The following is a 288,358-nucleotide window of genomic DNA, read 5'->3' as shown; positions in this document are numbered from 1 at the left end:
CAGACCACCACCAGCCTTGGCCCCTGATGCTGCCCAGTCCACCTCATTGCCCGTGCCCTTGCATCTCCAGGCACCAGGGGGGAGGAGTTGCCAACTTCAAAGCCTACCTACTCCCGAGTCACTTCTCTCTCTCCTCTTGCACACCCTCCTTCAAGGGTGCCAACTTGAATAAAATAAATGGGGAGGCAGGTAAGCACCATCCTATATAATTGAGACCGTGCACACACACACTATTTGAATGGCAATACCGACAAAAGAACAGTGGCAAGAGAAACTGATGAACTATTCAGAACTGGCGAAATTGACATGCAAATTGTGAGATAAGGACAACTATGACTTTAAAGAAGAATGGGAGCCTTTTACAAACTATTTAAAAAGACAACAAAATGAACTGGACTCCTTGGCAGGTTTTGAATAAACATACACAAATTTATTGAGGGTTAATATAGTAGATAGACAATATAAGGATGCGTACAATTTTACAATATGCAGAGATTAATATGGATTGAAAAATCAGAGAGAGGAGCTGAGGGGAGTCTTAGAGGGGAGAGAATATTGTTTATTGGTGAGGGGGGAGCGGGGAAAGGAGGAGAAATAATGAAGATGATGTGTTTTGATAATTTGTTATGTTGAAATGCCCTCCTCTCTATTAAAGTGGGGTGCTCCCCACTTTATGCGACTTCACCTATTCACGCAGGGGCCTGTGCGTAAGTGGGGAGACGCTTATATACCGTCATCTAGGTCAGCCTTCTGCATCTTGGTGTCCTCTCTCTGTTTTGGCCTCCTTCAATCAGAATTCATTACAAAAAAAGAATTCATTACAAGGCGAAGTGTGTGAGGAATTGAATGGGTGGAGGGGGCAGGGTTGGAGGAGAGGCAGAAAGAAGAGCCAATTTGTTTGTGGCTAGGGGGCGCAATCTGGACGCTTCTGCCAGGGGCGGAAAGTCACCGAGCTATGGCTCTGCATATGTCTTGCTAAAGCTGATAAGCACTCTGCCCGACTTTACAGAACTTTTTTCACAAAAGCAGATGCATTACAAAGGCAAGCTTATTAATATACGAATTATATATTTTGAGTTCTAGAGCAGCAACAAAAAAACTTTATTAAGTGGCCTGCTGACACCTCCAGGTATTTTCAAGTGATCCATGAAGGTGGGGAAGCCTGAAGAACTGCTGGTCTAGAGTGTTCAGAATTATTTCAGAAAACATTATGAAGGAAATGGGTCTATTCTTGGGTCACAGGGCTCCTGCTTTTGATGACAGTACCATGCTAGACAACCAACACTTTTTATCTTGACTGAAATCATTTCTATCAAAGACTGGGGAAGAAGGAACATGAGCAGACTTAAAACAACTTAAGGAACTGCTTAAATGACTGGCATCTAAAGAAATGCTAAGAAAATTCAGTATTCTTTAGTCCTCTTCTGTCATTCCTCACAATAAGAGAGAAAGCAAGTGCAAAGGGGTAGTGCGGGGAGCGTTTAGCTCTGACCATGCCATCACACTGCTTGTGCTGGTTGCTCACAAATTTTAGCCGTGACCTTTGCAGCAGGAAGCTTTTCTTCTCATAGAAGCTACCTGCTTGATTCTGAACCCTAGAAGATTAGGGTTCTAATTGGGTCTCCACAAGAAGAAAAGGCATGTGAGGGGCCGATTTGTCCATTTCCATTTCAGTTTCTCATTTTTCCAGTTTTCAAATTTTCATATCAATTTGAGAATTATTTTCTAAATATCCTCATTAAAAGTTGCCAGCATTTTAATGTACATTTCTAAGATCAGCAGAGGGAGCACACTTGATGGTCCTACCAGCCTTGTAAGATTGGAGGGAAGACATTCTCTGTCACAGCCCATAAACGACGGAATTTGATACCTTTGTTATTTAGTATCCTTTGCATGCTGAAGACTCACCTCTTTACTCTAGAGATACCTTTTTTGGACCAAATTTATATATCTGATGTCAGCTGTTTTAATTGATTTTAATAATGTATTATTAAAAGGTAAAGGGACCCCTGACCATTAGGTCCAGTCATGACCGACTCTGGGGTTGCGGCGCTCATCTTGCTTTATTGGCCGAGGGAGCTTCCGGGTCATGTGGCCAGCATGACTAAGCCGCTTCTGGCGAACCAGAGCAGCGCACGGAAATGCTGTTTATCTATTTATGTTTACCTATTTATCTACTTGCACTTTGATGTGCTTTCGAACTGCTAGGTTGGCAGGAACACGGACCGAGCAATGGGAGCTCACCCCGTTGCAGGGATTCGAACCGCCAACCTACTGATCGGCAAGCCCTAGGCTCAGTGGTTTAACCCACAGTGCTATTGTTGCAAAGTGCCTAGGGACTTTATGGTGAAGATCAGGTAAGAAATCAAATAAATAAATTGGCTAGCAGTGATCATTTTCTCTGTCCAAAATAACTGTGGGAATCTCTGCCATTGTCCCCATTGTTTTATTGGTGCACACAAATCTCTCCCCACTTGGTCGTGATCAAACAAGAGAAAATAAGTAGCACTTGCAGGTGTGAACTAACATTTAATAGCATCATTTCAAACTGAGCATGCAATGAAGTTGAATTGCTCCTTTAGTTAAACATTTGCATTGCATCCTTAAGTGAACCACCATAGGTCAAGATTTTAAAATGGTAATGCCTTGATCTATAAAACAATATTCCTTACTCTCTAACCTCTTCTGGTGTCCTCTCATTTATATTACACTCATCATTCACTGAGTTCCCTCTTCTTATATTACACATGGGCACTGAAAGCACATACTAAACACTTTTCCAAAAATGCTTTATTGAGTTTCTATAGCAGTGCTTTACATTCTCAAATCATCCAATATTCAAGATTTTATCTGCAATATTTATCACCTTTCACATTCAGGAACCTCAAAAACAGATAAGATTCCTGGATGAGCGCTGAAACTTTCCTACACTGCATGCAAAATATCATTATTTTTATTAATCTAATGTACAGTTGTTTTCATCAGAGTTCCCTACATTCTCCACACACCCCCCCACTGCTCTCTCATACCTATAATTCAAGCATCTGGGAGGGGGGAGTTTACTGAGCTGAGGGTGTCAGTTTCAAACTGAAAATGGAGAGTGCCCTATGATCCCATTTCCCAATGACACGCCAAAAAATCTCAATATAAGCCATTTTTTGAACATATAAATTAAAGTCACTGTAGATGCAAAATGGCATGGCACAGCCAAGTTATATGTAGGACAGAAGCATGCCTGGCCACAAAGCATTCTTCATTTCTACACTCTTCTTGTATATCAGGCAATAATTTCCCCTACATCTTAAAGAAAGATTGGAACTCAGGCAGACTTATCTATAGATGCATAATATCCTGCCTTGAGGGCTCTGGAGAGCAGGATTTATCTGTAAGATTTAAATCAAGCTCTAAACAATATAGAACTTTACAAGAGCTAAGGATTCTGATTAAGTACTATCTCACATACAGAAAAGCACACAAGCTCCAGACCAGAAAGCAAGGCTAATAAATAAGGGTTAGAAGAAAAGATTCAGCAGCATTAAATATGCATTCAAAGATAAACAATATGCTAGTCACATATACCTACAAATAAAATTTGCAGAAGGATGCTTTTGCTACTACTGGCAAACTCTAGCCTCAAATGAGCAGAAAACAAATTCAGACATTATCACAATGAAGCTGGCTACTCATAGACCTCTTGGGGCAGGGGGACATGAATCACACTTTGTTCATGACAGATCAATATAAGATCACAATTGGTTAGTTATTAAACCAACTCACAACATAAAATCACTACAAATACTACAATAGGATTATAAACCTAAGTCACCCATCATTGATTCCACCTTTTACCATGGTGCAATTCAGTCATGAACTGGTCCCATGGTGGTCATTGAATTGTAGAGTTGGAAGGGGGGCTGAGGATCATCTAGTCCAACCCCCTGCAATGCAGGAATATGCAGCTGTCTCATACGGGGATCGAACCTGCAACCTTGGCCATATCAGCACCATGCTAACAAGCTGAGCTACCCCTGGTACTTTCATGCAACTTGTTTTCAAGTGAACAAACTGCAGTCTAGCTGAGTCAACCCCACCATGAGGCAAGTGGAGAAGGCTGCCTCAGGCAACAGTCACACCAACAAAAACATCTAAGGCCTAGGGAGAGGAGATTCCCCATCATTTTTTATCCAAAGCAGGAAAGGGGAGGCTTTTGCAGCCTGAGGGCCACAATCCCTTCCAGAAAGCCTTTTGGGGGTCACATAACAGTGGTGAACAGGGACAAAGGCCAAAGGGGACACAGCAATGAATGTGAATTTTATCTTTGTACAGTAGAGTAGCTTCTACACATTCACACAAGCCTCTCTGTCCTCTATTTAGGCAAGCAAGAAGTATTGGCCAAGTTCAAGGACACATTTAGGTCAGATAGTGAAAAGCAGGGTTGGTGAGAGGTCTGGCTTGGGAAGCGCATGGCCTTGGAAGAATCCCAAGAGAGGTCTAGAGGACCACATTTGGCCTCAGGTCTATAGTTCCCCATCCCTACCAAAGAGCATTTCTCAGAGCGCATACACACTTGTCATTTGGAAGAGCTGAAAGCTGCAGATTATCCAGATGTGAAAGGAGATGCCAGGTCCTTCCAGGGCAACAGCCTCTGGTACTACCTGGTCCTAGGTTGCTAGGGAGCACATGTGGCAGGAAGACTATGCTCTGTCATGGTCTCCATGGAACCTCTGAAGAGCAGTAGTTGAAAACAGTCATGCCACCAGCAGCAATCTCTAAGGCCTAGAGAGAGGATAGCTGCCATCATCCCACACATACCCTGCAAGAACCTTCATAAATCAGCACTACCTTTTGAAAAAATCTTATAATTGTGTTGTTATGTATCAGTTTTCACTTATTGTCACCAAGGTCTGTATTGGATTCCTGCTGTCAGGTAGAAATATAGGACATAAATATTGCAAATGAAAAAAGAACTGACATGTGATCAAGGATGGCAAAATGGAAAACCAACAGACCTAATGCATGATCACATGTCCAAGACATTCACCAACACAACCTCCACTAAACTGAATGTCAGCCAGCCGTCAATGGAAATTGAAGAGGAGAATTTTGTAGTGGATTATTATCCATGTAAATCAATTACCAAAACATCTTCAGTCTAAGTCGCACAAAACTAGACAGCCACAAACCTTTATGGATCTTATATCCTAAAGTATTTGGGAGTCAGGGGTAGAAACCAAGAAAAATAAGGTGTATATTTGCTTATTATAGCACTTACATTGGCCACAATCATGTACAGTTTTATGCATTAAAACTATGTGGATTTCAATGGCATTTAACTGTTCACAGTAGAAGGCAAGATTATGGCCATCTTGTTTTACATTAAACAATAAAAATTGTGTGTGTTGTAATAAATACAATTCTGAGGAAAACAAGAGGGCAATAACATAATTTTCGGTAATTTTTAATTTCATTTAAGTAAAATAATGTGGCTGTCCTCAGCTATTTCAGATGGACGTTGCATCACTTATTGTGCCATATGCGAGATAATCATTTTGAGATGCCCTGTGCCTTTTTATCATAAACCAATAGCTGTATTTGCCTGTCAAGTACATTTAGCAGGTACGTAGGTCTGGATTCTGTATGTTTGGTGCCTTTCCACGACATTTGCTACATTCAGCAGAATGTAAGATTTTAGATTTAAAATATGTTTCCAGGCTCATCCCACTGTGTAAATAAATCTATTAAACCAGCCTAGTAGAGAGCTAAGAGCTAGCAGACAGAAAATGTCCTTATACTAAACATTTTTTCTGTTAAAAAGAAAAAAAATCATTTTCTATATAAAATGTAAATGGTGAATAGCATTTGAACGTTGGTTTGTCCACCAGAGCATATAAACCATGTCATGTAACTTAAGGGGAGAGATATATACCAGTGCAGTGATTTTGTGAGTCCTAGCAGATTTGGATCTGTGTTTTGTTTTGTTTTAAAAAAGGATTTATAGATGTCATTTCAATACAATAGCACAGTCGTTATGCACATTCCCAGAGATCAGGGCAGGAGGAGGAAGCTAGCTTGCAGCAAGCAACAAATCAGTACTTCAATATATATTTCTGAATATTAGTGACTGTTACTCCTTTGTATGTATGCTTGGGCAGTCTCCCAAAAGAAAAAAATACCAAGGCCAAATCTTGATCCTGATGGCTGCTACCTGCTTTGAAAATTCATGGTACTCTTTATTTGTTTAAAAATATTTGTCATACTTTTGGAATTTATCTATCCACCCCTGTCCTTCTGCTTCATTCCTCTCTCAAGGCTCCTCAAGGAGAATAATCTAAAACACAAGGAAAAGGCATCAGCATTGTAGTGTAAGTACACATTATATGTTATGGGCATGAGAGAGATGAAATAGTGATTCTCTATCAAATAGCATAATGAACAGCAGAACCAATACATAAATTTAAGGGAAGCCTGTTACCTTATGGACCATAAAGGTGCGTGACTCCTTAAACTTTGGATTTATGACTGTTGATGTGTGATATTCAACCTTGTCAGAGGCAATCTAGTGATTCTCTCAGAGATTTCCGAGAGCTAGATAAGTGGCCTGTACAAAGGGACAAGGGAGCAGGAAATCAGAAGGGATGTCAAAGAATAGAAGATACCTTGACCCTTAAAGCCCTCAGATGTTTGGAGCCAGGTTATCTATGAGGTAGTAGCCTTCTCCAATAAAAGCCTGGCCAGGTTTTAAGATGCTGGGTTTAACTGATCATAAACTTATGAGGTTTGAGGGTGCCTTATAAGCCAATCATCTGCTTATTGCAGGAAATTTCTGACCTAAAACATCATCAATAGATAGTTGCACACCTTCTACTTGGAGATGTCCAGCAAGGGAGAGTTATCTGTGGGGCAGCCTTCACCAATACAGACCTGCCCAGGTTTTAAGGTGCCCAGGAGACAGTCTTCTTTATGTCCAACCAATGCCAACACATTTGGCATGAATGAATGAATTTATTAATACGGTCACAGACCAGCGTCAACACACACAGTATCATAGATCATAAAAACATATCAGAAATACAAGGGACAATATGAATATAACAAAGATTTAAATATAAAAAATTAAAATTAATTATTAGCATGCCCCCTGTAATTAACATTTAGGGGTTTGGTCATTATAGGATGCCACTTGCTTCCTGCGATTGATTGCAGACACACAGAATTTAGCTACATTTAATGTAGTCTTGGGATTCTTGTCCTCTAGTAGTAGTTTTAAACTATGGTATTCCAATTCTTTCCTGGACTTTTGCACAACAGGTGTAATAAAAGTCAAACGTATATCCTCATAAAGACGACAACGTAATAGTACATGTGAAGCAGTTTCAACTTCCAACGAGCCACAAGGGCAGACCCGTGCTGTATATGGTTTACCCTCAAATCTGCCCTGAAGTAAGGCAGAAGGGAGAACGTTAAATCTGGCGAGGGTAAAAGGCCGTCTGTATTTGGGTACCTGAAGACCTGACAGATAATTAGCTGGAGAGAAACCTCTCCCATGGTCCCTTATTGCTGGATGTTTCATCATTTCGCTCATATGGCATTGTAATTCTACGTCCCAGATACGCTGGCGAATTGTAGTCCTAGCTTTCTCGAAGCCTGTCGCTATCAGGGTCTGCTGTGGGATCCCCAAGCCATTTGGCATGTTCACAAGAAAGAGCCTTCTCAGCGACTGCACTTAGACTTTAGAACGTCCTTCTAAGACAACCACCAGGTGGTTGTCACCAATGGAAGCTAAAGAGGTGAAAAAGCTTAATATGGAGTCTAAATGGCCAAAATATTGTGAAATTTTAGAACAAGATGGCGAAAAAGTTAAATTACAGAGTTATGAGAAATTAAAGTCTAAAGTACGAGACTGGTTGCATTACCATCAGATAAATGAGGTATTTTTAACAGGATAGGAAAATAGGCTTCCAGAAGGAGAGGTCCAAACTAGAAACAGAATTGTTAGAACCCAATACTAAGAACTTGTCAAGAATGTATAATTTGCTGTTGAAATGGAATACACAGGATGAAACGGTGAAATCAGCTATGATTAAATGGGCACAAGACATCGGTCATGACATTATGTTTGCTGACTGGGAACAGTTATGGACCACCGGTGTTAAATTTACGGCATGTAATGCCTTAAAAGAAAACATAATGAAAATGATTTATAGGTGGTACATGACCCCAGCCAAGCTTGCAAAAATTTACCACTTGCCCAATAATAAATGCTGGAAGTGTAATGAGATTGAAGGTACTTTTTATCACCTTTGATGGACCTGCCCGAGGATTAAGGCCCTTTGGGAAATGATCTATAATGAAATTAAGGAAGTTCTAAAGCGGACTTTTTCTAAGAAACCTGAGGCTTTTCTCCTGGGTATGGTCAGCCAGTTGGTGTCAAAGAAGGATAGGACGTTTTTTATGTACGCTACTACAGCAGCAAGAATTCTTCTCGCAAAGTATTGGAAGACACAAGAACTACCTACTCTGGAAGAATGGCAGACGAAGGTGATTGAATACATGGGACTGGCAGAGATGACCGGCAGAATTCGTGACCAGGGGAAAGAGACAGTGGAAGAAGACTGGAAGAAATTCAAGATATATCTTAAAAATTATTGTAAAATTGAGGAGTGCTAGATGTCAGGGAATAAGAAATAGAGAATTGCAGCTGTAACTAATAAGTTAAAGAAAAAGGATTGTAATGAAAGTGAGTTAAATAATTAATTATTGGAGAGTTGCTAAAGAAATGTAAAAAATAAGGATGCAGTAAAAGGGAGGTACGGGGAAGTCGGAGAAATAAGGTGTATGAAAATAAGATAATGGAATTATACATGTTTATATGTTTGTATGTTTTTAGTTTGTCTATTGTTTGTTTTAATTATGTGTTTGGAAAACAAATAAAATTTTATTTAAAAAAAAATAGAACATCCTTCTAAGGACAGGTGAGAATTTTTCTCTTGCACCTTCTGCTAACAAGTCAAGGCAATGGGCTGAATCCAACAAAGTCATTGCACTTGTGGAACAGCTTACATTTGTGCAACAGAGCTCCTTTTTTCTTTTCTACCTCTGTACCCCATCATCCATAAATCTGCTCTGGAAACTATGGGGGCAGGACTCCAAGCCAATTTGGGAAGTCATGTGCAGGTTTATGGGGAATTAATCAATTGACTACATCCTTGGGATGCTCACTGGAAAACACCAGTAATAATAATACATTGGCCATCAATAGCATTGCTTGTTCATCAATTAACAATCCTTCTTAACTTGAAAGAGGCCACCAGGATGCAGCCATGACCCCAAATGCTCTCATCAGCACCTGTGACTCCTGGAAATGGGATCAAGCCTTAGCTAGCCATCAAACTGACTCCACCTTTTTTGAAAGAAAATGAAAATGCTTGGGTGTTTTTCTTGCAACGCAGGTTTGGCCTTTGAGGTCAGCACTGATATTGTTTGCAGCTCTCCAACCAAATTTAGTGAGGGCTCTCTCTTTCTTCTGTGCTTTAACAGATTAATCCAAGTAATTCCTATTACTGCTAATGGGAGCAATCCGTTTAAATAGCGTGCAAGTAGATGAGGGAAATGGATACCATTTGTAGGACAATCAGCAAATACTGTAAATTGCAAGAAGCCCTGAAGAAAATTCATGTTCTATAAGAGTCAGTGTTTGATTGAAAGTGGCACTTCCGAGGAGTGCATTTTTGCCATTTGAATTGTTTTCCCCTCCCTCCCTCTCTGCTTTGTGGTGTGCATGATTTGTCTGTCTTGAGTTTCTGCATAATTGTTGTTCGCAGGGGTACATCTGCCGCATCAGCACTTCAAGGTACCCTTTTCAATTAGTGCACTATTGCCATTAAATTAAGGCATCTATTAAGCCTCCAACACAAATTCAACAGAGGGAGAAACTGCAATGTAGGACAGTGGGAATCTTTTGCTTACATTAACATTATGGCCTTTAAAAGAGCCAATCTACATAAACACTGTTATCCACACAAATGAAATACGGATTAAAATTAGTTTCCCATTGGGCTCATTTTGTTTCATTTTAAATGCAGCCATTCCTGCCCCGGTAGACGTTTTTGGAATCATTCTGAAGCATACCCGATCTGCCAAGACTAGCATTGTAAATGAATGACTAAACCAAGGAAAAGCCAGTTGATACATTCTGCAGGATTTTAATTTCCACTTGATGAGTTTGTATTTATGCATGCAACAGGATTGGGTAGGAAAGCTTCTCCTGGACTGTGCCCATATCAGACTGTGTTTTTGCATGCATACCACGTCTCTACAGTGGGAGAGAGAAGTTCCTCAAATCCCTCCTGAAAGAAAGAGGATGTCAGAAAGAAGGGCTTGGTCTCACCTTCTTCCTGATGGGTGATTTTTCTGTGCACAGTTCCCCCCACCTAGCAAGCATGTGATTCCCACCTACTGCCTATAGCAGTCTATACTGTATAGTCTACAACAGTATTCTTTAACCTAGAGTCATGAGATGTTGTTGGAGTGCAACTCTCATCATCCCAGGGGAGTTTAGCCAAAGGCCAGGGATTCTGGGAATTGTAGTCCAACAACACACGGGGACCCATTTTTAAAAAGCACCTGGCTAGAAGAAGCTTTACCACTTAATTATGTTGAATACATAAAAGTAACACATCAAGTGAGGTTTTAAAATATGACAAACTGTCTTTGCAACCTTGAACAAAATAAGATAGCATACTTTAATACCTGGATGTCAAAAGATTTAAAAATGAATTACAGGTTTTGCTTTGCACCCCTTTTAATTTCTTAAAATCACACCATTTGGCACCACTTTCCCTCTCTTATTTTACAGCCTATAAAAAAATCACTTAAGGATAGGAGAAAAAATAAACTTGAAGGACTCTAAACATAATTAATCATTTTTCCATTTACCACTGCTTTTTTAAAACAAAAAACCCCAACCTTTATAACCTACAATAATGAATGCTATGGCATCTTATTTTAGAATTGTTGCTTTTATACCCTCATCTCCTATTTTTGTTCTCCTTAGTTGAATCCTAAACCTTTCAGCATCTCATTAAAAATTACTCTGTAAAATGGTATCCAGGTTTCATACATGAGGTAACTAGCTGGCACATTTAAGCAATTAACTCAGCTGAACTCCACTGAAGTCCAAAACCAGCTTCTAAAATAACAAGTGGCATATGAGACTCTGGGGGTAGCCTTCTCTCTTGCAGAACCACTCCTTTGCTTACTTTGAAAGTAAGGATAAAAGGCGAACGATGTCACATTTGGAAAGAGTTTTCCCTCACCCCAGCTTTTGCATTAGTAACTTCGCTTTCCACTTAGCGTTTTTCATTTAAATTGTTAATATTGATCTTTTTCATAATATAGTACAAAAGTCATTAGCAGTAGGCTCTTTTCATAATTGCAGTGTCTTCTGTGTTGCACTCAAGAAGATTAATATTGATGTGATTGTGTCAAGAATTTGCAGCCTAATAGAAGGCAGATACTGTGTGATATAGAAATCTCATTGTTCACTTATCTGGCTCAGCTGAACTGGGTCTGTTAAGAGTGACTGGATGGTTTTTCTTACCACAGTATGACATCTATTCTTCTTTGGTGATTGTCTTCCATGAATATGGTCTTAACATTGTGTCCGTGAGTAACTGTGAAAGCCAATTCTGGATCTGCACATCCTTCCACGGTGGGGACATAGTTTCTGGGTGGGAGTTGATCACAGTGAGGATTTGCCAAACCTGCCTTCCTTATGGCTCATTTCTCCCTCTCTTCCTGAGTTCGTGCTTCTTCAAAGTCCATGGCGCCTTTGGTAGAGGCTAGTCTCCAATTTGAGCACTCACAGGCAAGTGATTCCCAGTTATCTGTGTTTAGACTACACTTTTTAGATTTGCCTTGAGAGCATCTTTAAAACTCTTTTGTTGTCCATCAGCACTAAGCTTTCCATTCTTAAATGTGAAATAGAGTAGTTGCTTTGGAATATGATAATCAGGTATCTGAACAACATGACCAGTCCAACAAAGCTTCAACACTGGTGAACTTTGCTTCTTCCAGTACACTGACATTAGTTCGCCTGTCTTCCCAGGTGACACAGTTGATGGAATCTTTCAAGGAGTTGGAGATGGTGTTTATAAGTGATCCACGTTTCACAAGGATACAGTAAGGTTGGTAGTGCAATAGCTTTGTAAACAAGAATTTTGGTTTCCCTGGGAATGCCGCCGTCTTCAAACACTCTATGCTTCAGTCTGGAGAACGCTGCACTCAGAGATCTCAGGCAATGTTGGATGTCAGCATCAATGTCGGCCCTTGTGAAAAGATGACTGCCTAGGTAGGAAAAATGATTGACATTTTCTTACCTAGTATGGCATACCATTGTTTCATTAAAAATGAAAATTTGAGCTGTTACTGAGATCGCACAGAACCTTGATTATCTGAGAGGAAAGGTGGTCCTCTTCTCCCCAGTCTGCTGCTGTTGCTGCTGCGAGAGTAGGAGACACAGATTAAATCAATGCAATAAATCACTGGTTAGGGATAATAACTACATCAGAGCCAGGTAGCCCATCTCTCATTCATGCTTTTTGGAGAGACTTCCCAGGACCTGCTATTGTGTTACCTTTCCAAAACCATTAGTCTATCTATTTCTGTAATAAACTGTATACTTCATTACTCTAAACTCTGGCTTATTGTCTTGTTGCTGATTATTCCTGTTAAAAATTTAATGGCCACCAACCTAGAAAGCTTTAAAAACAAATTGGACAACCTTGTGGATAAGACATTATGAAGGCTATACATTACTGTCCTGCCTCCAGTATGCCTCTGGTGCTGGGAATCATAAGGGGGAGGGTGCTTCTTCTCATGGGCATCGGTTGGCCAGTGTGAGACTAGATGGGCTTTTGGTCTGATCCATCAGGATTCTTCTTGGGTGGGTGGGTATTCTATGGTGCACCATTTCACTTGGTTAAAGATCCAAACACATGTCATTTGTGTGCACACGTGTGTTGCTATGCATGTGTGGCTGAGAACCCACAAAAACAACCTACTTCTATTACCAAAATTAGAGCTACACTAAGCAAGCCTGAAATTAAGAACGGACCTCTGGAACGAATTAAGTTCTTAACCAGAGGTACCACTGTAGTGGTTAAGAGCAGTGGACTCGTAATCTGGTGAACCAGGTTCGCATCTGCGCTCCTCCACATGCAGCTGCTGGGTGACCTTGGGCCAGTCACACTTCTCTGAAGTCTCTCAGCCCCACTCAGCTCACAGAGTGTTTGTTGTGGGGGAGGAAGGAAAAGGAGAATGTTAGCTGCTTTGAGACTCCTTAAGGGGAGTGAAAGGCGAGATATCAAGTCCAAACTACTCTTCTTCTTCTTTTTCTTCTTCTTCTTCCAACAATACCCGCAAAAAGTTTTCTTATCAAAAAGGCCTGGCTGTGCTGCACCACACAAAACATCCAAATCCCCAAGCCCTTGGGCATGATACATTGGAGGAATGAGCCTGTTGCCATCTCTTCTGCTGCTGAGCAGCAGTAGAACAGTCTGTGAATACTGTCGGTAGAGGTAGCATGCAAAACTGGTCAGCTCTTCCTTGCATATAGAAGTATCAGCCAGGAACTCTTATCATACGTTCAAAAGCTGCAATCTGGTCATTTTTCAAAGGAAGATTTTCATTACATCACATTAGTATTCTTTTTATCAAATGCCTGTTTGGAAAACTGCAGAAAACCATCAAACATTCAGCAAAATACATGGCCTCAAGCATCTCCTTTAATAAGAGCTAAACATTGGCTGGGATGTTAGGATTATTTGCCAATTACCTTTTCCAGAACTGGCATGCCATTATTAATTTCTGCAGAGAGAAAAAGACCATGGTGTGGGGTGGGGGGGAGTCCTTCTGGTTCCACTAAATTGGAAATCCTGCCAGCATAACATTTAATATACCCCACTTCCTCGTGCCCAGGGTTAACTGCAGGCAAACACATCATTTAAGTGTGTTGTAATCTCTCCTTATCTGGGTGTATTTGTACGTTACTTCAGCCATAGGCCACAGCAACAAAAAGGACAAAATATATCTGCCTGCATGCACATTGTACAAGGACTGCTTTTAAAAAATAGTACAAAGCAGCACAGAAATGATCAGTAAAAATCTGCATACACTGAAATAATATTTTGAAATGAGCTGTACAAACTCAATTGAAGGTGCACTTTACCTAGGTGGATGTGTACATGAAAGACTTGACACGTGTGACACATAAGCCCCCTTCAGGCATTATGCACGTAGACTGAACAAAAACTGAAGCACAGTGTAGACACCAAATCAGGTTAGGTCAGGAGCGGTGAACTGAGTCTGTCCTGTGGGCCTGATCCTCCTCTTCCTTCTCCCTATGGGCCAAGTTTGATAGGTGAGCCCATCTGACAATCACCGGACATCACAGTGACATCAGGCACCCCATTGTGTTTGCCTGTGCAGTTTGAAATCAAACTGTGAGTAAGGGCATAGCATTTTGCAAGCCCTCAATGATCATCTGATTAAGCTCAACCATTAGAGAGGGTAAAGAAAGAGTTGTGAGTGGAGTGGGGCCTTTCCCCCATGCTTTTGGCCTCCTGGGAAACTTAACAAACCTGTTGCACCTGCAACTGGGTGAGGGGAGTGCAGCTGAATTAGACACAGCTGTGGGCAGCCTGAGGCAGTACCATCAACCTTGGGCCTGCCCATGAAAAACAAGCTTAGACAAGATGGGTTAGCAGCCATTTTCATCCCCATCAGCTTGCAGAGCTGGGCAGATAGGTTTAAACTCCATTCTATTTTTACCATCACCAAAACTGATGGGGTCTTGGTTGGGGGTCTATTTGCTCAGGTAAGCATGACAATTAGGTACCCCTGCTCTACTGTGAAAACAGCAAAATCTTAGACATTTCCCCCCTTCCTGATCACCATCAATGTAGAAGCAGTAGTAATTGGTGCCTAAAATAACTGATATGCACTGTGGTGCGTGTAACAACTGTAGGCAGTTCAATGACCTGCTGGTTCATTAAATAGCACACATGTGTGAAACAAGATCCTTCACTTAAAGAAACAAAGCAGTTATTCATGAAAGGTGAAGAGGACAAATTCCGAGCTTGCAATATGAGTTCTGTTTTCTATATTCCATCTTCCCACTGATGTTTCAAATAAATCATTGCACGCAATCTGTAAGTGAATGCATATGGTGAATGTATGTAATTACAGTAGGTGTAACACAGACCTCAGTGAGATCCCAAATCTATATCCTCTGCTCGGATAAATGTCTTACTAAACAATGGAAAAGCCTTTGAACAATCTAAAATCCTTTGATAGGTTGATGTTGTTTGAACAGCTAAGTGGATTAGGATTCCACTGAGAAGGCATGTATTTTGGCATCCCCTACTGTATTGGGGATAAAACTCTAGGGAGCAAGGACTGTCAGAAAAGTTTCCAGCAAATTTTCAGGCTGTGTACACATTACCAGCTTGAAACACAACTAGTTCGGTCTGTTTCTCAATTCAGATCAAACTGGTTTAGGGGAAAACACATCAAAAACACAGTAGAAGAGAAGAAGAGTTTGGATTTGATATCCCGCTTTATCACTACCCGAAGGAGTCTCAAAGCGGCTAATAATCTCCTTTCCCTTCCTCCCCCACAACAAACACTCTGTAAGGTGAGTGGGGCTAAGAGACTTCAGAGAAGTGTGACTAGCCCAAGGTCACCCAGCAGCTGCATGTGGAGGAGCGGAGACGTGATCCTGGTTCACCAGATTACGAGTCTACTGCTCTTAACCACTACACCACACTGGCTCTCTAATATTTAATAGTAATAATATTTAATATATTATTTAATAATATTTAATAAACAACACAATAGATGTGGATTGTGACTAACATCATGTGCACACCGCTTCCCAAACTAGCAGTGGGAGCAGTGTGGATGAAATTACTCCTGATATTTTTCACACTGCAGAAGGACATAAAACTGCACACTGATCTAGGGGCGCCAACATGCAAATGTGTCTACATGTTAACTAGAGATGCCTGATGCCACCTTTAATAAATGATGTAGGCCAACTATTTTGCTACGTGGCCATTTGCAAGCCAGTGGAAACACTTCCACAGGGCACCTGCTGCACATGACAGTTATAATTCAGAAGAACCACCCAACATGGGAATAAACCTGATTTAACCTAAACCATCCAATCCAATACCAGTCTCTAATAAAAACATGGCATATGACAAGCAATCAGAGCAGTCTTTATGGACAGTGGCTCTATAAATTACAGCTCCAACGTGGAGGCTTCCTTGTGGTGACCATACTATGAGAAATAGCCAGGTTTAGACCATTGTTTCAAGGTGACTTCATGGATCCCACTGCAAATTCCTGATACAGTTGTGTATAACTTCAGCAATTTTTGGTCTTCATGGAAGCGTATCATATTAGTTTCCATTTCATATTCCCAGTTTTAAGCAATATAACTAAATAAATAAATACTGGGCCATTAAAAAAGTGAAATAAGGCCATCTTAGCATACCCTTAACTATTAAACTGCTGGATCAACAAATTCTCAACGACAGCCCTCTACTGTTATATCCTCTGTTGGATTGCCTTATACATCCATTCCTATAAACGGAATAATGGGTTTAATGGGCCGTTGGTTTCCCACTGCAAAAATTATGCACTCTCTTCAAGCACCATTTCCCCAGAGATGATGAAAAGATACCTGCTTTTGCCACTGTGGCTCCCTTCTCAATCGTATCAAAGCATGAAATTACCATGGACCTAGAAGTTCTAGAGGAAGGGCAAGTATGCCATGCTTGTTATACACGCATTGACTGACCTATTATTCTGTTAACAGCCCATACGCTTTCATGAAAACATTATGTCAAAATAATAGGTGATGTGCCTGGACTTTGGAGGGGAGGGCTAATACTGTTGTAATTGTTGTCTTCTTGAACAAACGCTGGCTATGTGCTACACATTGTGCATACAAAACGGAATACAAAAAGTGGCCATACCTCTGCATAGTGGGCTTACAGTCAGACTCATCCTAAATGTTGCTTTGCTACTTAAGTATCAATGTGTGCTCTCCTGAGCCAACAGCTACAACTGCGCAAGATTCCCAGTATTCTGGGTAATTACACAAGTGCTGGGCCACCAGGAATTTGTAAACCCATGTTCACACAAGCGATAACTTCTCCTTAATAAGCCCATAAAGCATTGTAATCCTATTTTGTTCTCGGAGGAGTTTAGATGAGGCGGGATTTGCAGGTACTAATCACAATATGAGCTCTTCTCTCCCCCGCCCCCGATGTGTGTGTGAGAGAGAGAGAGAAAGAGAAAGAAAGAGAGACAGAGTCAGAGAGAGAGAGAGAGAGAGAGAGAGAGAGAGACAGACAGACAGACAGACAGAGAGAGAAGAGCTCATATTGTGATTAACACCTGTAAATCCTGTCTCAGCTAAACTCCTCCAAGAACTCTCTCTCTCTAGATATATCTATCCCCACCCTGGTTAAGCTGCTTCATCTATTTATTTTAGAATGCTGTTATTGCATTTACTGGTATGGACAAGCTAAACTTTAAAAACTGACTGCTGTTGAATTGATTTAGTTTAAAAACAACAAGAAGAACAGGCTAGCAGTGCAGGAAAAGGAGGGAGCAGAAAATTCTCATAAGAGTTTGTCAACTGGCATGGGATGCTACTGCCATCTGGTGGGCTTTTCCAATTATATTGCTATATGACAACTCCCCCCCCCCCCCCTTGAAAACAAACAGATCACATTTAAGGCTCTCTTTTCTCTCTGAGCAAGCACCCAGCAACCAATCAAGTCATGGACACACGCAGCTCGACAGAACTGACAAGTCATCTTTAGTAACAGATATCCCATCACATTTTGAAACAGCAATTACTTACGCAATAAGCATCCTTTTAGCATACAAGAGGAGCTTCTTTTCCCCTTCTGCACCCTCTCCAGATACACTCATTCTGTCTGAAAGTGAGTTCTTTTACATGCCTTTGATTCTGACATGCAATTAAGTTAGACAGCTACAACAGCCTTGGTTTACCAAAGGTACATGTTTTCATACAATATACATACATCCCTGCTAAAATGAGGACATGAGTATACAGTAACAGAATTGGGCTGCAATCCCAAGCTCACTTGCAAAAGAGTAAATTCCACTGGACTCATGGTGTTTTACATGTACATGCATCAATCTGGGCATGTGAGTGTGGAATAAATAGTTCATGTCCTATCTATACTTCTATTCTTTTTTTTTCAGAATGCCACCAGCCAAAGGAGCTTGCATTCAGGCATAAAACAAAAACCACACAGCCAGCAGGGATTTTCCCTATGATTTTCACTGCCATATTTCCCATATATGATGATTCAAGCTGAACTGTGTCTTAATGCACAGGCAATCTGGTCTTTTTCTCAAATGTGGGCCTCAAATCCTTTTAAAGACCTACAGAAGGGATGGAGGACCTGAGGACTACAATTACAGCTCTCAGTATCCCTGACCTTCTAACTTCTAAAAGGGTGCCAATAGAGTGAAACAGTGGACACCCAAGCAGAAATACTCAAAACAAAAGCACTCATGCAGAAATAACCTGGGACTGCAATCCTATGCATATCTAAGAATAAGCTCACGTGCTTTTGAATTATGGTGCTGGAGGAGATTCTTGAGAGTCCCATGGACTGCAAGAAGATCAAACCTATCCATTCTTAAGGAAATCAGCCCTGAGTGCTCACTGGAAGGACAGATTGTGAAACTGAGACTCCAATGCTTTGGCCACCTCATGAGAAGAGAAGACTCCCTGGAAAAGACCCTGATGTTGGGAAAGATGGAGGGCACAAGGAGAAGGAGACGACAGAGGACAAGATGGTTGGATAGTGTTCTTGAAGCTACCAGCATGAGTTTGACCAAACTGCGGGAGGCAGTGGAAGACAGGAGTGCCTGGCGTGCTCTGGTCCATGGGGTCACAAAGAGTCAGACACGACTAAACGACTAAACAACAGCAACAAGGATTTAGTTTGCAACCACACGAGAGCCATTTAGAGCTGATAAGGCATGCTTTGCTGCAGTTAGTTGTTGTAAAGGATTAAAATTAAAGTTTCACATCTACTTATTAGTTATATTATCTAACAACGCCCATTTCTATGACCAAGATTTTGCTATAAGGTTTAGTCATGTTCATCCAGTTCAACAAATTTCCCTTCCAATGTTAATTAAAAGCTTCCTGTTTACAGATTCTAGCCATTTTATTCCTTCCTTTTCAGTGCAGTAGTAGGCTTAGTGATTAATTGCCCCTTAATTGTTTAACTCCTGGTTTCCATGCTTTCTTTCTTGCCTTTTATATCCTTTTACAGTGAGCTAGTATGTTTCACTATTAAAAATGAAAAGGAGAAAAAGAAATTAAGGAAACTAGCAACTAAACATACACATTGTGGGGAGCAGGAGTTGCCCATAAGGGAGAAATCATCACTAAACCTCCAGGTGAGCTGGAAAAGAAACAATAAAATTTCCAGAACCTATAACAGGATACCTTTTATTTTAGGCACAGTTATCCCTGAAAAGCATCAATATTGTTCTACCAGTTCACTGAGGATTTGTTGATCTGGATTTGTCATGAAAAATGAGTGAAGAAATTACGACAAGGAGTAGTGTGGAAGCAATCCTACTACGATCAAACATTCATCGGGTTGTGCTGCACTGGAATTTCCAAGCAAACTTGAGTGTTTAAAATGTAAATTAGAATCAGTGGACTAACGTTGGATCTGATTGTTAATACATTACATGTTGGGAGAATGATTATCGCTACAGTCACAAAGGAAGGAAAGGCAGCTTTTCCGTTTGACTTGGGATCAGGTCCAAATTGTGATGAAAAAATAACCGAGAGGAGGGAGGGAAGAAGAACACCAAATATTCATGAGGCGAGCTTTGAAAGATTATGAAATTGACTTTTATTATAATACCAGAGCATTCATTCTAGTAGTTGAGATTAAGGTTACAGTGCACAGAAACTCCTGTTTGACTTGGGAGGGAGAAAGAAGAAAGAGGTATCTTTTTCTCTCATTCACCTCCACTCGACTGCCAAAATCTTGGCAAGATCTGCAGACTTAGTCCCTTTCCTGCAATCCTTACAACTGCTTATTACAGTCTTTGTATGAGTTAGAGTGGATTCACTCTCGGGGCTAAGCTGGAATCCTACCATCTGTAGAACCCTAGTATTAACTATAGGCTTGGCAAATATGTTCACAATGCGCATGGTTTTCATCAATGGGATGGCAACTCCAGCGCTAAATTACTGTTTGCACAGGAGTCTCTTTGCTCTGAGTTAGCAACAGAGCCCTCCTGAATAGCATGTCTGTTATTTACAGGCAAATACCCAGCTGTGTTCATATCCTATTGGCAAAAGTAAGTGAGTATATAAGCAAGTCCCAAGATTCAAAGGCAAGACCCATACCACATGGGAAATGATGGGAAACAATCCCTTAGAAAGAACCCCAAGCTGAGGATACTTCTCCAAGGGTGGTAATGCATAATTCTATTAATAGGAACATAGATAGTTGGGTGCATGGCTGGCATACAGACTGCAGGGAGAATTGCCTGCCCAGGTGGTTGCAGATGTCTCTAGATAGCCTAGTAGACAGTCAGTGTCTACTAGTTGTGGGAGGTCCTGGAAGCAAAATATAGTTTGTTGAGTAGTTGAGCATTTTAGATCTTGGCATTCCTTGTTTCCTCTCCTGCTGGGTTTTAGAGATGCTTTATAACTATCTTATGCTGCTCTCCATAACTCTTATGTTGATTTTTGTGTCAGTACAGCATTGTGTTGATTTTTCTTTTAGATATTTGACTGTATTTCAATTGCATTTTATGTTTAATTGATTTCTACAGTTTTGTGAACCACTCAGAGGACTTGGTTAATTGCGTAGCATAAAAGTGCCACAAAGAAATAAATTGTATCCTCTGTGCTGGTTGTACGCTGCATTAGTTTTATGGTTTTATATTTTATTAAACTGCTTTATTCTGTTGTTGGTTTTAGCAAGCCACCCTGATGACTTATCTTTGCGGGCAGCAGGGAAAAGGTGTTCTAAATGAATAAATAAACTTGCCTGTGAAAGGTTCCGGGTTCAGTCCCTGGCATCTCCAGCTAGTGATGAGAAAGATTTGTGAGAAAAATCTAGAGAGATGAAGACCCATGTAGGCAATACTGAACTAGATGAATCAATGGTTTGGCAGCTTGCTAGGTTCTTAGATATAACAGCCCCATATGAGAACGTAAGAAGAGTCTTCTGGATCAAGTCTGTGGGAAACCAGCAAGCAGGATTCAAACACAAGAGCCCTCTCCCCTCCTGCTATTCAAAAGCATCACTGCCTCCAACTGTGGAGGCAGAGTATAGCCATCATGACTAGTAGCCATCGATAGACCTCTCCTTTGTCTAATCCACTTTAAAGCTATGGAATCGCAGCTACACATATACAAATAAGCCTCACAGACATCTTAGAAATGTTAAGCTATGTTGGTACTAGGAATTCAAAATCATTACTGCTGAGAAATCCGGAACCTGTTCATACATTAGAAATGTGAGGGAAGATAGAAAACCTATTGGATTGGTCAAAGATTTAAGTCATACAGTGGGCAGTGGGTCTACTCTGACTAGTATTGAATATCACCTGTTGTCTTTTTCCCCCCATACGCTTTGGAAAATTTAAATGGTGAGGTACCGTTTTGGTATTCATAGGCAATACAAATTTGTCTTAAGTGTGTAAAAAGAGGAACTTAGATCTATGCCCTAAATAAAAGGGAATTTTGTCCATGAATAATCTCTGAAGTGTCTTCTTTTTCTTTCTTTAGATTAATCATGCACTCTTTTTTATTTTTTGAGACAACTGAGGTTAAATAATGCGCTACTCTTCTGCAGATGTCATGGAAACATGAGTTGTGCCTCTGTTAAACGTCATAGGATCTCTGCTGGACTCCATACAATTTAAAACCATTTTGAAGGCTTTTGATGATACTCTCTTAAGAAGAAAAATGGCTAACAGATTTTACAGTGGCGTAAGCTTTCATGGAATAGAGCCTCTTGTTCCAGATCCACAGTAGGCTTCGTTTATACCATGCTATAAGGCATCTGCTCATTTTTAAGGAGCCAAAAGTCTCTTTCAAGGCTTTGTGGCTAAAGATTAATGCAAGCACTTCTCTAGAATGTGGCCTTTTTGTGGGGGGGAGGAATAAGCTTTCAAGCCACAGAAACTAACTTTTTCTATAAATTAGCGACTACAGAGAAAACTTTTATCAAGGCATCAGTTGCAGGCAGTTTCACAAGTAAGGCAGCACTCTCATTTTCACTGTTTTTTTCTTTTCTTTTTTGCACAATTTACTATCTGCATGACTTACTGTGATATAATTTTGATTACACAAGAATAGATTTTTCATTTTTATTGCAAGCAACTGAAGAATGTGGATTTAATTTTAAAATAAAATTTAGGGTACATAAAGTTTTTAATCTGACCAAATATATCCAAATATACAATACAGGAGGCGGGGTTGGTATTTAGTTCAAAACCTACTAGCTTTCTACCCTCCCTTTACTCTTTTTAGAAGCATATAATTATATGTTTTTTATTTAAAAAGGAGGGATCCAAATTTAAATAGAACATCTGCAAAATTACAATTATAAAGTATCTGTGAAATGAATCAGTCATGAACCATCTTTCAAAAGGAATTAACTAAAGCCAATTTTAAAAATGGAGAGAGGGAGAAAGAGACAAGAATCTGTATCATAAATTTATGACAGGAGATTAAATGATTTAAACATTCTCACTAAACATGAATTCAAAACAACATAAAACCGCAAAATATTTTGATGAAGCCCGAATATATCCTTGCTTTATTCAATAAATAGCTGCCAATTTGTTGCAAATTTATTTTATCTTTGTCTTTTCTCTTTAAATCTGGCCTAATGAGTTAACTTGGTCATTGAGACAAACTCTCACATTTTCTCATTGCTGATCTCCATTTTTTTTTTTCCAAACAAGTTTCTTGCTACCAACACCAGATGCATGACTTACCAGAGATATGTCAATTCCTAATACTTCTGTCAAACTCAACCACATATTTAGGGGAATGCACACACAGTCAAACTGAGCACTGGCTTATGGAAGGTGCAATCCTGTTGGCTGCAGGGGTCTGCTTCAGCAGCATATTATGTAGCATACAAAGCTACATAAATGAGAGCACAGCATATGAGTGTGCTGCTCCAACACACACACTCAACCTGGGAGTATGCACATCCTTGGTCATATCTGTAATTGCTCTCTGCGTTGTGGTCAAGACAATGGTGAGATTAATTGATATATAAAGTGCTACTAAGGTGTTTTGTTCAACTGGAATTCTGTGTGGGCCGCAAGACTGTGTGTGTGCAGGGCCGTCTTAAGCATATGAAGCGCTAGGGTGCAAAGATCCGCCCGGTGCCCCCCCCCTGTACCCCAGTCCCAGGCGTGCAGGAGGGCCAAGCCAGCCAGCCGCCTCAGCATCTCGCTGTCTCGGTCGCCCCCAAACTCATGGCGCAGAGCAGCCCGCAGCAGAAGAGCCCACCATGGTGCTCTGACCAACAGGCAGGCTCTTCCTCGGACTCTTGGGCCCCGGACTCTCAGCCCGGCGCCCCTGAGAGGCTGGCGCCCGGGTGCCCCGCACCCCTAGCACCTATGGGTAAGATGGCCCTGTGTGTTTCAATAGTTTGGCTTTGCTCTGAGTGTCTTTAATTTTGTATCAGTTCCATCGCGGTAAACCAGAGAAAGCAAATACCAATTCTGGCAAGATGATGGGAAGTAATGGCATTGATAAGACATTGCAAGCCACAGATCAGAGTAAAAGTGTCAGATCTTAATTAATCCCCTAGAATCAATGCCATTCTTGGTATAGGTAACATCTCTAATTTGGTCATTAATTATTTCTTGTGAATAATGGATTCCCTCCAGCAAATATGTTCTGCCCTAGTTAAAGTAAGCATCCATGTTTGCAGATCCTGAAAATTTTAACCTAGTTCAGGGGTCTGCAACCTTTAAGACAAAAAGAGCCACTTGGACCCGTTTCCAAAAAAACAACAACAACTGGGAGCCGCAAAAACATTGCAACATTTAAAACAAATATAACACTGTATATATTGTTTCTTGCCTTAATGCTGTATATACAGGATCGTGCAGTCAGCTGTCAATCTCAAGAAAAAAGGACAAATAGCTAATTAAAATATTTAATTTACAACCAGTAAATTAAATACCACTTCAAAACAGTGACCAGTGTATATGGCCCCTTTCAATGCAGCCTGCTTACAAAGGCGGGAAAGACCAGCAATAAGCTGTTGCATAACGTTCCCCAAGGAAAGTGTTAGCTATTCACCAAACTTCCCCCTGCTTAGTTTAAAAAGGGGCTTCAGGCAACTAACTCCCACGTGGAATTTCCTATAGTAAGATGGCGGCCGCCTCAGAAGACCACATGGGCAGATAAGATGGCTGCTGGGACGATCCGGTTACCCAGCAACAGCACAGCTGTTTCCGACGCTTTTGAAAGCAGCCGGCAAAGCAAGCGTTGGAGCGCCGAAGCCACCTAACCCCCACAACTAGAATGCTGCGCATGTGACCAAATGGCGAGGACTTACTTTGCTAGAGACAAGCCCCGACACTACCACAAGCCTCCCTCTCTTCGCACCGCCCAGCCTCCCAAGGAAAAAAACCCACCTCAAACAGTCACAAAGCACAAATTCCACGCGACCGCAACTTGCTATGCCCAATAATCAATGCCCCAAAATGCCATAGAAAATTAATCAGGGCCCCAGTGTACCATAAATCATAATCAGTGGCTGATGTAAATAATAATTAATAATGAGGCATTCGTCATTATAAAAATACCTTTTTATTATTCATTTGTTTGACCCCTCAGAATTACTCCTCCTCATAGAAATAAAATTAACAAGTTACCTTTTTTTGAGTGTGTGTTCTTCACTCCCCTTCAAAACAGTGACCAGTGTATACGGCCCCTTTCAATGCAGCCTGCTTTCCCCAAGGAAAGAACAATTCACCAAACTTCCCCCTGCTTAAGTTTAAAAAGGGGCTTCAGGCAACTAACTCCTCCGCCTCCTCCCCTCGCCTCCTCCCCTCGCCTCGCCTCCTCCCCTCGCCTCCACTCCTCGCCTCCTCCCCTCGCCTCCTCCCCTCGCCTCCTCCCCTCGCCTCCGCCCCTCGCCTCCGCCCCTCGCCTCCGCCCCTCGCCTCCTCCCCTCGCCTCCGCCCCTCGCCTCCTCCCCTCGCCTCCTCCCCTCCACTCCTCCCCTCCACTCCTCGCCTCCTCCCCTCGCCTCCGCCCCTCGCCTCCTCCCCTCGCCTCCTCCCCACGCCTCCTCCCCTCGCCTCCTCCCCTCGCCTCCGCCGCTCGCTTCCTCCCCTCGCCTCCTCCCCTCGCCTCCTCCCCTCGCCTCCGCTCCTCGCCTCCTCCCCTCGCCTCCTCCCCTCGCCTCCGCTCCTCGCCTCCTCCCCTCGCCTCCTCCCCTCGCCTCCGCCGCTCGCTTCCTCCCCTCGCCTCCTCCCCTCGCCTCCTCCCCTCGCCTCCGCTCCTCGCCTCCTCCCATCGCCTCCTCCCCTCGCCTCCTCCCCTCGCCTCCGCTCCTCGCCTCCTCCCATCGCCTCCGCTCCTCGCCTTCTCCCATCGCCTCCTCCCCGGAGCCGCAGCAAAGGCTTTAAAGAGCCACATGCGGCTCTGGAGCCGCAGGTTGCCGACCCCCGACCTAGTTGTTCCTTTAAAAAATGGATACACTGGTTGGCTAAGACTGCCACTGTCACCTTGCCACAGTTCTATGGTACAAAACAATTGCTATGGCTCATGACTGCTTACCATCTCTGCTATTTGAATTGCTTTGGCTCATGACTACGTATGATCTCTGCCCATCCCGGACATTAGCAATATCACCTCACAAATTTAGATTAATGCCTGCTGATAAGCCTCTTCACCATATCTAGATCCTTTATGCTTTGTCAGTTTCTTCAGCTTTAGGAATACATCCAGAATGCTTCGCCGTGCTTCTTTTTCAAGGCACCTCAACCCCATGAATCACTGTGGGAGCCAACTTATCTTTTCCCCTTTCCCTCTCATTCTTCTGCTTCTGAAACATTATCATCATTATCACCATGATCAGTTCTATTTTTTCTATAAAAAAGGTGCCAGAACTCACCATGAACGCTTCCCTTGTTCTCTTGTAATGGCAATGGTGCCCACCTGAGAGGTGCCAGAACTGAGTTCTGGTGAGTTCTGGCTGGGGGGAAAAGCCCTGATCAGGATTATCCCCTCTTGGAACTACTCAGAAAACCCTTGCAGGGATACTAGCCAATGTCTTTTCTATAAGGAAAGTTTTATTATTTTAATTGGAGCAGATACTTGTCTGAAGGATTTGTCTTTAAGATGTCTGGATCAACAAGACGCTACAAAGCACTCTATGGGTCCCAGCTTCAACTCGTACCACCTCATAGAGCCTCCAATCAGTGGTGGAGGAAGGGGGTCCAGAGGGGGCGGTCCACCCTGGGTGTCATCCCTGAGGGGTGACATTTGGCGCACCGCCCACCCGCAACTCCCAAGCCTACCCCAAGCCATCAGGGAAAGGGGGAGCTGTGCCACTTTGCCAGCGGCATTCCCCCCTTTCCCCTTCGTTTTCACAGCTGGGGGAGGCTTGGGAGTCGCCAATGGGCGGCGCGCTGAATGTCTGCCATCAGCGGCTGGCTCTGCCCCATGGGTGGCTTGCTCCACCCCCGGCTGCAGGGTGCACGTGCCACTCCATGCACCTGCATGGCTATCCCACGCCTGGGACGGCACCCTCTGTGTCCCGCCCTCCTCAGGAGCGTGCCCCGCCAATGTCCCCAATTTGCTTCTAAAAGTCCCAAATCCCATTGAGACACCTGACTTTGTATTGGAATTTGTGGTTCATAAAGAGCCAAACCACAGCCCTAAACCTTGTGATGCTAAAAACAACAACAACAACAACAACAACAACAACAACGTTTCTTTCTTGAAACACCTTTAGAGTATTCATCAAACAGGTTATCAATTGCCTGCTATTAATTATCCATCCCAGGAATTGTCTTACACATTTACGGTTCTTGATGCTTTTAATTTGTCAGCAGATGGTTGCTTTCTCCAACCTCCAACAGTCTTTAAAGATAGAACAAGCATCGCCTGGAGTATGTACTCACTTTTCTGTTGTCCCATTCCCATCCCCTTTTTCATTACAAAAACCTGCAATTGCTAACTCAGGGGAAAAGAAAGTGAGACAGAAAAAAATGAGTGTGCACACCGTGAGCAATGGTGACTCTACCATGTTCCTTTCGATTCACTGAGAAAATAATAGTCTGTCTACAGCTTTTTCTCCCATGTGCAGTTTAGGAAGATTATGTGCTATACTTGGGAACTTCCAGACATCTTCTCTCAGAAGGCTGTAGCAGCCAACAGAAAGTGGGAGGAAAAGTACTTTGAAGAGCATATGTAATATAGCATGAGGGCATAGTGATACTTGTTTTAAACTGATTCAAATACTGTATTTTTGAATTTCTGTGACCCGGCTTGGACCTTACAGTGAAGGGCTATTATTATCATTATTATAAGAAGAAGATGATGTTGCCATGCATTTTGCCCTGTCTGCTGTTGTCAGAGACCACCAGTTGGTCCTCACACTATCATTAAAAGACTCCATTATTTCTGAATAGGTTACATAGCTAAGGTCTAAGAAGCTATACTGATTATAAAGCACGGAGGAGGAGCCTGTAGCCCACCACATACATACATACTTATTTATTTATTTATTTATTTATTTATTTCATATCCCACCTTTTTCTCTAAGGAGCTCAAGGTGACATACATGGTTCTCCCCCTTTTCATTTAATCCCATCAGCCTTTTCGGCTAAGATGCTATGACAGGCCCAGGGTCACCCAGTGAACTTCATGTCTAAGTGGTTGATTTGAACCTTGGTCTCTCACATTCTAGTTTGACATTCTAACCACTATATCATACTGGCTCTCTGTTGCTGGATTGCAACTCCTGTCAGCCCTAGTCAACATGGTCAATGGTCAGAGATGGGGGAAGTTTTAGTCCAGCAAAGTCTGGAAATCTGGAGTACCACGGGTTCCTCACGCCTGCTCCAATGTCTAATCTTCCTCTTCTTTCCAATTCAGTCTCTTTAACACTGTACCACTTGACAGTTGTCCGCTGAGAGCCCTGAATATGCAAAAATGAAACATAGCCCTCTTTCAAAATTTGCATTTCTCTGAATTTTGCAATACAGTGGTACCTCAGATTAAGTACTTAATTCATTTCGGAGGTCCGTTCTTAACCTGAAACTGTTCTTAACCTGAAGCACCACTTTAGCTAATGGGGCCTCCCGCTGCCACCACACCGCCACCGCATGATTTCTGTTCTCATCCTGAAGCAAAGTTTTTAACCCGAGGTACTATTTCTGGGTTAGTGGAGTCTGTAGCCTGAAGCGTCTGTAACCTGAAGCGCCTGTAACCCAAGGTACCACTGTACAGTTCTCTGGCTACATAATGTGTACGAAATTGCATATTCTGGATAAAGTTTGCATTAAAATGTAAATATTAGTGAAAGTAACACAGAGAAATGCATATATGACGATAACATGCAAGAAGACATTATATTAAGGGGAAATTGTTATGCAAAAAATTGTATATTAAGCAAAATTGCACACCAAAATGTGTATAGTCACACTGAAATGCTGATGAATTTTCATGAGGATTTCTATTTTTAAAAAATTCACAAAATTCCATTTGGTAACAGGACTGAACAAGCTGATCTTACAATTCTTTTGGACCATCATCAGAAGGACTGGCTGAACCCTTTGCCTAGACGGCAGCACATCTCTCATTCAGCACATATGCAAAGCTGGAGCCAACAGTGCCAGATTATCAAATAGACCTCGGCCTGAAGCAAGATGAGCACTGCAACCCCATAGTTACCTTTGACTGGACTTAACCATCCAGGGGTCCTTTACCTTTACCTTTAACTACCAAACAGAAAGAGTAGGCACCAGCTATAGGCCCCACGCTTTTTAGGAGTCCAGCAACAACAGATCAAAATAATATTCATTTGATCTTGAAATAAAATGACAATCAAGCTTTCTTAGTTCAGTGTTATCCCACTAGAGTACACAAACAAGGGGCCCCCTGAGATTTTGACAGCCCAGGGGCCTCCACAGGCTTTAATCAGGCACTGGAAGCCAGGATGGAGTTAGTGAAAGCCATATTTCACTGGGTGCATGGGTTTACTGTAACATTTTCCAAAAAAACCTATTTAATTTGTGATATCTTTGAGTTGCATTCAAAGAGTGGGAGCTTGCTTGCAGAACAGCAAGATTTCTGGTTTGAAGGGTGGCCCATGCCTCCTAAACACAATATAAGAAGCAGTCCAGTGTACCTGAAGGAGCGTCTCCACCCCCATCATTCAGCCCAGGCACTGAAGTCCAGCACCGAGGGCCTTCTGGCGGTTCCCTCACTGAGAGAAGCCAAGTTACAGGGAACCAGGCAGAGGGCCTTCTCGGTAGTGTGGAATGCCCTCCCACCAGATGTCAAAGAGAAAAACAACTACCAGACTTTTAGAAGACATCTGAAGGCAGCCCTCTTTAGGGAAGCTTTTAATGTTTAATAGATTATTGTATTTTAATATTCTGTTGGAAGCAGCCCAGAGTGGCTGGAGAAACCCAGCCAGATGGGCAGGGTATAAATAATAAATTATTATTATTATTATTATTATTATTATTATTATTATTATTATTATTATTATTGCTCATTTCGTGAAGTCAGAAGGTTCTCCAGCAGCCTCTTCGGTCACCAGTTGCTCACTGACTTTTCCAACTGCATTTCCCTGTAAGCCACTTCTAACCTCCTTTAGGCATCCTGCCAAACTCAGAGTGGCTAAAAGGTGGGGGGAGTGGTGTTTCAAGCTCACATGAAAGTGACAGTAATCACTAATAATGATTTAATACTATTAACATTCATAAGAATGAAGGGACAAAAATATATGCCGGTCATTTACTTCACAGTGTTTGCAATGAATTTCCCATTGCACTAGATTTTTATGTAGCCAGTATAAAACTGATCTGTAAATATAGCCTTCTTGCACAAAGTGTTTGCTCATTCAATGAAGGTATTTCATTAGAAGTAAAAAAAAATCTTCTGAACTTACAGAAAACTTTTGTTCTTATTCAGGTACATTTTTGATATTCACTGTGAATGAAAGATCTCAGCCATCGTACCAGATGACAGCTGCCATACACACAAAATTCACCTGAGCCTCAGGTCTCCAAGCAAGATATCACAGGAAGTCAGATTGCCTGTGAGATCTCATGACAGCATCACTAGCAATCCCAGAGCCATTGCCCTTGCTTCGGGCAATGGGAGGGATGCTTTCTTTCTCTTCCTCACTGGCAACCTCATTAGAAGGCAGACTAGCTAGCCATGGGGCAGCTCCAAGGGTAATGTGATTTTGGCTATACGTGTTACCCTTGGAACTGAACCCCCATGTAAGATGCAGGCCAACTGTACTTCATTATTATTAATTGCATTTATTTCTCACTTTACAAACTTTCTCTCTCACATGCACCCCAAAATATTATTGCTTTATCATTATTAATTAAATTTATTCAACACTTACCACTTACAACTGGAAAAAAGAAATACAAATACAAACTTATTTTTAAAAAAATACATTGCAACCTGAAATGACCACACTCAATCACATAGAAATTTTAAAAAATACTGCAAAGCTTTTAGAATACAGTGGTACCTCAGGTTACATATGCTTCAGGTTACATACGCTTCAGGTTACACACACCGCTAACCCAGAAATAGTGCTTCAGGTTAAGAACTTTGCTTCAGGATAAGAACAGAAATTGGGCTCCGGCGGTGCGGCAGCAGCAGGAGGCCCCATTACCTAAGGTGGTGCTTCAGGTTAAGAACAGTTTCAGGTTAAGAACGGACCTCCGGAACGAATTAAGTACTTAACCTGAGGGACCACTGTACTGTAAACTTTGAGTGCTTCTCTATTTTTTGCATTTTCTTCTGTGTAGATACTGCAGAGGAAACATTAGCTAGAGAGAAAAAGGTTATCCCAACTGTTATCTTCTTGAAAACAGGCTATTTGCTACCATTTTTTATTTTTTAAGTATTAGCTTATAAGTCAACATTTGATCTTTTTTTTTAATGTAAAGAACCCCTTGAAGTCGGCTTGTGAGGACGAGACTCTGATACTTTACATGTTACATTCTGGAAGTCCGTCTGCCAGGTTTCGTGAAACAACCACATTTGGTATCATTTGGTATCATGCAGAGTTTTCCGTTCACTCCAGAGACTCAGATGTGCAAATGTATGCAAGCACATACATTTCTCACTAGTGCCGTAACTGTTTCAATGATCGGCATGCCAAACCAAGAAGTTTCGCTTTCATTTTGCCTGTGCTGCTGTGGCTCTGCTTAAAGTTCAACAGAAGTGAAAAATGTGATTCATGGTAGAAACAACTGCTAGTATTACTTATCTCTCCAGAAAAACTACAGGGGCTTTCCCAGATACACTAATAGGAAATTCAGATTTTACGCTGCAATCCTAGGGCAGATCCTAGTCATAATTAACCAGGGTTAAAGCCCATTGATGCTGGGGTGCTTTTTTCCAATTTGGGGAGTGGGTGAGAATCTAAGCAGGTGTTCTAACATGTTCCAACTATGCTAGGAAGTCATAGTGCTAGGGCCAATAGCTTTATATCAGAAGGTAAGGACAGAGAACCCTTTACCTTCAGATATTATTGGACTACAACTCCCATCAACCCCAATCAATATGGTCAGGGGTGACAGGAATTGTAGTGCAGGGCTCCTTGTCATAAGGGATGCTCCCTTTATCCCTTCCACACCACACATTCACTGAGGGAGTTGCTAAGGATCATCTGGAAATGAACTGAAAATTAGTACTGCCGCTATCATAATGCCATTATGTAGCCTTATTGGAGTTCAGCGATTGGGAGTTCAGCAACAAATCTGTGCTGTGACCACATTTGGAATATTTTCAGAAAAGGGCAACCAAAATTATCAAGGGGATGGAGTGGCTCCCCCAGAGGGAAGGCTGAAGCATTTGGGACTTCTTCTGTGAAAGAAAGGATGACTAAGAGGATATGTGATAGGAGTTTATAAAATTATGCATGGAAGTTTTGTTTTTTTCTCTCTCTCTCATATAGCACTAGAACTTTTGGACATCTGATGAAGAGGCATCTTGGAAAATTCAGGACTGATCAAAGAAAGTACTTCCTCAGGCAGCACATAGGTAAATTTTGGAACTTGCTCCCAGAGGAGGCAGTGATGGCCACCACCACCTTGGATGGCTTTAGATGAGGATTGGCAAAGGCATGATGGCTACAGAGATACAACATTGTTAATGGCATGATGGCTAACACCAGACAAGAGCCAGACTTAAGGAGCTTCAGATCCCACTATATACGTAACTAAAAGGTCACACGTAAAAATGTATCTCTTAGATCCCATATATCGCACCTGTCAGACTGTATCTGCACGTTCATTTAAAATAGTGTTATACCACTTTAAACAGTCATGGCATCTCCTAAATAATTCTGGGAACGGTAGCTTGTTAAAGCTGCTGAGGGTTGTTCCCCTCACAGAGCTACACTTTCCAGAGCAGTTTAGCAATCAATCCCTCTTCCCAGGGAATTCTGAGGTGAATAGGGATCTCCCAACCCCTCTTAATGCCCTTAACAAACTACATTTCCCAGAATTCTTTGGGGGAAGACATGACAGTCTGAAGTGACATGATATTGTTTTCAATGTATGCTACAGATAGGGCCACTGTTTCAGTGAAACTGAAGTTGAATCGAATTCCTGACCACTCTGTTATAAGAATATTTGGTTTATAGAGGATATGGGAAAGCTTTTATGTGAATAGGTACTTGTTTTTCTTTTACAAGGGTCAATATTAATACCTGATGACAAAGAACTCTGAACCCTAGAAGGGAGCTTTAAACAAAGCAATGTATGAACACATCAGAAATGTAGATGTGTATATTACATGGGTACACTCAGGTAAGATTGTACATAATACTCTGGCAACTGCATCCTTGGAGGAGAATGTTGGCTTGTTACCCTAAAATGTGTGAAGCTCTCAGGGAATCTAAAATCAGATGTTATTTCTTTAAATAAAATAGAAGACTTACGTATTATACACCCAAATGGAAGGTGGGTGTGATGCTTTCAGAACCTTGTGAATGTGCCGATATACCCAGCACCAAGAAAACAAAGGATGCAACAAGAATAAATCATGTAAGTTCAGGACCAACTGAATATTCATATGCTTAACCTTCATTATATTAATCATAGCTGACATATGATTTTAACGGCAGCTTCCAGGAAAAAGAGGAAGAATCAAGAATTCTAAGAATTGGTGAGCAATGCTTTCAAAAGTTCCGTGGCCTAACGTTCTTTGCTAAGGAAATGAAGGGAGAAAACATCATCTGCTATGGAGAGAAAAAGTGGCATCAGGCAACATTATTAGTAGTGTTTTGCAATGTTGGGGAGAGGAACGCACAATGTAAGTGAGAGTGGAGAGAAGAGGACTGTCAGTATTGTCCCTGTGGACCAGCATAGCCAAGAGACCCCATCCCCAGGAGAAAACAGTAATTTTGGAGGGAGGGGAGTAAATAACACTTTGTGCAGTATTACATGGCTAGTAGTTGCCACTTTAGATGACATTATTACATGAAGCAAGCATATACACACTTGCAAACCACTACGTACAAAAGCTGAGTTTGAAAAAAGAACCCCATGTGTTTTAGATGCTATATGTGTGCACAGCCTATTTCTTATCATCTGCCCTGCTTACTCCTACCAAGGGGCTACTCAGAATGGGTCTTCCTTTGAAACTTGTATCCAAATCCAGGACTTCTGAGTCAGATTTGAAAATGGATCTCCCTGGTCCTTTTCAGGACCTAAACCCTGCACCATTAACATTACCTCAAATGCTAAATTTAAGTAATGCCCATAATCCCAAATCAGAGTAAAACCCCTTTATCAATTTATCTAGATTCAGTTTAAACATTTGAGAAATATCTCTTGGAATCAAAATACCTAAGTATGTCAAGACCTCTGGATACCAACACAATCACCTATTAGTATACAAAATAGATAATCTGCAATTGCCCACTGGCATTCATTTAGATTTTGAGCAATCAATTGTATACCTTAAAACTCTACCAAAACTATTTTTTTTTAATTCTTGTATGGAAACCATCTGCTTACAATCATGAAAAATGAAACAGAAGAGGAAGGGATTTGGAGCACAGGTTGAACTGGGAGGTGTGGCAATTTCTGTGGCTGGATTGGATTTGGAGACTAAGTGGCGCTATTTCCATTTTTAAAGAAGTAATTTATTTTCCAAGCCAATCCATTGTGAGCCAGGGAAAAAGTCTAATGTGGACAAATTCCTCACACCTGTACATATGTACACACCCTGTTGATCTGGAATTTAATCACAACCTACCAGCATGATTTCATTCATTCTTTTAAATATGCCCCATACTGTTTCTTTTTTAGGAGTTAGTCCTTCAACTATTCAGGTGGCTGATTCTTTCCTTGCTTACACTTAAAACAGACCTTTTAAACAGTCAGTAACAACACAGATCGTGAACGAGTGCTTAACATTTATTACTTATCTTTTTGCTAACATAAAATAAAAAAGAAAGAGGGGGTTTCTGTAGACCAAAAGCCACTTGCACAATGCTACCAAGATGCCAGCTGATGAGGGGCCCACTCCTTTTCCAAAAGAAAAAAATCCCACAGCTTGCACAGTTAGCAAACTATGCCATCATACAGAGATTTCTGGCGAGAAAAATCCCCTGTACTTTACAAATCCAGCTATCAGCAACTAGAGATGGGGCCCTTCAAGTTGTGAGTAGCATCTAAAATCCCCCCACCTACATGGGTACACAGAACCAAGCGTCTCTGTCTCCTTCTTGCTTGATACCTGCTTTGTGTGGTGCCAAATATAGTTGAGCTAAACTTTTTATTGTTTCAGGAAATTTGAGCTCAGCTTCCTTCCCGTAGAAAGATATATGTATGTCAGATAAAACACACAGAGAATTAACCCTTTCCCTAAACTAATATATGCACAGCACTACTGTACAGGGTGAGGGGGGGGTAAAATCTTTCATGTTTATGTAACTTTGCAATTATAATTGACCCACAGTGCAATTCATAACATATATTTTGTGTTTTAGATGAGAGTAATCCCTCTCATGGGGATGCGGGTGGCACTGTGGCCGATCAGAAGGTCGGCGGTTCAAATCCCCACGACGGAGTGAGCTCCCGTTGTTCGGTCCCAGCTCCTGCCCACATAGCAGTTCAAAAGCACGTCAAAGTGCAAGTAGATAAATAAGTACTGCTCTGGCGACAAGGTAAACGGTGTTTCCAAGCACTGCTCTGGTTCGCCAGAAGCAGCTTAGTCATGCTGGCCACATGACCTGGAAAAACTGTCTGTGGACAAACGCAGGCTCCCTCGGCCTATAGAGCGAGATGAGCACGCAACCCCAGAGTCGTCCGCGACTGGACCTAATGGTCAGGGATACCTTTACCTTTAATCCCTCACATTACACACAGGAGCATTAGACAGAATCGAAATAACTATGCAACTAGGGCCAAATCAGCCATTAATTGTGAAAATTTCAATTAGCCTGTGCATAAAAAAAAGTAAATAGCAGCTGGACAGTATCAGAACTACAGGGGGAGAGGGAGCTGAAACATTTCCTCTGCTGCTGCAGTCTTGATGAAAGTCCTCACCACCTGCTATTGAATTGGGAAAGAGGCCTCTATAGGTGCCAGTGGTGGATTCCCTTCTGATTCAGATAACTGCCCCTCTGACATTGCTTTCATCAGGACAACAATGGGGTGGAGAGCTAAACTCTTCCTCCCTAACCCCTGCATTCTTAATCTACTCTGGCTGCTGTCTGTATTTTTTAAAATGTAGAGTTGTTTTCTTCAATCAGCACATTGCAAAGTAGTGACAGTAGCAAGTTGTGGGGGCACGTGTAGGGAAACAGGTTCCCCCAGAGACATCTTTCCCAGGAGAATCCTAATGTGAATTTGCAGTGAATACATGCTATTTGAGTTATTTGAGCTCCCCCCCCCCCATACACACACACTGTTTGTTCAGAGAAAAGCCAATATCCATGCATGTTGAAGACTTCTTTACTGCTGGTGTCTTGGCCCTCACTGCTGGATGAAGAACAGGGACTATGGGCTTGGTTTCTACCAAAGGCATAAATCGGAATGGTGCATAGATAAGGCTTGGTTCGGCAAGAGCAACAGGTGCAAAAGAGATATAGATACATGGCTAAGCACAAGCTCAGGTGCTGATCCAACATGCAACCTACAACTTCCTTTTGAAGGATGAGGTGGGCACAGCATCAGTGAGGCAAGTGACTCGCATCCCAGGAATGGGCAAGCAAATGGGCATTCCTTCAATGGGTTGGGCTCACCAAGTTTGTTGGTGCCACTGCTGACATCTCCATGCCCTTGGAGTCAGAGGCAGGGTTGGCGCTGCCTCAGCACCTGACTTACTCTCAGTTACCTCCAAAGACACAGGATCCTTGCTGGCAGGAGGGGGGGCTGCTCCACATTAGGAGGTGCTTGACAAGGAGTGTCTGAGGTCTTGGGCTCTCCCACCCCATGGGCTGCCAATAGAGAGTCAGATCACTCTTCCAAGAAGTCTAAGCTGAGCACTTGCATAAGGCTTTTCCCATCCCCTTATCCTTCCATTACTTTCCCCCCTTCTGCCCCCTTCCCGCCTTTCATTCTCCACCCACCTGCACAAAATTAGGCCATAATCATACCTGACATAAATCAACAGAAAGGTGGAAATGAAAAAGAGTTTAAAGAAAATATCATTATTCCCTACAGGAAGAGGAAAATATGCAGTACAAGTGCACTGTGTTTTAGCATTAAACAATGGATAGTAAAGTTCCTGTGGTTTTCCCAGCTTTAAGATGACAATGCAGGAGGCGAGGGCAATGTTAGTCATTTAGCGTTAATTGGTGTGGTCAAACTCTGTTAAATAAAGGTTTCTACAGCAGCACATACAAACGACTGCTATGGCAACAAACACAACTCCAAATTAAAAACATATGTTGTACTTTACTAACACCTGCCTGTTGTAGAAGGAACCATTAGATAGATCACAAACAGGAACAATGGTGTTGTCCCTTTTCTCCCTATGAAGACAGAAAATGCTATAACAACAACAAAAACAAAAACAACTTTATTATTTAGCTGTCGTCCATCTGACTGGGTTGCTCCAGCCCACTCTGGGCATCTCCCAACAAAATATTAAAAACACAGTAAAATATCAACCATCAAAAGCTTCCCTGAAAAGGGCTGCCTTCAGATGTCTTTTAAAAGTCAAGGAGTACATCACCTTGAGATGTACACAATCATCTCAAGGTAGGAAAGTCCTGCCCTTTTGCTCAAGGTCTCCCTCCCATTACGTGTATGACATCAGATGCAAGGTGGGCAGCTGTGCCTTGCCCAAAATGATCTCCTGGATCAAATGGGGCAACCTGCCAGGCCAAGCTTGCCCCATGGGGTGGGGGTTCCCCAACCCCAATCTAGAGATACAAAAATTCACCTCAGGAGCTGAATGTATTCAAGGAACAATACAATGAATTCTGCAAAAGGTTGAAGGCAATAATGAACACAAAATGTAAATGGATTTTTAACATACGCAGTTCAAAATAAACACCACAAATACATTGGAAATGTAATTATCCTGAAAGAAGGTCCACAAGCAGGAACAACCAGTTAAGTACTGGCCTCATTTGGCAACTTTGTTACTGTTGAGTATGTGAGTGGGAAACTGAAAATAATAATTTTTTTTTGGCCAAGTGATACTATTCAATAGTAAGAAATTCTCTTCTAAAAAAAAGCGGGGTTTCTGTGACATTTGTCTTCCCTGGAAATGATACTAAATGTTAGGTTGAAAAGAAACAAGTCATTAAGGTTTTGCCACAGCTAAATGTAAATTCCCATGGGCATTCGAACTTCCCACAGACCTGCAACATATGAATGCATAGTAAAGTGTCATAAGCACAGGGAGTCTGTCAACGAATTGTCTCATGTTACATCAGCCATGTTATATTGGTCAGAGACCATTTGCCAGGAAACCTTTTCCCAATAATCACCACCATCAGTTTGATGCTTGCCCGTGTTACATTAGCTCTTTATGTATACTGGTGCCTGGTGGGTGCGTGGGTGGGGATCCATACTTTTACAGAAAACAATCATCCAAGTTGCAAATAAATTTGTGATGTTGCAAAACTGTTACACTGGTCACATCACTTTAAAACACAATAAAAAGAAAGTATTTAAATTACCTCTTGATAGTTTTGAGAATGAAAATCAATCCAGTTCACACAGAAATAGCTTAATGTTAATTGGAGTTCAAATAATATTAGATAAAACACAAACTATGATGGAAACATTACATTGGTCACTATGGAATTATCCTACTGTGATTTCAATATCCGCTTAAAAGACAGAAGTTCAGAAGGTGAAGCTTTCCTCATCACTCTCTTTCAATTTAGCTGTGATCCCTGCATTGCTAGGGATTGGCCTAGATGACTCTTAGGGTATCTTTCAACCCTAGAATTCTGTGATTACCTTTAAGAAGGGAATTGCTGTCCTGTAATGCAATTGTTCCAGAACCTTTCACCACCTCCACCCTCAAACAGGCTGATAATCCCAAGAGCAGCATGCACAGTAAAGTGCTGGTTCAATTTCTTTAAATACTCTTGGGATTTAGAAGGTCTTCATGTGGTGCCTACTTTCAAATGCACATGGGGAAGTTGCAGCTGTCATGCCGTCCACCTGTCCCATCACCTACCCTCTTCTTCTCCTTCCCCCATACAGGATACGCTTTAAGGATAGGGAAGCACCGTAGCCCAGTCTGCTTGGTATGCAGATGGCAGAGGCGGATTTAGGGCAGCACAACCGGTTCCACTGCACTGGGCGTCAAAGGGCGTCACAACTATGATGTAGTTAATTAAGCAGAAGGTGAGATGCAGGAGGCACACTGGATTTGGGCCTTGCACAGGGTACCACTGAAATCTGAAAGACCAAAGTCCATCCCTGCAGAAGATCCCAGGTTCAATGATCCAGAAGATCATTGCAGCATCAAAACCGGACTACTTTCCACACATGTTCTTCATTATCTTAGAAAGTTTGGGATTCCCAAACTAGACAAAAACTACATCTCCCATAAAATGTACATGATTCAAATTAATAGTCTCATCATAAAGTGGTTAGAGTGGCAGATGGATTGCCATGGGATGGTTACAGAGAACAGAGAAATCATGAACCAGAATCATGATGACCATAATGATGTTGATGTCATATTCATACTAGATCAACTAGAAAAACATTCCTCTTAATCCCCATTTTAACAGCTTATAGGAACAAGATTCTTGCACAGGTTAACAAGCATTGTAAGAAAACAAATTAAAAAAATCACTGAGTAGTTTATCAGTTGTGTATCAAGAATGGAAATTTGACTGGAAATAAAAATGGAAATTGAAGCCTTAACATCCAATAAAATGCTGAATGTTGTGGAGTAAGTGCACTACCAAGTATCAATTTGATTCCAAATTCTGCTTGTCGCACCAAAACTACAATCCTATGCATGATGACTTGGATGCAATCCCAATGGGACTTACTCCCAGGCAAAGTGAGCCTTGAATTGTAGCTTCAGTTTGCAACTGCTGAACTGAGGAGCAAAGAGCTCTACAAAAACTCAAGCTTTAACTGATTTTGAGGGGAACCCATCCATGCTAAAGTGGGAGATAGTATCACAAGTGGCAGTAGATATTTGGTGCTGTATTTGTGTCCAAGTAAATTGAAACGTCAAACCAATTAGCATTCTAGCATAATTGGGAAAAGCAGGAAAGGGCCCGCTAGATATATTGGCATTTTAGTATTACCTCCAACATCCTTGCCAAATTAAACAGCACATCATTCTTATGTGTGACTCAACGTCCTTCTTATTGCAACAATAAATGTTTCATGATTATGGAACCAGATTTAATATGTATGTATGTATGTATGTATGTATGTATGTATATATATATAATTATGGAACCAGATTTAGTACGTACGTATGTATGTATGTACAGTGATATCTCGGGTTACAGGTGCTTCAGGTTACAGACGCTTCAGGTTAGATTCCGCTAACCCAGAAATAGTACCTCAGGTTAAGAACTTTGCTTCAGGATAAGAACAGAAATCGCATGGCAGCGGCATGGTGGCAGCAGGAGGCCCCATTAGCTAAAGTGGTGCTTCAGGTTAAGAACAGTTTCAGGTTAAGAACGGACCTCCGGAACGAATTATGTTCTTAACCTGAGGTACCACTGTATGTACCGTATGTATGTATGTATGTATGTATGTATGTATGTATAAATTCTTTCTCTTACATCCCCCACCTTTTCCATCTTGGAGCCCAAGTTGGCATACTTTCTTTCTGTGTTTTTCTCATTTCTTACCTGGCCTTCACCATAAGGTCCCAGGGTAGGTTACAAAATAAAAAAAATGCAGTATTACAATCCCTTAAACTGTTTTATAATCTTAAGGTAGCACTCTCTTCGGTTTGATGGAAGTTTTGATCTACATTGCAAAGGATTTTTGTAACCATGTGTTAATTTATAAGTATAGACACACATTTAGAAATAATCACTATAAATAGAAATGCAATGCACCTCACCATAACAGGGAAGGGTGTGTCCAGGTGACCTGTCTGCTGACCAGGTGCTGCTAACTGTTGATGAGCAACTTAAAGGCTCCTGTTGTCCTTTTTTTGTTTCCTCCTCTTTAACCGTACTTGGACTGGATAGTCCTCAAACAGAGGACACCTTCCAATAGAGAGCTATCCTCTGACAAACCATCCAATGAGAGGGTTACCCTCTGTAAGGTAGGACACATGACCACCTTAGTCATGCATTAGTCCCATTGAAATCAACCCATAACCCCTGAAGATGGCTTTCCAACCTTCCTCTGTATATTTGCAAGGAAGGCAGCTAATGGGTCAGATCATCTCTTTCATTAACTATTTAGCTGCTTAGTTTAAGAGGTCACAGTAAGGCATATATTATTGGCCCAAACTACCCTTGACATGTGACCAAGTATTATGTTCTTCTGATCTTTGCCCTTTTATATTCTTACCTTTGGTTTTTATGTACATTGCTTTGAGAATATTTTTTCCTTTTTCTTGATTTAGTGCTTTAGAAATTTATGTATAAAGTAAATAATAAATAGAAGCAACCCATTTGCATTCATTACTCTTTTTAAAAATAGCCTACAGAAAGTACACAGTACATTTTCTAACATTGCATGGGATTTTTGTCACACGCACGGGCATGCACACACACATTCTGAGAAGAGTGAAAAAAAGAGGTCAGGGGATTTACTGAAAGCAAGGGGATGAGTCACCTTCATGACTTATAAAATGTCCCAAGGTTGTTAGGGGCTGGCTTTCTTTGCTTAACTTGCTCTACAAGGATGCACAGCGCAGGGTCAATGCCAGCCACTTCCAGGGCACTGTTAACATGTGCTTTCTTTGTGTATGTGGGCTTTTGTTCTTTTTCTCTCCCTTCAAGAGAGGGAGAAAGAGAAAAGGACATGCACATTGTGTGATTTTCGGTGCGCACGAAGTGGATCGAGAGGAAGTCTGTGGCCTCTTTGCTGAACTGCTTGCATCTATGAGGAAACAGCCTGCAACAAACAGGTAGGAGTATTTATGGTTTTTTAAAAAGAGAGATTAAAAAAAATTACAACCCACAAGGAAATAATCCAAGTAACTAGGGCATGGAGAAAGAGTCAAGGTGGTTAAAAATCAACCCTAGACATATGTAGAACTTCACCCAGACCGACAGGCTTAAGACAACGTGAAAACATAAATATAAATAAGCCCTTAAAAATAAGAGACTGTTATACAAACCCACAGTGTCCATCATTTGAGGTGCCCTTTAAATTATATTATGCCAAATAAAGCCAAGAAATAGAGGCAATGCTTTAAATAATTGTGTTAAAGTAACAAGCAACTGACAGCCTTGAGGGTCTTGCAGGTGATTTAACATTTGACTGTATCTACAGAAGTGACTGTGCAAATACAACAGATTTTATTCGTTTTAAAAGGTGGTTTTACAAGTTTGCTTTAGCTTGCTACATATTAGGGCCACAAATCAGTACACCATGATCCAATTACAAAGGTTATAATTAAGACCCATGGGAATTATTGGGATTTGAGGTAGTCAGAACTAATTTGTCCTGTTGATTTTAACAAGACTCATGCATGGTCCTCTCGAGATACAACTCCTGTTTGCAACATTCCTTTATCAAAAATGTCCTTAAAAACTCATTTAGAACATGTATCCATACTTACATCTTGAGGGTGATCTTTACAAAAACATGATTTATAATATTAAAATAACCAAATGACTATAGAGATATATTATAGTGATTTAAAATGCAAGTTTGGAGTCTTTTCGTATGCAGGTTCAGTTTTATTTTATCAAAATGCAAGTAACTTGACAGATATTTCTATAATGAAGTAAATCTTTAGATGAGCAAAAGTAATCTAGATTGTAAAGAGGATTTTCTCTCTTATACACCCATCACACATGCAGTGAACTCAGTCAGATAAGTGTCTAGATTTATTGGGGAAAGTACCGGTTGAGCATTTACTATGATAAAGAAGGTTGTAAGTTTGCTGGTTACTCCTGAGTAAGCATGGCTAAGCCCATATTTTGTGCTCAAAATATTAATGAAAGTAACTTCAAAAGGTAAGGAAATGCAGTTTTAAGTACATTGATGTCATGTAATGTTTAAGAATGTATTCAGAGACATATATCACAGAAATATCTTCAGCAAATAACTAATGACCAGTTTATACCTGCAGCAGAATCAAGTAGTAAAACTTTTCCTGCATAATACTAGTTCATGCTTGAATTGGAACTGAGAGGAACATGGCTGTATTGCACGTTTAAATGGGTGGAAATTGACTCCATATAAATAGTAAAATAACACGGCAGGGTGAAGACTAGGATGAATCCATCTCCCAAACATGCTGAGATTCTATAGGTGAAAAGATTCATTCCTCTTTGAAGCAGCATAGACAAATGCAGTCTTTCCATGTTGCAACCTGAAATGATATATCCTAGACACAGCTTTACTACTTGACTCTACGGAATGCTTTCAGCCAGCCCTTAAACTTTGGTTAGCAAGGAAAGAACATCAGAAACCATGGTTTCCTATTTAAAAAATGCACTTTGGACTGTTTTTCATGGTGGATTTGCATTAGTACTGCAGCCTTTATCAACTTGAACTCCAGAGGTTTTTTGACTACAGTTCCCATCAGCTTCAGAAAGCACACCCTATGCTGACTGGGGCTGATAGGAGTTGTAGTCCAAAACATCTGGAGAGCACCAGGTTGGCAAAGGCTACACTTCCGTTCCAAGTACAGCACATGGTTTTCAGTGGCGCCTCCTACCTATTGCAGCTCTTTCTACCTGGGGAGAAAACCCTCCAACCGTAAGAGTCAGAGGAGCCTCCAGAAGAGTATGGGACATTGTATGGAGGACTGAGGTATGGAACAGGAAATCAGTGAAATTTGTGGTATCTGCCTTGTACATGTGCTTTTCGCTAGCACAAAAACATTGCTAGATAGAACCCTTTGGGTACATCCAGGCCAATTATAATCCAGCACCCCAGTCAAGCCCAGCCCCACAGCCAGGACCCCTGGAAGGTGAACTATACCATTTAAACAACAGCCCCAGAGTCCATCTTTTATGGAATGAAAATAAGGCGTTGACCTGTTTGGGTGAATTCCTATGCATCTGAACTGCAGAAGTGGTGGTGGTGGCAATTGTGGAAGGAGAGCTTCATCTTCACATTTTCTTCACTAGGACTAAACAATCCACTGTTTCTATCTACCCCACACTGTAGTTGGCCGGTTTTGTTTTAATGGAACCATGCAAGGCTCGCCTCTTTTGTGGGAATTTGTGTTTGCAGGCTCTGGAAGGTAGCATGAGGCCAGCTCTTTTCCTCCCATCTGCCTGAGTGAGGCGGTAGATCACCACATACTTTGGGATGAGTGTGAGGATCATCTTAGCTACACCCAAGGAAGCCCAGTGACTTTTGTTCTTCACTTAGAGAAGCCTGATGACTTTGAGGGCCTAGTGATTAATGCATTTGAGTGGAGGGTAAGGGGAAATTTGGTTATTCTGCTCATCAGAATAATTAATTTCTCAGGTTTCTCAAAGGAAAAACAATACAATATAAAACAGAGAAAGGGGAGGGAAAGTACCTGCTTGATCTCCTTGTCAGTGAAGGGGTGTCTCTGAATCCTAGCATTGACTTAGTAACTTTATTCGACACTCCCTTCAGATGCTGTGTCACCTGCAGTGCATTTTTGTTTACATGAGTTCCTCATGCTTGGCGACAGCCTCTTCCGGGCCTTTGAATGAGTTGAGTCTTGCAACTGCATTTAGCTGGCTTAATTTAGACTGAAAAGAAGAGGCGATTTCCATTTATCGCTTAACTCACCGCATCTTACATGACATCCACTTCCTCACTCCTCTTCAGTCGCAATTTAAGGGCTGCTATGAAAATTATATGCAGCCTCATTCACTTCCTTTCGAAAAGAAAAACTTCTGAAGATAAGCATTATTTCACAACTAACTTTATTAAAGCTCCAAACAGCAGTTTAGGTGCAGGCCACTCACCAAAGAGGCAGATGGCAAGAAACCCACCTCAAGCAAACTCTGAGGTCAGCCCAGCTCCACACAAGCTGCCTTTGAAACCTGGGTCAAGATTGCAAATGGGTTCCAACATACAAGACCAAAGCTGGGAAGAGAGGGGGAAAATTTAGCCCTCTATAGACTATGGCTAGCTACAAGCGATTATAGATTGTAGCCAACTAAGTTCTGTTCAGCATATACCCACTGAAATTGATGGCCCTAAGTTATTAATGTCCATTACTTTCAGGGTCTACTCTGAGTAGGGAGGTGGGACCCAGTCCTGAGTAATTGCAACAGAAGGAATTAATTGTCCATAAAGTCTGTTCCCTGTACCAAAATTCTTTTCCTGCTAGAATACATTTCCTCCTTAAGTTCACAGCTCTTTTTATGTTACAGGTAAATCAAAGAGAAGACTGCAGCAGCTTCATCAGCCCAGGACTTCATCTTTCAGGCCGCATGCTGTTAATGCTAATCGTGATAGGGGTTTATTTTATTTCTAACTGACTCCTACGTGTTAGCATTAGTGGTGTGTGGTGCTTATTTCAGATGGAAAAACATCTGCCACTGGTGGAAGGAAAGCAAGAAGCAGCCACTGTGGGCCACCTTGGTGCTGGGAAGACAGAAAATAACTACTTCACATACAGGTTTGTTTGCTAAAATGTTTGTGTTTTCCCACAACAGAATGAAACCACTTTCTCAATAAATCTTTTATTATGACCACGGACACGCACAAGTGACTATGACTTTTTCTATTCATTTGATAAAGTGTGGGTTTTATTTTCAAGTCATGTGATTGGGCATCTTTTATTTTGCCTGATGCTTGGAAGTGGATTTCAAGCACTAGTGTAACCACAGAGATATTCCCCATTGCATTTCCACAGCACTCAAGACACACACACGCCAATAATCTTGCAATCATGCAACTGGCTTCTTCCTTTCTTGACCACGGTCCATCCTGGCTGGTGAAAAGTAGTTCAGGTTGGGAGATGGCATTGACCAAGTGGATTAATGATGTGGTGAATGTGTCTTTGTGCAATGGAGTGGCGCCTACTGTACTTAAACAGGAAGTAATATATCCACTCTTGAAGAAACTCACACTGTACCATATGGTTTTTAACAAACTGCAATTACCCCCTCCTTTGGTAAGTTGGTGGAGAAAACGGTGGCTGGGCAGCAAAGAAGTTCCTGAAGGACATGGAGTATCGAGATCTGGTTCAATCCAGGCTCAGACATGACTTTGAGGCTTGAATTGAAAGCGGGACAGGGGGAATACATCTCTGCTTCTCAGCCTCTCAGTGGCTTTTGATACTACTGACCATGGTATGCTCATGGACCGGCTCTGTGGGATGGGTATTGGAGTCACTGTTCTACAGTGGTTTTGTTCCTACCCACATGGTCATGCCCAGACATCAGCAATGGGAGATGGTTTCAACACCTTGGTCCTTGTGCTAGAGCGCATCTGACCACGATCTGGTCTCCAGTGCTGTTCAGTATCTACATGAAGCCACTAGGTGCAGTCATTAGGAGTGTAGAAGTGAAGTGTCATCAATATGTTCACAACTCTAATTGACCATAACATCTCAGTCAGGAGAAGCAGTGCATGATCTGGACTGTTGTCTGGGTGCAGCGGTGGATTGGATGCGGGTCAATAAATTGAGCTTAATCCCTGGGAAGATGGAGGCAGTGTGAGTGGGTGGTTCCAGTGGGTGGAAGATTGATCAATTGTCTGTTCTGGATGAATTTGCATGCCCTCTGAAAGAACAGGTTTGGAGTTTGGAGGTGATCCTGGTTCCATCTTTTGGTACTGGGGTCTCAGTTAGCCTCCATGGTTAGGAGTACCTTTTACCAGCTACAGCCATTCTTGGACTAGGCTATTCTGGCCACTGTGATTAATACATGGGTAACCTCAAGACTTCATTATTGCAATGCAGTCTAGGTGGGGTTACTCTCTTGGGCCTGCCTCAGACACTCCAACTGGATCAAACTATCAATGGCTACTAGCTATGATAGCTATGTCCCACCTTCAGTGCCAGAGGCTATATGCTTCTTAATACCAGTTGCTGGAAAATGTAAGGGGGGAGAGTGTTGTTGCACACAGGTCTTGGTTTCAGGATTCCCATAGGAATCTGGTTGGCCACTGGTATACAGAGCTACTGAATACGAACATGTGAACATTGCAGCTGCCATACTCCTCTACAATAGCACAGTATGCATAAGCACTGTTGACAGCACCAACGTCCTAAGACAATTGGACATCACCCCAAGGTAGAAGTGGATACCCACAACAGGGCACAATACAAGCACAGCTACCTGTAGCCCATGTGTTTACAAAGCAGATATCACGTCTGTGGGGCAAGGAGAGAGAAACAGCATTGCTACCAAGTTTGTCTGGATTAGTAAACAAATATCTCAGGATTTGATGCTGGGGAAGTTCTTCCAAATACTGCAAGATATGTAACTTTAAAAGGTATATGGTACAGGAGAGTAATCTCGGGAGCTTGCCAAATATATTGTTCCTGCAACATGATAGTCAAATACAGCCTCTGCATCTCATTCACTCATATTTTCTCCATGAGATATATGAATATATACTTCCATCCAATTGTGGAAAAAATTAAAGAGACAATCCAAGTGGCTGGGCTTAATGGAGCAGCATAGTGACCACTGCATTCATAGACCCTGTTCAAATCAGCCTGGGTGGGAGTGGAGGAAAAATCCCTTTTTGCTACACCAGCTCCCAGGTTGACATAGTGAAAAGGCTCAAAACACATTTCTTGCCATCATGTGATAGCTGCAGAGCTGGCTCACGGGGGGGGGGGAGTATTGCATATTGCAAGATTTCCATTTCTGTCATCCACCCCCTAAATAAACCCAGTTTTTCCCCTTCAACTGTTTCAAAGTTTCCAGAAACTTTACACCCTAGACCCAGCAGCCCACCACTATGGAAATGAAGGTGGGCTTTGGGTACTGAAATTAGTGCAGCAGATTTCAGAGTAAGCCAAGGCTTGCTACAAATGTGTGCATCTACAGTACATGTGCAACTACAACAAGTTCTCACATACACACCCATGAATGGAAAACCGCTCTGGTATGTTCAAAATGGGACAGTCTGAGCAGCAGGAGATGCAAAGAGCTGTCTACCTTAATGATCCCCTAAAATTCAACCTCACAACCAGTCACCTTCCTCAGTAAGGAGGGCGAAGGGGCTAGGTGGTAAGTCCTTCCCATCAACAAATGGTGCCAGCCATGCATCTGATGTACAGATGCTGCCACAATACAAGGAGGCAGACAAGAGGGATCACCTACTGCTGATTAGTCAATAGTATGTAGGGAAAGATGAGAACATGACTGGGAAAGCAACTTTGTGTGGTACAAGTGAAAGCTGGTCTGCATATATAAAGAGAGCTGATTTTTACCATGTGAGTAAATGGCCATCATCAGCTCTTCAAAACCTCAGGCAGACATCTCCCTCTGTCCTGCTAGCATGGATTCTATTTCGAGGGAAATCAAGTGCTGAAGGTGATAACTCAGCTTGCCAATTCTGTACACAAGAATGAAGAACCTGTGCTCTTCTGGATATTGCTAAATTACAGCTCTCATCATCCTTGACCATTGGCCATGATGGCTGGGGCTGGTGAGTGATGGAGTCAGTCATCATCTGCCATCCCATGGAAATGGAGGTAAAGGTTAGTCTTACTGAAGACTGGGGGCAGGGGCTGCTCAAAATATACTCTACTCCTGTGACAGGTTACATCATTGCCCTTTGCACTTTTGAAAGACTGATCTGTGTTCCAGTCTTATAATTTCTTTGACTAATTTTCTCCGGCTGGATTTGAATGTGTCCTTCAGGTTTATTTAAAACACTGTAACATGTGTATGTTTAATTGACTTGTAGAGAACACATCCACCGTGACAGCACTGTAGCAGCAACATCTACCATGAACTGAATTTGAACTCATGCAACACAATTCCTGATGCAGAATTTTAAGTCACCAGGTTACCACACCAGATAATGTATGGTTTAATGTCACTCTTGTTGCCCTCATTTGGTGGTGATGCTTCAGGGCTTCATATCCCATGGTAACCAACTGTACTGGCTCCCGGTGGAGTACAGGGTTTTGACCTTTAAAGCCCTATGTGGCCTAGGACCCACGTACCTACGGGACCGTCTCTTCTGGTATGCCCCACGAAGGACCTTAAGGTCCACAAATGACAACATTTTGGAGGTCCCATGTCGCAAAGTGGTTAAATTGGTCTCAATTAGGGCCAGGGCCTTTTCAGTACTGGCCCCGACTTGGTGGAACGCTCTGTCACAAGAGACTAGGGCCCTGCGGGAGTTGACATCTTTCTGCAGGGCCTGCAAGACAGAGCTGTTCTGCCTGGCCTTTGGACTCCATCTGACCCTTGTGTTTCCCTCCCCTTATGGTCTTGATTTATCAGCTACTTTTAAATTGAGGCTGCATTTTAAATTACATTTTAACCTGTATTTTAAATTATTTTGTTTTTGTTTTGTTTTCCCCTATTATGTTTTTATTGTGATTTTATTGGTGTTAGCCGCCCTGAGCCCAGCTCTGGCCGGGGAGGGCGGAGTATAAGTTTAAAAAATTATTATTATTATTATTATTAATAATAATAATAATAATAATATAAAATACATACATAACCCAGTACATATCAACTGTAAAATGTGCTAAGACTACAGGCTATGGACAGACATTATAGATGAGAGGCGACATCATTATCTAACTGGATTTGAAACCAACTTTCCCAATTCCTATTGCAGCAATCCTGTTGGCATAATTTAGTGGAAGCTTGCAGGTGTGCCAGCACATAGACTTATAAAACTGTAGCGTTGGAAGGGACTCTGAGGATTATCAAGTCCAACCTCCTACCATGCAGAAATATGCAGCTATCCTATATGGAGATTGAACTTGCAACCATGGCATTATCAGCACCGTGCTCTAACCAACTTAGCTATCCAGTGAACTTTCCCATCTGTAAAACTTTCATTTATGTTTACACCTTACTTCTGATTTGATGAAGTAGGAGCAAGGGCCAACAAATGCTTTTTTGTCCGAGTCCATAAAAACCTACGGTCAGAAGTCCTTTTGGGGGGATTGACTGAATAATGAAATGGTACTTTACAAAGAAAACACAATTTAATGTTGACAAGTTTTACCCATGTGCAAATTAGAAAGACTTAGGCTGATTCAGTATTTGAAATTTCATTTTCATCTTTTGCTTCTTTCATTTTGTCTTCACTGACCTGCAAAACACAGTAAATAATTTACTGGAAGCATATATTCTCATATGCTACTTGCACCAGCTCCAAGTCATTCTTGCTCCTTCATTTAGAGCAAGTGAAGAAACACAGCACTCATATTAAACTACCAGTCTATTAGCAGCCACTCTATTCTCAACATGGAGATTTCTCAACAAAACTGTGGTATCTGATGTATGAATGGCAAAGGCACAGCATAGCTTTTACCTCCCCTGGGAAATGCTAATTTCCTCCATCTTAAGGCATTAACACTTTCTCACTGAAAACTGTTCTATTAATACACACCATATTGGAGGAAATTACAGTTCTGTTTTAGTTACATATGCAAATTGGGATTGCAAAGCAAAGTTCCCATACTTTTTGAAGTTGTACAAATAAGCAGAAAAACTTTCAACAGATGGGCTAATGTGGATCATGTAAAACTGATAATTTAAAATTTGCATTTTTGTATACATTTGATCCTTAGCCCTCTGAGAAATAAAACATTAAATACCCAAAGATAGCATGTCAACAATTCAAATTGCAATAATAATAATAATAATAATAATGCAACTAGACTTACTAGGTTTCGAGACCTTTCCCGCAACCTGTGCCATATTGTGTGATGAAGCTGGAATGTGAAAGGGTGCAGTCAAGTATATAGCCAGACAGATGTCTTACCATGTCTACTTTAATGGCCTATGACAACAACTACTCTGACAAGAACTTCCATCACTACAGTTTCACAATAACTACTCAAGAGGGTTTTATCCAACTTAGTCATACTCTTAGCTGGCTCACTGTAATCAGTGGACTAGTTAGCCATGACTAAATTAAGCCCACTGATTTCAATGGCTTTCTCCAGTATGATTTAGCAAGATAAAATTTAAAGTGTAACAGTATTTCTTTATACTGTTTGTATTTGGTTTATTTTGTTTATTAGTAAAATATAATGTAAAAAAGGAAAGTAAGCAACAAGTTAACTTTAAATGCCAGAATAAGAGTATCAATTTTTTTTTCAAATATCTGTATCAACTGCATCATGCTACCTTTTCTTGTAAGCGACTTTGTAAACTGAGTTTTTAAAAACCCCAAATAAATAGAAACAGCTTGTGTGTGTTTGTGTGTGGACATAAAATGATTCCTAAATGCAAGCACATGCTTGTAACAAATTTATTTAAGTATGTACAGAGAGATTTATTTCAGCTCTTGACAAAAACTGCGAAGGGAGCACTGATTCAACACACACATGCTGTTTAACAACAAGGTTGTTCTCTACGCTATACAAGAAAGATCTAATTACTGTTGCAAATGGACAACCAACAAATAGTATTAAATGGTCTGGTTGGAGAAGTGGAAACAGACCCCTTTAGGGAAGCATCCAACATCACATAAACAGAATTTCAACTGTGTGACAGGACTTCCCCTTCTTCTCTGCTCATACCCTCCCTGCCTGCCCCCCACCCAAAATCTGCTGCAGAGGGCATCTAGGTTAGGAACCTTAAAGAGGCTGTGCTGCTTTTTATTCTTCATTAAAAGGAACAGATGGTCTTCTACGTCAAATTTATATTTATATACTGAAAGTGATTCAAGCTGTTCTTTAATTAATTAAATAACATTTGTGCCCAGCCTTTCCCTTAAAAAAAAGAACAAAAACCTAACAATTAAGTTAAAAAGAAATGTAATTAACATAAGAAGGCTCCCTATGACAAAACTCAAAAAATCAAGCCATTTAATGGGGGCAGGATGCTCCAATGTTGTTGGACTTCCATCAGTCCCAGCCAGCACAGCCAAAAGTCAGGGGTGATGGGATTTGTAATTCCACAACAGTGGGGGGGGGGGGGGACAGCACTTCTATGACTGCTGTATAACAATTTTTGGTTTCCTCCTCTTCGTGCCATTTATAATTTACAGGTTTCTAATGAATGAGTTTCTACTTATTCTACAAAAAAGAATAGTGGAACTACACACTGGAACTAAAAGTACTATATCTCATGTCTAATGGGATAACTGAAGCTACTAACGCACCTTATACTGAAGCCCTGATCATGGGAAAAAAGTAAGACAGACACATCCACATAACAAGCATCTTTTATGTTCCTTACTTCAATCACAAATATCTATAAGCAAATTGATGACTTACCTTTAAGTAAATTGGAACAGAGAGACCCTGGAATCTCCGCATAAGCTCAGACTTAGCGCTTGGAACATTATGAGCAGCTGTCACCTCATACTGGTGACATAGGCTGGTTCTGGGAATCTGCGGACCTTCGCTAATGTCTACAAAGTCACCTAACCTGATTGAAAGCAAAAACAAAGAAAGATTAATAACTTTAATTTTTTAAAAAAGTGTATTTCCACCAAACATTTGTCTCATTTACTGCAAAACAAAAGTCCTGCCAATGCGATGCACCAATAGTCAGTAGATTTCAGAACTGTTCTTTTAGAAAACCTGATGTTGTTTATAGGTGAAGCTGTTTATAGGAGGAACCAAGAAGTAAATGTGCTATTATCTGTGTCACCTGCATTGACAGAGGAGATGCATCTTTTGGGAACCCCAAAAGGGAAGGTACCAGATTATTGTGGTAACACCATAATAAACCTAGCCTATGGAATCTAGTAAATAGGACAACTGACATGTAGCAGTTTGATTTTTAAAAGTCAGTTTAAGGCATTTTGAACATTCTAGGCAGAAGAAGTCAAAGCCCGAGAGCTCCCTATCCTGTAAGCAGAACTCTGCTCTTGGAACTCTAGATCCAACTCACAAGTACTGAATACAGTGGTACCTCGGGTTACATACGCTTCATGTTACAGACGCTTCAGGTTACAGACTCTGCTAACCTCAGGTTAAAAACTTTGCTTCAGGAAGAGAACAGAAATCACGCGGTGGTGGTATGGTGGCAGCGGGGAGGCCCCATTAGCTAAAGTGGTATCTCAGGTTAAGAACAGTTTCAGGTTAAGAACAGACCTCCAGAACGAATTAAGTTCTTAACCCGAGGTACCACTGTATTACATACAAACACATTTAAAATGTGATTCATTTCTATGCTGCTCTTCAATGTAAAATATCCCCCAGTCTCACCCCATGACTAGAATACAACTGAACGCTGTTAAACAAGTTGTACCTTCATTGTATCTGGGGAAGTTCAAATCATTTTTGTGACTTGATGACAGGTAGCTCACAGTTACAAGGAATCCTCTCTGTCTATATTTATATGTAATCCTAGTTATGAAACAAAGGCAAACAAGATTTTGCTCACCTGTGCAATTTTACTATTCTTTCAGAGTTCTGTGAAGCTTGCTGTTCAATTAACTCCCTTTTGTACCTACAGAACCAGAAAAGAGGCTCATAACTCAACATCACAAGGTATAAAGTGGAAGATCATAACCAAACTGGAAGAATACACATTATGCCACACTTCTTTGCATATTCATAACCTTATATTTTTCCTTCCTAACTACTAGGTTCAACCGCCCTCTTTCCAAGGAGTTCTTCTCAAGAAATTGCCAAAAGAGCATCTTTCTTACAGTCCGCCAGTCCTGGGTAAGCAGTAGGAGATGGCTTCCTCCTGTTAACTACTCAAATCCACAACAAACAGTGACAGTGAAGTTAACTCAGATACATTTCAAGCTCCACAATATTCTAGCATTATAGATGCCTATACATTCAGGCTTAAGCACATTGTTTCTCTTAGACAACACATCTCCCTTTACTTATATTCATTAACACTCTTTGTAGTAGATTAATCTAGACTATCTACTACACAGCAAAAAAATAAGTTACGTATGTAAGCTCTCTCACAGGTATGCATGACATATATGGCTGCTTGGTTGATCTGACTTGTTCCACTTTGCTTTAATTACCAGCAACTGTAGTGCCATCTACTGGCAAAAATGATGAAAAACTTCAGGTCAGTACCTTAGTAGCTGAAAATTAACATTACAGTGGTACCTCGGTTTAAGAACAGTCCTGTTTACGAACAATTCAGTTTATGAACTCCACAAAACCGGAAGTAGTGTCCCGGTTTGAGAACTTTACCTCAGTCAAAGAACAGAATCCGAATGGTGGAAGGGCACTGGCGGCAGGAGGCCTCATTAGGGAAAGCATGCCTCGGTTTAAGAACCATTTTGGTTTAAGAACGTACTTCCGGAACGGATTAAGTTCGTAAACCGAGGTACCACTGTAATTGTTTAATGTAACCAATTGGATTAGCTTTAAAACTCATTTAAATTATATATAAAACTATCTCATGGAAAACAATACACAATTTCAGCAGAAGATACAGGTGGCCTGCTTTTAAACAACATGTGCTATTAAACAAAATATGGTAATACTGACTTGTTATGTTGAAAAATTTCAAGCGCCACTTTTGCATCAACATCCAGCATTTCAAATGGAAGGTCTTTATGAATTAGTTTGTTAACGTCTTTTGTAAGAGAATGGAGACTTTCCTTGGAAAAGAAGAAAAAATGTATGTATACACAGATCAACAAGACAAGCAAGAAATACAGAATGCAAGTTTGCTCAGATGACTGAAATCCATGCTATGTAAGGATTAGCCCTCATCCTCCAGTGGATTTTCCAAGGCCAAACCAATTAGGATAAGTCTTGGCTATGCTCAGCCTTGGAGTAAGGCAAGACAATGCAATATAGAGACAACAGATAGTAAATATTAACTGTTCCTGGTGATTTTTCCTTGTTGTAATGTTTCATTCCCCCACCCCCATAGACTGTAAAATTATTTAGCTTCTTTAGTTTTACAGCCACCCATGAAAAGTGCTCTCACTACCTTACTTCCAAGGAAGGCGAATAGTAGTTACTTTGGAACCAGCCTGAAACTGCATTTACGGATTAAATAAGAGACCAGAGCTTTCCAAACGCTTCATGTTGGTGACATACATTTTAGATATGCATCATTTTGTGACATGGTAATTCAGTTTTACTAGCAAACTGGAGGTTAAACTAACCCCTTTCCAGCCCCAGGAGGAGCGCAGGAGCGTTCGCACGACACACCTACACACTGCAGCCGACACAAATGTGTCGTGACACGACAGTTCAGAAAGCTCTGTAATAGACCTTCTCTATTTTACAAGCTCTTGCATGGGAAGGTCAATCTCAGTTTATAAAGACTAATTTGTAGTTAATTAATTCTCATTTTCACTGTTGAAACTAATACAAATAAAAGGGGAGGAATCATTTCTAGAGAATCATTTTTACTGTGCACACTACAAAATGAGGCATAGCTATTTTGATCTTTATCTGGAGACCTTTTCATTTCTGCATTTATTTAGATGTGTACGAAAATGGTCTAAAAATCCATTTCTTTTAATGCTTAGAATCATAGAATTGGAAGGGACCACAAGGGTTATCTAGTCCAACCCCCTGCAATGCAGGAATCTTCTTTCCAACATGGGGCTTGAAGCCACGACCCTGAGATTTTAAATTTCATGCTCTACTGACTGAGCTATCCACAGGGTTATCACCAATTAGAGAAAATACCAGAGCAGTAACAGGAATAGATGAGCCTCCCTATTCCTCAGCTTACTCCAACTGCCTTCAGTCCCAGCCTCTATGCTCAATGGCCAGAGATGATGAGACTTGTAGTCTAAACTGCCTGGAGATTGGGGAAAGATTGCATTTTAGCATCCAACCAGTCCACTTGTGTTTCCTTACATATACATACACACACTTCCTGTACATGCGCAAACACAATACCCTGTACACAATATGCTCTACATAATATACTGCTACCCTTGTATACACGAATATACCCTATATATTCCTGTACACAATATACTGCTATCATTACACCAGGGGTCAGCAAGCTTTTTCAGCCGTGGGCCAGTGCACCGTCCCTCAGACCATGTGGTGGGCCGGGCTATATATTTTTTTTTTTTGGGGGGGGGGATGATGAACGAATTCCTATGCCCCACAAATAACCTAGAAGTGCATTTTAAATAAAAGGACACATTCTACTCATGTAAAAACACACTGATTCCCGGACCACAGGCCGGATTTAGAAGGCGATTGGGCCGCATCCAGCTCACGGGCCTTAGGTTGCATACCCCTGCCTTACACCATATAATACAAACGCTTGAGTAATTCAAGATGCCTTATTTTGCTCAGTCAATAACAGGTATGCTGGAAAAGGACTATCCTAAATAAAGTTTTGCCAATGCAGACCTAAATTTCCCCAAGATGTGACTCCAAGCCTGAATGCAGTGCTATGGCTTGGATCTTAAGGAGACTTCTGTGAACAGAAGAGCTTCTGAAATTCATGGATGGTACTGAGATCCAATAGAAGACCCCATGTGCTGAAGAGAAATAAGCATTTTCCACCTATTTCTCCTTCCATCCTGCAACCTTCTGTGCTGTCTCTCATATTGCTTTGGAACCTTTGGAACAGATTTTCAGGGGATGAGAGACAAGGGATGGAAGAAGGAAATAGGCAAGAGTCATCTTTGCTGGTGGCAGCCAACTCAGGGTGGACTCCAACAATGCATAAGCAGCTTTCCTCTCACCTCTTCCTCTCCTCCGTCTTCAAGCATCCTATGTGCCCCCAAGATTTGTTTCAGAGGGTCCCACACTCCTCTGGAGCAGATTTTAAGGGCATGAAGAAGAGGAAAGGAGAGGAAGAGGAAATCCCGATGCACGAGCAGAACTCTCTTCTGCTCAGGAACAGGCAATGTTGGATACATCCTAGTCAACATCTACTGGACAGTATTTGCCGGCAAGTAGATCTGTGTTTGGTGAAAATTTCCCTGTATTTTGTAACACTGAATAACCAATTATCCCCCAAATAAAGAGTATACTGGAACATGTCTAGTGAATCATCATACTTACAGCAGTTGGTTTCCAGTCGTCCAGCCTGCTGTCCAAGATTACATCGTAGCAAAAAGCTCCAGATATCACTGCATGGCAAGTCAAGATCCAAAAGAAAATAAGTAATTTTTGAAGTTAAGTCTGAACTAAACCTATTTTGCAATCCTAATGGTAGCCAACATATGGGGCTTCCTACAGTATCGGAATGCTCATATACATGTTTATGGTGCAGCCAAATATTGGGTATGATTATGGTTGCACCGTCTAAAAAGGGTAGCAATAGCCTAGAGTAGGAAAAGAGGAGAGCAACCACAATGACCATAGGGAGTGGGGCATTTTCTCTACAGGAAAGATAAATAAAACCTGGGTAGCTATTAAGGTCAACCTCTGACACCCTGCTCTGAGTTTCACCACCTTCTGGTGACTGGAGAAAAGGGTTTACACTTGCACTTCATCTTTGGAAGTCCTTTTTCAGGGAGGTTCTTCCAGTGTCAGTGTTGTTCTCTTTTCAGCAAAGGTGAAAGCATTTTTATCTGCTCAGACCTTTTAGGTTTTCTACCATTTTTATCAGAGGTAAGTTACACTGAGATTCCATGAAGTTGACTAACAGTAGATTCCAAACAGCTAAGTAGTATTTCGTCATTCAACTTTTAACTAACTTATAGAATTGTCTGCTACAAGATATGGCAATGGTCATGAATGAGGCAAACAGATAAAAATTATTTGATCCATTTGCGAAACAAGTTTTCTCTTTCCCCGAATCTCCTCACACAGGGCAAGGGGCCACTACAGGGCTGGGGAGAGGATGGGGAAGTCCACTCCTACAAGATTAGAATTACTCTAAATTGCCAAAGCTTTTGAAATGCATAAATTAAGCAGACCTTTAATCAAAGAACCTTCTACATGTGTTCCAATATACAATTCATCAACTTTCAAGAACAATAAAAATTTGCAACAGCAAAACATGTACCTGGCACTTCCGGAGCTCTAACAAGAGTGACTGGGTATTCATCTTTAAATGCCTGTTCTAATACACAGCCCAGCATCATAGCACAAGAGCGCCAATAGGCCTGCAACAAAGGATTTCAAACAAACTTTATTTATTCTAACATCATGCTATGCCAAGACAGTTTGCTTCAAGTGAAATCAGAGCGTAAAAGTCACAAAAGATGCAAGAAGACAGCTGCTAATATTCATGGATATCTCTCCACCTCACTTCTGACATAAATTTTGCTTGTGGTAGAGAAGTGGAAATGTGAGGAGTAGAGCTGTCCTCCATTTTCATGTACTGTGTAGGACTAGTAATTGTTGAAAGATATGAAGCCCTCTAGAACAGAGCCACACATACAAAATCTTTCCAGAAATTGTTTGCTATATGGTAGGATCCGAATTTCCCATTACAGGAATGGCCAGACTCTTTCCATTTTTGGAAGACACCAAGATCCAACAGAGACTCTCTGATAGAGGAAAAGGAGAAAGCGATCTTCAATGATTCCTCCTTTTTCCTGTCTCCTCAAGCTGCTTCCCACACTATTCCAGAGGGTCTCACAATTCTCTGAAGAGCTTTCCAGGACACACAGGGTAAAGGAGAAATTGGGGGAGTTTCCTTCCCTGCCTTCCTCTTTCAGAGTAAAATAGAATTTCAAAGAGCTATTCTGGATTCAACCCTTATTGGCCTGCATTTCTTACTGTTCAACTATAAACAAGAAGAGCATTGCTTATGCAGTTATGTGGAAAGAGATATAAATGTACTACAGAAGTGTGTGATTTAAAAATAGAAGAAAACCAGGAAGCCAAATATTTTGACTAATACATAATGAGTAACCATGTATGACTATGTACCAATTATTTTCTGCCCTCATCTTTGTGCTTGTATTCAACACACAAGATTCACATCCTTCCCTTCCTTAGGTTTTATTCGAAAAAAGCTTCAACTCAAAGGGAAGAAAACACTATGAAGAAAAATGGTACAAACATACTTTGTTCACCTCCTCCGGGTCCTCACTTTTGAAAGTAAGAAACTGAATTTCACAGGAGCGAGTCAAAGGCCTGTACATATCCCAGATTTGTCCATCTACAAGGGCAAGTACCGATCTCTTACTGTGCCATTCACTTAAATCTAGGAAAGGCGAAAAAGTACAAAAAGTACAGCAAAATAATAGTGATAGTATAGTTGTACTTTGTTTACAATAATCAGCCAGACAATAAACCATCAATTAAAAAAGAGTGAGCGGCAGCGGCATTCTCCATGGACCAGCTGTTGCTCAGTCTTTACTGTCAGACACTATCAGAGCTCAAAAACATTTGGGATAACAGAAAAGAGAGGACCTCATCAGCCTATTTATTTTTTTAGATCATCTTGTAGAATGTTGTAAAGAAATTGGATGGATGGAGCATACTGCTCCTTCTTAGCTTGTTAGGAATTCTTGATAGATGTGAAATTAATAATCAGGCAGGCATCCTTTTGATGGCCAGGGAAAGGTGGAACTAACAATGTTGGAGATTAACAAGGGTAGGAAACCACTAGACCTCAGCCTAATTTCAAAAACCACCTGGAAGGGATCATTCAAGTCCTTGGAAGAGCAGTCTGCCTCCCCATGCAAGCAACCTGTTGGGCAGGGAAGAATAGGATGCAGGAGAGAAAGACTGAACACCTGAAAGTGAGAGACAGAAAGAGTGGCTCTGTCTTCCATTGGCAGGTTGCTCCTAAAGGAATGGGGGCCCATGAAAGGGGGGGGGGGACCTCTACTCTCAACATACAGTGGTGCCTCGCAAGACGAAAATAATCCATTCCGCGAGTCTCTTCGTCTAGCGGTTTTTTCGTCTTGCGAAGCAACCCTATTAGCGGCTTAGCGGATTAGCGCTATTAGCGGTTTAGCGGCTTAGCGGCTATTAAAGGCTTAGCGGCTTAGCAGCTAAAAGGCTATTAGCGGCTTAGTGGCTTAGAAAAAGGGGGGAGCGAAAAAAATTGCAAGACTCGCAAGACCTTTTCGTCTTGCGAAGCAAGCCCATAGGGAAATTCGTCTTGCGAAGCGCATCGAAAAACGGAAAACCCTTTCGTCTAGTGGGTTTTTCGTCTTGCAAGGCATTCGTCTTGCGGGGCACCACTGTACCAGATTGCTAGGCCCCATTAATAGATGATAAAATATAAAGGGATGGGAATAACCTATGGAAGGAGAGATTTCTGAATGGGATACAGGAGCAACTGGGTAATGGAACTGATTGTACTACCTTTGGAACAGTGAACTAGATTTACTCAAAAAAGGAACATTTATCACAAGGACATTCTTCTTCAGATAAGATTAGCTGATGCACTGTCCATCTTTTAAAAAGTGTGGTTTTGATTTGCCATTTGGCTTAAGGGTGACATAACTACAGCCCTCCATTTGCAAGTACTTACGCATAGCACAAGTGTAAGGAGTGGAAAGCCCTTTGTTCATTATTAAAAAAGTGCCTGGATTAGGTTTGCCAACATATTTAACTTCAATCTTCTCAATTCGTGGATAAAGTGACAATTGTCTCTCTTTCTCTTTTGTGAAGAGCTCACTGCGCATCTGAGCAATCTCAGCTACTGAGAGTTGAGGAGCGGGAGCTGTTGAAACAAGCCCTGCAAATAAAAGAAGTCTCATCAAACAGCATATTGCTTCATTTTAGTAAACAAAACAATCCCATTCCAGAACAGTTCCTTGGAAGCAAGCTCTAAGGATCTAAGTGGAATAGTAGATAATTTATATATTATCAAAAAATGTTGCAGTAAACAAGACTTTGACAAGTTTTGAAACGATTAGGTAAGTTCATTACTCACCATCAATATCTATAATGAATAATCAGATAAGAAAAAAGTACTTCATATATTCAGAAGTTCAAACATGTTCTTTAAATATACGATTCTATTAGACCTTACCAACAAGTCGGATCTAAAAGCGATACTGCTGTGCCAGTATTCAGGGGCCTTTCCACATATCCATATTTTCATAGCTAGAACTAACTTGATCCAGCTTAATAGCCTTATCACCACATGCTACATTAGGGAGAGGGCTATCAGTGTTGTACAGGAAATTACTATTAATATATTCACTGCTGTAAGTGAAGGAAGGGAGGAAATTTTCATCATGGTGTAGTAGTTACAGAATTGAACTAGTACTGGGAAGAACTAGTTTTGAATCCTCACTCAAATCATGAAGCTCACTTGGTGACCGTGGGCAAGACACACTGCCCAACCTAACCTACCATACAGGGCTGTTGTGAGCATAACTGGGAATGGAAAAGTATGTACCAGCTTGAGCTCTTTGGACAAAATACATAAAATACATTTCAAAGGCCAAAAAATGGTGCAGGAGTTATGGCAAACCCTTTGAAAGTTGTGGGATGGAATAATCACAGTGTTTTTCCTCCTCCCACTTGCATACAAAACAAAAGGCATTTTTTAAAAAGGCAGGCGTGTCCCTGTAAATGTTTAGGGTGCCACTATTATCTGTCCACTAATATATATGCCAGTCAAATTTTTCAGAACATACAAAAAGGATGGACCCTGCTCACAGCACAAAGCTTCTGCATACTGCACAAGACCACATCGAAAAGTGCCCTACCCCAGCAGCACACACTGCCCTAATCACAAATCAGACCTCCTATTCGTCCTATTGAAACTTAGCAAAACGTAAGGTTTACCAAGCTGCAATATCTCTGGAGAGAGAGAGAGGAAGAGAAAGGACCACGGCGCTACCCACAAAGAGCAAAACTGGATCCAAAGCTCACAGCCTCTGAACTCGTTATGAACCTTCAGGGTTCAGCTTGGAATATATGAGGCGCCTACCTCATTTGGCTTAAAAATTAAAGATACAAGCAGGCCCCAACGTGCAAAAAATAAATAAATCATGCTTTCGAAGGGCAAAGGGGTGGGTGGGAAACCACCATTCCTTCACTTGGGAAAGCAAAGCACTGCAGCTCCCCACGTGCTGAAATGGGCCGTGCAAATCAATGGGGAATGGGAAGGTTTCTCTCCCCACACCCGCCAGCCTGACCCAGCCATTCCCTGGCGCACTCACTCCGGCTGCAGCCTCGCCACACTCCGCGGCTCAGCCAAAGAGAAGCCATCGCCAGGCGGATCCTTCGCCCCTTGAAGCCCGGCGCAAGCGGAGTACCAACAGTTGTCGCCTTCCGGAAAACAGCGGCTGCGAAACAAAGGTTCCGCCTCTCTTTCCCAGCGCGGCTCGTTACGCCCCCCCCCCCCCTCCGCAGCTTCTGGAGGCGGAGGGCGCGCGTGAAATGGCCCCTCATGGTCAATGGGTTTGGAAGGAGCGGACTGAGGCGCCTGCTCCTCTCTCGCCTGCTCGAGCGATTCTTTCAGCCCGTTTTGACAGCTGCAGCTGGACAGGCAGAAATGCAAGAGGTGCAGCAGTGGGCAGAGCTACTATGCCTATTTGATTTCTGTCCGCTGTGCAGCTGCTGCAAGGAAGCTAGCCAGGAGACGGAGGGGTTGCAAACAGGCCCTTTCTCTATTCATACAGTGATCACCAGCAACCAGGCGCCTTGGCACCGGTAAAGGCTTTCGAGGATGCCTCAGGTGCCCTAGACTGACGCTGAGCTTTCTTTAAAAAGAAAAAGTATGTCTCTAACCCTAGAAAGTTATAGGGCAAAATGGGCAGGTACCATCTAAGTCAGGCATCCCCAACCTGCAGCCCTCCAGATGTTTTGGCCTACAATTCCCATGATCCCTAGCTAACGACCAGTGGTCAGGGGTGATGGAAATTGTAGTCCAAAACATCTGGAGGGCCAAAGATTGAGGGTGCCAGATCTAAGTCATTTCTGTGAAATATGAGAGTGTGTGTGTGTGGTGTGGCCACTTTTCCAGGTACTGGAGGATGCTGCCTATTGCTGTTCAACAGCGGCAGTGCTTGTGGATATCGCCACAATATTGATTTTCCGTGCACAACCAGGACTAGCAGAACATAGCTGACATCCCATGGTAAGCACAAGGAGCATCCGGAGCAGCTGTCTCTAGTTTTGTGTTGTGCCAAGCTCCCCATGGCAGCCATTTTGTGTAATGCCATTTTCCCCAACAGCTATTTTGTGACTGGTGCCCCCAGCACTCAGTCAACCCCTGGCATATATTATATCAGCACTGACTGGTTTGTACAGCTGCCCCCTTGTGCCCCACCCACCACCACCAAAAAAACACTGCGCTGGTGGGGGAGCACCGAATTTTGGCATCACACAAGGCACTGCTGAAATTTGAGATCCCAAGGTCTGCCACTGTACATAGCGTGAATGTCTGCAAAGACATTGTACATATGAAAACTTCCATGTTATCCAGAGCATGAAGCAACTAGAAAGGGTAAAAATAAATATTCAGATCAGAATGTAAATTCAAGCAGTTACATCTGACTTCTGCATTGTCACACGCAGCAAGTGAGATGACACCATTAATTGGATCAACTGTGCTCAGTGGCGTAGCAGGGGGGGTGCAGGGAGGGCCGGCCGCACCGGGCGCAACACCTGGGGGTTAGGGTTAGGGGGCGCAAATCCACGGGTTAGGGGGCGCAAATCCACGGGTTAGGGGCTCAAATTACTTGCCTTGCCTCGGGTACTGACAACCCACGCTACGCCACTGACTGTGCTGACAGTTTTCAATACTGGAAGCAGGTTTTCAGATTGCACACAACTCTGTCAGACAAAGGCAATATTACTCATTAGCAGTTTAAAAGACAATGAGGTCATCCCCTCTCCACCCACGCAACATTTAAATTTGCTTTTTAACATTGCTGTACATACCAGATAGGGGGTGAGGATTTCTTCCCTTGATGTGCATTACCTGATTGGTTGCCGCGTACCAAATTCCAATGGAGCTGTCATCTCATGCATAATGACTGTCTAAAATGTACACACTTCAGCTTAACTGTGGCTTACGTTTTCAGATCAGATGAAAGCTAGTTTGAGGGAAAACACATCTAAACACAGTAAACTACAGGATTGTTTCAAGAAACTACAGGATACATATGGATGTGGCTAACATCATGTGTACTTGGCTTCAAACCCCAGTGGTGGGAACACATTGCAGCTGGAATAAATGTGCACAGCCTTAGTTTAGGAGACCAAAATAAACATTGAAGATGCTAGATAATTGGCCTGATCATTATCCAGTTACAAAGGTTTCCTGCTCAGTGCTGTTGGCATGGAGACTAAATCAAAGATGGCATTCTAACATCTTGTATGATGTCACAAATGGGATATACTCAGAGTAATAATAATAATAATAATAATAATAATAATAATAATAATAATAGGGTTTATTATTATTATTATTATTATTATTATTATTATTATTATTTATTATTATTATTATTATTATTATTATTATTATTATTTATTATTATTATTATTATTATTTATTGGGTTTTATTATTGGCTGGGGAAACACGATAAAACATCACACAATAGGAAACAACTTCTAAAGCAACCTGAACACTGGGAAATTGGGTAATCTTTGTGACAAGTGATATTGGATGTATATATTTTTTTTCCATAGAGGAAGAGGTTTAGAATGATTTGCAGACTGAGTAGTCAACTCATAACTCATCAAATTCAGATGATCAATAGAAAATCTGGATATCTTGCCCAGAAAAGAGTTAATCTTATTTGGGACTTTGGGACCTGATTCATGCTACTATCTTGGAGATGTTAACCCACCATATTGTGACTCTTCCATCTAATGCTTTGAAAGGAAATTCATATCATAACATTAATTTTTACTATTTTGCAGGACCTGGTAACTGTAAGTGTTACCATATGGAGACTTTTTCACAGGATCCTTTTTGCCAGGTTATATATTGAGGTGCAGATCATTTGAAAATGCTTGTAAGAATCATCTTGGTCAACCTCCTTCAAATAAATGAAATTTACTTGTGGTTTTAACAATAATTATGGATTCTCAAAAGTGTATCCACATACCCTAATTCCTGTCACCCTCATTCCTCAACTTAACTTTTGGCCACTCTAGTATGCTGGTTCAGTGTTTCAAGATTTGAGTTTGAGAAGGGCGGGATTCCTGTTCTGTCTATAGATGGGGCATATCCTCAACAGGAGCCCACAAACAGCTGTCCAGAAGGTTTAGCTAACATTGCTAAGGAAATTCTGCCCAAATGGTGCTCACATATGGACCTCACCCCGGATGAGAGGAGAAATGCTGAAGTATGGTGTAGTAAATCGGTGACAGCCTATATATACACCAAGCTTGCAATCTTAACAAATAAAATGCATTCGGTTCTTACAATTGTTTGGGAGGAGCAGGCTCCATTTGGGTAACATTTAATTTTGTGCTTGTGCTAAAGTAGCAGCTTTTTTTCTTTCTTTTGCTGCTAGAAGGCTCCATTTTAGAAGTTGTTGCTGGTCTTAATTTCATTTCAGAAAAACACCTTAGAACACTTACGGTAAATGCTTTCATCAAGTTCCACTGAGCTTATCCGGCTTGTGACATCATACACGGCCTCAGAATTCCATGTTTGCTTTTAACCTAAGTTATCTCCATGCCAACAGCAGTGACCAGTAAACTTCTGAAACATAACCATCAGCCCGCCTTTCCAGCAACTGGGACATTTCCTTTTGCTTTTTTATATTAAAGCATGATGGAAGAGTTGTGTGTTGGCTGAAAGCATTTTATGGACATTTCATTTCTCAGCCCAACTCCAGCTGCTGTTGCTGCTGCTTTCTGTTTGGTATAAATAACAATCTCTAAGAGGAGGATTATGAGAATCTATGAAATTGATCAGAGAGTGTGTCTGGATCAACTATTGTGAAGTTATGTGTTTTATAAGTGAGATAGTTAAGAAGATAGGCTTCTGCACTAGCTAAGGAACAATGGATGCTTCCTAAAGGACTGAATTCCTGCTTCCTTAAGGATGGAGGCCATTTTTTTGTATTTTGTTTCTTTCTGATAATGAGGATACAGCCAGCAAGATTGGGTTACAAGCATATGTATGTGTGTATGTAAATCTTGCTGACTGTATTCTCTCTCTCTCTCTCTCTCTCTCTCTCTCTCTCTCTCTCTCTGTGTGTGTGTGTGTGTGTATCTATCTCCCCACCCTTTGCATCCCACTTTCCCTCTCCATTTCCCTCTCTCCTTTATCCTCCTCCTCCAATCTTCTTTCTGTCAGAGTCATCTAGGGACAAATGTCTATTAAGACCAGGCTGGGAAGAGACTATACCTATAAAGATGTGTCATTCATTCTTTTGGATAAAAGTTGGTAGATCCACTGCTGGATTAAACTCTCTTCCTATTAATCATGGATAATGAGACCTTTCAAGTAGAGCTATATTTTTCTTCATCTCTTACAAAATTCCAGCCCCAATACTGGAAGCTGTTTTGGATTCCAGAGCATTTTATTTTTATGGAAATTACTCTTTCAGGAATTATCTCTTTTTTCACCTTGTGATTTGACTGCATGCCATGAGCCAGAGGAAGCCAACGCTTTCCGTAAAGACCACTTCTTCACAACTTCCATGAGATAGAACTGTTTTTGAAATTTTGACTGCATGTCAACATTTATTTTATGTCCTGGACAATACTGAGGGTTGTTTTTTTAAGAAGGACAAAGCTGCAATCATCTGTGGAGCAATTATAAATTGGCCTTTTTGAAGATGATGGAGAGATGTAACATCTTGAATGGCAAAAGACAAACAGCCACACCAGCAGAAAAATTGATATAGTTGTTAGAGACATTGTTTCATTTCCCCCCCCAGCATGCTTTCTTTTAGCCATGCACCTCTTAATTCCATAGTACAAATTATCCTGGTTTCACTTCCTTTTTCATGGTTAAGAGTTTGTTTTGAATAGTTTGTTTTCATTATATATTTGAATTATATTACAATAATTGTAATGTTTGGAGATTTGATTTTCTTTAATTAAAAAATAAAACTTGTTTTTTCTTTTCATATACTTTTATTTTTGCGGGGGGGGGGGTTAATTTGACATACCCTCTCATGTGCATACACAAACAGGTGTTCATTATATTTGCTTTTTACCTTAGATTCATATGCAGAAATTCTCCAAATACAATCTGTAAAATGACCAAGTTCCAACAGTCTTTGATCAGTTTGGCTGGTACCACAGTTGGCATATTTGACTAACCTCATAACAAAAGTCAACCACTGATGACATGATGGAGACCACAATAGGAACCCAAATGGCATGGTTTGATATTTTAATGTGTAGCTAGGGCAGGAATGGCTTGCTAGTCTATGGTCTCGGGAACAGGAGTAGATAGCTCAACATTTCAAGTATCCATTGGATCCATGCTGGGTTAAGAAGATGGCACCTCAGGTGTTAGAAGGCAACAAGTAAATATCTTTATGGGGACAAATTCAGACAGTGGTATCTCTCGTCCTATATAGTGTCATTTCACCACTACCCCCAGATTATCTCTCATGGTGCACCAGGACAGACCCATCAGGGATCATAGCCTCAGCTCTCTTTTGCTGCTCCTCTGCTGTTCTTTCCTAGCCTCTGGCTTTCTGTGATAAAGAACCTAGTTCTCCAAATGTATACATTTAAATAAATATAAGCAGCTTTCCTGAACATGCATTTTTATACCTTCTTTTCATGAATGTATACATTTTCATGCACACTTTACCCTACCACATGCATTTTTGTAGAGACCTGCATTGCCAAATTTGGAGACGTGTGAATTTCACATAATGGTTGGTTGTCTTTTCGCTGATGTATTGTTTTGGAGCGTGTGAAATAGGCAGGTTCACCTTTAAATATGAACTGAATCAAATTTCTCCCCAATCTCTCGGTCAAGGCTCACCTACTCCATAGAAGGCAGGTGGGTAGCGTGTGGCCCCTGGCTCAATTTCATGCAACCCTTAGCCTGATTCCATGTATATGGCAAAGAGGGAAGAACAAGGGGAGAAGAGAACACAAAGGGAGAGAATAGTGGGTGGCAGAAAGTTGGAGAGGAAGGAGTGACAAAAAGAGAGAAAGCGAAGAGGTTGGGCGGAGAGATAAAAGGGGGTGCCTAGCCCAGTTTTGGCTCTGAGAAGTTAACCCCAGGGGAACAGTGCCCTTGACAGAGAAGAGATTGCCCCCAATGAGAAGAACAAACATTGTTCTTTTGTTATCATTTAGTGCAGGAACACCCAATAGCAGTGAATTTCCTTTATTTTTCATCCAGGCCAAATCTTTTCCAAGTGGCAGACAATTTATGGCTTTGGGCATTTTGCCAAAACCTGATTCTTTAGCAAGGCCTTGAGCTGAAAAACTTTTGTTTCCTCGCTATGAATAGGTTATGGCTGTTTTCCTTTCACTCTTAAGTTCTGGGGTTTTATTAGTTGCTTTCAGCAGAGAGGGATAATTATTGTTTGGGGATTTTGTGTATGTGTTTCAATGGCCCTCTGGAGCAGGCTTTGAGGGTGTGCAGAAGCACATAGGCAGGAGGAGAGGAAGATGAATTCCCATTGCACAGGAAAAACCCTGTTTGTGCAGTGTTGGATTCCACCCTGTTTATATCTTATGTTGTTAAAATATTAATATAGAAACTTATTTATAATTAAATTATTGATTAAAATGGATTAAAGCACTTTGTTGCTCTAGTACAGGGGTGACCAATGTGGTGCCGTCAAGATGCTGATGGACTACAACTCCCATCATCCCTGACTATTGGCTGGGGCTGATGAGAGTTGCAGTCTGTCAACAACAAGAGGATGCCACAGTGGCTATCCATGCTCTCTAGCACAACATACTCACTTTAGAAACTTAGAAAAGTATTGAGGAAATGAATGAAAATGTGGGGAATGAGCAAATCAAACACTCTGCAAAAGCAAATCAGGATAAATGCTCAATAAAGACCAGATATAGTCTAACTTCAGGCTTTGTGCAAGCAAATTGGGATGAACGCTCAATGAACAAGTCATTGGGAGGAGCCTTGTAAGACAACTGTACTGTTACAGTATGTGACGGCCACCAATTTGGATGGCTTTAAGAAAGGATCGGACAAATTCATTGAGAAAGCTGTTGATGGTTACTAGCCAGGATGGCTCTGCTCTACTTCCACAGCTGGAGGCAGCAATGCTGCTGAATACCAGCTGAGGCATACTGAGGGAGGGGGGATATGCTCTTGTGTTCAGACCCTTATTGCAGGTTTCAAACTGTCATCTTGGGTGGCCACTATGGAAATAGGATGCTCAACTAGATGGGTCATTGGCCCGATGATGCAGCAGGCTCTTCTTATGCTTCTAAAATGAGAAATGTTCTCATGTTGCATTAATATAGCACGGGACTGAATCCAGCACCATCAGTCAATGGAGCACAGTGCACTTCAACTAGTGCCAGCACATGGCAAAGCTGGACAGCTGCCTCCCAAGAGCTGATGTTTGGAGAGTTAACTGAAGTGTGTTGCTGACATGTTAAAATCCCTAGCCCTGACCATGCCTACTCAGAAGTAAGTCATATTGATGTCAGTGGAGCTTACAGCTAGGTGACTGAGGTTAGGATTGCAGCCAGTCTTCCAGGACCAGGGAATCCACTCTTGCTTTCTTTATTGAAGCACCACACACACACACACACACACACACACACATGAAAGGAAACTGGTGGTGTTCTAGGCAATGGGTATGAGATCATTTTGATGCAAGATAGACCATCAAAGGGTTGCCTGGCTGGATGTACTAAAAGGAACAGCAAGAATGCTCATTGGAAACAATGGGATACAACTGAAGGTGCACAGGAGATAATGGGAGCTCCTGATCGCTTGTTTCAATATATACCTGTTGCTTCTCTTTATGGGCCTTAGAAAAGGGGGACTGACCTTTGGCCAGTCACCGTCTTTCAGCCTACCTCACAGGGATGTGAGGCAAAAATGTAAAGGAAGAAAGCATGTATACCACCTTGGAGAAAAGCTGGGCTATAACGACATAAATGAAGATGTGCTAGATAAAAATTAAGCCCCCACAGAACTGTAATACCCGATGGAACGGGAGGCTAGACGCAGCGTGGGGCAGCGGTGAAGAGTGTCGGGCTAAGATATGGGCGGCGACCAGGGTTCAAATCCCCACTCGGCCATGAAGCTCCCTGGGCCAGTCACTGCCTCTCAGCCAACCTCCCTGGCAGGGTTGTTGTGGAGCTTTAATAAGGAGCAGGAGAACCACGTGCGCCACCTCGAGCTCCTTCGAGAAAAGGGGGGCATGTCGATGCAGTAAGGAAACCTGGTACGGGCTTGTTGTCCGGCAAAGAGGCAAAAAGCTCTCTCCCTCCTGCGCCTTCAAAAAGCAGCGCGATCCCTTCCCTCTGCTGAGAAGTTGCCTCGGAGTTAAAGGAAACGTCCGTCGATGTGCATAGCGGAGGGGGCAGAGGGGCGAGGCAGGGGAGGCTGAGCAGCTCGGGCCCGTCCCTCTCCGCCTAGGACCCAGCGGAAACCCCTGCCCATCTCCCCGGCTCGACGGGAGAGGCGCCGTCCCCCTCCCCTGCTCGAGGTGCCCGGGCGGAGGGAGGGAAGGAGGGCTGGAGGGAGGGTGGAGCCGGAGAACGCGACCCCCCCCACCCCGTCCAGCTGCGTCGCCAGGCTCTCTTTCCCCGCCCCCGGCCCCTTCCCTCGTGGGGGCGAAAGGAAAAGCGGCGAGCCAGCTGTTGCTGCGAAGATGGCGAGCCGCCGCGTCTTCTGGCTGCTCTTCTGGCACTTGGGCTTCCTGGGCTGTAAGTCGCTTCTCTGTCTTGGCCTCTCCTTCCCCGTAGGGCAGCGGCTCTCCCTCTTTCTCTCCTGGGGGGAGAGGGCGCTCAGCTCGCCTGGAAAACCCCAAGTCCTTCCTCGCCGCCGCGCAGCCAAGTTCGCCGCCGCCTCCCTGCGAGGAGCATCTGGTTGTTTTTTCCAGGGAGCGACGCCAGCAAGTGGCTCCCTCTCTTTTCGCTTACAAAAGGTCCACCTCCTCCTGGTAGGGAAGAGCAACCTCGCTTCTCTGGGCTGTCTCCTCTTTCTGGCTGACTCTTCCTACTAGGCGGTACTGCCGCGAAGCAGAGGACGGGGCTCGCCCCAGCCGCCGCTCGATTTGATTTGATTAGCGAGGCCGGCTGGAAACGCGCTGGCCGCCCCAGGAGGCAGGCGCACGCGGCCGGGAAGCCGCGGCTTCAAGCGGAGCGGCGCCTGCTGGGGGTCTGTTGACCAGGCAGGGCCGCAGGAGGGCACCGGGGTCAGCTGGTGTCAATTCCCAACGCGCGCTTTAACTGAGGACGCTGCAATCTTAGGATGCTCATTTGCCCAAAGCGTTTAAGGTGCATGGGCGTGTCCCTTCACACTTGCCTTGCTTCTAAGCCTGTATGAGAATTGGTTGGAAGGAGACTGCTGTGCACACCGACTGTGGAATGAGACCTGAGGAATCTGGGGAAAGATAGCTATTATGAAGGAGTTTGGGGGTATTTGAAAGATGGGGACCAGCACAAGTGCTTTTGTCCGCCAGCTCCCATGAGCCACAGCCAACATCACCTGTGGTCAGGACTGTTGGGAGTTGCAAGGGCCTCAGTTTCCCCAGCCCTAGTCTAAAGTGTGTGTTGAAAGTGGCCGAAAGCCTTGCTAAGCAGTTTTGAGACATAGAAATCTGGCTTTATTTTTAAGTGGGATTTCTACTTTGTTTAGGAGAGGGGAAATCCTGTACATTTTTACTTGCGAGTTGGCTCACCTGAGCTCAGTGGGACTAAGTTCTGAGGCAACATGCCTAGGATCTGGCTATAAGACTTACTCCAGGCTGCCTCAGCCTCAGCCCTCCAAACGTTTTTGGCCCGCAACTTCCATGATCCCTAGCTAGCAGGACCAGTGGTCAGGGATGATGGGAATTGTAGTCTCAAAACATCTGGAGGGCCGAGGTTGCGGAAGCCTGACTTATTCCCATGGAAGATTGCAGCTGTGACACACAAGACCGGATTCACTCTGCTGATTACTGTGGACTCACAGCGTTTTCAGTGCTGGGTTGTAAATCCATGTTCACACAAATTGAAGCCCAGATGTGAAGAACTGGAGTGGGGGGAAGCTGTGAAAAGCACGGTCAGGGGAACTAACTTCACTGTACTCTAAGACTGTAAAGTAAGCACACCTGAAGTTCCACTGAGTTCAGTGGTGCTTTCTCCCAAGTACGTATAGGATTCTGCAGCCATGCACCATGAACCGAAACATCTCACTTGGAACTAAACCTAGACTTTAATGGAACCTGCTGTCTGATAAATGTGCCTTAGGCAGTTGACTTGGAAGTAAAATACATTGAACAAGTGGGCTGTACATTGGTTGTATATTGTATGAAGAAATACAAAAGAGACTTGTAGGCTTGGCAACTATATTATTTATTACTTGACCTAAACCACTGAGCCTTGGGCTTGCCGATCAGAAGATCGGTGGTTTGAATCCCCGCAATGGGGTGAGCTCCCGTTGCTTGGTCCTAGCTCCTGCCAACCTAGTAGTTCGAAAGCACATCAAAGTGCAAGTACAGTGATACCCCGGGCTTAGTACTTAATTCGTTCCGGAGGTTCTTAACCTGAAACTGTTCTTAACGTGGAGCACCACTTGAGTTAATGGGGCGTCCTGCTGCCTCCGTGCCACCGGACCACGATTTCTGTTCTCATCCTGAAGCAAAGTTCTTAACTTGAAGAACTATTTTTGGGTTAGCGGAGTCTGTAACCTGAAGCGTATGTAACCTGAAGCGTATGTAACCTGAGGTACCACTGTAGATAAATAGGTACTGCTCCAGCGGGAAGGTAAATGGCGTTTCTGTGCACTGCTCTGGTTTGCCAGAAGCGGCTTGGTCATGCTGGCCACATGACCCGGAAGCTGTCTGTGGACAAATGACGGCTCCCTTGGCCAGTAAAGCAAGATGAGTGCCGCAACCCCAGAGTCGTCCACGACTGGACTTAATGGTCAGGGGTCCCTTTAACTTTACTAAAGGAATTGTTGGAAAAAAATGCAAAAGGAAAGGTGCACAAAGTGAGATTTTGATGTGCCTGAAACTGAAACTTTTAAGAGACTTAAATTTTTATATCGCAATTCACAAGATTATTCAAAATGATTTGTGTGCTAAAGCATTTTCTTTTGTGTTTCAGAAAGATAATCAAGCATTGTTGTGATACTTAATCTTGCAATTTAAAATAAATTCAGCAGTTTCAGATTCTATGCTTTTCATCTTTTCTAGAAGAAACCTGTTTTTGAAAATTGAAGTTAGCCGTTTGGGGGAGAGTTGCATGTAGTTAGTCTTGCCTAGGGTTCAAAATAACCTGGCACCAGCACATTAAAGCACATTCAAAGCACATTATTTCCCTCACAGAATTATGGACCCTTTAATTTACTCCTCACAGAGCAATTCCCAGCAACCATTAACAAACAACAGTGCCCCAAAGGACTGGTCTTCAACTCGTGGGTCACAGCCTGATCCAAGGTGGGTTGCAACAGGAGCACTACCACCCTGCAAATGTATGGTAAAAGATTAAGAAATGGGTCCCCAAATGCATGTTTGGGTTAAAAGTCGGTCCTAGGTCTGAAAATATTAAAGATATGTTTTAAAGATATAACAACATATTCAAACATCCACATCAAACTGGTTAAGGAATCAAAACATTCATTCCTTTCTTAGGAGGGTTATGAAACATATGGGGGGGTTGTTGTGTTTTTATTTTTCTTTAAAAAAGATTGTCAGGGCCCCTGAAAGCAAAAGTAGCAAGCATGAAAACAATCAAAAGCATGCCCTCAAAGATTATGTTTTCTCTTGATAAATATAACTTCAATGAAGATAAGAGGGGGGAAGTGGAGAAAAATGCCCCACCCAAGAACTGTGTTGAACACAGATAGGTGAAGCCAAACCACACAGCTGTGAAAACAATGTGTATTGAAATATGTTGGATATCTGACTAGTATGCTTGTTAAGCTTTAATTCCCGGCAGATTTGGTACTTTGTACTTGTACACTGTAGTGATTTCAAACTGATGTGATTATTGGAAGATTTGATATGTTTCTGCTTTGATGGCTTAATATAATTTTAGAAATTGTTCCCTGTCTGCATTTTCCCTGTCCCAAGATCCTTCCATAAATCAGGATTACACCTATCAATGAAAGATATCTTCCTCGTAGCATTTTTCACAAAAGATGCAAATTACTTTGATATTGTGTTGGCAACTGATTTTAATTTCAATTAAGCTTTGTATAGTAAAGAATTGTTCCAGAGCTATCCAATGTTTATAAGCTCAAATTGTACTGTTATGAATCTATGGGTGCAAGACACCCTGAATTCTGGATTACGGTAAGTTGGTGTTAGAACTGAATTAACGTTGGGCTGTTGGAACAGGGAAGTAGCAAGACCTGTGTGTGTTTAAGATGTGTGTTAGCTGCTATTAATCCTCTGGAATTAGCCTATGTGGAGAGACAATTAACCTAGGCAAAGTACAGAAGTTGTGTATCAGCCATCCTCTTTAATCCAAGGCAATCAACACAAAGCTAGTTTTGTTTGAGGCAGTAACCTGGGGGGTAATGATCCATTAGCACAACAAAGCATCAAAGAACTAGGTGTAAGAATGCAAAGACCAGGGTTTAGGTTAGCAAGCCCATAACAGGTGGGATGTGGCAGGGTAGGATGATGCTGCTGCCTTTGGAAGAAGCTGGCGTCCACTTGGGATGGGATGTTTGAAACCTCCACAGTAGGCACTGGTTTTATATGTGCGTAATTAAACCATATATCATAAAGACACCACAGTGGAATGCATCCACTGTGAAACTTGAAACTCCTAGAGCTGTATCTGGCTAAGTTCTACTCAGAGCTGTTGTTGGCATCCGTCTGTCTCAATGGAGTCAAACCACTGGAGAATCACATAAATTAATGGACTTGCTACTACTATTTTTAAGAATGCTACCAACTTGATGGACACTTTCAAATCCTGCCACATATTTACAGAAAAGCCAGGCTGGTAGTTGCCAGGGACGTGGATGCATTGCACTGACAAGCCGTTAACTCTCAACCTCCAGTTTTTCAATGATGGTAATGATAATAATGGTTGTCAAATACTGCACACTTAAAAGTGCTACATAAATGGTAAGCCAGGATAAGTCTTGCTACATTTGACAGAACTGTAAAGTGCAATTCTCTTCTGCTTTGTTGAGAAGCTTCATGGGCTCTCTTAAATACTAATCCTGAATCTGAACAAAGAAAAGTTCTCAGCATTTTTTGTATTGCCCAGTTTTGTTGCAAAGCTGAGGTAATGCAATCTGCTGCAGTTTCCTGAGTCTAAAGCCCTGCAGAAAAAAAGCCATGAAGGTTGGGGTTCTTCTTCTTTGTAAGATCCTGGGTCAGCGTGCTAATATTCATGAATGGTTTTTCTACTTTACTGCCTTTGTAAGAGCTTGGAGCAGAGAGCTGCATAGCAACGGAGGCTTCCTTAGAGATTCACCTTCAGCGGCAGGCTCTTCCTTTTGTATAAAAGAAGGGAAGTGAAAAATGCAACAGTTGAGGCCACTTAAAAGTAGCACTGTTAACCCAACAAATGAGGTACAGAGCAAAATGCCGTGCTGCTGTGCGTTTTCCTGTTTGCCTTGCCATTGTTCTGTGTCATCTGTATCCTATCTGCCCTGTGTGTGTTTGCTTTTTGTATAAACAGTTGTTTTTAAAAACACCTAAATAAGGGCAAGAGGCTTGAGTTGAAAGTTTGCAATTGTTAGCTTACTACAAAAGGTGCCAGTTGATCTTTATCATACAAAAATTGCTTTCTGTTTTTAAATTATTATTTTTTAAAAAAGGAAGATTACATGACATTGTTTTTGCATTATTATGCAAAACTTTAAGGGTTTAATTCTAGATTCCAACAGTAGTTCAGGGCACTGCAATGCCTACGGAAGGCAAGTTGTAGCTCCACACTGGATCACATGCTTTGTAAGCACATAGTCCCCAATACGTCTCGTTCAAGGATAGCTAATGTAGCTTCCTCAAATGTTGGCAGCAGGGCCAATGGTCAGGGTTGATGTGAGTTGTGCTCCAACAATGCTTGGCAGGCCACATGTTCCCAATTCCTGGTGTAGTGGGTGACATATTGGTTGCTTAGTTATTTTATTATTAATTACATTTCTATACTGCCCTTCATCCAAAGATCACAGGATGATTTACAATATAAAAATGCAAAAAGTACATACAACAAACAAACAAACAAATACACAACAATACCCATGGTTTAAAAGGCCCTAGATTGTTTAATTAGCCAAAGGCCTGGAAAAAGAGGAATGTTTTTGCCTGGCACCTAAAGATATGTAGCGAGGCTTTGAGAGTCAGCTTGGCTGGAGTCTGTTTTGGAATCAATAAATTACTGGCTACCAGTGCACCAACAATATCTGAAGGGCCCTGTGTTGGCTAGCTTTGCTCTAGTTCGTGGGTAGGTAAACTAAGGCCTGGGGGCCGGATCCAGCCCAATCGCCTTCTAAATCCAGCCTGCGGATGGTCCAGGAATAAGTGTGTGTTTGTATGAGTGGAATGTGTCATTTTATTTAAAATGCATCTCTGGGTTATTTGTGGGGCCTGCCTGGTGTTTTTACATGAGTAGAATGTGTCCTTTTATTTAAAATGCATCTCTGGGTTATTTGTGGGGCATAGGAATTTATTCATTCCCCTCCCAAAAATAGTCTGGCCCCCCACAAGGTCTGAGGGACAATTCACCAGCCCCCTGCTGAAAAAGTTTGCTGACCCCCTGCTCTAGTTAAAGCATCTTCCATGGTGTAGCTGTAGAAGAGATGTCTGGTGGGTTGCTGCCTCTGAAGAAGCTGTTCTGGGTTTGATGTTTCCAATGGTCTGAGCAGTATAATGTGTACCGAGTCCAGTGTACTGTGTATTGAAGCCAGAGAGCCTGTGTGCTGAAGCCCAGATGGCTTCCATAATCTAGTCAAAGGGTTTCATCAAATACTGCTGTTCCACTAGCACAGCAGACTACCCTTTTCTTCAGTTTCCCATGCACCATCAAAATCTGCTCCAAGGAATTGGAGAACTCCCTGCCCCAGAGCAGATTATGAGGTTGTGCAGAGAAGGGAGATGAAAGGGAAACCCGATTGTACAAGTAGCATTCTGCATGCACACCCACCCACCCAAAGTACCTGGGAGGTGTAGCAACCTTGGCAGTGTGTAGGATGGCTGTAGTCAAATGAGGAAGTAGTTTTTCTATCCGTAGCAGTTGTACAGGTGAGGAAATTTTGGCCACTGTATCTTTCCCCAGCACATCATGCACCAACACAAAATTCTTTCCTCTACACAATTATTGTACACATGATACATTTGTTGTACAAATGTGCAACAGGGTTTGCAATCTTAGTGGATCTTGCATTCCTGTAAAAAAAAAAAATTAAAGACATGATGCATTTTAGTTTTGCAGCCATTTGGACAACATTTGCATTTTTAGGCTTCATAAATTGGCAGCGTTTCCAACAACTTTGTTGCTATGGAAATAAACTCTGTGCAGCTCTTACAATAGCAGTGTAAGTCGATTATTTGTAAGACACTAAGCTTTTTTAAAGACGCCTGACCCCCATTTATCTATTCATTGCCAAGAAACAGAAGAGTCAGCAAAAATCTCAAGCCTGGTTCAAAGTTAAGTTTGGGCATTTTTATCCTGTTGATGCTTACCAAAAGAAACTGAAAAATATTTATTCAATCTATAAATCAAAAGCATTATCGGAAGAAAAAGGATCTTTGTGCAGAATCTTCAAAGTTTTCTGTTACTGAATTGTGTCCTTAATTCATAGATGTATGTAGTAATATTGTGCTCAAGGAACTCAGTGCAACTCCCACTGAAAGCAAGCGGTTAATGAGGTTGGATGGGTCTTGAAATCTCAGTTTCTCATTTCACCCCACCCCCCACCCCGTTTCTGTCTTAAATTCAGTTCACCACATTCCTATATCAGTTGGTGGTGGTGGTTTTTTTAAAATTCTCTTGAAAATATGTCCTTATTTTAATGCATATTTCTCTTAATATGCACTTTGCATGCAATTTTGCCTAATAGGGTGTCTTTTTTTTGACATTTTCACTAATGTAATGCATTTTATGTACGCTTTGTCCTGATATGCACATTTTTAATATACTTTTGGGGGGTTGATGAACTGCATTGCAAAATTTGCAGGACTGAATTACAAAGGATAGCTGTGCTTCAGTTTACTTGCTCTTTTGGGAAGTGAGAATTGGGTAGATCCAGATTAAAATCCAAACCAAACTGAATTTCTTCCCCATCCTAGCAGTTGATAATGTGTGCTGGTAAAGGTCCAAGCCTACAAGAACTGTGCACATACATCTCAAGTCCAGGATGCTTTCTAAATACATATATTAAAAATGCATTACCTTACATGTGATTTTGTGTGTGCATAGTGGATTCACACACAAAAAAAAGTTTTAGCTTTGAAAAGTTCTAGTCAAAATTTCCCCACCCCACCTTTTGCCTGAGCTTTCTTGTTATTTAATTCTCAGTGATGTGTATAAGGAGTCTTTCAGTTAACGTTTTTATAAATGTCTCTGTTCAGAATTCTGGAACACATTCACAGTTCCTAAAAATGTTTCCAAAGTAACTGAAGACAAAGGTGAAAGTTTGCATACATCTGTTTTTTCTCCTGAAAATGTCAAACAGTAAACTATTTCAGTACTTACTGGGGTGGGGAAACAGTACTTACTAGCAACCAGCAAGAACAGCAGTAGAAAAAATGCTGACTTTTGAAATATATGTATATTTATTTCCCTCTATTATACTGCTTATATTATTTAATAGCAGCGGTGGTAAGACTAACTGTAAATTGCATAGTAGAAACACACATTTTATTTAATGCACGAACACATGCACACATTTCCTAGATTATTTATTAGTTTAAATCAAAGTAGAAAAATGGTGGGGAAGGGGTAGCCAGAAAAATGCTTCATAACTTTAGATGAAAATGTGTAGTCATCTTTAGAAACAGTAAGCTTTAGATGAATTGCTGGTACTGTATTCAAAAAGCCTGATGCATGCAGCCCAGATTGGTTTCCGTGGGACTGAAGTGCAACAAACTTGGCCTGGATCCAAAAGAGCTGTTAGCACACTCAGATGCAGAGTGTCATTAGAGGGGGTGCTTATATTAATATTCCATGTGGAATCACCACACTTGGTATAGTCCAGGGGTCTGCAACCTTTAAGACAAAAAGAGCCACTAGGACCGAAGAAAAAACAACTGGGAGCCACAAAACAATTGCGACATTTAAAACAGTGGGGAGTGTCGGGGCACACAATGCGCCTCCTCCCCTCGCTAGTATCCGCCCCGGAGCCGCGGCAAAGGTGTAAAAGAGCCACATGTGGCTCCGGAGCCGCGGGTTGCTGACCCCTGGTATAGTCTGACCTGTAAATGGGAGCGAATCGTAATATTTATGGAAGGGATCTGAAATGCAGCCCCCTAAATTGAAAGGTTCTTAAGACTTTCACCATCCCTATTGGATAATCCTCAGTCTTCCCTGAAAAGACCAGAGAATATAATTTCCAGTTGCACAACTTGGCTGTGCAATTTAGAATCATTGTTGAGCTGTAGTCATAACATGAAAATTACAACCTTCCCCTCCCTCTGCCTTCTTTGGCTGGTGTTGAGAATTGTGCGAAAGGATGTTATAGTGCAACAGTACAAAAAACTGCTTATCCCTGGTGTTGCTCAGCTGAAACCTGAGTGATTCTTTTAAGGACAGTTTACCTTTCATCTGATCTGATGTTTAAATACTATAATCCAGAACTGTACCTAGAGTTAAAATACAGTGTACATTTGGCCCTGATGCAGGTGTATAGAAATACGAGTTGCACTTGTAGATTAAAAGAAGAAAAGGACTCTGAAATACATTTGCACATGCATGGTTTAAAAAAACTTAACTAGTTAGTTTGATCTCCTTTGCAGGCAACATGATTTAAGCAAACAACCCAGCTTTATGACTGCAGAGGGCATTTATTTGATTTTGAAAAAACAACAACAGTGAATGGACATTGCAATGTAAAGGATTTCTTTTTTCTTTCAGATTATAAAGCGTATGGAATCGTCGTAGAGACAGACACGAAAGATGTTACAGCAAACGAATTTGAGGGTACAGTATGTGTATGACTGTGTACGTCTTATATCAATGGATAAGTGAAAGTCCTGAGATGAATTTTAAACGGCTGTTTGATAAAAGTGCAGTGGAGTGATGCAATGGATAAAGCAGCAACAAAATGAAGTTGGATTGTATATATAAAAAAAGTAATCCCATTTGTCCCCCTCAACTGAGAGTCCCCAAATCTATTCTATTTCCAAGCCTCCGGAGCAGATTTTGTGTGCATGTGCGGTGGGGTGGGTTCAGAGAGAGAAGAGCAGGAAGAACTTTGGTTGCATAAGCAGAAGTCCTTGCATAAACAGGGTGACTTTGTTACATACAAACCTGTGGGTGCTTCCAGACAGGTGTTTGGTGTGAAACTGATGTTTCAAGTTTTTTTGCAATGTCTATACAATATCATTGGTGTTGAAATGCCAGCCTGTACTTCTCCCTATTTAATAGAGTTGCTTTTCCTGGGGCAAATCCAAATTATTATTATTTTTTTAAAAAAACAACAACATAAGGTTGAGATTTCAGAACAACCCTTTTTCGCAGCCCATCTGATCCAGCAGAACTTAACAGTTTTTAAAGTTCCATTGATTTTAATGGGTGAAATTGCAATATTTGCTTAACCCCATCAGTTGAAACCATTAGGATTTGATAGTGCATGACATGGACCACATTGTAACCACTTGGGGTAAGTTTCAACAGACAAGTCCATACCATTGTTCTTTGGGAGCGTCCCACAAATTACAGAAAAGATTTCTAGGATTATAATATTAAGAATCCAACCAATTTCTGGGGAGGGGGGCAGCCATTGGGAAGGCCCTAGATTTTTCTATGTCCCACCACACTGCCCACTACTAAATTTATTTTGCTGGAATATTCAGATTCAGTTTGGCTTTTCCTTTTTTGGAGTGTGTTGCCTTTTGTCCTTCTAGGCAACATGCACTGTGGACTCTCATGGTGGAGGCATGTTACCCCCGCCTTAGGGGAGAAACCATTTAGAAACACCCTCTTTTATGTTCTGAATTTCAAGTGATCTAATTTTCTAATCATATAACTTTTTTAAAAATAAATATATATCACTATACACCTCTTCTTGATTTTAACCCACTCTGCCTAACGTCAATTGTTATACAATACTGGTAAATGGATTATTTGCATTTGTGTGAGAGAAAGTGAGGCATGAATGCATTTTACAGGGCAAAATGGGGGGGGGATTCATTAATTATTGGGCATTAATTATAAGGAACTATGCTTAGGACCTACGGTTTCTGAAACTTTTGAAATACAAACAAAAGAACTGGTTCAAGCTGTGAACCTAGGGGGTAGGAAATACGAAAGCTTGGCTCCAGCCCTTCTGAACACATACTATTAATATTCTCTACCAGTGCACAGCCACAGTGAGTGCTCTTTAGGGTCACAATTCATGCAGCGTAAAGGTAAAACCGTACAGACTTGGCTGTTGCCCTTCGTGAATGGAATGTGCCCCTGGGAACGCTTCCAGAATCATCTGCAACATACACAGCAGGGATGGGGAACTTTTTCAACTTGGGGGCCACATTTCCTGCTGGGCAGCCTTCCAGGGGCCAGATGCCAGTGATGGGCAGGGCCAGAGGCAAAAGTGAACAGAGTGACAAATGTGAAATCTGTACGTGTACAGTAGGCTTGCTTCTTCAAACACTCTCACACCCCTCTCTGTCCTCTATTTGTACAAGCAAGAGGCATAACCAGAATTAAAGAACTTACTCTAGCCCAGCAAAAACAGTGAAGGAAAGTGTGAAGCAGGGCTGACAAGGGGTGTGGCCTGGGGTGTGAGGGTGTGTGAGTTGAGGAGAATCCCAGGGGCCAGATACAGAGGTGTGGAGAGCCAGTGTGGTGTAGTGGTTAAGAGCGGTAGTCTCGTAATCTGGGGAACCGGGTTCGCGTCTCCGCTCCTCCACATGCAGCTGCTGGGTGACCTTGGGCCAGTCACACCAGTCACACTTCTTTGAAGTCTCTCGGCCCCACTCACCTCACAGAGTGTTTGTTGTGGGGGAGGAAGGGAAAGGAGAATGTTAGCCGCTTTGAGACTCCTTAAAGGGAGTGAAAGGCGGGATATCAAATCCAAACTACTCTTCTTCTTCTTCTTCTTCTCCTCCTCCTCCTCCTCCTCCTCCTCCTCCTTCTCCTTCTCCTTCTCCTTCATATTTGGCTGTAGGTCTGAGGTTCCCCACCTATCATAGACAGGCTCCATTGCAGATGTGCATGGATTCATTGACAGAGAGGTCAATACGAAAAGCTAGGCGATGACTCTAAAATCACAAGGTGCCTTTAATATAATGAGAAGAAGCTATAAAGGGAACGTGTACTTGCAATGCATGGAACTCTGTACACAACCCTGTAGAGCTTTGGGTTATTGTCAGAATCACGTGCTTTGAGTCTGTTTTAACAATTCATCTGTGAACAAATGTTTTCTCGCTCTCTCTTTCTGTATTTTTCTTTTCATTTCCCACCCATGTGTGTATATCTCTCTGCATGTTTTGTTTTGTTTGAGTATCTTTATTGGCTGTTCTGCTGTGGACTGCCAAGAAAGGTCACTTGGCATCGTTTAGGCTGTTATCCCCTTCCACAGCATTTCCCCTTGCCAGAACAAAATGGGAACTAGTACAGTGTGCCAACTGTAACAAATATAGACGACCTGATGTGAAATAATGAACATGGGTCCTCTATGGAAGAGTCAGGAATTGTGTTAGTCCTATCATTTTCTGAGTTAGTGGCTTTGCATTTGCTGTGATTGATTTGAAAGATATTACCGTAAATCCACACTTAACGTTTGCCCCACGTTTTCTTCTGTTTGTCCCATGATTTCTAGACACAGGTCTGATGAGTTTTTCTTTCATTCTGCTGCTTTCCCTGGGTAAACCCACTGTTTACTGCTGGATCAGAACAAACATCAATCCACAGAAAACCCTATTGATGTTTGATTCAGCAGTAAACTGCAGGTTTTCCTGAGGAAAGTGGTGGAGCAAAACAAAAACCTCCCAGACTTATTCCTAGAAATCATATTACAAACAGAAGTGAAGATGAATCATTAGACATTGTACTTCCTCTTGACAGTTTCTTTCTTTGTCTTTTCTGGATTTATTTGGTACTGTTTTTCAGAAAAATTTCCATCTGTCCTTATCCACATTCCATTTTATCTTTATTGCCAATTCTCTCATCCACACCCTTCTCAGATTTCCATTTTTGTTTTTCTTCTTGAGTGACCACCCATGTCAGCTATTCATTTGTGTGTGTGTGTGTGTGTGTGTGTGTGTGTGTGTGTGTGTGTGTGTATCGCCCTGTCATCTACAGTTTAGTGCTTTTATCTTTCTCCCTTTACAAATATAAAAGTTTAGGAACCCTTTTCCCCCCTGGAGAAATGTCAGGGAGAAACCATCTTTGAAAAGGTTTGTTAGGCTGCATGAACAAGAGCAAAATAGCTTCCCCACTGTGCAGATTTGAAATTTTGAAATCCCATATCCCTCCTCTCGTTTTTAATTCTATAATATTAGCAATATGAGAATCAGCCAAATAAAATACTTGTAAGAATAGAACACAGTGGTCTCGTAACTTTCTTTCTCAAAAGCATAATAAAACATTAAGAAAAGACTACTTGATGCAGGCATTTCAGGAAAGACACCACCTATTCCGCTCAATCAGAACTTCGGAAACAAAAGCATTTCCACTGCTTTGCTGGGGAAGTCTGTCATATCAATGTTGTTTATGATTTCCTGGAGCAGGTTAAGATCCCATCATTAGAACTTCTTTTAATATCTTTTGAAAGGCAACAAATGTTCTTTTGGGTGGAGTAATATGGGGCTTACATGCACATTGCATGAGCAATATGGGGTTACATCTAATTGATTGAGAAAGTTTCCAAAATGGCCACAACAGTGCGTGTGTGAATAAAGTGTCCTGCTACAATTTGCAGGCATCAATAATATAACACAATAGCTGGCCAATTTCACCACCTAACCTTGTAGCTGCTTTTATGCTCAGAATATGTAATTGCAAAGTCAGTAAGTATGTCTTTCATTCTTATTCTTTGAACATTTGCAATGTGGAAAGTTGTAGGCATGAATGAAGAAATGAGACTGTACATGGAGTTAGACTTTAATTATAGGGAGCCAGGCCAGGCCACTGCTGGTACCTGCTGCCACTGCTGGTACCTGCCATTGTACACACACATCATGTGTGCATAAACAGGGAGGAAAAACTATAGGGTACAAGATCATTTCCCACAATTACCTTTGCAGGTTAAGACATTGTGGGTTTTCCCCACACTAATAAACCACAGCCAGGAAGCTAAGAACCTTGGCTTCGCATCATAGTTTGTTTGGAGTCAAGCAAACAAAAATTCTTGGTTCTGACATAATCCTAAACCAGGGATTGTGGTTTGTTGCTCCTGCTTGTGCTAGGAGAGGGAGCAAAGTGGGAGCTATCTGCATGTTCACATTACACATTAACCATGGTCTACCATCATGTGTGAACACAGGTAATCAGGGCTGACCCAAGACATTTTGGTTCCTGAGGTGAAGCACAAAATAGTGCCCCTTCCCTGCCTGGGAAGAAGTGGGGAGTGAAGCTGTATATTAAGAACAAGGGGTGAATAAAGATCTACATGTGATCCTTTTCTTGAAGGCCAGATCTGCTGCTGTCGATTCTGCTACCTGAGGTGATTGCCTCTCCTTTCCTCATGGATGGGCCAGCCCTGCTGCCAATGAATTCCTTCAAATTCCTTGCTTCTTGAGTAGCAATCAGCCTTTAGAGATGAATAATCATTATGGTCTTAGTGAGAAAGATGAAGACTGTAAAATGCTTGATGATTCACAACTTGTTTAGTGCTCTTGATGTTTAGCTTTTCTGATGTTTAGCAATTGCTTGGCTTCTTTGGATTTATTTTTGTACTACAGTAAACTTAGGGGCGCCTCTCATCCCACATGTTGTGTTTATACAGTGGTACCTCAGGTTAAGTACTTAATTCGTTCCGGAGGTCTGTTCTTAACCTGAAACTGTTCTTAACCTGAAGCTCCACTTTAGCTAATGGGGCCTCCCGCTGCTGCCGTGCCGCTGGAGCACAATTTCTGTTCTCATCCTGAAGCAAAGTTTTTAACCCGAGGTACTATTTCTGGGTTAGCAGAGTCTGTAACCTGAAGCGTATGTAACCTGAAGCATATGTAACCCAAGGTACCACTGTATATGGATTTCTTTCTGTAAAATTCCCATGCCACCTGCAGAATCCGAAAGGCTTGGGTCCAGATATCTTAAGAGTTATGCACCAAAATCCTGAATGGGTGCACACTTTGGGCATGACGAGAAGCTTGTGCATTCTGTACCCCAGTGTACACACACAAAATGTATATGGACCGTTAATCTGTAGAGTCATTCTACAAAAGTTAGTTCTGAAAGTGTGCCAGTCGTTTGTAGTGTATTCCAACTCAGAGCAGAAACAATGACGTATTTTTTCCTCTGCAGAGGCATTTCTAAGCTGTAAACACAATGAAGGGAAGGAAACTACAAGAGTAGAATGGAAAAAAATTACCAAAACTGGAGTTAAATTTGTCTACTTTGAAGGTTCCTTTGTTGGTAAGAAAATGCTTACATTTATATTTGTGTGTGTGTTTACTGTGCTGCTGAGGGCTTGTGTCCTGCATGTGAAATGTTCCCATGTTCAGGATTGCATGGAGAAATCACAGGATGTACACTGTACATGGATTTATTTTTTACTGTTCTATCCAATTCTCCTTCCAAGAAGGTCAAGGTGACGTACATTGTTCTTTCCTTCCATTTTATCTTCGCTCAACCCTGTGAGTTAAGTTAAGCTAGGAGTTACCAGCTGGCCCAAGGTCACCCAGCAAGCTTCCAAGCTGAATGGGCATTTGAACCTGAGTCTCATGGATTGAGCTTGTAGCTCTAGCAGCCATTTCCATGATTGTGACATCACTATCAACCGTAGAAATAGCTGCTGCCTACTTTGCTGAACAAGAGGATAGCCTGTTTGGTTCACATGTTCCTTTTAGTCATAGGCACATTTCTTAAAAGATAAATCAAATAAAATTGATTTGACTGCCTGATGTAAGATTTATTTAATTAAGTGACATTCCCTATATGTGTGTGTGTTTGTGTGTGGAGTAACTAGTTAACAGAACATACATTTTGCAGTCTGCTGTTGTAGAGTTCTTGTGTGTCACTGAAAATCTCCCATCCTTTGTTTCAAGGGTTGCTCAAACACTTGAAAGGCAAAGTCGCACATATGTGGCTTTTTCCATTCATGTTCCTGACTGTCCTGACTAACCCTTCTTCAAACAGCTCACATCCACACTCAAGCATCCCATTCCATCTGTAGCTTGGCTTACCCTGTCTTGTAGTGCTGTCTGCTGTTGTAAGTTTTGAGGGAGAAATGAGAAAAAGCACGCATCTCATGTGTGAACCTGCCTTTAAGTCACAAATTAGGTCTGGCACAAAATGGCTCCTCTGCTTTCAGTGGTGTCATTTTGAGTACGTTCTAAGCATCTGTATGAGGGAGAGAATGGGGTGGGGAATTGGGGGATGAGGAATTAAAGGGGGATACTGCCAGCAGTCACAGCCCTGTAGCAGCAACCACAAAACATGTCCTAACAGCCACTAGCTGCGATTTTGCTCTAACAATTTCCCCCCAGAAAAGGAGTAATATGATTAGGATATATAGCAGGAGTTGCCAACTCAGTGCCTGGGAGCCATGGCATCCACAAAGGCCTTCATTTGGATTAATAATGGCATTGATAACAGGGTACTTGTGTCTTTAACAGCTGTATGACTGATAGTGGCTGATAGTTCTCATTTGAAAACATTCTACTGCAACATATGAAAGCTTACAATGTATCAAAATTGCATGCAAAATATGTGTTTGAGACACCAAATCCCTTAATAAACTACCTCATATGAAATGGAGTGTTGGAAGGGTCTTCGGGAGAAAATAAATATCGTGGGGAATGGCAGGTAGAGAGCCAAACTGGCATTGTATTCTGGAAAACCAGTCTTTTCCCCCTAATTGTTTTATACATTTATAAAGCAAACTTGAGGAAGTTCCTTTCTAGCCATTGCTCTCTGTCTTGATTGTTTTGCAGGTGATTTTAAAAATCGAGGAGAAAGAGTGCAATCGAGCATCCGCATTAAAAATGTGACTAGAAAGGATTCTGGGAAATACCGTTGTGAAATTAGTGCATCCACGGAACATGGACAACAAATAGGGGAAGTTATAGTCTCTCTCTTAGTGTTGGGTAAGAATCTAAACAAAGCTATTTTGAGGTAACACTATTCAGTAGTACATTTCTTCTTGCATTTTGTTTGCCACCCAATTACAGAAGGGGTACAATAAAGTATCCAGTGTGTGTGTGTGTGTGTTGTCTTTAAAAGAAACCCTCTGTAAAAATAATGTTTCATTTTATATCATTTTATTGTTATCTGAAATGTACACATCCATTGGGCCTGGGATAATTTTTGTTAAATTAATGGTATGAACCAGACTTTAAAGCCAACCATTTTGTAAAGAGATAAGTAGCTGGGAACTAATTTTAGACATTCTGAAATAGATTATTTAAAATGTATGAATGGGGTTGTATCCAGAGTGGACTCACTGAAAATATACGATTAGGTTCATTGATTTCAGTGGATCTACTCTGAGGAGTAGTATTTAGATGTTAGTTTGATACAACCAATTATATTTTATCTCTAGTTGTGGAAGAGAAAGTCTGGACATAATGCACCTCAGATCAGTATTTTGTTTACAACTAAAGATTATATTACATTTGCTGATTCATTGTTGAAAAATCTTGAACACTGGCTTACATCAAACTTCCGTCGGACAATGCCAGAGGCGAGGAACAGTACACATACAATGTGATGCATAAACCACTCAGTCTAGCTGCCTTTATTAGAGCAACTTGTGAGCAATAGGCAGGTTTAGCCATTCAGATATTTTACTTTGAAACAGATCATGTCATTTCCTAGTCCCACCAGCTCCTCCTGCTTGTGAAGTGCCCAGTTCAGCTATGACGGGGACAGTAGTGGAGCTACGCTGTAAAGAAAACAATGGTGTTCCTGCGTCAAAGTACAGATGGTATAAGAATGGCCTTCTTCTTCCGGAAAGCCCAGCATTGCGGAGCATTAAAAAAGAGAGACTTCCTTATACCATGAATGCTACAACTGGAACTCTGGTTAGTGAACCTCTGCTCAATACCACTTAGCATTGGACTTTACTTAGCCCAAGAAAAGGCTTAACATTCTGCTGTGGTAGTACTGAGGAAATTCAACATAGTATCAGGACTCTACTGTGTGGTTTTGGGGTTTTTTTGCCTCAGAGTTGCATAGAGATATAGTAAATAGGGCCTCTTTAAGTCACCTTGCATCCTACACGTTGTATATCTTTTGATATATAGCTCAGAACCAGCATGATACTTTGCTGATTCACCTGTAAGATAATAAAATAGATTGACGAGTATGAGAAAATGTTAGGAAAATGGGATATATTTTACAAAGCGGAGATATGTACTTATCTCACCAAATGTCTGCTGCAGTAACTGAATTGGCTCATCCACACTTCCGTTTGTCTGGTGATTTCTAAGCATGGGTCCAAGAGGTTTTTCTTTTGTTCCTCTGCTTTCCTCAGGAAAACCCGCTGTTTACTGCTGAATTGGAACAAATGTCAATCTGCAGAAAACCCAACTGATGTTTGTTCCATGAGCACTTATTATTTCTGCTACACCCCAATTTTCAGAACTGTTTCATTTCTCTCTCCTCCCCCTAAAAAGGTTGAAAGCAGTTTGGCCAAAAATATTGGTCTGCTGGCACTGCTTTGGCCACCCTCTCCCATCCCTTAGATCAGTTGTCACTGTCAGACTGGACAAGCATTTTGCATTCTGGAAAACTGTGACATACAGTCATTGTTTTCAAACAGTTTAGTTCTCAAACATTTTGGCTCCTGAACATCACAAACCTGGAAGTGACTGTTCCAGTTTGCAAACTATTTTTGGAAGTCTGACAGGGCTTCCGCAGCTTCTGATGCCACATTTGGGTTTTTGAATGTTTTGGAAGTCGAACAGACTTCTGGAACAGATTCCGTTCGACTTCCAAGGTACAACTGTATTCTAAATCCACTTCATTGATGTTGGTGGTAATAATAATAATAATAATAATAATAATAATAATAATAATAATAATAATAATGCAATGGCATAATGTACTAGAAATGTTGTCTCAGTTTTGACTGCTCATTCCCATTTTTTTTAAAAAAGTTGGAATATTCTACTTCTCTCTCTCTCTCTCTACCAGCAATTCAATTCTGTTTCAAAGAATGACACTGGAGAGTACTACTGTGAAGCTGACAATAAAGTTGGACAGCCTCAGAAATGTTCTGTAAAGCGAATGCAAGTTGGTAAATGTCAAATTCCAATGTGACCAACCAACCTTGAGATGAGAATGTCTTAATTACAAGACAGAGTTAGGAAACTAAAATGTGTTAGTTCACCTTCCAACTTCAAACTCGGTTATGTGGCACATCTTTAAAGGCCCAGTTTGGATGATTAATAAAAAGAGAAAACATTTAAAGCAAAAAAATACATTTTACAGGACACTGCCACAATTTAAAGTAGGTTTTCTTGGGGGGGACCCAAGAGGGCGGCCTGCAACTAAACTGTTCCCTTAGATAGGCTAGGAGTGGGCTGGTCACAGCCCCTAAACCCCTGCCTCTGATTGGCTTAGCTGGCGCTGTCTCTCCCAGCTGCACCACAAGATGGCGGCCTCCATGGATCCAAGTGGTCAGTACAGGACCATTTTTAGAAAGAAGGATCCAGAGTAGTGAGGATTGCAACTTGAAATGCCTTTAGATGCACCTTTGCAGCTGAAAACCCAGGGAGCATATAATATTTTCACTAACTTCAGTTCCTGGACCAGCTGTGTAGAGTGATTATCTGGCCATAGTTATTGTAGTTTAACAAACAGTCACTCTTCCCAGGGCTCTACCATGCCCTATTTGAGTGTGTGTGTTTGTGTGTACACACACACACACACACACACACACACACACACACACACACTCTCTCAAATAGGGCATGGTATATATAATGAATATTGCCTTCTATACTCAACCTCCAATTTGAAATTATATTTGTTTTGCTTTCCATGCTAGATGACCTTAATGTAGGTGGCATCATAGCTGCGGTGGTCATTGTGGCTTTGATAATAGCTTCCTGTGGTCTCGGGGTATATTATGCACAAAAGAAGGGCTACTTTTCAAGTAAGTGAAACTTCTTCCTTCCCGGATTGATCAGTAAGTTCCCATGCTTAAATATTTGTGAACTGTGTGGGGTTGTGGGCCGGCAGAAGCAAAGGTGGTTTCGGAGCAGAGCTAGCACACCTGGAAGGGGGTGATAGGAAGGAGGGTGGTGGAAGGGAGTGATAACAAAGTAATGGAAGGGGGTGATAGGAAAAGGGGGTGATGGGAAAATAAAAGGAAAGACAACTTTAGTCTTGGAAATAACAGCAGAACCAGCTGCCAGAAAGCAGTACTTCTGGTCTACGTTGAAAGCTAATGTTTTTTCCATGTGGATGGATAATGAACAGTTCCTGTAAATAAAGATGCTGCCCTTGTAATAACAGAGATTTGGAGTCAGCGTTGCATGTTCTGTTTTCAACCCAGTATTTTATTAGAGGGTGGGTAGAGAACTTATGATATGCAATCTTCTGAGTCTTTATTGGAAAGGCTCTATTTTTTTTTAACCTTTAAGCTGGTTGCAAAATGTCTAAATATTGCAATTTCCCTCAGAAAATCTAGAATTGCTTTCTGACACTCCCCCCCCCCCCCCCCGCTTTTAACAACCTTGGGTATTTTACATTTGTAACTGTTCAATTTGTGGTGAGATTCAGCTAAGTTTTATCCAGGGTAGGCCTATTGAAATTAATGCTCCTAACTTAGTCATGTTGATTAATTTCAGTGACTGTACTCTGTGAGTAAAACTTAGAGCCAGCCCACCCATGAGGCAGGGTGAAGCAGCTGCCTCAGGTGGCAGAAGCACAAAAGGCAGTGTCCCACCTGCCCCACCACTTCTGGTACTTGGTGTTGCCACTTGTCCACCCTGCCCCTGGCTGGGGTGGAGAAGATGAGTGTCAAGGCATTGTGGAATGGTTTTCCTCTTGCCAAGTGTTGGCAAGGGTGGTGTTCCACCACCAATGGAAATCGGGGGGGGGGGGGGCACAGCGGCAGGGGGATAAGAGGGGCACATTCCCATTTTGCCTCAGGTGGCAAAATAGGACAGGCTGCCCCTGTGACTACCAATCAATAACAAACAGTCATGGATTGGAGTACACTAAATCCTAATCTACACCAGACTGCAGAATTTTACCTCGATGGATTTTTCACATGGTGTTGAATTTAGGTACCATTTAAAGCCAAGATACCTGCAGCCAGTTCAGGCATCACTGCAACAGACTGGGACACCTTTGTTAGGAAATTCTCCTTGGGGGGGGGGGGAGACGGCAGACCCCCAGTACCTCCGAGTGTCTCCCAGTGGAATGGCATGTCCCTTCACTCCAGAGTGCCCCTCTGACACTTCTCATATGAAAAGTGCACACAAGTCTTCTGGCATCACACAGCAAGAAGATAGAAACATCCGTAGATCTAAACTACACTTTATTCACAATATATACAGAGAATCCATAATCACGTCTGTGCCCTCCAAACTCTGGCAGAAGCAGAAAGCATACAGCAAAAGCGAAAGTACAGTCCAATAACGCTCTCAGATGGAAGAGATAAGACAGTCTTCCTTTCCCAAACTCTTTTCAGACATCTCATGTGATTTATACTAATCACACTAGTCAGCATCGGCTACGTAAAATCCTAACAACCTATTCCCATGGTCTTCCTTCATGCCAGTTGGCCTATAACCGTATGGAAGATCCACATGGCAAATGAGATCAACACAGCTCCCCAGCAAAGAGATTTCTACCTGGCAATATTCACATGGAAAGGAAATTGTTGTTTCCACAATGGTTGCTGTTCTCTGTATCTGATGTTATTGGCGCAGTGTGGGACTGAAGCCTGGGACTCCCAGCTGCTACTGAAGTTGTTTATGTGGTGCGCTTAATGCAACTGAGTCAGGTTTAGTATGTTTCCACAGCCATTGTAAAAAGCCATCAGCACACAGAATAGACAGCACAGTTTCTCGTGGGTTCATTTACAATATGCAACAAAATATATTTCGCTTTTCTAAAAGCCAGTCAGTACACGTAGACAATATTTCAGTAAAAGCTCAAACACCATGGTTTCTGCCTTGTTATATCACGTTGCTGATTTTTGAATGCAAGTTTTGATATGAAATTTCTGCAGAATTTGATTAGCCAGCTCCCTCTGCTGGGTAACAATGAGAGTGCATCTCCCTGTCCCCCAAATATTTCTTTCTTTCTTTAAAATAAAAGTTTTATTTTCCCAGAATCAGGGTTCATCCACATTCCTCTTTGCCCCATGAGGCATGGGTCTGAGAGGTTTTTCTTTCACTAGGAAAACCAGCTGTTTGCAGCTGAATTGGAACAAATATCATTCCACAGAAAACCCAATTGATGCTTGCTTCTATTCTGCAGTAAACCACGAGGGACAAAATAACCATCTAACTGAACAGTGAGCTGTAAGATAGGACCATTTTTTGTCCTAGGAGCAATTAAGAGGAAGTCAGGCATCTTCAGATCCCACTTAGACCAAATAATTAAGTAGTAATTTATTGACTATATGTTACTTTGTAATCTAGCAATAAATGATTATTTTGGAATTTCTTGGCAACTTATTTTGTAAGTCGTCTTGACAGTTTATTTTGTATTGCCTTACATACTTACATACTGTGGAATTCTTTTTTAAATATAATGAACTGACATGGCTTCCTTTCTAGCATTTATAGAGTGCAGCATGGTCCACAAATAATTGTTTTAGAATCTTTATTTTGTTCACACATGCAGCAATCTAGTGAGGGACTTTGTGGGGCACAGGAGGGAGTGATTGAACATCTAGTCACAAGGCCACATCAGATCAGACAGCGAAGTAAACTATAGATCACATAATATAATTAGCTTCAAATTACTTAACCACATGTGTCTCACAGAGAAAGGAGGTAAAACATAACCAAGCTACATAAAAGGTGGGTGAATGTATGGAAAAACCCTGCTTTAAATGGTCTTAAATATAACTTTTATTAACACTTAGCTGGGTGATCTGATTGGGAATATCTGGTAAACCTGATGTTTGTCTGAAAGTAAATCTCTGCAAGATCAGAAGGAAATATGTGATCATATATTTATGGCAGTTGTTCCAGAGACTGGTGTAAAGTGTGCAGTTAGGCAGTGTGAAGTATGGAGAATGACACTTGCTTATCTTTCTTTTCCTGTTTTTTTTATCCCCCAGAAGCACATTCTTCAACGTAAGTATATTTATTTTCCTTTCTGTTTGCCACTTTTGAACAGCTGAAACATTGACTATAGTTGCAACTGTTGATCCAAGGATCAATAGTTCTGCACTATTGTGCAGAATCCCTTGCATTAGTCATATCGGGTCAGATCCAAACTTCTCCTTCCACCCACAGGTGATTTTTGATCCTGGATGGAAGGATCCTTCTAACAGTAGAGAGCGAGGAGGCAACCTTTGCCAATCCCCCTACAGCGCCATCTCCCACAGTTTCGCTTGTATGTCTGCCTGTTACAACTCCCTGAAGCATTTCCTCAGAAAGCACAAGGGGCTGTAGGGGTTATGGGGAAAAAACTCCCTTTCCCCTTTTGCTAGCTGGAGCAAAATCTGGATCCAAGCCATTTCATTTCCTAGCCTATAATACCTAAAGCTGGGCTCAGTTGGCTAATATTTTAAGAGGGTTCCAGTCACCCATTGGCTACTAGTTTGAAGAAGCAATAAGGAGGCCTTGAACAGTCTTCCCTATAAAGTATTGCACTATAGAACCATAGAGTTGAAAAGAACCCTGAGGGGCATCTATTCCAACCCCCTTCTCTGAGCAGACTCACTGAAACCAGTGGATCAGATTTAAATGAGTGTATTCTCAGTAGAACTAAATACTGTATACATTCAGTACTTCCCTCACTGAAAATGTACAAGGCAATTTCTTTCAAAGTTCATATGTATATGCCAATGTTTTCTTTGTTAATAAGAACACAATGCAACAGTTACTTTTGTTACAAGGTTGGTAAAGCAATATTGTCTATATTTTGAAACCCATGTAGCAGACGTATCTGGATAAAATTACTTATGTTTAAATAAAAAATAGTATAGGGTTTAATTCAATTATAATATGATTTATAATGTGATCTTGTGGGTATTGCTTCTGCAACAGTTAGACAAAAATTAATGGAACGTTAAGCCCCAAATTTAGAAATAATACGATTGACTTCTTACATGCAGGCAAATTCCCTGTGATGGGGAGCCTGTGGCCCTCCAGTTCTTGTTGGGACTCTATACTCTCACTGTCCCTGAACCATTTGCCATGCAGGCTGGGGATACTGGGAGTTGGAATCCAATAGCATCTGCAGAGCCACAGGTTCCCTTATCCTTGCTCTAAGCACTGAATCAAACTTTTTAAAATAAATAAATAAATATCCAAGCAAATTCAGTAGAAACAAGAATGTATGGAAAACAAAGCTCTATATAAGTAAGGTGCATGAAATGCCCAGATCTAACAGTATACTTTCTCCCACTTTTATTTTGCTAGCAGGAAGAACAAAGCTGCAAACAGTGAAAAGGTGAGCATTCTGTATCCATGCTGTAGTGGCACTGGCAAGATTAATTCACCCATTATGTCTACTTCAGGAAGGGTGGAGATAATGTACTTTCTCATGCCACAACTCTAAAGTACAGAACGGCTAAGAGCACAGCTATTCACCCAGACAGCATGGTAAACTGGACTGCACCAATTCAGATGCAGGGAACAAGGAGGGAATTATCTTTGAACGCTCTTCCGTATAAAAGTGTCCCATAAAAAGGTGGCTAGCATATTAGGGAAGAAAACTATGCTTGGCTACTATTTACAGAAAGTTCAGTGGTGCCTCGCAAGACGAAATTAATTTGTTCCGCTTCCCCGCTATCCCCGGAGCTTGCGGGGCAAGCTTCGTTTTGCGAAGCAAGCCCATAGGGAAATGCGTCTTGCGAAGCGGCTAAGAAAACGAAAAACTCCTTCATCTAGCGAGTTTTTCGTCTTCCGAGGCGTTCGTCTTGCGGGGTACCACTGTTGTTTTGAATTATGTCCCACATAATGTCCCATCTGACCTGGTAGATAATAGCACGAGGTGCATCAGGTTATTTCTGTTGGCATCTTACTCAGCTGTATGCTCCTCTATACATTATACCGGTAGTTATGGAAAGGAGCATTTGCCAGAAAGAGGCTATTTCCAGCAGTCTTGCTACATACTGAATACATACCAGCTCTCAGGAAGGTGCATCTCCATCTAGTGGCAAGTTCATGAATTTCTATAGGCTTACCCAGATTACATATTAAATACTGTTGTTTTCCCCCACTCCTGAAAACTTGTAGGATCAGTGTTAACACACAAAGCAGTGGTAGATGGCAGCCATACTAATGTTTTTCACACTGCATGACACCGTGAGAGCTGGCTAGATAGGATGGTTTTCACCAAACTCCCTTCTACATATAAGATCAAGGGGGGGGGGGTACTTCAGTGGGAATCAGGCTGCATGCATGGAGGAAGCTTTGTTGTTATTTTTTACTATCATAATGACAGAATAGAACCACTGAAATGGCAACAAGCTTAGGATACAGTCCACATTGAGATTTATTCAGCTGATCTCATGCTCAGGTGGGGATGCATGGATTAAAGAGTGTTTGCTTCACATATGTGAGTCAGCTTGTAGAGTTCTTTTCACAATGATATGGATGACACAGAAAACTGCTAAACCAGGGGTGGATAACTTGTGGTTCTGCAGATGTTGCTGGACTTCAGCTCCCATCAGCCATGTGGATGGAAGTTGTAGTCCAACATTTGGAGGGCCGCAGGCTTAGCTACCCCTTATGTAATGCATAGGACCTTCCAGATGTCTTGGACTCCAATTCCCATCAGCATCAGCCAACATTGCCCATAGCTAGGGATAGCTGGAGTCTGCACCATGTTTGCTACTCCTGCTGTAATGCTATGTGGGGTGCTTTCATAATTATTGGTGGTGAATGGACATTAGCACAAAACCTTCTACTGCAACTATCTGAATTATCTCAACAGTTCTTCTTTCCATTCCTTAGGATTTCAAGCACACCAAGTCCTTTGTTATTTAAAAGAAACCCACCCTCTGAGGAACACCAAATGAGCATTTGCTGGAGCAGAATATCAAAGGGATGCTTGGACTCTATTATATAAATATTAAGAGTGGTACATGCAAAAAATAAACCAATGGCAAAGCCAAGGCACTATTGCTAAAAGCTGAAGACACATGATTGTCAGAAGTTGTTTTAATGTAGTTTGATAGTGCTTTTCTAACCTGGTGGTTGTAGATTACGCAATTGTAAGGGGTTTCTTACTGTGTAATGTCCCCAAAAGGATAGGAGAGGAGGTGATGAAGTGCACAATTCTAGTCGCCACATCTCAAAATAATACCATGCAACTAGAAAAGGTGCAACCAACAGATCAAAGGACTGGAACAACTCCTCTATGAGGAAAGGTGACAGATTTATAAAATTGTTGAGGAAGTGGCTGAAGTATGCCCCCCCCTCTCGTAACTCCAGAACTTCTGTGCCATCCAGTGAAGGTAACCATAGAGTCTGAACAGAGAAAAGGAAATAGTTCTTTACACCATACATAGCTAACGTGTGGGTTTTGCTGAGCGCAACCAGTTTTGATGTCCTTAAAAGGGAGCTATACAAACTCATGGATGATATGAGTTATAATTGGCTATATACTTTTTTATGATGCCAGTTGCCTGGGAGTAAGTGGAGAGGACAATTGCCTTCATGTCTTCCTTGTGGGCTACCTAGAGGTCTCCGGCTGGTGACTTTGGGAAACAAGATACCGGATTATATGAAGCCAGCCCTCTAGGAAGAACTGTCAGGAGTAAGTAGCCTGATCAGATCATTGCTGCCCTTGGTTCCTTTGGGAAGGGCAGGATATAAATTTAGTTCATTTTGGGCTGGGGCATAGATGCCTCTAAAGAAGATTTGTCCTTTTCTCCATTGTGCAGGTCAAGACAACTGCAACTGCTACCATACTTGTTAATGTTAAGGGCGTAATTATACCATCAAGCCAGCAAGCGGGCTGTAGGAAGAACTGTGCAGTCTTGACTTGTTGACCTTATTTTCTCTACTCCTGCATCCTTGTCCAGGATAGCTAGAACCTCAAAAGACATCATGTGTAGAGTGAGTGAGGATTTTTCCTTGTTCTAGAGTAGATCTGCATGTGATGTCTTGCCCTATAAACAACTTTATTCCAGCCTGCTTGTAAGCTAACTTTAAAGGCCTAAATGACAGAAAGGCAATATATGAATCAATCAAATAAAGAGTTCTGCAGTTTAAGAGCTTTTTACTCATAATTTTTGTGAAACATGATAGGTTCCACAGCCAAGATCAGAATAATATTGTTCAAAGCCATTTTTGCCTCCACTATTTAAATGTCTTGACTCTTTCAGTCTATCTTAACAAGAACAAAATTATGGAGGTATAGGTCTGTTGAAGTGTAGTGCATTCTTACCACTGCTAATTTTTCGTCCCTTAAACCCTATTTATGATTTATTTTCTGAAGACTGTACATTTTGCCTGAGAAGAAATCCTTTTCACCACTCAATGCTAACAAATGCCTTAATGTTTTTTTTTATAAAAATCTCTTGGATGGTATTATAAATAAATCACATATGCTTTGTTACTAGTGTGATTATGATGCTGATGCTTAAGACAAAACATGGGTATGAATGTTAGGTTTCTTAAATTAAAAATAAGCAAGACAAATTCCTAAGCCGGATTCTCATCTCCACCCCAGAACCTTAAGCCTCACAGCTGGCTATAATTTCTTGCCCTAACTTTGTTCTGTCGACATTGTTAGCCTCACCATATTATAAGTATCTTATTAGAGATGTGAGAAATGTGGTTACTGCTCCTAGGCTAGGGATGGGGAGCCTGTGATGCTTTAGTTGTTGCTGGATTGTTGATGGACCCAAGACAGCATGGCCAATGGGCATAGATGGGAGCTGTGGTAATGCAACATCTAGAAGTCCACAGGTTCCCCATGCTTCCTACAAGCATTAATAGTGTTAATTGTTAATAGTGTTAATTAATTGTTTCAAGGATAAAAACCTTGTATAGGAAAACCTTAGATCCAAGTATAGATCTCAAATTAATATGCAGTCAGTTCTGATCAACCAAGTAATCAATTATCTGCATTATACGCATGACTATGACTAATTGTCAAAGGTTGGCCAAAGCTTCAGGTACTATTTACACAATTTTCCTGTGTAAACTACTCAATTATTTCAAATTTCTTTCCCAATATAGCAACTATTTTCAAGCACATTTGCTCGTACCAGTTGGTGTGGACCTTTCAGTTATTAATTTATTTTTAAAAACATGCCACCAAACTTTCAAGCACAAGTATGGAGTTGCAAACATTTACCATTAATCATGTGTCCCTCCACCCTGTACACATTTCCTTAGAAGCAAATCCTACTCATTTCAATGGCATCCATTAAGTAAAGGCAAATATTATATAAGGGTGCCAGTCAACAGTAAATCAATGAAAGGCAAAGAAACTAACTTAAAACATTGTATATATTATTTCAACTATTTGAGGAATTTTATTTTAACAAATGTAGTCTATTCAATAGTCTGATAGACCACATTTTCCATCTACAGTATTATATTGACAGGCTCCTGACTCTGCTTGTATGAAAGAAATGAGCAGTGTTAAATGAAATTAATTATTGAATCACCCTGTATTTCAATTCAATTCACTGAGTGATAACACTTATGTAACCAAGTGGAAACAACCACATACTCAGAATGTGCTGGTACCTCTTCTTGTAACTCCAGGTTTTTTGGAAGCACAAAACCCTTGAGTGCACCTCCTAAAACCCGCCAGCAGTACCAAAAGAATACAACTTTTGACAAAGAAGCTGAAAATGGGGTGGGAATGGAATGGCTAGAAAAATATGATGGGAGAAAAAGGATAATAAAAACACTAAAGCTATTTTTGAACAGCCTTGGGACTGGAGAGCAGAAGGAAAGCATGCTGGCTTCTACTACTGGCCAGAAGACCTAGGGCCCCTGGGAAGCTGCTCCCACCCTGCCTATGAGGAATAGCATCATGGTAAGAAGATGACTCACCTAGCCCTATCCACTAGACAGAGGAGGAGCTGCAAGGCACTTGCCCTCCATCCACTGAAGAATATTCAGCTCCAACCACCCAGCTGCCCTGCAAAAGCAAGGGGACCTCATCCCCTTGGTCAAAGAAACAAGAGCTACCAATTTCATTTCAAGCAAGAACACCAGCAAGAGAAGATCAACCTGACTTGAAATGGATAGAAGTGCCCTCTAACACAGCTGAGACTGGGCATCAACTATGTCCGCTGCCTAATCCTAAAGGAGGAAAAACCCAAAACAGCCCAATGAAGTCTGAGAATGCAGACTGATTGTTGGAGGAAAACAAGGTGAGGGACAGTGGAATGAAGCTGTCTTTCCAATGAGCAAACAAAGCACAGATTTACATTCAAGAGAATTCAAATATTCACATTTGAACACTGAATTGTTTATTTAAATTACAACCGTGGGCCTATTCAACACCTCCAGCCACATTGCTGCTGCTTGTGTACTTGCTATCACATCACTTCTGCTCCTCTTCAAATTTGGGCTCTGTCATATAGGAAAAATGAAAGGAAGTGTCAGTTTATTTTCAAAGTGAAGTTTTCTAAATAGATAGTTTTGCAACTTGATTCTATTGTCAATTTGCCAGAAATTAAGAACTGCAGCTTTAGCTACACAAATCTGCAAGAGAGGAGAGGGCCCATCAGCACTCTTGGAGCATAACACTTATTCCTTTTTAAATGCAGGTTCTCTACAGATGAACAGAGTCTACTTCAGTGTAAATGGTGCAAAAGCCACACTTGCTTCCAAGGCAAGTTCCTACTACATGTAAATATTAGCTGCTTTACAAAGAGATGCATAGAGAGTATATGTATAGTTTATTGTTGTTGTTTCAGCCATCATTTCCCACAGGGTAAATATATACACTAATGCAATACTGAGGAACAACATCAACCAAAATATCTATATTAAAATATACATGTAACAACAACAACAATTTAATACACAAAATATATAATATACCAAAGGTTAAGAAATGATAAAAAATTAAAATACAAATGGTTCAAGGAATTAATAATTAAAATCATCCAGCTGCATAAACCCAGAAAACCAATAGGAACTAAATTGTTTAAAAATAAAGACGTTACACTGTCTTTTTGTTTGTTGATCTCAAATTTAAAAACAATGTATGAATGCATAACGTTATTACTGGAAACAGAACCGACTGCTAAGATTATTATGTAGAGAACAAGACTATGAATGTATCGCTATAACATACATACATATATATATGCATATATATGTCAGGTACAACATTTGAGCCCATTTACATACTCACTCTCTCATTCTCTCTAGTTTACTGAAATATGTCTAAAAGCCAATCCTGAATATATATTGTAAGTCCCATCCCACAAAAGTATGCTTAAAAATATGTGAAAATATCTGCGGTTACTGACTGCAACCAGTTAGTAAAGGTTTTTTAAAATCACTTATTTTATTTAACATGGCATTTCTAATATTTCAATTATCCACTCTCACGTTTTTACATTACTAAACGAGTCATAAAACTTAAAAGCTTACCCTGAAATTTGAATTCTGGAAATTTGGTCATATCTCCACCACCATACACCCGCTGGAGCTTGACCATTTGTTCATGCAAGCTTTTTTCATATTCTGGACCAGCATCAACAGGGCCACCAGTTTTCCTACAAATGCAAGAGTTAATTGAGCTTTGTTACATCTACAGTGACGGATGGGGAAAGAATCTAAATAAATCACAAACACTTGGCGAACAGAGAACTTGTAGCACAAATAGAACAATTCAAGTACAGTGGTGCCTCAGGTTAAGTACTTAATTCATTCTGGAGGTCTGTTTTTAACCTGAAACTGTTCTTATCCTGAAGCACCACTTTAGCTAATGGGGCCTCCTGCTGCCACCGCGCCACCGGAGCATGATTTCTGTTCTCATCCTGAAGCAAAGTTCTTAACCTGAGGTACTTTTTCTGAGTTAGTGGAGTCTGTAACCTGAAGTGTATGTAACCTGAAGCGTATGTAACCCAAGGTACCACTGTATAGAATCTTTAGTGTACAGTGATGCCTATAATGAGTTTTCACACTACGTGAATTATAACCCTTGTTACAGTTACAATAACTTGTTACAGAGTAATTTTAAGAACTGTTATTACAAAATGATGAATGATTCCATAGGCGAGAGACAGCAATAATGTGTAGAAGTGAGAGTATTTGACTTAGATTAGGGTGGTCCAACATGAGGCCCTTGAGGCCTTTTTGGATGGCCCTCAGGTGACACCTCCTGCAGCCCTTGAGCTGGCTTCCCAAAGCAAGGTAAGCAACGTGCTGGGCTTTGGGAAGGAGGTGTGAGGGCTCTGACGGGATCCTAGAGTCCTCTCTCTTCCTTCATAAAGTCTACCTAGTGCTTTCTCAGCTTTGGGAAGGCGGCGTGAGGTGTGTGTTTGTGTCAAATTTTGCTCTTATTCCCTGCCCCCACATGACAAGAATGTGCAGCCCCCGGGTTCTGTGCTAAAGTATGCTTGTGCCCTACTTGGTATGAAAAGTTGGGCCACCCTGACTTACATCAAGGAGACCTAAATGAAAATCCCACTCAACCCTTATGCTGACTGGGTGACCAGGAACTGATCATATACACACACAGCTACTTTAGTCTACCTTCTAGAATGGTTGTGAAAATAAAATTGGAGGGGGATCATGCGGTCTTGGAGTAATTTCACAAAGAACATATAAATCAGGGGTGTGGTGATGTTGGGATTACAACTCCCATTGTCCCTGACCATTGGCCATGCTGGTTGGGGCTGATGCAAGTTAGGAATCTGCAGAGCCACAAAATATAAATATACAACAAATCTAAGAATTGGTTGCATGACAGTTTTATAAGGTGGCCAATATTGTGACTGATGTTAAAAAATGCCAGAAAATGGCATGGGTTTGTATTCAGTTTACATGTGTTATGGAAACTATTTACCAACACCATTCTGTGGAAGTCACTGAAGTCTAAAAGACACAACAAAGAAATCTCAAACTGGAAAGGAGGCAGGAGCCAGCAAATCTTCATTTTGATATTAGCACAGCTGCAGAAAAGCAAATATAAGCAGCTGCCCACAGTGGAAGAGCATGGGGAAGATTTTCAACCAGGTGCTATGGGTTTTTTGGGGTGGTGGTGGTGGAGGGTGGGTTAAGCTTTATTATTTAGAGCAATAACTCTGGTTAAGAGTGTCAGACTATGGCCAAGGAGTCCCAAAGCAAATTCATGCTCAATCTTAAAACTCATTGGGGTAACCTTGGGCCAGTCACAATCTCTCTAATGTACTTCACAGGGATGTTGGGAGCATGGACAGTGAGGAATAACCATGTATACTGCCATTAATTCACTGGAGAAAAAGTGAGATATAAAATGGGATTAATAAGTATGGCTGAATTTCCCCACTACATATCACAGGGGAAAATGTTTCATTGCTGGGAAAACTAAATCCTATAGCAATAATACAGACAGCACAACTTTCATATTTGTACTTTATTGTTTACCTAATAATTTGTGAACTTTGTGGAAGAGCAACTGTTCAGTGTTGAATAACTTCAGCATCCCATGAACAGTTGCTATGACTGACTATAGCAACAACTGTGCTAGGTATGCAAGACCATTATGTGGGAAATAGCATTCTGTTGCTTTTATTATATGTCAGGTAACAACTTCAAATAACAAGCTGTGTGCAAAGTTGAATCCAAATCATGCCTGCAAAAAAATGAAGGGGGACTCACAGAGAGCCCCTTTGGTGCTGAGTGTGTCACTGATCAGACAGTTGGCACTGAAAGCATGCCTTCAAAGGGGTTTGCATTCAGTACTGACAACAAGTGCCCTCAAATGGAGCCCCCTAATGCAGCTGATCAACAAGTCCTGAATGCAAAACAACAACAACTGGAAGCTCACTTTAAGCTGCCAGTTGTTCTTTTGCGCCCATATTCTTACTTGCTCTGCAGCAAACTTCACATTTACGAATACTGCAGGTGGCATTGTCATGGTCAATTGGGACCCCTGCCAGTCCTAACTGGCACTTGCCTGGAGGTTCCTGGTGTCTGTTTTTATATGTTTAAGAAGATTTATGCTCTACCTTTCATTCTAAAAGATTTTTAGAGGCAGCTTAAAAGACATTGTACAACTCAATGTAGGAGGAGCTGCTAAGGGATATCAATTACAATATCATATTATGGACTAAAGGACTTTTAGGCTACAGCCCTAATATGATGTATATTATGTGGAGGAGGAATGGAGTGCTCTGTCCATTCTCTGTGCCCAGCATAGAAACACCGCAGGCTGCTGGAGGAGAGACAGAGCTCTCCATTGCTCCTCCACTAGCTCCCACCAGGCAAGTAACTTTTGAGAACTTATTCAAAAGTCTAATTTATGTGTCTGATTTAAAGCTTTAGATGAATTTACTCAACAGTTACCATATGTTGCAGAACTTGATTACTTCCCACAAGCACACAATTAATGCAAGAAATACATTTACATCCATATATATTTCATAGCAGGCTGTTATTACTGGGAGTCAAGTACTGTCCAAGAACCAACTTCAACAATATAAAAATTAAATGGAAAATTATCAAAATGCCCACAAGATAATCAAATGACTGGAGCCTTGAAATTCTGCATTTACTACATTCACTTACTGGCTCTTTGTGTTATATTCTCTGATCTTGTCCAAAAAGAGTTTCTGCACAGGATCAAGTTCCTTTGCCTTATTAAAAGCAATGGCCGAAAAGCCGATGTTTCTATGCAAGTGGAAGGAGATTGCGGAACGGAAAACAGAAGAAAACCTGAAGAGCTGTTTGAGAATCATGATGTATTTGTAGAAGTTTCAGCTAGAAAGACAAAAGGAACTATCAGTTACATCTTACATACTTCTATTCTATCTGAACCTCCCAACAGTTGGAGTTCCATTGGGGAAGCCCACTTTCAAGTTCAGCTGATTGGAACACCACAGTAGTTTCGACCAGACGCAGGGCATTCTAAGTTAGCACTGCACCATTTTGTGGCAGGGGTGCAATGGAATGTGTACTGATTTTTTGTTTAATGTTTCAATATTTCTTTCTGAAACTATCTGGTGACAAGAAGCATATAAGATTTGATGAAGAATTTGTAAGATGCTTGACACTATAACAGATAACATGGTCCAGAGGTATAGAACCTTTACCAGCCTGAGGGCCACATTACCAAATGGGCAACCTTCCGAGGATGGGTGAGACAGAGGTTAAAAGGGGGCAAAGTTAGAAGTATAAGTGGGCAAAGCAACAAAAGCAACCCTTAACCTAATACAACACACTACATTTCAACAATAACAATAGAAACATCAGGTTTCCTTAGTTCATGGACACAATCCAGCCAGCCAAAACCATTTGAAAAGGGTGTGGAGCAGGTCCGGTGATGGGTGATGGCTAGGAAAGAGTACTCGGGGCCAGATGGGCCTCATTTGACACCTCTCTGCTCCGCAAGCTCAAGGTTCCCCACCTTCATCCAGCCAAAGTTAATGGGGAAAGTTAAATTTCCAACAGACTGCTCCCCCATGCACATTAATTTGAATGGAACATTTCCACCACTACTCCTTATTCTAATGGCTAAACTGAAACATTCTTAGCTTTTAAAAACAATTGATCAATAGAAGTTATGAAGTTCTTTTCTTGCATTCTCCTGATTCAAACAATACACCTTTAAAAATGCTTTAAAATTCCATAACTGCTTCTTAAGGGTACTTAGGTTGGGGCGCGCCACCCCATGCATTTGGATACACACAGAGGCTGGACGCCTTAATAGCACCCCTCTGGAGGCTTCACTCGGGGCAAAAAAAGTGGCTAGCTCCCCCCCCCAAACTACAGCTTTGCTTAAGTAAACATCTCAGTCTAGAAACATGCAGAGTGACATTCTGGTTCTTCTCAGGGATAGCGTTGTTTGGGGGCAGTTGCAGGTGGGAAACTAGGTCAGAAAGAGAGTACCAAGCAAGAGCTACAAGCAGAGGTTGGGCAACAGGAGCGTTTCTTGGGCATCTGACAAGGCCCACTTTAGAACCGTGGTGTGGGCGCCCTGTCAATCCCGATTCCGCTGCTGCATTTCCTTGCCTGTTCATCTGTCCTCTTAACAGGATGCAGACCATGACAAGAACGAGAAACCAGACTCAGCCATCCACCACCCGCTTCTCCTTTCTCAAATTGGGCCCGGAGGGAACGCAAAAGCGAATGGACAGTTCTGACCGCGGGGGAAATGCTACCATTCCCCCTCCTGAGATACCGCAGAAGCCTGCTAATTCAAAGGCCCGGAAAGGAGGTTAAACGAGGGTTAAACTCGAAGGCGGTTTCACACCGACTGAGGCGAACCAGCAAGGCCCACGCGAACACACCCGCCCGCTTGGCCTCCTCAACGCCGCGCTCTCTCCCGTCCGGATTCAACCCCGCAGAGGAACCGCCGGTCACCTTGCCAGAGCCCGCAGTCACAGGGAGGGCCTGACTCGGCCCCGCCTCCAACAGGCGCAAAGAGCTTCGGGAGTTTTCTCTTTTGAACCCCCCGGCCTTTCGACACAATTCTAGGCCGCCTCGCCGTACTTAAGCCTCAGATTCCCTTGCACTGGCCCTTCATAAAAGAGAAAGCAAGCCCGTTGAAAGGGGGGGGGGGAGCGCCTCAGAAACAGCGACGTACCTCCTTTGCTTCCCGTCCCCGCTTCACCGGAAACGGATAGATTCACTTCCGGCTTCAAGTAGGCGGGTGGGAAAAGAGCAAAAGCTAGTTTGAGTTTGACTGAGGCGCTTTCCTCGGGAGGCAGCGGCGGCAGTTTCGCAAGGGACGCCGGGAATTGTAGTTTTCGCCCCGACGCGGAGGGGGGGATTGTATGTGTGTGTGCGCTTTTCCCCCGCCAGGGCCCCGCGCGCAGCCTTCTCTGCCCGAGTGTGAGCGCGCTGCGGCCTTCTTCCCGCAGGGGCGGCGTGAGGGGCTCCGGTGGGGCTGATCCAGCCGCCGCGGCTGGAAAGTTTTTTTTTCTTTAAAAAAAAAAGGCGCGGGGAGGGGAAGCGGCGGGCGCTGCTCCGCCTGCTTTGGCGGGTTAGCGGGGTTTTGCGTTTTGTTTTGTTTTTTGTGACCGAGGCTGAGGTGGCGGCGGCTGGTAAGTCCTGAGGCGCGAGACTTCGGGGCGCGCGGCTGGAAAGGGAGGGCGGGGGAGAAAGGGAAGCGCCTCGCGCTGTATCCGGGGGGGAAGGGGGGGTCTCGTGGCTTCCTCGCTTCTTGTGTTTTGTTTCCGTTTTCTGCCCCGCGCGGCGCGAGCCTCATTTCCGTTCCGAGTTCAAACAACAAGGAGGCGCCGCCGCGGGCGGAAGGGAGAGGAAGGCCTGGGCTGAGGCGGGATGGAGCCCTGCGCGCCTCATGGGCCTCCTCACCGCCATCGCCACCGCGGCGGCGCCCTTTCCTTTCCTCCTCTCAAACGGCGGGGCGGGAAAGAGAGTCGTCCCCGCTCGCCCTGCTCGTCATCCGCTATGGAAGAGGCCGCCGGAGTCCAAGGCCGCCATCGCCTCCCTTGGGAAAGAGACGGGCCCGGCGGTGGCGGCGGGAGGAGCCGGCGGACATTTCGGGACCCTTCCCGCCGCCTCGCTCAGCCGCCGCCCCCTTCCCTCACTCCGTGTAACCTGGCGGGGTCATCTCGGCCGTTCGGCCTCCTGTCAAACGTCGGAGGGGTTATTTCAAAGCGAAGGAACATCACAACAACTTCACCCATCTCTCTCTCTCCATGTGTATCTGAAGTGTGTATATGCGACAGCGAGGGTTATTCTGTGCGTGCCTTAATATGCAAATAAAAGGTACCAGAGATTAGATCAGGAGATCATGTAGCTCAGTTGGAGCATAATAATGTACGGACGGCTACATATTCCTGCATTGCAGGGGGATGGACTAGAGGATCCTTAGAGTCCCTTCCAACTCTGCGTTTCTAGGATTAGGTCTCTTCATAGATGTTTTGTTACATTAAGTGAAGCAGGCAGTACTGGCATCTGCTGAGATGCAATATTTGTATTTTTGGAACGAATGAAAATATCTTGATCAGTGGCTTGTATTCTGCTATGAAGTATACAGCATCCCCCTTGCCAGCCCGGTGCAGTTCTGTATGCATTAGTGTATACACACTCCCACCAATAAAACAGGAACTTACCGGTACTTCCCTGTAGGTGTGTTTTAACACTGGGATGTTTTTACTCTTTTTTAAAGCAATACCTTAGTTTGACATTATGTTTACTTTGGAACCACGATTATGTGACTTCAGAAAGAGATGGTCCAGGAACAAATAATCATAGTGTTTTGTTTTTGTTTTCAAGTGGCAATTAAATTACAGCAGTGTGCATAACTAGAAACAAATTGCTTACTTTATTAAGAATATCTGTGCTCTTGCCCCAATATTTAGCTATATTTAAATCATACTGTGATCATTTCCCCAAATCTGGCAGCAACTTATATTAAATGAAATAACACATTGAAAGTCCTCAGCTTCTTGAAAGTTAGATTTTCCAGTTCTCTTTGGAGAAACATCCAGCTGTGGCAAAGTTAATAATATAAAGTCGAATGATAAATAGTGCATCACTTCAGTGTTTCAGACAGAAACTGCTTCAAGCTGACTTCTAGACATTACTCATAATTCATAAGTTGCATGTCCTGCCTCTGAATTCAGCAGAGGAATGGAAAGATGAAAGGAAACGAATGATTAGCCAGCATTTGAGATTTACAGCAAGTTGAAAAAGCAATATTTTAAAAGAGACATCTGTTTTATACTGTATAAGCCATTTTTTTAAAAAAGGATATGAATCCGCAAGCTACCAAACATCAGAATAATTTTATTGACAATGTTATTTTGATATATTAGTGGTCTTAATCATTAGCTCAGCACCCAGTTGAAATCTTGCTCCTTATTTATGGCTTTGGATTGTACCCTAAACCACCTGTGCAGAAACCCCACTAGACTCAATAGATCGTATTTTCAAGTGATAAGTAAATGAATGAATAAAGTGTACTTATTTTGAACCTGTTATTTCTATTTGTATGTAATGTGTAAAAACAAACAGATGCATTTTATTTTGCAGGTTGCCTCTTGAAACATTTCAGCCATGACTAAAAGAGAAGCAGAAGAACTGATAGAAATAGAAATTGATGGAACAGAGAAACAAGAGTGCACTGAAGAAAGGTATATAGGTTGAGTCCACAGGAGTGCACGCATGTATTGCTGTTTTGGGTTTTTTTGGGAGCTGCATTTCAAATTCAGGAAAGAGAGCCGAGTGTTTACTGTAAATCCAGTTTAGAGTATTGCAGTAGAAGAACAGTGGCTAATCTGCTGTTTGTGGGGGCCCGATGCATCCATCCAAGCAAATTTTTCTGCCCAAACTCCATGGAATTTGGTATCAAAAAGTTAATAAAGACATTTCTGGGAAGGCAAATATTTAAATCCCAGCACCCTTATATTGATGCAAATCACCTGCTCTCCAGTCATCAGATTGTTCATTTAACTAACAGGGAGGAGCAGTAATACCCATATTGAGCTGACCTCCGAGTGGGGGGGGGGGCGTTGTGCATGTTCATGTGAGTGTTGGGTGGCCACCTTCATCACTGGCATGTAGCCCATGGAAGGTTGGGCAAAGGGTGAATGCAGCCCGTGGGCTGAATCAGATTAGCCTCCCTGGGATAGAATGTTGCCATAAAGAGTGTCTAGCTGTATTTCAGTAATCCAAAGTTTTTTTCTTATGTTCTATATGTTAAAATTCACCCAAAGTGGAAAAATTCAAGTTTGTTGAATGTCAGATAACAAGTTGCTGATTGCTTTTTCTCTGTTTTCTACTTCCTTTATTTCTGATAGAAACTTTTTCTTCTTTCACCAAAAGAAGCCAAACAAGTAGTAATTCCCATTTGAAAACTCCAGCTCATTTAACATCCTCCATATGAGATTAAGTCTCAACACTTACTCCACTGAGCTAATTTCTCCACTTGACCAAGGGCCAAAAAATCTAACTCCTGGAAGTCTCTCTGAGCATAAATAATCACAACTTTAAAAGCATTTTCTGTTCCTTTTTTCCAGCTGTATAGTGATTAGATGTTTTCATAGCAAAAACCAAACTTTTTTTTTATTAAGAAAACATTTACTGCATGCATGTTTCTATAAAAACTGCAAGGTAACTGTGCATAATATTAGCAGATTCCTAGGATTTTTTCATTAATTGCATGATTAGTCAGGTAGTATTCAGATATGACAATGACCTAGATGTCATTGCAACTTTGCATCAACAGTAAGATTCTTCCCACTCCCCACTATAGTCATGGTTTCTATGTCCCAATGCATTTTCAGTTCAGTGCAAGTTCAGATCACTACCAAAAAAACAAAAAAAACAAAAAAAAAACAACACACACACAGAGCAGTTAAGGGAGTTCAAATCCAGCTTCAGATATGTACTCAAAAGTTGTTCCATTTTAAAACTTTCCAAATGAGGTTCATGTCTCTTACTTGAATGTTTAGCACTAGCACATTCTAACAGTAGTTTTTGTTCAAATACAAGACCCCTTTTAAACTCTTTTGTTTCAGCATTGTTGAGCAAACTTACACCACTGCAGAATTTGTGAGCCAGGCTATTGATATCAATGAACCGGTTGGAAATCTTAAGAAACTACTGGAACCAAGACTTCAGTGTTCTTTGGAAGCACATGAAATCTGCCTACAGGATATACAGGTATAGCAAAAGCATTACAGTTAAAAGTTTTAATCTAAAGGATGGCCTATACTGAGTAGGACTCCTTTGATCTTCTGCCTACATTTTCTATTGGCGGTTTTATTCTTGTATATATTTATCAATATTAATTGATTGGAACACATTGCATAGAATATAATTATCTCTACCAGGGGATGCAAATCAGTCAAGAGTAAAACAGACATAGATACGTGGCCACCTTTTCATTTAACTCAACAAAACTTTACCTCTGTATCATATCTAGCATATTTTTCAACAACTGAGACTTTTGTTAAGATCAGAGTTTTTGAGTAAGTAAGTTCTAACCAGATAAACATATTCAAGCTACAATTTGCTCAGGAAAACAAAATAGATTCAGGTTTATAAGCAAATATGGGAATGCTCAGTTATAACAAGTAAGCTGGCCTGCCTTTTAGGTGATACATGCTAGAGGGCAGGGTAGAGCTGCAAAGAGACTGGTTTATCCTAAATAACTGTTTTGAAAGGCGAGTCCTGTCTTCGCTGTTGAAAACACACAGTCTCTCAGGAGACAAAACTAGCCCCTGCCTGTAAAATAAAACCTTGCAATTCCCCCCCCCCCCATATAATTTTATATGGATAATTGCAAAAAATATATATAATGTTAAATAATATGTGTGTTTGAGGAGCAGGAAAGAAACGGCTATCTGGAAACACACAGGCCATATCCTCAGAAATATTAACTGAGTGGTCTAGAACAACAAAGCATGATCGAAGATATTGCAGAGCATACCTCCAATTGTGTTCAATAGGCTATTGCAGTCTGGAGATCGTATCTTTGATGCATGTTCAACACTGTGGTTTCAAAAGTGCTGTATGATAAGGGCATGTGATATATCTACATACCATTATGGTGACCTATCAGATGTTGGGAAGGATTCCAAGAGAGAGGAAGGCCACTGAAGACAACCATGGAGCCCTATCCACCTGGAAAATCCCCCCAAGGGTGTTCTCCCATCAACTGCCCTGTCCTGATTGTTGTGAACAAACTCATAATAATAAGTTGACTACCTTTCTTTGAATTTCTATTTATCAAGCTGGATCCAGATCGTAGTCTTTTTGATCAAGGTGTCAAGACAGATGGAACAGTGCAGCTTAGTGTCCAAGTAATATCAAGGCAAGGTAAAAAACTAATTCTGTAGATTTATGATGTTTCCTGCATCTGGTGGAGTTGTATGTTAAAAACAGTACTATTTAGTGGCAGGGTTGGTATGCAGCCCTTGTTATTGACCTACAGTAATAGCTTTTTCTGTTCAAATATTATTTCTCAATGGTTGGATGTAAATATACACATTACAGCATAGTTATTGTGAACTTACTACACAGGGTAAACTTTCATAGTAATACACGACAGTGAGCAGGTAAGAATGATTAATCTGGAAAATTGGTTTCCTTTTAGTGATTTGAAGGACTTTGTAGACTTGCAAATGCTTTTGCACAGCTTATTGATTATATAGATGTTGAAGCTTAAGACTGCATATGATTTTTTAAATGATGAAACTATAAGGTCAAAGTCGATATTGGGAGCTAGTGGGTAGAAAATGAGATAAAAGTAAAAGTTGGTGAGCTGGGAATTCAGAGTTTGTATTTCACAAAATATTAATGAATAGCATTTCTTAGAATTTTAAATGTTAAAGTGATGACACAGTATTGGAATGAAGCCTTTAAAATGTTAAAATGCCATTTATAAAGATTTAATTTTTAAGAGGGCTCTGAAATAAAATTATTTGCTCACTGGTTAATGTATGATTGTTGTTGTTTATATAATAAAAACAGGACTGTATAGTTAACCTTTTATCAGAACAGTATGAAGCAGAACAGAACAAATTAATCGTGTTCCAATTCAATACAATATAAGGAATTGGAACACAATTAATTTGTTCTGTTCCACTTTGTGTAGATTGCATTTTGTGTGGTGTTTTCTCAATTCTCTTTCTCTGTACAGGAATAGAACCAAAGTTAAACATCCTTGAAATTGTAAAGCCAGTAGAAACTGTTGAGGTCGTGATTGATCCAGATGCCCACCATACGGAAACTGAGGCACACCTTGTTGAAGAAGCTCAAGTGATAACACTAGATGGAACGAAACATATTACCACCATCTCTGATGAAACATCTGAACAAGTGACTCGTTGGGCTGCAGCATTAGAAGGCTACCGAAAAGAGCAGGAACGTCTAGGAATACCCTATGGTAATAAATTATATACAATGGCACATGTATATTTTTGTGGTTCTTTTCTCGATCTCCCCCTCCATTTGCAGATAGTTCTGCTTAGATGTCTGATTTGTAATAATGACAAAGTGATGTTGAATAAATATGGTGCACATTCAGTTTCTACTGTGAACGTTTCATGTTGTCAGTTCAGCATCATTGCCAAGGGAATGCCATATGAGCAGGGGGAATTCATAACCTCTTGTGCTGAGGTTTGCATTTTCTCTGATGTATGCAGTAGTTCAGAGAAGGGGAATAAGCTGTGAAAATATAATTATTTTCTAATTGTCAAACTGTAGTAGCTAAACATTTCTTTGAGAGATTGGTTTGGACCTTGTGATCATCATCTGAGGCCCTTCTTTGTGTGCCTCCTCCATGAGAGGTCTGGAGGGTCAGAAAACAAGAGTGGACCTTTTCTGCCATGGCTCCTTGTTTGTGGAATGGTCTCCCCAGGGAGGCTTGCCTGGCACCTTCATTACATATCTTTAGGCACCAGGCGAAAACAGTTCTCTATCACCAGATGTTTAGCTGATTAACATTCTATGGCCTTTTAAACGTTTGTGGGAGCAGGGTTATTGGTTTGTTTTTGGTTGATTTGTATTTTGTGTTCTCATTTTTATGTTGTGAACTGCCCTGTGATCTTCAGATGAATGGTGGTGTACAAATTTAGTAATCAATCAGTCAGTCAATCAATCAATCAATCAATCAATCAGTCAATCACTGAAGCACTGGATAGTTCATGTCATTCAGAGTAGACAGCACTAGTATGGAGCTGGATTGACTTGGCGGTTTGGTTCAGATGTAACACTAAATCTTAGTTTACCATTACAAGGATAAGCAAGTGTGAGCCTTGGGGTTGTTTACTCTCCTTTCTTCCTGTATATAGAAGGGGAGGAAGTTTGATCACACTGGCTTCAGATCCTGATGTGTTGACCAACTGTGGATAGAATAAAATATATTTTCGTATATTTGGACATAAAGAGGAATGGCAATTTATTCAAAACCATGCCAAGAAGCTTTACATTTTCCTCCTTTCGCATGGAAAGGGGAGACGGAAGCAGTCAGAAGCGCTTTGTTGTGACATCTGAAGTTAGCAGCTATCAGTCATCTCCATAAATTTATATGTTCAACATAATGATGTAGTCATGGATCTTTGAAAAAAGACTACACGTCCATGAGTTACCACTATGTCTCTGAAAATGGTTGTCATAATAAAGCTATTTTCTGAAAACTTGATACTTAGTTTAGATCTGAAAGTAGTTGGAAAGTAAGATTTTCATAGATGATATATCAGAATTCCTTTTCTTTATTGCTTCAGCTGCATGAACCTGCCATCTGTTGGGCTTTTATGTTCATTTTAAGAATACTTTGTTTGAATGTATGCTGCTGATGGTCTAACATAGCCTGTTGCAACATTGGGAAAAATAAGTAGAATATTTCTCTTCTTTCCTAGATCCAGTACAGTGGTCAACTGACCAGGTACTGCACTGGGTAGTATGGGTGATGAAGGAGTTCAGCATGACAGACATAGATCTCAATACTCTTAGCATTCCTGGGAGAGAGTTGTGCAGCCTCAGTCAAGAGGACTTCTTCCAGAGGGTCCCTCGGGGAGAAATCCTTTGGAGCCACCTGGAACTTCTTCGAAAATGTATGTGAGTTTTCTCAACAAGTATCTTGTTTGATTTTTTAAAATAAAAGTTTTAAAATAAAAAGTCTACATCATGGCAGTCCTAGTTACCAAGTAATGTATGCATTCAGTCAGTCACTATGACTTAAAATGCTACTGACACTTTAGGGCTCTGTACACATAGCACAATTCAAATTGTAAGGGTTCTGTATGTATCAGCTTCTAGACACAGATAATTTAAACACTATAGCAGTTTAGTTTTCTCAAGATGCAAGTATTCTTAGCACCAGGAGAAGAGTTACTGATAATTTAAAGTAAGATTTAAATCATTCTTCAATCTCTATTAGAATCTAAGTGCTTCTATACTTCCTACTCCTCTTTTAATTAAAAATATATATGAGGCAACAGAAGGTAATTACTTAAAATTACCAGATATGAAAAAAAAATGTGAAATACAAAATTGCCTATAAATCTAATAACATTATAAATTTTATAGATGTGTATTTCTTTTTTCTTTCCCTGCATGGCCTTCAAGCATGTTCCTAATTCTTATATTCTTTATAAAATTAGCACTTTCCTTTGTTCTTTCCTCATTTTTTCAAGTGAAAATGTTGCCAAAGTTTAGTATTTAATATTTTTCTTGTATATCCAGATGTGCTGGCTAGCCAAGAACACTCTGGAGAAATAGCTACAGTTACTATTGATCAACGTAAGTTGTCATTCTATTATTTTGTTTTAAAGAAATAGTATTTTCAACGGAGTCGTATCATAGTCTATATAAAACTGCTTGAACTTGGAAGCTGATCTTTAACCTTTTAAAGATGGAATCAAATTGAAATTAAGAACATTTGTCTCTAATGGTGCATTCACACTGGCACCTGACCAGTGAACCAGGAGGTCTATTGCGAGGCGTATTCCCATTGCTGTGGGGCTTTAATATTGAGCAGTAGTTCAATATTAAATTATTCCTGGATTATCTAGCAGCAGCTTACTGGCGTTTCTCATGGGATACTTTAAAAAGAGAGTGCAAACAATTTGGGAGTAGAGAGTAACTAATAAGGTCTGTCCTCCTGGGCAGAGCGAGTTTGGTAAGGTTATTATTTCTATGGTGCTTTCACCCACAGTTCTTTACTTTTATTGGAAAAGACTTTGGATAGTTTGGGAGCAAATAAAGAGGAGCGACAAACGTTTTATTGAAGTGGCAATACAAAAGGTACAGAAGCTTCAGTATCAAACTCACCTGTTTGCTTCTCTTGGCTGGTAGAAGCAGAATACAGTCGTATCTTGGTTGTCAAACGCCTTGTGACTTGAACGTTTTGGCTCCTGAACGCTGCAGACCCGGAAGTGAGTGTTCCGGATTGCAAATGTTCTTTGGAACCTAAACGTCCGATGTGGGTTTTGCAGCCAATCGGAAGCCATGCATTGGTTTTCAAACGTTTTCACCAACTGCAAACGTTTGGCACCAACTGCAAACTTAGCTTTTGTATGAGGCAGGTGGCCATGACTTTGGTATACCAGCTTTATGGGCCCAATAACGAACCTAGGTGGGCCTGATTTGGCCCATGAGTCAAAGGTTCCCCCTCTACAGACTAGTTGACAAGCCGTCACTACTTCACAACTCAGAAATTCATTTTGTATGTAATACAAACTCTTTAATTACACAGAGATTGGTCTCCCTAGTTATGCTGACCAACTGAAAGATTTGCTGTGCCAAAAATCACTGTTTCTGATGCAGCATTGTAACTAATAATAAAAAAATGAAAATACTTTGGTGTTCCAGACATATTTCTGTAGGGAACTAACTCTTATCACAAATGTTTATTTCCAAGTGCCAGGCAATGACACCATTTTTCAGATGACTTATTGATAATGCTGTTGGACGTTATCTGGTCTTTGGTTATAGAAAGGCTGAATAAAGCTGTTTGTATACTCTTCAGAGAAAATATTAAAACTATTCTATCTCCAGTTCAATATCTCTTCATCTGTATAGTGCAGATTACTGGAGCTAAAGTTTAAGAAAATGATCTCATAATGTAAATTCACCAGCATTTGTAATATTTTATTACATGTTCCTCTGTTCTTTAACTAGCTCATATGATTATATTCCATGTCAAATGTCTGTAATATCTTAGGCTGTTCCTGTGTCTTGGTGTCTGACATGGGAATTTCTGCTTATGCATCTAATACCCATTTTTAATCTTATGGGTATATAATCATATGTTTTCTTTGTAGCTGTGCAGATTATTCCAGCATCTGTACAGCCTGCTACTCCAACCACTATTAAAGTCATCAACAGCAGTGCAAAGACAGCAAAAGTGCAGAGAGCACCAAGGATTTCTGGAGAAGATAGAAGTTCACCTGGGAACAGAACAGGTATTTTCTTTTAACTAAAACCAAAAGATTTTAAGTATCCGTATAGTATGAATACTCCAGTCCATAGAGAGACAGTAGAATTTGTTAGTATCTTAGAAGAACAAAGGTCAGTTTTATTTGAATGAGCAAAGTTCCTGTTTCTTAAAACAATTTATCTCAACCTGAAGACTCTTGGAGGGAGAACCATCAAGACAGAAAAAAAATAACGATTTCATAGCTGGTAGATAAAATAATGCCCATCTTGCGCAACAGAGAGAATAGACACAACAAAAATAGATTTTAAAACTTACATTAATGAAAGATACAAACTCCATAAAGCTATTTTTTAAATAAGGTTGGGATATGAGGTTTTTAATACACGTGTATTGATTGCAGATTTGCTTCAGGTTTAGGGTAATTTTTCTACAATAGTAGGGTAATAGGACCCATTAAAATGGAACACAATGTGAGCAAGCTTTCAAGCTAAACTTTTTTTAATCAGTCAGGATATTTACTTTATCTTGAATATATTTTATGTTTAATTTCTTACCCCAAGGAGTTCAGCTTACTGGAAAGCTTATTCACTTAAAACATTTTAGTCTATTTCACAAGTGAGGCTCATAATGAGATGAAAAACATGGTTTTACATTTGCATTTTAATCATTTCATTTTCAATAGGAAACAATGGCCAGATCCAACTCTGGCAATTTTTGCTTGAGCTTCTGACTGACAAAGATGCTCGAGACTGCATTTCATGGGTTGGCGATGAAGGAGAGTTCAAACTAAATCAACCAGAGCTAGTTGCACAGAAATGGGGACAACGTAAAAATAAGCCTACTATGAACTATGAGAAACTCAGCCGTGCTTTACGGTAAGTTAAGAACATAACTGCTTATACTGGATCAGATCAGTCTGATTCTAACAGTAACCCCCAGTTGCCCACGAAACTTCACAGACACCGAGCATGAAGGTGATGGCTTTCCTGTTGTTTGTGCCTGGCATGTGGTATTCTAAGGTACACTGCTTTTGAATATTCTGGTTCCATTTACATTCCATGAATTTTCTAATTCCCTTTTAAACTTTTAATGGCCATATCAACATCCTGTGGTAGCGAATTCTTTATGTTAACTATGCATTATGTGAAGAAGTACTTCCTTTGGTCTGTCATAAATCCAGTGTCAATTTATGACGAATAGTAAATTAATTAATTAAATTGAATACTGCTTATCATATTGATTTAGACAATACTTTAAAGTGGCTTCCCCTTCTGAATGTGTGGACTTCAGTGAACTATTAACTTTAATTAACTGCATGCTGTCACATATATTAACTCTGCTTTATATCCAGCTAAATACTCTAGGAAAGTCAGCTGAAGGCAAAATTTAACTATTGGCGGCTATTCAGTGTAATAAGGCTATATGTTTAGATGTTGAAAGTTTAACTAAAACCCATAATCCCTCAGCTTCCAATGGCGAATACACATTATTATTTTCCACAAAACTATAATGACAGTGTACATGCAGCCCATCTCCTGAATGTGTATCAATGTTGTCCCATCACAAGCATGGTGATTCTGTTGTCATTCAGTGGTGTTAAACTCCACAAGACCCAGTTTCATGCATAAAGCAATGGCAAAGTAGATTCTTTCTGCTGCATTGGTTAATTTGAGCATACAAGTATGCAAGGCTGCATATATCAGAATACTCATTTGCACTGACTGTTGGTTTCTCTAGGTGATAAGAAAGTAGGCTCAAGTGTCCCTCTGAAGCCTCCATTCAGATAGACATTCTCAAACAGTTGAGGCTGCATTGTAATTCAGGGCCTACAAAAGGAAAATAAGTTTGTGATGGTCTGCAAAGTCATCCTTATATTTTGCCACCTTCTAGATCTTGCTAGATGTGAGGCAAGGTATGCTTTATGTTAGAAAGGCAGCTTATTTTTCTCTTTATCAAATTTTATAGTTATCATCCATGTTAGTTATCATCAGTTACTTTTTCAAGGAATTTTTGTTCCCTTTTTTCTAAATGAAGGTATTACTACGATGGAGACATGATCTGCAAAGTGCAAGGCAAGAGGTTTGTATACAAATTTGTCTGTGACTTGAAGACTCTCATTGGGTACAGTGCAGCAGAGTTGAACCGGTTGGTCACAGAGTGTGAACAAAAGAAACTGGCAAAGATGCAACTCCATGGTATTGCACAACCCGTCACAGCAGTTGCACTGGCTACGGCATCTCTGCAAACAGAAAAAGATAACTGAGTACCAGGACCTAAAAGCTTGGGAGCATGAGGCCTTTCTTGTATATTGAGCAGTTTCTGGTCCTAAAATGGGAGCTACTTCATTCCTTGGCAGTTCATTATGATGCATGGTTTTTCTACGGAGAACTGAGACTCCCATAAATTTGGATCTTTTTCACGTAAAGGTATATATTTCATGTATGTTAAAGGCACTCCAGATTCTTCAGCATGAAGACAGACATGATGTGACAAGTTGCTGGATCGGTAAGAGAGCTCAAAATTGGTTGGTGCCATGTTATGCCATACTATTTGTCCAGCGTTTCGAGAAATTGAAGCATATTTACACAATGTAAACCTGTCAATATTTTGAATTTAGTTCTCTGCACTTCCATTTCTAAGCTACCAAATTAAAAGTAATGTATTTCCAGAGGTAAGGCAGCTACTCTTAACCATGCTCATTATCTAAGCATGTTAGGCTGTAAAAGTACCATGCTCCTAAGATGATTTATCATCGAAAAAGAAGTGTACTATAGGCAGAATTGGGAGATCACTGCTGAAGAGAAATCCAAATTTAAGTCCAGCAAGGTCAAAAACCAATTATGAGTATTTTGATAAAATATGTAGATAACGTGTATTTGAGGGAAAGTGCTTAACTATCTTGAGAGACATTGCTAAGCTTAATGTCTGGCACAAAAAAGTTTTCCACATTTTTCCTATTACAAGATTAAAAACTTGAAATGCTGTCTCTCATCCAAAGAATAGGTTTTGCTTTGTTTTATTCTACACTGCAGAGTATATCAGCTGATTCTGCTTATACTTGCAGTGTAGCTGACTTTGATCTGAAGACTTAAGTTAATCACAGAGAGAAGCCCCTACCTGTTGAGAAATAAAATGTAATCTGCAGGTAAATTGATAAGAAAAGAAGTTTGACTTCTCAATGTTATATAGACCTCTGTATTAAGATACAGAAAAATGCAGTTTTCTTTAAATTACTTAAATTTCCAAGCTGTTGTTATGATGCTTTGGAAAGAAAAGGGTGTGTATCACTCATAGTTAATTAATTTGATAACATTTTTAAAAAGATAACCAAATTAAATCTAGATGAGCTTATGCTATTTTTCTTCCGTCTTCCCTTTGTTTGGTATAAATATCCCTTTGTTCTGAATGTAGGCTTTTTGTTGAATCATCACAATTAGAAGAACAAACTTGTTTGAAGTTGTGGTTTCACTTAACAATCAGTGAAAGTGCAGATGTTAAACAGGGCCTTCATCTGTAAGAGCAAATCACGAGCTGAAAAACAGGCTTAGAGTAAAAAGCACTGAACATAAAATGTAGCTTAGTCTTGGGAATGTAAGATTGTAGCTGTAGTTACAGCTCGACTCATTTGCTTATTTTCAGACTGCTTAGAAACGTAGAAGATATTCTGGTATTTAAACATCATTAGGCAAAGAAAGTGTTTAAACCTTTGGGTGACATTTAATGTTTCTGATGGCCGGTTAAGTCCATTGACTCCAGTGGGACTTGTATTTAACATTACAGGATTGCAGTTTAAGTTACACTAATATTTTATGCTGTTAGTCAAGCTGGTTAAGAATATGTTTTCTCTCAAAAAACCCACTTTAATCATATATCAAGACTTTGAACTCTCCTATGCATCACTGGAGCCATTAGTCCATAGCTGGGGTGGGAAGGGGAGGGGAGAGAAGCTGCATTACTAAAAATAAGGGTTTGGACATTTTATGTAGTGCTAAGGAAGACAAGCAACATAACTTACATTACTAGTTCATATGCATCTCTTTAAGATGTGTTTGAAGTGTACAGGCATCTAATTTTTCCCTGTAAAAGAAGGCCGCCGGTAAACCTTGGGATAGACAAGGGTGACCACAAATTACATATATTGATGCTGTCATAAATATACTCTCAGCTATGCACATAATTGCACATAACAGAATAAGCCATATTAGTAAACATGGCACATGGCCTTTTATTATATATACATTGGATTTGTTTTCTGAATTTTAAAATTTCATTATACTTCCTTTGTAAGTTTGCTGCACTTCTTGTAATATTTTCCCCATGTATAGAGTACTGATGTGTTTTAAAAACAGTACATACGTGTCAGATTTATTGTGGGGACAATCTGTGACTAATCGAGGTCTTCAGTAAGGTATGGATTATTGTATGTCAAATAGCATTGTGTGGCTGTCAGAAGAAAAATATAGAAGGTATATTCCCAATTTTTTGTAAAATGGAGGGGTTTTTGCATACATTTTTACTCTTTAAGGACACATATTCTGCTAATTATGTATTTCTTTTGTGTTGAATTTTACATAAAACAATTATTTTCTATTTTTACTCTAAAATATTTGTGCATAAAATTGTCAATATAGTAAAGTAAGAAAATAAAATTTTACACAACAAAATGTTTTGTCTTCTGTACATTCACAAAGTGTATATAACTTTTTGCAGTGTTTTCTAAGTAAATTTAGTAGATGTGACATGTAGTAGAAAAGGAAGAGAGAATGCAAATGATAAAAAATATCATTACTCCAGCATTTCTGCAGTTTGTTCATCTCTTAAATTCATTGGTAGACATTTTGCTTGATTGCGAAACAAATAAGCTGTACAATGGTGCTTTCCTTTCTTCATCTGGGTAGACTTCCATAAAGCCCCAAAATTTGCTCTGGGAATTCCCCCAGACCTAAGAAGCCAATTTTGAGGTCACACAAACGGCTACAGGGAGGAAGAAAAAATCCATTGTGCAGGTTGAAATTGTATGAACTGCCACTTGATGTCACCCGGTGTAACTTCAGCATAATTTCAGTGTTTGCAATAATAGTAATGAGTAATTCTTGCAAAATAATGGCACTAAGGAAATCAGTAAAGTTCCTAAGACAACAGTGCCTCAGTTTGTGTATACAACGAATATATCTTAAGTTGGATTTCTTCACCTTTTTACTATCCAAGTTAGCATCATTATTTTTCAGTCTTATGTATACTGTCACAAATGCTCTAATCTGCTTCTGCTGTTGCTCTGAACCCCAGCAGAGCCCATCTTGGCTATTCTGGAAGCGTACCTGTAAAACAGCAGAATAACCTCTATTCTTGCTGGATTATTTCACTGCATGTATCAGTGGTACTTTTTCAGTCCTACATCATCCCAAACTCACAGGAGTTGTATTTAAAAGCAGCAGGATAAAATAATAGGCTGTGGGGGCAGCTCTGCAAAGCAGCTTGTAGATTTGAGCTATTTTTGTTAAACATCTTGTGCCTTCCTTTCAGCCTCGATGAAACCAGGTAGCTGCCTCGGCAACAGCCAAAGGATGCAGTCCATTAGTAACTGGTTGAGTTGTAGTTCAGAGGCACACCCCACAAACCTGAAGATAAAAACTGGCAAGTTGCATTCATTTCTGCTTTGTCCTTGAGTGAAAGACAAGTGGATTTCAAATAAAAATCCTTCAGAAATCCAGAATTTTGCCCCCCTCTCCCAATGAAATCTGTACTTAGATCTGATGTGCTGACAAGGGATGAAAGGTTAATCCCCACATAGTCCTTTTTGCTTCCAGCTCAACATGTGCTCAAGTTTTATCTTATGCCATTCTGCCTATCAAAATGCACAGAAGTGGTATCAACATGACCGGCGGGGTGTGTGTGTGATTTCAAAGACTGTTCACCAGGCAAGCTTCTTCCCAGACCAGTTCTCTTCCCAGGTGCTCTAGTATGAGTTTATATATCCAGCAAATCCTGTATCTGCAATGTATGTCTGCACTACTGGTGCCTTAAGCTAGGGCATTAATGATTGGTTGGCTTCTAAATTGTCCAACATTTCTTTAATTGCAGAGCTACTTGACAGTGAAGGTACCTTTCTGGAGCACTTGCCAAAGTCCTTTTGGTGAGCCTTAACAACTTGTGTCTGGGATTCCTCAAGTACTGCCTAATCCCTTACATGCCAGCCTGGTCACTTAGGTCTTCTAGGGAGTTACTGTTTGTGGTCCTCTCATGTTTCAGAATACATCCTTACAAAAATACTAAGTAATGTATACAAAGGACATTTTTCAAAAAACCCATCACCCAAATGTGGGTGTTTTCTTGCCATCACTAATGCCAGAGATACCACTAGGACACTATAGTTGTAGTGTTCAGATTCACAAGGTAGCATCATTGAACAAACACCATGCCCCTTATAGGTTGCATGCATATGTCTAAAAGCACTTACTAAATTTTTGGTTTGATTTGCTGAAATAAAAATTACCATGTATAGTAGCTACAACATGCCTGCTGAAAACCGGGCTGACTAAGAGTCAAAGTGCCCTGAATTTCTAAGTGGATCAAGGGTCCCATCTAATGAACAGTATTATTATTATTATTATTATTATTATTATTATTATTAACAACAACAACAAATTTATATCCCACTCATCTGACTGTATTGCCCTAGCCACTCTGGGTGGCTTCCAACAAATTAAAACACAGTAAGGCGTCAAAAACTTCTATACTGTGGTCTGGTTGTGGGAAGCAGGCTGCCGAGGACCTTGCTGAAAGTCATACCTAAAGCCATTTGGCTTGCTTAGATTCAGAAATCACTTGCAAGGCCTTTTCATCCCCCTTCCCCCTTTAGGAAGTTTAAACAAATGAAAACAGAATTTCAGAAGGCCAAGTTCTATACCAGATTGCATATTTTGTCACAGAAAATGAAATAACATGACACGCTGAAATGGCAACTCACCACTTTAAGCTCAACGTCTGTGCAGCTGGATCTTTCCTAGGTCAGTTTGGATGTCATCACTGTCATAGAAACTGGGGGTTGGAACTGTATAAGGTGGAAGAGGGAGGGCATTTTATAGAAGGTAGCCCCATCAGAATTGTTCCTACCTTGTTAAAACGTTGACTGGGGTGCACGTTGACCTCCCATTTGATGAGCCAACCTATTCTTTCCTCAAGTGTTCCTTGTGCTAAAAAGCAACCAGCGTTTGAGATTCTGGTAATGACCTGACAGTGAGCAGTAGGACAAGCCATTGCATTTCCATTTTCAATAGGAAACCAATAGCGCTGCACAAGTTCTGGCAGAAGAGTGCCATTCAGAGAACAGTTTCCGGCTTTCTACGCTTGTTGGAGAAGCCTGAGTACTGAATTCTGTAATGAATGTACAACCTATACAAACCATCAAGCAGAAAATTCAAGGTAACTGCTACAGACTCACACCACTACAATGGAGCTCCTCCAGGAATGTATTTATTTACATTAAAACACTATTATACAAACTGAAAAAAAAGACATTTTAGAGGGAAGGCATGCCCAAGCAAACAGCCCTCTCACCCACCGCTGTTTTGTTCCACTATATTCAAAATGGGAAATATATGAATCAGGTCTACTTGGAAAGGAAGAAAAAGAACAAAAACCAACCACCACCCAACCCCCTATGTTTGAATATTTGATGGCCACTGTTAAAGTCATCCCCAAAATACTTAGTTCTTCATTCAAATAAAACTCTTGCCCATTGGTTTTATTTGTAATTTATTTATGTAACACAGTGTAGAAAGCTATCAATTCATAAGCAATGATTCTGTACAATCATCCTGCAGAAACGCTTGTAGGATCCCTGTTAATTTTTCAACCAGCAGGCACTTCCCCCCGCCCCCCTATAAAAGTGCTCACAATTAACAAGGATTCCTTTTATTTTTTTAAAATATGAAAAGATACATGGGAAAGGAAAGTTCATCCCCTTAATGCCTAAGGTGTGCACATAAAACAGGCACAAAGAAACAAACGTGTATTCCCATGATTTCTACATCACTAATACAGCAGAAGCAACAATCTGTACAATAAAATGCAACTGCAGAGGAAAATAATTTCAACTCATCTGGAATACTTTTCTAAAAAAAGAAAGAAGAAAAATTCATCTTGACTTTAAAATGCATAGTGATCAGAAAAAGGAAAACTCAGCAAAGAGAAGCAGCTCAACCCCACGTACACAGAAAGCATCCCCCATCGATTCTTAAAGCATATTTCAATTAGGACTTAATTTTCCCCCTTCACAAATCACAAGAATAATATACAACTGGCTAAAGGAGCTATATGATAAATAATCGGGAAAGAAGCTATTCATGCACTAGTTAAGTACAGCTAAACTTTACAGTACACAAAAAACATTCATTAATAATGTAGTGTAAAGACTGAAATGTAAAGAGAGAGAAGAATACATTACTGATTTTATAATTCAAGTTCAGGCATCTACTTGTGTTACAGCACAGCTGTCAAAAGGCGATAATGAGTAAATAATAAAACAAAGTGTTTGTTCGTTCTTGCTTGTTTCCACATTATTCTCTAACTGAACACCAATGGGCAGTGAAGCAATCATTTTGCTGTCCAACTCATGAGGCTGCTGTGGTGTTCTAGTTCTGCATCTGTTCAAAGAACTTGTAGGTTGGATTCTCGTAGCCATTTTGTTGCATCTTGGACAGGTGGCGTTCCTCTGGTGTCACTGCGGCGTCCACCTAAGGCGGGTAGAAGGAAGACCAGAGTCACGGTCCCACAGGGGCAGCACACAACTCTCACGTTGACAGTGTAAATGGAAGAAATAGGGTTGTCCCCCCCACCCCACCTCCTGGCCAACTCTTTGAAGCTCCGTGGCTGTAGCTCAGTGGTAAAGCATCTGATTTGCAAGCAGAATATCATGGGTTCAATCCCCAGCATCTCTAGGTAGGGCTGGGAAAGAACACTGCCTGAAACCCTGCCTGTTATCATAGAAAAGAGATGAACCAAATGTCTGACTCAGTATCAAAAATCTTCCTACGTTTCGAAGCCAGCAGACCAGGGTCTCTGCTGAGGATCAGTGTCCTGACAGTTTGCAGGAGCAACCTCTTTCACAAGTCATGTTGAAAGACTCTAGGGGTGTGTGTGTGTGGTGGGGAGAGGCAGTAGGTGTGTACACTGACTGTACATACTACGGTCCCCAGTCACAGAATCTCACAGATTAGCAATAGACACCAGTGCTGATGTGTATTCTGATGATACCCTTGGGAGCTACACACTCAGTGCCCGTGTGAAAAGGCAATGTAAGGGAGAACAGGATACTGGACTTCATGGGCTTCTGCCATGATCCAGCAGGAGCTCGTCTTTAGGTTAAATCAGGCATAGGCTCGCTCAGCCCTCCAGATGCTTTGGGACTACAACTCCCATCATGCCTAGCTAACAGGACCAGTGGTCAGGGATGATGGGAATTGTAGTCTCAAAACATCTGGAGGGCGAGTTGCCTATGCCTGGGTTAAGTTTTGAGGAGTCCTTTGTGTGTGAAGCACACCAAGAGTGTATGCATTCTGCTGACAGGCTTGATGCTGCTGTCCCCTTGCATGTTCACAGATGCAGGAGAAGAGTGGGTTCAAACTCTCTGTTATAAACATATCTTTTTATTTATAAAAGGATTTATATACTGTATGTTACAGCTGAACTGAGGTACCTTATCAACTATGTTAGTTTGGTTCACAGAATCACAGAGTTGTAGAGTTGGAAGAGACCACAAGGGTCTTCTAGTCCAACATCCTGCAGTGCAGGAATGTTTTGCCCAATGTGGGATTTGAACCCACAAACCTGAGATTAAGAGTCTCATTCATTTGAACTGGATTCCTTAAACTTGTTTTAAAAGGATGGTATTCATATTAAGTGGGATGCGGGTGGCGCTGTGGGTTAAACCACAGAGCCTAGGACTTGCCGACCGGAAGGTCGGTGGTTCGAATCCCCGCGACGGGGTGAGCTCCCGTTGTTCGGTCCCAGCTCCTGCCAACCTAGCAGTTCAAAAGCACGAAGTGCAAGTAGATAAATAGGTACCGCTCCAGTAGGAAGGTAAATGGCATTTCTGTGCACTGCTCTGGTACTCCAGAAGCAGCTTAGTCATGCTGATCACATGACCCGGAAGCTGTACGCCGGCTCCCTCGGCCAATAAAGCGAGATGAGCGCCGCAACCCCAGAGTTGATCACGACTGAACCTAATGATTAGGGGTCCCTTTACCTTTATTCATATTAAGTAATAAAACAGCAAAATCACAACAATATAAAATAAAACACGGCAAATGGCCCCAAAGGCACCACCAATTAATTCCTAACATTTAACTTAAGAAAAGTCTAATTTCTATAGTCACTTGCATATACGTTCCCACTGGAATAGGCATTCTTGGTGTCCATAGAAAAAATGCAGCAGTTATGGTGAAGCACTGCAGAAAATATACTGCTCAAGGGTTAATTTTTATTGCTCACAAAAAATGACATTGCAATCATGTGAAATTCTATCACCTCAGCAGTCTTCAGATCAGGTGTGGGGAACCTTTGGGCCTCCAGATGCTGCTGAACAACAACTCCCATCATCCCTGGCCGTTGGCCAGCTCCCAGCTGATAAGAATGAGAGTCCAGCAACATATGGAGGGCTAAAGGTTCCCCACAGCTGCTTCAAATGTTCATTAATTCAAAAAAATAAATAAAAAAAATCCTGCTCTGGGAAAATAATTTCTGCATACTTAGCACAACTGATATTCCCACTAACTGCTGAAATGGAGCAGGTATCTGTTCTTCTGCTATGTATTCTACGTATGCCTTTATCAGCTTTATTTTTAAATAAAAGATCCCTGGATGGTTAAGTCCAGTCAAAGGTGACTATGGGGTTGTGGCACGCATTTCGCTTCAGGCTGAGGGAGCCGGCGTTTGTCCACAGACAGCTTTCCGGGTCATGTGGCCAGCAGGACTCAACCGCTTCTGGCACAACCAGAAATTGTATTCCACCTAAGACAAAAGGCTCCATGTTCCCACTGTCCCCCTGACGCCTGCCCATTTCCACACTAGGAAAATGAGAACAATTCTTACATTTTAAAGAAGGTCCCAAACCTGTCATTGATAGAATGTGCCCCCCCCCCCTTTTAAGCTTTTTCAAGAAGCAGAGGAATGCTCAGCCTAGCTATATTAGCCATTCCAATCCATCAAGTTTTGGGTGTCCTTAGAGAATGTCACGGCTTCCCAGCGCTACGCTCAAATCCCCTACATAAGAATGTGCTCAGCAGCCGCTTGAACAAATCTATATTGACAATCTTCAGCTCTTGTTCTGCCTTACCTATCAGTTCATAATGAAATAATCCATAACACTCTACAGACTTGGTATGGATCGGTCACATTCTGCTTTCAACCCATTAGCTGTAGCTGGGGTTTGAGACTGTCTACAGGCCAATTGCTTGAATTGTTCCCATTTAAACATCTCTTAATGTGTTTTTCCCTGCAGATGCAAAAGTTAGCACATCACTCAACTGAGTTCTCCAGCATATCCTTGGGACCTGGGAACAGGGACCATGTAAACCACACCCCAAAACTAGTTATGGCTTCATGTTTGTATCTAATGCTGTGAGAGCAAAGTTCCAGTCATGTTACAGGACTGTTCCTTCCTATCCTACCCACTGCAGCAGTGGCGTAGCGTGGGTTGTCAGCACCTGGGGCAAGGCAAGTAATTTGTGCCCCCTAACCGTGGATTTGCGCCCCCTAACCCTAACCCCCAGATGTTGCGCCCGGTGCGGCCGGCCCCCCCTGCACCCCCCACGCTACGCCACTGCACTGCAGTGCCCCCCAATTGCTTCAGAGAGTCCTCCCCCCCAGTTCTTTGGAGCAGATTTTCATGGTACATGGATGACCACAGGGAAAAGGAGAGAAAGGGGGAGTCTGTTCTGGTACTGCAACAGCACTTGATATAATTTTAGAATTGCAATTTGAAATCAGACTCACAGTATTATTTCCCCTGCGCCCCACCCCCTCCATAAGCCAAACTGGTTTTGCAACTGGAAAACAGAGCAATCCAGTTGACTTCATAGAAGGGAATAAGCTCTGTTTGGCTGCTATTGTCCATTCGCAGAATAATTATTAGTAACTTTCACTTACCTCCACTACACCATGATGGATAGAGGTATATTGTTTCTTCTTAAGCATCACCAAAGTGATGACAATTACTGTAGCAATGACAACACCTCCCACCATTAGTCCAATGATGGCGCCTTTGTTCGAACCTACATCTTCAGCAAAGAATACCTAAAATAAAATTTAAAAATGGCAAGTTAGTTACTGAGTTAGGCAACTTGTTACTTGTGCATTTTGCACCTTGCCAAACAGAAGAAAAATTCTCTCAACAATCCAATGGTTTCGGAGCAGTGCTCAATAAAATACCTAAACTTTGTTTCCATTTAAGAGGTAAATTAGTATTACGGTTTCTCTTCATGTAACATGGGAGAATAGAATCTGAAACTGCTAGCATCCCATCTGCAGCACATAGAAATGCACATGTGAAGTTGGGATAACCTGCAGCCACAGAGCTGGTATTAGGATGTGGACGGGGAAGTGGGAAAATAAATTTGTTCAGCTTGCATTTTAATATGAACCTACCTAGTTTGCACCTCATGGAACAATACGTCAACCAAACCAAACCCATCTATCCTTCAAAATGCACATTTCTCCCCATTTTGTAATGCAGTTCTCCAGCCAGGCAATACATACAAAGAAGCATATATCAGAGCAAACGTAAAGAAAAACAAGTGTGTCTGTGAAAACAACATCCAAGACACATTACGTTAGGAGAATATGCTTGCAAAAATGTGTCTATTAGGAGAAGGGCATGCAAACATGTACACCAATTCTCACCCAGGCTTTGCAAATTGATGTGGAAGCAGGGAGAACTGAACTTAAGATATAGAAACTAAAATGGTTGGCTCTGTCCATTCCTAGCTGCATTGTAGGAGGAACCCAGGTCCGAAGAAGGGAGCTCCCCAGGCCTTCTTCCCACACAGGCTCACAATGAAGAACTCAATCTGTTCGCTCTCAAAAGTCACCAAAAGTGACTGAACAAGAATCCAAAAACTTTCTCTTATGTCAGCCTCTTTTCTGGCACTACAGACGTCAACAAGGGCTATTTTCAACTGCCAGGATCTTCATTACAGACCATTGGGATCCTGTCCAAAGGTGATGGACCATTAAGGAAGTTGGTGAGGAAATTTCTACTTCCCAATCTGACAAAACCCTCAACCGTGTGACCATCAATTAGGATGAGGGCCACTCTTGTGGAGCCACAGGCACCTATGACAGTAGAGAAAATCGGTTCCAAAGATAAGCTTATAATGTGCTGAGAGTATGTTGAGCTCAGGTACTGAACTGCAAGGTTAACCAGATTGCCAAAGAACAACAACACAGACCTATCAATAATCATAAGAGATTTAGACATAGAACAAACTTGGTTGGTCTCCAAGGTGCTACTGGACAAATTTTTATTTTTATTTTATTTATTTCATAAGAGATTTAGGTTTCAGTGCTATTCTTCTACTTACTCCCTACCCTGCACTATGATTAAAACAAAAACAAAACTGGTGTAGAATAGAAACAAAAACACACAGATTAATTTATTTATATTGAGAGTTGTTACTGAACAGTATTGTGCCTTCAAGCAGAGTGTGTGTTTTTAAAACTGCACAATGCAATTCTGTTTGAATTGCACACACCCCCCCCCAGCACAGTAGGGGGGGGGAAACAGGTTTAAATTCTCTTTTTAGTGTTTTTCCCCATTGCATACTAGCTCCCATATAATTAAAAGAGAATAAAATAGAAGTAAATGAACTGAAATACACTTTCCCTCCTCTCCCCACGCCTTTTCAAAACAAGTCCTCCCTTAAATGACTCCTAAACATGCTAACTCTTGTGAGCCTTGCAGGCTAGCATTTTACACAGGAGAACTAATGCATTTTGGATTTTTTTTTCTAGCACTGGGAATTTTTGATCCCCAGAATCTAAGAGCTGGTTGTTGTTGTTGTTGTTATTGCACGGAACAATTATCTATCCCTAATGCAAATTGGATTCCCACGCTAATTTTAATTTTCAGCACCATTTAGCTTCAAGAATACGTTCCAAAAAGAAAACCTTTCAAGTTTCAGTATCTGAAGTCAAATACTCCAGTACACTTTATTCCTTAAGAAAACAAGAAGGCCATTTCAGACACAGAGAATGACCAGGATATATTCTGGGTTGATTCACATTTGGCTTTAGTTCAAGTTCCAGCTATACAAGAAATGTTTCAAATTGCTTAGGTCAAATCAGTTCATTTTGTGCCAATAATAATAATAATAATAATAATAATAATAATAATAATTTATTATTTATACCCCGCCCATCTGGCTGGGCCTCCCCAGCCACTCTGGGCGGCTTCCATAAAAACCAAAAATACAGTAAAATCACACGTTAAAAACTTCCCTGAACAGGGCTGCCTTAAGATGTCTTCTGAATGTCAGGTAGTTGTTTATTGCTTTGACATCTGCTGGAAGGGCGTTCCACAGGGTGGGCGCCACTACCGAGAAGGCCCTCTGCCTGGTTCCCTGTAGCTTTGCTTCTCGCAATGAGGGAACCGCCAGAAGGCCCTCGGCGCTGGACCTCAGCGTCCGGGCAGAATGATGGGGGTGGAGACGCTCCTTCAGGTATACTGGACCGAGGCCGTTTAGGGCTTTAAAGGTCAGCACCAACACTTTGAATTGTGCTCGGAAACATACAATAAAAAAGTTAAACCAATATTCATAGGCTTAATTTTTGTTTTTAAAAATGTAATGATCAAAGTGCTTCCTTGGTTGTTATAATATATTGGGAAGCCAGAAGGAAGAAAGAACAGCTCTGGATATGGGGAACAGCTCTGGGCAGGTGGAACAAGGAAATCTTTGTGAACTGCCATTTACAGAAGCAAAGCAGCAGCATTTGCTTTTTCTTCCGGCTCCCTAACAAAGGATTTTAGGGAATCTCCCCCCCTTTCCTCCTGCTTTCTTTTGTGTTTCTGGCATTCCTTTCCCCTCTTTCCACTTCTTGCTCAGTTCTTGAGAGGTAACAGGGCTCAAAGCTTCTTCTAAATTATACCTTTAGATTGACAAACCCTGTCTTGAAAGGACAAATTAGGGATGATGACAACAGATCCGTCCCTTTATATGTGGCCTTGCCCCAGTCACATATAAAGGAGTGGCGTCCCCTGAGTTGCAGCTATTTATAAGCAGATGCCCAATGCATTAAAAGAATATGCACAGTATTTCACTATTGGTGAATGAAAGATCTTGTGGGTTCCAAGGACAAGGATTTCAATAGTCACAGAAATTGGAAACATCCCCAAGCTATTTTCATGAACAAAGTTAGAGTAACATAAAATAAAATTAGTATTAAGGAGAATAGAGCAGGATCCAGTTTAAGGAAAGAAGGGCGCACTCACCAGTTTCTGATGATGTACTTCGTATCCTGAATCATGTCTGTACTCTGCATCCATCTTTAGCTCTGCAGTCTCTTCTGTTTTGACATTGGTCAATCCAGAGCCTATATCAGGCCAAAGACAGAGAGAGAAAAACAAGTGCCAGTTTTTGATTAGCTCTATGTGTACCCTCCGCCACTGCTGCCAACAATCATGAGTGCAAGACACACATATGAAGAAGCCTCTAATGAAAGTGTGCATGGTGAGATAATGGAAGAAGATGCTACTTTAAAAAAGGGGGAGGGTGGGGAGCAAGAACAAAACCAATTGTATTTTTTCTACTACTTACTGAGAGACAAGCAACGCACTTTCATCGATAGCCAAGGGGGAAAGAGATTCTTTAAAGAACAAAGCATGGCGATTGTTTCACAGCCTTGTTCCTGTGCTACTTCTGCACAGGGCAGAAGCATAGAGATGTGGGGCAGGGCTGCACTTCCAATTCCACCCCACCATCAGGCCTTCTTTCAATAACTGCATGTTGTGTAGTTGTCTGCAAAGGAGCTCTTGCTTACATGCAGGGGCTCTGTACAATTAGGGGTCCAAGGTGCCTAAAGACCCTACTCACGAGCTGCAGCAACTGAGTGGTTGAAAGAAGATGATCTGATGCCAAGGGTGGGGCCAGGGCACAGCCCCACTACACAGGCTTATGCCTTATGTACAAGTCAATCATGAATAGGGGTAGGGTGGCTTGCAAAAAAAGGAATATTTATGATGGGCTGGCTGAGTGAGGAAAATGCAGGAGAACTGAGTGGGATGTGGGGGTCTCTGCCAAGACTGGGGCAGCTGGATAGTGAAGATCTTTGCTGTTTTAGTCATGTCCGCGATGAGAACCGCAAGCTCTTTCCACAGCTGTCAGAGCCTCTCTCTGACACTGCCATGGTGCCTATTCCACTGCCTCCCGCACTCTGCCTTCCCCAAAGGGGATGTTCCTCCAGTCCCAGCTGCCTCTCAGGAGGCAGAGCCACTTCCACCATCACCCAGATCTAGGAAGCGCCAAAGGAGAAGGAAACAGAGGGTCCCACCTACTAGGCCTAGTGTGATGGCAGAAATGCTTGCTGCACCAAGTTGTGGCTGCCCCATTTCTAAATACAGGACAGCAACGGGGTGTGTGTCAGTGTCAGATCCACACCCACAGCCTGCCTTTGTTGTAGCTGTATTTGTGGCATACACACTGAAGTCTAGATGTGCAAGCAGTTCATATTTTTTAAAAAAAAATTGGTCGCATTATCTCAGGTATACTTGCACAAGTCAGCCAAAGGCCGTTTGCTTAATAGAAAGACAACGCATATTGCCCTTCACTTCTAAAATGTAGACACCCACTCAAAACTATCTAAGTAAATGGCCAAACAGCAACCATACTGGGATGAGACCTGCAATTCATCTAGCCTAGAATTTCTGCATCTGAAAACTGCCAGCTGTAGTTATTAATAGCACAGGCTACTAATACCAATTTAATTCCTGGCAGATTGCTGCCAGTCTCTGGGCATTCACAGTTTAAGGGACACCCTACTAGTCAATTGAACCAAACATCCTTTTGAATTGTTATAAAAATTCTCTTTCGAGTTATAGCAAATAGTACAAGATCACTGAAAAATATTTCTGCCCCACAAATTATTGAAGAAGTCATTGTGCTATAAAATTGGCATATTTGATAACAGTACTGAAAATTGGCTGAAGTGCGTATATGTTCATCTTCCTGAACATTTTAGCTATATGTAATACAATCGTGCATCTAGGACTGTAATTTTTTCTAAGAAAAGCTTGCATGATTTAAGAGTACAACTCTTTCTGGAAAAGTGTACATCCTTGAGACTGTAAATAGCAGAGCTTCCAAACAAAATTTGGAAGCTAAAAATTTCAGCAAGATTCCTATGAAATCTCTGAAATTTTAATTCCACTCTCTCAAATACAATCTCCTAGGTCTCTTTCCATAAGGCATACTATGGGCTTGTCACACGGGCAGCTTGTTATGTGTGTATCTCACAAAAAGCAATTAATCATTCCAGACACTGGAATGCCGTATGTTGTTTGCGCATAAAGTGCTTCAGACTTAAGTTATAAAATGGTAGCCAAATATGCAGGCATCTTGCTACTGGTGTGCTACTGTGAATTATGGAAACCAGCCAACTTCCATAAATGAAGGTTTGGACAAAGCCCAAGAGGGGAGAAAAACACACACACAGCCCATTTCTCTCTTTGGTATAGATAGATAGATAGATAGATAGATAGATAGATAGATAGATAGATAGATGGATAGATTCTTTATTGTCATTACACAAGTGCAACATTGCACAAGTGCAACGAAATTGGATGCCATCCCTTAAAAACAACAAAAGCAACACAACAACAACAACCAAACAAACCACATTCCAGCCACACCCACACCCACACCCATCAAACTCCCAGGTCACACTATCGAGTTACTGCATTTAAGAAGGCCACAGCTCTTGGATAGAAACTATTTTTCAGTCTATTTGTCCTTGACTTGATGTTTCTGTATCTCCTGCCAGAAGGCAGTAGTACAAACAGACTGTGTCCCGGGTGAGATGCATCCTGCAGGATATTGTTTGCTTTCCTAAGACAGCGGGAACCGTACAGTTCTTCCAAAGATGGGAGGGGATGACCAATAATCCTTTGGGCTGTGGTTATGACCTTCTGGAGCACCTTCCTCTTCCTAGCTGTACAGCTGGAGAACCAGGCACAAATACAGTATGTGAGAATGCTCTCTATGGAGCCTCGGTAGAAGGACACCAGCAGTCTCTCACTCAGATTGTTCTTCTTTAAAAGTCTGAGGAAATAAATTCTCTGCTGGGCCTTCTTCACCAGAGCAGTAGTATTTGCGCTCCAAGTCATGCCCTGATCGATAGTCACTCCCAAAAACCTGAATTCCGCCACCCTCTCCACCCGTTCCCCGTTGATATACAAGGGCTGAATGTCCGCCTTTTTTTTCCTGTAATCCACCACCAATTCCTTGGTCTTAGTCGTATTAAGAGCCAGATTGTTCTCTCCACACCAAGCACAAAGCCGCTCCACCTCGTCCCGATAGGCGGACTCATCCCCTCCTGAAATGAGCCCCACCACCGTAGTGTCATCAGCAAACTTGATGATTTTGTTGCTGGAATAAATGGCTGTACAATCATACGTATAGAGAGTATAGAGCAGGGGACTCAACACACAACCCTGTGGTGAGCCGGTGTTAAGGCTAAGGGCTGTGGACATATGTGACCCTACTCTAACCCTCTGAGAACGTTCTGACAAAAAGTCCAAAACCCAGAGACAGGTGGAGTTGGAGAGTCCAATCGCCTCTAGCTTGGACACCAGTCTATGGGGGAGGATAGTGTTAAAAGCAGAGCTAAAATCCACAAACAGCAGCCTCACATAACTCCCCGGCTGCTCCAGATGGAACAGAGCAGCATGGAGAGTGGTAGTGATAGCGTCTTCCGTGGATCTATTTGCCCTGTATGCAAACTGGTAGTTGTCAAAAGTTGATGGAAGACAGGAAATAATGTGACGGCGCACCAGTTTCTCAAAACACTTCATGATGATTGGAGTCAGTGCAACTGGTCTGTAGTCGTTCAGACTACTGATTGTGGATTTTTTAGGCAGAGGAACAATAGTTGACGACTTCAGGCAGGGTGGGACAATAGACTGGTGTAAGGACTTGTTGAAGATCTTAGTAAAGACCCTCGCCAGCTGATCCGCACAGCCCTTCAACACCTTTCCCGTGATGCCATCAGGTCCAGCAGCCTTCCTCGGATTCACCATCCTCAATACCTGTCTCACCTCATGCTCCTCTACAGTGAATGAGGGGCCCCTATGGGCTGGTGGCTGTAATACCGGCGTCTCAGGTGGCTCCTTCTCGAAGCGAGCAAAGAAGAAGTTAAGCTCCTCCGCCAGCAAAGGGTCACCGTCAACAGCACCAAGGTTAGGTTTGTAGTTGGTAATATGCTGAATCCCCTGCCACATCTGTCTTGTGTTGTTACTCCTTAAATTATCCTCAATCCTCTGCCTATAGACCAGTTTTGCCCGTCGAATACCCCTCTTCAAGTTTGCTCTTGCCACACTGTAAAGCTGCACCTCGCCCGACCTAAAAGCCCTGTTCCTTTCCCGCAACAGGCACTGGACCTCTCTATTCATCCAGGGTTTCTGATTGGGGTAAAACCGGATGGATTTATTTACTGTGACAGTGTCTGTGCAGTGATTGATATAGCACAGAACTGCCGCCGTGTGCTCCTCCAGGTCTGAACGATCAAAAATGTCCCAATTGGTTCTCTCAAAACAGTCCTGCAGCTGATGAATGAATCAGTATGAATCAGTACAACTGCTAAACATATGTCACGCAAACTCTTCATGGAAACTAGCTATGCCCTAATATGCTTTCATAACCTAGCACTTTTATTTTGAAATGTGAAAAGGATGGCAAACCTACAAAATATCGCACTTTCCGTTTTATTCTTGCCTGAGGAACCCACAGGTTTTAACACCAGGAAGAATTGATTTGCTGAATTATTTAACTCTAACTGTGTAGCTGCACAGTGAGATCCAGATGCCACAGATTAACTCTGAAGCACACAGATCTAACCTTGGGACCACTGCCCTCTTTGGACATTGCATCAGAGTGATTACACTATATTAGAGGGGTTCTTGCTTCTACAAGTGTACTTCCTGTGTAACTAGCACACCAAATGATAATACATTAATTGCATGGCATTTTTTTTGTTATCAGCAGTCTCTGGACAACAGGTTAGGGAAGTTGAACTCTTTTCCCACCTTGCAATGATTCTCTTTTTTATAATTATATTTTATTAATTTTCCATCAAAAAGCATACAATCACACCACATTACAACTTCTATTAATTTTTCCATTTTTTGACTTCCTTCAGCCTCTCTGCCAATCATCCGAATTATAACTTCTTTAATTACACATTTCCAAATTTTACTATTGCCTTTATGCCTACCCCCCATTTCTATTTTCCCTTTTTACAATATTTCTTATGTTGTTACAGAGCTTCTTTAAATGCCACTAACGTTATTTCACCCACCTTGCAATGATTCTCACACATCTCCCTCTCAAACTATTTACATTTCAAGGGAAGCCCCTATGGCTCCAATGGAGGTTTCCCTTAAAACAGAAGCTGTAAAATGTCCTTATGTTGACACATCAACCAAATCTTTCTTTTCCTTCCTATTAATAAAATACGATATGAGCCATATAGATTAAAGGGGTTGCCACCACTAGCAATCAATTGCAAGAGAGCAGCAATTTCAGAATTTTTACTATAAAAGCATTAATTAGCCGGGTTTTTGTGAGGAAGGCCTGTGAACTAAATGTGACTGTGGCTGCTGGACTTAATCTGAAACCACATTTTGAAGCAAGAATTGGAACGGTTTTGGATTATTCTCTTTGCAAGTGGCACTGAGTTAACTGCAATGTGCTCCTTCCCATTATGCTAAATCTGCAGGAACCTCTGGTAGAATGACTAGTGTGGCCAGATGCAGAAGACAAACAGGGCTCCTGTACCTTTAATAAGTCATATGGAGGGGGATTTCAGCAGGTGTAGCTGGTCATGTAAGCTATACCAGCTGAAATTCCTTTGTTAAGGTGCAGAAGACCTGTCCTCTTCATAGTATTGGGCCACCTTAAGGATTACTACAGAGTCATGAACTGTAATGAACTGTACTTGCAAGCATACATTTTCTTAGCACTGGTTTGCAGGACAAAAATAATAATCCAGCAGTAATAAGTTAAAATTCATACTGTACAGGAGACCTTTGGGTAGGAAAACACAGTATCAAAACAGCCCACTATCATCTACAAGGCAAGGCATTTCTTTCTGCTAGATAGATGACTGTATGGATGCTATGTCATAATGTTCTATTTCTTCGCACACAAAACTTTGGGGAAAGAGAGAGACAAGAATAGATTCCTTTGACATATGTGATGATGACTAAAGGCAAGAAGTGGGTGCAGAGGCAAAAGCATAATCACTAAGCTGCATTTTAGATAGGCAATAGTAACATCACTTGTTTTTCCACGTGTGTAGTGTCATCAATTGAACTGGCAAGTAACTCAGGCATTCTGTGATTTATCAGGTTCTATTTAGAAAGGCTAATAAGCTACTTCTGTTCTAGAGTGATGTAATTTTGGTGATAAGCAAGACTTGGTCTTTGTGATAAAAGCAAGGCCTGGCAAGTCATGTAACCAGACAACTGGGTAGACAGAGATTCCCTGTCTCCTAAGGATGCCATTACATTTAATGAAGCCTTTCTGAGCACTCCGGTGCAGTACTGGTGACAGTGAGCTACAAACCAGGAATATGATGTGTCATTGCACAAGTAATGAGAGAAAACACTGAGCAGAGAGCTGCAAATTGATTGCCCTTTTGGCAGATGGAGGCTAATCTTTGGAGTGTGCTTATTTAGACTTTAGCGTTGTACATTAATTTGTTGTTGCTTCCGAAGTCTGGGAAAACAACTGGTGACATTTCTTTTGCTTATGGTCCCAACAACAACAACGACAAAATGTGATTCCGTACAGGTGTCTGGGGAAAGGCATGGTACATATAATTGAACTTGCCATTTCATAGTGTCTTGTGAGTGAATGTGTTGTTCTAGCATTAATTCAATACAAAAGAAACTCCTCTGCGCCCTATGTTACATGGTACAGAATATCTACCACCCACTAATTCCCATGGCACACTCACTAGTGCAGATTATAGTCTCCATTACTCACAAGAATAAAGGGCGAGGCGTCATTTGCATGTTAGGTAAAGGTAAAGGGACCCCTAACCATTAGGTCCAGTCGTGGCTGACTCTGGGGTTGCGGCGCTCATCTCGCTTTATTGGCCGAGGGAGCCAGCGTGCAGCTTCTTGGTCATGTGGCCAGCATGACTAAGCCGCTTCTGGCGAACCAGAGCAGCGCACAGAAACGCCGTTTACCTTCCCGCCGGAGTGGTACCTATTTATCTACTTGCACTTTGACGTGCTTTCGAACTGCTAGGATGGCAGGAGCAGGGACCGAGCAACGGGAGCTCACCCTGTTGTGGGGATTCGAACTGCCGACCTTCTGATTGGCAAGTCCTAGGCTCTGTGGTTTAACCCACAGCGCCACCTGCGTCCCTTCATTTGCATGTTACGACAAGCCAAATTTAGCAAGAACAAGCAATCATGTGGGAACCCAGGTCGAAAACAAGTCCTGCATGTGCCACACTACCCAGATCTCAGCCATGATCTAGTTTAGCATTATGGCCAAACGTGGATTCAGGGTTATTCTCCCCCAAACAAACCATGAACAAACCTTGGTTATTTGCTGGCTTGATCTTGCTAAGCTATGGCTTGGGCTTAGTGTAATGTGCAAACTGGGCTTGCTGATGAGAATAACTATTATATGCACTCTGAATATGCACACTAGATTGGGGCATTACAGATACTTGTATTTCTACCAGCCAGCAAGGTTACTGTAATGTCTATATCTAGAAACCTGTCTAGACATTGTTAAAGCACTTCTGAAGGAGAATGCATTCATTATCTTTGTTAGAAGTTATTGGGCTCGCCCTCCCCCCCACCATTCTGAACTAAATATACTGCAATGAAGCCCCCAAAATTAAAAGTTACCATTGCCTGGCTCTTTACCTAGAGCTCATATATCTGATGACTTTAACATTTTCAATTTCCAAAACAAAGTATTTTTCATGCAGAAAGATATATCACACAACACACACACACACACTTTGAATGCCCCCATGGCACTGCCTGATGTTCAAGTTACAAGGAAAAAATATATAAATGGGAAAAGGAGTTCACAAATCATCTAACCGCTTCTCTTTTAATTCCAGCATATTCTTGGAATAAATTATTATTTTATGGGTCAGGCAGACATGTTTCAGCAAAATGACCTCATTCAAGAGTTGGCAGGAAGTTAGTGAGTTCTAAATCATGTCTATGAGAAGACGCAGGAGCTCAGCAGAGGAGTATTACAAAGAAAAGGTGATTCATTCAGCTGAAGCCAAAGATGAACATGCAGGGCAAACACAGGTTAGGTAAAAGCCATGCAAATTATATACCTGGTCGTGTGGTGAGTCCTCTGTCTGCAGCTGGGCGGGCATCAACTGGCTCAACTGGGCACGTGCAGCCAAGAAATAAACAAATAGGAAAGAAAAAGAGCAAATAAAAAAATAAAAATAAACAAAAGCTTCCAAAATCAAGTTGCCTTTGGTTTTGCCTGGGACAGTGCAGGAAAGTTATATGCCATAAACAAAGTAACATAAGCCAACAGTTGGAAAAGATCTGCTTTAAATTAATCCTGGAAATGAAAGTAAAGGGACAGGAACTATCATGTCCATCCATTTCTGGTTACTTTACATATCACAAACCACAAACAGAGTCTAATGTTCTCCATCTATTGGAGAAGAAGAAAGTCTTCTTCAGTCCTTGAAAACTCCACCTACCTTTTGCTTAGAACTCTGTAACATAAATATCACACAAAAACGGCTGCTTCTCATCTCTTAGCCCCATCCTTCCCCTTCCCCTTTAGAAGAATGGTTACATTTTAAACACCACTGAACACTATAACTTTAAAGGCAAGTTATGCGGCAGTCTGGCTTCTCTCAAAATAACTGAGGGAAACTTAGGGGATAAACATTTATCTCTTATATAGTCACAGCGTATTGTGTCTTAAAAAAGGAGATGAAAAGGACAGGGAACTTCTGAATTGTAGAAATGCTTTATTCTTTAATATTAAGGGCATGTTCTCTGAAACAAGCTTTGAGGAATTGCGTGACAAATGGAAGAGACCAATTCTGCAGAAGCACATCGCTCTCTAATATGGTACAAAACTTCACCTGAAAGTCTCCAGAAAGTGGAATATAAATACTGACAGATGACAGAATGCAGGACTCTAGCTGCTGATGCAGAAAGCCATGTGTCTGAGCGTATCTGAACATCAACCATAACTTTGCCAGCAATACCTTCTGTACACCATCTATGAGCCAAGATATTGTAATAGGGATTCTCATTGTTGGCTGCATCTTACTACTGAATCTCTCTTTCCTGGATTTTTTTCCTGACTGTGTTTTGAATGAGAATAAGACTCTTTATTTAACTAGGCACTGAGTAAAGTTTTTGAAATAGGGAAATTAAATTAATTTCACTAAGTTTCTTAAACTTTATTTCGAAAAGCAGGTTGTTATCCAGTTTAGGTATAGCATATTCATTCAAATAAATACACAAAATTGGGGTGGGGGTGGAGAACGACACACAACAACACATGGAAGCATCATATTTCAAAACAAATATCACCACCACTTTGAATGCCATGTTGGAAGGAAAGCCACTTATCCAATGAACATATCCAAGTACAAAAGGTATTGCCAACACAGATCTTTGTATGCTAGGTACTGTAACTAGATTTTCTAAAATAATGATCCTCCTGAAAAGCCACAACCCTCTGACATGAGTAAGACAATCTGCATGGATTTCCTCACACCCCCTCACAACATGCTTAGCAGTGATTTATGTTTGTGCAAGCAGGTGGACTTACCAGCTAACCTGTCACACACTCATTCAATCAATCCAAGCAGAACATCCCACAGCTGCATAATGAGAAAAACTCAAAAACATGATACTACTTGTCCCTTTTCCATGCTAGAGGAGGAGATACAGTCTCTCAAACCGACATATGCAGGAGCCAGAAATGCTAAGCTTCCATTAGTAGAATGCAGTGAAGGCTATTTCATAAACAGAACAGAGTCAAACCCCAGGTTGACTTATAGTGTACACTAAGGATAGATCTGCAGCCAACCAGCCCTTGGTGACTGCATCTATGTTTTATTATAGACAGACTAATTTCAATTTTATTGCACCTTTCCTCCAAGAAGCTCAAGGTGGGATACATAACTCATCTTACACATTTTATCCTCATGGAAACCCTGTGAGGCAGGTGAGTCTGAGAGGCAGTGGCTTGCCCAAGGTTAGCCAGTATGTTTCATGGCGAAGTGGGTATCCCACTTTCTAGTCTGACACTCTAATATACTGCACTGGCACTCAGGGATACTCCATAAAATACTATTCCTGCAAGCATATGTTGGTCGCATTCAAACTTCACATTTTTAGTTTGGTGTTCACTTAAAGCATCTTAATGTGTACCTCTGAAAACGAAACAAAACAGTGAAGTTGCTGCAAGTTCTGCATTTATGACACTTATTTATTCAGGCAGCAAAACCACATTTGTGTATTGCATTAAGAGGACCAAAATGAAGGTTTTCTCTTGAATCTGCAAAGGTAACCTCTGTAGCACTGCTGAATGCACACCAATGAAGTGGAAAGGTAAGACAGGGGCAGCTGTCAGGAAAGCAGAGGAAGAAAAGGGCCCTCTAGACTAAGTTAGAAAGTTTTTGGATACAATCCGCATCTCTTAAATATTCTTTAAGTGGGGGGTGGCGAGCTATTTTTCCTATTGAGCTTTACCAGGCAAATGCAATGTGAAGCCACAGGTTTCTAATATCAAGTTTATGTACCCAGGTTTGCCAGTATGTGCCCTAAAGTCTGTTAGATCAAAAAATGAATATAACTCACAAATTCAGCACAATCCACAATAAAATAAACGGGAGTTTCTCACTGCACAGCTGATCTGTCACACAATGCCTATTTTCACTGGTTGTTCTGAAGGAGAATCTCCCAACTGACTGTGCTACTTTTTTTTATTGTTGTGTAGTGTTGAGCTGTATCCAGCAAAGTCCTGCTGTTTGCACAAGGACTTCTACTAGCGCAATTGAGCAGATTTTTTTTTTTTGGGGGGGGGGGTTGCAGGGAGAAGGGAGGGAGGGAAAGTTCACAATAGCATAAACCATTTCACTTCCTTTCTACACTGTATTACGATTTTCAAGAAGTGCCAAATTTCTGTAAATGATGTCAGTTTTGCATGCTTTATAATTCACAAAGGAACTGCATATGAAGTTTTTAAATGTCACAGTAAGGCAACCATCAACCTTCTATGCCATCATTAATCCAGAAGTTACCTGTGAGTCTCACTACCAACAAATCAATCAAATACAGTATAGTGCCATGTATTCTTATATATGTTGTTTTGGGGAATAATAAAAAAGACATAATAAGTTAACACATTTTCCCCACATTAAACTTGCAGATCTTTCTGGTGTACACATTTTACTTCGATGAATTCCTTTTGACACTTAAAAACAAGAAGACTGCCTTTTTAAAAAAGATTCTGATATGGCTAGAACCAAATAAAAGCTGACTTTCCAGAAAATTGATTATTATTAAGTTTATCCATTTATCAACTTTACCTATTACTTTACAAAGAGGAAACTGTACATATGGCATGTTCAATGAAGATCACAATGCTTTCCTAGCTATTTGGGAGGGGGGAATCTTTGGAGGAATATAATAATATTGATCACTTATCAAAGAATCTTTAAGAGCAGTAGTTTTGAAATAAGACTACTGATAATGACCTCATTAGATGTAACACATTCCCAACATTCTACTTCCACAGAGTCTCCAAGGTGGTACCTCTCACTCATTAACAGCTCAAAGCACCCCTTTTAATTAGACATTATTATTTTGACTTGCTTCCAATTCCTACAAGTTCGCCACATTAATTTTTTAGTGGGGGCAGACATCTCACTTAAATCTTGACAGCTTCTCTGTTTCAAGGCAGTAAGTGAACTTCTGAATCTCAGTGCATTTGCAGTCTATCAAAAATAAAAGAAAGGCAAGTGCTTCTGGCAGACCTTTCACCACTCAGAAGGAACCATTCTTTGCTTTCGTCACAGAGGCCAAGACCTTCTCATAATACATCCAGCTACAATCCCACACCATCTCCATCCAAGAAACTCTTAAGTCATCTTACATTACCTTCGTTTTCAGTGTTGGCTGGGACTGAATCGACTGCAAAGGGGTGCCATGGCTGAAAGTCATCTAGGCTGATTTCCCCATCGACTGGAAGGAGTTCAACTGTTGTTTTAGTCTCTGTCAAGGAAGGCATGAGGGCATCATTTCCATAGCTGATTCTGGGCTCACTGATCATATTTGCCAAGATATCATCTGAGTAATTTTGCACTTTTTGAAGCAGTTCATCTGGAAGAAAAAGAAACAAGAAACCAGCAATTAATACACTTCAGGCGACTCTAAACACTCACTTGGCCCTAACTGGTAAATTATCACAATTGGGAGAATGCAGAAATGGTTTTAAACTTAGTTTGCAAAACAGAAACAGAGAGGCTGATGACCACAGCATCGTTGGAGGTAGGGAGGGAAAGAGAGAAAGACAAAGAACATATTTGTGGTACCTTGCAGTAAAGCTGCAGAGCAGAAGAGAGAAAGGAAACAGGGCTATTCCATTGGCTCTGCTGAGACTCCAGTCAACACAGGCGGCCTTTTGATGAAGCAGGGTGAAGCATACTGCATAGGTGGCAGATCTAGACTCCTCCACTTCCACCCTTACTTGCAGGTCTCCATTTTGAAAAACCACACTGTTACAACTTTGGCATAATTTTCAAATGGGAGACTCTGCAAGATCCTTTACTCCAAATTCAGCAATTTACAGTACAGTCCTATGCATGTCTGCCTACCCAACAGTACGTCTCACTGAATTCCCAGGTGAGGAGGAAATCTTATACACATTTACCAGGGAGAAAGCCCCATTGAACATAGTAGAGTTTGCTTCTAAGTAGACATTCATAAGACTGAATTGCTAGAAGCTATTCCATCTGAGAATGGGAGGCCTGAGATTTTATTTGGTAGCCATTTGCTAATGCCTGTTGGTAGACAGGAGCAGTGTGCACATTTTCTACCCCCTGTGCTGATAATGTCAGTCAGTTCTGGGTATTCCCACTTCCAGTGAGTGCAGGCTACCAATTACAACACGAAAGCATAGAATCCATTCATTAGTGCCAGTTTATTGATGGATTAAAACAACAACAACATCCTCACCTTTAGGATAGTTTTGAGACACTCCCTGATATGTTAACAATTGGATTGCTAGTACTGGCATACTTTTAAAATACTGAAGCTCTCAAATGGAATCTGAAGCCATCTCATTTTCCCTGAGTTCTCTGCTCCCTTAGAGGGAGAAAAAAAGAAATCTCTCTTTACTGGAGAGTCCCGGCTGGAGTTCTGTCTCTCTGAAATAAGGCAGCCATACATTGGGAGGTCTTCTTGGAAATCCCTGCTCTTAAGAGCAAGGAGGGCAAGAGGGCATGGAGCCCAGCTGGGAGGGCAGGGGCAGGGCATTTTGCCCATAGCAGCAAAATGTACTAGGCAGGCCTCGCCAGTAGCATCCCTCCTCAAAACTGACCTAGCTGCAACCATACCATCAGGCAACTGTTTCCAACTCAGCTGGTCTTTGTAAGAGCTGTAGCTTTAAGCACTGGTGCTTTTTAGAATGCTTCCCCCCCTCCACCCCCCACTCTTTGTTGCTTTGTGTTCCATGTCTTTCAGATTGTAAGCCTGAGGGCAGAGACTGTCTTATTATTGATTTTTGCAAGCCGCTCAGAGAGCCTTCTCAGTTGAAGAGTGGGGTGAAAATATTTTACATAACTAAATGAAATGTGTACAAGCATTGGACCCTGCAATAATTCACTTTTGGTTAATGAAGCTACGCTTGCAGTTCTGTGCATTCCTATTTCCTCATCACCTTTAAATATGCAAACCTACATAGGGAGGAATTCAACGATACAATATTATGTTCGTTTCATTAGCGCAAGCATTTCAACTTGACAGATGAACAATCTCTCCCCCCCCCTCCTTCCCCCATGCTGTTCTGGGGTTCTCCCAACACTCTGGAGCCAAATTGGGGGAGGCATTTTTTGGGGGTGGGGAGGGCCAAAAGTCCTGTTGCACTAGCAGGGCGCATTGGACTGGCACCTGGTAGCACAAACTGTTTATCTGAATCTGAGCCAAACATACACACATCTCTCTCTCTCTCTCTCTCTCTCACACACACACACACACAGAGAGAGAGAGAGAGAGAGAGAGAGAGAGAGAGAGAGAGGGAGAGCCTCCTTTCCAACTTCTAGATTCTATTACTTTCCTGATTTCCACTGCGAAACTACAGTGCAGATAGTATATCCACAGGGCAAACATCTATCAACGAGCAAATGATATTAAGTCAGCTGTGTGGATTGCCAGTCACAAGCGTGACCCAATATGAACCATAGCATGTGTTGGCTCGATGCGCTGTGATTATCACAGGCATTGACAAAGACAGACATATCCTCCTGGGCAACTCACTTGTCTCTGCATTATCCAGCTTTGTTGCAAGGAACACATGGAAGGATCAAATTTCTCACTGGCATCCAGTGACCCCAGGGCTGGCCCAAACCAGCAGCGCACATTCACATTTAGCATCAATGCCAGCGCTCCCTTCATTTTCTAAATTGGGATAGATGCTGCACTACGTGCACGCCTAGCTAGCTGGGATATCATTGTAACATTTCATTATGTAGGTAGCTAAGCAGTGAAAAGGGATACAGGAAGAAGCTGAAAAATAAATCCTGTCAGCAAGAACACCCAAGGAATGGATTGTTTTATAATCCATTTAGTGATAAGCTGAAATGAGCAGAAATTATTTGAACTATGCCATAATTAAGTTCTTGGTGCTTTCTTGGCTGCACATGCTTCTGACTATTATATTTCAAAATAAGCTTTTAATTTTGCAATTCTTATCTATTTAAGATGCTTCCTAGAATGTCAGACACCAAAGTAGCTTCCCAATTTCAAGACAAAAGATGTTTCTATACGAACAGTGCAATCCTATCCTGGTCTGTTGAGAAACTAATGCTCCTGGAGTTCAAATCAAGGTCATTCCCAGGTGCATGGGGTGTAAGATTGCAACCTAACTCTCTTACATTCTCGAGTCTTGTACTTACCACATTTCCACATTTCTTAATTGTTTTTAAAAGGCACTGGTAATGATCCAGAGCTTTTCTGTGTATTCATCACGGCGTTTTAATTAGCACTTTTCACCCCTGCATTTGCCTACCCAGTTTACCAAACAGGCAATACCTTTTTAAACCAGGACAAAGTGGCATTTCAGGAACCAATATGTAAATAAGATGGTACATGGAGCTTGAGTTTGCAGGGATCTCCAAATTGAGACAGGTACGTTTTCACCAGCTCCACTTCAAAGCTTGCTACACAATGATCCACTAACTTATTCCTCATTCCATTACAAATCCATCCGACAGGGTCTGCACTTTTCAAGATTGTTTAGAATTTTCACCTGATGGTCTTATTTAGACACACCAATTTCCCCTTCTAGGCACCCTTATCATCTCATAACCAGTTCACGCTATTAAAATCCTGAGACATGCTGAGCTAAAGAAAAGACTTGCTACTGACCAAATTCACAGAGAAAACTGGTTTACCTCCTCAGACTGCAGCCTTTCCACTACATTATTTTGATGAAACTGCCACTGGCTACAAAGGCTACCATTTCCATGTCTTTCTTTATTCCTTTTAAAGAAGTCTGGCTCCAGTTTTCTTGGAAGAAGTCTCCCTCTTGGTCAAGGTGGTCCACAAGAGCCTAGAGTCTCTTGAAAGCAGCTATGCAGGGGTGCCTGCAAATCCTCTGTGCTGACAGACTGTCAGTCCAAGAAAACAGGATTTAGGAGAGGGAGGAAAGCGTGTGTATTTTCGTGTGCATATCTGTATATCTGGGTCAATGCAGATAAACTATTTTACCTCTACTTTTACTGCCAGGGAGTTGAGCAAGACAAAAGGGAGGTTTAGAAATGGCTGAAACAGCTGGTAGGCCTGCTCTGCTCTGCCTAGAAGGTACAACGCTAGGATGTTCATTTCAGAAATGGTTCCAGGTTCTCCAAAATCCCACAGCCAGGCTTGAATAAGCCCCTTATAAGAAGTATAGCCTGGCACGCTGTTATGCATTTCCCTGAAGGTTTGGTTGAGCCTTTCTCATATATTGAGCCTCTCATCACTCATGCTAAGCAGCCCAACTCCAGAGAAAATGGGAAAGCCAGATCAGGGTGCCTAACTTGCACTGTTGGGGAAGTTTTTAATGTCTGATGATTTCTTGTATTTTTAATATTTTGTTCCAAGCCGCCCAGAGTGGCTGGGGAAACCCAGCCAGATTGGTGGGGTAATAATAATAATAATAATAATAATAATAATAATAATAATAATAATTACAGCCCCTCCAGAAGTCATTAGATTACAATTCCCATCAGCTGCAGTCAGAACAATCAGGATGATGGGAACAACAGTCAAGCAATATATGGGAGGGTTAGAGGTTAGCCACCCCTGCTTAAAATGAACAGGTTCATGTCAACATTATTCCTCTGCTCTTGCTCTTACGTAACATAAACTTCCCAAAGCACTTTTAAAGAAAGCTACAATCCATGGGCTGATCACACATTTTGGTTTGTTTGCTGTGTTTTTACTCCTTCACAGATATGGCATCTGTAGCGGAAATCTTTTCTGAATATGTTCAGGCAATTTCCAAAGGGCAGAGTCATTCATCATCTCAGAGAGCACAGTAGAATTTGTAAGTATACCAACACTTCAGTCTTCTATAATGTCAGAATAGATTTAATAAAATAAAATCATCCTATGAAGGTAATGTGTGATATGAAAACGTCACCAAGAAAAATAAATTGCTTGGATCCTAAAATAAATTCACCTAAGAAAGTTCAGGAAAGAAAAGCAAAGAAAAAGTTCACCTGTACCCCTGAGAAGCTTCTCCAGAGCGTCAGCAGGTCTTCTTGAGGAATGTGGGAATGGAGTGTGGGGAGGAAAAGATGAAACACTTTCCTTCCATGAACTTCCTTAAGTTAACTTTAGATCCATGCCTGATTTAGAGAGATTGTCTTATGGCATAACCTCCCCCACGACCATCCAACACTGATCAGGAGAGCTTCCTGATCCTCAGAATAAGTCTTTCAGAGGGCATGAGTGGGAATGCAGGGAGTAGGAAAACTTCCTTCTGTGAATGTTTTTAAGTCAATGGATTCAAACCAGTCTAAATATTTTTAAATGTCTGCATTTTCTAGCCGCTTTTCTGAGGTGAACATCCCTCAAAGTGCACATCTCCCATTGCTTGCTTCAGTTCTGCAAACATGCCCTCCTTTTGTCCTGATTTGAACACACTGTCTCTTCCTGCACTTTTTACCAACCTGAAAGAAAATTGACCCTGCAGCAGTCAGAGACAACCACCCCTAAATTTCAGATCAATTGAGTTTATTTGAGAAAGATTAACGCGTGACTACTTATTAGCATTAGTAAAGGTAAAGGTAAAGGGACCCCTGACCATTAGGTCCAGTCGTGGCCGACTCTGGGGTTGTGGCACTCATCTTGCTTTACTGGCCAAGGGAGCCGGCGTACAGCTTCCAGGTCATGTGGCCAGCATGACTAAGCCACTTCTGGCGAACCAGAGCAGCGCACGGAAACGCCGTTTACCTTCCCGCCAGAGCGGTACCTATTTATCTACTTGCACTGGTGTGCTTTCGAACTGCTAGGTTGGCAGGAGCAGGGACTGAGCAATGGGAGCTCACCCCGTCGCAGGGATTCAAACCGCCGACCTTCTGATCGGCAAGTCCTAGGCTCTGTGGTTTAAGCCACAGCGCCACCTGCGCCCCATTAGCATTAGTAGTATGCAATAATTCTGAGAACTTTCTCTTGTCCGTGACCACACTGCTCTCATGCATTTGGGGATAATTCTGATTCTTGAAGAGCAGATCATTCTCCCAGCTCAAATTAAGTATGATAGCTGGGATAACATAAATCAGCCTTCCCCAACCTGACATCCTTCAGATGCAGTTCCCATCATCCCTGACCACTGGGCATGGCTAGCTGGCATCAATGGCATTGGCAGTCCAAGACATCTGAAAGACTCCAGGTTGAGGGATGTTACTGAAACTGTTTCTGTTAATATATATTAATGAACTGCTCACTTTGTTCCTTTGCTACCAACTCTCCCCTAATTTTATAAGAACATAATTTTAAACTTTGCTTGTGGTGACTTCACCTTTAACTAGACAATATTTCAAATACTTTAAAAAGGCGGGGGGAGCCCAGTGTTTAGCAGGATCACCAAAGAAACAACCACCACTGAAGTGTTTAAGCTGCAGTAACAAACATACAGTTTGGATAGCAATTGTATGAAGAGCTGAGTAATGGAGCGAAACCCAGCATCTGTTGAGACAAATATACTCAGCAACCAGATGCAAGACAGATGTTCATAGTAGTTCCAACCATCACTTAAGTACAGAAATCATATTTCCCAGTCATTCATTAATAACATAGTATTGCTTATTGCCCAAAATTAGCTAACCTAAAGTATGGAAATGCCTTTGGAAATCCATTTGCATATTTTGAAATGAAAGCCTAATTCATACAACATTTGCTAAGAACTGTCTAACATTTGACTACAAGGGATTAGGTCCTGTTGAAGGGTAGCTTATTACCATCACTTATTTAATGTATTTTATCCCGCTCTCTGAGCGGCTTACAAATGATCAACAATAAGGTTTGCAATCTAAAAGTCAAGTCACACAAAAAAGGAAAGTAGACTGGGATGAAGGAGGGAAATAAGTCATTTCAAGCACCAGCTCTTTGTTAATATAGTTTTATATTTTTTTTTAAAAACCTTTCATCTGCTGTAATGCTTTTAAGCTACACATAGTTTTTTATGGCTGTTTTAAATAATTTTAATGTTGCACTTTAGTGAGGTGTTGTAACCCAACTCAAGAGGGCAGATACCCTGAATGGTGGTCTAGAAATCCATTAAATAATTAAAAATGTGTACCACTTTTCTGTCCACAGCAGAACCCAGTTCACTTTAAGAGTTTTGCATACTTAGGGAATATAGCAAAAGCATTCCTGATTTCAAAGCACCACCCATTCAGAGTGGTTACACAGATAGCAGTTATTTCTATTTCCACATAGATTCCCTCCCAGCAAACCAGGCACAGAATGTGTTGCATTAATTTTTTTCCACTCACAGACTTTTATCACCATTTTAATGTGAAAGCTACCATCCACTCTTAATACTAAAGGACCAAGTAGTTTTTAACTCATCCTTCTCTCCTCGCCACCCACCTGCTACAAATGAAAATTAACAGCCAAACTATTTTCAGGACAACAGACCTCCGAGCAAAAAGTAAAGCAACTTACCGACTTCATCCTGAATCTCCTCAGCAACCGCTGGCACATTGTAAAGCAAGGAAAGAGACTGGTTCATGCGCTCATATGTCACACGTAGGTGTGTCATAACCTAAAGAATTTTTGAAAACCCCCCCACAAAAAACAAGATCAGTTTGCAGTCATGTGTCAAGGCCAATGAATCACCATGCAGTCCCCAGGGTAAGTTGCATATTTCTCAGTGTGATTAAACTATGTAGCATCTTCCACTCCAAAAGGTCTGTGTAAAAAAGGTGTGCCTTGATGAGACGTCAAAATATATACAAGTGACAAACCAGATGAAACTCAGAGCTTGGCCATTCTACCACTTACCCCATGAACTTGACATGGCATTGCATCTGCCAACAGCGCCTTGCTCAACACCTGACAGGTCCATACGAGAGATGCTCCTTCAGATATTTTGGGATCAAATAGTTCTTCAGGTCAGCATAAGCACCTTGAATATGCAGGTCTTTAAAAACTGGTGTAATATGTGCCTGGCCAGGAGTGCTAACCTGGTGGCTGCATTCTGCACAAGTTGCATCTTCCAAACTGTCTTCAAGCTCAGCCCCACATAGAGTGTGTTATGATAGCCCAGTCTTCAGGTTATTAGAGCAGCCAAGCACTCTCTATCCAGGAAGGGCCATCGTTGATGAACCAGCCTGAGCTGGAAATAAGCCACAGGAGCCACCTGGGTCTCAAGGGTCAATAGCAGGCCAAAAAGCACCTGCAAATTACTGACCCAATCTCTCATTGGGAGTGCCACATCATCCAGAACAGGTTGTCTCCTCACTTCCCAGACCCGAGAACCCACAACACATATAGAAACTCCATCAAAATGCAGGCATCGCCACTGCAACTCTATATTTTCAGAGAACAAGACAATTTGCGGTCCTGTCAACCTTATTGATTCTGTAGTTGAAAATCCATTAGGAAGTCACTAAGTAATTCACTCCTGTCATCCATGTCACAAAGAGGTACAGTTCTGTGGCAGATGTCTTCAGTGATATGCTTTGTAGCTGTTCCCACCCATGTCAATGAGGATTAACTCTCATTAAAATTGCCTACAAAAACCAACGTCAGCATGGCGCACAAGGTTGGGAACAGGCAGGTGAAGGAATTCCTAATCCATGTTCAAAAGGAACAATCACTTGCATGGGCTGGACCTGCCTGCCTCGCTCTGGGGACTGAAGGGAAGGTGAAAAGGATAAAGGGAATGTTCCCAGATAAACAGGAAGCAGCAAGACAATTTTAACCAAGAAAAGACAGTTACCACCAGTGCTTTCCTTGCAAGAGCAGAATGAACTTCTGCTTGCACGGCGGGACTTTACCCCTCTTCTTCTCCCCACACACCATCAAAATCTGCTCCAGAGGATTGGGAGAGCTTCCAGAACAGATTTTGGGGGGTGGGGGTGGCTGCAGTGGGTGCAAAGAGGGATGTAAAGTCCCACTGCACTAGTGGAAGTCAACTCACACATTACTGGATCCAACCCAGAGTTTTATCTTCTCTACTAGTGACTGAGAGTTTGCTGAGACTGAAACTTCAGGTGATTCTAGGTCAGCAGAATCCTATGCTCCCATGGTTATTTTTCTTAAACTTTAAAATGTTTTTCAGTTTCACAGATTCTAGGGATTGAAGCAGAAGTTCTTAAGAATTTTCAGACACTGTCTGCTCTTTTATTTCTTCTATATTTTCTTTGCCAGTTTTTACTCCTGCGTAAATATGCGAGGGTATTATTAAATCTTTGGCACACAGTCTAGAAAACTCCCTGTTAGGAAGCATCTAATAAGAAATTACAAATGGAAAGAAAAGAATTTTCTCAGCGGTATGGAGGTGTCCTTGGCTGCAGAGATAACTGAATGGTAAGCCTCATTGTTCTACACAGTATGCCACCAGGCCATCAGAAAGCCCTTATTCACAGCACTACCACATACTCACAGAGATGGGAATATTTAAATAGTCCCTACTGCACAAGTTGCTCAATTGCATGCGAAACAGATAGGCTAGTGGCAACACACCCCTGGCACCAACATGTGTGTTTTGCATCCGACCAGTTCACCCATGGGGCAACATGCATCAAACGATTATTGCTTTAATATGCATAGCCTGGGATTTTTGGCAGCCTGCCAGAAATGTCTAAATCGACCCAGAGGGTATCAGAATGCTGAACTGCTCCTGGTTTTCCCCATGGAAATGCCTCTAAAATGGAGTGTCCTGTAAAATGGGATGCCTCATGAGAATACCATTACAATGCAATAATTACTGGGGTGGGCCACATATATTCATAAGCGGTGCCGAGAGGGTCACAATAATGAATCAAGGAAAACTGTTGCACAATATAGGGACATATACAAATATATATATAGGCAGAGAAATTGAATGCAGAGCAGCGTGCAGGTAACTCGCAACTTACACTTATTCTACTTATGCAGTAGCAGCTATGCATGGGTGGGAACGTTATTTATCCCACCACCAACAACACCAGTGCAAAGCTGTGGCTGTGGGCATACCTGGCTGGTGCCAGGCTTTTGGGAAGGAGGCAGGGAATCTTAAGATCCTGCCAGAGCCCTCCTACCTCCTTTGCAAAGCCCTCCATCTTGCAGAGGGCCTGGTTACAGGCTTTACACAATTTTGCTTACACACACAATGGCCAGGAAGGTCACCCCTGTGTAAGTTGCGAGTTACCTGTACTACAAAATCTATGTACAAAGCCTGACCTCTTAAAAATTGTTATAAAAACCCCATGATCCTACTACCTGACAGAGAGTATCAAAGATTTAGCAGGTATTATCATGCAAAGAGGGATACTAGTTGACATTAATTGACTGCAAGCTTTGCAAACTTTTTTTTTTTTTTATGCTCTGCTTCTTAATTTATCAGTCTTAAGAAATCAGCATGCGCACACTAATAAAAGTTGGGGGACTCTGATGGACATGTTACCTGAGATCTGATCTGGGCGGCTTTTTTGGGATCCACCATACGGACGTGCTCAAAGTGCTTGAGGGTGTGCTGCCTATCTTTCTGCTCAGCACGCACGTACTTCTTCAGCATGTTAAACACGTGTCGAGGCTGCGGAAACAAAAATCAAACAAACCCACATATATAATTCACAGACCTCAGAGCAGAGTGTGATTCAAAGTCATCTCTAAGGAACACGTAAAGCCTGAATTCTAAGCGTTAAGGACACTCAGCCTGCTGAATTAGACCAATGGTCTACCTAGTCCAGCACTGTCTTCTCGCAGTGGCCAAACAGATCCCTGTGGGAAACAGGCAAGCAGGACTTGAGCACAACAGCACCCTTCTCACGTATTTATATATATATATATTGGTAACTTTGCATTAATGTAACATTTTTATATGTAACTGTATTTTTATAATGTTTTGTTAAAGCTGTGTTTGTTGTTCTTTTTTGTATACTGCTTAGAGAGGGCAAAAATTATTTAACGGAATAGTTGTGATTCAGGTGACCAAGTAGGGAAGCTTTTGTGAACTGGGAAATATATATATATATTTGGGTCATCTGCAGTGTTAGAAATTAGCTAGGCGCCAGGCGCGTTTTGCAACTGGCGTGGGTCCACTTGCAAAATGTCAAGAGAAGGGATCTGAAATATTTTCCTTGGAGCTTGAATTTGTTGTATTCTGGGTTGTTTCATCTGATGTTTTAATGTGTTGTAAACTGCTTTGAGATTTGTTGTTTAAAATATAAAGTGGTATAGAAATAATAATAATAATAATAATAATAATAATAATTCCCTGCAACTGGCATTCAGAGGCATACTACCTCTGAAGAGTGGAAGCAGAGCACAGCCATAATAGCTAGTAGCCACTGATAGCCTTTATCCTCCATGAATTAGTCCAATCCTCTTTTAAATCCATCCAGGTTTGTGGCCTTCGTGGCCTCCTATGTAAGTGAGTTCGATAGCTTAACTATACACTGCATGCAGCAGTAATTTCCTGAATCTTCTAACATATTTCAGCTTCACAGGATGACCAAGAGCTCTAGTCTTATGAGACAGGGAGAAAAACCTTTCTCTCTCACTTGCTCTATGCCATGCATAATTTTATAAGCCTTTATCATGCCACCTCTTACTTGCCTTTTCTCTAAAATAAAAAAGTCCCCAAAAGTCACACCACTGATTTGTTAAACAGGATTATGATATCAGCAGTTTATTTTCAGTTCCTTTGACTTTTTCACAGCTGCCCCATACTGGGTTGACATCTTCACTGAGCTTTCTATTTTGACCCAAATGTCTCACTCCTGGTCACTGACCACCAATGCAGACTCCATGAATGTATATGTTTAAAATTAAGATCCCCGCTCGCCGCAACATGCATCACTTTATACTTGTTTACACTGAATTGCATTTGCCATTTTACTGCCCATTCATTCAGTTGAGCGAGGTCCTTTGGGAGCTCTTCATAATCTCTTTTTGTTTTAATGATCCTGAACAATTTATAAATTCTTTTTTTAAAAAAAACACTTGGTTTTACATTGTCCACTTTCCAGTCTTCAGGTATGGAAGTTGATCTTAGCGACAAGTTGCATATTTCAGTTAGAAAATAAGCAATTTCACATTTGAGTTATTTGAGTAATGCTGAATTCCACCCAATACATATAAAATATTAATAATCCAAATCTTGCAGCTGGATACAACAGCTGGAATGTATTTGACAGAATTATTTTGTAAATTAAAATAAAATGTCTGTTCCATGTTGATATCTAAAAAGCCTTTAGGATAGCATCTAGTCAAGTATTATCAGCTCTGTCCTGTCATATCCTCCAGCACATTCAGTTTCCACTGTTTTTTGTGCTGCATAACTGCATTAAGTAGTACAATTACTCCTTTTTTTGAATAAGCACCAGTTATTTACATGTGCAATGTTAGATGTGCTACTGTTTGATCTACAATGCTTTGCTCTAAACAGCTCTAAGAGCTTTGTTACAGACAAATAAAGGCATTTAATAGACAGAATTACATGGTAAAAGTCATTGTTTGGGCACAGCAAATAACTCACACCATCCAGGTTGATTTTCTAGGTTAGTTCACAGCAGCAGCACAATGCCACAAGCTGCAAAACCATGCATTTTCCTTGGAATGAAGGACAACAACTGTAGTTTTGTCAAAACAAAAACTGTTCAGTACATTTTTAAAAGAAGTTTAATTTGGACAATAGCATGGAATTTTAAGCTGTACTGATGTCTCTCATGGGCAGATAAGATTCTTGAAAACAGAACTGACTGCGCTTACATATAACCAGATTGGGTGGACAATTAGCAATTCAAAGTTCCAAGAAAGCAGAGGAACTTCTGTGTGTAAAAGCAACCCAAATTCAGTTTCTCAAGGTTTATTTATGAATGAGATCACTCAAATTCAACATTTTTCAAGAGTCATCTTCTGCCGCTTTCATTACTAAGGAACGTATTTCACATAGTTTCTAGTTCTACAGAATATTATTTCCCACAAAGAAGAAATAGTACTAATCTAAACAAATCTGTAATTTACAAGATAGGTAATTAATTGTCAGTTTTCTTAGTTATTCTCAGTGAATACTAGGATTTGGATTGTGTGCAATGTAAACATTTCATTTTAACTTGCCGCTACAGAATTTAGGATGCCAAGGAGGAAGCTGACATCATACAGGAATACGTATAGATATGTGTTGGATTCATACAGAGCTGCACCTATAATCTAAAACCACGGTTCTAGAATCACTTTATAAATTTTGAGATTTACCTTGCAAAGTAACAAATGCTTAGTCCTCTTTGATCTTTGCAAATTGCATTGGTGGTATTAAGGTTAAAGTAAGGATTCGGAAGATAAGACGGCAACCTCTCCAAAACTTGATATCCATTTGTAGTATAGAAGATTAAGTTGGTTCTTTTCTCAGGATAACTTGTGGATACAATGGAACCTTGGTTTTTCTTGGAAGCCGAACGATTCAGAACCCGAACGCCAAAAACCCGGAAGTAAATGCTTGCGTTTTTGAATGCACTTCAGAAGTCAAATGGCTTCCGAGGCGCGTTTCTCCATTTGCTCCAGTGAAACTGCTGACCGCCCATTGCACCTCGGTTGTCGAACGGTCTTCCAGAACGGATTACATTCGACAACCGAGGTTCCACTGTAATATATTTTCTGTACAGTGGTACCTCGGGTTAAGTACTTAATTCGTTCCGGAGGTCCGTTCTTAACCTGAAACTGTTCTTAACCTGAAGCACCACTTTAGCTAATGGGGCCTCCTGCTGCTGCTGCTCCGCCAGAGCCAAATTTCTGTTCTTATCCTGAAGCAAAGTTCTTAACCTGAAGAACTATTTCAGGCTTAGTGGAGTGTGTAACCTGAAGCGTATGTAACTGAAGTGTATGTACGAACTTAATCTGTTCCGGAAGTCCGTTCTTAAACCGAAACCGTTCTTAAACCGAGGTGCACTTTCCCTAGTGGGGCCTCCCACCGCCAGTGCCCTTCCACAGATTGGATTCCGTTCCTAGACTGAGGTAAAGTTTGCAAACCAGGACCAGTTTTGCAGAGTTCATAAACCAAATCGTTTGTAAACAGGACTGTTCTTAAAACGAGGTACCACTGTAAACTCATTATGTTCTTTTCCCAACCTGCTGCCCTCCAAATGTTTTGGACTCCCACTGCTATCAGCCACAGCCCACCTGTCCAATGGTCATGGATAATGAGAACTGTAGTTCAACATTCCTGGAAGGCACTAGACTTGGGAAAACTGAATTAGAGTACAGTTTCTCAAGGTTAACTACTGATGCTAGCACTTGTACTCATTGCAAGAATTACACAACACCAATACCTTTGTTCGAGTCATTGACCTTTGTGGTTAACAGTCTTTGCTGCCTGGTGAAATAAAATGCATTTAATAGCAACCCCACCAGCTGCCTTTCCATTTGGCTGCAGAAGAGTTCTGTGTTAATTTTTAAAGGCTGGAAAGAACACACTAATAGCAGGATCCAGCTCTCCACAATGTAGCTGAAAGTGCATAGTGCAACAACCTTGCTGAAAATAAGCAAGTCTTGATCTATTCAGAGCTGGGATGGGAAAGAAGGTTGGATGGCTGCCTGCCATGGATGCATTGCAGGGGGTTGGAATAGATGACCCTTGTGGTCATTTCCAATTCTACAATTCTATGAAACTGGTTGGGAACCCTATTTATCCCACCTTGGGTCCAATGATGGAAGGCAGGTAGGATGCAACCACCTGGGAGACCATGACTGCTGAAAGAGAAGTATTTTAAATATACTAAGCTATTTGGGATCTCTTATTCTCCAAAATGGATAACTGCATCAGCCTCTATCGAAGATTAAGTATGCAACAACTATAATTATTGGATCAATATTGTGTTTTAAATATTTATAAGCTCATGCAAAAATCCATATTCCAGATATGGTTTGTTGCTATACCTCCTGTATGTTGTGTGTCTGTGTGAACTAAACAACTGGGGAAAAACATTACTCATAGAAACCAGCAGGGGCTGTCTGAGCTCCATAAAATAACTTCCCACATATACAGAAATTATTTTCACTCTTCTTATTAATCTTTGTCAGAAGACATATTCATTTTTACAATTCTTACTTTCCTTGTTTACACACATTATACAGTATGCTCATCAATTGTGATGGGTGTCCTAAATTATTGATTACCAAGACTGACAAATTGCCAGTCTCACATCAGACTAAATCATAATTCTCACCTAAATACACTATAAATAGCAATAACACCCCCCAAAAAAAACCCCACATCTTTGAGGGCCTACAACTTCTACCTACATATTTCTTCCTCTCCTTCTATAGCCTAATGTATCTTCAGAAAATGCAGAATAATTTTGAAAATATATTTAAGTTCTTGCCTCTCTACATTAAACTGTTTGGTTCTGACAGTGCACAAGTATTCCACTCTGCAACTCTTTTATTTCTGTCCTAAATTTCTGTGCTTGTGCTACGTGCCCACAAAACTAGCATGTCAGGCTTTGTAACACCGCGGGTGCTAAATGTACAATGCCAGGTTGTTGCATTATTATTTTAATCTGGAAAAAGCAACTTGGGGTGGTGGTGTCCAGTCATGACCCTTTCCTTATCTCACCATGGTCCTGAGGGCAGCAAAGGGTGCAAATTTCCAGGTGTAACAGTATCTTTAGAAGGTGATTCCATCAGCACTACGGATGGGAGGAAAGGAGCATAAGAATGCAACATCAAGTCACATGTAGTTTGGGTACAGCAGTTGGTATGCTCCATCCTAAAACAGTTCTATACTGGTTCATCAAGTCGCTGGGTAAGATCAGCTTTTCTCAGAATTTTTCATTTGCAAACCACTTGAAAATTCCTGGGAGTCTCAGTGGACTATTAACAAAACTTTCAAACGAAATAAGAAAGCTCAGTTGGTATCAGGATTGTCCTCACAGGTATGACGAGAGCACACACTGGCAGAATAGTCAAAAGTTGTGCCACTTGTCACAAACACTGGTTAAGATTGATTTAACCCTCAGGTTCAACCCCCGTAGCACTTTTACAAAACTGTGTGAAACAAGTAGTGAGCTGGCACAGGAAATGATTGCAGTCACATTCATACCATGCCATATGAGGGAAAAGAAAACAAGGTTGATTTGTAGCACATATTGTATCTTGGACAATATATTATAGTGATTTCCCAACAGCAATAGGATTGAACTTTTAAATCCATGCCGTATGTTTAAAGGAATGGTACCATTATGTGATCTCTGGTGACTTTTAAGAGATCTTTAAGAGAACTTAAGAGAAGGCTCTCAACTCCACACAAAAGTACCAGATGTACTTATAATCCCAAGCATGTTTACTCAAACGCAAGTCTCAGTGGGTTCAATGGGCTTTTCTCACACAAGTGTGCATGGATTCGCTTAGGTGGAGACTAAGCCCCACTTGGACTAAGTGGAACTTACTTCCAAAGAAACATGCATAGGACTGGGCTGCTGACCTATGCTTATGCCAATCCTTATTTTGCTTACTTTGGGAGGGACAGCCTGCAGAGCGGTGATGTAGTTCTCCAGAGCAACACGGCGACGGTCATTGAGCATGGCTTCAACCCGTGCCATGTGAGTCTCCACTAGCTGCTGTCTCTCATTTGCAGCTTCTTGTTCCAACGATTCCACCTTCTCTTGGAAGTGCTGTTGTAGAAGAAACACAAGTTGTTACAAGACAGCAACAGGAAACCTGAAACCAGCAGATGCCACCCAACTGATTCTAAAATGTCCCATTTTTAAACTGACTCGGAATTGCACTGAATAAACTGGGAGCTTCTGGCATTTAGCGTTTCCTGCATTTCTTATTATCGGGTGCTGCCAATCTTTCCCACTCTCTAAAAATCATGGAAATGACATTTCCGCATGATCCAGTGATGTGGCTTAGTTTCCACTTGGACAGCCAACAACATAAAAATTGCTTGAGTGTGCATAATCAAGGAAAGAGAACCCATTCTTCACCAAGTTAATGATCAAAAAGCACAATATCTTTTTCCTTTCCTTTCAAAAAAAGCAGGTAATTCTAGACTGAAGGGTTTTTAAAACAAACAAGCAAGGAAGGAAGCAAAAAAACAAAGAGGTCCCATTGGGCAGCTGTTTTAGCAGTGGATGAGTGATGGTACTCCTTCTGGATGGCATGTTGCTGTGTTGTGGCAGCAATATATAAAAATAAAACCATGCAGCTGTGTGTGTGTGAGAGAGAGAGAGAGAGAGAGAAAGTTCAGTGTTAAGGCCCCATCGGTGTCACTGTACAGATGCTCGCCCTGATCTTAAGTTTGGAACCCAAATACCCAACAGGCACACAGTGTTTTGTATGCACAGTGGTTAAGCTCAGACTTCTTCACAGCTACACCTCACAGGTGATGGGTACCATATCATCTTCATCACAGAATTCAAAGAATATGTAAATCATCCATGTTAAGATCACAAGGAGCCTCCACCCATGCTTCCTTCAAACTATAAAGATGTGGCAAATTGCATGGACAGGGCTGCAGCATGACTCAACATGGAAGTCCTGACTCACACATTTTTCAAATTACATGGAGAAGATGTAGCAGTATCCATCTCCTTTTCTCAAAAGGACTATCAGCTGTATTGGTATCGTATGACCAGGATTTAAGCCATCTAGACTTGTGAAGGCAGATTCCACATTGTGTTGAGGGAGTGATCTCCAAATTCACAGGACAGAACAAGTAACCCTACATTTTGAAACCTCAAGGTACACAATGGAACTCAGTTTTGCTACACATTTATTTTTATTTTGCAATCCTCATTGGTATGGAACATTCCTTTTTCTCCTTACCTGGATGACTGCCTTTTTATCAGCCTTTGGCAAATTCTTTGCTTGGTGTTCTGCCTCCTCCCATTCCCTCATGACCTGCCCAGACATAAAACACAATACGAGCAAATTGTATTAGGTTCATACTCAGAAGGTGATTTGAGATTTTCTGGTGGTTGGAAAAATAAAATTAATCCAACAAAGCTATTTTGTGCTGGCACCCACAACACTTTTATCAATTTATGATTACAGGCACCTGATTTTTATTTTTACAAAAAAATCAGCATTGTTTTAGAGTATAAATTTTTAATTATTAGCTCATGTATCCTCCCAATAATGAGCCCAGAACAACAAAACTAAATGTAATGTATACACTGCCTCTCAAGGACAGGTTTCAACCCTGCTACTCTGTCCACCCCACCAAGCTAACTATGACCAATATGAAAATAAGTCAGGTTTTAAATGGAAAGCTGGAAAACAAATGGGCAAAAATTGAGTTTCCCTTCAATATACCACTTGTTTTAGTTTTTCTGCAACAATGGCATACGGCTAAGATCAAACTGACAAGCAAAATAACACACTTCTGAAACTCTTTCCCACAATTAGCGCTCTGAATTTTAAGGTCCTTCACAACAGGCCTTTTCTTTTTTGAGGGGGCAGAAACTGAACAGTTATATGAATCAGCGAGCAGATTCTATTACATATTATGCTCAGGGATTATGAAACACAGAAGGCAGATGATTTGTGAAACCATATATTAAGAGATCAGGTTCTTCATTCCCTAAATATGTCCGTCCCCCCGTCCCCTGCTTAAAGACCAAAGTACCTTGAACATTATTGAATCTATAGCATTAATTTAAATATCTGTGTGATCTGTTATTTCATCTAACACACTTTTTAAATATAAAAAAGAGAAAGCTTAAAAGCAGCCAAGGCATAGGGGAAAGAAGACTGAGACTGTGGGTCCGCTGTAGCTTTATTATTATTTTTTTGTGTGTATATATATATATATATATATGCAGGTTTTGGTGTCCTCGGGTGTCTTCCCGTGTAAAAGTTGGGGTGTCTAGGCGACGTTTCGACGAGGTCTCACTCGTCATCTTCAGGCTGGTGCTTTCGGCTTCTTGTTACTGGAACAGAGCGGGATCTCAATGTTTGAGTTCCTATAAATACTGTAGAGGGGGTGTGGTGTCTAGCCTCCAATGTTCTGGGCAGAGAGGAAGTTCCCAGGCTAGTGTGCCTTTTCTTCTTTTGTTCCTTAATTACTTGAGAGATACCTTGAGTGATTTCTTGAGTGATATCCTGAGTACCACTTAGGTGGGTCATTAGGTGTGGATTAGTTGCTAAAGTCTTTGTGTCTTGACCTCTTGAACTTTGTGAAGAGTTTTCCTGAGAAGATGGCTGTATTGCACTTAGTTGTGCTTTGGCTTGGCTTCGTGTATAGGGGCGAGCTGTGGTTTTGTGGCTTGTGTCAGCCAGATCTGTGTAGGGATTGCAGGGGGGTGCAGCATCCGGAGGTGCCACCATGGATTGGCTACTGGATGGTGTCAGTAATTCATCTGTGGAGAGGGTCTGGGTTTGGGTCTGGTGTGGTTGATTGGTGTTGGCGTTCTGTGTGCCTCTGGATCTGGTGTCAGTTTTTGTGGAGAGGGCTAATTTCCAGATGTCTGGCAAGCGGGATGTGTCGTCACGCTTGTTCATGTTGTGAGGGTGTTTCTCTATCTCGATGGCTTCCATGATTATTCTCTTGTGGTGATGTTCCGTGTTAAAGAGCAATTTGGAATCTGCACTGAAACCAAAGTACTCTCCAAAGGTTTCAACTTTGCAGTCGCCCCGAGACGCATCCCCACGGAAAACATCATATGCGGAGTCGAAGCTAGCCTAACCAAATTCAACCCAGATGAAGCCAATAAAATCAGACTTGAAGTCACCAACATCCTCTGCTTCAGCAAACCACCCAGAAGCAATTTACACAAAGAAGAACAGAAAGCACTCACCAACCTGAGGAAAGACAACAACATAATCATTCTCCCAGCAGACAAAGGTAATGCCACAGTGGTGATGAACACATCGGACTACCAAGCAAAACTATCAAAGCTACTCCAAGATCCTGCCTACAAACCTATAAAAACAGATCCCACCACCTATCTGGAAAAAACCACCAAATCCAAAATAAAAGCCTCTCCTATCAGTGAAGAAATCCAGCTAAGAATCATCCCCAGAGAAAAATCATCCAGATGCCCCAAACTCTACGGCCTCCCCAAGATACACAAAGAAGGAACACCACTCAGACCAATAGTCAGCTCCATAGGCTCACCTCTACAAAATCTCGCTAAATTTCTCGCCAAGCAACTTCAGCCCTATGCAGAATCCATCTCTTCACACGTACCAAACTCCTTCCAGTTCATAGAAACAATAAAGAAGCAAAACCTACATCCTAATGACCTACTTGTGAGCTTCGATGTTGTATCTCTCTTCACACAAGTGCCCATTAATGAAGCCTTGACAGCTATTCAAAACAAATACAATCCCCCCGAATACATCTTGGACCTGACCAACCACTGCCTAACCAACACGTACTTCATCCACAATGGACAAAGATACAAACAGATAGAAGGAGCACCTATGGGATCACCCCTCTCACCGGTCATCGCAAACCTGTACATGGAACACTTTGAAACCAATGCTTTAGACAAGTCAGAACACAAACCCAAACTTTGGCTCAGATATGTTGACGACACCTTTGTAATTTGGCCACACGGGAAGGAAAAACTGGATAGCTTCCTCACACATCTCAACAACTTACACCCCAAAATACAATTCACTATGGAAATAGAAGCCAACAACCAACTTCCCTTCCTTGACGTCCTAATCTACAAAAAACCTGATGGCTCCCTAGGACACACTATCTACCAGAAAAAAACACACACCAACCGCTACTTACATGCACAATCACACCACCACCCTGCACAAATAAACTCCGTAGCCAAGACTCTCATCTCCAGAACCAAACGCCTGGCTGACAAAGACCACTTGACAACTGAGTTACAGAATCTCTCAAATGTGTTAATTGCCAATGGATACCAGCAAAACAGGATTACGAAGCTAATCCAAAAGGAAACACCCCCCAAAAACCAAGACACAGAAGAAAACAATGGCATGGCCCTCCTTCCTTATATCAAGGGCACTACAGATAAAATTAGCAAAATCCTCCATAAACACAATATCAAAACAGCCTTTTGCACCAACCAAAAAATAGCCAATATCCTCAGAAACCCCAAGGATAAAATCCAGTTGGAAAACCAAGGGATCTATGAAATACCCTGCAAAGTCTGCCCAGCCACGTACATTGGACAAACAAACAGACGAATAAATGCACGTATCGCAGAACACAAGAATGCCGTCAAAAAAGAAGAAAAAACTTCCTCTCTTTTCCAACACATGAAAGAAACAGGACACGAAATTAATTTTGCAGATTCCAAATTGCTCTTTAACACGGAACATCACCACAAGAGAATAATCATGGAAGCCATCGAGATAGAGAAACACCCTCACAACATGAACAAGCGTGACGACACATCCCGCTTGCCAGACATCTGGAAATTAGCCCTCTCCACAAAAACTGACACCAGATCCAGAGGCACACAGAACGCCAACACCAATCAACCACACCAGACCCAAACCCAGACCCTCTCCACAGATGAATTACTGACACCATCCAGTAGCCAATCCATGGTGGCACCTCCGGATGCTGCACCCCCCTGCAATCCCTACACAGATCTGGCTGACACAAGCCACAAAACCACAGCTCGCCCCTATACACGAAGCCAAGCCAAAGCACAACTAAGTGCAATACAGCCATCTTCTCAGGAAAACTCTTCACAAAGTTCAAGAGGTCAAGACACAAAGACTTTAGCAACTAATCCACACCTAATGACCCACCTAAGTGGTACTCAGGATATCACTCAAGAAATCACTCAAGGTATCTCTCAAGTAATTAAGGAACAAAAGAAGAAAAGGCACACTAGCCTGGGAACTTCCTCTCTGCCCAGAACATTGGAGGCTAGACACCACACCCCCTCTACAGTATTTATAGGAACTCAAACATTGAGATCCCGCTCTGTTCCAGTAACAAGAAGCCGAAAGCACCAGCCTGAAGATGACGAGTGAGACCTCGTCGAAACGTCGCCTAGACACCCCAACTTTTACACGGGAAGACACCCGAGGACACCAAAACCTGCATATATATATATATATATATATATATATATATATATATATAATGTGTGTGTGTAGATAAGTAGATAGATGATATAGATAGATATAGATAGATAGATGTGTGTGTGTGTGTGTGTGTGTGTAGTTTTGGAGGGGAATGGGGAAGTTGCCTGCTTTTTTGCATGGTTGTTTTTTTTAAAGGGGTACAAATATTTTGCCTGTTCTTCTGGAACGGAGGCTGTAAGCGCTGGAATTTTTTTCTTCAGTGAACCTGCTATTTTGCACATGGCTAACACACTCTGTGGAAATTAGCATTACAGTGGTACCTCGGGTTACATACACTTCAGGTTACAGACTCCGCTAACCCAGAAATAGTACCTCGGGTTAAGAACTTTGCTTCAGGATGAGAACAGAAATTGTGCTCCAGTGGCGCAGCAGCTCATTAGCTAAAGTGGTGCTTCAGGTTAAGAACAGTTTCAGGTTAAGAACGGAGCTCCGGATGAATTAAGTATTTTACCTGAGGTGCCACTGTACTGCCAATGTGAGAAGACAGTATTTGGCTTGAGCAAGTTTTCAACATCTCTCATCCACTCCTCAAATATTTTAAGTATGAGGAAGGTGAGATTATAAAATGGCAGGTCATGAGGCTGGTCTGAAGAGATGCAAATTGGGAGGCCCAGAGTTCACTCTGGTGCAGGGATGATAAATACCTTGCAGAACTTGAAGAGCATGATTATCTTTAAAAAAAATAAGACACTGGCCCAACTGTTATTTTAGCAGGATATGTTTTTGTCATCAGTTAAATCTGAATGGTCTATTTACTCTAGCTGGTAAGAAAAATTCATCAGCTTCTGCCAGACACCATCCACATACATAAGTGTCGCAAGAAAAGGAAAAATAAATACATTTTGGGTTTTCGTTTTTTGAAGGTCACGGATTTAGAAATAATCTATTTTTTCAAAAAATCATCTGTGTGGGATGGACAGACCCAAATGATGGAAACAAGAATAAAAATCATGCATTCATTGAAGAAGGGCTCCCCAAGAACCATGAAGTTGTCCTATAAGTGCTTATAAAGCTATTCTCCTTCATTGAAAATACAAAGCTATCACAGCCATACAGATTTATGATACTTCAAAGACTTGGCTGTTTCATGCCGAGAAAATGACAACTTCTGGGCTGAGATTTAAAGAAGGCAGCCATTTCAAAGTCAAACTGTTCTCAGAATTCAGGACACACAGCATGATATAATGCAGGGAAATGGATGGGGAGAAGAGACAACATATGCCATCCATTATTATCAAGGCATATTCTAATCACACCAACCCCATTGTACTTCAAAAAGGAGATTTTAGATTTTATCCTGAGTAGGTGTTCTACACAGCGAGTTTTACGATTATCAGCAGTTCTGATATGTCTGAGGGCAAGGGCATATGGAAAACACCTGCCAACCATGAGGTAATTCTCAAAAAAGCAAAACAAAAACCCCAAATGTCTTTACTAGTTATATGAAGAACACTGTAAAACCTAAGCAAGTGTTATGGCATGACTGCCAAGAGACTGGGTATTCTGCTTGCTCCTGGACAGTTGCTACACGGCCAGTCCTGAGAAGAAGAGAGCTATTTGCTTCAGACCACAGAGACAGCTGTCTGGAATTAATTTGTATGAGGACATGTTAAAAGAAGCTACAAAGCAGGCAAGCTTATATGTCCCAGGAATAAAAAACTTAAGAAACTGATAAGGTGAAATCAGTGTGCGTGATAGGGTTTTACTGACGCTTTCAATGAGGATTAAAAACAAAAACCAAACTCTATACGAAGATTTGAAAACCCAACACCACAAACCTATAACAATCAGGATCTCCTCATCCCTTTCCTAGAACAGCAGTGCACACATAACATTAGAGATGTAAATGTTTCAGAAGAGGAAAACCAAGATAGTCAATGGGACAAACCAATTCCCCTTTCAGGAAAGGCTAAAATGGGGCTTTTCAGTTGAGAGAAAAGTTGAGTGGAAACAGGTGAATACAATTATGCAATGTGTGGAGAAAGTAAACAGGCAATGAAATACAGTAGCACAAACATTAGAGGGCATTGTTGCATGTTTCCTCCCACCCTCCCAAACATCCTTTCAGCTCCAAATGTCTCACTGCACTTTGCACAGAACCATAATATACCGTATTTTTTGCTCTATAAGACTCACTTTTTCCCTCCTAAAAAATAAGGGGAAATGTGTGTGCTTCTTATGGAGTGAATGCGCAGCTATCCCAGAAGCCAGAACAGCAAGAGGGATTGCTGCTTTCGCTGCGCAGCGATCCCTCTTGCTGTTCTGGCTTCTGAGATTCAGAATATTTTTTTTCTTGTTTTCCTCCTCCAAAAACTAGGTGCGTCTTATGGTCTGGTGCATCTTATAGAGCGAAAAATTCGGTAATTCCTGCCCACCCACCCAAATTGGTTCTATGAAAAATGCAAGTCTAATATGTACCACTTTTCTTTCACTGCATGTCAATAGACTGACTGTCAACAACAACAAAAACTTCTGCAGTAAATTATGCAAGGAGAGGTCTTCTGACCCATTTAGGGAGGAGAAAAGATATCAAGCTCCAATAGGAAGATCAGTTTATAACACCAACTTGCAGCTCACCTGAGACATTCTTTCACGGTGCTTGGCTTCAAGCCTCTCTTTTGCTTTTTGGAAATGGGAATGCTCATTCTCATCACCAGGTGTCTCCAAGTACTTGTCAACAGCATCAGGAGTGCTGGCAGCTGTGGTGGGAACTATGGATGGGGATTTACAAAAGGAATAAAGAGGCAAAAGGTTCACTTTAAAAGTGAAATATAGAAGCATCTGTACACTTCCAATATACGGCAACTATTTAAAGCAACTAGCTACTAGAGGAATATAAGAAGAGGATGGTTCATAAAGAGAAGATTTTGCTTCATGGCAGTGGGGGGGGGGATACCCCACACAGATAAAAGATTTTGCCCACATTAGGAATTAAGAAAGCATGCAAAAATTCAAGTTATTCCAGTTCACGTAAAATATATAAACAATCAGAAAAGGCAAGGATTTTAAAACTAAGTACAGTACTGTGTTTTGAAAACAAACATGTGCCCCAACACACATGCACATATTTCAAAAACATCTCCAGAGGCAATTTAACTCCCGAGCCATACTGCCTGAAGTCCAGAGGGAGCATATTACAACTCTGTTCTACAAAACCCTTTTCTTATATATAACTTCCAACAACACATTTCCATTGTCTGACTGTTCTATACACCTAACCATTTTAATCATCATGTTAGAACTGCTGAGATATACTTTGGTTCTATGTTTTCTATTTTACTGGGAGACGGAAATAGTGTACTAACAAAGATTTGATATACTGTATGCAGCTCCACAAATTTCTAACTTCCAGAAAAAGGCCACACGCTTTTGTTTCTCATTATATGACTGACATTAACAATTCCTAATGGTCAAATGCCAAATTTCACTGCTAATAATTTGGGGTTTGACCAAACTTTCTTTTAGCTTTAAGTGGAATTAGGAACAGCCAAAGCTGCCTTATAGGCTACCTATGCTCCCAGGAAAGGTCTTTAAATTCCCCTGCTACCTAGCCCTTTCAACTGGAGTACTAAACCCAAGAGTTTCTGCAGGGAAAAATATGTTCCTGACTATCACTACACTACAGTAATTTCCTAAAATACGGATAAAAAAATCAAAAGCTTATTTAAACATGAAATTGTAATGTGTACACATGCAGATAAGCACTCAAAGTGTCTTCCCTGGAATTTTATTTCTCTATATTATTGTTTATCCAAATATCAAAGTGTATTTTAAGCCCTTTTGCAGCATTCTGAATTTTCAAGAACTGATGGAGGAGTAAACTTTCCAAATATAAGAAATGAACATGAAATGCATTCGACAATCAATATAAAAAATGCATTTCCAAACTGAAAGATGCTAAATATTTCACATTTCAGTGTTTATGCACAACCCATATATGACCATTTTAGAGAACCTCTGAAGGCATAGGACATACCCAAATTAGAAAAATGTACATTCTTGTGAGCATGCATATTTGAGTACAATTTCACAGTTTTATTTTCGAAGACAATCAATACCAAAGATTTAAGGTACAACTACTTGTGCGATGGCTCTTTCTTTAGAAAGACTCAAAATTATCAGAAGAAAGTGCCACCCAAATTACCTATCAACAATAGAAAAGTTCACAGAAACATCTCTCTACTGTCATTATTATAGGTAGGATGACGACGCAGGTGTTGTATCCTGCAACTGTTGACAGAAAGGTTATGAGTTCCCTGTTAGACAAACAGCTAGTTTCAGCATAGAGTCTATGTTAGGAATGGTACCAATACTAATTGAACAAGTGGGACTGCACAAGCTGTAGCTGTGTCCAGCAATGGCAAATTTCTGTATGTTGCACAAAGCAAACCACATCGATTTGAGGCATGTCCAATTTGTACTGCTAATATTTTCCCACAAGGCAAAAGAACCTGTTTCCAAACTGATTTCTGAGAGATAAATGCATAGCCCTGGCTCACCCCACTGGGAAATGCAGATGGCTTCTTCAAAAGAAAGCACATCTGAGGCAAAGCTATCACATTTTGCTGACATCCAGACTACAGTACTTTGCACCCGGAAAAATATTAAGTCCCCTTGACAAAAAAAAGGAAGAAGGAAAAAAAGAAGTTGCAATGAGAAGTGTTTGCACAGCAATCTTAGGCACTCAGCGGTTAGTGCTTGCGAAACTCGTGATGCAATGCTTTCCATTTGGCGGTCATGTCATTTTCTGACTTTTAAATTCCAAACTTTTTTTAATTAATAGAAGCTGGCTGCTCCACTATCATCCCTGAAAATAGAGCACACTGCAAGTACAGCTGAACCGGGGGTGGGGTGGGGGAGGTAGAGGCAGTTGACCCCAGGACACTACTGTATGGTAGCAAGATGGAAGGACTGGTGCAGTTCAATACTTGACTGCTGCCTGGGGCAACTGCTGTTCACTTTAGGCAACATATTGCATAGCTGTGCCAAAGAGCAACGTAGCCCTGACAAGGAAAGAATAAGAGGCAAACAAGATGTGTCAGCAGCAGATCAGATTGCTTGACTTTTGTGCTTCCCCATTCACATTTAAGGAGGAGAATACAGGGCCATAGAAGAAGGAGGAGGAGGAGGAGGAGGAGGAGGAGGCAGGCTTGCTTCCAAGTGGCCTGCTCTCCTACTCCCACAGATGTCTTTCTTCCGTATGAGCTCGCTTCCAGCACCAAAGACTGTCTGAAGTGAAATGTTCCAGTGACTATGTGTGGGATGTGGGGCTGGAGGGTTGGTTGGATGGAAGACAGTTTAGCACAGGGATGGGAAGCAGATGACCCTCCATATGTTATTTGACTAAAACTCCCATCATCCCTGACAGGTGGGGCTAATACCAGTTGGACCACCAACACCACCCTACACTACTGTCTCAGAATAAACATATATTTCACATCACCAAGAACTGGTTCGCATAGTTGTCCTTTACAAGGTGAATCTGGTTTGATACCCAATAAATTTATTCTGTCCTTCAGATTAGGGATTAGGAACCTGTGGACCTCTAGATGTCGATGGATTACAACTTTCATCTCCCGTGACTGCTGACTGAGGTTGATGGGAGTCCAAAGCAAATGGAAGTTCATGGGTTCTCCACTCCCAATTTAGCATCCCTAAAATTATCAGCTAAAGGCAAACTGGAAATTGGATTGGACAATGTGTGTCCTGAGGCATGCACACCCCACACCCCCAACTATTCACAGAGCACAGGATGTGCACATCTGCATTATGCCCTTCAGAAGTAGGGCTAGATAAACAAACTCACCAAGCGTCAAACCAACAGAGCAGCTGAACTGCAAGAACAGGGAAGCCCTGAAATTCAGCAGCCTCACACAATAGCATTTCTATCAAAGCTTTCTTTCCCTGTCTGTTTTCTTAGCTTACATGCTAGCATTAATTCTGCATCCTACTTAGCACCAGGATGCTAAGGAAGCTCTAATTTGGGACATGTGCTGGGTTTTTAATACAGATAGAGAACGTTAAATACATAATGTCTTCTTATTGCATGACATTGATTGTAGTTGTGGGGGGGTTATGTAGTTATGTAAATCTTAAGAGGCTGCTTCAACATCAATTCTGTGAATACATTCCAAACACAACACAATACATTCTTGCTGTAAAAATGAGCATGTTTATGCCCTATGTAAAAGCCAAAAGAAGCCAAACAAACAAATGTATGTTACTTCTGTGCATCTCCTTTTTAAAAACTGGATTAAATTGCTAGTTTAACCTCAGACTAGCTCATATGTCTGTCTCGCTTTTTGACTTTACCACGCTTTCCATTTTAAAGGTGATGGAACAGTATTTTAATGCAGATAAGTCCGGCATGATTTTTATTCTCAGCCGCTCCACGGCACCTAGCTAGTTGTAAATTGGCTTGACTGAGTACTTTTTGTCACCTGCATCCAGGGATCAATATCAACTCACACACCACGGGGCAATTTCAAACTGACATGCACTTGAATCATTGCAGCAAAAGGATTTACTACTGTGTGGATTAATTACAGCTCCTCGTTCTGCCACTGCCATGGCACTAGTCCACTGCAGAGATGTGCAGAGTAGAATTAAATGCTGTAGTATGAGGCTTAACCTTCAAGCCTCTCAATGAAAGATATTTTAGCACAACTAAATGCTAGTTTAACTACTACAGTTGAAGAGTCCATTTTCAACAGATAAACAATACTCAAAGTGCTTTATGATCGTGTTTGTCAAAATGACACTGCTATATATAATCATTACTGTTTGCTTGTTACAATCTTTTCCTGGGAAACAAAAATAGGGACGGTATATTTCAAAGACAATTCTGTGATCTTGAACTCTGAACCTAGGTTTTCAAAATTCAAGTCTCTTATTCTTTTCTTCCCTGTTCTCTTAAAACTATGTGTATGAACCAAAATAGTTACTTATTATTATTATTGTTACTGCTGAAACTTCATAAAATAAAATGTTTAAAGCTTTTAGCCTCTGTAGCACTTCTGGGTAAGGAGAACACATTCATAAGCACACTGTTGGAGAGGGTAATGACTCTTTAAAACAATGCACCTGCAATTTCAAAAGAAACTGTTATACAGACCTAATATTTCCAAGCAAGAATACTGTCTAGACTATTCCACTATCAGCTATAAAATGGTTAATGCCAACAAATTTTAAGATATTGCTAAACCACTCAACTCACTAATGAGACTGGCAAAATCCCCAAAAAATTGTGTTTCATTTTCTGGCAGCTTGAGGAAAACATCCGAGCACTAGAGATAAGGAACATTTTCTTTTAAATAGTTTCTTGATTTCTCTGGAACTGGATGGTGCCAATAAAGCAACAAAATCTGGCTTGGTTGGATTCTCGGAGGAACAAAACTAAAGCAGAATGCAAACCTGGTTTTGCTGAAAATTAACTGCAAAGAGAGAATCAGGTAGCTGTCTGTGAAATCACTAGCCAGGATACACCTTGATTTGGCCAAGAAGCAGTGCCAGTTCCTCACTCCATCAGTACACAAGAGGTGATGTGTTCAACGCTCTTATGTCGCTTGCCAGTTCTTACAGACAGCAGATGCATTTGGGACATTGTTAGAATGAAGGGAATAAGCTGCATTTCCAGGCTGCTCTCCCCCTCCTTCAAAAGGTTTTAATTCAATTTTTGATTAACCAACATTTAGCATAAGGTCCAAAACTTATAAACAATGATTTAACTTAACTATGGTTTCTTGAAGCAAGCCATCTTCATAACAATTGTTTAAAGTTGTTTTGTTTTAAACAAAGTCAAGAAGAACTAGGGTTTGTTGAGTTTGGACAAAATTGACTACAGTTCATCAAAAACAGAAGTGAAGGCTTCCGAACTCCTGCTTGTGGATGTGCTGGAGGAGAGGGTGTGAGCCTGAGTCTTACTGTGACTTGTTTCCTTCACAATAAACAATGGTTTACTGTGATGTGCAAATGCAATTCTACAAGGGTAGCACTGAGATGGAGGAGAAGGAAGCTGGCAAGAAAGGCCAAGAGAGAAAGCAGAAAGATGGGGGGGGGCTGGCTGAAGTTGGTGGGGCAGTGCCCCATTCACCCTGATGGACCGACCTCCAGTGGAGAGCCCCTAATCCAGGCTTCCTCAATCTCGGCCCTCCAGATGTTTTGTGACTACAATTCCCATCATCCCTGACCACTGGTCCTGCTAGCTAGGGATCATGGGAGTGTAGGCCAAAAAACATCTGGAGGGCCGAGGTTGAGGAAGCCTGCCCTAATCTGATATATTCTGTCAACTTGAGAGTGAAATGAAATTCAACAATTAAAAATAGCCGCTGTGCCATAAATCATTTTTCCACAATACAAATACATGGGCTAGGATCCAACAGAATAAGTCCTGTGAGATTAAAGGGTGTGTGTGTAGATTTGCTTTTTAAAAACAGCAGCTACTCCAGACCGCCCAGCAATCCAGGCAATTCATAAACATCGGAATTGCAGGTTTTAAAGGCAAATATTTGAGTGTGTGTAAGCCCCATTATTGGCATCCAGCCATATTCTAGGTTAACCCAACTCCTTTCCTAATTGCAATGTTATTAACACACACAAAAAACAACAATGTATTACCCATACAATTAATCACACTTAAGGTGCACAGCATGCATTTCTTTTTAAGATATCTTTAATTATGCTGTGCTTTAACAGTTGTGTGTGTGGGGGGGGAGGAAATCCACCCTGAAATATAGTATTGAGATTTCCTCAACTCTAAATTCTACTGGAGGGGGTGGGGGAGAAACTAAAGGTTAAGTGGATTCTATGCATGCATGAAAGGTAATATTTAAAGTAAGTTCACTGTTATCCACCCAGGTCTGACATTATCTCATTTGTTTGCTAAAATAAACCGTGCTTAGCATTTCTAATGCCTGATGGCTAGCTAATTTCAACAAGACTAGAGAAATAAAATAAAAATTATGAAAAAGTTATACTGTTTGTGTACATCTTGCTTTTCTTTATATAAACTAAACGCAAAAAGGTAATAAAATAAATACTGCATAGTAAACACTATTCAAATGACTAGAATAAATTTCAAACAATAAAATCAAGGGGGGAGGGGAGAGATATTCCTCATGAAAATTGGGATACAAACTTTTATCCACATTAAAAGATCAGCAGAATAAAAAGGTCCTAGCCACTCACCAGACGCTTAAAAGACAGGGTGTCAATCAGAAATTTCAAGGAAGATCTACAACATGGGTACCACATTAGAAAAGGCGCAGTCTAACAACCCAACCAATTATGCTTCTGAAAGTGGTGATGCCCTGTGGGGTCTCTAGTGTTGAGCACAGTATGTCAAGATTGCATGAGGGCTGGTTTTCCTTCAAACAGCATTTTACTCTGATATAAAGTTTATGATGTACGATGGTGTGTTCTTGATTAAACAGTTACTATCTCACTCAGGAACACTATGCTGAATAAGCATCTGTGGTGAGAAACTGTCTGAAACTGTACTGGTTTCTAGGCCTTCTTCTTCCCAAGGGAGAGGGAAGTAGATTGAGCTGACAAGGAAGCAACCGAGGGTTGTTTTGTTAGTCCAGTGTCTTGGAAACCAAGAATTCAGTCTGTCATACATCGGCTCCAGTAAATGGACCTTTGAGATTCAGGGCAAAATCACATTTGTAAAAACATTAATTGGTACAGCCGGTCTTGAATGTTACCAGTTCATACTACAGATTGGATGACTGATGCATGTTTGAATTATCTCTCTAGTTTCTGCTCAGATTTGACCCAATAGTGCAACTATAACTCATTTTCCTAATGAAAACTGGTTTGGTTGAATTTAATTTGATGTGCTTCAAGATTTGGAGTCTCTTCAGAGAGTCTACCTGAGGGGGCAACTTATCAGGCTTTCCTTTGTCGCAGAAGGCGTGAAGTACCGTAGTGTGACATGTTTCAGTATAAAAGTGAGAAGCCTTAACCTTTAAAGTTATCTCAGATGAAAATGATGTGAAATATCCCTTGCTAGATAGAAGACAAGAGAGAAAGAGAAGCAGCCTATATTTCATGTTGAGAAGAAAAGGCTGGAATTGTATTTATGGAATTCAATTTGCTCTCTCTCTTCAGGTCCCCCCACCCATGGGAATTCTATGAGGCAGAGCTGAGACAACAGGACAGTTACATCAAAGCTATTATATGCCTTATTTGGTTCAGACCACAGTTCAGTTTTTCAGCTTTTAAAACTATAAAAACTATCAATTTTAATCATTCTCCCCACAATACTATATGATGTCTGCTGTGCAGCTACCTTAAATATATTTCTCAAATGTACATTTTTGTTTGTTTTAATCTTGTACAAATCTGCTGTTGGGTTTTTTGCTTTTGTCTCATACAAATATTTTTTAAAATATATCCTAGAACCTTTGGTTTACAGACCTTTGGACAGATCTTTGCCAGGGCCACCCTAACGGTCAATATTTGAACAATTTGAGACCTCTGCTAGAAATTGGGGTGGGGTAAGGATGGTGTCAATAGAAGACTGTGTTGAAAAATGGGCCATACAACTTTCCAAAGAATAAAGCAGTCCAGATGATCTGAAAAGTTAGCACAAATAGTCCAACAAAGCACACTATAGCTAATGATGTTGATGTTTCTGCAAACCAAATGTTTCTGCAAACCAAAGACTTACCACAGTTTAGGGTTTGGGTAACATACTAAACTATGGGTAATCAAAAGAAGTAGTGGAAGTTTCCAATCTCTTCCTTGTGATTGTATTGAAAGAGAGGCGAGGCAGAATTCCATGAACCAGAGGCCTGTTTATTGTGACATCCAAATACAAACGTTCAATTGTTTGCTAGCTACCCAATGTACAAAATAACAAAAACAATGTGCACACATGTGTGAAACAGACTTTCCTTATCACCACCGGGGGGGGGGGGGGAGATCTGTTTTATAAAAGGAAAAGGAAAGATATAAGCAAACTGAGTAACTTTTTCCACTGGAACCATTTTGTTGTTGTTGTTTATAATGTGAATATATGCATCCTGGCATTTTGATGCATGTCTGGTGTTTTCCCAAAAGAGGACAGCAAACAATTATAAAACAACGAAAGGCAGCTTTACAGGCTTGTGGGCTGTTTCTGTTTTAATCATGCATTGTACGTGCATGAGAACAAAGGCACAGACACACACGAGCAAATGCATTTCTAAAGCAAGTCCTACAACAGAGACTCTCATTCCAAGTGCCTCATCTCCCTGCTTCCATTACCTTGTGCCTATAACAAGTCACAGATGGGAAAACAAAAGTCGCCAATTGTCAAGCTTGAATAGAAAGAAAGAGACACACGTACTAATGGCCAAACACACTCTACAAGATGTGAGCAATTAAGAGAAGCTGACAGAGGGATGTACGGTTAGTGGTGGTAAAGGCCCACTCCCAGGGGAATTAAGCAGCAGAGCCAAAGTGGCACAAGATAGAAAAGAGAGAGAGAGACTGCCACAGGCTGGAGAGGTCCACTTACTGACGCTGCCACAGACTGCCATGCAGTATTCCTCAGTGTCAAAGTTGTTTCGGTTTCCACCGCATCCGCCGTAAAAGAATGGTGCACATTTTCCTTCAGTCACATCAAAGTACCAGCGGGAGATCATTGAGCGGCAAGGACCAGTCTCAGCTTGTTCAGAGCACACCTCTAATTATAGGAGATGTGGAGGAACTATATTTAGCGTGAAAGTGGAATTGTCAATGCTCTTCTACATACCTTTATTTGTAGTCATATACATAGCCCTAGGAGACCAGGAGTTACCCTAGGAAGAGGTTAATCTACTAGGTGTCTCTTTACATGTTTGTTACATCATTCAAAAACCAACTGCTTTTAGTCCCACAATTAAAATCGGATTCAAACCATTCAAGATATTGGTTCGTGTCTCAGTGGAGCGCTGAAAGCCCATTAGGGAGGACCTGAACTGTACGCTATTTACTTTGGAAATGCTCATGCATTGCCACATTATAAAATCACCCCTCAGAAGACAAAATTGAAGTACAGTGAAAGCTATTTCTCCCTATGCTGAAAGGACTGATACACCGATGAAGGGAGGACAGCTGAAGTTACTCCCAATATAGTCCCATTCTCAATGACGACCCTTAAAACAAGAGGTATCCAGTTTTGTATGCTTCTGTGTATGACAGGGGGCCATGTCCTAATGAAACACATCACACATCTACAAGCTTAAATGGATTTTGTTATTTAGGTTAGCTACTATATCTGCCTCTGAACTAAAAATGTAAAAATAAAAATAAAAATCTATATGCTCATCTTAGAATCCCATTATGCATCAGTGTACATATCTGTAGCCCTTTACCAATAATGTTCCAAACAGGAAATATATATATACATATATATATACAGATACACATACTCCTTTGTAAACCTGCAGAACATTAAATGGCTGGACATAAAATGGCAGTTCTTCAGTTGTCATTCCTTTCCCCTTTCCTCATGGAAGCAGAGTTTGCTATGATCTTTATCCTGAACATTTTTAGGAGCATAATTTTGTTATTATTCCATCCTATCACTGCATGTTTCTACGTCATAATCAACCTGCTAGTCAGTATGTCTTTCAAATCACTTCAACTGTAAATAAGCCAAATTTCCCTCCCCACTTACAAATGGTTGCTGAGACTTTCAACACACTTTTCACCTAGGATATTTATCTTACCTCATACAAAATGCATTTGATCTTACATTTTTGCAAAATTACAAACATCTTTACACTATAAGCTAAGTCCTTCCACATTCCTCCAGTACTCTGAAGATTATCTTGGCAAGTCTGCTCACATCAACTGGGACCAATTGTGAAGGGCTACTGTGCCTGGTAAGATTGTATGTGGTCAGGTTCACATGTAACCATAAGCAAAGAACCTTGGCCTAAGGTTAAACCCAATTACTGCTTCCCGGCTGAGTCGGCAAACAATTTAGGAAGGGGATAGCTTAAGAGTTGCATCTAAATCCAGGAGGGTGGCTTGTTTCACCTTAAACTATGATCTATTGTTGGCTTAGAAAGCTTGGCTTGTTTAAGGCAGAATAAACGCAATCCCAGGTTCAGACACAACACTAATCTATCCCCCTCCTAATAGTTGGTTTATTAATGGATGGCTTATTACGTCAAGGTTCTTGGCTCACTGCTACAAATACTAGGAAAACACAGAACCCTTGTGTGCATCTCATATAAAAACAGTAATGTTATGCCACCTTTTTCTGGTGTTGCCCAATTGGCACAGGACCATGACGGCGCCTTCTCTGTGGCCATTTCACACTTCTGGAATGTCCTCTTTAGTGAACTGCATCTGTCTCCCTCATTATTAACTTTCAGGAAGAATTTAAAAACATTCCTGTTCACTCAAGTGTTTTATGACTGTTCCTAACAACCCTGAGATTATTAGCTGTGGGGGTATCTGAGTATCTTGCATGTTTTTAGACATTCTTAGTATTTTTAGATGTTTTGGTTTTTAATTGTGTGGTTGGTGGTGGTGTTTTTACTTTTTTTATGTTTGCTGCCATGGACTCCCTTGAAAGAAAGGTGGAAAAGACACAGTCAAGAAATAAAATTAATATTGAAATATTCAGCCCTAAATGGTATGTGGCACCTTTGGCACTTTAGGGTATATTGGGTACTGTACTTGATAGACTGCATTTTGTAAATCAACTGTGTCTACATATGGTCATATGAACCATCACACTGCTCTGATGTTTTATTTACTGATATTTTACTGAAATGTTTTATTGAGAGATATCTGTTTAATTCCTTTGTTTCTTTGGTTAGAAAATTGTGTCTATATATTTTTCTTTTACATTTTTGTTATGTGTAAACTGCTTAGGGGTTTTGCAAATGAATTGGCACCGGAATATTATGAATACTTTATTTGGAACATCCAATTGGCCTTGTGTTGCGTATGTCTAAATGTACAACACAAGAGGACAAAAAAATGCAGATGTCTTAGCAGAACCACACAACAGTTTTGAAAATATATAAGCCCAAGTCTCTTAAGTTGGCAAGCTAGAACCTAACTGTGCAGGAATTTTATATGGTGTATAGTACAGACAGTTACCTGAGAGTAAGTTGGTTTGAACTCAGCAGGAGTTACCTTTAAGCAAAAATGCACAAGACTGTACTGTGTATAATTTAGAGCACAATCCTATACATGTCTACTCTGATGTAAGCCTCCCTAAGCTCAATGGGGTTTCCTCTAGGTAAGTGGATATAGAATTTCAGACATATTCCCTGAACAGAACTTCCAAGTTTAACTTTACCAAGAAGAAAATTATTTTTTTCTAAAAATACACTTAGAATCAGAAGCCAAATACTAATTTTAACACCCAAAGACAAAAGCTAATTACACAAGAGGCATTTTCGAATTTATCTGGAGACAGCTGTGAAGCTGGCATGCATTTTTAAGAATAAAGCTTAAGCATTAGCTACACCATGGCAATATTCTCCCAGCAGGCAGTTACAGGAAGGGAAATTAAATTATTCGTTTCGACTCCAGTCCAATAGAACAATTATTTCTACCATGGTAAATACCTTAAAACTGTAATCTGTACCCACAAATAATTAAAATTAAATTTCACTTCCAAATGTTTATTTTTAATTCAGCAAAAAAGAATAATTAGGACATGAATTTAGCAGTTAATATAGTGCACCTGGAATATATAGGGCAACATCCAATTAAGTCATACTTTCAGTCAGTCTGTTTGTATGACTCACTTTGGCTATCCCCCATGGCCTTCTAGTTAGCATATTATACTTTAAGAACTCCTGTTTTATTTTCCTGAAATATTCATTTCAAATCAAGGAATCAAATAGTTCCAGGCAGCAATTGTTTTGCATGGGGGTTCTGCTCCCAGTCCCTGCGAGCATTCTTGGTGTGCATCCTGCCCTCTTCTGGGTCCAAAAGGACCCACACGTCCACAGCCATGTGTCGACTGGATGTGCCTAAAATGAGTACCGCCTGCACTGCACAAAGGAAAGAGCACTACTTTTATTTTACCTAAATTGGCAGACTTACATAATTTAATGGCCAGGAGCATTACATTCATAAATTGCTCTCTTGTTAATGGATTCTATACACCCTGTTGTTTTTTAAATACATGGATCCAGTTCTGCCCATGTCAGACTTTAAGATGGTAAGTGAAATCTCTCCCTCAAGTTTGATGGAAATACCAGTGTCTTTATGTAAGCCACTTGGGATACAGACCAATTGTTGTTGCTACTCTGTAAAGTGCCCTGTAAACTGATGGCACTACAGTGGTACCTTGGGTTACATACGCTTCAGGTTACAGACTCTGCTAACCCAGAAATAGTATCTCGGGTTAAGAACTTTGCTTCAGGATGAGAACAGAAATCGCGCGGCGGCAGGGCGGCGGCAGCAGGAGGCCCCATTAGCTAAAGTGGTGCTTCAGGTTAAGAACAGTTTCAGGTTAAGAACGGACTTCCGAATGAATTAAGTACTTAACCCGAGGTACCACTGTATATAAAAACGAGCAACAGAAATGACCTTCCAAGTCAAACTGTATAGAACTGCTAACAGCAATCCCATTTGCTCTGACAATATCCATTTCCTAATGTTTCCAACAGTCATACAAGGACAAAAGAATGATAGAAAAAAAAAAAAGGCGAGTATATAGAACTATATTTACAGTAGTGGGAATAAAGAATAATTCACAAATATCAAAATACCATATATAAGCACCAACAGGTGAATTAAAAATGACAGATCTACAGGACTAGTGGCATTAATCAAGGATAGCCCAGTAAATACAAATACATGACTCAGACCTTTCTGAAGTCTCCCGTAGCTGCAAAATGGTTGCTTACAGGCTGTTGTGTTTACAAGACGGCTGGATGTCCTGTAGCTTCCTTTCAGTATCTTCCTTTAGGTGAGAATTAAGCTTAAAAAATCTATTTGTGTGTGTGTGTGTGTGTGTATGGAGAAAGGAAGCATCTGAGTAACAACTATCACGAAAGAACAAAAGAACTCAGGAAATGGCTGCACCAAGAGACATTGCTCAGCTTCAGCCAGACCTTATAAAATGGCATTCACTTTTTTCTCTCATCAATATTCCTAATACCAAAGTGACATGACATCTAACAAAGCAGCTGTGACACACAGCAGACCTTTTATAATGGCTGGTGATTAAAGTGTGATCAGAACACAGGTAGGCAAAAGTACAATAAATAGCCCTAGAATCAGTATGAAAGATGGTCATTCAGTATTAAAAAATGTATCATCTTCTGAGGACGCTTCCTGTCATTTTTCTTCCTTGCAAACCTATCTGTGAACGCATGGGGAAAAGAGTTCGTCTCTGGAAATGTCATGCCAATATGACTTAGATCTGTGGCGAGAAAAGGGTTTCTCAGCATGCACCTCTGCTTCCTTGCTTATCATTTCTCTAGGTCTTCTTGCCTTGTCACTTTCAGGTCCTTGAAAAGGCTTCTGAGGGAGTGACAAGGGCTGTGGGCAACTGTGTTATCTGCCATAGGAAAGAAATTAGCAACCTGCAGCTCACAAGTAATAGCACCTGTGCAGACTGAATGCTAGCTAAACGTACAAACCTAAAAGAAAACCAATGCATTAGCAGCAGAGACTCAGTCCCCTGATGCTATTGAGAGCCTCTGAAAACAGATATACGCTTGTCTCATGACGATGCTTATAGAAATGAAGAGTTGTACTACTAGTCTCCCAGGAAAACATTCTTACGTGAAGCCATTCTCTCCTCCACCACCACCACCCCTGCTTTACTGAAGCAGAACAGCTGCTAAGAACACACCTTTCATATAATATGTTTGCCGACGGGCAAGAAATAACAGGCTGCCACCTGTCATTCTCCAGGCAGGATTTAAACTGCAATGTTCCTGAAAATGGAAGCATTTTGGGTGTGTTCCATTCTAGCAAGAAGAGGTTTGGCTCCTGCTTATTAAATATGAGGAGAAATTACAGTGAAGAAAAATATACTGGCAACAATCTTTCCCTGCGTGAGTGCAGCAGTTATGGCATGCAGAGGGATCTCCATTTGAATAACACTTTTGTTTCCCCCTCCTCTCTTGGTGCTCCCATGTGGAGAGAGGCCTGTGAGCACTCTCCTTCTTCAATATCCAGCCTAACTTCTCCACTCTGTCGAGGAAGACAAGCTCAGACCCAGATTCATTGATTGAGCAAAGGAAGAGAGACTCTATGGGCGACACATACAACTGTGTTTTCCACTCTCTAAAACAACTTTTTGATGGGAATGAGGAAAAGCACTTTCTCTGTTTTGACCCCCAAGGTGCTGAATGTCCTTTTGCAGGAAATCTGCATCTGTCCTAATGGAATATATTTTTGTTTATATCAGGTCCTTAGCCTGATCACTGGCCAAATACAGCTTTTGCTGCATTTGGAGTTTAAAAGTAGGATAAAAATATATATCCACCAAGAAAGCAAATGAGGAGTTCCATGGAATGTTCTGCTAGCCACCAGATGGTTCAATACACATAGAAGTAATAAAAGAGGTCTGAATAAGTAATACTTATTTGATCGTTTTTCCACATTTCAACTAAAATGCAATTAGGATCTCCTTTATTCAAAGCTTACTTGTAAGTTACTTTCCCATCACTGCTTTATTTAATTGGCCTAGTGCAGAAGTAATGTTGCTAAGCTCAAAACCTTGGCTAAGTGACTGGGAATAGACCAGACTCAGAAATGTCTTCCTCCATTCCCCAGAATCGATCTATCGACTCCTTCCTTTCTCCACACTAGTTGTGATTTATCAGCACACCTGCATCAGTGCTAACTTCAGTCTTGAATCTTGTTTGACAACACTATGGAACCTGGTAATTTATTTGTCATGCCAATTTGTATCTCTGCTCTTCTCCAATTATGTACTCAAGGAAGTTAATAACAATGCAGTACAATGTAATAATACACAACACAGCAAAACATCTATAGGAAACATATTCAAAAGCAACTAAAACACTTGAGTTCTTAGGTAGCACGAACCATGATTACCATTGATACAGGTGCAAAGAGAAATCATGGTTAAAGCCAACAAGGAAAAGGAAGGAGGGGAGGAGTCTGTATGCTGCCTTGAGCTCTCTCTGGTGTGCTTTCGCCCTCAAGATGTTGCTAAAACACAAGTCCCATCTGTCTCAGCAAGCATGGCCAAAGACCAGGGTTGGTGGAAGCTGTAGTTCAGCAACATCTGCAGGATGGGGGGGGGGGGCGAAAGGGTCCCCACACCTGAGCTACTTGAAGGAAAGGAAAGAGATAAATGTGACTAATAAAATAATAATAGTACTGAAAGCTCTCATTTCTACATATGTGTTCATCCCTCTCTCATAAATACTCAGTATCCAGAACAGAAAATAGGTTGTTCTGTTGTGTAAAATATCCATGCTTCTTCAACTTTCTAAGCATCCTATGAAGTGTAAATCCCTCAATATTTTTTTTAATTATTTTTTACAATTAAGTGCTATTCATATTCTGCTAACAAAATAAACACCGCGGCCATTCTTGTATCCTATACTTGTTTCTCACTATATCCTGTAAATCTAAATTTGTACCATCTTCTGGCTTCTAAATGATGATAGCTTAAGAAAGGCGGGGGGGGGGGGAGTGTCATTAAACCACCAATCTATTTTTGTTACCCCCAAGAACATTTTTCATTCTTAATATAAGCTGATGACCCAGCAAGCAAACCCCCTCTTGACATGCATCCTTTCCCATCTCATACCTTACTGAAACTGTTCACCACATGGTTGACGCTATTTTAAATTAAAAGTTCACATCTATTTTAAATCACTTTTTATCCATGCGCACAGAGATGACAATCATCAAAACATGATTTAGGTTGTTACTGGGAGTCTGAGGGAGGCAAAAGGAGGCGGGGAGTAGCACGCAAATTTGGCAAATCACAATGGAAAAGCATGATTGGTATAGCAACTTGGAATATTTTGCTGTTTGGAACATTTTTTGCAGTAATGGGCATATGCACACTGTGAAGATCAGTTCCTTAGACCTCATGCTCTATAAATAACAGCTTACCTCGAACAACCTCTTCTACAGACTCTGTAGTTGTGGTAGTGGTGGTGGCGATACTGGTTGTTCGTTCAGTGGCTTCCTGAAACTGATCATCTGCCTCTTCTTCAGCTTCATCGCCATCTTCATCGTCGTCATCAGCATTTTCATCCTCCACATCTGTAATGTCCTCTTCCTCTGTCAACTGTTCTTCTGCTATCTTGTCATAACTGCAAGCACCAATGGATTCTGTTAAACTCCTCACAATATGTTTTTTAAAGCAATTAATTCACAGCTTTATGCAGATACAGATACCAATCACTGAGAAAAGAAAAGAACTTAATGTGTAATAATAGCCATGCTAGACTACGTGACCTCCCATTGCATGGCTGACTCTATGACCTCTGCTTAAGGTTTGGAAATCACTGCTTTGTGTTTGGGGAGGCTGAACATTTGGAAAACATCTGGTCAGGTCAGAAAGTTCACTGTGCTACACACAACGAAAGTTACATAAAATGGTATTCACAAAAGTGAATTTGTTTCTAACTAACTAAATGAGCCAGGCAAATGCTTTGCAGTTGGGGTTCTGTTAAATTGTTCTCATGTAAAAATCCTGTTCATGCCATACAACCAACATGTGTTTGTTGTACTCATGTCTTTTACAGGCAATTTCAGCATAGGAAGGTATGTAAACAGAATAGAGAAGAAGAAGAAGAAGAAGAAGAAGAAGAAGAAGAAGAAGAAGAAGAAGAGTAGTAGTTTGGATTTGATATCCCGCCTTTCACTCCCTTTAAGGAGTCTCAAAGCGGCTAACATTCTCCTTTCCCTTCCTCCCCCACAACAAACAATCTGTGAGGTGAGTGGGGCTGAGAGACTTCAAAGAAGTGTGACTGGCCCAAGATCACCCAGTAGCTGCATGTGGAGGAGCGGAGACGCGAACCCGGTTCCCCAGATTACGAGACTACCGCTCTTAACCACTACACCACACTGGAACATTGGAACCACAGGAACACTGGAAACTGACTTACACAGAGATAGACCACTGGGTCCCTCTAACTGTGTATTGTCTACTTTAACTGGCAGCAGTTCGCCAGGAATTCAGATAGGAGCTTTTCCCAGCCCTACCTGCAGACACCAAGGAGGAAGCCTGGAACCTCTGAGTACAAGGCAGATGCTATATCATTGCACTAAATTGGGAAAAGGAGGACAGTGCTACATCAGGAATGGGGAACCTACAACCTTCAGGAGCCTATTGGGCTCCAACTTACATCAGGCCTGGACAGCATGACAGAGATAGTGAGATAACATCTGGAGGGTCATAGGTTCTTTATACTTTCATATCCAAATCAGCAAAAACAACAACAGCAAAATACGTTTCGGCCAAAAAATGAACTAAACATTATAAGCATGCTGCTTTGTTAGCAAGCAGAATCATGATTCCAGGTGGAAAAGAACTTTGGGGGTAAATCACACTTGCTTTGGCATACATCTGAACATGACTAGCTCGACAAAGATGTACTGTATTTTGAACTTCACCATTGCCACTAAGTAGCGGCACACTTATTAAGAGAGCCCAGACCCACCCTCAAAGGGGCCAGGTTTTGCAACCCACAAAGAAATAGATAACACGGAAGGTAGACATCAGTACCATAAATAATAAGCCAGTCGTTATGGAAGACAGAGAGGGGGGTGGGAATTATATGATCTCATATAAGGCCACAATGGAGAGAGAAAATCGTTCAGAATTAAGAAGGAAGCTGACCATTGGTCTATCTGCCTCACTATTATTTACCCTGGCTGGCAACAATAGGACTAGAACAGGCACCTGCTCTTAAGGAAACAGCTCTGACTTGCCACTAAGCCAGGAAGCCAGAATGTTTGCATTTTTAACATACAAAATCCAGTTAAGCTATAAATATTATTTATATTGAAACAGAAGATGGGCTTTTAGATACAACTGCTCGATTATTTTTTAAAAGGGGGGGGGGTCTGCAGAGAAGAGACACCTGGACAAATATACAGGAAGCATTACCAGGTTTTCCAAGATTCCTAATGCCCATCATCCCAGGACTCAGATCTTTAGGGTAATTGTATTACCCAAGCCATTAGGTGCATCTTTAAGTCCACTGATGTGTCTATGTTATCTGTCAGCTTATGTGCATCTGAAATAATAACACATTATCTTCTTGTTTACTCAGTTAACATTTGTGCATTTAGAAAAACTGGAGAGGACTACTCCAAATATAGCATCTTTGCGTGCTTCCTTTCAAAAGCAGCTTATTCAGATATACTCTCAAATGCATAATGGCACAGGACATAATCCATTAGAGGTAAATCTATTGGTCCTTAAATGGTGCGGCAGTGAGCATTCATACGGGAGAATACTAACCTAAACTTACATGGTGGCACTTCTTCTTTTGAAGTAAACCAAATTTGTGCATCCTTCTATGAGATTTCTCAGCTATTGCAACAGCTACTTCCCGTACATACATAAACCAGTACAGTTCCAACCCAGGAATGCCCTGTGGGGGTTTTTGTTGGGGAGGGGGTTCACACTGGCTGGTAGCTTTCACCGATGTTTTTCATGCTTTCAGCAGGTACAGTGGGATCTCTGTGGTGGCAAAGACCCTCTGCTGGCGAAGTCAACTCCAAATCCCCTCCACTAAGGCAGATTGGGGGTTTCAATTGCTCTGTTAAGTGCTTCATCTGGAGATAAATTCCTTTGGCAGATATTCCTAAGTATTCACTCTCCAGCAGATAATAATCAGAGCTTGGATTAAGAGTCGCAGGCAACCACATCTAGTTTACAGTAAACTGGCTCAACCTGCTGGTGCTAGTAATTAGTTTTCCAAAGCCTATTAAACGTATTAAATGATGCACAGGGCAAATGCTCTCCTCATTCTTGAGGGGAAATAAGAAGGAATCTCAAGTATCAGCAATGTAATGACAATGGACCCTATCCAGCTTGACCCTATCCAGTTTTGTTTTTGGGAGGAGTTTTTTTTGCTTCAGAGAAGTCTTCCCTCACAATCACCTCAGGAATGATTAGCCTGTGAGTAAACTGGAGACTGTGGGGATGTGGGGTTGCACACACTGGAGGAAAAGTCTGAGCAGGCCAGATGCAACTTATGGGCCTCATTTGCTAGCCTGCAATAAAACCGTTCCCACTTCTCATACCACACAAACTTCTAAGCAACCAATATATGCAAGATCAATGCTGATCTTTTTAGGGTTCCAAATGGCACAGGAAGCCAGAAAGCAGCAACGAGAGGTGAGCAGAGCTGGCCATGCTTGCCCCCACTCTTGCTGACGGATCCAGTAACTTGCATTTCTCTGTTTTCCTGGCACTGAATTTGAAAGCTAAAGAATAAAGGAGGGGAATAAATATAGCAGCAGGAAGCTACGTAAAATGAATTATATGGTCTATTAAATTACTAAGAGGGGTCTATAAATGGATTAGGCCAGTTTTGAAAAATCATCAGAGGTGGCTATGTCAGGTGACTTAATTCACTCATCAGAGCTTCAACTTTTCTGCTGAGATTGGGGTGGGAAGGAGTTTCTGTTCGTCTCTACAAACACACCGCGAGGAATTTATGACTGAGGAATTTATAATTCCAGAAATGAAACCTTCCCCAATAATTCTGATAACTCTTTCCAGAACTTTCCCCAGTCTGCAAATATAATTTTCTAGTGGGAGTGTAAAGCAAACGATAGCAAGATTGAAGGACATGAGGTAAACATTATCTTAAGTATCAAGCCACCAGAGCTAAACACTGTTAAATATAACATCAAACATCTAACACCAGACAGGACATAAAACTCAGATCTCTTAAAATATCTTGCTGTGACTGAGGACTGCAGTGCAAATATAAAGTCCACACTTGAGTAAAAGTCTATTTTTCAACCTCTGAGATGATGAAGCATAGACACAAATCAAGGTAACGTTCTTATGAACATTCCACGAGAGCATTCCTTTTAGCATCTTTAAGAAATAAACTACCATCACAACATCCCTTGTGCTACGTCACACTGAAAGACCCATATAATATAGCCAAGCAACTCCTCTCTAACAGCATGTTCAGAAGAATATAGCACAGCACAGGGAATCAAAGCCCTTTACCATTCGTCAATTCAAGCCCAACTTCTGCTTCTTAGAAGCAAACCCCGAAACAAATTCTCCAAATGTGCAGATCAAACACAAACAAAATGTCAAATTTAAGAGCTTGAGCACATTTGTCTGGCTAATGACAATTCGCTGTACTGAAGCTAAAATCCAACCCTAATGAATTGTAGTTTAAGATTCCATTATGAACAGAGGTTAGAATCTGTGTTTGTTTGTTTTTTTAAAAAAACTGTCAGCTTAACAAAAAATAAATCCTAAAGCAGTATGTTCCTTCAAAGTTCTTTTTTCTAAGTTAGCTATCAGGGTGAGAAAGTTTTTGCAGCTTAGTACAGTGGTACCTCTAGATGCAAACGGGATCCATTCCAGAGCTCCGTTCGCATCTAGAAGCAAACGTAACCCGTACCCACGCGTCTGCAGGTCACGTTTCGGTGCTTCTGCGCATGACGTCCTTTTGAGCGTCTGCACAAGCAGCGAAACCCAGAAGTAACACGCAACATTACTTCCGGGTTGTCGCAGAGCGCAACTCGAACACGCTCATCCTGAAACACATTCAACCCAAGGTATGACTGTAATTGGAATAGATTTTAAACCAGACAGCAAAAAGTGATAGGTTTTTTGTAAACCGCTTTGAGGTGTTTTTTTTGCAATCAAGTAGTGTATAAATTTTATGAAATAAATAGAAATAAATAAGATGCAACGACTCTCTAAGAAACAGCTATTGAGCTGGAAGTAGTAGGGTTGTAAAGGTAAAGGGACCTCTGACCATTAGGTCCAGTCGTGACCGACTCTGGGGTTGTGGCACTCATCTTGCTTTACTGGCCAAGGGAGCTGGCGTTCAGCTTCCGGGTCATGTGGCCAGCATGACTAAGCCGCTTCTGGTGAACCAGAGCAGCACACGGAAACGCCGTTTACCTTCCCGCCAGAGTGATACCTATTTATCTACTTGCACTTTGATGTGCTTTCGAACTGCTAGGTTGGCAGGAGCAGGGACCGAGCAACGGGAGCTCACCCCGTCACGGGGATTCGAACCACCGACCTTCTGATCGGCAAGTCCTAGGCTCTGTGGTTTAACCCACAGCGCCACCCGCGTCCCTTAGTAGGGTTGTATCTAGAATCAATTACCCCTTCTCCAAACATCTGATGACTTGGCATGAAGCAACAATGTAGAACTAAGTCACTTCAAACATTACATCAGCAACATGAATACAGTTCAAAATTCACTTAAAGACAAGAATTCTATGCGTTGCCAATTCCACTGAACAATCTACTTACTTCCAAGTAAACATGCTGTGGACTGAGCTGCATGTTTGTCATTAAAAGATCACAATCTTTCAGTCAAAGACTTTCAGCAAAGGATTCCTCTGCTGAAGTTTCTCATGCAAACTTTTTCTTCAAAAGAACATCTTGGCTTAATAAACTGCCTAATGATGGCAGGAGTAGCGGCCTTACCTGCCATCTGCATAATCTGCATCGGCTCCTCCCCACCAAACATCAGAGTCATCTTCTTCAGCGTCAGCTGAATCTATGTTGTCACTTTCATCTGCTACCGGGCAGCAAACAAACTCCACACCCCGGAACTTGTCAATCCCACATGGTAACAGCATACCGTAGTCATGCAGATTCATGCCCTTTTCGCTACAGGACTAAAAACAAAATGGGGGGGAGGGAGAGATAGAATATATGGTTACACGAGAAAGAAGCTATTTAAAATATTTATTAGACAATGGCTAACAAATTGATTCAGCGTGTACACTTAGCGTTAATTCAACTCTTAGCACCAATTCAAACCTTAGAGCAATAATCACACAGAAGCCCAGGAATTTGCTCTACATTGTGGTGGCTCCATGCAACGGTGGAGAGTAACTCTTACTTCACTGACATTCAGTGAGAACCACAAGGCGTAAATGAATACTAATATATAAAGGTTTTATCAAGACGACATTCCCATGTTAAAGAATTACAGATAAACCACACAGAATATAACATAATTTGCATTTGTATCTTCTAAGCAGGTAGATGGTGCATTGCAGATATAATCTTGAAGTCAAGAGCACTTGGAAGTCAACCTGACACGGCACTCTCCAAAATATACGGATGTGCCTTCAGATATTCACAGATAAAGAAAGCACCCACTTGTGAAAGGAATTAAAAATGGGACAAGTGGCCTTAAGATGTTTAAAAGTTCCCCTTCCATGATTTAAACCTGCAGTATTTCTCACTGACAGAATTAGATAAGAACTACAAAAAGCAAATATACACAAATCAGGTGGGGTAGGAGTGGAATTCAAATTTGGACCATCACTGAAAATCCCCGTTGTATTCTCACTTGTGGAATCAAGGATGGTGGGTTTGTTTGTTTTTTAAAAAATATGTTTGGTCCATTAAAAATGGACTTTTTAGTTTAAGACAGTAGACTACACAGTCCACTTTTCCAGATGTTGAAAACAAGCAACAACAAGCATAGAAGAACAGCAGTTTTATTTACTTATTCTTAAGTTCTCCATGCTTTTAACATAAAAAAAGGAATCCATGGTGCCTGTTCAGACATCAGATTACACAATTATCTATTGTTTTTATTCTTCTTCTGCCACCTCATTTTCCACCTGAATTAATTTGTTTGAAGATAACCACTTTGAGGTCCTTGATGGCCAGGTAGGTTAAAACGTGTTCCTCCATAAGTTGATTGTATTCCTATTCTTTTCGCGCCTGATGTTTCTTAAACAGAATGTTTTTTCTTGAACAGAAACTGCTCTGGCTTATGCAGACTATAGCTGGACAACACTGAGAAGATGCAAGATCCTTGAATATTGTAAATGGCATTGTTATAATGATGTAGCCAATGCTAATCAAAGGGCATAACTGACATTATGGTTTCTCGAGGATCTTGTCCCTTCTGCAATTTATTTGCAGCATGCAGTAGTTTCAAGAGCTCTCAGTAGGCTGCCTGTTATAGCCTTCAAGGTGCCATTACTCTCAAGAATGGACTGTAGGTCATCAGTAATAATTTACTGCTGCAGCACCTTTAGAGTGAACCTAAGCACAGGAGCCACAGAAATTCATTATGTTTTGTTGTTTGTCTTGTATAAGTTGTTCCAAGAGTATTTTGCTGGCCTTTGCAATTTGTTTGGCAACTGTTCTAAGCTGGTAGCACTGAACTGTGATTTTATTTTCCGTAAGATTTTCCAAGTGTTTGTCAAAGCCACTAAAATCTGACATGGAATATAACTGAAAAATTAAAATATTTGGCTCCCAATTAAGGCTTCAGGCAATAAAGATGAACACTCAGCTGGGCCCACAGGCTTACAAAACAATAGATAGGAATATAACCACACATTCCCCTTTTCCCCATAATATCTTATTGCACTTATTTTTATTCATAAGAGAAACATCAAATAAGCTTCAAGGTACTGATTATAAACATACCTCCTTAGCTACTGTGTGCCAGTGCAGGTGAGTTTCACAAATATCCATCCTTTCTTGGTGAAGGAACTTGCACTTATCTGGCACCAGAAGAGCATCACTCACGAATTCTCCAACTGAAAGAAAAATTACGTGACATCTTCATTTTATTATCACCTTGAATGGATGCTTTTCAGAGCAACAGCTTACAAGCAGACATCTTACAAACTGGTACTGAGAAGAAAATGTTCCCTGTGGGCCAACTCACACCTTAATTAACAGCCAGATTAAAAAAAGTAAAAAATAAATCCTTACTGAATTAAGTAGATTTCAATTTGTGATATTATTGCATAGTGCCTGTGCTTTAAATACACACATCTAATGGCATGGTATCTCTTTTGCTTCTGCAGTGCCAGTACTTACAAGCCTCACTTCTGAAACATCTCCAACTCGCTTATCTTTGTGCCCAAAGGGTAAGAAATTTGACTGTTCTAAAATGAAAACTGGTACTTTAAGGTTATCAAATTTGGTTCTTTTGACCTTGTGTGACCAGAACACAGTGGAATACACAGCCCTAATGGATGGTGGATCCAATATCCCTACTTTAAGATTAGTTGGCTGAAGCCATCCCTTTCACTATACATTAAAAATGATGAAAATACAATCTGATTAATACAGGAGTCAAAATGATGGGAAAACTCATATTGTCTAATGCCACGTCAGATGTTCATTTCTTTATAAGATTTCTCACCCGCCCGCCATCAAAAGGACCCAGAACAAGTTAGAATAATAAAATGCACAATTATAAAAATAAATCCATTATAAAAACATGTAATACCATTTCAAATGGAACTAAGCAATAAAAATTTAGCAAAATGGGTAAATTATAAAAACCCAGGATACGGGTTTGCCTATAACTGGTTTTATGCAAGGGTAGTCAATTCTAAGCATCTTAATATAATACTTTTCTTGTCATGCAAAAGGCTTGCAGGCGCACTTTCAAACAAACACTGAGATGGACCAAAACAAATTGCTTCTACAACTGATGGAATAAGTTTTGCTCATGAAAGGGGAGGGGTTATTCTGTGAGCAGAACTCTCTTTCCATCACCAGGAACACTGGAACACACAACACGGACCCTAACAGGAGACTGATATGATTTAGCTCTCATCAGTATGTTTCTTGATGAACCATTTATAATACAATAATTAATAATAATTTATTATTTATACCCCGCCCATCTGGCTGAGTTTCCCCAGCCACTCTGGGCAGCCTCCAACCGAATATTAAAAATAATACAGCAGCAAACATTAAAAACTGCCCTAAACAGGGCCGTCTTCTGTTGTCTTTTAAAAGTAAAATAGTTGCTTATTGCCTTGACATCTGCTGGGAGGGCATGCCACAGGGCAGGCGTCACTACCGAGAAGGCCCTCTGCCTGGTTCCCTGTAATCTCACTTCTCGCAGCGAGGGAACCGCCAGAAGGCCCTTGGAACTGGACCTCAGTGTCTGGGCTGGACGATGGGGGTAGAGACACATTTACTGTCTACTGCACAACAAGAAACACTTCAGTGCAAAAGTATGGCTCCCAGCTCCAGAGTGTGATAAGAGTGAAGCCCTCTCTTGAGCACTGCACTTTTAAATGGCCAAAAAAGATCCACATACTTAACTATAACAATGCCAATATATCACCTGGGAAGAAATGTTTACATTGCTTTGCGGTTGTAGAGATTATTCATTGATAAGCAGTATGATTTATTACCTGACAACTGCTGTCATTCTCTGGCAAGTTTGGCGTTTGTGAGCCATCTTAATTATCCAAGTGATAAATGGTGAAGAAACAGGCTTATAGAAAGTTTACATGAAGAGGAAGAAAAAACACTATCTACACGAGCATTTGAGGTTAGGCAGTAAGAACATGACATAACTGTAATCCACACCTCCTTATGCAGCGTTACGTACACCTGTTATTCATATTGTGTAGGATGCCACATTCTGATTTCAACTATATTCATTTCCACCTAGTCACATTGGCCTCATTTGGATGCAATATTAACCTACCATTTAGAATTATGTGAACTCAGTTTTTCCTCCTCTCTGGCACGGTCACAAGAAAAAATAAAAATAAAAAATCTTCCATTATTATCTGTCCTTCGACTTTTGTACGCTCCAGAGGAGAAGATTAAAAGCATCCACTTCCTGTTTAATTTAACCATTATTTGTTCTTATGAAATTTGTTTTAAACCTTTTGGGTGTGGTCCTGACTTGTTCCAAGACATCATAGTTTAAACTAACCATGGTTTGGCCTGTCTGCAGTTCTTGGCATTGCATTTTTATATTCTTAGTCTCAATTCCGATTGCTTAAATATCTGCATCACAACTAACTTCTCCTTTAACTCGTCTGGAGCATAAGATACAGTAAGTTAGCATCTGATCTCCCAAACTCCTGATTTTGCATGAGGATGTGACACATGGGTGGCAGACTAAAATAGTTTCATTTTTCATTTGTATCTAGCCAGCCTTGTGAAATTTTTGCATGCAGCTTTCTATTCTGCCTGAATAAAAGTTGTGTTTAACCCAAAAGTCTTTGTATTCTTGCAGCCGTACCACAGCATCAACTGATTATGCAGGGCATTTTGATTATTTTACGATCATCAGTGTGCTTCTATGTACTTCAGGTTGTGTTTGGATTGGAGTCCTAGTTATTGACAGCTGAATAAGATCAAAATTCATTTATTTTGAAGTGTTGACTTGTAATGATAGGGAATTACATCAGAATCAACTTATTGATTTAGGTATAAAATAAGTGGTCTTGTGAAACCATTAACAAAAACGTTCACTCTGCTAAGAGGCATTCCCATTTTCTATAAGTAGTCCTATAACTGCTAGCAATCAATGACTTCGTCAGGCCACTGTTTCTCAACAAAGGCCTGATTAAGACATAAGGCTTAACTACAGTTTAACATTACAAGAAGCAGCCTTGGGTTTGTCAGCTCCTGCTTCTCTCATCTCTATCAGCTTGGCTGTGAGGAGTTCAGAAGCATTTCTCCCTAAAGCCGCTAGCATATTATGCTTTTCAGGGCTGACTATGCAATCTGTAACCTGACAAGCTTATCTTGTGGGCACATGCTGACAGAAATATATTTTACAATACTTTTCTGCCATTAGACAACAAATAAGCTAAAAGCAAATATATAATGTTTCAAGTAAATTAAAAGAGCTTCAGAGTTTTTGTTACATTTTCCAAACACTCAAGCGCAATTATTTTTTGCCTTGGGAACTGTAGTACTTTTATGTTCATACCAATCCCACTTTGAGGTTACTGATGATCTGTATATTTGAAGGAGCATCTTCACCCTCATCTTTCCAGCCCGGACACTGAAATACAGCACCGAGAGGCTTTTGGCAGCTCCCTCACTGTGAGAAGTGAAGCTACAGGGAACCAGGTAGACGGTCTTCTCGGTAGTCGCGCCAGATGTCAAGGAGATAAGTAACTATACAACCTTTAGAAGACATCGGAAGGCGCCCTGTACAGTGGAGTTTTTAATGTTTAATGTTTTATTACGTTTTTGTATATGCTGGAAGCTGCCCAGAGTGGCTGGAACAACCCAATCGGATGGGCGAGGTACAAATAATAAAATTGTTGTTGTTTCTGTTATTGCATGGACAACTGTGGTCAAGCTATCCAGGAATGGCTATCACTGTCCTTATCACCCCTGGCTGGTAAAAGGAACTCTGGGCCACCAAGAATACTTGTTCCTCCAATGACAAGAGTTGGACCCAGAAGCACCCTTAGCTATGCAGAGAGAGTCTGACTCCCTGCCACTCAGGCAAGCAGCTTACCAGCTACCTGGATACAACCACTCACCCACACAGCCTTTGTCTTGCCAAGATTGAGGCTCAGTTTTTCAGCCCTCATCGAGGACCTGCAATTCACTACTAAATTTCATACTGCTCGACAAAGGTTTACAGGAAAGCGCAATCTATAATAATTTTAATAAATAAAAATAAATGCATTGCCCAATTTATTAAACCAAATTCACTTCTTAATTATAAACCAGCACCTTAGGGTCATTCACACTGCCAAATTTAGGCAACTTGTGGCTCTCTATGGATTCTGGAGCTGGCTTTTGTTCTCTCTGTAAGAGAATATTAAGGTTACCATAGTAAGCTACTTAAAACAATGGGATTGATATTAATTCTACATAGGTTATGAGCTCTATGGAAAGAACTGGGAAGCTGGCCAGAGAGTTAAGGTATACAGTCATACCTTGGGTTAAATATGCTTCAGGTTGAGCGTTTTCAGGTTACGCACCGCAGCAACCTGGAAGTAACGAAAGGTGTTACTTCTGGGTTTTGCCGCTCGCGCATGCGCAGATGCTCAAAATGACATCACGCGCATGCGCGGAAGCAGCAAATTGCGACCCGCACAGACGCAGGTTGTGTTCGCTTCAGGATGCGAACCGGGCTCCAGAACGGATCCCGTTCACATCCAGAGGTACCACTGTAACTCTGTGCTCTCCAGTTCACCACAGCTTGAACCAAAGAGTGGCCATTTTGAAGAGCGTATGCTGGGTTTTGTTGCATTTTTAAAAATAGGTTGGGACTCTTTCTGCTCTTTGCCCTGAAGCATGTAACTGAAAAGGAAGGATAAAGCAGCACTCCTTTCCTGAAGCAGAAGGAATCCCTCCACCTCCAAACATCTGGGTTTTTTTGTGGGAAGGATGTAACACTATTGGCATGGACTCGCCTGCAAGACTTTATTTCAAAGGATACATGTGGTTGGAAGTATGCTTTTGACTCAGTGTTTATTTTAGAAGACGCTCAGAGACAATATTAATGATATTAAAGGACATGTAGCCAGTCAACTGTAGATAATGTTGTCAGGCCCCATATACACCACTGGATCCATTTTAATGCATAATTCAACAATATACATTTCTCTCAAATTAGCTAAATTGACAAAAACATGAAACGTAATTAAGATACACAGGGAAATATTATAAGAGCCACATGGATCACTTAGCAATTTAAAACAGAAACAACTGAATGCTGTTTGCATATTGCTATATATAGTAATTAAAGCAGAAATCTAAATGTATCCTAATCATTAAATAGACTCTTAGCACTGTTTAAAATGGCTGTTTTCTAGGTTGATCTTGCTTATTTAGACTAATCTAAACATTGAAGTTTTAAATATAGAAGAATTCAGCAAATGTTGCTGCTTTTCTGTCTGGTTACATCTTATTTATTTATATTTAACAAAATGTATAGACCACATATTCAGCACGGAATAATAATTTCTAAGCAGCTTACATTAAATGGTATAAAATATTTATAAGGAAACACCAGTAAAATAAATAGACTTTATGGGGGGAAAACTAACATAATAAAATTATCAAAATATATAAAACAAGCAGCATTTAAAAACCAGTATACACAATAGAAATTACATGCCTAGGTAGGCTTGCATAAACAGAAACCTTTTTAGCAGGCATCAAAAACAGAGCGGAGGTGGCTGCCGAATATTAATGAGAACACATTATTTTTCCAGACACACTAAGTGTTATTCAAATCTTACTCATCATGCATATAAATATGGGGGATGCATTTGCTTAGGAAAAGCTTCTTTAACATGCTTCGTTACATTTGCAGATGCCCATCTAAAATTCCCCTGAAGTACTGTATCATTTTCTTGTTGCTTATTCAGGTTTTGAATAAAACCCTTTCCCCAGTATTTTATTCCTTCATGGCTGGCGTTTCAAGTCTAGGTGTTTACGTGCCCTGCAACTTTGGATTAATGGGTGCAGCAAGAGAACCACATCACCATGGCTACTGATAGTAAATCAATATGTAACAAACATCCTAAACATTTATTTTCTGGAGCACCAAAATTCATAAATGGATATTATTAAATCTCTCAGAAAGTGTGCAAGCATTAAGTGTTTCTTCTATCAAGCAGCACAAGGGTCCTCTAAGCTTATGAAGACACTTCAATCTTTCCCCAAAAGTTGTTTTGGTTGGCTCAGGAGACAAGTACCAACACAGTTGGAATCCTACCAGGCCAATGCGTAGAACAGCATCCCTAAAAAGACTAGGCACAGCCAGTAAAGAAACATCTTTGTCAGGTCACCTTACTGTTTCTTTTTCATCAGAAGAACTGAAAGCATGCTATGACTCAAGCACAGTTACACTATTTTAACCTGCACTTCCAAAACCATAAGCTGTTGGCCCTTTGTTAACATTACATGATGGGAGGAGGCTTTTAAAAATAGGTTATGGTATAGCTGAAAAGCCTCTGTGATAGAGGAACTGGGTTACTCAGGACCTATCGTTCCAAAGCAAGGTGACTGAAAACTTGTCCAATAAAAAAATGTTTCTCAAAGGAAACACAAACTGATTTTAATATCGTATTTTTTATATTGCTTTTATATTGCTATATTGTGGTTTGTTTATGGACAACAAACAGGGTGGGAGGGAAGACAACAAATGAACATTGGTTTGAAACAACCTGCAGTTTCTTTGCTCATCTGGAAGACAAATCCTGCTTGTCCAACAAGCCACGGTTAAAACAAATGGTTTGTGTTATGTCCAAGTGGGGCCTATGTCAACCACACCCACAATGCTACTGAGCAATGCAAAAATGAACAGAAAGGTGTGTGGGGCTGGATAAGAGATTGGTCTGTTGTATGTCCACCCGAAAGCCTATTGGTCACCACAGAGCCATGTTTAAATAACAAAAGGAGTTTAAGATGTTTTGTAGCACTTTGAATGACTAATTATTATGTCAGGCTTTAGTGAAGTACAGTTTACTCGATTGGATCCTCAGTTTGTAAGTGTTTCTACATAGGTGTAGAAGGAATAAAAAGTTGCTGACTGTGGAAATGGTGAAGACGTGCAAAATTGTTTGTAACAATTCAATTAGAGCTTAAAGTGTATGCAAAGTCAGTGCAGCAACCATTCACAGCAGTGGTAGCTGAAGACAAATGTGTTAAGAATATAGTGCTAAGCAAATAACACCTGTAGCAGACCAGAAAGCCACTGTACTTGCCTATCTTAGTTGACACATCTGCATCTGGCTCACATACTGTAGCAAAACTGTTATAATGGGAACACAGAACAACACATACAACATTTGCCCTGAGTAAGATGATTCTCTAAGGACACCGACAGAAACAATCCGAGATGCATATTGATGAAACTGAAGTATATAACAAAGCCTGAAAGTTCCTTCTACGAATGTCAATTCAACTAATTGCTCCGTCCAAACCACCAGTAGAAAAACAAAGGATCACATTACCTTTAAGAACTATCCTAATCGTATTAATCCCATAAACAAAGAGTAGTATTTTAGAGCATCTTTTCCTTTAGTATTCCCAAAAGGTACTGTGTTAAAATGGAAGTCAGTGAGCTATGGAATTAGCACCTTGCTTGTGTTTTTGTTGCCTTTTATTCTTCTGCCTTAAAAAGGAAGCTTAATTCTTATACCCAGACATCAATATTAAGTCAGCCTGAAATATACATGCATATTCCCAAAATGCATGCATATTATGCATAGAACATATCGTGCAATCTCAGGCAGAGCAGAAATTAACAGCTAAAGAACATGACTTATTTTTGAGGAATATATAATCACCTAGCTGTAGACCTGTGGTTCTCAAACTATTTTCTCAGGGCCACACCAATTCTTTTATTGATAAGAAATACTTTGGAAATCACAACTAGGATTGTCTTCAGTATCACTTTATGCTCTTGCTCTCATTTTGAAAAGATCCTTATCCATATTTTGCAAAGAAAAAAAATGATACTATATTATGCTATATACTACACTGAAATGTTTAAATGTTTCTTTGATTGTTCTAGAATCTTCCCACCACATTTGCCATCCTCTCCTGCCACATCAGTGTGGTGTGCCACACCCTTTGAAAACCACTGCTGTAATCATTGTAATCCATGCCCCTGATAACACAGGATTTCTCTCTTTTATACTGCTTCATTCTAAAATAGATGCTTGAAGAGGTACCTGCAACATGATACTGTTTAGTGGTATTTTTTATTAAAAAAACCAATAGAAACAGGTCTAAAATTACACAGCCCAGCTCCAGTTGATGAGAATCTTCACCTTACTAATCATCCAGACCATGTCACTAATCACATCTGCTCAACAACTGAAGAAGCAACCCTAGAATTTAGCAGCTGCTGCAGAATTGAACAGTTCATACTACATTCCCAAGGGGAGGGCTGGCGGAAACTGCATTCCCACTGAGCCTAGGGAACCTTGAACAGGAAGATCAAGAAAGAGATAGGAACAAACAGCTGCTCAGCTCGCACTTAACATTCTTTGAAGCACTTGGAAATTCCTTCACCTAGTGCTTGGTGTTCCATAGTTTTGCATTGTTTTAAGCCCGTCTCTCACTATCCTGGGGCTGATGGAAGTTGCAGTTCAAAACATCTGGAAGGCATAGAGGCTGGTGAAGGCTTTAAGAACTGTATTTTCCTTTCCTGGAACCTGTTACACAAGAAGTTATACCCTTCTGTAAATGTAAACCATCCCAAACAAGAACTGTACACAGTATTTGCTCAAAGTCAAACTAACAAGGACTGCAATCTTCCACATGAACCTGTCTGACTGCTTAGATTCTACTGGTGCCAATGGAAAGTTTTTTTTAAAAAGTCTTGTAGTTGCAAATTGAGGGGGATCACAAGTGAGAAGGGGTGAAACTCCCCTCTCTACAAACTGGGATCTGATGACAATCACTCCCCTCCCCCCCACACATGAAATTAAAAGAAAACATGAGATTTAGCTACATGCTATGAATTAAGAGTAACATGTAGTTTGTCTGCTCGCTGGACTTTGCACAGGTTGCCCCTTCTATCTGCTTTCGACTAACTTGCTTAAGCCAATTTGCTTGATTGGTTTTTGGCTTAGCGTTGTGTCCAACTGCAACCACCAGGTATACTATATTGTTATCCTGTTGACTCACAACACAATGACCAACACACAAATACTGCTTTACATTTTGAGTTTGAATTTTTTGTGAGGAAGGAACTCTCTTGACATCAGTATTTTTTTGCAAAGGTAGTTGCTTACTCATAAAAAGGTTGATTTTGCAATTAATGTATATTTTGCAGTTAATGCAGAAACAAAACTGAACATTGAGATTTTGCAGCTCTGATATCACTTGCATAAATGATTCGTACATGATTAATTGCATGTTATTTTGAAATAATTATCTTGTTCTCTATTTTCTCTTGAAGCTCCAACTATGCTACCAATATTGACATGGACTGGAAATTTAACAAACCATCTACTCCATTTTCTCCAGTCCGATGTTACACCATTTCCTTTTTCCACACTAAACCAGTGATGGGCTACGTGGCCCTTCAGCTGTAGCTGAAATCTAGCAATCTAGATCTTGTATTTTTTTCCAGGTCTATCTTATTAACATAATTATTATATTATCCCAGTAAGAAATGCTAATACTGCACAAGCCTAAAAAGAAATATTACTGGTCATACAGCTCGGTTTCATGCAAACAACTGCGCAATTTAACAAATAGTTCCCTCACACGCTCTAAATTCCTGTTCCATCTCTCGTTTTCTGACTGGCTCTATAACCCAGATACAATGACTAACACTCCAACCAGCCTTGACACTAGGAATATACCCTTTCTGTAGAAGCACACCTGTCACCACTGCAAAAACATACCCTAGAACCTGTGCTGAGAATGTTACATGTGGATGAATGAAAAAAGAAGTGTTATTGTATGCTTGACCTTCAAACGTCAACATATCCATCTTGTAAAAATATCGCACATTTTCACGTCAACCAAGTGCTGTAACCTTCCCTGGGGAGATGTTCTGAGCTAAGCGATCATATCAGCTGAAAGCTGGCAGGTGCCATCATTGTGCTGCTTTATGGAAATCTACTAAGAATTGCCAGATTCCAAAATGTGTCATTTCACATAATGCAGTCCTGCACAAAACCATTCCATTAGTTCTCCGCTCTTTTTTCTCTCTCCAAGTGTTTCAACAACAAGAGCTGCTAAGCATAAAACATTAGCTTTTTCTATTGCTACTCTAGCAAGGCACAAAGAGCCATCTGAGAAATCTTTTGTCATAATGAAAATGGAACGGACGGTTTCAAATATTTGATCGTAATCCTAACTTGTGACAAGGAAGAGCTAAATTCCTGCAAATCGACATTAATGAACTGGTGCTTGCAGGCTGAATGTGTCGACTTTTGAAGGTCAAGAGCACAAACAGCCAGGCTTTCTATAAAACTGAAAAAGGGAAAGCAAGTAATACAGAAAAAATGGTGTCCAAAATTTCACATTGTGTTTAAATGCATAGTTTGCACTTGCATTTTTAAAACAGGAGCCACTAACTTTGGTGGGGGGGGGGGCGTGGTATGGGGTTAATGCCTTTGACACTATGATCCTGATTTTTAAAAAATGCCTCCTCCAATTGGCTGGGAAGGAGGTGTTAACTGGGGCCAACAACAGCTTCTCTTTTAGCACAAGGATATGTTGGGACAATTTTCATTAGGTTAGAAAGTTCAGCCTTTTCTCTAGCCCTACCACAGTCCCAATTATCACCACCTTGCTCCACATGGCTACTGTTGTTCTTCTTAAGGTGCAACTATAAGCCATGCATTTAATGTAATGGGAGGGATTCAACGTCACGCTAAGTTAAAGCCCCTTCACAGTGTGCCGGTTGCACAAGAGACATAGCTATCAACTTACAGATTTGAAAACAGCCTCGAAAATAAGGGATCAGCAGCCAAAATAAGGGATTTTGGCTTAGCTTATACAGAAACCCGCCACTTATGGAGCCATGCTGCTTTTGCTGCGACTGACTGTGTTTTGCAGGGGGTTGGACTAGATGATCCTAAGGGTCTACAACTCTGACCAAAAAAGAGTGGCAGACAAAACTGATGGATGACGTTGAGATGGCAAAGCTTACAGGCAGAATTAGAAACCAGGAAGAGGACCTCTTTAATAAAGAATGGGGAAAGTTTATAATTTATTTGAAAAGCTATTGTAAAGAGTTACATACATTGGTAGGATTGACAGAAAACCTGCAGTAAAAACTATGGATGGACAAATGATTTATAAAAATAGAGTTATGAAAGGGATGCAGAGGGGGAAATCACTACATTAAGATGCTGCACTGATTGGAGGGTATGCTAAGCAGCACATCGGGGCTGCCGGTGTCCTGGTGCGAGGAGTTCCATCGGCCCTTCCCCGCTTGAGAAAGAGGGAGGCAGGGAGAGAGACTCTCGCCCACACCGCCCATGAGCCACAGCAGCCGCTGAAGCGCCGCCCTTCTGCGTCCCTCTTCATCCCCTCCTCTTCCTCCTCCCTCAGGCCGCCTCCTCAGCAGCCGCTGCCACCTCTGGCTTCTCCTGGCAGCGCGACGGAAGTCTCGCAAGAGAGGGGCTGCCTGCCCGCCTGCCACTACCCATCTCCTCACGACGCGCCCCTGAGGGGGAAAAAGGAGAGACGGAGACGCGGCAGAGGACCCCGAGCTGCTGCTTGCCGGGCGAGCATGAAACCCAGGAAATTTAAGGGACAACATCAATCCGGGACAGCAGCGGGAAACGGCGCTGGGATAAGGGAGTTTCCCGCCAAATAAGGGACAGTTGACAGCTATGACAAGAGAAGGAACAGGAAGCCAGCGTGGTTTCCGTGACTGGTTGCACAACAGGTATGTTGCAGCCATGATACAACCTGTTGCACAGCCAGCTTCTGCTAGTACAACTGTTGCACTGGATTTCAGCCTGCAGACCCATTACTCTTACTCTAGTGCAACAGCTCTTGCGTTAGCAGTCACAGAACCAAGAATCTGGGCCGAAGTAGTTTCATCTTAAGTTCCATTGAACCTAAGTGTACAGTTCAGAAGCACTTTTCTATTAAAGCCCCACTGATATGAATGAGACAAAAAGAACACCTATTATAGGTGCTGCATTTGGAAACATGACAAGAAGGCTGCCAATCTAGCTTTCTTCCTTTCTATCTGCAGCAAGAGTTTTGACAAAGCCATCTGCTGGTGTGCATGTTACATCGTACCACAGTGAAAGGACCATACCAGATGCAGTTTGTCTGAAGGGACCATCTGGTTAGAGAATCTGAAAAACTTCAAAGGCCAGACACTTATAGACCTCCATCTTGTCAATAGATGAGGAAAAGTGATTATGAAGAAGAAGAAGAAGAAGAAGAAGAAGAAGAAGAGGAGGAGGAGTTTGGATTTGATATCCCGCCTTTCACTCCCCTGTGTCCACCACCAAATATAGGTTATCCCATAACTTAAATGCAGTTCTGTTGACCATGCTGAGACTTAATGCATTCTTTATTTAAAAGCAAAATGGAGCTCTGTAAGGCTTGTCTCTCTCAATCACACAGCTAAGTGGAGACAGAACCAATTTATGAGAGCACGATAAGCTAAATCCACAGTGACATTAAAATTCTGAGACACAATTAGTTAATCTTGTCTCATCGATCAGGCAGTAGATAGGAAAACTACTATCCGGATGTATGGCTCTTCAGAGGGAAAGCTCATTTGAAAGGAGAGAGGCGACTCCAACTAAGGAGAAAAGCCAATAATTGCATCAAGAAACAAGCTAGCAATAGCCACATCTGAGTTGCATGGACAACCCTTAAATGGAATATCCTCAATGTGGATTTTTTTGTTTGTTTACATATGTGCTTTTTTATGCCCAGAGCACATATTAAAGTTGCTGCCCATTTTTGGTTTTGGATCCCAGGTAAATTTACTTGGAAGGCTGGCGGTTCCATTTCAATCAATGGGATCTTTACATGTAAATATTACAAGGTCCTTCAGCAAAGCTACAGAAATGCTTCCATATTTGGCATTACACTTCATTTGACCCAATTAGGAAATTAACATTTCAAAACATTACAACACAGGCATGTTAATACTTAGTAGGTGATTTGAATATGTGTATGCAAGTGATTTCCTAAGCTACTCATTAATGACCATCCTCACACTGATACGATATGTGAGGACTAGCCTTACCCATAAAGGTAAAGGGACCCCTGACCATTAGGTCCAGTCGTGGCCGACTCTGGGGTTGCGGCGCTCATCTCGCTTTACTGGCCAAGGGAGCCGGCGTCCAGCTTCCGGGTCATGTGGCCAGCATGACTAAGCTGCTTCTGGCGAACCAGAGCAGCACACGGAAACGTCATTTACCTTCCCGCCAGAGTGGTACCTATTTATCTACTTGCACTTTGACGTGCTTTCGGACTGCTAGGTTGGCAGGAGCAGGGACTGAGCAACGGGAGCTCACCCCGTCACGGGGATTCGAACCGCCGACCTTCTGATCGGCAAGTCCTAGGCTCTGTGGTTTAACCCACAGCGCCACCCACGTCCCTAGCCTTACCCATACCCCTGTGTAATAAAGGAGATGGCAGCAAAAACCATTCTGAAGCTTGGATATTGAATGAAAAGATTAATGGGGTAACCTTTAGAGAGATCTAGCGTAGAGCTAGTTCTGTCTTTGAATCAGATGAAAGTGAAATACATTCATCATGTGAAACGACCTGACATTTTACAGTACTAGCAATTTTGACAACATTGCCGCTTGTATGAATGGCATATTTTAAAACCATAACTGATTTTATCTATAAATAAGGGAAGAAAGAGAAATAATCTCTCACCTTTTAGCTGCAGCTAAAGCTAAATATTGGAAACAAAAAACAAGATACCACAAGTACCTATTTCTTACTAAACGATTGGGATCCTGCTAGTGCAGTTTCTAAATTCATTATTCAATTTAGAGATGTATCTACAAGAGATTTAGGCTCCAAGCTTACACCCATGTACCTGGGAGTAAATCAATATGGTCTGACTGTGATGTCAGGTTCATGAGGAAGATACTATTCTTTGAAAGAAAATATTAAAGATTACAAGTGAGATCAAAGGTTATGCTAGTTGATGCAATGGGATTTTCCTTTCTGCCTCTAATTCCACCTTCCCTCCAAATCTGCTTGAGGGCTCTCCAACTTTCCATTGCAGAGGGTCTGAGGGAGAGAAGGGAGGGAAAGTCCCATTGCTGAAGTGTCTGTCACACAAACAGAATACAATTACTGCATGCCACCCATTCTATTATATCAGGAAAGTCTAGTTAGACAAGACTATTGTAACACCGTGTCGAATTCAACTTAACAGTTGCACTACCACCCAGCACAATGGGACTTCCCCACCCCCCACTACCACCCTCCCAAATTGACTTGGGGGGGGGGGAGAGGTTCAGGAGAACCCCCAGAACAATGTGCAGGGGCAACAGGGAGGATGTTAAAGTGACAGAACAATTGTAATAACATGACATGGAATTCTACCCACTGCTTCCAGGTGTAAAGCAACACAAAACTGCCATTTCTCTTCACTGATATAAATCAGGATCTCTTATAAATGCAAAATAGTCACAGAATTAGTGTATAGTTTTCACAGATTACAGGTTTCGATTTTTAATTTTTTAAAGAATTTCTACTTTCCATGCTCTAGCCCCATTAACTCGAAGCAAAACCTGTAATCTAATAAACTCAATCGATATTGCTGGATCTTTTGCTCCGTGCAAGATGCCTGTCATACTGTATAAGCCATTTCACTAAGGAGAAGAGCTAAGGAATCAGTCAAGTGTTGAAGGGCTTCTCTGTAACAAATCCCAAAAGGGCAATGCTGAAGGCCAGCACAAAAATGGATCATGGGCTATTCTCTGGCATGAGAGCAGACATACATCTGCTAGTCAAATAGTAATTCTCACCCCTGTGAAAAAGCCAAACATTTAACTGCATAAACGGACTGCATGAACTTCAGCAGCTCTTGAACTAAAATGTAGCTGAGAAACTAATTTTGATGGTGGGTAATGTGCCTAAGAACACTCACAAGCATGCCCACTAACTAAACTTTCATCAAATTGCTCCATGAAGTCAAGCAAGCAATGCTTTCAACAATATCATTACATTCCTAAAGTTCATCTTCTTCTATAAAAGTTATCCACCATCTCACCATTCTGCACTGCTGCGCTACAGTCACAGCATGGACCTAGCAGCCTATGACCTATAGACATTCCATGGAAGCATCAAGTGGGGGTGTCTTCCTTTTCCAAAGATGCTTCCCAGTTGTGCGCCACAACCTGAGTTTCAGGGACTTGCTGTTGAGTCAAGAACCTGGACACAACCAGAAGCTGATCATTGAACCACACTAGAAAAGGAACCTCTATAGCGATGGAAGAGGGGAAAGGTATATTCCTTTCAATCTTTTGGTGATTGATGAGCAAGACAAAAGAATGAGGCGAGCGGGGCATAACTATTTTGTAAGTAGAGGATCACTGGAGAGTAGCCCCATTTCCACACATATGATTTTTATTCTTGATAACTTACTACTCTCCAAATCATCTAACCCACAAGACAACTGACTCCTCCAGGCATCAACTTACATCCACTACTTTCCATTTCACATTTTCTAGAAGCTGAAAAACAAAGCAACGTGAGAGATGAAATAATGTGAACTAAGACCATGGCAAGCAAAAGTCTTACAATTTATTGCACATAAAACTGCAGCAATTAATCTCACAACAAGCCTACTTGTCAAATTAGGCTGAAAAGATTGCAACTTGTTCAAGGCAATTCATTGCACTCCATAGCTGAATGGGGCTTGGAATCTAGTTTCCCCATGTCCAAGCCCTGGGACATTGTCTAATGCAGGGGTAGGCAACCTAAGGCCCATGGGCCGGATGCGGCCCAATCGCCTTCTCAATCTGGCCTGCGGACGGTCCAGAAATCAGTGTGTTTTTACATGAGTAGAATGTGTCCTTTTATTTAAAATGCATCTCTGGGTTATTTGTGGGACAGAGGAATTCATTCATTTCCCCCCCCAAAATATAGTCCGGTCCACCACGTGGTCTGAAGAATGGTAGACCAGCCCACAGCTGAAAAAGGTTGCTGACCCCTGATCTAATGCATCATGGCTATGAAAGTACTTCTTAGAACTCCATACAGAGAAATGTGCATCCCTCTTAATGGGAGAGAAACAAGATCTTAAGTGCTAACAAAACAAAACTAATCTTGACAAAGTCTTTTCAAAATCTACATAACCATTAACAGTTCCTGAGTTTCTTTTCACTCTCAATATAAACCTTTAGCCCTAAACACATTCTCTTTGAAGCAAATGCCAAGGGAGATCACTAGGGCAAACTTCCAAGTAAATTGTTCAATGACTGAGGAGGTCAATGAATTTCCCATTTGTCACCTTGCTACACCTTTCCCAAGTCAGAGCCTGAAGCTTTTGTTACATTAGAATCAATGTGGGACTGTTTCTCAGTTTCCTCGGTATAAACCTTAGGAATGGTGTGATGCCATGCTCATGGGCTTCCAGTTTATTAGGGAGAAGGTAAGCAGAGCCACTGCAGAAATCTGATGGAGATCCATCTGCACCACAGCATAAGCAACACGTGTGCTCGTTTCAACAGACAGCTCTGAAGGTAAATCTGAAAGGAAGCTGGAAATGCCACACTGCATTGTGAGTTGTCACTCACAATATATTAAGTTACATAGTACCAACACAATCAGAAGATAAGAGGACAGGAGCCCTAAGCTACATGAAGATGCTGGAGGTGTAAACTCCATCGTTTCAAGATGACCAGGACAATGAGAAAGGCTGCTTCTCAGTGCATTTGCTCATTCTGGGGAGGTAACCTTTTCACTGGACCCACATGGAGCCCAGTTCCACGAACTTCCCCATAGAATTTCAGAAAACAAACTGTAACTCCTGCCCTTTCTTCGAACAAAGAAAAAAGCAAAAGGAAAAAAGCAAACCTAGCATAGAGATTCACCCTAGAAAGAGATACTATATTTCCATACAATTTTCTTTGCTGCGTTAGTCACACAGTTGTTCTTTCTGTGTCAAGGAGTGTTACGATTTCTCATGGCATACAAACCACAATATTGACTGGGGTAATAAAATCCTCCCCAAAACTCACATATCCATTCCTATAGATTGTGTTGGTGGAATGCATCCATTTGGGTGCTGCAGGACCATATTGACCAATGTCTGTGACATCACTGCCAGTAAGAAACAGTTCCCCACGATTTTGTTTTGTTATTTCTGATAATACTATGTAAGTTAAATGTTCCCCACTATGGAAAGGGCATATCCATGTGGATTCTACATACATAGAAAAAACGCTGTGAAAATCCTTTAAAAAAAAAAAAGTTTTGAAAAATACATTGAATTTGGCATAGCTTACAGTTCCCATCTAGTGTCACATTTGTACAACACATTCAAAATGTTTTATTTGCAGCTGTATAGCTGAGTCCCCAGTCTGAACACACACTAATCACAATCATATACTCAGATAAACACATGCCAGAAAGGTTAGCCCTTCTTGCAATAATATTCTACCATTTCTTCCATTTTAATTGCCACTTTGTAACACAGGTACAAAACTATTATTGCCACACACATATCACACCATGACATTCCACTTTGGTTTAGTCAGTTGCACCAATCGTGTTACAATGCAAGGAAAGGTGATCAAATTCAGTCACCAGTTTTGGTAATAGGGAGATAGTGCAAGTTTTGTGCTTGTGATTTTTTTTAGAGTCAAGACTAGTATAGTTATCACTTACAGTTTATTTATATGCATGATTTATTTTAAGCTGCTTTGAGTGGGAAATGGCAGAATGCTCTAAACAAATAAATCCTCAGCCTAATGCATTCTGTGGAGGTAGGATATAGAGCTAAAATGACCTGAAAGACTATTGAGAGTTAAGTCTGAAATGCGACTGAGGAATGCCTTTACAAAAACAGGAATGCCACAAGGCAATTGGTCCATATGCAAAGGGATTTTTAGAAAAGGCAGACACCAGGAACACTTGAGAACTAACACGGTTAGGGTTTTCTTTTATAATCACAGCTAGGTTATAACCTCTATAGACTAAAAATAAAAGGAAAGCTGGAATTAAGGCAAATATACAAACCTCAAAATGCATATATGACATACACACAATCCAGCCAGAGTTTAACACCTTTAAGGCCCACTGATATCTATGTAAAAAGTTAAGCAAAAGTTTAAATGGTTCCTACCTGAAACTGAAACTAACTAGAAATGCTAGATTCTGCCTCAATCCTTCTCCAGATTAACTGCACAGGGAGGTAGTGAGAACATTGTGTCTCAGAGATTTTCTTGCTGGTTTGTTTAGGAGTAAATACCACTAGTCTACACACTATGCAATTTAATTATTGCTTTTCCAAAATGCAACACTTAAAAGAAAAAAAATCCCTGGTGTTATTACATAAGCTATAGCTTGCTCAGTGGAAAAGCGGGGCAGGGGAGTGTTTGTGGAGAAGGATATATGCAGTTAAAGCTCACAGAAAAAATTCACGAAGTATTTGACAATACTCACCTAAGCACCTATATGGAACTACAATGTGAGGGTGACTTCTGCATTGTTTCCATCCCCGCTTGCACCAGTTCTGGATTGTTACAGGTTGATTGGCTTCAACAACATTGGTAATTTGCAGTTCAGGGTAAACCTATTAATCAAAATGCAAAGAGCACAGTTAATTGAAATAAGAGACACATTATTATTATTATTTACAGGGATGCATATTTATTTAGAATAGAATGCTGAAAAACATTTCCTAACTTAGTTCCTAAGTGCAAACACTGCCTAAAATTTTGGAACCTTTTTTTCTTGATTATTTTCAAGGGAAGATTAGATAAAAATTCATTCAGGAGGCACTGAATGCAGGAAATGAATGAATAAATGCATATTTGGAGCTGGGGGTGGCATAGTTTTGTTTTGTTAACATATTTTTATTAAAAATTCATTGGTTTACAAAAGCATATGTGCAACGTCTCTTTTTTCAAGTTACATTTTCTACAGATCAATTTCATTTGTTGAGACATTAGTGTTACATTAAGAAGTAAAGGGGGGAAGAGGTGGAGGGGGGCATTATTACTGGGGTTTGTGCAAACTTATTAACATTCTAGTACACGCCAGCCTACCCACAGTGCATTTTACAAGCAGGAAGTTGTGGAGTTATGTTTGCAGGGGCGATTTTCCTGTACTTGTTTCTAAACACAGGGGCAGTCATTTTATTGAATTTACATACAATTTACATGCAACCGCCTCAATTAAATGTTAATTTATGGCTAAATAAATTTTGTCCCCAGATTTAGATACCTAATTCCTTGTACCATCTTGTTGTAATAACCATGTCCATACATTAATGATAATTTCTTGTAGTTTTCTATAAGAATGATCCATTATGTTTACAGCTTGTGCGTTCACAAAAGTCCAATAAATATATTTCCAAAACCACAAAGGCAGTCAGTGGTGTTTCACATATCCAAGGAAAGCAATGTTATTCACAGCAGAATCAATTCATCTTCCCCCACAATCAAAATTATTAACCAGCGTAATACATCTCTTCCTTTCTTCATCCCATGTTTTGGCTTAATAACTACAAAAATAAGAAACTCTCCAGTGGGACTAGCAAACAAGAAGGCAGAAGCCATGTGGATGCGGTAGGGTCACATAGGAGGAACCAACATGAGCATCAGAAGTCAGGCTGGGAGCCCAACCTTCATATGCATATCCAAGATATTTATTCTGTGAACCGCCCTGAGACCTCTGGGTATAGGGCGGTATATAAATTCAATAAACAACAACAATAACAGCGGACCACCATATCAAATCCCAAAGAACTGGGCTGTAGGAGTTGCTTATCAAGTGGTTGGTTACAAACACATCACAATTAATCACCACTCAATAAAGAGTAGTATGCCCTCACCTACTGTGTTATAGGCACTGGATTGAAGGTGAACTTTGATGATAGAGATTACATACTGTCCATCTGTTTCAGTGGCCAAGGAATGGTTTTAAAGGACTCGCAATCTATACAAAATACTTCAGGGGAAAAATGTTTCCCCTGATTTTGTGCACAAAATGAACAGGTTTTGTTAGAAGGAAGATTACTGGGAACAATAATTAAAAAAAAAAAGAATTTCTTACCAAAAATTTGAAGAATGTTTGTAAGATACAGCTAGTGAAAAATACAGCATGCCAGCTGCTGACAGAAGTGAATTATGGAGCCTGAATTTGCTTCTTTGTAGTGTTCCAAGCACAATTCAAGTGGCTGCTATTAATCTGTGAAGCCCTAAATTGCTTGGTCTCCACACACCTTCCGTGTACTTAATTTCTGAAATGGGAAATGCCCAATTCTATTTTTTCAGCATATGCTTTATTACAGTTCCTTCTCCTATTACTCATTTTCCATACACAACAATGTATCATCAATCACACAGACGCACCTACTTTAAGATGCAGTAAAATATATGCATTCTGCCATTTTTATTTGCACGGCTTGGGGAGGAGGGGGTTACCCGAGATCTCATAAAGAACCAGCGTTGTGTGCTTAAATGTATTTTCCACTCTGTATACATATAGCTGACTTTGGCTATTAGAATTAAATTTCCCTCCTCCCATGTCACCTTTTACCATTGACTGATGTAGAAAAACAAAACAAAGACAGGCTCCATGTTGCAGATTGAACAAAACAGATGAAGGGAATATATTCCATTTCCCTGTAAATCACAGGTCTACCTGCTGTATGCTGTTGAAGTAGCCTTTTCCCACCATCCACTGAATTTACCCTGTGAATCTGTGCCATAGATTTTCTATTTCCATGCTACACAAGAAGTTTGGATTAGAATTAGAATCTGCTCTCCATCCCATAAATGTTCAGAGAGCAGATTCTAATTCTAATCCAAACTTCTTGTGTAGCATGGAAATAGACAATCTATGGCACCGATTCACAGGGTAAATCATTCAATATATTATAACTAAGGCAGGGTTAAACTCCCCACAGAAGAAGTAGTTGTTGTTTTTAATGTGTGCCTATGTGTGTGTGTGTTTGCCATACACTCCACAACTCTAAAATCTAGCTTGGGTAGCTAGTCAAGCAAGTCAATTATTCCACAGCAGCAGGATCATTTTTTGTATATTCTAGATACAACTCATCTCCCAGATGTTGAAGCAGCTGTTGTGATTTCGAAAAAAATAAAATTCTCTCTGAGGTGCAATCTCTTAAGAGCAGCATAGGGGATGCATTTTCCTACAGCAGACAGTAAAGTGCTTGAAAGATTACTACTCCGTTAAGAAATCCCTGTAGACTACTGATGCACTGCTTGGTTCTAGCATTCACCATTTAAACTAGCATGAATCAGAAGTCTGTATGATGTAATATTACTGAAACACATGATGTCATGGCAGCACTTTAAAAAAAATCCTGTTCACAAATAGTAAGGTCCATCATGAGAAGGTTTAGCTGCCAGTTTTAAAAGCTGTGTGATAATACTAAGGAAACAAGAGTGCATATTCCAGAAGATCTTAAACCTAGGTGAGAGAAGGCTGTGAGCACACAGACTCCCTCCATCTTGCATGAAAATTCCCCTGCTATCCTGAATTCCTAACCATGGTTATGCTGGCACCAGTATTAAAGACAACAGATGAGAGGCAGGTAGAAGCCACATGCATGAGGAGGAGGAAATGGGATATGACCCTGAGGCTCATTTCCTCCAACACAAATAATTCTAAATTAATGAATTAAAATAGAACCTGAGTCAAGATGACCATAACTGGGAAAATCAGAGGTCAACACAACTAGAAGTAAACCTTATCTATGTCACCTACAGTATATATTCTTTGCCTTGTGCTGGCAAGCGGGATTATTCCTGCATCTTACATGGGTCACTTGATGCAGCTACACCAGGGATGGGGAACAGGACCTCCCACCTGTCAATCCCCTAACATTGCAATGACACCCATGCTGAGGAAACAGCCAGAAGCAATTTAATGCTCCCAACCGGTCCTTGGCAGATGAGTTGCCACCTGCCCCACACTCAATGTCACACAGGTAGGCATGGTTTGGGGGGAATGGCCTCATGGGTGGAATTAGGACCTAATTAGGAAGTAGGTTCTCCATCCCTGAGCTACATATGACTATATACAAGGCTCTCTTTGCATGTATTGAAAAGTGGCAGTTCAATGAATAAAGGTCTCTTCCAGCCAGCCAGCCAGCCTTGAGGTTCTTAGGACAACAGCATCTCCTACAGAAAGCAACAGAACATTCTACTCCATCATGTCTATCTTGTGAGTTTGGAACAGGCTTAATTTTCTGCCTGTACTACCTTCTTGTCTTATTACGTGACCAAAGTATTTTATCAAGGTCATTTTAAAAAACAATATTTTCTTTATTAACTTAACATTTTTGGCCCACACAGTCTCCCATCACCTGATGCATACTGAGATCATACTGTCCTGCCATCTCTGTAGGCACAACCATCTTATTTCACTCTATTAAAGCAAGTGAAGACAGTGCTTCCTCATCTTCCATCTTGACTTGAGCACAGAATGTCAAGTGGCAGATATTTAACATATATCCCTTATTTAGTGTTGAAAGTCCACCCCTCATCTAGCTTAAAATGGCTGCATGATGGGTTTTTCACTATGTATTACAACAATGCCACCCACAAATATCCTTGGCAGACACAGAGGCTATCCAAGGAACAAAAGGGATCAGTGTGGTAAGCAACACTGTTTAACAGAAGTGGAATGACAGCGTCACAACAGAGATATTGTTCTCATGAGTGACCACATCACAGCCATAACATGTTGAATATGAATAGGGCTGGATGATATTAGGTTTTCAACATCGTGGTATATCACCAGCCAAACTGTTTGGCGATATCCTGTGATGTTGAAAAGAGCTGCATTGGTCCCAGCCTGTGAAGCCCTGGGTGAGACTGCTTCAGCTCTCATCGCACAGGAGCTGAGGTGTTTTCACCCCAGTGCCTTGCAGGTGAGGGGTGCGAAGGCTCCCACCCGCTAGCTGAACTAGCCCTCCACTCCCCAAGATGGAGGCAGCCCTGTGACAGAGCCTGACACACTCTGTTTGCAAGGCTCCTTTCACCAGCAAGGTATGAGGGTGGACAAGCGGCTTCCTTTTCTTGGGAGAAAGAGGCCGCTTGCTCTCCCTCGCATGCCCAAAGATGGAGGTAGCACCGTTCCGGAGTCAGGGCTCCCTTCGCCTTCGCTGGCACAGTCCTCTCAGCCAGGGAGCACAAAGACCACAACCCCCCGCAAGACTCTCCCCGCTGAGCCTCCTGCTCCCCAGCTGAGGGAGCCCAAATCCTTCTCCTGCTTGCATGCTGTCAGGGGGATTGGGGCTTCTCAGCTGGGGAGCACAAAGCCCTCCCCTCTGCTGAGGGAGCCCGGATCCAGATCCTGCTCGGATGCAAGCGGGAGAAGGATTGAAGCTTCCTCAGCCAAGAGCGGTTACAATTGAACGGAGCCCCCACCATGCCGCTGGTTCATGCGAGCTGGTGGAGGGTTGGGGGCTCCATAAAACTGCTTGGCTGAGACGAGCCAAGCACTTTAAAGAAAAGGAGAGAGGAAAAAGCTGTATCGGTACCTGGCCGACGCAGCTTGATTCTCCCTCTGCATGAGGGGCAGACAGCAATGGCGGTTTCACTCAGCAGTATATCGCTGGTGAAAATGCAGTGGCTCTGAGTCCCTCTGCCCCCACCTGCAGTTTGTTTTTCCCTCACTGCACTGGGGAGACACAGGAGCAGTGGCAGTTTCACTAGCAATATACCGCTGAATGAAATCACCATTGCGGTCTGCCCCTCATACCAGTCCTGGGTGATATATCAATATATCACCCAGGCCTAAATACGAGTGGCGATCATAGCTTCATGGGTAATTTTTGAGGGGCCACATGTCAGCGGTGAGCAGGCCCAAAGCTACTCAACCTCACCTCCATTCACCCTCATACACCCATGCCACTTTCACATATACAACCGCACACACTGGCATGGCCTTTAAAAAACTCTGTGTTCTTTCAGGATGTTCTTAGTCCCTTATGCATTTTATTCCTAGTTTCCCCCACCTCAAACTCGGGCCTTTTCTCCTGGGAAAGAGTGATAAAAAATGGTAGTGGAGATTCATAAAAATAGAATTGCTACAAGCAAGCAGTTTTTGCAATAACAGCAGTCACCACTGCTTGAATTCTGAAAATTCAACATCTTCCCTCTCGTATTTCTAAGTCTCCGCCGATGAAGGCTTAGTTAAAAGAACAGTAAATGGAAATAAAACAACCAAACACAAATTCGTAACATCTCAAGGTTTTCGTGGAGCAGGCTTATGATTCCTACATATCTGTAATTTGGATTGCCAGTGCTTTTTATTGCCCCAATAAATTGGCTGGTAAGCGCAGCTGCAAAGAGGCGGCTTTTTTCAGACACTTCCCAAATGTTAAGAAAATTGCTCATGAAAACATCATCCAGGGCACTTCTTCAAAGACACTCAGATTGCAGAAACTTCAACCAGAGCTTGAAGGGAAAGTTCTCTGCAGACAGAAAGGCTTGTAGTTAAAAAGGAGAAAACCACAAGCTCTATTCTGGTATTCAAATCTCCTCACATGTAAACACAAAGGAGAAGCAAGGCTGTGCGGCCAAACCCCACCCCCTCCAACAGTTTAGAGCCCTCCAGGAAGGTGACAGTGACTGTCTGAAGGAGAGAGCCTCCTCTTCTGGAGGCTTCTCACACAATTAAGAAGACTGCACAGTTAGGGTCCTGTACTTTTTAAGTCCTTCATCAAAGAAATGAGATGCATTTCATGGGCCTGAAGTTTCTTCATATGAGTTCTAGGGACAAGTTCATATATGCAAACTCCTGATCATAAACACCAGAACATCAGCTTAAACTGGACCCTGAGGCTACACCCAGAGACAGCCTTCAGCAATTTCCAGGGCTGCACTTCAGCTAGTCTGCTTTATCATCTCTACACTGGTTCACACCAATATTTCTCCTTTCAGAAGTGTGCCTATTGCGATACTGTGAGGAAATGAGACTTTTGGCGGTCTGAGAACTCAAATAAGCAGGAGTAAGACAGCAAATACCTTGTTCTGATTGTCTTTACCTTGCAGGTTTTCCTCAGAGTGCAACACAAAGATCACAAATTCTGCCTTGTTTAAGAGATGGCCACACACAGGCACTTCCAAGCCTGAGCTCCCTCTCTATGAAAGGTTCCAAAGTCCCAGCTTTGTTTTGTCACTTCCTTCTTAATTTAGAGATTCCATGAGCCCTCTTCATATGCAAATCACTTGAAAGGGGGATCACACAATTACTGGGAAAGCCTCTGTGATGCATCTGCATTGAGAATGCCAGCAGAACATTTCCCCTCCCAGTAATTGCATGAAGGGAGCTATAGTCACTTGGCACTCCCTAGTATTCCAGTAGGACAGCACAGAAGTGGGTCCAAATCTATTACGGCTTTATAGAAACCACTGGTGAATTGAAAGAAAGATAAGCACAGCAGAATTGCAAATTATAAGGATGTTGGCAAGCTAATCTATCTAACCATAAGTGCTTCTCACTGGAGGAATTTTAACAGGTACCCCAAATGCTCTCAGCAAATCCTCGCCCACATGGGGATTGCACAAACCCAGTGTTGACCCTCATCACTCAAACTAGCTTACGTGGCTTTAACAGTAAGTATTGAAAGTGGAAAGGATTTTACTCTAGGTGGTGGTTGGAAGCCAATCTAAAAAGGGCTTATGTAATGAAGACAGGCTCAAGAGCAGGGGTCAGCAACCTTTTTCAACCGTGGGCTGGTCCACTGTCCCTCAGACCATGTAGTGGGCCGGACTATTTTTTTTTGGGGGGGGGGGGAGGGAATGAACAAATTCCTATGCCCCACAAATAACCCAGAGATGCATTTTAAATATAAATATAACCGCATCCGGTTGCCTACCCCGCTCAAGAGTCAACCACATTGCCTATGGCCCAACTCAAGTGGGAGTGATACTCTGGGTAGAGTCAGAGATCTTCAAAACCTCTCCTCTTCACTGTACCAGTCAAGAGATCTGAGTACTGTAACTTTACAAGGCACCTGAGCCCCTCACTCTGAGGCCTGATGTCTACATCCATCAGAATGGGAGTAACAGAATGGATTGTACAACATCAGCATAAAGTAAATGGGGTACAGTGTGAGTTCTCAGAAAAGCTAGCAGAATAAGGGATGGTTGCTCACAGAGCCTGTACCCAACAAGTCAGTTGATACTGTTTTGATTTAAACCAGCAAACTTTTTAAAAAGACGTGGAAGAGTGATAAAACTGGCACCCTTCACCTGCAGTCTGAAGGGGTATGGAACATGCTGCCAACTCAGGATTCTAACATTTCATTTTGTTGCAAGAAAGCGGGGTGTTCTTTTTTTCCTTTCCCCCCAAAGCACCTCAGCCATTGTGAAATTTGCTTGTTTGGCCTCACAAAATGAATTGCTAAACTGCAAAATAAGAGGAGAGTCTTCGAGTTTTGAAACTAAGATGGAGGTCATAAATTAAGCTCTCAAGGTGCCAGTTTTCTATTTCTAATTTAAAGTGGTGGGAATCCTCAGTGCTCCTATGAATTTAAAAGCCACTTCAATCGTTTATTATACAGTCACAGACCAGTTTAAAAAGAACAAAGAATAATAACACAATAATTAAAACATAAACATCTAAAATAAAACATAATGCAAATAATAGAAACAAAAAACACAAACTGCAATTAAAATGAGTTACAAGAGGCTTTTGCACACATCTATGAAAGGTCCGATTAACCTTGTCTGCAGCCTCAACCATCCTGAGTGAGAACCTCTCTGGTTTTGAAAAGCATTTTCATTTGCTAAGGTCTTTTTGGGCCACAGAAAAGGAAAGAAAGTAAAACCTGGATGACTACTAGAAACATCTGTATGTTACAATGTAAGACAGCTTCAGCTGTTTAAATTCTTTGAATTTTGTTGCACGAAAGGTTTCATGAGATTACAAAATGATTAAAACACAATATTTTTGGAGGCAGGGAGAGGAATTATTAGAAACAAAGTTTCCATGAAAAAAAAATCCTAACAAAAATGCATTTTAACCTACTATTTCCATTTTAAAAGGTTACATCAGATTGCCTCCTTCCCTCCTATGTAGACTGCTTCTCTCCCCTCCCCATGTCCTATTTCTCAGGCCTTCATGAGAAAACCACAACCGCTATCTGCTATGTAAAGATTCTCCAACAATATTAGAGGGCCTTATTACATATCACTTCACTTGTACTTGCCCATCGTAATTTAATAAAGTCAACCTTCTATTAAAAACAGCAAAATATTATTACAAAAAAATGCTGATTGACATTTCCCCCCGGACGGTCTTCCTGACGAACACATTTTTTTAAAAAAACCATCCTTTTATGTCTTCTTCCATCAAAGCTTAGCAATTAGTTTATGTATCAATCCACACATTGTCTAAACGAAGAATTCCTGAACTAGTTTCAGTGCAGAAATGGCCTCTAGATACTGTTGGGTAATGTATTTTTTACTAGGTCCAATAGCAGAACTAGCCTACTTTGAACAAATGTTGCATAATGACAAGAGAAAGCACAGAGTATAAAGAACCCTTCTGTTCTATTTTGTTTCAATGACTAGCCTCCTAATTTCTTTTGACAGGGCATAGAAATAAGGCTTTGTGCAAGTCTACAACAGAAAAGCAGTTTTGAGTTTCTCAACTTAATCAAATACCAGTAGCACAGATCTTGGGAAACAAAGGTTCCCATAAGGCATTTCAACCTAAGTGACATTAGGTCATCACGATCACAGTTTGTAATAAAATAAAATCCCTGTTTACTTAGGGAACAGTCAATGGGATTGGGCTGGCTAAAAGACTCGAACTTTTGGCTTGGCAAATCCCAAAAGCTTTATTGATAAAATCAGCACTGTCTCATCAGCTCTAACAACAGGATACATAGTTCAATGGTTCATGTAGACCGCTAGGAAATAAGCACAGATGTTGTCCTAACCACAGTTCGAAATTAGAAGGGTGCCAGGTGCACTTTGCACCTAAAGATTCTCTATTTGCGAGCACCTCCAAAAGTTTGGGCGCCATTTTTGGCACCCTACTGACACTCAAGGATCACAGAAATGTGTGTGCTTTGAAGTTTAGGTTAAGGATAGACAATATGTTAAGGAGTTTAACAATACAGAGTAGTGTTTTGAAAACTGGTATGGTACCAATATTTTTATTAAACATGCAAATTAAACATGCATTAACAATTTCTGCTAAAAATGTGATATTAACAATGTGTCAATTAAGAAGAGGAGTTTGGATTTGATATCCCATTTTATCACTACCCAAAGGAGTCTCAAAGCGGCTAACATTCTCCTTTCCCTTCCTCCCCCACAACAAACACTCTGTGAGGTGAATGGGGCTGAGAGACTTCAAAGAAGTATGACTAGCCCAAGGTCACCCAGCAGCTGCATGTGGAGGAGCGGAGACGCAAACCCGGTTCCCCAGATTACGAGACTACTGCTCTTAACCACCACACCACACTGGCTCTCTTATCTGAATTGCTTATCAAAATGATAGTATTAGTTCATGCTTATCAAAATAATAAATAAAAAGTGTTGCCACACACCCCCAGTGGCGACTAGACATTCTGTTTTGGCTCCCACAACCCATGTCCCACAAGGCATTTGGCTCCTGGCTTTTCTATCCCAGTTTCTAACACTGACTCACAACATTTGACATGCTCCCGTCCCCCCGCTCTGCTTTTAAAGATTGGGGTGAAACCAAGCAGGTGTGCAGTTCTTGTCCCAAGTGGGAAGTCAGTGCTTGCAAGTGAGCACTCCTATGGAAAGGAGGGCATGTCCTTGTGATGGGACCAAAACCCAACCCTCTGACTCCCGCTCCAACAAAGACTCAGTCAACTCCCATCAACTGGACAGCTGCTTCTATGACCAAGAACTTCATTCTCTGGAGGTGGAGAAGAGACTGACTGAACGAACTCTGAGTAACAACAGGCACTCGCCATGTTACAACAGCTGCAACACAGTGCCAGGCTGGGTGCAAGATGTTGTGGCACAGCAGCTTCCTGGCTCCCAAAAGCACCTGCGCCATACCATGCTGGATAAGCATGCTGGGGGAGGAGATACATGGTGGCTAGAGCATGGCAGGGGAATTCTTTCAGTAAAACGTAAAGCTAAAGGACTCCTGGACGGTTAAGTCCAGTCAAAGGCGACTGGGGTTGTGGCGCTCATCTCGCTTTCAGGTCGAGGGAGCTGGGGTTTGTCCGCAGACAGCTTTCCAGGTCATGTGGCCAGCATGAATAAACAGCCTCTAGCACAACAGAACAACGTGCTGAGTAACAGAGCACACGGCAACACTGTTTACCTTCCCGCCCTTCCAGTTGGGAGCTGTAGTTCAGCAACACCTGGCGGGTCAAAAATTCCCATTCCCCATTCCCAACCTAAACAAATCAAAGCAAAATGTTTTACTCTCTTTCTCTCTCTCTATACAGTGGTACCTCGCAAGACGAAATTAATTCGTTCTGCGAGTTTTTTCGTCTTGCAAATTTTTCGTCTTGCGAAGCACCTCTTCAAGCAATGCACCCTGGGTATTAACGGTTTTAAGAAAAAGGAAACAAACTTGCAAGACGTTTTCGTCTTGCGAAGCAAGCCCATAGGGAAATTCGTCTTGCGATGCAACTCAAAAAACGAAAAACTCTTTCGTCTTGCAAGTTTTTCGTCTTACGAGGCATTCGTCTTGCGAGGTACCACTGTATATATATACCTTTTCCCTTCATTGATACATCAGCACAAAGCAAGAATGTGAGCAAGTTTTAATGTTGCTTTTAAATTACATTTAGTAATTTAGTATAAACACAAGGAATCATAAACTGCTTTTGATCCCTGAATTTAAACAATCATGAAGAACAATTGTATATTTTGAATTTTTTAAAAAAATATTCATCTGCTATTCTAAAACCTAGACTGTTTTCTACTCTATCACTAAAAGAAGAAAGGAGCAACAAATACTTTAAATGGAAATGAAATCAAGGTACCCAACAGATTCAAAACTTGCCATGCTTTTTGCGGGTTTTTTACAAGCACAGTCTTGGAATCAGCTCTGCGAAATGTATAAAGTTTTATTGATACAGGCATTTTCTAACTTGAGATTGCCTCAGCCACTTGATAGCATGATAACTTCCTTAGGCCTTTACGGAAACTCACTCTCTCTCTCTCTCTCAGCTTCCCTCTCTTGCTAGTCTGGAACACAGCTGTTCAATTAATCAGTCTGTTTATTTGAGGATGCCAACCCTCAGAAAGCAGGAAAATTGGGATCTTTTCCTTCTAACTCCATATGCAATTTTACTTTAAACTCCTCGTAAGCACCATCATATGTACCGCTTTCTATTAATATGTTAACCATATGAACATTTTCTCACTTTATTGTTTTCATAAAAATAAATTGCTCATCTAATAATGGGGGGGAAGAAAAATTATTTACAAGAAACAAATAACCTTCCATTTTTTCCCTTCACTTTTACTTCCTAATACACTTTAGGCATTTACTAAGTCTTAACACCCTGTTTCCCAATCAGAATTTGATTAGCCCATGGCTGACTGTGCACATAATGTTAAACCGTAGTTTAATAGTATGTGCACAGTTTTTAAGCACACGTGTTCCCCCTCTCCCCTGGCAGAATATATCTGAGCTCAGACTAACGATGGCTAATGTGAACTATAGTTCTTCATGGTAGGAGTGGCTCACCTTTTCCTTATACAGGGACACACTGATCCATGGTCAACCTTCATGTCTAAGTGGGTGTGGCCATTATTTATTTATTTTTAAAAGAAATAAGGAGAACACTTTTAAGGTTTGGGTGGAATTGTCACATCTTGTGGCATCACAACCTATTGGGCAAACAGGAAAGGCCAATAAATAAAAAAATATTTGAAAAATAGTAATATGGTGGTAGTTTTGAAGGCCACAATCTGTGTGTGTGTAACAGGATGTGTATGAAAATAGTCAGTTGGGGGGGGGGGGACAACACATTTTTTGAAAAAGAAAAAAATTGGGCCACACCTGGTTAAAAGAAATAAGTCAGCATCAGAAACCATGGTATGAAGTTAGCTTGTTTCCCTAAACCACAGTTTGCAAACAAATAACACTTAACAAACAGATTGTATTAATTACTTAAACTAATTAATTGCATTGTAAATTGTAGATTTTATTTGAAATACCATACATAAATAAAAATATTGTAATATCTAAAACTATTATACTGGGATGTTGATTTATCTCTTGCTGAGAAGAGGAAACCTATCTCAGGAATATGGAATCTGCAGCCTCCAGATACTATTGGATTACAATTCCCATCATCCCTGCCCATTGACCATACTGGCTGGGGCTCATGGAAGTTCAGCAACATATGTATGACTGCAGGTTCCCCATCTATGTCCTATTCCTGGAGAGGGAGAAAAGTGAAAATGCATGCTGCACCTTCTATCAGTGAAAACAATTTCTTTAAAATAATAAAGATCACTAGGGTCTATAGGTGCAAGATGCTGACTACCACCTCAGCAGTGAAGACTCCCTTGAAATACCTAGAGGGGATGGATGAAATTCAATAGGGACCCATAACTGAGTCGTGTGCCAGTGGTTCCTCACTTCCGCTGTAATGCCTGATATGACAGCTTAAAATGGACATGTTTACCAATATAATCCATGTATTCAAATATATATGCTTGTATAGATAATTTTCATGCAGTTTCACATACTTACTTTATCTCCTACTTTTTCTCTACATTTCTGCTACCTTTACATTTTCCCCAGATATTTATTGCAATCTATGCATTATATCCTTTGTGTGAATAGACATATTCTGTGTAGTATTCAAGATGTACAGTCGGGTTAAGTACTTAATTCGTTCCGGAGGTCTGTTCTTCACCTGAAGCACCACTTTAGCTAATGGGGCCTCCTGCTGCCGCTGCTGCACGATTTCTGTTCTCATCCTGAAGCAAAGTTCTTAACCTGAGGTACTATTTCTGGGTTAGCGGAGTCTGTAACCTGAAGCATATGTAACCCGAGGAACCACTGTATTTAGCCTAAAAACAAACAAACCTCAAAGCACATACTATTGATATATCAAGTTAGAAGTTAGTGAAGTTAAAATATCCCTCTCCTAAATGACATATTTGGTAGATCTTCATCTAAAGAGAGAACAGTCACTTGATAATTCAACAGCTGTTCCAAAATTACCATTTTATACAATGACCTACTTTATGTCAACGTTCCTCTCTGGGCCTTGTGTGAACTGTCACAACTGCACAAGCCTGGGAGCTCTTTTTATAATAATAATAATAATAATAATAATAATAATAATAATAATAATAATAATCATCTAATTAATTTATGCATTCCTGGTTTTACTACAGAAGTTGCCAAAGGCAATTCACTAATCTAAGAAGTTGAATTCAGTTTAAAGTATCACCTAGGCAACAGAAACATCTGTGATTTCCCCTGCTTCTGAAACCGACTTTAGGGTCTAACATCAAAAAATATGAAGCTTCAAGATGTAGCAACACTCCGACTTTGAAATGGTGATCCAAATAATTAAAAAATGCATCGATAAATTCAAAACCAAGGCTGTATTCTGCATTTGTCTTCGATTGCAAATAACCTAACATGAATTGCACAGAGTCATCCAGCCTGGCAAGAGAAAATCATAGGCAAAGTGGGCCAAAACAGCAGGGGAGCTGTCCAGCCAAAGAACGCAACAAAAGAGGATGGGCATAAAAAGATGTTGCACCAGCAGCCACTAAGCAGGAACTGAATGGTTTTACAGTCGGACCTACTAACCCACACCCTTCCAAGGGCATAACTTGGTCATGATCCAGAACATCTATTAGCTCTTATCTCTTCCGTGTTGTCAAATGGACTGTCTATTAGTGGGGCAGGAGAGCTGAAAATTTATTTCACATCTGGCAACCAATGTGCCCCTTTGGTTTCAGATAGTACACAGGTAGATAAGTCTAAAAAGCCTGGTACACACATTTTTGCAGTCCTCTAGCGGCTATGCTGGCTCATTTATGAGAAGTAATGTAGTGTTAACTCTGGAAGTGTATACTTGATTCTGACCAAACTAAGCCTCCTAGGACTGGATTTGATCCTGGGTCCATAATTGTCTCTAGTTCTGGTGTAAGATGGTGAAGTGTCCAGAGTTGTGTAGAAGTTGGTGGATAATACATCCCCTAATTCTGCAACCTCCCACCAAAAGGGAGACTCTGCCTTCTAGAGTTGCAACCTCAGGCTATCCCTCAGGGTTTGACAACTCCCTCTGGTCCCAATCTCTGCTAAGGCCAGTGCTGGGGGTTAAACACATCTGGGTCACAATATTTGGGTTCAACCACACACATCTGTATGGGACCCAGCATGTGACCAGACCCTGATCCAGATAAGACATATTCACACGTGTCCTGTCCTTCCTTGAAGAGCTCAGGATGGTGTGCATGATTCCTTGTTTTGTTTTAATTCACACAATCCTGTGAGATAGATGAATAATAATTTTATTATTTATACCCTGTCCGTCTGGCTGGGTTTCCCCACCCACACTGGGTGGCTTACAGTACACATAAAAACAAAGTAAACATAGATTGAGAAATAGTAACTGGCCCAAGGTCACCCCGAGAGTTTCACTGCTGAGTGGCAATTTGAATTCCTATCTTTCTAGCACTCCAGCCACTGCATTATACTGGTTCCCAGGCCATGCCTGATCTTCTCCTAACTGTTCACCTCGCCTTGAGTTATTGTTCTGTGCTGCCCAGTCAGCATTCCCTGCCACTCAAGTTTCCACTTCTTTCCACAAAGCTTTTGGTCCTGATCCCAGTTTTTACTGGACTCAGATAACCGACTTGGCTGCAAGCTCAGTTACTTCTGTTTTTGTCACCTTGACTGGGCTACTTACCCAGTTCCCAACTCCTATTTGCAACCAACTCTGACTTAGTATACAACTTTCTCTGGATCTCCTCCAACAATCCATCCAAACCCAGTCCCGTTCATGTAGAGACTCACTCTTACAGTTCCCTTGTACTGATCTGTCTAAGGCAAAGCATTAACACAGGACATGCAAGACTGCTTCAACAACTCTTAGGATCCATTGCAAGAAACTGCAGGCTGTGCAGTCAGACAGAACGGCCTGAGGGCAAACAGTCACTGTGGACAGTCACTTAATCCATGAGCTGTCGTTTTACCACAACCTCTCAAAATCTCAAGTTGTGTTTTAATCCAAACTGTGAAGAGTCTGGAATCCCTGAAGCAATTAAGTGTTGCTGTCATATTCATTAACAGTTTGCTCGGAGTTCCGGTCTTGATGGGAAATATGTTGACGTTCATGGTTAACATCAACTTGACATTCTGTCTTAATTTCAGCTCTTAAACACTGCTCAAAGATTTCTAAACACATGTACCGCATTAAGAATGTGCATTTGGAATCACACATTCTGACAACTGACCTCTAAAGTATAAACCCATTTATAAGCTCATTTATCTTAGGCATGCCGGAGGTAGCTCTTTGGATTCTGACCCACATTTTGGAGAAGTAATGGTTTAGAGAGTAACTGGTTTAATCTCAATGAGCCAGGAGGAAGAAATAAGTTTTAAGATTATACAGTATTAAGGTTTTTTAATTTACAGGGCAGCAGCTGAAATGCTTTAAGCATCTATGCACTGATGCAACTTGATTACTAATATCAGAAAAGTGGTGATATAAGTCACTACCCTTCTACATGTTTTGCTTCCTTAACAGAACAGGATGCCTCAGGGTGCACAAGCTATAACGATTACATATTCCAATCAACTAAACATCACAACTGAGTATTCCAGGGTTCAGACAGTGCTTTATTAACCCACAATGTATGTCGGAAAGTCCTAAACTATGGTTTCACTGTATACAAATGCGTCTCAAGCTAACAAGCTTCCAACTAGACAAAAATTTATATATATATATTATTCACTTTACTGGAGTGTGTTACTGCCTAGCTGCTTCTATATTCATCACAAGAAGTGACGTCCTGCTAAGGCTGAGGAAGACCTCTGTCTGAAATTCCAGTCAGTAGACAGTACAGAGCTAGCAATGGTCTGGCTCAGTATAAAGGCAAGTGTTCCTAGCAGCACAAATAAATACAGAATGCGTTCATATGAGCACGATACAATCAGCTTGGGGCATGACTTATTCTCAGCTGGGGTTGTTGATGAATAAGCACAGCAAGACCAATTGTATAGATCACACACCTAAGGAAGGGAAATTACTTTCTTTAGTAATGTAGGCATTCTAAGGATTTGTCAAGACCCTGATTCCACAGCCCTTAATTTGCTATAATCAATTCCAATTCTGTGGCTTCACTTTGCTTAGAAGTATGGCAAGCTTAAGGTGTGAGGTTGAAATGCTCTTCCACTGGATTCTCCATGCATTTGTACTCTGCCTGGTGCTGGGAAACGCTGCTATGCCTTGCATTGCTTGATTTTTTGACCTCACCTAATGCATATGTACGTATGTGTAATACATTTTCTCCTTCTCACAATGCTCAGGGCATTTATATGCCTCTAATTGCTTTAAATGTGAAATGCATTATGGCAAATGAAAGCTTAGGCCATCAGTGCTTTGTTAGTCTTCAAGCTCTCCAAAACACTCTGCTGCAATTGCTGCAACAGACTATGTGGCTACCCCCTGGTATATTTCACCCTACCCCCCCCCCCCCCGGAACTTAATCAGAGGTACTTCTGAGCAAGTCTGTCCACTTTTATTGGGCGATGTCTAACTAAGCTATACTCAGAGCAGACCGATTTCAGTGGGTTTACTCTAAGTACAATATCTGCCACAAATTGTTTATAGCTGATGGACATCTACCATACAGTGGTACCTCTGGTTATGTACTTAATTCGTTCCGGAGGTCTATTCTTAACCTGAAACTGTTCTTAACCTGAAGCACCACTTTAGCTATTGGGGCCTCCTGCTGCTGCGCCGCCGCCGCCGCACGATTTCTGTCCTCATCCTGAAGCAAAGTTCTTAACCCGAGGTATTATTTCTGGGTTAGTGGAGTCTGTAACCTGAAGCGTATGTAACCCAAGGTACCACTGTATATTGGTTCATCTGTCCATCTGCTTGTTCTCTATACTGTTTGGGGATCAGAAAAGTAGCACATACCTTTCTTGCTGCTAGTGCACATGAATCTACCCTACAGGAAACAAACCTGTCTACACAGGCCAGCAATCATCTAATTAAAAAATTGTCTGACTGACCTAGAAAATTCAGAAATGAAAAAAAAAAATCTATACCCAAGCGACTTACAAAAATACAGAATATAGAGCATAATGTCTTCAATCTGTTCTGATCTGCACACAGAGAGATGGTAAAAAAAAAAAAACAGTACCAGCCAAGAATTTCATGTTTGGAGACAGAGGCCACAATCCTGTGCCCATTCTGCTAGGCGTACACTCTACTAAACTTAATGATGCTTACTTTTTAGTAAACACATCTAAGATTCCATTTTTACTTGGTCTATTAACAGCACAATCCTAACCATACCTATTCAGAAGCAAATTCTATGGATTTCAATGGTGTTAACTCCTAGCAGGGTTAGAATTGCAGTTTTGGGTATGCGGAGCTGTACATACTGAGGCCCCCAGAGCCAAATGAGTCGATCTTCTCCAACAACATTTGTGTGGGCAAGGTATGGACACTCTGAAAACAATCACTACCTGCCTGTCTGGCCAATCTTTCATTTATATTAGCAGCAGCCATCCGTGTCATAGAAAGGAGATGAGACTTGGTGAGAAAGTATTGTGACTGAGGTGAGGAGGGATGATTTTGTTTGTTAATACAAAGTTGGGGGCGGGAGATACATTTTATGCCTACAGTTACTCATCTGCTTTGACGCTATCACGCTCCCTGCTAACAGGAAATTTGAAAACTTGCACAAATGTCCCCAGCTCTGATCTGCAGCACAGTCCTGCTAGCTAGATAATAATTGGCAGAATGAAAAGGACAAAACTGGGACAGGATATAACATTCCTCCCTCCCTCCCACTACTTTCCAGAATACAAAGCATATATGATGTGCGTCAAGCAATGAACAAGACGACATAGGTTGCCTTAATGTTCCTGTTAGTTGGTATCAGTGTGTTGTTGTTTTTTTATGTTGTCATTTAGGCTCCAGGCTTCCTATTCTTCTCAGTAGAAGCACCCATCAGTTCCCATGTTCAATCAGCTGTCTCCAATTACATACAAAATAAACAGCAAAGAATACGCCATGTGCTGTGTTTCAGTAAATGGCACTGTGGAATAAAAAACTGAGCCTCTTGGAAGGTCAGCGGTTCGAATCCCCGCAATGGAGTGAGCTCCTCTTGCTCTGTCCCAGCTCCTGCCAACCTAGCAGTTCGAAAGCACGCCAGTGCAAGTACCATATATACTCGAGTATAAGCCGACCTTTCCAGCACATTTTTAATGCTGAAAAAGCCCCCCTCGGCTTATACTCAAGTGAGGGTCCTTTTGGGCTGCTCCTTCCTCCTCCGCCTTTGCAGCTGTTCTTCCTCCACCACTGCCGCCACCAGCCTCTGGTGTGGTGAACCGGCTTATACTCGAGTCAATAAGTTTTCCCAGTTTTCTGTGGTAAAATGAAGTGCCTCGGCTTATATTCAGGTCAGCTTATACTCGAGTATATACGCAGATAAATAGGCCGCGGGAAGGTAAACAGCGTTTCCGTGCGCTCTGGCTTCTATCACAGAGTTCCTTTGTGCCAGAAGCGGTTTAGTCATGCTGGCCACATGACCTGGAAAGGTGTCTGTGGACAAACACTGGCCCCCTCGGCCTGAAAGCAAGATGAGCGCTGCACCCCATAATAGCCTTTGGCTGGACTTAACCGTCCAGGGGTCCTTTACCTTTTACCTTTACTTCAAATGTAGTTTAACTTTTTAGGGGACTATGCACAGGGGCAGAGCCCTCCCCTCAATCACTGCAGCTGGTCCAGAAGCTGCTTATGGTGCAGGATGGAGCATGTTATCGTGCACATCTGTCACATCTCTTAAATGAGCTGCATGAGCTACCGGTGCGCTTCCAGGCCAGGCTTAAAGTTCTTAAACAGATTTACAAAAGCCTTAAATCAAGGACGCGGAGCCTCAGACCCAGGGGCAGCAGCAGGGCTAGGGGAGGAGTAAATGCTTGGCTTAGTATTGTGTGCAAACCAGGTCACTGGCTTTGTGATTCTTAAATGAAAAGCAATTATATATATATATATATATATATATATATATATATATATATAAAATTTAAATATATTCCATAATCTGGGACTTCATTTTAAACGTATTTATGACTACACCTTTGGACTACAGAAACATATGAGCAAGACACAAATTAAGACATAGTTGCCTGTTCCATCTGCAGCAGGCATAGGGAATCTGTGGCTATCCAAATGATGTTGGGCTACAGTGCCAACCATTTTTATGTATAAAAATACTTATAAGCCAAAAATTAATTTTAAAAAGTATGTAACATATATTCGACAAAAACTATTTTCTTCTTCTTTAACTGTCTGCAAAGGGGTTGCTGAGAGTTGGTAGCAGACCCTAGTCTCCTCCCAAAGGTACGATTCCCAGAGTATACTAACAACCAATCCCTCTTCACAGGGAACTTTGGGAACTGTAGTTGTGAACGGAATAGGGGGCCTCTAGCAACTCAGCACCTTTATCTAACTACAGCTCTGAGAATTTGGCCGGGGGGTGGGGGAGCCATGACTATTTGAAGAGGTTTCTTAGTGCCTTAAAGGTCTAGTGTGAATGTGGCTCTCTGGGATGTAAAAACTGGTATAGCTACTATCCATTTCTTAGCATCAGAAATTCTCACAACATTGTTCATAATTCATTGTTTGGCTGCTGTAGACAAATTGCCCACCACATTGCCATTCACTCCTGCTGAGAATTGCCTGTAGCTGAATTTAGGAGATGTACCTTTCTTACTTAAGCCTACGTTAAGAATGCATGATTCCAGTTCCCCATGGACAGAAGCAGCAAAGACCAGAAAAAGAAATGGATTTCCTAGGGCTTTCTAATCATTACTGCCACAAACCTATCTGACACATATACACACTATGCTTTTGCACTGTGCCAACTAAATGTATTGCTACTGCCATGAATTTAAAACCTTAGTTTTTTTGTGTTGTACTCATACGGCTATAAGGCCACAATGTGGTTAAAACTGAGAAGTCTTGGGGGATGATGCTTGTGGATTTCATTAAAGCCCCTCTTACCTATCATCTCATAACTTGAGCATGGTTTTTGCCTTTTCCCCCTTGTGCTCACTTCTGCCCATTCAAAGGAAAGCATCAGATGATTGGTTATGTTACCATAATTTCTACATAGGTTCTCAACCTCATTGGTTTCTTACCATTACTTTTAAGAAAGGTTCTGTTTAGAAGTCTGCAAGCTTTTTACACAATTTCATAAACATAGAAAAGAAACAACAACAACAACACAGGGCATGAAGGAGGTTGGCTGTGCAGTACAAAAAAAGATGAGGCTTAAAACAATGACTTGGGGGGGAAATCACTCATTTCCAAAATCCAATTACAAACCAAAATGGCTATTAATACTTATACTGGGACATCACAGTCCTTCGTATGAAAACTGTCAAATCCATCCTTTGTTGCTTCACTGCCACAACCAAATTATCAACCACCTGGGCTCTAACAGGATATAGAATCACAGAATTGGAGAGTTGGAACCAGGGACCCTGAGGGAAATCTAGTCCAACCCCCTGCAATGCAGGAACACATGGATGATAAACCATTATTTTTCTTGGCCTGCTTTGCAAGGCGAACATGCTGTAGAAAACCAACACAAAGCTCTTTGTAAGGGAGAAAGCAACAAACTAGGACTTGACACTGTGTCCTGTTATGACATGAGGAGCAACTTATGAACTAGGGTCTTGATTAAACAAGCACCCTCCTTATCCTGAGGAGAGCTGTGCAAACTATTAGCCTGAACAGACTGAATGCCTTTTGTAAGCTTCAGGCTGAAGTCACTGGCCACAACTCGAAAGCTAGAGAAATGTTCATTAAATTGAACAAAAGGACAAGACAATCCAGAGGATTGGGAGGGGGGAGAGTACATGACAGAAGATTCCACTTTGAAGCTGAAAGATTTGCATTCTTGGTGGTTGTTAAAAACTATTTATGTTCAGGCAGAAACTTACATGCTGACAGTACTGCAAAATCCCTTCTTTTGTCGCAATGCAGCTCTTGGTTCCAGAAGGGTCAGATTCCCATTTTCCGTTCTGAACATTCATATGCATATTCAGCTTGCCACAGAACATGGCCACTTGGGGCTCCGCCAACAGGCCAGCATTTCCATCAGTAGGCACCTAGAACAGAAAAGGCAGACAGTATTACTTCATTATTGAAACCACAACAAGAGTTTGGATTTGGATTTGATATCCCGCCTTTCACTCCCTTTAAGGAGTCTCAAAGCGGCTAACATTCTGCTTTCCCTTCCTCCCCCACAACAAAAACTCTGTGAGGTGAGTGGGGCTGGGAGACTTCAAAGACGTGTGACTGGCCCAAGGTCATCCAGCAGCTGCATGTGGAGGAGCAGAGACGCAAACCAGGTTCCTCAGATTACAAGACTAGCGCTCTTAACCACTACACCACACTGGCTCTCAACAACCTAAAGTAACAAACCTCTCTCTGTGTGTGTGTGCGTGTGCACAGACATGCACACTTAAGAGCACCTGCAAAAGTTCAAAAAGCGTAAAACAAATCATCACTTCACACATTAAGGCTGGCAAAACATGCATTTCAGATTTACTCAGCTTGGCTACAGCTGTTGTCAATAGGCCTTTTGTGACATGGCAACTAGAGAAAGCATGGATCTGGCTGTGAACCCACCCACTCATATGCATATGGCAGTCACCCAGAGATTTCAGAAGGCAAACAGCTGACTCTGGTGTCATAGGGAGAAACAAAGAAGGAGCACCTGGGAAGGCGCCATCAGTATCTTAGCAGTTACAATACTATAGGGAAGGGCCGCACCTATAGCCAGTTGTTTCCTAGCCAAAAGACAGTATTACTCCTCTCCAAAAGCCATTTGTCATGCTGGCTGACACTGACTAAAAAGCTTACCTGTGCCTTCACATAGCAATGGGAGATGCCCCCTCTTTTTTTACCGGGAACTCCCAAATGCACAGATAGTTTTTTCCAGATACAGCAGCTAATGTTTTGGCCTGCACTATGAAACCAAAGTATAGGTAGAATACGCTGAATATGCAAAAGCATCTTGGAAGCCTAGAAGCTTAGTGACCTTGAAATGTACTGCTAGCAGAATTTGTGCTCATTATTTAGGGTTGGAAAGGAAAAACTCACAGGCTTCCAGCATCTGAACACATCTGAATGTTTTCTCAAATGCAATACATGTTCTACAACCTTCATATATTTGGAAGGCAAGAGCCATAGCTCAGTGGTAGAGCATTTGTTTTGGGAATCAAAGGTTTTTCCATCCCCAGCATCTCCAGGTTGGGGCTGAGGATGTCCTGTATCAGAAGCCCAGGAAAGTCACTTCCAGTCAGTGAAGATAATACAGAGCTAGATGGAGCAAACTCATCTGACTCAGCATAAAGTCACTGCTGCTCTTTCTATGAACTACACAATTCCAAGGCAAAGAATGCACCTTGCATGTAGAAGGTCTCAAGTTCAGTTCCTGGTATCTCCAATTAAAAATCTCAGGTAGCAGGAAAGAAGTTCTTTCTTATACCGTATTTTTCGCTCTATAACACGCACCTGACCATAACACGCACACAGTTTTTAGAGGAGGAAAACAAGAAAAAAATATTCTAAACGAAACAGTGGATGTATGATTTTTGTGGTTCATGCTGTGGCCACAGACATGTGATCTGACAGTGAGTTTGGGGTAGCCCAATACTAAAATCCCGAGGATCCATGTGGATCCGTGCTTTGTAACCACGTTTTAAGTGGGGAGGGAAGGAAAAACACTCAAGGGACAAGGAGCACACGTGGGAGGTGTGGAGAAGGATACTGCGAATAATGCAGGAGAGGCTCCTCTCCAGCTTTGCTCCTTTAAAACAAGCAGGCTCTGCTTCTCTCCCTCCTCCCCGGCAATAAAACCACGATAGTAACCACTCTGAGACAAATCAAGAAAAATTGCGACCAACACTCTCCCCCAACAAGCGCAGTGAGGTCAAAACACACACACACACACAGAGAACTGGCCCTAAAGTCGCAGGGGCGCTGGGGGAGTGAACGGGAAGCAAGAGAAGGAGAAGGAGCCCTGACACACACACAGACACACAGTGTCAATCCTAAAGTCGCAGGGGCGCGCAGGGGCGCTGGGAGAGTGAACGGGAAGCAAGAGAAGGAGAATGATGCCTCACACAGAGAGAGAGAGAGAGAGAGACACAGTGTCAATCCTAAAGTCGCAGGGGCGTGCGGGGCGCTGGGAGAGTGAATGGGAAGCAAGAGAAGGAGAACGATGCCTCTCTCACACACAGACACACAGTGTCAATCCTAAAGTCGCAGGGGCGCGCAGGGGCACTGGGAGAATGAACGGGAAGCAAGAGAAGGAGAACGATGACACACAGTGTCAATCCTAAAGTCGCAGGGGCACGCAGGGGCGCTGGGAGAGTGAACCGGAAGCAAGAGAAGGAGCCCTCACACACACACAGACACACAGAGTGTCAATCCTAAAGTCGCAGGGGCGCAGAGAGAGTGAAGGGGAAGCAGGAGGAGGAGAACGATAGCTCAAGCACACACACACACACAGCCCCTACAGTGGCTAATCCAAAATCGGACAGCAAAAAACTGCAGGCAGGGACAGAGAGCACGGGGTTGTTTTAAAGCAGCCAACCCTGCTCTGCTTCTCTCCCTCCTCCCTGGCTCCGCTAGCTGACAGGAGCCGCTTACACCCGCTTTGCTGTTTCAAAGCGAGCCACGGACTGCTCACGACTGCAGCAAATTCCCCCGCCATCTGTAGGCATTCGCTCCATAACACGCAGACATTTTCCCTTACTTTCTAGGAGAAAAAACTGTGTGTTATGGAGCGAAATTTACGGTACTTTGGGTGCACCACTGACAGCAAAGAGTGAAAAACAGAATACAGGCCCAGGTATACCACTGCACAACTTCAAGTACAGCTGTTTGCACAGCTATTCTCACATGTGAGCAGTTACAATCACAATAGCATTCCTCCTTCAGAAGTCAGGAAGGAATAAAAATGCTTCAAAGTCCATGCAAATCTGATGGAATCAGTTTGTGATGTGAACAGGAAACATGTGCTTCCAACTTTCCATAGTTGCAATTTTTTACACTCTTGACCTATGCTGTGTCTGTGCATGAGCAGAATTTACTTATGTTTGTGCAATAGGCCTTCTCCCCTCTTCTTCCAGCAGTCCCCTACACACCTTCGAAATCACCCACCCACCGCAGATCCTCTGCAGAGACTCTGAAGGTGTGCAAGGAGAAGAGCAGCAAGGTCAAGTTAGTTCACCCACTAGTTATAACTTTTAACACTCACTTTGCTAGGACAGGCTTACATATTATCTGATGGTACAGATCGCTTTGTTTACATTTTCATCTCTAAAAAACACATGCATTCCTTCTAACCCCATGTTTCCATATATCTTACACTTTTTTGAATGAATCAGTTCAGGTGATTCAGACAACATTCACTCAGATTATTAAAACTTGTCACATCTTCAAAGGATCTTAGAATGCAGCATCTGCTTTCAGATGCCTTAAAAGGAGCTGCCATCTGACACAAAGGCTTTTGGTAACTTAATATTAATCCTCTTCAAAAATCAAATTAGCCTTAAGATGCTTAGGGAGCAACAATAAAGCCATGTAACAGTAGACTCATTTGCTTGAAGTGACAGCATCAGCAGATACGTGAAACCACAATGATTCTGACTGCAACTGGCATAAATACAATGGAAACATGTGTTATACATCAGTATGTCAAAGAATATCCATTTCCAGGAGAAAGCGAGGATGTCTCATGGAAGATGTTCCATGTAACTTTAGAGAAAACATCTGAATATGTTACAAGACTAAAAGAATAGTCACGCGAATGAGTTTAGCATATAAAGGCAAAAACATGCAGCATCCTGGGCAACTTAAGACAGTTTTCCCAGACAAGGGCTGGATGGAACAACTATCATATCATAGTCCAAAATCCACATACTCAAAACCGCATTAGGTTTTCAACAACCTTGCCAATTTTTAATCAAGGGCTGGTGAAAAGATTGCACTCAGCAATATGCTACCATAAGGAAAGAATAAAATTTGGAGGTCTCTTATAAACCAAGAGAATGCCTACAAAATAAGCACACATCACGGTAAACCACAAGCAACAGTGTACCCATAAACACACAGTGTACAATAAACACATACGCACCACAAACTCAGCTCTATTTATATCACACTTAGCACAACTTGGATGTGACATGCATGTGAGAAAACTGTTCTAGTTTATTTTGTCAGTTCATGAGAAGGGATGACATCTGGGAGTCCTTTGAAGGTAGTAACCAATGTATTTTCTTCAACATCACACAGAAATGCTGAATGACAATGTGCTGCCTGATGCCCTAAATTCATTAGAACAGAAATGTTACACTGACATCTGCTACCAACAGCTGTAAATATAGGAAATTCATTAGCTGCCTGTCCAATACACAAGAGCCGTATAAGAAAACACATCAACTGTGGAAGTTATACATCTATATTAATCATGATTATGATCTAAACTTTTCTTACTGTTTAAAGTGTCCCTTAATTGCATCCACAACTCCATATGACAAGAAACATTAAACTGTCTTCAACAAATAAGTAATGTGGAATACTAAATATGCTGAAGGCTTAATTAGCAAACGCCTGTCAACTCCAGTGCTATGAAGAAGTCTCAGTGTGCTCATGACTTGTCTTAATAATTCAATAAACCAGGGAGTGGAAAGAAAATATGATATTGCCATGATTATGGACGATGGACTATTTAATAACTAAGTCAATGACTAAATCTTTAGTGGCTAATAGCCCAATTTACTCAGAAGTAAATTGAGATTTGCTGCTGGGGGAACATGCATAAAAGTGCAGCATAACTGCACAATGCTTTACATGTCTACTCAGTAGTAACTGCCACTGAATTCAATAGTATTTATTCTAAGTGGTAAACGACTGCCGTCTAAATAATCTAAGCACTGATTTTCTCATATGGATTCCACTTAGCTTCTCCCCCAGCACGAAGAGGAGCAACAAACCAAGATTCCTGACTCAGCCTGACATCTGAACTGGACATCATGGGTTATTGCCCTCCAAACAAACCACAATGCAAAGCCAAGGTTTATTGTTGGCTTCCCATTCTTGGGTTAGCTTGGAGTGAAACTAACCACAAGGTACAGTTAGACAGAATGCTAAGCCAGGGATTGTTGCTCTCACTAGAGCAGAAAAGCTGGAGAGATCTCAACATTTGCAGGGAAGCATTAACAATGGTTTACCATGATGTGTGCAGTCAAAACTGTCTACCCAACCTCCTTCCTCTGCTCTAGTGCCGATTATCCCAAAAGAGTTACTGTATATAAATTAGATGAACATGGGAGCTAAAGAGAGCTGTTCTAATTTATGACTAAGAGTAAGATATGCATATAGATATGGATAGACATAAGGGCTGTGGTCTAAACCACTGAGCCTTGGGCTTGCCGATCAGAAGGTCGGCGGTTCGAATCCCCGCAACGGGGTGAGCTCCCGTTGCTCGGTCCCTGCTCCTGCCAACCTAGCAGTTCGAAAACACGTCAAAGTGCAAGTAGATAAATAGGTACCACTCTGGCAATATTTCAGGAGCTTGTTCACTCATAGGACAGAGGATGGCCCAGTGGAAAAACTCACCTTCACATATTGTTAGTCTCACCCTTACTGTGCAAGGTTGCTAAAAGTTAATCATTCCAACACAGGCTGTAGACATTCACCTCTAATGAAAGTTTATACAGACTCAGATCTTATTTATTTAGCGGAGAATCAATTTGCACTCTGCCTGCTGCATACAATATGCAGCATTACCTTAAACAGGATTAATCATGGATCACTTAATATAGCCCTATCAAATTTAACAGGACTACCACAGTGTTGAGCGGTCACCTGACCCTTGAGAATTAAAGAAGCAGAAAAGCGAAGAACCTCTGGGAAAAGTTAGTCAAGGTGAAACATTTTACTCCTGAAAACCCTAAAACACTTGATGTCCAAATGCTGACAGCAATGTAAAAGGGAAGGAATCCTTGAAAAGGTCAGCTGATTCTTGCAACATGGATAAGAGGTACTACTTCTGAGTTTTCCCCAAAGCACCAAATGAGGTGCTCAAGAAGCTCTATTGGTTACCATTATGGGTGATTTAGGTTATATTTCAAATGTGGTTCTCAGATAACTAAACATTTCTGTGGGGTGTCCTCTCCTCTCTCCGGCAGTTCAAATCTGTCACCCCAAAACACTCCAAGCTTGGAAACCTGTCTTACCTGAATATCAGTTAAAAGGGTCACCAGACAAACACAGCATATAGCAGTCACAGAAACATAGAAAGCCCCCTTATACAAAGGCAGACCAGCGGTTTACACACTGACTAGCAGCTACTCTCCAGGGTTTCAGACCAGAGTTCTCTCCCAGCCCTACCTGGAGATGTTAGGGATTGACCCTGTGACCTTATGAATCATCCTACTTACCACTTTGTTTGCATCTAGTTCATTCTGGATCCCAGTGTCCCCAAAATAAGAGTTCTGAAGCAAAGTTCCTCAGAAGAATATTTGTGACCTTCCACATGTTGCTGGATTACACCTTCCATAATCCCCCGCCACTCATCATGCTGTTTGGTGCTGATGGAAGCTGGAGTCCAACAGCATCTGAAGGGTCACAGGTTCCCCCTTACCTGTAGTAGGTACCTGAAGCTTTCTCATGCGGTCAACCTGTCTTCTGATACTGAGCATGGCCATGCCCTCCACTTTCAAGCACCCACAGAAAGATGCAAATGGGTGATTACTTCCTCCCTGTGTGGCAACCCAGGCTATGCAGTATGTCTATAAAAGAATCTATCAAGCATTGCCAAATGTTTAGGGGAAGTGGGTTTATTCAGGTATCTCCAAGTTTTAGAGCCTCTAGTTTAATTCAGAGCCAGGCGGTTGGGAGGAAGAAACAGCAGCAGTAACAACCAGGGGTGTGGGTTTTTGGGTTGTTGTTTTTTAAAAAAGTAGGGCATGGGCTTATGGTGGCAGTGGTGAAACAGGAAGTTTGCAAATGGTAAACCATTTGGTTGAAAGCCACAGAATTATGTCATGCAACTTTAAATAAACACGGATGCAATTTTATGCATATTCTGGGGCTTTCTGAAGCCTCAGAATTGTTTGGTTCCATGCAAGTAATCCCTCAGCATGTGTCATCCATCACTTCTAAAGATAACTTTCTTTAACCAAGAAACTTTACACATCTCTGAATTATCAGAAGTACTACCACGTGGATTACAAGACTAAGTATCCCCACAAATTCCCACAATTGAAGACTGGCTAGGGAAAAAGTATGGGATGCTACATTGTTAATCCAGCTAACTTGTTTTTCTAGCAGCTGATCAAGAAAAACAGACAGATCCATTGAAAATGTGTGTTTATTAATTTGTAGAACACATCTCAATATAAAAATCAAGCCTTAATGCGCGTTTTTCTTTGCTGCAATATTAGTTTAGGGTTTTTATTAGTTATATCAAATGGGACGCGGGTGGCGCTGTGGGTAAAAGCCTCAGTGCCTAGGACTTGCTGATCGAAAGGTCGGCGGTTCGAATCCCCGCGGTGGGGTGTGCTCCCGTCGCTCGGTCCCAGCGCCTGCCAACCTAGCAGTTCAAAAGCACCCCCGGGTGCAAGTAGATAAATAGGGACCGCTTACTAGCGGGAAGGTGAACGGCGCTCCGTGTGCTGCGCTGGCTCGCCAGATGCAGCTTGTCACGCTGGCCCCGTGACCCGGAGGTGTCTGCGGACAGCGCTGGCTCCCGGCCTATAGAGTGAGATGAGCGCACAACCCTAGAGTCTGGGAAGACTGGCCCGTACGGGCAGGGGTACCTTTACCTTTACTTAGTTATATCAAATACATCATACTTGCAGTTGTTATTAGATCTTATATTCTGTTTGTAAATACTTCTAGCTTGTTATGTTTCCTATGAGTGTAAATTTCTCTTTTTATAATAAAGAGCTGTTTTAAAAAAATGACTAGATAATGTGTATCTTGTTTAATTGCTAAGGGCTTATGCCCCGCTAACTCCACTCTCACCAACCTGTCAATCCCTCCATATTAAACCCCTCTCCCAAGCTTCCCACCCCATGCATCCTTTATCTCTGTCACATATTATTTCTTACATGTGAGGAAGCTGAGGAGCAGAAAAGAGGGGGGCTTACCTTGCCTCTTCCTTGCATTATCTACAGTATTTCACAGACCAGCTTACAATTTCCTGAACCACCAATACTTAACCTAAACTAAAAATGCCACTGTTCTCTCTCTCTCTCTCACGATTAATTTATTCTGCTTATCAGAGAGCCCTGAAGAGGTTTTCCTGCAAAGCCATTTGATAAAACCAAGCACACAACGGAATTAATTTGCATGTCTGTTCTATTATAAGAAACAGTCACACTCACACCTTGGAATAGCACTCACTTAGGGCAAATCCAATATGTATTAGTGTAGGATGTGGGACAAGGTTTAAAAACACATCTTAACAAACTTGAAAATATTATGTGAAAAACAGTTGCTTTATGTTTCAACCCCCTAACTCTAGTAAGATTTGAAGATGTGCAATTGCTACAAATAAAAGGTATGCCCCACGCCCAGAGAGATGCAGTTCAGTTGTGTCAATGGATGAGCCAAAGGATGCCAAGCAACCTGTCATCTTTAAAGGAGGACACAGGCAGGGTAAGGAGCAAAAGGTTGAATCAATTAAATAAGTGCCTGCTTACTTTCTTTGCTGCCTCGCCACGGAGCGCAACCTGAAAGCGCTCAACCTGAAGCGTATTTATCCCGACGTATGACTGTATCAGCACTAGCCCTAAAATGATCCAACTGGCAAATCAAATTTCCTCCAACAAATTCATTGCAAGCTGTAAATCCCAGGGATTTCAAAAGAACTTGCCACAACACAGTGAGCTTCAAATTAGCAAACAAAGCACTCCAGATGCCCTTATGTCAATCGTTTCAACCCAAATACGCCCATTTAAAAATGCATTCCAAATCACACCAAGCTGTTTCTATCCACAAAATAATTGTCATCTGATGTACATCTTGACTACCTCAAACCAGCTGAAGCAAGGTGTAAAGCCCACAGGAACTGAATATGACCGTACCACAGAAAGCTACAGAGTTAGCATATATAAAAGGAAACCACCAAAAAAAGCTTGCATGGCAACCCACCTACCCGAAAGAAATAAAAACCCAACCAAGAGGGACAATGACTCTTTGAAGAAAGGCAAAATCATGCATCGGTGGGGTAGGCGAGGCAGATCATTTTCATCTTCACTGCACCAAGTGATCTTTTGTTTGTTCCCATTAAGAGAAAGTTATTGTCTGCTAAGAATTCTTTTCTTCAACAGAAAAGAGTCAAAATTATAGGGCTGCACCTGTATAGCTCAGCAATCAACCCTCTTCTACCTGAAAAAAAGCTACTGTGGGGGTTACAAACTCCACAATTATACATTGTCTCTCCCAGAGATCACAGCAACCTGCTTCTTTCTATCAAGCGCAATCCTATATTGCTATTAACCAAGTGGCTGAGGCTCAAGGCAGGGGGCATTGTGAGTTTGGCAAGAATGCATGCAAGACTCAATTGTTCAATTGTGCAATGTTTATTAGGAATAAAGAAGGCAAGGAAGAGAACAAAGGGACAAAGCAGAATATTGAAAATAAAAGGGGCTCTTTAGCTCAAGTCTTTGTATCCTGATCTTACTACAGTGTTACCTAGGGTTAAGTACTTAATTCATTCCGGAGGTCCGTTCTTAACCTGAAACTGTTCTTAACCTGAATCACCACTTTAGCTAATGGGGCCTCCTGCTGCCACCGCACCGTCGGAGCACAATTTCTGTTCTCATCCTGAAGCAAAGTTCTTAATCCAAAGTAATATTTCTGGGTTAGCGGAGTCTGTAACCTGAAGCGTATGTAACCTGAAGCGTATGTAACCCAAGGTACCACTGTACTTTAAAGCCAATGTCTGGTCTCCTCATGAGTGGAATAGGTGGTCAGTCCCCATTCATGGGCTTTCAGTCACAGTTTATTTGACTGGTAGCTGGAATCTTTCAGCCAATTATCTTCCAGGTCACGTTTGCCAGAGAGTCTGCAAACACTTTCAGGGAAGTGGGGAGAGGGGGAGATGGCTGTTGTTTTTGCTGATCTGGGAAGTGGCCATCTTGTGATAAGCATCACCAGCATTTTTCCATCTTTCTGTCAGGCAGCATTTAATATTTTCCTGCTAAACAAGATTTAATGAATAACCTTTGGGTATGAGAAGGGGCCCGTGCCTTAGTCAGCAGCCATGGTGGTGGGCAAGAAACCAGTTTTAGCCACGCCCTAAAACAAACACTGGTTTCTCTCATGCTCAAAAATTCAATCCCACTAAAAAGAAAGGCAGTTGATTATGCAATTACAAGGTGCTTTCTCTTCCTGCTAAGTTGTGTGGCATTAGAACAATTCTCACCAAGGGTTACACAAGTTTCTCATCAGGAGTACAGTGTCACATACAACAACAGTGTTGAGAACAACAATAATCACAGTAGCAGTATGGTGGACTCCTCGTTTCACCTGAGATCATAAAGCAGTATTTAATGTTTAAACAGCTACTATAAACATGCAGGCATAACACAGAGGTTATCTGCTGTAAGCACAAAAGCCTCACACTTAAAAGAAAACACAAGAATATAATGGATTGAAGAAATCCTTTCACTAGTTAGAGATGTGACCATGTGCCTCAAGACAAAAATCTCAAACCGGGTAGCTAGGAAGCAAAGTTATCTGAAGGGGATACACAAACGAGCACTTCAAAGCGCAGGCTAGTTTAAAGGAACAAAACAATTTAGAGCACAGTAGCTCAAAGGTCTTTTGATACATGGCAACTCAATTTAGCTGACAGATATACAAAGAAACCAATTCGCATGACAGGCCATTCAGTGGCAGATGGCTGGGGGCTATTTCCCTCATCTGACTGCTTGTAGCTGGAAGGGAAAAACAACACAGAGACACAATCCAAATCATGGATAGGCAAACTAAGGCCCGGGGGGGGGCGCGGATCTGGCCCAATCGCCTTCTTAATCCGGCCCGTGGATGGTCCGGGAATTAGCGTGTTTTTTACATGAGCAGAATGTGTCCTTTGATTTAAAATGCATCTCTGGGCGATTTGTGGGACCTGCCTGGTGTTTTTACATGAGTAGAATGTGTGCTTTTATTTAAAATGCATCTCTGGGTTATTTGTGGGGCACCGGAATTCGTTCATTTCCCCCGCAAAAAATACAGTCCGGCCCACTACATGGTCTGAGGGAAAGTGGACCGGCCCCCTGCTGAAAAAGTCTGCTGACTCCAATCCAAATCTTGAAGCTCCTACAAGTCCTGGAATACCCAACAGGGGCCATCATGTTTCAGGCACCTGGGTTTACTCATTCTCTGCTGGGGAAACGAATAAGACGGCACAGGGAAATAAACCGCACCTTCTCAGAGCGCTTCTGTGAACCGCTAGCTGGTGATAAGCATCACTGGGACTTCCTTGCCTTTCTGCCAAACAGGATTTGATCGTGAACATTTGGGTATTAGAAGGACGTGGGTGGCGCTGTGGTCTAAACCACAGAGCCTAGGGCTTGCTGATCAGAAGGTCGGCGATTTGAATCCCTGCGACAGGGTGAGCTCCCGTTCCTCAGTCCCTGCTCCTGCCAACCTAGCAGTTCAAAAGCACGTCAAAGGGCAAGTAGAGAAATAGGTACCGCTCCGGCGGGAAGGTGAATGGCGTTTCCGTGTGCTGCTCTGGTTCGCCAGAAGCGGCTTAGTCATGCTGGCCACATCACCCGGAAGCTGTATGCCGGCTCCCTTGGCCAATAAAGCGAGATGAGCGCCGCAACCCCAGAGTCGTCTGCGAGTGGACCTTACAGCCAGGGTCCCTTTACCTTATTCAGCAGCCATAATAGAGGGCAATTTTGTCACAGATGTATAGACAGACAGACAGATTAAAAGTTTATAGGTAGATATATTTTTAAAATTGGGGGGGTGGATATAGCAAAGGTATATAGATAGAATTGTTTGCAGTCATATTTATGTGACAGGCTGCCAGTTCATTCTGTGAGTGCAGCCTGGTTCATGCTAACCTTTTCTCATGCAGACAATACACAATCGTGCGCAGGCATGCACATACAATCAATTGCATGTATTATGCAGTGTCTGTCTATCTGGAGACAAGCAGTGTATCCACAAGAGCCCTGTCACTCACACTAGTCATTCAGAAGTCTATGGGAAGCCCACCTGATGGAAAGAGCTCTTGCTTGTTGCTGTTCCCAAACATCTGATATTCAGTGACATTACTGCCTATGAACATGGAGGCTCCATACAGCCATCATGGCTAATAGTTATTGAAGGATGCCTTTTCCCTGAATTTGTCCAGCTCCCCTTAAAAACAATCTAACCAATGTCCACCATGACACCTTGTGACATTCAATTCCATAAATTAAATTACAAAAGGTTTGTACAATATTCGAGGCATTAGGAAGCCATTAACAAGCTTTGGAACAGAATGCTCTGTTCTTGTCCTTCCCTCACACACAGGCTTCAGAGAAAGATCCTGGCTTGTATCAAGTCAGAGTTCCCTGGTTCAGGCGTAACAGAGAACTCTGGTTTAATACAAGCTTTCTCTAAGCATGATAGAAAAGGTGAGAAGAGGAGCACCAGGAGGACGTGTCAACCCCAATGTTTATTCATACCTTTACGAAGCCTTGCATAATTGTACAAACAGGCCACATTGTGAATATGTATTTCCTTTGTTTCGTTTTTCCTGAAATTTGTGCCGATCAGTTTCATCTGATAACCCCAGGTTCCACTATTTTAAGAAGAGGGGGGAAATCCCTTTAATCACTTTCCCCTACAAAATGCTATCCCTCCCTCCCTCCCTCCCTCCCTCCCAATCCTAGCTACCTTCCCCCGATTCCAGAACTAGAAATACCCAAACATAGCTTAAAAAGAAGAAGCATTTGGTGTATAGGAAAGAGAAAAACGTGTTTTCTTTTTTCCTTGTTTTGTTTATTTGTTTTCTATGTTTGGTTATTGAAAACTAATAAAAAGAATTTTTTTAAAAAAAAAGGAAAGAGAAAAACGTATTTCCAAGAGTTGGAATTGTTAGCCTGAAAGAGAGCAAAGAATAGAAACACAACCTTGGGAATTTGCACACAAAAAATAGCGAAGCTAAGATTTCTTCTCAGAAGACTTCTAGCTAACATGACACATGCTAACTTGAATGAAAAATAGAGAAAGCATGCCTTTTTCTACTGAAGAAGTGTAAGACAGGAATAAATTACTAGGTGTCTATCCCTCTTTGCATAAAATTACAGAGATGGTCCTTTGCCAGTAGTCAAGTGAATATTCCCAGAAACAAAATATTAAGCTTAAGAAAAGAACTTTAGGAGAATGAGCTTGTCGAAGTGAAGATCAATAATCTTTTAGCAGTCATGAAAGCAAAAGTTTAACTTTTTTATAGTGTACAGCTTTCTTCCATTGGGGTTTAATTAAAAGAAATATATCATAAAGAGGTTAGATTAATTTCCCTTTATTTTTTAAAACAACGGAGCATGAACCAAGCAAAGTTTAGTCTTTTTAGGAATCACTGGTTTCAGTGGGAATGTTAAACATATGGGCATAAGTTTCCTACTGAAATTAAAACAATGTAAGAGTACTTAACTTTAGAGGATTTTGCTCAGTTACTTTTTCAACACCACCGAATTGTCAGCAATAATTAAAATTTAGCAATTCTGCATGTTAGCACTAAACTTTTATATTTCACCAGGCAATTAGGAATACATCTTTCCACCATGGTTAACTGACGTCTGTTTTCAGTTTTAAAATATGGTTTTTCTTCTATGTTTTTGCAAAACACTTTGGTTTTTTATGACCAGGGGGGAAGAAAAAAGGCACCTTTTTTCAGTTCTCTTCATTTCTGACCACTGAACATGGTAGATACGACCAATGGAAGTTGGAGTCCAGCAATGTTTGGAGGGTCACAGTTTTCTCATTCTTGTCCTTCAACATTCCTGCCCTAGGGCACTTATTTGTTAGACTTCTATTTCAGCCACTATTTCTCAAGTCAGAGACATCATGCGAGGACAAGGCAATCTGATGCACATCTACTCAGAAGTTAGTCCTCTTAATGAGGCTTCTTCCCAGAAAAGTGAAAATGGGATTGCAGACTTAGGGAGGAAGTGGGCTTTGTCTGAGATAGTGCCATTAACCACACATTGGTTCCCCCCCCCCCCAATTATATGCTGGAACAGCAAAGACAGACAGGTGGAAAGGATTCACAGCAGAGATTAATGACAAGCTGTTTTTGAAGGAGATTTATATGTTCATGAAAAGCTGCATAATACATACACCACAGCTCATTTGTGTGAAAGTGTTCAGCTGTGGCATTCTGGCAGCAAAATTATAAATAGAACCCTCCACAGTTCCCCGATATATACCCTTTTTTTGTTTTCTTATTAGGACCTAATGAGATGCAGTCACATTGCGAAAGGGGTCATGAATTCCACTATCAGCCAGGAAGGAAATGTCTAGTCCATTTTGTCTCCAGCAGTTCATGTTTCATTATGTAGAATTCCAAAAACCCCTAATGACACCACACAGCAAGAGTGCAGCAGCCAGAGCATCACTCACTAATGATGAGCTGGTGGAGAGAAACTGTAAGCAGAGGGGCTCATGCCATTTTTTAATCCATCCATCCATTTCATTCCAGGTTATCAGACATTCTTTTCCACATTCAAAAGCAATCTAAGTTTCCATCTCTATCAGGGTAAAAAAGGTAAAAGGTAAAGGGCCCAAGGATGGTTAAGTCCAGCAAAAGGCAACTATAGGGTGCGGCACTTCAGGCCAAGGGAGCCAGTATTTGTCCACAGACAGATTTCCGGATCACGTGGCCAGCATGACTAAACTACTTCTGGCACAACGGGACACCGTGATGAATGCATGGAGCACATGGAAATACCATTTACCTTCCCACCACAGCAGTACGTATTTATCTACTTGCCCTGGTGTGCTTCTGAATGGCTAGGCTGGCAGAAGCTGAGGCAGAGCAATGGGAGCTCACCAACGCCGCACAGATTCAAACAATGGGGGAGAGAACGCTTTCCCAGGTAAAATTCCAACGCTTAATTTTTCCATAGGAACAAAATATCCATTGCCTGAGCTCTTTAGCAACAATAAGTGTATGCCAACTGCTAACACACTATCAGGCGAGTTTGGCAGTTTCAACTTCATTGGTTTGCTTAGTAAACACAAATAAAATAAACAAGCAAAATTAGATCACTCTCTGGGACATCAAAAAAATTGCCAATGCAAAACTATCCAAAAACATTACTGATCTCTAAATCACAGAGGCTGCATTTCAGGTGATTTTCTAAGCCAAGGATGTAGAACCTGTTAACAGATGGCCTCCTTCCCTCCTATTCACATGCAAAAGGCTCCAGTCCTGACATCCTGTGTGAAATATAGCAACACAGAGATTTGTGCCATCCAGCCCAGTCAGGAAGGCAAAACATATTTTGTTCTTGTTTTACATTCCAGCTTTGGGGGGATCACTCAAACACAGCGTGTCAATTTGGACATCATGGTGAACTGTGGCTTGGGCTCAACAAGAAGGGGAATTAGGTCCTGTGTGGGAAATAAGAAGGAAAGGGGGAACACATGAGCACAGCAATCACCACAATCCCCTAAAAGAGTGTTTGAAGGCTTGTCTGAATGTGAACACAGTGTATACCTGTTTGTACAGACACTGTACAATGTACAAACTAGCTAGAGAATTCTGAACTCAAAGATATGCATCACCACAGGTGAGTATTCCCTCTTTTTAATTACTTTTTCATGCTGTAGCTAAAAATGTTTTTCCCCTGATCTTTCACTGTCTCAAACATGGGCACTGATATTATAATACACAACAGTAATTGCACGAAGCAAAGAGGCATTGTTAGTCTGGAATAAGGTGGAAACGAAGTGTGTATGCACACTCCGAAAATGAGAAAATGAAAACAACAACAACATTTGTATGCCACCCATCTGACTGGGTTTCCCCAGCCGCTCTGGGCGGCTCCCAACAGAATATTTAAAAAATGATAAAAGATCAAACATTAAAAACTTCCCTCTACATACTTCCATTTGTGAAAGCACAAAGCAACTAAAATTGATGACCAGTAATTTCTTCATAAACTATATGAGAAGGTCATTTATAGACCTGACAACTGTGTACAGTTTACCTTTATTTCTCTTGCTTGCCCAAGAGTGGTGATAGCAGCACCTCAAAGCTGAAATCCTAAAGCACGAGTTTGGGAATTAAACCCACTGAACTTAGTGGGATTTGTTGCAGAGTAGATGTGGTTGGAGGCTGTGTCTTTTCGTTCATTCTGCCTAACATTTGTTCTTAATTGGCAGTGACGTGTCATCTCATTAATAGAATGGGGGGGGGGAGAGAGATGCAACTATAAACACATTGTTACTATACACAGATTTTACATGTGTATTAATTTATCCCTTCTGAAGGGACCCTCAAGTGAACAGAAATATGATGCAGGTCTCCAACCTCTGTATATCACCAGATGTCATAAAAGGGTGGGAACCATATGTATACAACCTTTGGTCCCATGGCAGAAGAAAGGTGGAGTGTAGTACATATAGTAAAATGAATTTCTCAACATGCATACTGTGAGCCTGTCACATTCAGAATAATTAGAAATTTAATATGAGAAGGTATAATGCCCCTTATAAGATGGGCATTTAGTCAACACAACTTGCAGAAAATGGATGTGATCCTATACATACTTACTAGGAATAAGCCCCATTGATCACAGTGCAACTTACTTCTAAGTAAACATGCACAAGATTGTAGATCAGCCACTGTTGTCTGGCAAGAACCTCCAAGTAGACAAAATAGGAAGGAAGAATCTTAAAGTAAAGCACTAAATAATGTTTTCATTTCAAATCCAAGCAATATTCATGACTGGAGGATATTTTATTACAGTGGTACCTCGGGTTAAGAACTTAATTCGTTCCAGAGGTCCGTTCTTAACCTGAAACTGTTCTTAACCTGAAGTACCACTTTAGCTAATGGGGCCTCCTGCTGCTGCCGCGGCGCTGGAGCCCAATTTCTGTTCTTATCCTGAAGCAAAGTTCTTAACCTGAAGCACTATTTCTGGGTTAGCGGAGTGTGTAACCTGAAGCGTATGTAACCTGAAGCATATGTAACTCAAGGTACCACTGTACTAGATAGGGCACCCTTCTCCAACCCCTATCGATCTCAGCAACTGTGCCCCTTGGTCAGGAGAGATGGGAGCTGTAGCCCAAAACATACCAGGTAAAACTGACAAGGTAAAACCAAAATGGGGAAGATCATGACCCAGTTGTGCTGCTTATAAAAACATTCTTTTCATATCATTGTTTAGCTTGTTTAGACTTCATTTTGATTGCCAAGACATGCACTGGGCAAATTACTCACTTAAATCGACTTAATACGTTTGTTCTTTTCATTCAAAAAGAAAACTGTCAAAACAGTCTAGCCCTCTGGAGCACCATAACACCATTTACTATCAACATACCAATATTTCAAGCACAGACAAGTTGATACGGTATTCTGCACCAGTTCTTCCTCAGAATGACAGTTTGCAATAACGGTCATATAAAAGCACAAATTCTTCAAACTGATGTGAAGGAGAGAGAGAGAGATTGAGGGCAGAGAAATAAATCTACAGTTCCTCTTCCCTCTGCCCCCAACTGCTTAAGGCTGCTGTTACAAAAAAGAGAAAACGTCACCTTTCATACATTCATTTTTTTTTAAATTCAGAACAAGTGAATACAAAAACAAACAAACTTTGTTTCCTCAGGTCACAGTATTGCCTCCAGTATGGTGGGGTGTTAGACTACAACTCCCACAGTAAGGTGGTGTTGGACTACAACTCCCATCAACCAAAGCCAGCATAGCCCATGGTCAGGGATGATGTGATTTGTAGTCCAGCATTGCCTAAAGGGCCACAGGCTCCCCACACCTATAATACTGAATTCTCTCTAATCCCTAATTGTTTTACTTACATACATACATCTTCAGATTGACTATCCCTGCAATAACATCCTTATTTTCAATTCAACTCCTTTTCTTGGTGACGTTTGAACAAAGATACATCTTTCTTTACATTAAACACATGGCATGCAACAATTACATAAAAAAATAAACACTCAGATAAACATTTCTGAATTTATTAACAAAGTTGCAGCAAAGTGTATTTACCAAAATTATTACAAATACGAAATGATACATAGTAACATGAGCTCATCTTCCTCTATCCACCATTAGCTTCTCCCTTTCAGCATCAAAACTTCCTAAAATCCTCATCCTTTCCCTGGACTCTTCTGTCTAACTGCTGTTCTTTCATCATTGTTTGCTAAAAGGAAAATAAAATTACCTATACTGCAAGCCTATACATGTCTACTCAGTAGCAAGCCCCACTGAGTTCAATAGAACTTACTCTTGGGTCAAGGTGTACAGAATTCCTGTCTAAGTCATCTTCACCTGCTCTGTTCAACATGTGAACACCCATAGATTAGCCACCTAAAATTAGTATCATGAAAAATAGTGTGGCATATTAAACTATTCCTCCCCAAGCACTGCTGCTTCAGTCAAATTAGGAATCCCGTTCAACTGCTTTAAAAAGAGCATTAGGCGAGCTTGCAGTTTCAAAGCCTTTTGCTTTGTTCACTAAATGAAAGTTTAAAGAAAAGATACATGACTATCATGGGTGGGGATCCAATTTGTTTCCCACAGATGTCGTTGAACTACTGCTCCCATCACCCAAGACATAGTACATGCTTGCTGGGGCCGATGGGAGTTGTAGTTCAGCAACAGTTTGGATATGTTTAGCCTATAAAAGAGGAGAGTGAGATAGCCATCTTCAAATATCTCAAGGACTGCCACGTGGAAGCTTGTTTTTTTCCTGCTGCAGAGGCTAGGACACAAGAATGGAGATTCCGACTAAACAGCACGAAGAACTTTTTAACAGTTAGAGCTGCTCAACAGTGGAACGGACTCCCTCAGAAGGTGGTGCACTCTCCTTCATTGGAGGTTTTTAAGCAGAGGGTGAATGGCCATCTGTCATGGATGCATCAGCTGAATTCTAATGTAGGGGGTTGGACTAGATGACCCTTGGAATCCCTTCTAACACCACAATTATGATTCTAGCAAGCCAAAGGTTTCCCACTCCTGTCTTAGTGCACTGAAATATTTCCTGATACAACGTCAAAATTACCCGTTAAATTTACCAGGAAACCCATGCCAACAGATGCAAACTTCCTGGCATTTTAGAAATCTCTGCACTGCACTGATAGCAGAATCAATTGTCTCCTGTTAGCAGAGGGCCTAAGCAAATAAGGTTACAATTTTCAGTTTATTTCACCAGATTAAAAATCATAATATTGAAACAAAATGAAAAAAATGACAACGTACGATTGTTGGACAGACTGCAGGTCTTTGACAACAGTATTTTTCTTAAAATTTAAAATAAAGAAACACTGAGTCAGCTGAAAAACAGCATGTAATGTATATATAATAAGTAAACAGAAACAAGGCATATACCAAACAAAACCTAGGTGTGTTTCTTTTCATTTGCTCTTCTTTTTCCATTCATTTTTGGCAGCACAGTTTGAAGTCCTCCTCTGCAATGTAAAGTCTTAACTAATCTTTCTTTTATTTACATTAAAAACAAAGCTCAACACATTTTGAAACTTCCAAAATATTAGCAAGTCAATACTGGGGGGGGGGGGGGTTTGCTGTCGAGTCCTTTTACTCTCATTTTTTCTTTTCAAAGTGGGGATGGGAGACTTGTTTTGAAAAGTAATACAAGTTTTCCCCACCTTCCTCCAACAGACCAGATTACATGGATGCATTCTGGAGACATTTTACTACTGCAATTCAGTTCTGCTGCTTTCAAGAGCGAGACTGAGTGAAACAAAATATTTCCTCGGCCACAATACACTTACTGTTCCCAGAGGGAAGTAAGAGGCTCTTTCAGCTTCTCTATTGTCCTATCTTTCTCAAAGATCACTGAAGAGACTTAAAAACAGTCACAATACAGTACAATATTAGTTAGTTCAGATGAGTGACTAGTACCCAAAATTCCACTTCAATTTAACTTATAAAGAAAGGAATACAGTAAAGGTTCTTCCTGGTCATTTTACAGCCTGGCATGCTTCCAGAGTTCATAGCTCAAATAGGAGGATAACATAGGCTCTGCCTGGGTTTTCAAACCCAGTATTTAAAGCAGGCTAACCAGATGTTGAGGGACGCGGGTGGAGCTGTAGCTTAAACCACAGAGCCTAGGGATTGCTGATCAGAAGGTCGGCGGATAAAAAACCCCGCGATGGGGTGAGCTCCCGTTGCTCGGTCCCAGCTCCTGCCAACCTAGCAGTTCGAAAGCACGTCAAAGTGCAAGTAGATAAATAGGTACCGCTCCGGCAGGAAGGAAAATGGTGTTTTCGTGCGCTGCTCTGGTTTGCCAGAAGAGGCTTAGTCATGCTGCCCACATGACCCGGAAGCTGTACGCCAGCTCCCTCGGCCAATAAAGCGAGATGAGCGTCGCAACCCCAGAGTCAGCCACAACTGAACCGAACGGTCAGGGGTCCCTTTACCTTTACCCAGATGTTGAGCTCCTATCATCCTGTGCTGGCTGGGGCTAACAGAGTTGGAGTCCAACAACATCTGGAAGGCCACAGGTTTGTAATCCCTGCTCACCCCCCCCCCTCAAAAAAACCAAAAAACCCTCAGGCAGCAAGGCTTGCAAAGACCTCCAGCTGAGACCCTGAAGAGCCACTTCCAGACAGTGTAAACCAGGGTTTCCTAAACTTGGGTCACTAGCCATTGCTGGACTACAACTCCCATCATCCCTAGCTAGCAGGAACAGGGGTCAGGGAAGATGGGAACTGTAGTCCAAAAACAGCTGGAGACCCAAGTTTGGGGAACCCTAGTGTAACAATTTTTAGATAGGTAGACCAATAGTTTGATTCAGTGTAAGACAGCAGGTTCCTAAGTTTGTATCCTTGCTGCAATCAAAGCCATTAGTCACCCACTGAGAATTTTCCAGTCTAACTTAGATGACTTGGGAGCAGGGAGCTGAACTATTTGGACAGGTGAGCCCACTCTGCCTACCTCCTCCTGCCTCACATTTGACTGCTTAAAACCAGAACTATTTCACACAATTGGTTGGATAGTGTCTTCGAAGCTACAAACATGAGTCTGACCAAACTGCGGGAGGCAGTGGAAGACAGAAGTGCCTGGCGTGCTCTGGTCCATGGGGTCACGAAGAGTCGGACACGACTAAACGACTAAACAACAACATTTCACACAATGGCCTTTTATTGGCCTTGGTTTTCAGTACTGTAGTCAGAGACATGGTCAGAGCTGTTGGGGGGGGGGGGAATTCATGCTGGTTACGTTCTTAACAAAGTAATGGAAAGGCAGAAAGCAAACCACTCACAGAATGGCAAAATATAATAAGCAAGTCTCCTTTTGTTGTGTATGTGCAAAACGGCTTTGAAATGATGAAACTCCTCCAGTGACAGTGTGTGAATTGTGGACTCAGCTATTCGCTTAATTTAACACAGGAATATGCTATTCATAAGCTGAAAGCTCAAAGTAACACAGTACGCTCTTTTTTGTTTTTTAAAGTGCTGATCAAATCCAATATGTCTAAGCATGCTGCATGGGGGAAGGAGGAAGAGGAAAAAAACACCTCTGTGAAAACTGCACGCCACTTCAAGTTTTCAGTGTAATCTATCACAAACAAAACTAACGAGAGCAGCTGCTAAACCTACCGGTATCAAATGGGCATCAAAATATTTGGAACAAGCTACAGGATGTGAGTAGTAGAATATCACACAACTCAACATCTGATATGGACACAGCCATGCAGAGTTCACCAAGAGGTCTGCAAGCTTCCCAGCATGGAACACAGCAGCCATAGAAAAATACTATAAATGCAACGGTTCAGAACAGAGTTGCCTTGCTGAAAAGAGGCATTGTGAGTTATTCTGCATTATCGGACTAGATTAAACAGATGACATTAAAGACTGTCTTTATAACCACAGCCTGCATCAATTCACACCGACAAATTCCTAAACAACTTGGACCTCAAATAACTGAAGGAGCACCTCACCCCCAAGGTGCTGATACAGAGGAGGCCCTGCTGGCAGTTGTTCCACCCTGCAACGTTCTGTCAAATAAACATGCTAAATCAGATCCCAATCAAGTTAGGACTACTGGAACATTTTAAAAAATGTTTCCTAATTCATAATTTGCCAGAAAGCCAAGATGGCTTCTGGCAATGGGAATGTAAGGTCGCAGCTCTAAGCAGTTTTATGGCATTTTTAGCTGGCAACTCTTCTGTTTTGCCTAAACTACAAAGTTTTCATCAGTAGTATGGCATTATGTCTGTTATAGCACCCTGTCCCCCCCCCCCAATAAACAATCCCTGGATTACAGTTTGGTAAGCTATAGATAATACTTGTTACCTCCAGTGCTTTTTTTCTTTAAAAAAAATGTTTAGGGCTACTCTCATTTTCCTACTCATATTGAAATACTGCCCCACAATGAGGCCAAACTTAGATTCACAAAATGTTTAGGGGTATGCGTACCCCTGAGTCCCCTCCCCCCCCCCGAAAATAAGCACTGGTTTCCTATATCCTCTTCATCCCTACCTATGAGAACAGGAAATGCCCATTTGTCTTTAGTACCAATATGCTCCTGAAGAAATTAGACATCAAAAGAACAAGTGTCCATTGAGATGCACTGAGCTGGATTCAAATTCCTAAATATTAAATCCCTGGTGGGCAGTGTGCACTGAAACATTTGAATATCACAGTGCAAACTGCCTCACAAATTCTGGTTGATATTAGGCAATAAAAGGAAACTGTTAGTGTAATGTATTTCCAAATTTTCTTTTACCGCCTGCTTTAAACATGCACAACTGCTGATCTTCTACACACAAACACTTAGTTTTGAGAGGTGACCTACCTTTGTTTTGCATAAAACATAGCACACAGTAATATTCAAGTCAAAATAGGATCAAAACAAGGGAAATGAGTATTAAGTCAAAGAATTCCGACACTTTCCCTTGTCAGCTGTCTCAAGACAGATGGAGAACTCATGCGGCTGTCCAAGCATAGACACTGTTCTAAGAATTCACCTCCTACAACACAATATTAAGTCACTCTTGTATGTCTGCCAAGTCATTCCACAAGACTGTGGATTTTGGTAGGTATTCAGTCACTTCAGAAGTACAGTCTGCACATTATAACTTATGTGTCGGTTGTCAAAGTGAATTCAACATTGAAGTCTTAAAACCATTTCACACATCTTGTATTCTCACTGATGGAAGGGGTATTTTCGGAGAGAGTACAGAAATCATATCTATCTACGGATACAGTGCAGGGCTTAGAAACTAATACAGGACCTAAGTGACATGACAGGGAATGTTATGACCAGACGCAGGGGAGCAGCATTCTTAGCACACTAGTTTTCCACACAGAATAAATGGCTATGAAAATAACACCCTGCTATTACCTCAGCTATGCCCTGACTCGCTGAGTTCAGAATTCAATGAAAGCACAAAGGGAGACCGAAGACTGCACACCCAAAGATATCACTGAGACACCCATCCAGAAACTGCTAAACCGAGAACCTGTTATCTTAGCCACAAAGCAACAAACATCTCTTTTCCAACGCACACTTAACTGTGAGAGCACAGGCCCTGCTTAAAAATAGCTGGATAAATGTCTCTATGTGAACTGAACGCTGGAATGTCTTCGTTTATGTGAATACACATCCCCTATTCAATAATGAACAACTGAAATGGGATATATGCACTGGGACCAAAGCCCTAAATAATTATCACTCAGGGCAGAAAATTACATACGCATTGGATTCAGGCTAAGTGTGCAACAATGCCCCTCTCTGCCATCCTGATGACTGGGGAAGGGGGGTGCATAGGTGCCTTTCTGCTGGACCGCACCAGAAGTGCAATGAGGGGGATGGGACTTGGCTGCAGCAAAGGTCTGATCTGTGACCAGGTGGGTGGAAAGCTAATGCAGACAGTTTGCCTGCCAGTGGTAGAGGATGGGGCGTCTCTGGGTTGTAGATCCCAATCTCCAGGCTGCCATTGCACCTTCCACTCTGGCCAGAGGAAGCCAACAGAGCTTGGCACACAGCAGTGGAACTGAACCACTTATTGCCAGCTCCACACGATTGCTCTGCTCAGGACTCAAACTTAGCTTAGCCATGGGCTAACCTGTCGCAATCATTTCAATGGCACTGTACATTACAAGCCAGACTGACAAGGCACCTCTCCCTAAGGAAATACTTTATTTCATTTTAAAAAGCCATTCTAGTGATCGTCTTGTACTATTTTTAAATGATGTTTTATTTCTGTAAACAACATTGATGTTGCCTCACATAAATGGTGTCATGTAAATACTCTTATATAAATAAAGCAAACACATCTCACCACAGGACCTCCTGCTCCACCTACATCACTACAGGAGCCAGGATAGGAGGTGGGAGGTGGGGTGGGCTGGAGAACAGCTAAATTGCTCTCAGATTAGACAGTGCTTATTTCTGATTTTAAGAAGCGGAGAGCATTCTTGGATGCCAAAATTTAAAATGCCAGAACATAAAGAATCAGCGCATATATAGGATATATATATGCATGTATTTCCTATAAACATAATTAGCACTGACTTACAAATTGTATTTTTCTCCCTCTTCAGGATAACACCATCTAATTACCGGTCTGCACCATCTGTAACAACACTGAAACCTTTTTCTTCTGGAGGAGGAATCTACTCAAGAGCAGTTATTAAGTTTGGGAAAGCAGCAATTGTACATACAAGGAGTGGAATGTAATTTCACCGCCAGGAGAATTTATATGAGTGTTAAGAGCTTGGGGGGGGGGGAGATGGGGGGAGCAGAAGAGAAACACAGTCTTTGCTAGCTCTGCATCTGACCTGAAAATGCCAAAAAAAAAAAAAAAAAAGGAAGATGCCTGACTGCTAAGAGCTGAGCAGGTGCATAAACTGCAGGGGACTTTTCTTTCAACGCTGCAGCTTTCAAATAAAATGGCACCTTGAGGCATTGGTAGGTAACAAAACAAAGCTGTGCAAACCAGCCATATGGTCACGTTATGTATTTATTTCCCCCTGCAAAGCACAGTTCTGCTTCCAGTGGAGGGCATTTATTAAAAACATGCTTCCAAATAACATCAAATAACAAGTTTCCAGCAATGCACATCTGGGACAAATGCTTTATTACTCCGAGTCCTTTGCTCTCTTTGTCTGCCTCCCAGGTAAGAAGACGACAAATCTCCCTACATTCCCTGTCGAAGCAGCTCTAATAGCTTTGGACTTTTAGCCAGTTTCTGAGCCCTCCACCTGACGGACAGTAGCACCGGCGAAATTGAGGAATGCATTGCAGCAGCAAAGGAATCAATGGCTGCATTATGTTCACAGTATTTGTAATAAAGGAGTTCATTTAAAACGATCATAGCACTAAAAGGTTTTCGAAAATCTGTAAGCAGCTCTCTGCCATGTTCTTATGTCGATACGATTATAAAGGAATATTAAGTTACACAACATTACCCTGAGATTGAAGCCCAAATTTCAAAGGAACCAACATTCCAGGGCTGGCCAAACATTCCCCAGAGGCAACTCAAATCGCTTTAACAGATAAAGGGAGAGAGATCCCTCAAAAAACCATTAAAAAAAACACAAAAAACACTATACTGTTCTATTCTACAGTCTTGCGTCCTCACACTCCCACTTCCCCCTCAGCATTCAGCTGCTCCATTCAGAAGTCACTTTGTCAACTGAGACGGTCTCCTAATGCCAAGTTATGCCGTGGGATAAGATGCCTGGAACTCAAAGCATCTGGAAATATTCCCTCACAGACACTTAACACTATTCAAGATGGTAACGTCCTCTAGACACTCCACTATAAACAGAAAGAAAGATGAGAGAGGGGGCAAAACAGCAATTTGCTCTTAGGTTTCTTGGTCACACTAGGGCTCCAGAGCATTGGGGGAGGGGGAGGCAAAGGCACACACTGAACCAAATTTGGTTGCCATAGCAAACAACTCACTCATTTTTGGCCACTTGCATGAAAGCGATTGCCACTCAGCCTCGATGCTCCGCTTTCACAAGAGCCTTTTAAACCCAGCCTGTCCCTAGCTATGCTCACTGGGGCTGACAGAAGTTGATGGCCAAAACATGTGGAAGGGACCTGATTGTGGAAAGGCTGTTTCAGCCTCTTGTCATGCAGGAGAAAGGAGAAGCAAACCGCTAGTAACAAAGCAAGAAGCAAAAATAAACAACAAACCATGAGGGCAACAGCTCTGCTTTTCTGTCCTGCTGACTTAAATAACCTAAAATACAGGGTGGGGGAAATCCAGTTATTTCAGCTACACCTGCCACCCCCACTTGCAGAGACTCAATGACGTTCCCCCAACTACTAGACTGAAGGGTCTCTGCCCAGCTCCCCCTTGAAAGCTGTGCTTGGACAAAATGTTGGCTCCAGATGTGGGGGGGAGGAAAAGTAAAGGACCCCTGGATGGCTAAGTCTAGTCAAAGGCGACTATGGGGTTGCGCTCATCTCACTTTCAGGCCGAGGGAGCTGGTGTTTGTCCATAGACATCTTTCTGGTCGTGTCCAGCATGACTAAACCGCTTCTGGCACAACGGAACACTGTGATAGAAGCCAGAGTGCATGGAAACAGCGTTTACCTTCCCACCGGAGCGGTACCTATTTATCTACTTGCACAGGCGTGCTTTCGAACTGCTAGGTTGGCAAGAGCTGCGACACAGCAACGGGAGCTCATTGCGGGGATTTGAACTGCCGACCTTCCGATTAGCAAATCCAAGAGGCTCAGCAGTGAAGTTCAAAGTCCACCTGGCCCCCAGATGCCAAACATCTGTCAGCCCAGGCTTTCCACAGAAGGAGCCATATGGTGCTTGCATCGTGGTTAGGCAGGAAGCTTCTTCACTGAATTGAGGCAGAAGAACTCCAAACAAGTCATTTGGGACACGATAGCTCCCCCCCCTTTTGATTCCCAAGAGCCTCACATCTGCGTGGTCTCTTTTTGTATCAACAGCTTAACATTTAATAATTTGAATTATTCTTGTCTGTGTGTGGCAATGCTTGCCCTCCTTGGCCAAGCCAGCTGCTTTACTCTAACAGCCTACCATTTACAAAGCCCTCTCTGTGTATCCTCAGCTCAACTCCTCCTCTATTCAATAAGACTTAACACAGAGATCATTTTACGGAGAACTTCAAAAGAAAAGTGTCTATACCTCACACCCTCCACAACCCTCATTCCTGTTCATGCTACCAGAGGTTGGCTACCGGAATAATCAAGAACAGATATTCAATTAGAGATGGAATTCTTTTCTTTGAACAGGAGGCAGGAGCCACTAATATGGAAATAATGGATTTGACAGAAGGTGCGGTGGCTTTAGACTCTAACGAAACCTTACTATCAAGACAATTTAGGCTGCAAAACTACATATAGCATCTGAGTACAGATCGGCTGAAAACAGAACTAGCCTAAGGATAACTTCAGCATGTAAGGTGACAAGACAGTTTAGCGATTATAGAGTAAACAAGGTTAGATATGTTGGGAGCGCGTTCAGATCACACAAACAAGAAGTGCTGTTTATGTCACACTCTCTTACAAAACAACTCTAACTGCAGTATGAGACATTTCCTCGTTGGCCCTTCTCTATTAGAATAAAGTCACAGCAGTTCAAGGCAATGCTACATCTCTGCATTCTTCCCAACTTGTCTGGTCTCAACCTCAGTTGTAACATCAACAGCTGAGTTGAGGGCCAGCTTGATAAAGACTATGCTGTGGGGGGTGGGCACTGAACCTGCAGTCCACAGATGCGTTGGGCTCCAATTCCCATCAGCCCCACCCTGCATGGCCAATGGTCAGGGATGATGGTAGTTGTAGTCCCACAACCTCTGACAGGCCACAGGTTCCTCATCCCTTCTACATAGTTCCAGAGGTGGGAAGACTTCTTGCTTGTGGGATCTACTTTTATTCAAACCCCTAGATCCATCAATCAGGGGTCAGTGCAACCACCATTAAAGAATTCCAAGCTGGGGAATATTTATTTAGTACCAGAACTGAGCAGAGCATACAGTCTTCCCACAGAAATTTCCACAAATGTGTGCTATTAAAAAAAACACCACCCCACATGTTTTGTTACTCCAAGCTTTCTTCATTTCAGGAGTATAATAAGCAGGCCAGTGCTACTATACAATTGTACATCATAAATCTACTACAGGCTGCCCATAGATCTACCAGTACACCCAGATCTGCTTTTGGTAAAGACTATATGAACATTCTGGTTTCTTAATTTCAGAATAAACATTTCAGGAAGGTGTTCAGTTCTAGAACACATGAATGTACATACATAAGCTGCCAATAATTTTTAATTCAAAGTAGATGTTCACATGGCAAAGCGGTCAATACAATTCTTTGTTCCTTAGTGTGCACACATGTGCTAAAAAATTACATGTTTTGTTACCATATGCGGTGATGTTCAGAACTGCTATCTATGATAAACCCCAACCAGTTGGAACTTAGGTTATGTTATGTGGACTATACAACTCATTATCACAAGCTATCCATACATCAAGGGAATGACTGCAGTGATGCTGTTGATACTTTGAGAATTGTATAACAACTATATACATTAGAAATATTCCATGTCAAGATAAAAAAAACCAACAAACCTTTGCAAGGTAAAAATCACTAAGCCTCTGACAAAGCAACTTTTCTGATTCTGAATATTTAACTATTTTTCTTGATCCTTGTCTGAGAAATTTTCAACTTTTGCCAGTTATGTGGTTCATACAAATCTATTCAAAGTAATTGTGTTTCTTTAGAATGCTAGAAAGTGTAAATTGAAGAGTCGAAATGATTTGCATTCAAATCCCAAATTAAGATATGCACTCTTGGGTAATTTACTCTGCCCAATGCTTTATTCTATTTTCTTTTAAAGATCCAGTAACACACATTTAACTAAAATATAAATATAGCTCTGGGTGGAATCCACACAAGCTGTTCCTCCAATTATATTTATAGTTATAGCAATTGCAACAGAATGAAGTAAATAAGTAATTAATACAGAAAGAAGCAAATCCATGGCAATCCGTTATTGCTATCATGAGCCATTTGCATACAAAAATTCAATGTAAAAGTTCTACAAGAGTGTCCAGCTGCATTATTGCTAAAAGTGAATAGTCAGTGGTTTTTAGGAAGCCCACAAACAGATTGTGAAGACAACAACCATGTCCTTGTGTTTGACTCTCAGCAACAAGGGTTCGAAATTAGCAGGGGGCCAGGCACATTTTGCACCTAAAGATTCTCAATTTGCGAGCACCTCAACAGGTCTGGGTGCCATTTTTTGCGCCGGGCTGACACTCAAGAATTACTGAAATGTATGTACTTTGAAGCTTCAAAGTATATGTTAAGGATAGACTATATGTTAAGGAGTTTAACAATAAAGAGTATAGTGTTTTGAAAACTGAAGTATGGTATCAATATTTTTATTGTAAACATCAAATTAAACATGCATTAACAATTTCCCAGTTTCTAACACTGTCAGCAACCAGTATTTGGACACTGAAACACTGAACGTTCCATTTTGTATCATCAATGAATCTGTCCAACCTTGTAGAATTTGAAGGTGATAATATGGACTGTTCCAATTCCAACTGAAAGGGGGCATTAATTGACCTGGCATGCCCACCCAACCACCTGATTCTGTTCCATGTGTGAACCAAGCCTAGGAGAAGAAAATAAGCAAAAGAAAATCAAGCAAAGCTAACAGCAAACCTGAAAAGGACCATCAAAAGCTTCAGATAAATAATATATTTAACAAATGTAAAACATTTAGTTATCCAAACACTTAAGAATCCATAACACACATGCTATGACTATGGAGGTTTGAAACAAACAATCCATAAGCCCTTTCAAAATACGCATACACAAATTGCTCCACATTCGAGAGAACCAACCAACTAACTACCAGCAAATCATAAAATCATAGACACACAGAACTGTAGAGCTGGAAGGGACCATGTAGGTCATTTAGTCCTGCAATGCAGGAACATTTTGCCCAACACGGGGCTCAAACCCACAACCATGAGATTAAGAGTCTCATGCTTTACCAAGTTATCTTCATATCACATATTCATGTATAACTGGTAAGTGGGCACTGCTACTAAGCAGGAGAGGGCCAATAAAAGGAAGTACCCATTCAAGATATTTTAACAGTTTAAAAGTATTGCATCACACTGAAGCCAATATAAAAACTCACTATCTCTATTACACAAACACTTTCCTCAGGAGTTTCTTTATGACCAGCATGGCAGAATGCCTTGTTTTTAAAAGGACTGCATGCTATCCCAGAATATTAACAGCTCCATAAAACCCAGTGAGTGATTAGAGGGCTCCAACTTTGAAGACTGTGCATGGTGTTTCAGCTTTCCCAGATCTGGTGTTTCACGAGCAGCCCCATCATGCCAAATGCATTTACTTGGACAAGCCCAGGCCTGGCATCGGCTGTGCCATGCGTCACCCGGCTCACTGCCAGCAGGAAGCATGAGACTCTCCCAACAGAAAAGGGACTTGCCTTTCTCCAGAACACTTTTCGCTCCCCAAAATCAACATTACAGTGCACAACTGGCAGGGCTGAACCAAAACACTTTGCCATTCCCAACAGCGCTTCAACACAATCTTACAGCATTGCCAAGGATGGCAGGGCAGATTTCTCATATTATTCCCTTCTTCCCTGGGACCTCTAAAGTTATTTATTTTTATTTGCATTTCTATCCCAGCCATTTCCCCCCGCCCCAGGAGCTCCAGAGGGTATTTATGGTTCTCCCCTCCTTATTCAATCCCTACCACAACCCTGAGCAGTAGGTTAGGTTGAGGGGCAGTGACTGGTCCAAGGTCACCTAGATGCCCAAGTGGGGATTTGAACCCTGAGTCCCAGCAGTGTTCAAGATAAGCCAGGCACATTTTGCGACTGGTGCGGGTCCAATTACAACTACATGGAGATGCCAGGTTGGCAATTGACATCTCCATCTGGCTGGCCCCTCCAGCTTTCTTAAGAAGGTAAGCAGAAGAGCTTATTCGTTGTATTAATCTCCCACCTTTCTTTCCAAGGAATACATGCTTCCCATCAGCCTCATAGCCAATGGTCAAGGATAACAAGGCTTCTAACCATGTGGGGAGGGCAACATCTGAGAAGGTTTCATTTAGACAAGGCTCATTCTCAACTCCCCAGGGGGGTTGAACCTAACACCTTCTGCATGCAAAGCACATGCTCTATTACTCTTCGTCAGACCACCAACAGGGAGCATGTAAAACTGTCGTCCGACACATTAACTCAGCTCCCAAGAGTCCCTCTTTTGAAGCTTTGGAAATTAATGGCAATCCTACATTCTCAGTATTTAATTAGAAGGGGCGTTGGAAGACACCAAACAGCAGGTGGAATACAGCCTTATGGGTCACTTAAGACAGGTCATGCCTGCAGGTTTGAACCAAGCAGGGTCTGAATTTGTTTTAATCAATCACTTTGACAGTTCAAATATTTCAGACCATGAAAGGAGATTGCCATTTATTTATTTTAGTAACTATGCAAAAACAGACTCGGAATTAGTGGGACAATGCCTTTAATAGGCCAATTTATCTTAAAAATCAAGGATGTTGATTTCAATGTTATACTCTTTTTTCCTAGGTATTGTTCTGAAGAAAAGAAATAAGCTGAGCACCGCCTGCCCAGCCTTTGAACATAACCAATGAATCACACTGCCATCTCTGAATGCTAACAAGTCACCACACAGACTTGACTGGCACAAATAGCTAGTTCCCAAACAAACAGCAGATTCTCAGCCTACGCCTGACCTCTGGGGTCTGGGATATCAACATGTGGAATCAGGGTATGGGCACCAGGCTTCAGTCAGGGCAAATAGGAATCAAGAAAACCACAACTGATGACCACATAACCTAGACCTGTATCAACATGTCCTCAGATGTTAACTATATAGTCCTGCAACCTGAGGCAGTAGTAAACGTACGCAAAGTATTTCATGGAGAATACTATGAGGAACATGACCACATACACAGGCACTCAGAGTCAATTTAAGATCAAGACCCATAGATAGCAAGATTATTCAGAGTGCAAATTATACAATTAGGAACAGATAGTGAAAGATAGGGAAGAGTGACTTTTGCATGTCCTGAACAAGAAGTAAAAACAAGCCAGCAATGTCTTTGGTCCATCTTGAAATCAGTCAGTTCTGTTGAATACAACCAAACTGTCCTGAGGATTATGGATATGTTATGGGTTCTATTTATGCAATCGTCCAAACCATGGTTTGCAAAATTGGAAACAAGCAAAGGTTTGTCTGTTCCCTCTTCCCCTCACATGCAACTTCCTCCTGTTTCCTGCTTAGCACTAACCATAGTTTGCTGGAACGTTCAGGTCAGTAACTATAGCCTTTGTGACCTGGGATATATAAAAATGAACTGGAGTAGGAAGTCACATATAAAAGGGTAAGAGAAAGGAGTACAAATTCCTGGTTGTTGGCCATGGGATTTTAGTTTTAGACCACAAAAAACTGTATTTAGCATTGTGCCAGCAAATATACTCAGTGCTAGAAATAGCACACTTTGGACTTCTGCAACCCTATACTACCAAAGAACATGTATTTTAGTTTCTGACATCCGAGAAGCAGGAAAAATTAAAAGTTGAAAATAGAAACCACCAATTTTGTAGTAAACAAAAGAAAGTGTATCATTTGGACACAAACAGTTGCACACAGTCACAATACTGATGACTAGCTGCATATTTGGATATTGAGTCTGGTTTTATATTATAATTTTAAAACCATCAGACTCATCAAAAAAACATTAAACACCCAACAGGCAAAATATTGCTATACTACAGCTATTGTTGCCGATCAAATAAAACTGATGCACTTCACGTCTGTAGCCAAGTTTATTTGTTGTGTCAACCTGTAACTTTCCTATTTAATAAGCAAAGTACAAGGCACCATTTCATAAAACTGTAAGAAATATGGTCATGTATTCAGTTTGTTAAAATATGTAACAAAGAACACTCTGCTAGCTAGTACAAAAGTTCTACTTAGTCGACATGTTTGAGTACTTATACCATATAACCGATAAACATTTTATTTGGGAAATAAAGTGCAGGCGCATGTGTAGCAGAAAGAATGGCCAGGCCTTTATCTCTTGGTGACTTAAATCATTCTATCCTGCATCTTAAAAATAATCACCTAATGCATAACATATCTTGTATGAACACCAAAGGCATTTTAAGAGCAAGCTACTCTCAGTCACTGGAGGGAACCTGCAGCTCCCCATACATTGTGGGACTACAGCTCGTATCATCCCTGACCACTGGCCATGCTGGCTGGGAGCTAGGGAAGCAGTGTTAGAAACTCAGATTTATAAGCTAGGCGCTAAATGGCTCCTTAAACCAGGGTCACAGTCACCAAAATGCAATGCCTAGCTGCCATTTGGGAGCCAGACAGCTCAAAAGTCCTATTTTTTCAATACAACTTTTTGGTTCCTGAAATTCATTCTGATTGTGCAGATAAAATATAATGCATAGAATTCTACAGGATGTGAAAACAGGCAAGATCCAGGCACGCACCACCAGATGGTGGAGATGTCAAGTGGCAAATTTCAAACAAGGTAGGGAATTTGTAATCCATTAAAATCTGGAGGCCCCCATGGTCTTTATCCCTAATCCTGAGTCTCACCAAAACTCAAACCTGAGCAGCTTCCACAGACAATACATTTTATTTTGGCTGAAAGAAAGCACTCAGCAATACCTATACAAAAGTTCCATACTCAAGCCTCAGGTTTGGAAATTAAATAAGCATCTTTATTTTCTACAAGCTTACATTCCAAGAGTTACAACTTCCTTTGTAAACATTGGCCTTGGAATGATTTCAACATTCAATAGAAATAATAAATCTTCAGTTAAGGCTGTAATTAACATCTTCAGCACATAATTTTGTTTTATAAAATGAGCTTCACAAAGACAATGTAATTATGTCCAAATGGGTTAACACTGAAATCTGACAATTTGCAGCAAATGATGCCAGAGGGTGGGGGGGGGGGGAGAGAGTGAAAATAAAATCTATCCAAGGCCATAACTGAAAGCAGAGGCGGCTTTGCAATTGTAGACAATATTGTTCATCACAACACCAATCCTATCCTAATGAACCTGACATTCTTCAGAACAAGGCCATGTAAATTAGTTCAGTACAGCAGGATGGTTTCATTTTATAAAACGAAAAGCAAGTGGGATGCGCAACAATACATTGCAATGTAAATTCTCCCCCTGGGGAAGGTGTGGCTCTCCAGATGTTGTTGTAGTACAATGTTGTGTTTTAATTGCTGTAAGCCCCTCTTGGAGCCTGGGGTGAAGGGTGGGCAACAAATTGTAATACTAATAATAGTAATAATAATACAACTCCCATCATCCCTGACCAGTAGCTGTGCTACCTGCTGTCCTGATGGGAGTTGTCCAATAATATCCAGAGGGACACAGACTCCCAAACCCTCCTCCAACAGGACTACTTCTGTCCCGGATGACCTCCAGGTAGCCATGCCTTCCTCCAGGATCCTCTAAGCTGTCAAAGGGTCAAACCAGCCAATTCACGTTTTTCTCTGGTACTTTTGCAAACCTCTGAGCTTCCTTGAGCCTGCTGATTTTGTTTCAAAATGGCATTATTTTGGCTCCATTTCTCTCAGTACAAGGGCACCAAGTTCACCATGAGAGAGACTGATGTGTCCTTTGTCTTAATTCTTACCCACCCATGGAAAAGGGGTAACAATATTGCTGAGGGTTCAGTTTGAACCAAGGTACAACAGAGCGTTATGCTTGGCGCCAGACCTTACATGCCAGAGATGGGCTCCGGCACATATGAAGGAAGCTTGTAAACAGCTGCTCATCCCGGGGTAGGTAAAAATAGGGTTCTCCAAGACAGCCCTGGCAGGAAAAAACAGTTCTCTCCATTTCTGAGGCCAGCAGGGACTGACACTGTAACCTAACCCACCGGCACACCTTTGTGCTGGGCAGGGTGTGTTTCTCACAACCAGCCACCAAGTTGGATTAAAGGAGCAGATTCATGAAGGATAAGGCCTTCAAAGGCAACTAGCCCTGATGTTCAAAGGCTACTAGCCCCACTGTTCGGAGGCAGTGTGACTTCCAGTTGCTGAAACCATAGGTGGAAGAAAGTGCTGTTGTGTTCTGGGGTCGTGGGAGAACAGGACCTGGACTAGAATCGGTGTTAGAAACTAGGATAGAAAAGCTATTCACCACATGGCTCCTGGAACTTAGGCTATGGGTACAAAAATAGAAAGTCTAGTCGCCATTTTGTCCTTTTTACAAAGGTGGCTCGCGCTGTGGCAGGGGAGGTGGCACTGTGCTGCATGGCATTGATCCTACTTTGGAGTCAGTAAATTAAATAAATAAAACGCACTGTGCAAATCATACGATTTATTTGAGAGGGTTGGAGTAGATGATCCTCAGGGTGCCTTACAACCCTACAACTCTATGAGTAAAACAAACATTTGAATTGTGAGCTATTCTGGTGGCTTAGTGACCTGACTTAAGCCTGGTTTACTGTAGGCTTGTGAAAGCAGGTTTGGGCAAATGACTTGCAGTGACTGCTCAAGTTGCCCTGGGGGTGGATTGTGCTCTTCCTGGAAAAGGCAGGCAACTCATCCCTGCCTTAAAAAAACAGCATTCAGAAGATGCTCGAAGGCATTCCTATCTTAAAGGTGACACATGAGGCTATGACTCCAATGCTAAAAAAAGGGATCAGTGGATTTCTGCCTAGCTGCTCTTTTGCAGATTGCATTTTGTCTAGATGTTCCACCCACTCCACACAAGTGAAGTATCATCCATCAGTTTGCACAGGCTTTCCCTAACCCATAAGAGTGGGCCCTGCTAGTGCTGAATTCCTGCTTTAAGAGAAGGTTTTTTATGCTGCACAGTATCTGTTTTGAGGGTATATTTTATTGTTTTTAATGTTCCATTTCTGTGTGGCACTGAGAAATTCTAAGAATTAAAAGCAGTTTAGAAATCCTTTTAATTAAGCCAACAGACAATACTCTTACAATGACTCAGAACTAAAGATGCAATCCTTGCCTCACTGAACTCAGTGGGACTTACTTAGGAGTAGGCATGTTTAGGATTCCACCGCAAGTCTCAATAATTTCACTTGGACTTGGCTTGCGTAGCATAGGATTACAGACTACACCCTGAGAGTAAATCCAATCAAACCCTAGGAGACTCACTTCTGAGCAGAAGCAGACAGAACTGCACTGTGAATTGCAAGGAAGGAGAGGCAGCTAGCCTGGAAGAAGAAAGGTTTGCAAAAACAAGCAAAGAAGATCAAGAGATAATGGCTAACATCCCTCCTTGCAAAAAAAAAAGCAACAGTATTCCTCCTTCCTCTATGTGAATGTATTTTTCTTTTCCCTATCTCTTCAGAACTGTCATATGCAGAGATTTGAACATTATTTTTAATGAGCAAAAAAATTAAATCCTAGATTCTTTCCCCAACAGTCTCCAAAAGAGGTGTGGCATATTTAGAGCGTCTTCTGCCACTCCCCTAATCTCCCCCACCTTTAAAATAAGAGGGGCGAGGACTGGTCCAAACCGCAGCCTCGACCACTGAATGATGTCTGGACCAAACAGATTCTTTCTGAAAGCGCAAGTACAAGAAAAGCAGACAGCCAAGCCAAGCACAAGGCAGACTCCAGTTTAAGGAAGAAGGGGAAGAGCTCCCCCCCCCCCGTTACACTGCCCAGTCGTGTGCCCAGGCTCCAGTACGTCGCACCCAGCCGTGGCTGCCTGACGGACAGTGAGATGAATGGGAAGGGAGAGTTGTTTCCAACACCTAGCGGTGAGAGGGTTGCTCCAGGCTGCAGCTCGCATTATTACAGCGCTGCCTTGCTGCACTGCAGAGGCGCCATCTTCTTGCTCTTAATCTTCCCCGCCAACCCATTTCCTTTCCATCGGCTCCCTAAACGCCCATCCTAAGAGGAATCCACCCCCCTCCTTGTAACGCGCGGAGGTACCTCTGAAAAACACGCGCGGCCAAGGCGATTTCCTCCCGCAAGACGGCGGGCGGGGGGAGAGAGAAGTCACCCCCCAGGACACACACAAACACACACACCCCTCTCTCTCGCGCATCCAAACAAAGTCTGCAAGGAGCTATCGGATCAATGAAACGGGGGAGAGTGGAAGGTGCTCGCTCCCAGAAGCAGGTCGTGCCAGGTGTGGGAACAGACGGGGCGGGGAGGCTGTCTTCTGCTTTCTTTTTTAGGAAGCGGGGGGGGGGGGGCTCCCTTGTGCAAACGGGGCGGCTACTCCGCAGGAGCCGCCGTCCGCTCTCAAGTTACTCAGAGGCACCTGATCCAAAAACTTGACACCCCCCCCCTTCTCCCCTATGGACGGCTGGGTAGACGGATGGCCCTTAACCGCCTGCCTGCCGTTTGTTTTCCGCACTGGAGCGCAGAGGAGGAAGAAAAACGAGGCTAGGCTACCAGGAGAGGCGGGAAAGCAGCGGGATGCCTGCCGTCTCCTCTCCCGATCTTCCCCGCGGTGGGTCTCTCTCTCCTCCTCCCCCCCCCCTTCCATCCTTCCCGGTTCGATTCCCCACCCCCAGGTCCGCCACACCGGACAACCCGGATCTCTCTCTCTCCAGGAAGGCAACAAAAGCCACGCAGCGGCCAGGCGACGCGATCGCGGCTCTGCCAAAGCCAAACACTCGGCAGGCGGATCGCCAAGACGGCGCACCTCGAGGGAGGGAGGGAGGGGCGGCGGCGCCCTCCTCCTCCTCCCAGCTTCCCGGAGACTGTCGGTCGCGAAATTCAGCACCGAGGAGGTGCACGACCCGGGCACCCCCCTCCCTCCAAGAAGGCTCCAAGACGGCGCGTCCCACCTCCCCGCCCCACCTCTCGGCGGAGCCCATTGTTCAGGCGGGGAGAGAGAGAATTACCCCGGTCCAGGCGGGGGGGCCGGGGACGCCCCCTCCCATGGAGCCCATATCCCGGAGAGCAGCAGTAACCGGGAGGGCAGCCCCACCCCCGCGCCCCTTCATTATGCCGTGTCTCCCACCCACCCCCACCCCACCCCCGGCGCCCGCCTTACCTCCAAAGCGTCGGCGAGCCACGAGGCCGCGAGCAGCAGCCCGGCTAAATGCGGCAGCATCGCGGTTGGCGGGGGAAGGAGCGGAGGCTCCCGCTGGAGAAGGGAGAGCGGCGAAATCCAGCCGGCGGCTCGGCTTCCTCGTCCCCGCCTCTGCGCTGCTGAGGAATGGAAGGGAGCTGCAGCAGCGGCACCAGCCGAGCTCCGCCGAGGAAAAGGCGAGTCAGCTGATGATATCCCAGCCCACCCAAAGCAGCGGCGGCGGCAGCAAGGCCGGCCCTCCGCAGAGACCCCTAGCGGAAACGCCGCGCAACTACAACCGCCCTCCGCGCACGCACACAAACACACACGCGCGCACCCCCGAGGCGCCTGCGATAATAATGGGAGCGAATGTGGGGCGGGGGGAGGAAGGAAGGAAGCCGAAGGAGGGGGCGCAGGAGCCCCGGTGGACGTCTGATGGCTGTCTGGGTGGGGCGGGAACGCCGATAAGGCCGTTTCATCCCTCGCTCTTCCTTGGTTATTTTTTTAAAAAACTATTTTTAGAAGCCACGCAGCTTGTCTGTCGATTCGCGTCCAGACCTGGCGTCTCTCCTGCCTTTTGCAGGTTACTAGGTGGTCTGTTTTCTTGTTGGACATGGGGGTGGGTAGCGTTTTGTGAGTAAGATGCGGTTAAGGTTTGGTTACAGGCAAGCGGGGTATAAATCTTGAGAAATAAAGGAAATAATGTAATAACAATATTGCTGTGAATTTTTGGGGGGTGGGGTGGGGTCATGAGAGTAACCCCGGGGGGAACTGCCCCCCAAATCAACACAAATCTGAGGTTCTCCCCCCCCAAACGAAAGCTTGCCCCTAACAAAAATCCTGGCTACGCCGATTAGTGGGGTGCCTGCTGCCCTTCTAAACCTCTGGATCCAGCAAGTCAAATGAATGATCTCATTGTTCATGTAGCCAGGCAAGGGACACAATGCCCCCTAAGTATGGGTCCTTAATAGAAGAAAGGGATTTCCTCTCTGTCAGAGGACATGGAGGTGGGCCCCCACCCTCACCTGGCTGGTGGCAAGATGGATAAAAGCCAAGAATGTGAGAGAGAGCTTGGCTAGAAGCAAGCAGAAGCCAGAGAGTGAGAGCCATGCTTGATTTCTGTTTGAATCCTAGGCTGCTGCTGTGGGAGAAACAAGACCTTCTGGGCTATTAATGCTGTGAGGCCCTCCATCAGGCTCAGTTTGTACATATGTGTAGATAAACCATATACTATAAAGACACTGCAGTCTCCTCTGCCCCTCATTCCAGGGCAATGGGTCCCTGGGTAAGTGCCTGGAACCCCTGGAATCACCTCTCAGAGATTGGGGTGACATGCCACAATATAAACCCTGCAGCATGTGCGTTGTTGCAGTGGATGCAATTTCCTTCAAGATAGTTTGCTTTGAAAGGCTTTCATCCTACCCCATATTTCCATATCCCCCCCCCCTTTTTTAACAGCTAGCTTTCTTAAGGAAAATCTGTGCCACTATCCGTATGCTTGTATGTGTGGGAGTGACAGGATTTGATGTGGAAGAGGAAATGGTGCTTTGAACTTGTGGAACAGCATTTTGAGAGTTAGATGTTTCTAATTAACCCTATTGTTTGCCGTCTCTGAAGTGAAAACCCTCTAGATGCAGCCAAAAAGTGTTAGAACCATGTCAATGTCATGTTTTATTCACTTGAAAGAGTATTTAAAGGACAAGATGTAATTACTAGGTATGGGTTTTTTATTTATTTTAGTGCTTGATGCAGGTTATCCTTTTAATTCCCCAGGAGAATTTCTCACGTATCCAGAAGACTTTGACTGCTGTGTCTGATCTTGCAGAATGACAGTTCAGCTGTCTTGGAAAACAGGCCACAGAAGTCAAGACCCAGAAGTATTAGTGCAGTTTTAGTGTGTGCTACAGTAAGTATAGGTAAAGGTAGGGAGGCGGGTGGCGCTGTGGTCTAAACCACTGAACCTCTTGGGCTTGCCAATTGGAAGGTCGGCAGTTCGAGTCCCCATGACAAAGAATACCAGTGCAAGTAGATAAATAGGTACCGCTGCCGCAGGAATGTAAACGGTGTTTCTTTGCGCTCTGGCACTTGTCACAGTCCTCCATGCACCAGAATCGGTTTAGTCATGCTGGCTGCATGACCTGGAAAGCTGTCTGCAGACAAACGCAGGCTTCCTCAACCTGAAGCGAGATGAGCGCCGCACCTCATAGTTGCCTTTGACTGGTCTTAACCATCCAGGGGTCCTTTACCTATTATTTACAGTACACATGCAACCACACACTTGTGCCTTGTGTAATTTTGCCTCGTCCAGACAGTCAGGGAGTAGACAACAGCAAAGTGCAAGAGATATTTGCAGGAGCACAATCTGTTTTTTACACGAGTGACATTTGTTTATTTAATATGATTCATATACCACTTGATTGTTTTTAAAAATAAAACCCAAGAAACTCAAATCTGTTTATTTATTTACTTGTATCTATTTCTGGCTTGTGTTATTTTGTTCTTTGTTTAAAATATTTATAGTCCGGTCAACAGCAGTGTTCTCAGAAGGAACTTGCAAGAAATGTGAAATCTCCATTGCCTCAATCAGGGGTGGGAAATCTTTGGTAGCCCAAGGAATGTGTTCCAATGGGACGTGGCAGTGATGGGTGTGGCCAGAGGCAAAAATGGGTGGTGCAACAGATGTGGCTCTTCTTACCATAGGATACATTCTTGCTATTCAGAAGGAAGGCACTTATACACCTGTATCTGCTTCCTCCATCTAGGCAAGGAAGAGACATGGTCACAGGTCAAGGGCACATTGCAGGCAGGCAAGAGTATGGAGCAGGGACTATGAGAGCTATGGCTTGGGGAGGGAGTGTGGTCTGAGCATCCATCAAGGGATCTGGACAAAGGGGCCCAGGTGGCCCCATAAGTGAGGTTGCCCATGGATGGTGTAGATTGTGAAATCTTTTAAGAATGGCTCTGGTGTGCTCTCTTTTCCACGTGAACAATATGTGGAAGTCAGAACACAGGGCGAGTCTGCTGAGTCAGGCAAATGACTTATCTAGGTCAACATCCTGTTCTCCCAAAGGCCAGCCAGATGATTGTGAAAAACCCATAAGCAGGATTTGAGTACAGCTGCACTCCCAGCACTTGTAATTTCCAGCAAATAGTATTCAGGGGCACTCTGCTTCTGACAGTGGAGACAGAGCATGGCTTCTGTTGCTGGTAGCTCTTGATGGTTTTATTCTCCATGAATTGGTCTAATCCTTCTAAAAAGCCACCCAAGTTGGTGGCCATCACTCCATCTTGTGGGATTAAATTTTACAGTTTAATTCTGCACTGTGTAAAGAAGTGATTTCTTTTGTCTGTCCTGAATCTTCTGACATTCGGCATCATGCTACAGGCTGTAATGGTTTTCCCATAATGCAAAGTATAGGTTAGGACCCCAACCAATGGGAGCCCTTGTTAAGGTTTGAAATGTTGCAAGGATTTCAAGAAGTCTTACCATGGCTCACTCACTGGGCTCCTTTAAAAATTCCTCCCAGTTTGTATCATTTCATAGACTGTTCTGATCCGTGGCCACCTATCAGCAAATCTCTGAACTGAATTGGTAGATTGATTCGGCTAGCCAGAAACAGAGCCATCGTTTTCTAAACTAATACGTGAATGTTCTGAAAGCATGATGGTTGCTTACACTCTGTATGCAAAGTTATGCAAGTATTGGTAGAAGGTGCAACAAAATGCTGCAGTGTGGAATGCTCCTGCTCTGAATACTCCATTGCTTCTCCCTTCAACTCACTTTTCTGCCCCTCCTCCTGTCAGCCCAATCAACCAGTCAATCAGCATTCTGTAGCCACTGAGGAAGCTAAGTCTTTATTGAGCTGTGCGTGGATCTCTCCTGCACCCTCTACTGCTGGTGCTCTTGCCCCACAAAAATATTGTACCTGCAAATCTGGTAGTTCCCCCAAGCCAGCTGTTACTTCCTGCTTGTGTGTGGATAATGCCATTTTGGCTACAAAGGAACCCGCACTCGGATCCTTGAGATCATTCTGGGTATACATGATACATAGCTAGCCTCATTTCCTATCCATATCTGATCACATTATACATTCAATAGAAGAACCAGTACCCCAGTATCTCCAGCTCAGTTCTTCTCAGTCGCTTGCTACTCTTAACAGCACGTCTTAAAGATGAATAGATTTGAGGGAATCAAGCAGTGAGATCTGATAAGCTTCCGTAAAAGGGAAGAATAAAATGGTAACTGAAGGAAGATTGCTCATCTGTTAAAATATATACTGCACAAGAGCTCAGATCTTTCAGAGACGCTGGATTTTTCTGTTTCAGTTAATCGGCTTTGTTGTGCCTTTGATGTCTTCCCAAGGCTCTTTCTTCCTATGGAGTGTATAGATGGAGCTAGATAGAGTATCTGTGCCTGTTTCCTAGAGGCACTTGAAAATACCTTTAGACATACTTTTTCAACCTTGACATATGCAGAGTTGCATTGCTCGTCATTTTAAGAACATGATGACACATTCCTTCTGCTAATGAAGATGGTTTACTCTCATTAAGCTAAGGGTGAGTTTTTATTTAGTTATTCATTCATTCTAGAGTTTCTAATCCACACTGTGCAAAAGAAAACCCAAGCCGTGTACATCAACGGGCTAGAAAACACAGTACAAATCATAGAGCAATGTTTTTAAAAATCCCCATAAAACTAACAAGAATTCAAAGCTGCAGAAATAAGACAGACTAATTTGGCGAGGCGTAAGTGGAAATAAAAGTTTTCAACAAACATAGCCATGGTAGGGCTTGCTGCACTTCCAGAGTGCTCTAGTCACATCATTGTATGGCAGTAAAAAGTCACTGCTCTGTTATCATTGATGACAGGGAAAAGGCCAATATATATATATATATATATATATATATTTGCTTTCGTAGATTTTCACGGGTACAGGAATGCAGGTTTTGGTGTCCTCGGGTGTCTTCCCGTGTAAAAGTTGGGGTGTCTAGGCGACGTTTCGACGAGGTCTCACTCGTCATCTTCAGGCTGGTGCTTTCGGCTTCTTGTTACTGGAACAGAGCGGGATCTCAATGTTTGAGTTCCTATAAATACTGTAGAGGGGGTGTGGTGTCTAGCCTCCAATGTTCTGGGCAGAGAGGAAGTTCCCAGGCTAGTGTGCCTTTTCTTCTTTTGTTCCTTAATTACTTGAGAGATACCTTGAGTGATTTCTTGAGTGATATCCTGAGTACCACTTAGGTGGGTCATTAGGTGTGGATTAGTTGCTAAAGTCTTTGTGTCTTGACCTCTTGAACTTTGTGAAGAGTTTTCCTGAGAAGATGGCTGTATTGCACTTAGTTGTGCTTTGGCTTGGCTTCGTGTATAGGGGCGAGCTGTGGTTTTGTGGCTTGTGTCAGCCAGATCTGTGTAGGGATTGCAGGGGGGTGCAGCATCCGGAGGTGCCACCATGGATTGGCTACTGGATGGTGTCAGTAATTCATCTGTGGAGAGGGTCTGGGTTTGGGTCTGGTGTGGTTGATTGGTGTTGGCGTTCTGTGTGCCTCTGGATCTGGTGTCAGTTTTTGTGGGGAGGGCTAATTTCCAGCAAAACAGGATTACGAAGCTAATCCAAAAGGAAACACCCCCCAAAAACCAAGACACAGAAGAAAACAATGGCATGGCCCTCCTTCCTTATATCAAGGGCACTACAGATAAAATTAGCAAAATCCTCCATAAACACAATATCAAAACAGCCTTTTGCACCAACCAAAAAATAGCCAATATCCTCAGAAACCCCAAGGATAAAATCCAGTTGGAAAACCAAGGGATCTATGAAATACCCTGCAAAGTCTGCCCAGCCACGTACATTGGACAAACAAACAGACGAATAAATGCACGTATCGCAGAACACAAGAATGCCGTCAAAAAAGAAGAAAAAACTTCCTCTCTTTTCCAACACATGAAAGAAACAGGACACGAAATTAATTTTGCAGATTCCAAATTGCTCTTTAACACGGAACATCACCACAAGAGAATAATCATGGAAGCCATCGAGATAGAGAAACACCCTCACAACATGAACAAGCGTGACGACACATCCCGCTTGCCAGACATCTGGAAATTAGCCCTCCCCACAAAAACTGACACCAGATCCAGAGGCACACAGAACGCCAACACCAATCAACCACACCAGACCCAAACCCAGACCCTCTCCACAGATGAATTACTGACACCATCCAGTAGCCAATCCATGGTGGCACCTCCGGATGCTGCACCCCCCTGCAATCCCTACACAGATCTGGCTGACACAAGCCACAAAACCACAGCTCGCCCCTATACACGAAGCCAAGCCAAAGCACAACTAAGTGCAATACAGCCATCTTCTCAGGAAAACTCTTCACAAAGTTCAAGAGGTCAAGACACAAAGACTTTAGCAACTAATCCACACCTAATGACCCACCTAAGTGGTACTCAGGATATCACTCAAGAAATCACTCAAGGTATCTCTCAAGTAATTAAGGAACAAAAGAAGAAAAGGCACACTAGCCTGGGAACTTCCTCTCTGCCCAGAACATTGGAGGCTAGACACCACACCCCCTCTACAGTATTTATAGGAACTCAAACATTGAGATCCCGCTCTGTTCCAGTAACAAGAAGCCGAAAGCACCAGCCTGAAGATGACGAGTGAGACCTCGTCGAAACGTCGCCTAGACACCCCAACTTTTACACGGGAAGACACCCGAGGACACCAAAACCTGCATATATATATATATATATATATATATATATATAAATGTTCCCATCCTATGAATTTCTTCACTGAAACAATTTAGTGCAAGGTCCCAGTGTTGGCATGAGGATGCTAGTCATTGTAACTCTAGCCGAGGAACCAGAACTGGATCTGCTCTACAATCAGATCAGTTATTGGGCTCAAGCTGCACAATTCCAGGAGTGCCTACTCTTCTGGAAGTTGTGTGTGGGCCTCTGTTTTGGTGGTGCTTCCAGCACGGCTATTCCTACACAAATGAAGACTCCTCCCCTTTCATTCATGCAGGGATGCCTCTGTGCACCTAAAGAAGAAAGACTGTCTTTGGACTGGACCTGACGCCGTTGCCACTGTAGGAGCAGTTAGAAGGTCCTTCTGTGTGTCTTTTTACTCCATTTTGTTTTTCTCTGGGCAATGCAGAAGTACTTACACTGGTCTTTAGGGGACAAAAGAGGGGCTTGTTGCCATCAGCACCTTGGAGAGCATCCTAAGTTTCAGTGGAGGCTGGTGTTCAATGGGATAGGTAGGGTGCAAGGCAGGCAGGCCAACAGTAGGTGGAGTGAGAGCCAATGACAGGGCCTCATCCTTGCTGAATTGTACAAAGGCAGCACTGAGATGGGGGGGGGGGGCTGACAGCCAGTGGCCATCCCTTGACTGGCTGTAAGTAAAGAGGTAGGCTTCTTAAACTGGCCGAGAGCAAACAGCTTGGAGGGGTAGATGCCCCATTTGCCCAAATAAATTAGCCTCCACTGATCCTAAGGTGGCCTTCTTGATGGATGGAAATAGGGGACAGCAGGGAAGATAGTGTTCTGAGTTTAGTAATAATGCATATTATTGCTTGCTCCATTGCAGCTAAAACCAACCTGAAGAATGGGCGGATGGGTGGTTTGCCTGTTTGTCTCTTGCATTTGTTTTGGAAAACTTAGCCTATTCGCTTGTTAGCTCATTTGGAAAACCTTCTTATGAGGCTTGACTTGTTGCTGGGTTTCAACTGCTGTTCTGGTGGGTCTGGGTGGCTGTTGCTCTTACCCTTTTACATATGGTATTTCAAAGATGCACCCTTGCTCACAACTACTACTTGTTGAAATTGTGAGCAAATGTCTGCAGGACTACAGCCTTACACCCCGAGCCTCTAGAAACAAGCTGTTGTCATAGCTTGCACTGAGGGAGGTTCCTCTGGTATCCTTGCTTGTGGATCAGGGCAGACCTGGAACACCATTTTATAATTCTGCTGTTTTGTTTTTCATAGAATCATAGAATTGTAGAGTTGGAATTAAAACCACTATTGTCAGAGCTTCATATCCAAGAGTAGGCTTTCATTGACAATGTGTCTTGCTGGCCTTTTAGGATGTCACAGTAAATGAATCCTGCCTTGGATGGAGACATGGCCTATCCCCACTCCACCTAATTCTCTGCTGTACAGTGCAGTCTTTTGACATGCCACCATTCATCTGGTGAGGGTGGTTCTTCCCAGGGCTGACTCCAGGTTTTAGGGACCTTAGGCAACATGCCCTGAATGGGACCATCTTCACCTCTGTTGTCCAGTCAGTTCCCCTCTCCCTTGTTTCCACTTGCATGTTCAGAGAGGGAAGCAGACAGGCAGTGGCAACCAGGAGGAGAGCAGGAGGTTCTGGAGGTTGACAATGGGCCCCCTGCCTTGACAGTTACCTGACAATGCCTACTACAGGCAGCCCTGTATCGGGAAATTTTTAAGTTGTCTTTCAATCAACTTGTTGTTATTGCTGGTTGTTAGCCGCCCTGAGCCCGGTCTTGGCTGGGGAAGGCGGGGTATAAATAAATATTATTATCATTATTATTAATGTCTGATGTTTTACTGTTTTTTATATGCACTGTAAGCCACCCAGAGTGGCTAGGGAAATCCAGCCAGATGAGCATGGTATAAATAATAAATTATTATTACTAATGTTATTGTAGCCAGATGAGCAGGGTATAAATAATAAATTATTATTACTATTGTTCTTGTTGTTCTTGTTGTTGTTATTAATTATTACCAACTGATGCTGGTCCTGGCTGTTGAAAGCATCCACCCCCATATAGCAGCAGGCCATTCTGCTCTTGGTTTAGCAACTTTTATATTCATGTTGATTAAATACAGCCCAGCATGCTCTGAATCTTCAGGACAACATACTCATCCAGATTCAGTTGTATGCATGTCATTTATTCATGGCAGACAAATGAAGGCATAATTTGTTTTCAAAAGAAGTCGAAGTGGAGACTTGCTGCATTACAGACCTGTTATATCATGTTAGCAGACAAATAGCTGCTCTCTGCCCATCTTCATAATTGGACAAGAAAATGCATATCCACCTTTTCTAATGCACTGAGAGAATGGAAACACGCTATAACAACGGAGAATGCAATCCACATCTCATTGAAGCCAGTAGCAATTTCCCACTAATTTTAAATGTACCCATAATACCCATATTATTTCTCATCCACAAAGGATGTTTTAGTGGCCTTGTACTTCAGGAGCGCTACACAGTTTTTCTTTAAATAAAAAAACACAAGTTTATTGTGCTGCATTTTGAAGTATAGCAATTATAAATCAATCTAATCTCGTAACAGGTAATAGTAATTTATCTCTTTGGTGCCAGAGGACTGGGAAGAGTAAAGTGTTCCAAACTTTACTGCGACGGATGGAGAAAAACTCAATGCTGCACTTTACCCCACAAATGAAACTTTCTTGCTTGGGGATCAAAGTTGTTTTGATTAGGGATAGAGTTCTGTATAAAGAACAGAGAATGCTGACCTCAGTTCTACAAAAGAACTTTATAGTTTGGTTCCAGGAAATGTAGGGAAAAAACAGGTAACGTTGTCATAGCAACAAGAGAGAGAAGTTCTCTTTCAGAAAAAGCTGAAATAGTCATAGCCTCAAATAATACAATATCCATATAGTTCTTCATGTCTTCAGGAGTGGGCCGAAGGTAGACCGGGATCTACAGGTAGATCTGTTGATGTTTTGCAATAGATTGGCAACAGGTTCTGACTCTCAATTGTTCAGAAAAACAATTTCCCTCCTATTAAATTTAGGCTGATGAAATGAAGAAAGCTAACCAGGAGTAGGGAATGGTGAAGTTCTGCATTTCAGTTTCTCCCCCTTTTTCATTTCCACAACCTTCAGTTCTCCACACTTCTACACCAGTTTGTAAATTATGTTTTTAAAGTCCTCATCAAAATTTAGCAGCGTTTTAGAGTGCATTTCTTCTAAAATACATATTTGTCCATGTCTACCCAATATACAAGTTTTTGCAAAAGCAATTTGCCCCTAAATTAATGCATTTTTATGTATTTCCTTAAAAATATGCATTTTTATGAAAACTCCACCCTAGTATATGCATTTTGTACCTCTTACTTGGCAAAATTCAGAGAAATATGAATTTCAAAGGTTGGCTGTGTTTTTGTTCACATGCATTGTTTCAGAATGTGTGAATTAGGTAGATTCACCTATAAATGCAAACCGGCTCAAATTTCTTCCCCATCCTTAACCAGAAGTGAATTTTTATGTGAAAAGACTGACCACAGTTCAATTCTAGTACTGAAAACGAATGCATAGTTTCATGTCCTTAGAGGCATCCTGCTCAATAATTCTAGCAAGGTAACTCACCAGATTCATCATGGTTTTCCAATATGAGATACTGGTTGTGCTTTTGCTATACAGTGGTGCTTCTGCACCAAAAGGGCAGAACATAGATTTTTAATAAAATGAATAAATATGGAAAATAGATGTTCAGAATTTCTCAAGTCAAGAGGGTGAGACGACATTGATGTGGTTCAACCCACATGTTCCTCTGGATAAGATGCAACAAAATAAACTGTATCTGCTTTAGAAGGTCAAATCAAGGGGTTTCTTAGTTTCTGGATTAGGTTCACCAGTTTGGCCTTTCTAGGTTACAGAATACCTTTCATAACTAGCTGACTGACAAATTTTGCACCTTATCTGAAGTCGATATTGTCAAAGTGACCTTATATGGATGAGTTTTATGGTGCTTTTCCTGGTCACTAATTACATTTTTAAAAATAATATTAATATTAACAACAACAACAACAATATTTGGTTATGCTTGAATCTTGATCCTTTGTGATTTAATCATTATGTGCTATAACGGCCAATTGGCTAAGCTATAACTTTGAAACGTAATCCTGTTACTAAACTTGGGAAGACCTTAGTTAATATAATAATCTCAGAGGGCTGGGAAAGTAACCTTATGTTATGGCAGGACGCAAATGTATACAGTAGACATAAATAGCTCATTTATTCCTTTTCATGAAAATTTCATAAAAGAAAAGCACACTGGATTTATTGACCTTTGTGCCAATAAAATACTGCAGTTGGCAGATATTCTAGTGATCTGTTTCTTCAGCAGCCTGGTTGTGCACAGATTAATAAAGCAGTGTTCTCATTACATTTTATTTCATCAGACACATATGAGGCCAATGGGAAAGCTTGCTCTCTCCAGCTGTAATAAAAATCTGCCCAGTAACAGCATCTGGTCCTGCACTATGCAAGCCTTTTATAAGGTATGTCTTGTGTTAAACGTGATACATAAATGCATCGTCTTGTATTTTAAACATATAATATTATCTGTGCATCTTAATAGGCATTAAAAGTAAAACACTATTTTCCATGCAAGTCAATCTTGTCATTGATGTCTAGCAACAGGGGCCAAAATAGATGTGACATTAATTGGGTGAATGCAATGAACACGCACATTTTTTCCTATGTAAATAGCAGCCCTGGTGATATCCAAGTAGCCTCAGGACTGTGAAGTGGGGCTGGATAGGCACAGTTTAACTATTTCTCTCTTTACCACAGTCCTGACAAAAATCTCCTCCCTGAAGCTGCTATTTGCATTTCAAGTGAAGCATCCACTGGTGTCAGCAAGAGCTTCCGTTAGAATGCAAATAGCAGCTTCACAGAGAGTTCTTCTTTTGGACCATGGCAGAGAAAGTTAAATTTTCTCTTTCTCTGCCCCACTCCTCAAGGTATCAGTGATGATCAGACTTTCCTGCATTCACATAACCAACATCATATCTAGTTTAGCTAGTTTGCTCATATCTAGTTTGCTCACTGCAATCCTGTCTAGCAATTGTCATTTGTACATTCATAACTGCACAACTAGACAGCTGCAATGTACTCCATGTACATTACTGCGGATGATTGTTCAGAATTTTCAGCTAGTACAGAATGTGACAGACCATTTCCTTGAGATGACTGGCATTGGAAGCATATTATATTATGGTTCTGGTAACTATGCTGATTGCATATTGCTTTCCAGGGATAAATCAAGATGCTGGTTTGAGACAAAAAGTCTTAAGAGCTTAAGACTGTCCACATGTGGAAACCAACCAGACTGGAAGCTAAATCTTACTGCAAATGGGAGATGAGGCAGGCAATGTTCTCTACTCCATCTGAGGGCAGGTGGCTAGCTTTAAGGGGTACATGTGGCACACACAGCTTTGTGTCCTCTAATACCATGCTCCTATTCAGTATACATACAGCTGTCTCACTATACAGTATGTGCATAGGGCCCTGAATGTGGGCTTTGTGTAGGGTTGCCAGACCTCCAGGTCTGATCTGAAGCCTCCAGCTTTTTCTCACCTCTTCCAGGTAGCAGGTGGAGCACTTGAATCTCCAGGTGGACAAGAAAGCCTTTAATTAAAAGAATATATATTGAAAATGCACACAGCTTGCAAGCTCTAGCCTGACAGGAGTTGGATGCAAATTATAGGATAGACGCTAAGTGAGTGGATGTCCTACCCTCCCCCATTCTTCTCTTCCTATTCACCTCTGTCTCATTGACCCACCCAATGACATCACTAGGAGTCTCCCCCCGTGGCATCACCACAAACTTCCCCTAGTTCTTGGGTTTGGGCCCTCAAATATCAAGGATCTGGGAATGCTCCTGACCTGCCAATCCTAGCTTTATAGAATACAGACAACAGAGCTTTCAGCTGTAAGTTCCTCTCCTCTGTTGCGAGAGGAAGGGTCTAGACCAGCCTTTCGCCACCTTGTGCCCCAGATGTTTTTGGCCTACCATTCCCATCATCCCTGACCACTGGTCCTGTGAGCTAGGGATCATGGGAGTTGTAGGCCAGAAACATCTGGGGACCCAAGGTTGAGAGCCACTGGTCTAGACAGAAACATTGCTTTTGCACCAGCTCATTGCAACTGCTCATCTATCTAGGCTTGCGATACATCCGGAAAATTCCAGACATGTCAGGAAATCGGTCACCTAAAATGGCGTCCTGGGTGAAAATTTGAATTTTAAGAGATGTCTGGAATTTCCCACATGTATGGCAACCCAGGATCCCCCCCCCCCACTGAGCACCAGAAGGAATGTCCACCCTTCCATGGGAGCCCCAAAGCGTGCTCGTGCCTCCTGCCTCCCCTCATTCAGCAGCCCCAACTGAGGAGGAGAAAGAGTGAAGCGTGGAGGATGGTGGCAAGAGGGCGAGAGCAGCCCCAAGTGCCCTCCAGCCATCCAGAAAGGAAAATAAAGATGACTCAGTTATCCTGCCCCCGCCTTCCTCCCTGCTCAAGAGCCACTGCGTTAGCTTCTTGAAGCTGCCACAGCTGCTGCCTTGAGGAGGACACGTGTTCCCCTTTCCAGGAGGTGAGGAGCCTGGCTAAAAAAGGAACAGGGTTCCTGTGGCTTGGGAGCAGGTCCAAAGGAACTCACCCCCTCAGTCCCACCCTCTCAAAGTGGGCGGTGGGGACATCAGCAAAGCATCTCCATTTCTTTCCCTGCTAGTAGTAGAAGAATTTAGGTGCCAGGCAAATACGTTCCTTTCTAACCAGGCCATTGGTTGATCCGATTTACATCCTATGCCCTTTTAAAATATGTGGGGGGTTTGGGGGGGGGGTATTGGGTTGCTGTTTTTATTTTATTAGGTGTTTTGTAGTTTCATATCTTGATTTTATTCTGTGAACTGTTGGGGGTGTCAGGAATTGGACTTTTTGAAATATTGCAAGCCCACTGCCCTCGTACCAGTTTACACTGCTACTTTCAGCTTCCTGTTAATTCTCTCTCTTTTAAAAGTCAGGAACAGAACATCAAAACACATCCAGAAATTAATTCAGAATAGAAAGGCAGATTAATCAATTATGCACACTGAGAATCGCTCGTGGTGCTGCGCTGTTAAAATGGAGGGTCTGCACTTAAGTTTCAAATGAGTGCATCCATTGTTTACAAGTCAGTAAGTCTGAAAGGGAAATAATGAGAGCTGATCAGAAATAATATTGTATTTATTACTGCCCTTTATGCATTCATGGTCCCGGCTTATTTTTATGCAGAAGAGAGCAACTTTGCCAAGCACTTTAGAAACATAAACAGAGGACTGGCGAGTATTTGGAAATCAATGATTAATAACTATTAGGGACAGGAAGTTGGATGACAATTGATCATAGTAGTTACTTTATTAGCATGGTACTTCAGATCTTGAATATCTGAACGTTTCGGAACCTGAACACCGAAAACCCAGAAGTAAATGCTTCTGTTTTCAAATGCACCTTGGAAGTTGAACGGCTTCTGCTCTGTGTTTTTCAATTTTCTCAATTGAATTTGCAGACAGCTGTTTGCGCCTCAGTTTTTGAAAATTTAGGAAATAGAACAGTCTTCCGGAATGGATTATGTTTGAGAACTAAGGAACCACTGTATCATGTTACAATAGGGGCCATTATCCCCAGGCTTCTTTTAGGTATAATTGGGCGGATCTGCTATGAAACTAATGAAGCTTAAATTAATCTCAGTGGGGCCCAGAAGTGACTTTAATCCATATTGCTTAATCATTTTGCTTCTAGAAGACCCAATTTGAGTCACATGACTCAAATTGATTGTTGATATTATATAAATATATATAATATATTTTGTGATTGTTTTATATATATATTATATGAAACAATTTTGAAGTTTGACAGTCAGTAGCACATATGTTGTAAAGATCTGTCATGGAACAACTCCATTGAAGAAGCTAACAGTGGTTACCCAGGCCTGATTGCTGGCTGCGGAGGCTCCCATAACAGTTCACGCTCCCAAAGAGGAAGTGTCACCTGTCACAAGCCACCACCTCACCTCAGATAGCAGCATGACTTGTGGAAATGCTTCCACTGAAGATCTCAACAACCAATCAGGTTTGTATGGAAGTAAGTACCGGTACTTATTGAGATAGTCTAGTCTTAAGCCACTCAGGGCTCTAAAGGTCATGAAAATGTTGAATTGGATCTGGAAATAGATTAGGAGCCAGGGAAGTTTATGTTAGATTAGTGAGAGTCTTGCTCACACTCAGGATGAATGAAGTTGTCAATTGAATTTCTATCAGCTTCTAATGTTTTCAATCATAAATTCAATTGACCAGATTTCCACAATCAATGTGTGATTTTTTTAAAAATCAGCGTTTTAGTGCCCATTTCCCCTACTACAGTATACCTATTCTTGCATGCAATTTTGCCTTGTTGATAGATTTTGTAAGCAATTTCCCCATATAAGTCCATTTTAATGGACACTTTCCTCTAATACATGAATTTCTATACACGTGTTTTGGTTGGAGAACTACATCAAAAAAAATCAGAGAAGAGTGAATTTTGAAGGATAGTTCCACTTCAGTTTGTGTCTTGTTTCAGGAACTGCAAATTAGATTTCATTAAAATGTGAACTAAACTGAATTTCTCCCCCATCCCTCACTCATACCCCTTGATTTTCAATTATTTTTCACTCTTTCCTCCTAGGATCACTTGTGTGTGTGTTTTCAACTTTGCATGACTAGATCCTTTGCGTTGTAGGTTTGGATTAATATGTTCTAGCTTAGATTGACATTGTGGCTTTAGAATGCCTCACAGCAGTTTCATAGCTGTGTAGTTTGCTATACTGGAACAGCATGATTGTGACAAACATCAGATGACAGCATTCAGATGATTAGACATGAAACTGTGCAACAACCAAGCAAGGGAAACAATTCATCTTGAATATGGAGAGCTTTTAGTGCTATAAATGAGCAGCCGCACCAGTTCCTGGCTGTGAATGCACACAGGTATGCTGTGCATTAAATAGGCATTAATATGCAGCAAAAGCATCAGGGTAGAGAAGTATTGAGACTCTCACTATCACACTACCGGTACTTAAGATAATTGTGATTCCATGTCAGGCAAGGACTCATGTCTCAACCTAATAATGCTAGTGGCACCCCAATGATGTTGCAATTAATGTGAAACAATTGGGTTTATATAGTGCCTTGATGATGAGATGATGAATCATCAAAAGAGCCTCTTGAAACAACAACAAAAAACTATCAGGAAGACAGCATGCCAAGTGACGGTAGCTGTTGTGTGTGAATAAACAAAATTATTCCCCTTTGCTGGCTGAGACAGAAACAGTAACTTGATGTGACAGAAGAGTGGAGCTTTTCAGAGAATGATGACATGGTCACAATGATGAGTAAAGTAACCTTGACAGCAGCATCTTGTATGGGTTACAAAAAGTTAAGGAGTAGCAGAGGCCAGGATGAAGGGATTCAGAGAAGACAAGATGGGCAACAGCCAATATAAAAGATAAAATAGGACTGCCAAACACCCAGATTTTCCCGGACATTTCAAAGGCAGAATTGACGTTTCGGGGGATCTCAGGCATGTCAACTGAAAAAGCTCAACAACCTGAGGTTTTTAAAAGTCAGACCAATAATAAATTCAATCTGCAAAACACAAAAATCAGTTTTTGTTGTATTGAGGACTTTCCATGTTTGCACAAGCTCCAAGATGCTGTGAAATTAACAGACATATTATTTTGGCAAAATTGATATGTCCTGAAACCAAAGGTTCTTTGGTGACAGAAGGCGGTGTCTGAGTCACCTCAACTGACACATTAAGAACAAACAATAATCTGAAAGCACAAGTTGAGGTTCATTTGGTTCATTTCAGATTCTGGTTGGTTCCGAATGTGGAAATAATATGTTCTGAGTCCAGAACAAATTCATGAAGGAGGACTTACTTTGCTGCACACTCAGAAAGGAGGAGGGAAGGGGCAGCATGGGCAGGCACAAAACTCATGCATATCTTTGCCTAACAAGCTTTATTTACCAGCCAACTGTTTTCATGCTTTCTAGCCAAAGAACAACAGAATGCTTGTAGTGTGTCTCAGCAAAAACAAGGAAACAGGCCAATAGCCAAAAAGGGTGCAAAACGCCTTTTTATATGTTGTATTAAGAATAGCCAGCACCTCAGTGCTATAAAAATAAGCAGACTTCAAATTCTTTTGAGATGATTAAACAAGCAAAGAGATCTGAACAAACCAGCACATGGCCCCCCAAAAGAAATGTTTTCACAGCGGGAGGAAAAATCACAAAGACATCCAGTGAAATAATAACTGGTTTGCACAGAACATTGCTCCAGCTCTGATTTAAAAATAAAACTGACAATTTTGGGGTCATTTAGTATTTCACGTAAGAACTTTGAAACCTTCAGTGAGAATACTGGAAGTTCCTTTTCACTACAGAATTGCCATCAAATTAATAGCTAGTGATGACCATGAGTGATATCTCTTTCTCCTTACAGGCAGATACAAATATTGTTACGAGAGCCTCACAGTGGATTTGCCATAAATCTAATTATTGCTGTGTAGAAATGCAAATGAGAATTAAAATTCAAGAAAATGCAAGGTGTGTTGATTTCTAATGTTAAGTTAATGCATTTTAACCACAATGGACACATGGCTTGTTTGTTAAACAGATAACTTAATTGCTCTAAACTTCTATCCACACTGAAGGATATCGATAGGGACCAGTTCATAAATTCAACCATCTGTGTAGGGAGTTGCAAGAGACACCATTTTATGGAGGCTGCTCTATGTGGTGAGCCATTGTCAGCTGCCAGGTAGTTCCCTGGGCAGTTGTTTTTCAAGTAGCCTGTGACTAGAATTATGTCTGTGCCGATCCCTAAAAT

The 288,358-nt window shown here is 41.5% G+C and overlaps 5 protein-coding genes and 1 long non-coding RNA gene across 19 annotated transcripts; 3 read left to right on the top strand and 3 right to left on the bottom strand.

Moving 5' to 3' along the window:
* Positions 1-50,043: 50,043 nt before the first annotated feature.
* On the bottom strand, positions 50,044-65,386 carry MRPL39 (mitochondrial ribosomal protein L39). 2 transcript variants are annotated; one of them, XM_083737203.1, is made up of 10 exons: positions 65,254-65,386; positions 60,387-60,593; positions 58,966-59,105; positions 57,957-58,056; positions 57,008-57,075; positions 54,503-54,615; positions 53,424-53,489; positions 52,307-52,460; positions 50,747-50,794; positions 50,044-50,169 (listed from the first exon to the last, which is right to left on the bottom strand). In XM_083737203.1, exons 1-10 carry the CDS (start codon positions 65,288-65,290, stop codon positions 50,104-50,106), a joined length of 999 nt encoding a protein of 332 aa, XP_083593329.1. In that variant the 5' UTR covers positions 65,291-65,386; the 3' UTR covers positions 50,044-50,103. The 2 variants fall into 2 exon arrangements, with proteins under 2 accessions (XP_083593329.1, XP_083593328.1); XM_083737202.1 differs by lacking the exon at positions 65,254-65,386 and adding an exon at positions 62,032-62,190.
* Positions 65,387-70,501: 5,115 nt separating this feature from the next.
* Positions 70,502-97,943, top strand: JAM2 (junctional adhesion molecule 2). 2 transcript variants are annotated; one of them, XM_083737352.1, is made up of 9 exons: positions 70,502-70,670; positions 79,986-80,051; positions 85,539-85,649; positions 87,170-87,322; positions 88,053-88,258; positions 89,373-89,475; positions 90,229-90,340; positions 94,796-94,826; positions 96,335-97,943. In XM_083737352.1, the coding sequence occupies exons 1-9, from the start codon at positions 70,616-70,618 to the stop codon at positions 96,365-96,367; spliced, it is 870 nt and encodes a 289-aa protein (XP_083593478.1). In that variant the 5' UTR covers positions 70,502-70,615; the 3' UTR covers positions 96,368-97,943. The 2 variants fall into 2 exon arrangements, 1 of the variants encoding a protein (XP_083593478.1); XR_014563645.1 differs by having other exon boundaries at positions 70,503-70,670; positions 90,229-90,336; positions 93,487-94,826.
* Positions 97,944-99,772: 1,829 nt separating this feature from the next.
* Positions 99,773-106,214, bottom strand: ATP5PF (ATP synthase peripheral stalk subunit F6). Of its 6 annotated transcripts, none has more exons than XM_083737587.1 (4): positions 106,095-106,214; positions 104,078-104,269; positions 100,955-101,079; positions 99,773-99,922 (listed from the first exon to the last, which is right to left on the bottom strand). In XM_083737587.1, exons 2-4 carry the CDS (start codon positions 104,245-104,247, stop codon positions 99,894-99,896), a joined length of 324 nt encoding a protein of 107 aa, XP_083593713.1. In that variant the 5' UTR covers positions 104,248-104,269; positions 106,095-106,214; the 3' UTR covers positions 99,773-99,893. The 6 variants fall into 6 exon arrangements, with proteins under 6 accessions (XP_083593713.1, XP_083593715.1, XP_083593716.1 ...); XM_083737589.1 differs by lacking the exon at positions 106,095-106,214 and adding an exon at positions 105,762-106,035; XM_083737590.1 differs by lacking the exon at positions 106,095-106,214 and adding an exon at positions 105,821-106,035 and having other exon boundaries at positions 104,078-104,270.
* GABPA (GA binding protein transcription factor subunit alpha) lies at positions 106,151-121,030 on the top strand. 4 transcript variants are annotated; one of them, XM_083736975.1, is made up of 10 exons: positions 106,151-106,554; positions 108,512-108,612; positions 109,999-110,143; positions 111,217-111,301; positions 112,125-112,370; positions 113,845-114,039; positions 114,671-114,727; positions 116,251-116,391; positions 117,049-117,241; positions 118,401-121,030. In XM_083736975.1, the coding sequence occupies exons 2-10, from the start codon at positions 108,536-108,538 to the stop codon at positions 118,627-118,629; spliced, it is 1,368 nt and encodes a 455-aa protein (XP_083593101.1). In that variant the 5' UTR covers positions 106,151-106,554; positions 108,512-108,535; the 3' UTR covers positions 118,630-121,030. The 4 variants fall into 4 exon arrangements, with proteins under 4 accessions (XP_083593101.1, XP_083593102.1, XP_083593103.1 ...); XM_083736976.1 differs by having other exon boundaries at positions 106,396-107,242; XM_083736977.1 differs by lacking the exon at positions 106,151-106,554 and adding an exon at positions 106,667-107,185.
* A 2,793-nt stretch (positions 121,031-123,823) lies between these two features.
* APP (amyloid beta precursor protein) lies at positions 123,824-270,950 on the bottom strand. Of its 4 annotated transcripts, XM_083736579.1 has the most exons (17): positions 270,644-270,950; positions 232,301-232,468; positions 210,587-210,716; positions 192,185-192,297; positions 190,211-190,404; positions 184,666-184,868; positions 177,113-177,280; positions 168,187-168,320; positions 161,350-161,424; positions 160,035-160,193; positions 153,986-154,114; positions 151,039-151,138; positions 143,764-143,985; positions 139,953-140,006; positions 131,854-131,954; positions 128,514-128,660; positions 123,824-125,101 (listed from the first exon to the last, which is right to left on the bottom strand). In XM_083736579.1, the coding sequence occupies exons 1-17, from the start codon at positions 270,701-270,703 to the stop codon at positions 125,000-125,002; spliced, it is 2,259 nt and encodes a 752-aa protein (XP_083592705.1). In that variant the 5' UTR covers positions 270,704-270,950; the 3' UTR covers positions 123,824-124,999. The 4 variants fall into 4 exon arrangements, with proteins under 4 accessions (XP_083592705.1, XP_083592706.1, XP_083592707.1 ...); XM_083736580.1 differs by lacking the exon at positions 139,953-140,006; XM_083736581.1 differs by lacking the exon at positions 177,113-177,280 and having other exon boundaries at positions 270,644-270,929.
* A 1,008-nt stretch (positions 270,951-271,958) lies between these two features.
* LOC310843980 lies at positions 271,959-283,979 on the top strand. Its single transcript, XR_014563848.1, has 3 exons — positions 271,959-272,567; positions 281,848-281,946; positions 283,827-283,979. It is a non-coding gene; the product is annotated as an uncharacterized lncRNA (long non-coding RNA).
* Positions 283,980-288,358: the final 4,379 nt, after the last annotated feature.

Source organism: Podarcis gaigeae, assembly GCF_964106915.1.
Source record: "Podarcis gaigeae genome assembly, chromosome: 4".
NCBI classification, from domain to species: Eukaryota; Metazoa; Chordata; class Lepidosauria; order Squamata; family Lacertidae; genus Podarcis; species Podarcis gaigeae.
The sequence above is the reverse complement of the archived record's forward strand: the minus strand, read 5'-3'. Positions and strand labels throughout refer to the sequence as shown.

Coding starts and splice junctions, on each gene's coding strand:
- MRPL39 (XM_083737202.1), bottom strand. CDS start 62,080: ATGGCTTCTCTTTGGCTGAGCCGCGGAGTGTGGCGAGGCTGCAGCCGG. Junction 58,057..58,965: donor ACCCGGAGGAGGTGAACAAA/GTATGTTTGTAC, acceptor CCTTTGTTGCAG/GCCTATTGGCGCTCTTGTGC. Junction 50,795..52,306: donor CTGTTCCAATTTACTTAAAG/GTAAGTCATCAA, acceptor TTCACATTCCAG/CTTCATCACACAATATGGCA.
- JAM2 (XM_083737352.1), top strand. CDS start 70,616: ATGGCGAGCCGCCGCGTCTTCTGGCTGCTCTTCTGGCACTTGGGCTTC. Junction 85,650..87,169: donor CTTTGAAGGTTCCTTTGTTG/GTAAGAAAATGC, acceptor ATTGTTTTGCAG/GTGATTTTAAAAATCGAGGA. Junction 88,259..89,372: donor ATGCTACAACTGGAACTCTG/GTTAGTGAACCT, acceptor TCTCTCTACCAG/CAATTCAATTCTGTTTCAAA.
- ATP5PF (XM_083737587.1), bottom strand. CDS start 104,247: ATGATTCTCAAACAGCTCTTCAGGTTTTCTTCTGTTTTCCGTTCCGCA. Junction 101,080..104,077: donor GAATATAACACAAAGAGCCA/GTAAGTGAATGT, acceptor TTGCATTTGTAG/GAAAACTGGTGGCCCTGTTG. Junction 99,923..100,954: donor TCCAGAATTCAAATTTCAGG/GTAAGCTTTTAA, acceptor CCTATATGACAG/AGCCCAAATTTGAAGAGGAG.
- GABPA (XM_083736975.1), top strand. CDS start 108,536: ATGACTAAAAGAGAAGCAGAAGAACTGATAGAAATAGAAATTGATGGA. Junction 111,302..112,124: donor CCAAGTAATATCAAGGCAAG/GTAAAAAACTAA, acceptor TTCTCTGTACAG/GAATAGAACCAAAGTTAAAC. Junction 114,728..116,250: donor TACAGTTACTATTGATCAAC/GTAAGTTGTCAT, acceptor TTTTCTTTGTAG/CTGTGCAGATTATTCCAGCA.
- APP (XM_083736579.1), bottom strand. CDS start 270,703: ATGCTGCCGCATTTAGCCGGGCTGCTGCTCGCGGCCTCGTGGCTCGCC. Junction 232,469..270,643: donor GGCTCGCCGACGCTTTGGAG/GTAAGGCGGGCG, acceptor TTTCTGTTCTAG/GTGCCTACTGATGGAAATGC. Junction 128,661..131,853: donor AAGTACATCATCAGAAACTG/GTGAGTGCGCCC, acceptor ATTTTATTTTAG/GTATTCTTTGCTGAAGATGT.